A 288,358-nucleotide genomic window follows, 5' to 3' on the forward strand; every position below is an offset into this window, starting at 1 on the left:
CCATTTTTACCCCATATACAGATTGCAGAATCACATCAGTTACACATCCATTGATTTACATATTGCCATACTAGTGTCTGTTGTGTTCTGCTGCCTTTCCTATCCTCTACTATCCCCCCTCCCCTCCCCTCCCCTCCCCTCTTCTCTCTCTGCCCCCTCTACTGACATTCATTTGTCCCCCTTGTTTCATTTTTCCCTTTCCCCTCACTTCCTCTTGTATGTACTTTTGTATAACTCTGAGGGTCTCCTTCCATATCCATGCAATTTCCCTTCTCTCTCCCTTTCCCTCCCACCTCTCATCCCTGTTTAATGTTAATCTTCTTCTCATGCTCTTCGACCCTACTCTGTTCTTAGTTACTCTCCTTATATCAAAGAAGACATTTGGCATTTGTTTTTTAGGGATTGGCTAGCTTCACTTAGCATAATCTGCTCTAATGCCATCCATTTCCCTGTAAATTCTATGATTTTGTCATTTTTTACTGCAGAGTAATACTCCATTGTGTATAAATGCCACATTTTTTTTATCCATTCATCTATTGAAGGGCTTCTAGGTTGGTTCCACAGTCTTGCTATTGTGAATTGTGCTGCTATGAACATCGATGTAGCAGTGTCCCTGTAGCATGCTCTTTTTAGGTCTTTAGGGAATAGACCAAGAAGGGGAATAGCTGGGTCAAATGGTGGCTCCGTTCCCAGCTTTCCAAGAAATCTCCATACTGCTTTCCAAATTGGCTGCACCAATTTGCAGTCCCACCAGCAATGTACAAGTGTACCCTTTTCCCCACATCCTCGCCAGCACTTGTTGTTGTTTGACTTCATAATGGCTGCCAATCTTACTGGAGTGAGATGATATCTTAGGGTGGTTTTGATTTGCATTTCTCTGACTGCTAGAGATGGTGAGCATTTTTTCATGTACTTGTTGATTGATTGTATGTCCTCCTCTGAGAAGTGTCTGTTCAGGTCCTTGGCCCATTTGTTGATTGGGTTGTTTGTTCTCTTATTGTCTATTTTTTGAATTCTTTGTATACTCTGGATATTAGTGCTCTATCTGAAGTGTGAGGAGTAAAGATTTGTTCCCAGGATGTAGGCTCTCTATTTACCTCTCTTATTGTTTCTTCTGCTGAGAAAAAACTTTTTAGTTTGAGTAAGTCCCATTTGTTGATTCTAGTTATTAACTTTTGTGCTATGGGTGTCCTATTGAGGAATTTGGAGCCCGACCCCACAGTATGTAGATCGTAGCCAACTTTTTCTTCTATCAGACAGCGTGTCTCTGATTTGATGTCAAGCTCCTTGATCCATTTTGAATTAACTTTTGTGCATGGCGAGAGAAAGGGATTCAGTTTCATTTTGTTAGTGCACACAATTCTAACCACCTCCCTGCAGATACCTGCTGGAGACACAAGTCTCGTGAATATGCATGGAGGAGCATTTGTGACGGTTCAGAGCAGAAGTCAGGAAAGTTGTTAGACAAGTGTCAGGTTTACCTGGGTTATGAGAAGGCTGGAGCATGTGCCTTGTTAAGAAAGGTGTCTCTTAAGGCTTAACTCCCTGCTATGGACAGCTATACCAATGTTAGATTTGTTTAGAGATAACAGTGGAAAGTCACAATTTTGTTTTTGTTGTTTTGTTTTATTGTGGCTCTTGGCTACTATAAGGGAGTTTGGCCTCATAGGGAGAATTTTCTGGAGAATGTCAAACTTCCATCGTATATTAGTTTGCAAAAGCTGCTTTAAAAACCTACAGAAAACTGGAATGCATTAGCATCATAAATTTACTAATGGTTGTGGAACCTTGAAGTCCCAAATAAAAGTACTATGAGCTTTGGTCCTCCTGAAGGCTCTGATGGAAGGGCCTCTTCCAGGACTATCTCCTTAACTTATAGCTGGTTACCTTCTCTTGATGTCCCCTCATATAATCTTCCTTCTAAGTGTGTCTGTCTGTGTCTAAACTTTCCCTTTTATAGGTTCACCTGTCAAATGGGATTAGACTTCACCTTAATGCTCTCATTTGATGTACCTCCACACCAACCCTTATCTCCACACAAGGCAATGAGGTACCAGGGGTTAGCACTTCAACATATGAAGTGAGACACAATTTGTAAGATACAATTCAAACAATAATCCATAGGGAGTTATCGATGAGATATTGACAATTATTTAGGCACTTACTGTCCCAGATTGAGTTTACAATATAATAAATTTGACCTCATAGATAATAAAAAAAAATTGGCTCATAGATTGGTTAAAGGCGGAGCCTCATACTATTTTGACTCAACTGGAGCCAAGTCACTGTCCTACCAGAAGTTGAAAAAGTATGACCCTGGAGCCTGCTAATGAGGTTTGGGCAGTGTTTATGGTGGGAAACAAAACTAAAGAAGCTCTGTGGGCGGGGTCTTTCAAAGGATTTGATGCATAGTTTTTTTCTTTCTCATTTGAATGTAGAGGAATGACTGTGTTGCATGTTTTGCTCCCTTGTAAGTACCACAGGGTGCCCTCCATTTCAGAAAGGGTAGAAGGGTAGCAGTGTGACATACAAATTATAGCCCAACTCACATTGGCATCAAGATATGCCCCTAGACATACTCCTAGACATACATAAATTGTCTGGCTTTTTTATACTGGTGAGTTGGTCTGGATGTCACCCTACCCAAAGCTGTCACTTACACAGTGCCCCAAGGATTGGATAATCAGAAGTCTCAGTTATGTCATCACTAATGGCAGTGTTACCAATGTTATGGTTTAGATCTCAAATGTTCCCCCAAAGACTATGTATTAAAGGACTACTCACCAGCCAGTAGCACTATTAGGAGGTGGTGGAACCTCTAAGAAGTGGAGCCTAGTAGAAGTTAGGTCACTGGGGACATGCTCTTGGAGGGGATATTAGGACCCCTGGCCCTCCCAGTCTCCCTCTTTTTGTTCCCTGGCTGTTACGAGGTGAGGAGCTTTTCTTGGCCACACACTGCCTGCTATGTGGCCTAAAACAAAGTAGCCAACTGACTATGGAATAAAACTTATGAAACTATGAGTTAAAATAAATCTTTCTTCCTTACTAGTTCATTATCCCAGGTATTTTGTCACAGCAAAGGAAAGCTGAGTAACACAGCAAATCTCCTCAAAATATAAACAAAATTATGTAAACACATTGTATGACCAAAATAATATTTAGAGACATGCTCACAAAGGGAAGTTTCTTGAGATTATGGGGGTAGAATTGCAAGGTCTTTGGAAGTCAAGCAAAAAATCTTTCTTCAAATATCCACCATCCAGAAAGAAGTTGAGCACATTATTGCACCTACTGAATGCTGAAGACAGCACATGCCTTCTTGGGCATTCTACTTTGTCTTTTATATCAGTTAGCCTGAAAATAAGCATCTTTGACTGTGAGAGAAGCAAGCTGTGACATACTTTCCACCTTTGAGTCCTCATAGCCCTAATGATCCCTTTAAACCAAAAGTCTCTGTACTGATGATTTCACCAATTTAATCCTCAGATGAAAGGAGGCAGCTTCATTCGGGAGGTTCTCTGTGAGGCTGCTTCCTTGTCATGACTACTAGGTGCTATTTTTGAGAAACAACTATTAGTGTGCTTTGGGAATTTTCTGGATATCTGAACATCTCGCCAATGGAGGCCTATGTCTCTAGTCTGATATTCCCAATTGGTGTGGCTGACCTCATATTCAATCACAAGATGGGAAGGTGCCAACAACCTTCCTGTTCTGTGAAAATAAACCAGTGATATCTTGGCTTACATGAAAAAGTGGCATCTGTCTCTTGGGAGAAGAAGTTTCTCTAAACACTTAGGTTCAATTCACTGATGGTTCAGCTAAACTAAAACTTAACAGCATCCACTGGCCAGCTCTGACTACTCTGCATCAGTACCAGCTGTGCAAAACTGGAAATTGAAGTAGCGTTTCCTCTCAGTGGGCAAAACTCAAAGCCATTCTCAGATACCTAGACACTACTTTAACTTGATGAACCTTCTTATGTTTTGTTGCCAATAACAGCTATTGCATATGCCACTTGGAAAATTAAAATTGACAAGTGAAAGACACCCCTTACTTGGGACCATGAACTCTGGACATGAATCACAGCTGCTGATCAACTATGTGGGTCATTCATGTGGGCACCCACAGTAAACAGAGTTTCATGGCTGAGACTGGTTGGAATAAAGCTGCTGATTAAGCCAGCATCACCCAACTGCAACAATTGCTATCTGATCATCATTACACTGGGCATGTAAATATATCCATCACCACAGACTGACACAAAGTCAAGCACTTGGAATTTGTGATGCAGGGGCTGCTACTGCATGAATTACTGGGAAAGTGTTTGCCTTGAGGCAAGAGAGGACACATTGCTTAGGATATCATCCCTGATTGCTCCTGGTTGAGGGAATTTGAGCTTCTTTCGACAGTGGTGCTGCACCACTGTGGACAGTTTTTCTCAGACTATGGCTTGTCTTTCTTTGGTCATCTTAATAGCACTTTTTAATGAATAGAAAGAAGTGTTTAAACTTGATGAAGTCCAATTTATTAATATTTCATGGTTTGCACATTTGTTCTGTTATTTCTTCAATCATTTTTAACCACAAAATCAGCAATTTTGCATGGTTCAACCTAATACATGTATTAATTTATTTAGTTTACACTAACAACCTATAGGTTAGACAGCCCATTTCATAGATGATGAACATGAGGACACAGAGATAACTTCTCAAAGGTCACATAGTTAATAAATGACAGAGTAGGATTCAGGCATAAGAAATCTGACTCTAAATTCCTTGCTCAATCACCAAGTTTTTCCCATTTGGTACTGAAGTATCAGTTAATATGTCTCCCCTTTTAATCTATGTGCTCCTTCATAGCAAACCAGCTTTCTTGTCTTTGTAATCCTTGCACCCAGTTCAGTACCTTGTGTATGATGGATATCGAATAGTACCTGAGGAATGAGTAGATGAATGAATGAGGAGGTCTCCACCCCGCCCCCTCCGGGGATTCTGGTTTGACATTGCAGAAACAATAGTCATGTCATTTCAGCCTGGATGCATTTGTACAATGTGCCTGCTAACCTTTGAACATATATCAGATTTTCTGGAACTATCTATTTTCAGGGCTTTCCTCTTACATTAAAGCATTGGATATTGTAATATAGATATTCATGAGTCATGGTCCCTGGAAATGGGGATCTTTAAACTATATGGCTGAAGAAAATTCTATTGCATAAGACTCTAGGTATTAAAAAATATTACTTCATGGATAAAAGGATGGTGCCTATGAAGGATTACAAACACTAAATTTTATTCTCCCAGTTCCACTGGAGAATCATGTTCACCTCTTCACAAAATATCTGCATGTCCTATTATTATATCTATTATATCTAAAGAATATTATTATGTATATAAATAGAATGCAATTCAGCCAGAAATAAATTAGTTTGCCACATTTTAATATTATTATTATCAAATTCATCAAATAAATTTGGAAGAATACTACCACCTCTTTTTATTTTTGAAAAATTAGTCTTTGTTCACTCTTGGTGTTGTTGCCTGATACACTAGCATACTTATTTAGGTGAGAAAATTTATGTGAGTTTCCCTAAAGCAGTTCAGTGACAATGCATATGAATTATGTTATAATTTTGGTAATTAGCATTCATAAAAACAGGAACATCCTTTACATATAGGCAAGGTATAAAATTCCTTCTCACATTTAAAACTGCTAAATAAATCACTGCTAATTTGTGCTTTATAGTTGAATGTCCATTGTGATTTACCAATTCTAATTTATGTCAGTCTTGGTGCAAAGGATATTTTGCAGAAATTTTAACATTGTAATCTGACTTAAATATCATTGTAAGTTGGGTTTACTGAAGTCAGATCTGATTGTTGAGAAATAAATATAATTTTATTTGTTCTTAGTAGTTCTTGTCAAAATATTTCAAAACTATTTGACTTTATATAAATATAAAGTCTTATATAAATATAAATATAATTTAAGCCTATCCTAATTTTCTAATTTTCATTCATCTTTGAAAGAACAATTTCTTTACCACATGGGTAGCATGCAGGTGAATATGTTTCTTACAAATAAATAAAATGATTCCAGCTTCCTAGAAAAACACTTAGGAAATGTTTTTCAAAACAAGCTCATATTTTTTCATCAGATTTGGGCTCATTAGAGAAAAATGACTTGAAAATTCCAAAAGTTTCTGTTATTATTATAGTTATCATTTAAATTGTTATTAGCAATATATCATATTAATTATCCTTAATGAGAATAATAAATAATTACAATAATAATGATGAAAATAAATCACTGTTCATGGAATGAATTCATTTTCATAATGTTTTTGGATGGGTATGATTGGCAACATAATTAAATTTTATTAGTAGGCAATACTATTACACACACACACACACACACACACACACATACACACACTATTTTTTTCCTTTGAGATGGGCTCTTGTTAGTTGCTCAGACTGGCTCAAACTTGCTATTCTCCAGCCTCAGCCACTAGAAGAGCTGGGGCTATAGGGGTAGGACAAAATGCCTGGACAAAAATATATTTTTTATTAGAATATTAGGAAGTTCTATCGTCAAAATTTTCATATGTACAGTACACTCTCAGCCAAATTCTGGGATGATGTGTTATAAATATCTCTGCTAAAAGATAAAGGCACAACTATTGTGCTGTATAATACTTCCCCCCCAAAAGTCAGGGTGGTAGTAAAAATGGCCAGAGATATCACTGACAGAGAGATAAGGGATTCCAAAAGTTTTAGATCAGAGAATGCAGGGGAATTTACAAAACAAAGACTTGACTGAATGCTTTTTAAAAAATGTACTTCTTGAACACTAGCCCTAGAGATTCTGATCCACTGGACCTGGATACAGGCACATCATCTACATTTTTCATAGGCACCTTAGAAGACTCCAGTGAGGGATGGCCCATAACACTGAGAAACATGCTCTGGGAAGATTAAAATATCAGGTAGGTTGCCGCAGTGGGGACTCTATATGTAGAGCAAGATTGAAACCACGGTATCAGTCATACCACAGGGTTAGGGCTAGCCTGGAAATGAGGCTACAGGGATTCCATGAACAAGGTCAGACTGGTCTTCGGGAGTCAAGTGGGGCTGAGGCTACAACCAAGAGTGCAAACAGTTCTGATGGAGGACAGGAAAAAGCCCAAGGGACAGGAGGACAGTTCCAGTCAATCAGTACTTCTTCCTCCTCCCGCTTCTGGATATTCTGTAGTTAAGTGGAGTATGGCTCTCCCTCTAAAAAGAGCCCAGACTTTGGGTGTGGAAGGAGCCATTCTCTCTCTTCTCAAACTTGAAAGGGTGGCTCTGACTCTAGGAAGATTTTCTGAACAGGTTCCAAGTGTAAACAAACAAACAAACAAAGAATGAAAAGGGCAGAACAACCTGAGGCTGGGATTCTGGAGACACACTGAGAGGTGATACTTTCTGGATGTGTGACATTTGCTCTGCCTGTGTCACAGTTGTGACAGTAAAGTGGCTTCCTGGAGTTCACCTAAAGAAATGAGTAGAGTTGTAATAGAACCAGAAAAATTCCAGTTCAGCTGCCCATCAAGATCATCTGGGGACTATTAAAATCCCTCCCCTGAAGATCTCATTTAGTAGGTCTTACACAGAGTTTAAGAATCTGTTTTTAAATAGTGTTCCAGTTAATTCTTATTTTCAGCCATTAATTGTGAACCACAATACTAAAACATATCAGAAAGTTAGCAAGTATCTGAACACTGACTTTGGTTTATCAAGAGTTTAATGCTTAAAATTTCTATGCTTATTTTTTCTGTGCCTATTAATCAGTACAATCAAGTGTACAATTTTCCATGAATATTTGAAGTGTTGCTTAGTGTTTTCATGCCTCCCATCATAATTCACATATATTATTCACAAGATATTTTAACTAGAGTCCATCAACAATCATTAAATCGGTGTTTTGTGGCTATGTGACTATTTCTGTTTTACCTAATGATCTGTGAAAGACAACTAGAGTGTGACTAAAACTTTCACATCAAACAACAATTTTCAGAAAGGAAAAAGGTCAAGGCTACTTAAGCATACAAGATCAAAGGGAAGAACCCTGGTATTCCCAAAGCCCACCTAAACATAATCTTTAGCAAAATGCCAAATTGTAAAAGGTAGATTTTGTGCCATATATTCCCTTCCGTGTAATGAAGCATTCATTAGGAAGGGGAATTGAGCATAGAATGACATGGTGCGACTATGACAGGCTGTGACCCTTAGATAAGTGGAGAGTGGCAAGGCTGACATTAAGTAATGACCACAAGGTTTATATAGACTTTTCCCTAAATTAAGGGGAGATCGTAAAGCACATGGAGAGAAAGACAGCCAGGAAACTGGGTTTTGTTATCTGTCTAAAAAGAGAAAGAACAGCTAGCTGAGGGAGCTCTGTTCTTGAGCTAATTATGAAAGCTGAAGACACAAAAAAATAATATTTCACTTTCAAAAGGTGCAGTGTTAAATAGCTCATCCAGCAGAAATGTAAAGCAAATAGCATCAAACCACTGGATTTGGGGCCACTTTTAACACAAAGTGGAAAGGCCTTTGATTCTTGAGAAAAATCAAGTAGTGAGTAATTTAGAGAAAATGCCATAGAGTGCTCTGTAGAGGGCATAGCCTCTCCCCTGGGACCCACCCCATCTTTTTCTGCAAACTAGTACCCTCTAACTTCCTAAATGCATTCAAATCCATGTGGTCACTGTGAGGCTCCCCTGACAGTACAGTGTGATCCCCATCTCCTAATTGCATTTGATCAGCTCCTGAGTTGGGCTTCCAACCTAGGCTGAGCAAATCACTTTTCTTCTCTGAGAACTTGGAAGGGTCTAAGAGATTTTTACTCCTTTTTGTTAGACTCTTGAAAAAAAAAAAGGTGAATTCTGCAGAAATGAATACAGAAATCACTTTCTATCATAGCAATTATAAAACAACAACAACAAAAATTAAGTCTGCAATGTGAGAGTAGATGTAAATGTGAAAAGAGAAGCAGAGACTGAGAGAAGAATGTCAGTGGTGATTTATCACCCTGCACTAATCACCCCTGTGGCCTGAGTGCACTGTTTCACCCCACACTAGTGTAAAATGGGTGTTCATGATTATAACCAAGGGAATTCTAAATGATATAGAGGGAGAAAGCTGTAGGGTTATTCAAAAAGGACCATCTCTTAACAATCCCTGTTGTCTAATCATTGAACATGGTGATACTTGCCTATAGAAGGATTATGAAAGTACAGATGTTATCAACAGCCTCTTCACCTTGATGTAGGATAATAACGGAAAGGGAAAACAGACTTTGGGAACAAACAAACAAGCCAATAACAACAACAATACCCCATTGCCTAATATTACCTAATCCATTATTAAAGAAATTTATTTTTTTTAAAAAATTACAAATGGAGGATGAGAAGATCATGGGTGACTATATTCGTGAAAGCTGGCAATCTTAAGTTAGAATAAAGAAAAGGACACTCAACCAGCAAGGAAAGGAGGAAGTCTAATAGCATTCTAATTTCCACAATATTAAGGGCCTCATGTCCTATTGTGGTTTCATATACCTAGACTCCTTTTGTATTTAAATGCTCCTGTGTATGTATTGTTGGAGCAGGAAAATAATATTTGCTAATATACAAATAATATGTCAGCAAACATCTTTAAATTATTTTTCTTGACTGACTTAGAAGAATGGTTGTCATTTTTTCCAGACTCATTTGTAGTAAATTTTCACAACAGATCAGAGTAACTGGCACATTTCTGGTTGACACTTGGTCAAATATAGTCCTGTCACTATCATAAATTAGATAGAAACCCATGGACCTTCTTCCTATGGCCCAAATGAAAGTGTCCTGATTCCTAGACTTTTAGATTCATTTATTTGCTGAGATGTCAGGTTTTTATACATCTTTGCTTTTCAATTTCATATATAATTTTTCTTGGATAAAAGATAAAAGCCCTAAAGGACTTTTTACTTGTTCTCTTCTGCTTCAAGAAAATAAAATTTCGAAAAATCTATAGTTTGCCCAATGGAATAAGGGATGTGTAACTTACAACAGTCACAGTTCTTCTAAACATCGTAGCAATATCATTATTTGCATTCAAGTTAAAAAAAAAAATTGCAGAGCAAATAGAACTTAGAACCATTGCAGGTAAAACATTTCATTATGTTTTATTATTCCCAAATCAATTCCTAAAGCAATGTGTGAATTAAAATGTTTTATCCAGCATCTTCAAGAAACCAATTTAAAGTTACACAGCTTATAAGAAATTGCCAGAAATATTACAGGCAGACATTAATTTACTCAAACCAATTAAATTCTACATTAATACACGCAGTAATATACATGCAGTTGTTCTTAATTTCCTTTTGTAATTAAGCATACAAGGTAGAGCCTTACTTGATAAAGAATTTTAATCCCCTCCTTTGATCTCCCCCTTGTCTTCTCTGGCCCCTATCTCCAAATAGAAAAAGTCACTTTGCCTGTACCACCCTTTTTTCACTTATAAGAACAGTCTCATTCATACACTAATATACACTCTGCAATAAGTTTCTAGGCATCCTGAAATTGCTTTTGTATTTGAGAGAAATTCCACCTTCACATCCATGGTGAGAATTTCCCAGAAGGTTAATGGAACATAACCTTCCGTACATGCATAAGTGTTCCAGAATTTAATGTCAAGAACACGGAGAGAATAAATGCAAATTGTACCAGTTCATGGTCAAAAATCAGTTCATGTGCCATTCTTAGCTTCACATCTTCAATTGTATATGGAAATTAGCCTGACCTACAATCCAGGATATTTAATACTCTTGTAAAACCCGTTCAAACATAAAAATTATTGACCAATCATGGGAGTGCTATCATTACTCTGTAATTTCTAAACATTCACTAAAAATTCGAATTTGAGTAAAAAATAAAGATTGAAATCTCTATAAAAATTAATCAAATTGAACAAAACGTCTCCATCTTAGGAAGTCTCAGACATTTATTAAAGTGAAAGGGATTGGTATTGGGCTTCTACTGTGTCCTAGACTCTTAAGTGGATTTGCTCATTTAACTCTTTCACACAAACACAAAACTTAATAAGGACATGGATGGATACTCAGAGAAAATTACGAATTTGCCAGGGTCACACAGCTGTGGAGGAACTGAATTCAAACCTGGCTGTAACCTAAAGCTTGCATTCTTTACACAATGTGAACATTTTCCTCAGTGAAATAACTCTTTCCACATAGGCAATGGTACCACCCATACCCACATGAAAATTTCACCCACTTGAGTACAAATATTGCACTCTGCTTTTCTTATTCACTTGGCATTATGATAAAAACATTTTCCAAGTATATATAAAAGCTCCAAAATGCTAGATTTTCACATCTTTCTAATGTGTTTTTTTAAGCATTTCCCTAATATCAGGCATCAAAATTGCTTCCAAGTTCTTTTTATTGTAGGTAATTCATGCATAAAATATTCATTTCCTAAAATTTTTGTTTGTATTGAACTATTTCCTTAATAGTTTTAGTTGCAGAAGTCATAGGACTAGAGGATATGACCACTTACTTACTTACATAGCTCTTGGTATGTGTTGCTTTTTATTTTTCTCAAACAGATTCACTAATTTAAAAATGAAATATTGGTACTTTTAAGAAAGGAGACATTTTCAACACTGACGTTCTATGATAAGGTGAAGAACATCAAGCTCCAGGGATTTATCATGCAAAATGATGTTTTGTGAACAAGATGGGTGATAGAGTTCCGCCCCTCCCTTGAATTATATGATGTCTCAGAGGACTAAAATTGTCATTAATTTTTAATATTATCTCTTCTGAGTGAGGAGTATAATGAATTTTCTTTTATACAGTCTTGTAAGATTGAAGTCCTGGCAATCCTTGAAAGATCTCAGGGCATCTATAGTAAACCCAGAAAATGTTAACCAGCTGCTAAGTTCCTGTAAGAAGGTACATATCAAAAATAAGAATAATTATTAAATCACCTACAACATCAACTCTAATAATAATGACTAATGAATGTGCAATGAATTCCTGTTTAAAGAGTATTTCCTCATATGTTCAATTCTGGGCAATAGTCGATTAAACTATTGGTGAGATACAGGGAACTCTGTGTCAGGAGTGAATATAGTGTCTCTGTCTTTGTTGAAGTTAACATTTTCATTGGATTAAAAAGACATCATATTAAAAATTAACTATTGATCTCCAAAATGGTAATATTAAATACCTCATAAGTAAAACATATGTGTCAGAATATAAAAGAAGGAAATTTAATTATTCTGAACTTGAGTGATCGAGGTAGTTAATGGTGCTGAGGTATGGAAAGTACCTTTCAGAAAAGTTATATATAATGAGTAAAGTTAGGTCTTAGTTACATTTTGGCCCTTTTGCTTTCTCACATCACCTCGGTGTACATGATTCAAGGTTTTGGGGCCATCCTGAGGACTCACCTATCAGAAAAATGTATATGACCACTTTTCCTTGGCCATCTGTGGAAGTAGAGCCTGGTAAAAACTCAAGAGCAAAAAGTTGTACCAGTGAGCCAATCTACTCCAGAGCAAAATCTCTCTCCTGCATCAAAATCATCCATGTTTAAAAATCTTACTCAAATTTGGGTATGGAAAACATCAAGCTACAAGAATAAAGAATGAAAGGAGCAATTTACTCAGGCAGATAACTAAATACATCCATTTTTTCAACAAAATTCTAACCACTTAGAAGGTACCTGACCTGGAACTGAGTGTTTGGACACATTATTGACGTAAGGGGAAAATAGCATTTCATTCTGATTATAGGACAGAAGAAATTCATTTAATTTAACCACATAAGAGAAATTCATCTATTCTAAATTCTTTATCATGAATATCAGAAGACCACCAAAAGCAAAGGAACTTCCTATAGGTCCAAAGGTGGTTAGTGTAAAACCCAGATCCTAAACTCAAATTGTCCTACTCTTTGCCAGTTTATCTTTTGCAATAGTCCCACAAAAACGCTTTTATCACCTTTGTCTTGTTAAAATGTTCAATACTCTTCCCTGAAAGAAACTGTGAAAAAACATCTCCCAGTGCACAAGTAGTTGTTATCTTTCTTTTTGTTACTATGGTTTAAGAGGAAGGTCTTCATCATCTAATATTCAGCCTTTTATAAAATGAACTTGAGTAACTAGGTATACATCTACAATGCTTCACAAACTATTAATAATGATAAAACTATTAAAGCTGCATTGTCCTACATGATAGTCACTGCCGATATGTGGTTACTGTTTCAAAATTAATTATTCAGTAGCTCAGTAGCATTACCTTCATTTTACATGTCCAGTAGCCACAAGTAGCCAGTGGCTACCATGTTGAACCATGCAGACTCAAAACATTTGCATGATTGCAAAAAATTCTAATGCAAAGTACTGCACCTGGCCCTGTAAACAATGTAAAGAAGGAATTAATACACAAAATTCATTTTTTTAAAAGCATCTTCTGCCTGAGGAACAAGATATTTACATAAGGAATGCATGCAGAAAGAGATTTTACTGAAAAGTAGTACAAGAAAGATACTATCATTTGTTTTTCTGCTTCCCTACTTTCAAAACTAAATGCTTAAATGGCATTCTTTAAATACCTCAGATGCTGAAATTTTTCTTTCCATATGACCAGAGTTTCAAATTTTTCCATAAGATAATTGAATGTCTTAAATGGAAATGTCAGTAATATTCACTATGGTACTCATTCTATTACACATATATTACAATTTTATTAGAAGAAAAGCAAATATTATTTAGGAAGGAAATTTATTTCCAAATAGATATTCAAGTGATATGCCATTAAAGAAAAAATAGTAGCTTTGACTACATTATTAAATTGAGCACATCTGATTTTTAGAACTAGAGAACTTTGGAGAAGATTATAGGAATAATAAAATATTTTCAAATGATAACATTTATAATAGTGAAAATATTTTAAAAAACCTACATGGTCATTAATACAATATCAGGAAAGTAAAATAATTATTCCTATATAAGGTGGCATTATTTAGACCTAAAAGAGGCATTATTTAGACCTAAAAGTGAAAATATAGTCTTCACCCAAGCAAGAACAGTATAATTTCATATACGAAAAATGAAAAGTGTAAACCTACAAACAAAATTGACAGATAAACACTGAGGTACTAATATTGGGTACTTGGGTTGATAATATTTTTAATGTCATTCTCTCTGTCCTTGTCCATCTTTGCTGACAGGGTTTTTAAATTTTGTGTGTTAAATATAAACTATTATTACAATGGGAAGGCTACAATAGAATTTTTTAATTAAAAAGTTTTCCCTACCTCCATGCTGTAAAAATGCAGACTTCAAATAATAAATACCTGAATGTATAAGCAAAGGAATAAACAGATGAATAAATATGGCTTTCTTTCCCAACACACTGGGAATACAGTGGTCTTGTTCCCATAGTTTTGGGAGGCCTCTACTAAATGACATAGTTTGTTTTTCAGTTTATTATACAATAAATCATTAAGGAATCAAGCTTTCACTTAGTTGTTAACCATGGTTGAAAGTATAAAAGGGTCAATGGAAAGAGCAAGGGAAATTTATTAAAAAAAAAAAATTAGAATCTATGGTTGGAGATTTATCTCAGTGGTGTGCACAAGGCCCTGGGTTCAATCTATAGGACAAAAAAGAAAGAAGGGAAAAGGAAATAGAACCTAGAATACACAAATTTAAACTGTACCAATGTACCCTGACTATTCCCAAAATTTGAGTTTTAATTGAATTTTTAAGAATTTGAAAGGTGAAATGTAAATGAATCAATAGTGCTGAACAAAGCAACCTACATATCTATTGTGTGTCATCAGCTCTTTCTTTCTCTTTTTTTAACTTACTGTGCAAATTATAGGCAATGTATGAATTTTCGAAAGGCCACCATTTTTAAAGAAACTGAAAAATTATGTTTCTCCTCTTTTACTCTGAACCTTAATGAGATCAGTATACATGGGTACTACAAACAGAAGAGGGAAGAAAGAAGAATAGATGAAGGGGCGGTAAGGGGAGAGAAAGTTCTAAACCATTTCAGTGGAGTAAAGATCAATTTAATTTTAATATAATTTTTAATGGTTGTTCAAACTCCTATAATGCACCCACACAAAAGGCTTCAGTTAATGTGTGTGTATTTTGAGCAGTTCCTCTCTTCGACCCTCGATTTTAATTTCCGTCCTTCAAATGAGATGAATGGAGCGTGAAGCAGGTCATATCTCAATGCTGACACATGGGTTGCAGATAGAACTCACAGCCTAGAGAAGCAGCCAGTTTAGAGATTAAATCAAAGCAGCTCTGAATAGATGGGAGGTCAGCCAGGGCCAGCTTTGACATTTGATAGGACCTTGCGCTCAATCAGGCCTTTCTTCACTCATCCAGGCATCCTTGTGACAGTGGCCCTAAAAAACAGATGGGATATGTTACAAAGTGCAAGAGAAGCACTAGATTGAGAAAGGAGATAGGTATCAATATTATCAAAGGGACAACTGTTATTTGAAGCAGCCAGCAAATCAGAAGCCCCTGCTTTGCTGCAATTGTTCAAGTTTGCCTTTCATGATTGTGAAATCTGGACCTTGGGGATGCTGAGATAATTTGTAAATTGCTTTTAAAATTTGCTTATATCCTATGCATTAAACTGTAAACTTTGAACGTTCTTGATGTCATAAGATTAAATTTTAGCCTGTGTTCACTTGGCCCATAAACAGTGTTTCCAAAAAGCCAAGCATATGCTACGCTCTGTTTGTTTCTTTGTTTGCCTTTGGGAAACACACACACACAAACACACATGTGCACACACACACATACTCTCTCTCTCTCTCTTCTACACACACACATACACATATACACACACACACCAGGATAACCTTTGGAAGTGAAGAATCAGGGGCGTTAATGCAAGCACTCACTGTGCAGAGACCTGTGTGTGGTTTCAGGAAATCCCAGTCACGTTGCCAAGAGGATCATGAAAAATAAATGGCCCCAGAGCACTGCAGTGACAGACCGTTTTTAGTGAGTGGTAATGGGGCCATCTCTAGGATGAAAGGCAGGCTACCGGGTGTCACACCATTCATTATGCCTGCCTGATTTAAAGGAGATGCCTTTTACAGGGGTGACATGGGAGCAAATTATTTCCAGGAATATCACAGCTCTCTTCACCCCCTCCTCTCACAGCTCTGTCTTGCTGACTCTCACCCCAGCCATAGATACCTGCACTTTCTCTGAATATTTCCTGTCCTAGGCTATGTCGTAACTGGAGTTGACCCCTCCAAAATTCACCCCCTCCATATTGGGATAAGCAAGCTGGATGCCTGGCCTGAGGACAGCTTAGATAAGGACGGAAGCCTTGCTCACACCCCACTGCCCCTCCTTTACCCACTTTCTGGCTGGGAGCCTACTTAAGGCCAGGCTACATGGCCTTAAGACAACAACTGGACTCATATGCAAAGTGAGTTTCTGAAGCCATATTTTTGCTTGACACGGACTCCATCATCAGGGAAGTTAGTGTTTGACTCACATTTTATTCTTTCATTACAGTGGTCCATCAATAGTCAACTATGTGAAATTACTCACCTGAGGTTATTTCTGATGAAACATTAACCAATTCATAAAATTTCTCCAAGTTATGTTCTAACACTAATGCTTTATTAATGCTCGGAATTCTAATAAGAGAGTTACATAAAATACCCAAAAATTCCAATGAGCAAATCAGATTAATTATTAAAATTAATTATTAAACATAATTGATCTCAGAGAATTTGTGGGTAGAACTATCTCACTTAGTAGAAATACGCAAGTCTCATTTTGAAAAAAAAAAGCATTTAAATCTATCAGAAGAGTTATCATAGGATAAATTGTAATCTATGCCTTAGCTCACTTAAGGTATAACATTAAAAAAATTAACTTCATATTTCACACTGGTATGTTGAGGGAAAGATACATATAACCTACTTGAATCCTAACTAAGTTAATTTAGCTGCCACTTTAATGTAACAAAGTACAACCATAGCTTAAAATAAAGTCTCTACAGGCATGCATTCAGTCTGTGTCACAGGTCTTTGTGAGGAGATGGCACAGTGATACTGATGAAACTTTCCAGAGAGGATCAGAGCACATTGGAGAGGCCTTTGGATTATCAGAGCATACAAGTCCTGTGAGTCTCTGTGTGTATGTTTAATTTATGCAAATTGTGCCCTGATTCTGGCCCCCAAAGGCTCAGATGTTTGTGAGAATTTAGAGAATATTTACAGAGAAGCATTTTTTTCTGAATAATTTTATCACTGAAATGTGGCACAAATCTTCCAAAATGGTAATTCTTTCTAGCAAGCTAATCCTTCAAGAGGTTTTATGTCTCAGAGAAAGCTGTGCATAAGCAAAAGACTCTACAAAATACATATTGCTTTGAGTCACTCTATAATTCCATTTAACTATTGCCAACTCCAAAAGCAGCCACGATTTCCCTGTATCTTGTGCACATCAGATGAGGAATGCAGAATGAATTGGCAGTTGGCCATCAAGTAGCCTAAAGAGGAAAGAAAAAAAAAAAAAACTTTGCAGGTCTTTTCCAACTAATTTTCTTTTCTTTTTAAATATTTTTAGTTGTAGATGGACACAATACCTTTATTTTGTTTATTTAGTTTTTTTATGTGGTGCTGGGGGTCAAACCCAGGGCCTCGAGCATGCAAGGCAAGCACTCTACCGCTAAGCCACAAATGCCTTTTCAAGGGAAAGTTTGAAAAGAAAAGAAAAAATAAATGGGAAATGACTTTAGAAACACTGGTTCAATAAGATAAATTTTGACCTGCCCATCTTTCTGTGACTGAATGTATAGTCCAGTTACCAGAAAGATGACAAAAAAAAAGAAAGAAAGAAAAAAAATCATAGAACATATCTTTCAACAATTGATTTTTTAAACTATGCTGACACTTAAAAATAAGAAGTAAAAGAATTGAATATTGAAAAAATTAAGTCTGTTGGAAAATTAATAAGAAATAAAGCAAATAAATATATACTTAAGAACCTTAACCAAACTTCCATTTTCAAAAATTATACTAATTCCAAGTAATAAAGAAAAGATCTGGTTGTTCAAATAGAACACAGACACTTGTAAATATCATAGAATATGTTTTATTTCATCTTGCAACTTTAAAAAATATATATAAATGAGTCATTGACGTTCGTCAGAATGATCTAGAAGCATAATGCCCTGGTACATGTTCTGGCACATAACAGTTCACCAAATACACCAGCCCTTCAGTGAGAAGCAAATTACTAGACATGGTTACAGGCATAACCAGGGGGTTTTTGTTCTACTCAGTCAAATGTTCTGTAAACTCCCTGATTTATACCTTACAGTTGTGTACTCCTGAGCCTGGAAATCGATATAACTAGCCAGTTCAAATATCGCCCACATTCTGAACAACATTTAAAATCAGTTGAAGTTTTCTTAGGGGCAAAGGCAATAATCTGGTAACAGTTTATTTCAGCTTGGGCATTCACCTCTCTCTCTTCAAAAATATCACAGGCTCAGATTTAGGGAAGAGAACTAAGGATTCAAAACCCTCTCAGATGGCATCCACGAGCATATGAAAAGGATGGTCCTGGTTCTGTAATAAGCATTGGGTCATGAAACAGATCTACCCATTGCAGTTTACTGTTCTATCTGTTCAAAGCAGCCCCAGAGGACTTTGCCTAGAGGGATTAAGGGCTCAGGTCTTCCTTGCAGGTGGGCAGGTCTGGACTCAAATTGAGACCTGTGTCACCAAGGTGTGACATTGGGCAAGTCTATTTTAAGTGCAGTGACAATGATGCTTATTTCAAAGGACTAATAGACAATTGTCTAAAATGATTACATAAAGCGATTTTCACAGTTCTTGGCACAGATGAAGCATGCGACTGTTATATACAAATCCAATTCATCTTATCTTTGAGCATTCTAACCTGAGAGGATTCCAAGAATACAAGGACACGACATGTCCTCATGCCCTTGTTAGTTATCATTTTGCAACTAAAAGAAAGAATTAACCAAAAAACCAGTTAAGTCAGTGGAGAGATAAGAAACCAAACTTGAAGATGGTGCTCCTCAGATGGTAAATAAAAGATTCATTGATAATGGCATCCTATTAAACAGATTGGAATTGCTTTTTCAGAGAATGCTGCATAATAACAATTAGAACATTATAGCATAGTCTAAGATCCTGTAGAGTATTGATGCATTTTTTAACCTATTTCTGCATGACCTATTGTCTCATCTTTTAATAGATGAAAACAATGAATGTTTATTTTCCAGCAGTTTCTGGCAATTGTGAGTCCAAGAGGAGCTTAGCTGAGTAGTTTGGGCTCCGGTTTTCTCATGAGCTACAGTCAAGACTTTGGATGGGGGGGGGGGGGGGTGGATGGCTTCCATTATCTCAAGGTCTGGCTGAGGGAGAGTCTGCTTCCAGGCTGATTCACAGTGCTGTCAGCTGGCCTGGTCCTCTGAAAGGCTACTTCCACGCTCACTCCCCTGGGACTTGCCACAGGGCTGCCTTATGGCATGGCAGCTGTCTTCCCCTAGGGTAAGCCATTCAAAAGAGGGGTTGGGGGGAGCCCCTCCTCAATGCAAACCACAGTATCTTATCACCGAAACCTCAGAATTAACATCCTGTTACCTCCACTGCCTTCTATTTGTGAGATGTGAGGCAGTAAGACCACTCTACACTCTACAGGAAGGAATTAGAAAAGGGTGTGAAATCCAGGCAGCAAGGATCACTGGGGCCATATTAGAGGCTACTCTGCTTTCACAGTCCATCCTCTGGCTCCCAGTGACTTTTGTCCATCACCAATGCAAAATACACTCACTGCCCCCAAACGCCTCAAAACTCTCATCACATTGCAACATTGACTGAAAGGCCAGAATCTCATCATCTAAGACCAGGTCCAGATGATGCTTTTCAAGGATAGTTCCTTAAGAAAGACTCCTCAATACTTTTCCTTGCAATCCATAAACCTTGAAAGAATAATAAAAAAAAAATGTGTTCTGTCTGTCAATATATAGTGGGATAAGCATAAGATCCATTCTATATAGTCCTGTTCAAAGTGGGGTTGGAGGACAGACACCAGAATTACTAATCCATAACAATTCTAAACTCCAGTCAGGTAAATGATAGAAGATCCTTGATTAGGTCTCATATAAGAAATAATCTTTTGTTTCTCTACTATGGCTTCTGTACTCTTGGTTCTACCATTTAATCTTCTTTCCATTTTTGCTAAAAGTAGCAGGTGTTAAAATTTTTCTGAATTCAAAACTCCATTTTTATTCTATTCTGTCTCTGTCCCCTCCATCCAAATGGTAATGTTTCTGTACATATCTCTTTTGAGAACTCTGTGGACTTCTTGTGAAACTTTCTGGGGTTAAATTCATTAGACAAAAGCTATACCCACAAGTCTCTTCCAGATAAACCCCTCCCTAACTTACACCTGTGATAAAATGACTAAGGACAGTGTCCCTCAGATTCCTGGAAGCCCTATTATTTATGGAGAAAATCTGTGTGGGACACTCTTAATCTCTTCAAAGGGTCTTAAGTCTGAGTGTTCTCTAAGGCATCACCTTAGATCTTTTTGAGCTCTCAATAAAAAAATTTTACAGTTACTCTCTGGTCTTTTCACTTCACACAATGTTTTCTTGGCATTACCCTGGATTTGATATTTGTTAGGAGATTTTTAAAAAATTATTTCTTATTTGTTTTTAAATTTTGGCCTCTTTGATCTTCTGAATAGTCTGAGAGCTTTCAAAACCCTTAGTCCTGGCTTTGTTTTGAAGTTTTGTTTAATAGTCCTTCCTGTGGCTTGTCTTTCATCTTACATTTTGCTCTAAGCAGCAAGAAGCCAGGCAGTACCTAAATGCTCTGCTTGAAAATCTCTTTATCTAGGTCCCCACATTCATCGGGCACATTTCTACTTTCCATGTTACTGCACGTACGAGTCTTGCTAGATTTCTGCCCTCTCTGCCAGTGTCCAGTAAGATTTTTCTCCCCTTCCTTTACAAACTCACTGCCTGCCTCCTCAGAGTTCAAAATTCCATGGATAATGGGCTCAATGTACTTGCAGCTTTTACCAAGACTCTCCTCAAAATTCTTACTGTGTTTCCATTTTCTATATATTGCCAAGTTCCAAAGCGATGACCACATTTTAGATTTTGTTACAGCAGCTCCTCCATATCTGTGCCAGCCAGGGGTCAAAGTTCATTCAGTATTCAGAAAGGCAGAACAACCAGGAGATGAATATCTCCTGGGAGAAGAAGGGTTTACTTTGGTATTTGTGGGCTTTGAAAAATAGAATTTGACCTTACACTATTGTGGAAGATGCATCATCAGTCTATGTCAGGTGTTTCTTCAGTTTGATAGGCTATAGGCTGAAGTCCAAGGTAAGCAGTTGGAAAGGGAAGACTGACATGAAGGGGATGAGATCAAAGATGGGACTCCATCAGTTATGACTGGAACCCATGAGGACAAACCACAAAACATATGTGTTCTTATTGCTTCTGACTTTGGTGGTATGAGTGTCCAGAGAAAAGCCTGTGCCCCTGGTCATGGAGCTGAAACACACCCCTGGTCCAGGAATTGGTGAAGCTGAAGGAAGAGCACAAAAAGGTGGAGCAGTTTCAGGCCTGGCTCCTGAGGGCACCAATGGGAGGAGCCAGCACATAAGCACAGAGATTAGCTATAAAATAGCTGCTGCCTCACTTCTACCTTCCATGCCAGGGCTCCCATGGGGATCTACCTCGTGGCTCATACTCATTGAAAACACACAGGAAAGAGACTATTGAGAAACATAGTTCAGCCAAGCCAGGATGACATGTTAAAACGTCACCACAATAAGCTCCTTTAGTAAAGTATGTGTGTACTTTTAAAAAGAATCCCTTATCTCTTATATCTGTTCAACCAATATCAGGCATTACACTAGTTGGTAGGAATTAAAAAAAAAAAAAAAGAACAAATCGTACAAAAATTCCTGCCTTCTTGGAGTTGATTCCTTATTTCAGGAAGATTGATGGTTTAGTCATATTTTCATTGTTGTGACCAAAATACCTGGCAAGAACAATTTAGAGGAGGAAAGAATTATTTTGGCTCAGGGTTTCAGAGATTTCAGCCCTTGTTTGGCTGGCTCCATTTCTGTGGGCTGCTGATATGAGGCAGAACATCATGGCAATAAGTGCAGGAAAGCTGCTCAGGTCTTGGCAGTAAAGAAGCAGAGGGTGGAGGAGGACCTGGACAAAAGAAATACCCGTCTAGGGCATGTCCTATTGACCTACTTCCCCTAAAAATGCCCCACTTGCCTTGAGTTTCTGCCACTTCCCAGTACTCCATTTGGCTACCAATGGATTAACTCACTGATGAGGCCAGAGCCCTCATGGTCTAATCCCTTCCCAAAAGTCCCACCTGTGAATGTTGCCGCATTAGGGACCAAGTCTTCAACACATGAGAATTTTAAAAGGGACATTCCAAAATCAAACTGTAACAAGTGACAATAACCAATTATTTTTATCATAAAAAAAAATCACATAGTACCTGACAAAATGAAGGGTTCTGTAAAAACAAAAAAACAAACAAAAATCAGGACAAGTGGATTGGAACTGTAGTCTGGGGAGATCACAGGTCTCATTGTGATATTTACTCAAAGACTTAAGGGAGATGATTTGAAGGAATATGCAGATATTTGAAGGAATATTGTCAGTACGTTAAAGATGGTAATAGTCAACAAGCGAATGAATAAAAGAATATATAATCAAATAAATGAATAAGCAAAGAAAACTTAGACAAATTCAATGGAAAGAAATTACCAATACGTGAATTTCTGATAGTGGGGACATTATCTCCCTACAACTTTTTTACCCAGTTAACTTTCTAAGACATGAGTCATATTGAGAAAATATTTCTACTTTTTACAGTTAGGTGGTTTTGGTTGTAAACACTCTGGCCAACTTAAAATCAAATTCATTGCAATTATATGAATTAACCAATGGACCCCCCAAAAAAGAAGTTCATTAGCCAGGCTTTAGGAAGAAGGCATCAGGACAATTCACATGGTGTAGGTATGAGAAAGAATGCATTGATGGGGACTCTCTTCCCGACACCACTAGCAAAATGAACCAGTGATCATGATCCTTGTTTGTGTCATCCCACTGAAAACTCAAATTTGTGGGAGAATGTTTCACTCTTCAAACTTGGATCACCTGTCCATTTACTGGCCCAAAGAAAGACAAGCCAGCTGGACTGACAGTGTCACCAAGATGGGCTGTGACAAGAGTGGTTGGTTCTTCAAAAGAAAAATATGGATACAGAAAAGGATACTGGAGCTACAGAAGCAATGGATACTAACCACTTCTTTCAAAACTCATTGTAACTGGCTTATGGTCAGCTATATGTAAAGAATTGATAAGAGGACCTAAAGATCTAAAGACAAGGGAAGGGATGAGATTTTACTTGTGTCCCCAGCACTAGGGCCATCTTCTATATACAGGTTGGTTCATGCTGTCTTGTTGATGGTATTGTATAGGAAACAGGTAGTTCAAGGTAAGGAAGAAAAGAAATGCCCTAAACCACACAGGATGATTAGAAATGCTCGTCTCCTACAGACATGGCCTTGGGTGATAAATTATCAATCTCAGATCAGAGAAAAGGCCGGGGGCATTATAAAACAGGATAGAAATCCAGACCTTGGGTCTGCCATGACTATAGATAAGGTTGCGTGTTTCTTCTCAGTCTATTCATGTCAGTTTCTTCCTGTTCTATTGCTCACCTTTCTCTGCCGGTATATTTTAAAAATATTAATTCAGAACATGAATCTTTCCTTTCTCCCCTAAAATGTCTTTGGGTATGTGATATTTTCACACAAAGGAGCTATTTTTTGGTATTCAAAAATTGCCTTTCTTCCTGCTGACAAAAAGAATTCACTCACTACCTACTAGTGCATAACACATATTTTGCTAGAGAGAGAAAAAGAGAAAGAAAGAGCACGCTCTAAATTATATAGGGAAAAAGAGAGGATATTAGATTTTAGAGGGACAAAATTATCCCTCCTCTTTGAACATTTTCCAGAACAACACAGTGCTGCCTGCCCATTGTTTCGGAGCTAATTGTTATATAAATGTCTCTGTAACAGTACCTCTTCCTCAGCGCTCTTGTAGGCTATGGAATAATGACTCACTTCAGAACCACACCCTTATCTCTATCCAGTACTCCGGAAAGAAGAGAGAGTGCATTCTTTAATTTTCTGGTTTTTAACTCCTTATTTCCTTTTCTAGTCCTTGTAAAGTTCTGTTTTCAATGTGTGTGATTGACCCCCTATGTCAATGCTGAAAAAATGGAGAAAGAAAATTAGGACAAGAATCAAGATTCTCTCTCTGTTCTAATATCTTAAAGAAAATTCGGGCCAATATTTTCACCCAAGCAAGAAAAAACAAAAGTAGGAATTTTATAAACAAGATTTTCCCAGTTTAATGTACAAATGGACATTATAAGAATTAGACTAAAAGATCTTTTTATTTAACCTCTTTTTAAAATTCTAGATTACATGCTAATTTAGATAATATCACTCTTTGCTAGGAAACTCAAAGAAATGTAAGTAATTGGTAAAAATAAGCTTTTTATTAAATTTTCTCACTGAATTTATGCATAGAATGACATCCTACTTTTGTCAGTATTTGTGTTGGATTTTTCTTGGAACTTAAATTAGAAAATTCCCCAAGCCATTTTAGTTCTTAAAAATTAAGAGGGTACCATTTAGAGCATTTAAACTCTTGGGATACCAATTAGAGAACGATTGGTCTGGAAAATTAAAGATGTCTTCTAGAAAGTGTTTTCAGAATAGAGTTTTTAAAAAGCCTTCTTATTGGGACAACTAGACTCAACTGATGAGCATTTGAAAGGATAAGTTATTATTCCACGAAAGTATCACCTATAATAGGAAATATAAAATGTTAGTCTACTTGGCATTGTAATACAATATGATAAAACACGAGCCACAAGTAATGGCTTCCACTAACCAAATGAGGCGATCAGATATGAGATCAAACTACTGGAGAGGATAGAAAAGACCTGTCCTGAGAGGCTATATTTTGTCCTTTGACTCCCTGGGATTTGTTTTCTCCTATGGTAGAACTTAGAGCTGTATGGTTTTTCAGAGGCTTCAGGTTTATAACCTCCTTATAGACATTTTATATCACCTGCTATTTATTTGCACTTCAAATTCTACCTTTCCTCCTTCCTCCCACTGGCTTCTCACTGCTAGTTACAATCTTCTTTTCTCATCTGTATTCCTAGTATCTTGCCTGGCCTCTTGCTTTAGACACTTGATGACCAGGATCCTTCAGGTCGGCAACCATGCCTCTTTCTACTCAGTATCTCCAACACTAGCACTGAGCAAATTCCTAGCAGAAATAAAGTAGTATTTGATGAATGAGTGATATAAAAAGAAAGAAAGAAAGGGAGAGAGAGAAAGAAAGGTGGATGAGTGTTGAAAGAGTGGTCAGTGTCTATGGTAAAAGATTCATCCTTCCCATCACTTAAACAGTGGGAGATACGTTTTTGCAAAGGATTGTTTTTTTCAATGAAAACAACATAATACCATAGATGGCTTCTGTATTTTTCTTTTTCTTTCTTTCTTTTTCTTTTCTTTTCTTTTTTTACATAACATGGTCCTCTACTTCATGAACATTACAGATAAAGTGGACTTTTTGGGACCTGTTTTCTCCTGTAGTAAGATCTTGATAACCTTGTAAATTTCAAGTTGTGTTCACATCTCCAAAAACCTGATAATGCATGTCTTATATGTTGGCTTATTGTGTTTATAAGTTGGAGAGTCTCAGAAAAATAAAGCCAAAGTTAACTTTCACAAGTCCAAGTTTAATACGATTTGTAATTTTATGGAGGCTTTAAAGGCTGGAACTCACGGGCTGACAAACAGAGCACAGACCCCCATACCACCTTGGCATCTGGCATGCTGTTTATAAAAGTGCTTCCATATGTCAAAGGGAGGGAAGTATTCTGTGACTCCCAAAGCAGAATCGGGATCCAAGGGAAGAAGCAACAGGACCAAGAACTCAATTCACTTTAAAGAAAGACAAGTTTTAAGCTGATTGCCATTGGTCATATTCAAGAAACAAAACTTCTTGGTTTGCTATAGAATTCTGAGCCACCCTGAGGTCTGCTCAGCCCATTGAGCAGCCACCAGAAAGGAGACCTTGTCTGATGGTTTTCTTTAAAGGCAGGTGCAGGGACTCACCTAGCATATCCATCCATGCATCCATCCAGCTGTCCAGTCATCCACCTGTTCATTCATTATTCTCATAAAAATTCTCTCTGAATTTTCTTGAGGAGTACCATCTTCACAGTGTCCATGACACTGATTTTCACTCTGTGTTCTTCCTCCTTGGTAATCTTTGCTTTCCTTCCCTTCTCCTGCTGCTCAGACCTCATTACACTAATCTAAGACCCTCCCCTACAGACACTATAGGATGTGCATATTCTTAAAAAAAAAGCTAACCACTCTGACTTCTTTCCTCTCCATGTGATCAACTCCTGAGAAATCTAGGAGTAACTTCCTGCTCTTATCACTCACATTATTTTTGAAACACCCAATGAAAAATATGGCATTGGTATTAGTATTCCCAGTTTGTAGATGAGAAAACTGAGGGCCAAAGAAATTCCCTCACTGTCCTGAGCTCACACAGGTAAAATGATAAAGCCATCATTTAGATCTGGGCCCTCTGGCTCCAAGCTTGGTGCTCTACTCACTACTTCAACTGGGACCACCAGGTGTTGAGGCTTTGAATAGGGAATTCCTCATTGTTAAGGCTAGAAGTCTCTATTTTACATATATATGAATCCATTTTTTATTTTCCTTATCTATCAATAAAACTAATATGGGGATCTATAAATGTTCCTAGCACCAATCCCTTTTTTTCGGAGTACACTGCAGCAGTCATAAACTGAGGGTACTATTATTTAAGTTAGTTTGAGATTATACAAAGAGGCCAATTTTATCACACTATTATTGCTATTGTGTCACTTTAGCTCAGACAGGTTAATTTAAGAAAAGAAAGTGATTTCAAAGGCAGTAAGCCACAATGGTGTAGAAAAGCCTTTGCCAGCTGGATATAATGCTCTGAAAATTAATGAAATCATCACCCCTTAAACTTTTCTCTAGAGCGGCATTGTCAAGAATGTTTTTTCTTTTTTCCTAAATTTAGCCATTGGCAAACAACCTCTTTGAAAACTAATAAAATTTAGTAATTTTTTCCATACATGTATGTTAGGGTGAATAAAATTTACTGAATAACATTGTAATCTGAATGACTGTTCCTCTGTGGCATAAATGAATCAAGATGAGTGGCACTGAGCTAAAGAAGCAAGTCCAAGGAATGATCCCCAAATATTTGCAGGAGTTAATTCAGCTTGGGTTGGAGAAAAACCAGGATCTTATTTCAGCCCTACATTCATGTACTGCAAGCCTTTGAGTATCCAAGTAGAATGATGATAAATGTCACACGGGTCCAGGCAGAAAGAGGCTACATAGATCATCAGTCCTCAATAAGATCTTGCTGAAGGCCAACTTTTGGTGAATAAAATAGTTATGACCCACCCCCCGTAAGTTCAGGAGCATAAAATGTGCTACATTTGCATAAAATTTACATAAACCTACCTAAATGATTCCAGCTGCCACAGAAAAAAAATATATGGGCATCTCCTTCTATTACCTTATACCTTGAAAGTGAGAGAAGTGCAGAGAAGTTGCTTGCAAGGTTCTCTGAAGAATGCTGCCCCAAAATTTAATCGTAAAAGCTTGATTAAATGGAATAACTGCAGGAAGGGAATCTGTTTGGCTAATTTTAATTTAAGTAAATCTGTTTTTTAAAATGCTTATTGTTGGGGTTGGGAATATAACTCAGTGGTAGAGTGCTTGTCTAGCATGCACTAGGCTCTGGGTTTAATCTCCAGCACATGTATGTGTGTGCACGTACACACAGACACAGACAATCCTTATTGCTGAATATATGATGATGTGGAACATTATTAAGAGAGCAAAGTCTTTTAGGGGACTACTCAGGTGGGCTCTGATCATCTGCTGGCCTTCAGATAGAGGCACACTTTAAATTAGTTTATCTTCTCTATTTTCTCAGCCATAGAATAAAAGATGGGGGAGTATTCAATCTAAATGGGAATGAAAATTATCTGAGAACTTTGATGAAAATTAAAATCCCAAGATCTATTCTGAGAGATCCCAATTCCAGGGTGAGGAGAGGAGTCATAAATCAATACCATGATCAGGCGCTGTAGATGATTCTGTACAGTTGTTCAGGTCACCAGACTTAGACCTTGCTGGGTTGAAAGAAATCAAAAAAGTACCTAATACTCATGGTTTGTGTCCATTAAACTCCCAGTTTGAGGTTCAGCATCTTGAAATCCCTAAGTTCTGTGAAGAGCAAAAACTTGAAAAAATTTGTTATCAAAGTTAGCCTTGGATCAGAAGTCAAGAGAAATCCTGAGTTAGAATCCTGGTGTCTTCCTCTAATTTTCATTATATTTGCAATCATTTTAATCTTTCTACATGTCTTTGAGGTGAAGACTAATTCATTTCCAAAGTCTCCCCAGTTTAAAACACTATAAAGAGTAAAAGAATGTGATATGAAGCTAAGTTCTTAGGTACATTTTGAAATTTGTGAGGAAACCATATCCACCTCTAAATTGACTGCTCTTAAAAAACATTTCACACACACAAAAAAATCTCTGTTCAGTTGACATGTACCCCGTAGAAGGAGGCTTCAGCACACCTTAAATTTGACTCAAAGTGAATTCTCATCCTCTGATCCTTCTCTGAGAACTTTCCAAAATGTCGCATATTCCTCTTTTAAAAACATAAACATAGGGAACAAAAGAACAAAAGAGAAAAAATGAAGTTTGTTTAAATCATTTAGCTCAAAAGTTAATTATAAAGTAACACCCCTATTCAAGACCTCAGCCCAATGTTGTGCAAATCTAGACTAACTTTCTCTGCTGTGGGTGTGTACAAAGAACTGGATGAAGCATATATGAAGACTTTATAAGTCTGTTTGCAGTGGTCAATAATCTAGAGGCAGTAGAAAAATAGGTTTTCTGATAAGGCATCAGTTTTGCAATGAACACAATGAAATATGTCACTTTCAAGTTGAGTCCATTTTTGAAATCCCAGGCAAAGCCATCACAGCCCCTGTCATGGATACTGGATAATTGGGATTCGTTGCACAACCTATATTCTCTAAGAAATGATTGACATCCCTGAGGTTTGTGCTGTGTGAAAGTGGCCACATTGTCAAAACCTGGGCAAACACAATCTTCTCAAAAGGTTAATTGAAATTCAGTTGAATACAAAGGTATAGAGGGTTTTTTTTTTCATATATTTTAATACATAGCTTTAAAAGTTATGATTAGAATGAAGTATTTTATCTAGACTTACACAGTCTGACATGCTAGCTATAAGCCATGTGCGGCTATATAGCACTTGAAGTGTGTGGCTAATCCAAAATGAGGTTTGTTGTAAATATAAAATACGCACCAGACTTTTAAGGCTTGATTTTAAAAAAGAATGCCAAATATGGTGAAATCTCAATAAAATCTTTTATGTTGATTATATTTAAAGAAATTATATTTTGGATATGTAGAGTTAACTAAAATATAACAGCAAAACTACTTTGACTTTTAAAAACTTTTTGAATATGACTAGTAGAAAATATAAATGACATATATGACTCATATTACATTTATATGAACAGCTTTGTTTTTAAAGAAAGATCAAATGTACCTTCTCAAAACAGTTTAACTGATGCTATTGATTACTCATTTGAGCATGTATAACAGGTGAGATCAAGATAAGAATGTCACTCAATACCTGTTTATTCATTTTAGAATCATACTGATTGCTCTAAGATATGAAATCATAATTTCAAATTTTAATTTCTGTCTCAAAGGACCTTGTTACGACATAGTGCCCCACAGAGCCTTGGAATATCTAGAAGTTGTACTAAAAAATCATTTAATTGAATCCTACCTTTAGAGAACTCAACGAAGTCCTAGAGTTTAATCTCCTTGATATTACTTGAGAGAAAAGTAAGAACTAGAACCCAGATCACTGAATCTCAAGCCACAATATTTTGTACCATCACTACTTAAATTTAACTGTTTCAAAATGAGAATAACATTACTGTGTTTTTTCACAATGAATAGTCTTATTTTTACAAAAGGTAGATATGTTTTTCAATCCAAAAGCTATGTTTTTAAAAATTGCCATAATTGAGACCACACTTTTTTTTTCAAACAAAGATATTTGACTAAAGTAATTCAATGATATCCTTTCATTGATGTTCTTCCCCAGTAAATATAGTCTGGTCTAAAAGGATTTTAAGATATTAAGCAGTCAATGCACAAAACTTATAAAATCATTAGAAGCAAAATGTGTCTGAACAGAAGTAGAGATGGGAAGGAGAATCAGCTTGTCTAAAGGAAGAGCCTTAAAGCCCTGGAGCAAAGTCAGATGCCAGGCAGTCCTCCTGCCTGACAAAAATAAAATCAGATAAGGGCAACGATTTCCCCAAAGGGATAAACTTGGGTGAACAAAAGAACACTGACGAATTTACGGGAAATATTTTTTTAGATCTCATTAATTTTATACATATGGCACAAAGGAAGAGCAAAGGAAAACTGTCACTTCTCTCCTAGGTAGGGACAGAAAACCACCCCCTGCCCCAGTTCTCCTCCATGCTGACCTGGGTTCCTTGGGGAGCACTTAACCTCTTCATGGCCTCAAGAAGGCACCCCTCCAGTCACTCATTTGTAAAGCAAAGAGTCCCATCAAGGCTTTCATTGATTCTCCATAACTAACTATATTTTAAAAATATAGCTGTGTGTGGTGGCCACACCTCAGCTAATAGAGTGCCTGAGGCAGGAATTATAAGTTCAAGGCCCATCTCAGGCCCTAAGGTGACCCTGTCTCAAAACAAAAAATTAAAAGTACTGGAAAGGTAATTCAGTGGTAGAATACCCCTGGATTCAATCCCCAATAGTGGGAAAAAATTTAAAAATAATAATAATTAATATTCCATTCTGTAGAGGTTGAGGGGGAAAGGAAACAAAATGTATCTTTTAAGATCATTTAAAAATAGTCTCATTATCAGAGGAAAACAGTCATTCTAAAATACTATTTTAACTAAATTGGCCAATTGTTTTTGGTCAAGGAAATATAATAAACTTTAGGGTGCCAAATGCCTGCCACAGTGCCTGCCCACCCAAGATACCCAATAAATGTTCAAATTATCTGCATCACTCAGAGAGATGCCAGTGTGAATATAAGGGTAGAGATGATTAAGGACTGGGGAGTATCAAGCATCAATATCCTGTTTCTTTTTTCTTAATTTTTTGTATAGTTGTAGATGGACAGAATGCCTTTATTTTATTTAGTTATTTTTATGTGGTGCTGAGGATCAAACCCAGTGCCTCCTACATGCTAGGCAAGCACTCTGCCACTGAGCTACAGCCCCAGCCCAAAATCCTATTTTTTTTTAACATCCTGATTTTATTTTACTTAACATTTCAATTATAATGCATTTTCTTGTATTTTACCTGAAATATATAAATACATAATATTCAAAGTATAAAGTATAATGAAAATCCTTTTCATCTTTCCTTTTTCCTTTTTTTAATCTTACCATTTCTCTTCTTTTAGTTTTGGCTTTTCTCAAACAAGTTTTGTGTCACTCCAGACTTTCTCTAATTCTATTCTCTTCACTGGGAAAACACATTTACTGAGTTTGAGAATACTTGGCGCTCTCTTAGAGCAAGATGAAGTGGCATTAATGTCAAGACAGTTTCCTAACCACCAAAGGAAGACCCAAGATGGTCACTATAGGATCAGCAGCACCTTAGCTTTTAAATGCTATATCATCATTTTAGAGTGCAAATCAAATTTTACCTTGCTCTGGGGAACTGCTTCCCACTAATCCAACCATTAACAATCTGATGTTCAAACCATCAAGTATTTGTGCATTATCAAACAATATCCAAAGAAAAAAAGATGTCCTGAGAAGACATGAACATTCACATCAGTTCATCAATTCCAATGTTCTTTTCCCATAACACAATATGCATAGGAAGTTACATTTACTCAGTAAGTTGCTAAATAAAGGTAGATGGTCTTACTGATGAGTGTCATTGAGCTAAGAAGGTGAGATATACTTATCCACACTGTAGAATGTAGAATTTGCCTACCTACTTGCAGGAATAAGGAAAACTTTATTTTCCCCTAGGGATTATTGGCAATATTCTGACAAATATTAGTTTTTAACACTTCTTTTTAATTTTTCTAAGCAAGCCATCTTTCTTCTTTTAGTATTGCCTTTTTTACAACTGTGTGTCATTAAATTAATCAAATTCAGTATACTGCCTTGTATTGTATTCCCATTCTGCTTTTCTAAGAAGTCTCCTTGATGGGTTTTTAGCTGTTATCAAGAGTTTATAGTCCTTCTTTTACAATTGTCTATTGGTTTACCCAGAGAGAGTGCCAATCAAACCTGTTATGTGGATATTTTTACCAGATTAACTCAATCAAAGTGCTGCTATTTCCAAGTTTTTTGTTTATATCTCACTCTTGTACCCTGCATTTACTGTGTAGGCACCCTTGTACATTCTCTTTAGCAATGGAACTACCAAGCCTTATTCTAAATAATTTAGGACATGTCTAAACACATTTTTCATGAGTGATGTTGACCCACATGACTCAGGCACTTCAGAGAACATAGTATCATCATATAAAAATTCCAGATCTAGACAACTAGATAACTTTCCTTTTGAAAGCAAATGGTTCTCTATTTTAATTCCTCCCCAGTCTTCCAAAGCAAATAGATTTCTTCCACTATTTTTCTAAGCTAAGTAAACATCATTAAGTGGGCCTTTGGCATAGCTTAGGTTCATTAAGTGATGTTTCTATCTGAAATTAAAATATAAAAACAATCCTTGTGTCCTATTTGCTTCCACTCTAATGGGGAGTCTAGGCATTGGCTTAAAATTTTAGTGTGGATGCAGGATTGTGTATTCCACTTTGAGCTGCAAGAATCTCTACAGTCAGATGCCTATGTAATTTCTATGAAAAAGTCACAACAATTTTTTGTATAACAGTCACTACACAATACTTATATATAATTAATTCTTACATTAGCTACAGCTCTTTAAGTATAGAGATCATAATTTTTGTTACATTTCTTGGATCCATTGGGATCTCTATTATGTCAAACCAGATGATGTCTTTTTCCCCACCATATTGTACATTTTCCAACCACCAGTATACTTGTATTACAATTATAATACAAAATTGTCTTACAGCTTTCAAAGACAAATGAAGATAAAAACACCTCTTCCTCATACTACTGAATTCTCAATTTCTGGAATATCTTTGCATTTTGTCCATAAAGGCCAGATTTCTGGCCTTGACACCTCCCATCTTTCATTGAGTCATAAACCAATAACATCACAATGTGTAAAGGGCAGGCATGTGTGGAGGTGGGGCAGTGGAAACCAGGAATAGGACGTGGACTGCCAATCCCTTTGAATCTTGTAAAAGTCCAAAGGAGTTGTAGTTGTTAAAAACAGGAGAGAAAAATTTTAACATTCATGAGTTTACATCAGTGAATTTTGAAACATGTTATTACTAATATACTTGAGACCTGATTGAAAACCTCAAAAGTTTTCTTCTTACTAACACAGAAAAAGAAACAAGAAAAATTAGGAGCATACTGCCACCATCACAAATGTGACTCTTTATGTCCACATTTTCCTATGTTTGCAATATCTGGACAACAAATCTCGTGATTCCTTACCATTGTTTTGAATAATTGATCATGAAATTTTTTTGGGGGGGTAACTATGCTTCTGTGAAAGCAACATCAAAACCAAGGTGTTTCTCTTCCATTCCAACCATCTGAATCCATTTCCTATCTCTGTCCTGCACATTTTCTTCCTTTTCTCACATTTCTGCATATTCCCTCAAGTCCAGAATTTCTGAAAGAGGTTGATAAAGATTACCTACATACAGTCTAAATAAACAACCCCACCATGATGAAGGACAGATTTGGGCTACAAGGAGGGATCAGTCTGCTTGCTGCTGTCCCAGTCCCGCCCGATGTCATAGAATATCCTCTGATCACAGCTTCTCTCTTTGGAACTTTTTATACCCTCCTGGCTTACTGCCGCTGGTGATGCTCTCTGATTTAGTTCTCAGCTTGGCAGTGTGCCCTAGTGTAAGCACGTGGTCTCTTTGCTGCACAGTTCTCCACAGCATGCACCATGAGTTACAGCCGTATGGCCAGCCAGCTAGCACCAGCTTTAAAGACCCCCACGACATACCCTGGCGATCCACAAACACCATCTAGGAAAAGAGAAGGCAAAATTAGGAGAAATTCTAGAATGTGGAAAAGGACGTAAGTGAGCAGCATTACCAAAACGATAACGATTTTGGGCAACAGCCTGCAACACAAGTGAAAGAAAGGAGGTAACTAACTAATTTATTAAAATGTGCCCTTTCGCATACTCACACTGCATACATACGTGCTTTGGCTTTCTTTGTTCTCGGATCCAACAACAGCTATGGAATACTTTGGTGACAGTTCTTACTTCATAAATTTGGTTCCCTGGTCCAATTTTTCCTTGCAAGGAAAAAAAGAAGAAAAAGAAAACTTAAAGATCTCTCCTCAAATGAGATTCTCTTTCCCCCTGGGTTTTCATTGATTTATAATTGCATCGATATTTCACATTTCTATTAAAAACACCGTGTTCTAATGCTCAGTCTGGCAGAGGCTTCCCTTTGCATTTGACAGAACATTCACCAAATCATCTTATTACGGACAGAGCTCGGGTTTTGGGAAAATCAATATGTGTTTAGCTCTCAGGAAGGCAGAGGAGCTTCAGAATGTGAACAGGGGCCACCAGCAATTGCTGGGATGGGAATGTTGCTAAAGAATGAAATGAGGCCACGGGGCTGTGGATTGTGGAATTTCAGTGGTTATGTAACCACATTTTTAGGTTAATTATTCACTCTCTTCTGCCCCTGTTTCCTTTAGGGTAGCTGCTCCTGGGACAGCAACATTGTCATTTCCTGTGAATTGCTGCTTCACTGACCACTGTTTTTGTCTGAAAGGGAAGGGGCCTTTCAGAGAAACCCTATTTTGTTTAAGTTGCTAAATAATAAATCCTTGGCCTCTGTGCTTCACATTGCTTTGCTGTCAATCGTGGACAGTGTTCAGTTATACATCAGGGTGAAGATGGGGTTTCTCTTTTAGACATGTGCCCTGGAAAAAGCCTACCTCCCTGCTACTTACAGTGGGGGTTCCATTGTAACAGTTCTGCCTTTTCCCTCATCTCTGCCCCCAAATCAAAACATGTACTCAAAAGGCAATGAAAGGTCTCAAGCTGCTAAGGAAGCTAAACAAATCTGCTAACAATAGTCATAGCCTTACTGAGGTGGGATGTACAAGAAATTAGGTCTATATTCCTCAGAAGGCATTCTGGAAAACCTCCCCATCACACCAAAGCCCACCTCTAAAATATGACCAGTCATGGCGCCAGGCAGAGGGTTGGGGGTTCATGCCTGGTGACTAGGGCTGATGGCTCATATGTAAAAGTACAGCATTCTCCCTGCTCATGTCCCAAAGCTACTGGGAGTGAGATCAGCAACTAACTGCTTCAGAGTGGTTGGGCTATTGTCTAACTAGTTTCTATTCATCATAAAAGCAAAGACCTGAGCCTTACTTGAAAAATGTTTTGAGACTAAGGCTTCCAAGCAGCAAACCTTACCATCAAGGAGAAAGAACAACCTCCTATGGGAAACGGCTAAACTTAAAATAAAATTGACCAAGCAGAGAGTTATAAATAATATTATTTTAACAGGGTTTTGAGGTGCAGCCAAATATTTTGGAATGTTCTCAGTCTGAACAAAACTAGCATATTTTTCATGTTTTCCAACCTCATGACTGAAACAAGAGATAAAGGGACAAGAAAAAAAAAAAAAAAACACCACATTTTAAAAATGTAAATTGAAGAGAAAAATCAATCTGGGCAGTCATAAAATCCAGGTGGCAGGCAAAAATTGAACTCATTTATGAAAAAATGCAGAGTTTCCTCTAACAGGCCATAATCAAGGTAGAATGAAAAGAGCAAAAAAAAAATTGGAGGCAGAAAAAGTTCAAATCCCAAGTTTACCATTCATAAAATGTTTGCATATGGGCAAATTCCTTAGCAAACATGAACTTCATGTTACTCATCTGGATAATGGAAAGTATAGCACCAATTTTGTAGAGCTGTGAGGATTTAGAGATTGGCTATGAAAGCATCTAGCACAGCACTTGGTGCATACGGGGACGTGAAATTTATGCTGTCTAATACTGTTTCCCACATCCCTCCCACCCCCAAGACCCCAGAAGAACAGAAGATTTGACCTCAATTAAATTCTTTTAAATAGTTTGGTTGTTGTTTGTTACTGAAAATGATCATTTGGCTTTTAAAAATAAAATTAAATTAGAAATCTTGTCTTTTGCTGATTCTGCAACTGTGGAAGAATTAGCTATGAGAAGAGGCCTCACTTCTTTAAACTTCAGGTTCTTGTCTTTAAAGTAAAGGGGCTGGAATCATCTATTAAAAAAAAAAAAAAAAAACTTCCAGTTTGGCTATCCCAGGAATGGATCAGGAATGGATGGGATCTATGCCTATTCAAATCATGGTTTTCCTGTTTTGTTTTCAGATGGCCTTCTCCTGATAGGCTATTTAAAATTGAGTTTTGGTATAACTAATACTGGTGTTTTTCTTTGTATGTGGAGATCTTCGTGAAGGCAAAGAAGAGTCTTGTTCTCAGAAGATGTTCAATACATATTTGCAGAATGAATACCTTATACTAATTAATACAAAACAGAATGACACTTTTAGTATAAAACTTTGGTCCAATCCCAGTGCATTGCTCCCCCTTATTCAGAGCTACCCCAATCTTTGTGGAAACATGGGATGCACCATCCATAATACTGTCAATGCAGCAAGCAGCAGGTATTTAAAAAACTTTTGCATCCAATGCAGTTTTTTTTTTCATTTTATTTTAATTATTTTTTTATAATGTTGGTGAGTGGCTTATGAGTTCTTTATTGTTACTAAAAAGTTCAGAAAGTTCCCAAAATAATGCAATCATCTGTCTTTCAAAGTTAAGCATTTATAAAATAAATAACAAAATAATTGTAAGCTATCCTTTTCCAAACATCCCTAAGAGGAGAGAGAGGGGAAAAAAAAACAAAACCAACTAAACATATAGACTCTGACTTAAATGCCTATATTATGTCCACAAGTTGTAGTGTAGCCTTTATCTAGGGTATAAATAATCCAAAGAACAAAAGAGAAACTCCTTCTTCATCAACAGGACTTTCTGACCCTAGAGGTTTTTTGTCACGCATATACCAGTCCTATAGGGCATGAAAATGTGTGGGTTTATCTGTTAATCAAATTAGTTTATTTGTAAATTGGAAATATTGAGTCAGTGGAAACAAAACCTTAAAATCATGAATTTCTGTGGAGGAGAATTCTTCTGCTCTCAACATTTAATCTTTTGAGGGGTTGAGGAGAAGGACATATTTCCTCTGCCTCCATTGGCCTTTGGACCACTGATTGGTCAAGATTAGAATTCAAATTGTCTGTAAGGAGAATGAGGCATTGACTGGAGTCTCCACCCGTCTGGCTGCAAGGTCTCCTCCTAAACGTGTCCTCACTGCTGGTGCTGCTGCTGCTTCTGCTGCTGGAACTTGTTATCCTCAGATTCAGATGTCTTTGGAATTCGTGACAGTGGCTGGCATTTGGCTTTGCTTCTGGGGTAAATCTGTTCTAACTCTTCATATGTCACCTTATAATTTTCCACTTTCATGGATGTAGTTTAAATTTCCACAGTAGTCAGTTCTTCTACTGAGAGAATGCAGTAAGTCAAGAGAGAAGTGTTTGCCAACTCAGAAAAAATTTAGACAATTAATCATGAGATGTTTCACTAATGGGATGTCAGATGTTGGTTTGGCTTTCAAGTTTACGTGAGTATAACCAACGACTCTACTACATCAGTCAAGTTACTGGTTTTAAAGAATTCCTCTACCTTTTGAATATGTTCCAAATATTATTCCTTGTATTTAGTTATCCATTTTCTTTTCTACTGGTATTTGGTGATTAGGCAGATTGTTACATATAAACCTTAAAGTTTTCACCGAAACTTCTCTTTGATATAAAGATATGTAAATTTAGAAAGAATGTAACAAAAAAAAAAGTTTTAGTGTTTAGAGCCATGTGTTTCCAAGTATATAAGAATATTCTTGGAAAACAGAGGAACATTACATTTGAATCTCCTAGGCCACTGATAAAATGAATAAGCAAAGACTTTTTCAGAATCATATACATTCAATTATACCAGTCAAAATTCAATAGCAAGGCAATCAGTACTTTAAATTTTACTCAGGACTTTGTTATAAACAATTATACATCATGTTAGTGCACAGTGGCCTTTGAGGCCCTTCACAACCTGCTGGATGATTGACACCCTTTGACACTGGAAGTTCCCATTACTCCCTTACCTATATTTGTGCTCCTCATGGTCTGAGCCCTGCAGCTGCATTCCCGCCTCCACCTCTAGCTTGATCCGTGTCTGGAATTGTCTACACTTCTCTTTTTCTGTGCTTGGCAACAAATCTATCAACACATACACTTTCTTATGTTTTCAAGGCCTGGCATAGTCTAGACATGCACCAAACTGATGCACGTAGCAATTAGAATACTTCCTCTCCATGACTGTGTGAGGCAGTCTTACTACATGCTTCTTTCATTTCTAAGTCTGATTAGACTCCCTTTGCTCCACCATGCACACTGTCTTAGAATACTATTATTATACTAATAATCTATTTCTCCCCTCAGATCTGTTAATATTTGCCTTTTATATTTAAGTGTTCCAGTGTTGAGTACAGATGTTACAATTGTGATGCTCTTTGAATTAATTGACACTTTTATGGAATAGCTGTCTTCCTTTTTTACAGGTTTTGAATGAGGATCTATTTTATTTGATGTAAGCTTCAGATCCTGCTGCTGTCTTTTGATTTTCATTAACATGGAACACCTTTTTCCATCCCTTCACTTTCATTTCATGTGTGTCCTTAGAGTTAAAGTGAATCTGATAGGCAGTGTACAGGTGGACTTGTATTTGTTCTCCACTTAGCCACTGTGTGTTTTTTTTTTTGATTGGAGAATTTGATCCATCTATATGTAAAGTAATTATTGCTAGGTAAGAACTTACTATTGCCATTGTGCTGTTTTCTGTTTTGTAGCTCCTGTCTTCCTCATTTGGGGCTCTTCCATAGATTTGATTTTCTTCCTTTTTAAAAAAAAAAAATATATATATATATATATTTATTGGTTCTTTTTAGTCATACATGAAAGTAAATCCATTTTATATAAATTATACAATCATGGACTATATTTTATTCTAGTTAGAGTCCCATTTCATGTATGTTTGTGATGGTGGGATTCACCGTGATGTTTTTATACATGTACATGGGAAAGTTATGTCAGATTCTTTCCAGTGTCATTCTTTTGCCTATCCCCCTCCCTTTCCCTCCATTCCCCATCGTCTAATCTACTGCATTTCTATTCTTCCCCTCATGCTCCCCTCTGTATTGTGGGTTAGCTTCCTCATATCAGTGAAAACATTCAACTTTTAGTTTTTGGAACTGGCTTGCTTAACTTAGCATGATAGTTTCCAGATCCATCCATTTGCTGGCAAATGTAACAAAGTCATTCTTCTTCGTGGCTGACTAATATACTCCATGGTGTATATATTCCACATTTTCTTTATCCATTTATCTATTGAAGGGAACCTAGGTTGGTTCCATTAGGACTGAAAATTGGTGCAACCAATCTGGAAAGCAGTATGGAATTTCCTCAGAGAACTTGGAATGAAACCACATTTGACTCAGTAATCCCACTCCTCACTATATACCCAAAGAATTTAAAATCAGCATACTATAGTGACACAACTACATCAATGTTTATTGCTATAAACAATAGATTTGATTATTTTCAAATCTATTATAAAATAGATTTGATGACTTCCTACAGTGCTGTGCATTGATTTTTTTTCTCATTTTCTTTTGTGTATCTATCAGAGGGTTATGCTTAATATGGAGTTTACATAAATATCTTATAATAAGTATCTTATAATAGTCTATTTTAAGCTGATATCAACTTTGCATACAAAAAGTCTGCACTTTTCTTCCCCTCCCATATTTTAAGTTTTTGATGTTACAATTTACTTCTTTTATATTTCATAACCATTGTAATTTTTTTTCATGATTATTATATCTAATACTTTTATCTTTTAGTTTCAGATTAGACTAAAATTGATTTCTACACCATCATTATAGTATTAGAGTATTTAGAATTTGACTGTACACTTTCTTTTACCAGTGAGCTTTAGACTTTCATTTATTTTTCATATATTAATTAGCTTCTTTACTTTTCAGCTTAAAGAGCTCCCTTCAGCATTTCTTGAGGCAGATGTAATGGTAATGAACTCTTGGATTTTTTTTTTTTTTCAATCTGAAAATCTCTTTATCTCCTCTTCACTTCTGGAATATAGTTTTGCTAAGTGACATTTTCTTGACTGGCAGTTTTTGTTTTCTTTCAACACTTTGAATATAGGCCACTCTCTCTTGGCCTATAAAATTTTTGCTTAAAAATCTGATTATGATCTAGTGGGGTTCCTTTGGATATGACAAGTCTGTTTTTTGTTGTTGCTTTCAAAATTCTCAGCTTTTGATTTTTATAATTTGATTATGATACGTCTCACTGAAGTCCCCTTTGGGTTGAACCAGCTTCAGGACTTTGAGCCTTGTGTACCTGAATGAGTTATGGGACTTCTCTACTGGGACCCCCAGACTTCCACAAAAGGACTGTCTTCTGTGGGTGGCTATCAAAATCAGTGCATGGTGGAGAAATGATGGTAGAAAAATCCTATTCAAAATCTTTCTCAAGTCACTCTTGTCCATGGATTTTTATAATCTGTATCAAGTTCCTCTAATCGGTCTGAATAAACTAAAACAAATCAAATTTAGTATTCAGTTAGAAAAATTTCTTCATGTTTAGAGACCATGATATCACCATTTATGTGCTGTCATTTCCCAAAGTGTGTTCTTTGGGTCATTAGTTCTGTAGAATATACCTCAATGGAATGAAGATAAATTCAATCTTATGACCAAATATTTGGGAAAATTCAGTTAAGCATAAAAAAAGATTTCTGTATTACAAGACTCTAATATACTAATAAATAACATGAATTCTCAAGAAAAAAATATATTATGAAATCTTTCTCAATTTTTTAGACTTACTTGACTGTGGTTCCCCTTCCCCATGTCCTCACTGGGGTATCTTAAGAGACTAAAGGTCAACAGACACAGCTTTAGGAAACATGTGTTTTATACAAGTCTGTGATTTAGCAATCCATTGTATGACAGCTGAAAGATACAATCAAGTGGCTGGATGTTTTCAAAGATATGAGTTTATAGTATTAATTAGAGATATCTAAATCATGTACACTGAATACATAGAATTCATAAGCACATATTTGCAGAAACATTAAAGACAAGCCTAATCCTTGAGCTTACTGATTTATTGTTATTTCATACAGTTTTCACTTTTGTTATTTAATGTAATATGTTATACCTATAAGAATTTTAATTTGCCCTTGATCATGGGAAAAGTCAACTCCTTAAATAAGCTAGGTCCTGTGGGATAAGAAAATAAAGCAGTGTTGTATTTTTAACAGTAATAATAGTTTATTAAGCACTTGCATGAATTAGGCTTTAAGACCCCTCTTAAATGTACTGATTTACTTAATACTTATGAAAACCCTAAAAAGTAGATACTACTGTTAAAAAATGAGAGATACAGGAAAGTCAAGTAATTTTTCCAAAGTCATCCAACTAATAATCTGGTGGGGCAGAACTTGAGTTCATACAGTCATCCCCAGAGTTTGTGCATTTAACTATCACATTAAACTACCTTTCAAGCATTTAGATATAGAAATATAACCTTTCTGAAATTTCTATTATTGCTTCTCAAAATAGATAAAATAATTCAAGTATATAAATCTCTTCCATAACTTCAGATTGAAAGAAGTACTTTTGTTCAGCTTGATAATAGGGAGAGAATCAAACCCTAAAGCTTAAAGTACTTTTCTCCTTATATTAAAATCAACTTTGACATCTAACCCTATGTGAACCAATGAAAAATCACACAGAAGATGCTAGCAGGAGGCATCAGTTTGGTTTTATAAGAGACATAGTAGAAATGGAAATATTATTTTAAGGCAAAGGTATGTGGCTGAATTTTTATCCCTTTGTTGAGTATAAGTGACATATACTAAAAGAGTGTTTTCACTGAGATCATTGACATGTGGCTTAAAAATCATGAATCTAAACTAAAATGGGAGGCGGGGAAAACTTGGATAGAAAGTGGTAGTTAACCTGAAAATTACTGGTCTCTTAAATGTACCCTTTAATCATTTCTGAGATGGGAACTTAAAATGAGTAACATTTATTAGTGAATTATTTTTAGCTTTGAAGTGATCCCTAATGACTTTCAGTGAAGTCCTGATTTAACCTTGGGATATATTTCATTATCACATCTATGGACAGAGATTTTTCACACAACAAATTGAAATAATAATTTTTAGTAGATGGTCTCTATTTAATTAGATAAATCTCATATATATGGGTAATTTCAAATTTTGGTGGCTATAAGGTCTTAATAATAAGAATAATACTAAGAGTACATAATTCAAGTTTAATACCCAAAGCCTATGAGTTCTTTCCTACTTAAATGCAAGGACATTATCCAATACTCTTCTTCTTGACAATACCCTTGAAATCCAGGCAAATGACAGGTCTCATTCTCCATATTTTATAGAAAGAAGATCTGAGTTAGAGAAAATGGCATGACTTATTTAAGGTCAGGCTAATGTTTTTTATGGTACTTTTTTCCCCCTTCAAACTGTACTTCTTCAAGTGACAAATGGAGGGATAAATAGGAAATATTTTGTGTAGTTCCTTCCCATAATTTAATAATGATTTATTTATGTGTCTACCTACTTGTTTACTTATACTCTCTGCCTTAGAAAAGAACTTACGGATGTTATTGAAACAATAATGTTTCTCCTGTATTCATATAATAAGGTTATAGAAATACAAAGTGCTGTCATTTTTATAAAGTAAATCATTTGCATCACATTGTTTACTTTAACCATGGTGAAAATGCAGATGCTTATATATAAGGTCACAAAAAAAAATAGCTATCTAAAGAAAATAGATAAAGGATCTTTCATTTCTTTCCTACCTGTATTTGTTTCAGGGTGCATACAATAATCTTTTAAGTTCCAGGCACCTCAATAAAGGAAATCAAAATTATTATAGGGAATCTTAAGCAAGAAGAGATTCAATACATGAAATTCGGTGATTTCAAAATTATTAAAAAGACTGAAAGAGTGGATTTTAGGCTGGACCTCCAGGAATTTCTCCTAGAACTACAGAAAATTCACTCACCAGGAGAGGTACCACCTATGATTCTACCACTAGGTTTACTGGGTGTTAACGCACATCCCAGAGCAGTGGTCCAGGGAGCTGAAATCAGTTTCCACTACAGCTACCGCGGCTATTCCATAGTAGCTGCTGGGACTCAGAACCCTGAACAAACACCAGTGTTATAGATCAACACCCTAAATCCAAAACCTGCTTGCCAATAGTACACACCCTGGACAGAATGACATCCTTTGTCTCATTTCTACCTTCTAAGTTGTATATGCTCATCTCTTTGACGAAATCCAATTTTCATCCATAATTTTAGCAACACTGAAGTCTAGAAAATTTTAAAACATCACAACTTCTGCAGCACAGAACAGCACAGCAAAAGGATAATGGAGTAAGACTGAATGAGATGTCATGTAATATCTACCAAACAGGAATTAAATTTTTTAACCATAATTAGCTTTAAATTACTGTTCATCAATTCTGAGAAAATATTCCCCTATTCTGTACAGTAAGGAAAAGAAAGATACTGTCCATTATATCATGAAATAGTGATGGATTCAACTGTACAATGCAGCCAATTTCAAAGATATTAACACATGAAAAGATATGCATGGTAGGATCAATGAAATATAGTACACACGTCATGATAGATTATAATGATATGGTCTTTTTATGATAGCATGTGAGAGGTACTGAGCAGTTCATGATTTTTAGAGAATCATTGAGAGTTTCAAATAAATTAACATTTCCTTTTTAATTGGCATTCTACTGTGTAAAGAGAAAAGAGCCAAACCATAATCAAATGATGACAGACTGGAAGAGATATTTTATAATTTGTCAATACACAGATAATTTATCAAATTAAATGGACTATTTAAACTATTTATACCATTTTAGGTCAAGAATAGATTATATTACAAATTTTTTTATCCCTGCTTAGAAATGGAAAAATAAATTTGTGGGTGAGACTAAAATACAGGAAATGCAGCCACCCAGAGTAACTATATTCTATCAACTTCAGCCAACTACAAATGCTGCACAGAGGGTCATCTTTTATCCTGAGTAGGCCAGCACTTTCTCAGGAGGACACAGAGCAGTAAAGAGCCAAAAACACATTCAAAACTGTAACTTGTCAGTTGGGGGCTCACTGGAAGCCTATAAGATAAACAAGACCCTAGGCCAGGACTCCATCTAGATGGGTATAGCAGGATCTGCACATGGTATAAGACCTCAAAGATTGATCAAGCTGCAGGAGTAAAAACCAGAAGTCAACAGTGCTGGGAAAATAGGTAAATGGTCTGATTAAAGCATGATGTAGATATTTGCTGAGTACCTACTATGTGCTGAGCACTATTCCAGCCACTGTTATCAGAGAGAGAACTCAGAGTTTCAGAAGATCAGAAAAATAGTATTTCAGGGATCAGAGTTCTTAGAACAAAGCAGGTCCTGGCAAAATTTTTTGCTGAAGTCTCCATTATCCCACATTTGTCTTAAGGTGTCAAATGAGCCTGCTTACCTGAGATCAGAACTTAAAGAGCTGCCCCTGAGTTGCCCAGAGGTCTGGATATGTTCTGTTATCACCAACAAGCACAAGTGTTTTTTTTCGTAATAATAATCCATTTCTGAGTACCAGCACTGAAATGTCTAGAAAAGTTGGCCTGTGATATTTATGATTCATAATATATTTTGCTGTCAGCTCAAAGATTGCAGATGTCATTTGCCAACATCTTGCTTATTTGATTTATAGAATAATTAATTGTATGTAAGATAAGCAGTGCACTGCAGACTGGCAGCTATAATTAATAGATCCTTGCAGCAAAGAAATCTTTATGAAATTGTGAATGCAAGTTTGTAGACCACAAAACCAGCGTCTCTCAAATTGTCTGATGTCCCATTCTTCAGGTGTGGGATTAAAGGGCCCTTTTTTGCAGTCAGTTAGGATGTTATAATTTATAAAGTTACTTCTGACACATGCTGTTTTGTTGAAAATATCACAATATACCTACGATGAACATGGAAAAGGCATTGTTACCTGTGCAGAATAAACCCTGAGAGGTTAAGTGATGTGCCCAAGTCCACTTTGTAAGTGTCAGAGCCAAAGAAACCCAAGTGCAGCAACTCCCAATCTTCCCTTGGTAATTCCACAGGTCATAGAATGGTTGGAAGAGCATGCTTTGAAGTGCCTGGATTTAAACTCTGCCTCTTCCATGCATTAACTATGCAAAGAAATCTCTCAATCACCAGGAGCCTGTTTCTTCACATGTAAAAGGGGACAACACAATTTCCATTAAAGAAGGGCAGATCTTTAAGTGTTGATCTCAGGTCAGCAGGTTCATTTGATACTTTGTGAGGATTAAATAAAATAAAGCATGAGAAAGCTCCTCTCTCCTGATGCCTGGAACACAAGAGCTGCCTAAAACTGTAGCCTCTGGCTGCTGCCCACTCTGCAGTCTCCCTTCCCAGCCCAACCCACTGTTATTTTCTAGTGCCAGACTTAGCTGGGTGCTCCATTCATTAAAAGCTCTCCATAATTCTGTCTGTGACAAGTGAAGATCAGACAGCCTTAACATGTGTCCATTTTAGTTGTTCAGTATACCTTTTGGAAATAACTCAAACAGATCTACTCCAATAAAAAAAAAAAAGACTGCTTCAAATAAAACAGTATTGGATCCTAGTTTACATTTATTCTATGACAATAAGTGCCCCATGCACACAGGACATGGAATGTTAAACATCATCAGTGCAGTAGCTGGTAGACACCCACCATGGCCATCTTCAAGGAACTTAGGATCTTAAGGGAAAGACATATGTAATAACTTGCATGGATCCTTAGTTATCTTTTTCTTTCTTGTATGTGAGAGCAAAGCTTCTCCACCTGTCAACCTTAACTCACTGCAAAAGATCACATTTTTATTTTCTTAAAAAGGGGGCGACCATTACTGGGTCGCTGTGGCACACTCCTGTAATCCCAGTAACATGGGAAGCTGAGGCAGGAGGATAGCAAGTTCAAAGTCAGCCTGAGCAGTTTAGCAAGAGCCTCATCTCAAAATAAAAAACAAAAATGCATGGAGGTGAAATGTATGGGGGTGAGGGGCCCCTGGGTTCAATCCCTGGTATTAAAAAAAAAAAAAGGAGGCAAAGGGGCAACTATTATAATATCTTCTGTTCAAAATACCAAGAATGCTTTTCTTAGGAACTGATGGAAGACTGACCGATCAAACAGCAACAACTGCTTTATCATTTTATGCTATAAATTGCAGGACCCTAACTGAAATCTCTGGTTCTCTGGTTCTCACTGTGTCCAGCTCTCCTGGCTGGAGTACTTACTTTCTCTCTCTCTCTCTCTCTCTCTCTCTCTCTCTCTCTCTCTCTCTCTGTGTGTGTGTGTGTGTGTGTGTGTGTGTGTGTGTGTGTACATCCTAGAGAATGGGAAGAGAAGTTGAACATGTTGAGACATTTTTACTGTAGAAAACTAGCATGGAGTGCAGTTCATGAAATGGGTCAAATAGCCCCTGATTTATTGCTCTCTCTGAGCACATTTTCATGCCCATCAATAATACTTCTTGGAGCACAGTATCAGAGTTTGTGATTTCCTCTCTAGTCTGTGGACTGCGACTGAAGACTCCACTTCAGAACGATTTGCCAATGCCTTCCTAAGGTGACTGCAGATCTTATGCTCAATAGGCGAGTCCCCTTTTCATCAGAGGCCCACAAGCATCAATCTTTTGGATCACCCCTGTGCCAAGTGTGATTTGTGCTAATCCATTTAACAGAAAGTAACAAGTGAGATGTGAACCCATAAGAACAGCCCTGCTACTGATCTGCTGTGTATGAGAAAATGAACCATCACCCAAGCAGTGATTGGTTTGTGGTCTTGTGTCCTATTTAAACATGTTGAATATATTTTTCCTGGATGCCTCTGGGAGTATTACACTTGTTTTCAGCACAGAAAAGAGATATTTAAAAGAGAAATAGCATATGGATGTAAAATATCTGAGTTACTTTTAAGCAATTTAGAGTGAATCTTATTTTAACAAACACATAACCAACACCAGTCCTGTCCCAAGAATATTGATATAAAGATAAAAAAAAAATGGAGCTCATGGCAGGGCAATCTCCTGGTAAGAGCTATGATGGAGCAGTCACAAAAGACTGAGGACATATAGAAGGGACTCTAGTGGAACATGTCCTAAGATGTGACTCTTTTACTGAGACTGAAAGACAAAGCAGGAATTAGCCAGGAAGCAAAGTGGGAGGGGAGGGATATTTCAGAAGGACATAAAAGCCAATGAGAGCATCCTGGTTAGGGAACAGGACACTGTCCTGCATGTCCATATGCAGGTGCCGGGGCTGCAGGAGGGAGAAGGATGAGCCGTAAGACTGGGCCAGATCTTCGCAGGCCTTGGATGACCTGCAAGAAAGAAACCTTCAGAAGATTCCAACAGAGGACATGACCTGCTGTCTGAGGGCAGAGTGGAGCCTGGGTTGGGGAGGACACAATGGTCCGCAAGGATGCACTCAGAGCCTATGGTCATGAACTTCACGGCTCAAGGACTTGGGTCAAGGCTTCAATCTTGATATAGGGAGAACATTTCATTCTTCCCTGGCAACACTCGGGAGTTAGCACCCGATCTGTGCATGATTGGGTTTTTATTTTATATTTTTCTTGTTTGTTTGGTGTGTGTATGTGTGTGTGTGTGTGTGTGTGTGTGTGTGTGTGTGTTGTCATCACTGTGAAATCAACAACAAAAGTTTAGAGGGAATTCTTTGACTTCCTTGAGATAACCAAGAAAACTGCCATAGCCCTTTCATTATTTACTACAGAAGAAATTAGAAATGCTATTTTCAGCAGTTAACATTATACATCAAAGACACCCTGCTTTTATTATGACTGCTATTAAAGGAAACAAAAGCTGGAGTGTCAATGTTAGCTGTCAAGGGGAAACTGGGAGATGAGCCACATCACTCAACCTGTAGAGTGTTTTCTGAGAATTAAGCACCAGCATTATAGGGGATATAGTTACTGAGCTTCATCCCTGCAAAACAAATCATAAAATATTCTGTCCAACATAAAACGCTCATTTACTATATTGTCCTTCAAAATTAATCCTTGGATTCATCTTTAAAATGTGTCACAAAAGACAGATTGCATTTCCATCTTGGTTGTTTTGCCCGGAGAGCACTAAAGGCTCAAATGTACATAGTTTTGCTATGTATAGGACAGAAGCTGTTTAGTTTTTTTAAAAAATAAATATTCATATTAATTATCTTCCATATTCTACCAAGTGTAGCTACAACACATTTTCTTCTGAAATATATAATCTTATAGTTTTATTTTCTCTGCACAGTTTTATGGCATAGCGAAAGGATTATAACTGTTTGTTATAGAAAGATGCCAAAGATTTATTTTTCATCCTCACTAAAGACTATTTTCATCTATAGGATGTTGTATGTTGTTTGTCCAAATCAGAATAAACATAGTTGAAACTTGTTTATCCTTTATGTTGTTTATCCCATCTATATGAGGATGTGAGCACATGTGTGTTCATGGGGGAGAGGATGTAATGATTGGTGCAAGGAAAAAATAGAGAGCGTTTAGAACTTAAAATCATAGGGATAAGAGGTCCTCCCATTATTACACAGATAATTTTTGTGCTTCCCTATCAGGCTTCCTTTTTAATATTTCAGTGATAAAATAATGCATCTCAGACCTCATCGTTCACTATACTTTAATAAAACTTGTCTAAAATAGTTGTGGCATACCTGCTGTGTTCAATTTGTGGTGCCAGAGGTTAAGGGACACTAAAAGAAGAGAGACCTCATTCCCTTGAGACCCTTGTAGTCCCAGAAGACATGTAAGATAATTATAGACATTTATAAAGTGAGCCAGGTAGAGGGCCGGGGAGAGATGAAATAGCAGTTCAATGAAACAATCACACAAAGGGAGGGTCATGCTCATTTACAGGAATTCAGGAATGCCTCATGAAGGAGGTGATCTCGCTCTGACCTCCAGGATGGGTTAGTCTATGAATGGGAATCCAGATATCTTATAAGAAAGAAATGCATGCTATAGGTGACTTTTCCCCATAAGTTGGTGTATAAGGGCTTGGTCCCCAGGGTGGTTCTGTTGGAACACCGTAGAAGCTTTAGGAGGAGGGGCCTTCCTGGGAGGTCCTTAAGTAATGCCCTTGCAGATGTGGGACCCAGTTTCTTCCTCTTCTTGTGTTTCCTAGCTTCCAGTATAAGCAGTTTGTTCTACCACACTTTGCCCAACCATTACCAACTTTATTTCTGTCAGAGGCCCAAAGAAATGGGAACACCAAATCTTGGATGGGAATATTCACAACTATCAACTAAATGAAATTTTTCATCCTATAAGTTCTTACCTCGTGTATTTTGTTGTAGTAACAGAAACCTAACTAATACAAGGAAACAGGGAAAAGTACATAGTATTGCACCTGTACCAAACAGGAACATTTGACTGAAGTGTCATGTAGAGGTGGGTAGAATAGAAGTCTAGAAGGCAGAGTTGAGCCATAGGGTAAAGTCCCTGAATCAGAAGGACACATTTGAGTAAGAAATAGAGAGCCATTGGAAGTTTTGAGTAAGATAATGGCTATCGAAATCATGTTTAAGAAAAATTTATCTGGCAATTATGTGTTTGAAGGAAATGGAGAGAAAATGGCAGTGATATATTTGAAGACATTGAATACATTTTGAAATAAGGAAATTAGGAAGCTGCCTCTTTAGAAAAGAGATATTGAGTAGGACCTAAAGAGAAATAGTTAAGACTAAAAAAGGGAAGGTAGATACATGCTCCTACTTTCTGTGCCATGGTTATTGAATAATTTTTGTTATTGGCCAATCTACTCTTTATGTATGAAAATAAGCCCCTCAAGTGATGGTCCACTGTAGAGTGTTTTAAATCCAGATGAATTAATCAATGCCAATATACCAATATATTTTGTTTAAGGGCTGGCTCACTTAGGAGAGCTCAGGTGTCTATACTACAAAGAAAAAAAAATAAATTATATTGGGGAGATAAGAAAGAGAAATCCGAATGAAATGAATGGCAAGGTAATACAGAATGTGGACAGACAGAAAATTGTTGAGAATTAAGAGTCAAAAGAACTTGTCCTTTAATCAGGTGTTGTAGGTCCACAGAAATAAGATTCTGGGGCCTAGAAATCAAAGTGTCACTCAGATGTTAGCGTTTGATGAGATAGAAAGGGAAACAAAACAGAACTTGTGCTGAGAAGCCTGGAGGGTACTATACTGGCACTGAGGACAAAGGATGGGGACCATCAAGACCTTTAAAGAGGACAAGAGTGAAGAATTGTGACTACAAAGAGGAGGGGGTAGGGCTAGCATGAAAAAAAAAAGCACGTTTGAGTGCTCTAACAGTCAAAAAAGCTGAGACACGGGCTTGGAAGTATGTAAATATATTTAGGAGAAGATTCTTGTATAGGTACTTTTATTTGTCCACCATTTGGATGAGGAGATTTCATTTTGTGTCTTAATAATCATAGCCTGCCAATAATGGAAGCCTATTATCTGACAGAAGGCGGGAGTCACTACTAATGCAGAAAGCATGGAGCTGGCATGATGAGGAAACAGGAACTGCTCAAGAAGCCAGTGGGCCTGGAAGAGCCATCCCAGGGCAGGAACAATGTCGTGGTGTCTATGTCTTCCCTCTCCAACACCTCTCAAAAGAGCTCACCCATCTCAGTGGCTTCACCTCCCTTCTTGTGTGCCCTGTCCCAAACACACATTTAGCAGGTGATGAAAGAAGAGATCAAGGAGTCCCTGTAGGTTTAGCTTCCACACATTCAGAATTTAAGCCAAAGACATTCAATATAGCAACCAAAATGCTGACTCCTCTGTTTATTAAAATTCCCTTCCTAAATTAATCACATCCCTCTCTCCTTAGCTCCAAACCCTGTCCTTCCAGAGTGAATTGTAGAGAGTGGCCATGCCACATTAGTTTACATCCTTCTTTGACACAAGTCTTGCTTTTTTTCATTTGTAAATGTAAATTAGAGTCCCTGACCCTTAACTTTTCCCATATAGACTTAATAGGTGTACACCTCGAAGTTCTCGGTGCTTCTTTATGAGAATTGCTGCGCAAGGATATTTTAGTCCAAGAAGAGTAAGTTTTATTTTTCTTTATCTCTGCCTTACCTCCCATGGTAACATATTAAATAAATGACTTTCCAGCAGAGGTTTTCAACCTTGGCAGCGCATTAGAATAATTTTGGGACCTTTTAAAAAAAATCTCAATGCATAGACCATACCAAGGGCCAATTAAATCAGGATCTCTGGAGATGAAACCCAGGCACCAGTACTCTTAATGCTCCCCGGACGATTCCAATGTGCAGTCAAGATTGAGAAGCACTGATCAACAGCAATACCTAATTACTTCCAAATTCCCCAATTGGTATTTACTTTCATGATCCTTTTGCCCATGCTATTTTCTTGGCATCAGATGCCTTTCTGTATTTTACTAACTGAAACAAAACAAAATCTGCATAGCCATTAGAGCCCAAGTCAGAGCCCCTTCTTGTTTCCTGACTCACTTCCCTTCCAAGCAACCCGTATCTGTTCCTAACAGACATCAGACTTTGATCTCTAAATAATGTCAGCCATGTTTCTTTCCCAAATGGATTTTAAGCTTCTTAAAAATGGGGATTTAGGATTATTCATTTATACAAAGTGAGCATTCAATTAAATTTTTTGAAATAGAATTAAAACTTCCAAAAATGAAAGATATATCTATACCCTTCCCTTATAGAGTGTGGGTGATGACTTATGCCTTCTATTAAAAAGGAGTTCTTTAAAAAAGCCATAATACCATCTCTTATAAAAAGTGTGGGATGTGATTTACTATTCCTGGTAACAGCTGCTGTTCATCAATGATGAGTTCAAAGCCGGTGATAACATAATTCAGCAGCCACAGTGGTTCTCAACCCTCAAATGACACCACCTGGACTTCAGCACAGCATTGCTTCCTGCTCACACAAATGCACTCCATGTTTTGTTTTGTATTTGAATTGGATTAAATGAGTATTGGCTAGAGCATCCAACCCCACCTAAGACAATGTCTTTGGGTTAAATACTGGAATATGTGTGTGTATGTGTCGTAAGTGTAAAACATGCACAAAACCAGCCTCTTCTGGAAGAGACAACTTGGGCACAACCAAGGCATCTTCCTTGTCTTCCAAATGTCCCTATCTTTCTTTTCTGCTCCCATTTAAACTCTGGCTTTAATTCTAACTTAGTGTGACCTGCACCTTTCACTAACAAATGTGGAGCCAGTTGGAAGTAAACATATTTGACTCACTTTTTTCATACGTAGCATTTATTTGTCACAGTTCCTACCACACAAGGAGTCAAAAAGCATTTCTTGGATTGTTAACTAAACAAAAGAAAGAACCCTAAATAGAGAAAGTAAAATCAGTATAAGTAGCTCTCTGACTCCCAGTGTTCCCTGGCTTGCCTACAATGAGCAAGCACTTTTCATACCACATCCACAGGTACAGGGGCTTGAGTAGGTTCCTGATTAGATATTAACACCCAGAAGAAAAATTATTAAATGCACAAGTAAAGAATCAAGCAAATGTTATTTAATGAAGCAATACTTTGTGCAAAGTTTAATATATAAATTTTACTTAATTGGTCAAAAACCTTAAGAAGTTCCAGTTAATTTCTAAAGCCAGAGCTAAAGTGAGATAAGTCAGGGATCCACCTTGAGTGCAAAAAGACTCAGTAAGCAAGAATAATAATAGTTAATTCAATAAATTTGAAATTAATGCAAATAAATACATAATGAACAAAATATAATAAACATCAATAACAGGATTGATATATGATATATTCTGAAAATATTACATGAGAATTATATCATGATTGGTATTATATCAAAATATTCTAAGAGCATAATTACATAATGCTATGAATAAAACTCCAAGCAAACTAACAACAGCCCACAGGTTTCGATGTACATAGATTTGAAATTATAACCAGCTATGCGTAGACATGGGCTTCTTTATAAAAGGAAACAGTTTAATACCCAAGGCTGATGTGGATTATTTTCCATAGGAAACAATAAATAATTTTTCATGCTTAGATTTTAATTAGTGATCAAACTATCTAATGTGTTAGCAAAGAAATTGATATTTCCCTCATTATGGAGCTCTTTAAAAAGTATTTGTCTGTTGAAAGATTTGTGTTTTCACTTAATTATTCACTCTTTTCTCATTTCTTAAGTGCCTAGTACTGTTGTGAGCACTGAGCTAATACTCTGGCCAGCCTGGGGCAGCCATTCTTATGAGCAGACACCGTGATAGAATGCTGAGAAAGATCCAAGAGAATGCATGGGGGTTACCATGGAGAAGGGATGGCTTTTCCCTGGGGAAAGAATGAGGAGAGAAGCTGGAAGAAATTTCAGGTCAGTGTAATGCAATGTTAGTTAACATGCCCTTTTCAAAACTGCAATTTTTTCTACCTTAAAGGCTGGTTATTGTATCCAATGCCTTTCAATTTCAAATAATTTGGATGAAGCACTTTCATTTCAAGGAAATTTCCTCAAAGAAATGTATAAGGGATGTGTGTAAAGATTTCTCTCCATAAACATTCACCATTGTTGTTTTCAGAAAATAAGGAATAAACCTAACTAGCCAATAACACAGCAGTGTTGCGATATACACATTGCAATAATGAAAGACTTCACGGTGGTTAAAAATACATGCATAAGGAATCAGAAATGATGTGAACATGTGTATGTACCTGCTGCTCAACGTGCACCCTGGGCCAGCAGCATGGACCTCACAGGGAGAGCTTGTTGGTCATGCAGAATCTCAGTCCCCAGTCAGAGCTACTGAATCTGCATCTGCATTTTTTAAAAGGTTCCCAAATGCTATGCACATTATTGTTTGAGAAGCACTGGTATATGCTGTATATTTTGAGAAAAAAAAAGAGTATGGAAATTATAATTTCATGTTTGAAATTATAATAATTTATAATCCAATCATAAACTAGGCTATTTTTTTTTCATTTTCTCCTTTTCCTCATATATTCTAAATATTCAATTAGAAATGTGCATTACTTTTGTTGTTAAAAAAACAATTTTTATAAATGTATTTTCTTTTTTGAAAATGATTGTTCTTGGTTAATGATTTTTTTTTTCTAAAAGATAAAATTCAGGTCAATTGTACATCAAAAGTTTGTAAAAGTATAATTTCACATCAATAGGTTCTATGATCACATATTTAGTATGTGTGATTTAGAATATTAAAACATTGCTTCCATAAGTATCTTTCTACTCCTCTATCTTGCTCTTAAGTATATAAATTTCTTTCTTTCTTTCTTTTCTTTCTTTTTTTTTTTTTTTGGTATCAGGGATTGTTGAATCCAGGGGCTCTTAACTACTGAGCCACATCCCCAGCCCGTTTTATTTTTTATTTTGAGGCATGGTCTTGCTAAGTGGCTTAAGGTCTCACTAAATTGCAGAGGCTGACTTTGAATGTGGGATCCTCCTGCCTCAGCCTCCCATGCCATTGGGATTACAAGCATGCACCACCTCACCTGACTATGAATATGTTTATTGAACAAGTCTCACCCATCAGCAGGTTACACACTACCTCAAATAGTTCTTGGTTTCTTTGGAACTTTATACTCTTTTCTGATGCCATCCTAAAACTGCTAAGATAAAATTAAAAAAAAAAAAAAACCTTTTTCCTTTTGTTGTAGGTTCAAAAGCCTTCTAAGACAGGTATAATTAGCATACCAGCTGTGATTAGCATAATATCCCTTGTTTTATCCTATCTCCTTCCTTAGAGCATTGTTGGATTAAGGCACATTGGAGGTGTTTGATAAGTAGTCAAGATGAGAGAGGAAAAGCTTTTCCCCTGGAGAGTTGCCCTGGTGGGCCCTGCTAGCCACGGAACAGGCTGGAGCAGACAGAGCACAGGGAGGTGAAGATATCAAAAAGAAAACAAAGCAAATAAACAAAAACTTACCTGCAGCAGTTCTCAGTGCATCCCAAGACATTTGAGGACTACAAGTCAAATCCCATTCTGATGCAAACCTTCTTAATATAACATTTTACTAGTGAATTAAGGCACATGACCTCCCAGAAGGCAGGACGCAATTGTGCTTTGCTTATCTCATTCCATAGACCTTGTAGAAGAAGTGGAACAATGAGGCTTGTCCATGTAGCACCCTAATGAGAGAAAAGCTCGCCATGATGAACATCTGTGCTCCTCTATTGGGACTTCTAGAGTATATAATGGGTGATGAACCAAAGAAAGAGGTTGCTTTTCAGTGGAAGAGATGAGGAGTATTATTGAAAACATACTAGAAGAAGAAAGAAAAATGGAAAATAAGTTGTTATTACAGAGGCTATCAGGTCAGGCTTTTTCAAATACCATTTCATTTTTACCTCAAAAGAGATAAATAGTGCATGTGAGCTGCCTGAGATGTGGTAGGGCTCATAATTTCCCCAAGTTCACCCCCCTTGTGAATGGCAGAATGAGAACAACAGCCTTCCAGCTCCTCGCCCACTCCAAGAAGTAATAGAGTACCAACACGTGTTTCCACCTTTACAAAGCTGACTAGCTCGAGGGCTCTCCTGCCCAAGCCAATCACCTACTCTAATTGCGGTGGAATTGGAGTTGGGACAAAGAACACCTTTGCATGACTCCACTAAGCAGGGAGCACAGCTTCAAAGAGCAGCTGAGGCTCCCAGAGGAACAGGGGCTTGGGATGTAACCTTCTGTGTAAATCATCGCATGTGCACTTCTACCAACCACCATCAGATGACAACGACATTTTAATGCAAGCATATGGATAACCCCAAACAAATTGAGCTGTTTCTCTGTGTATTTGGTGATCATTTGAGTATTTAAAAGGGTACAATAAAAGTTACCAAAGCAAAGGAAAATGAGCTTCAAACTTCTTTGAAGATTTTTACCTTGGGCATGATTATAAAGCTATACATTTGTGTTGCAGGCTTAACAGCTTGGCTAAATAAAGTCTACCTTGGATAGTAGTGGATTCTGGTTGAAAGTTCATGGGCTAGAAAGTCACAGAGTGGATTCAAATCCTGACTCCATCATTGCCATGTGTGGGTCATATCCTCTTCCTTGGTTTCCCCTGCTCTGAAATGAGAATGATAACTTACCTTGAGGGTGCAAATGGAAAAACACTAGTAAATTACCAGATAAATGGCTGGTGGATGCTAATAATTACAGAAATCATTTTATTATAGAAATTTATAATTTTATTATGAAAATTTAATTTATTAAAAAAATATAATTATGGTTATAATCCTGGGTTCACTATTCGTATCATCTTTTCCACTTGTCTGTAATCTTGAGGAGTATGGGAACCCTTTCCTTTGTTCAGTTTTACAACCCTTGCATGAAGCACATTCTCTTGTAGTGAATGAATGAGAAAGAGAATTGAAAATATCTTCAAACCAGGTTATCCCAGGTCATTTCCAAATACTCCCAAAGTGGACCTGTATATCCCTATCAGTGCCTGAGCTCTCCTCCCTCTTCCTTCTTACATACCACACTCAATACCAAGAAAAGGGGAAATATCAGGTCAGTTTCTCAGAAACTATTCCTAATTCCTTACTTCAAAATTTGCTGGAAAAAAAAACTCTACAAACAACAAACAAGCTATTTGAGTTTAAAAATCAAATGATAAGAAAGTGTCTTCTTAGCAATAGATAACTTGAATCTCCCTACTTCAAACCTAGTTCTGCTTGAGGTGGGGGATCCATTGATGTTTCAATTTGGTCTGAGAAACAAAAAAGCAAGTTTGCGGAGTAAAGATTTGTTCCCAGGATGTAGGCTCTCTATTTACCTCTCTTATTGTATCTTTTGCTGAGAAAAAACTTTTTAGTTTGAGTAAGTCCCATTTGTTGATTCTAGTTATTAACTTTTGTGCTATGGGTGTCCTATTGAGGAATTTGGAGCCCGACCCCACAGTATGTAGATCGTAGCCAACTTTTTCTTCTATCAGACGGCGTGTCTCTGATTTGATATCAAGCTCCTTGATCCATTTTGAATTCACTTTTGTGCATGGCGAGAGAAAGGGATTCAGTTTCATTTTGTTGCATATGGATTTCCAGTTTTCCCAGCACCATTTGTTGAAGATGCTATCCTTCCTCCATTGCATGCTTTTAGACCCTTTATCAAATATAAGATAGTTGTAGTTTTGTGGATTGGTTTCTGTGTCCTCTATTCTGTACCATTGGTCCACCCGCCTGTTTTGGTACCAGTACCATGCTGTTTTTGTTACTATTGCTCTGTAATATAGTTTGAAGTCTGGTATCGCTATACCGCCTGATTCACACTTCCTGCTTAGCATTATTTTTGCTATTCTGGGTCTTTTATTTTTCCATATGAATTTCATGATTGCTTTCTCTATTTCTACAAGAAATGCCATTGGGATTTTGATTGGCATTGCATTAAACCTATAGAGAACTTTTGGTAATATCGCCATTTTGATGATGTTAGTTCTGCCTATCCATAAACAGGGTATATTTTTCCATCTTCTAAGATCTTCTTCTATTTCTCTCTTTAGGGTTCTGTAGTTTTCATTGTATAAGTCTTTCACCTCTTTTGTTAGGTTGATTCCCAAGTATTTTATTTTTTTTGAAGATATTTTGAATGGAGTGGTTGTCCTCATTTCCATTTCAGAGGATTTGTCGCTGATATACAGGAATGCCTTTGATTTATGCGTGTTGATTTTATATCCTGCCACTTTGCTGAATTCATTTATTAGCTCTAATAGTTTCTTTGTAGACCCTTTTGGGTCTGCTAGGTATAGAATCATGTCATCTGCAAATAGTGATAATTTAAGTTCTTCTTTTCCTATTTTGATGCCTTCAGATAGAGCCCTAATATCCAGAGTATACAAAGAACTCAAAAAATTAGACAATAAGAGAACAAACAACCCAATCAACAAATGGGCCAAGGACCTGAACAGACACTTCTCAGAGGAGGACATACAATCAATCAACAAGTACATGAAAAAATGCTCACCATCTCTAGCAGTCAGAGAAATGCAAATCAAAACCACCCTAAGATACCATCTCACTCCAGTTAGATTGGCAGCCATTATGAAGTCAAACAACAACAAGTGCTGGCGAGAATGTGGGGAAAAGGGTACACTTGTACATTGCTGGTGGGACTGCAAATTGGTGCAGCCAATTTGGAAAGCAGTATGGAGATTTCTTGGAAAGCTGGGAATGGAGCCACCATTTGACCCAGCTATTCCCCTTCTCGGTCTATTCCCTAAAGACCTAAATAGAGCATGCTACAGGGACACTGCTACATCGATGTTCATAGCAGCACAATTCACAATAGCTAGACTGTGGAACCAACCTAGATGCCCTTCAATGGATGAATGGATAAAAAAAATGTGGCATTTATACACAATGGAGTATTACTCTGCATTAAAAAATGACAAAATCATAGAATTTACAGGGAAATGGATGGCATTAGAGCAGATTATGCTAAGTGAAGCTAGCCAATCCCTAAAAAACAAATGCCAAATGTCTTCTTTGATATAAGGAGAGTAACTAAGAACAGAGTAGGGTCGAAGAACATGAGAAGAAGATTAATATTAAACAGGGATGAGAGGTGGGAGGGAAAGGGAGAGAGAAGGGAAAATGCATGGAAATGGAAGGAGACCCTCAGAGTTATACAAAAGTACATACAAGAGGAAGTGAGGGGAAGGGGAAAAATAATACAAGGGGGACAAACGAATGTCAGTAGAGGGGGCAGAGAGAGAAGAGGGGAGGGGAGGGGAGGGGAGGGGGGATAGTAGAGGATAGGAAAGGCAGCAGAATACAACAGACACTAGTATGGCAATATGTAAATCAATGGATGTGTAACTGATGTGATTCTGCAATCTGTATATGGGGTAAAAATGGGAGCTCATAACCCACTTGAATCAAATTGTGAAATATGATATATCAAGAACTATGTAATGTTTTGAACAGCCAACAATAAAAAATTTAAAAAAAAAAAAAAAGCAAGTTTGCAAAAATAATTAAAATTTAAAATTTGATCTTGCTAAAGATAGTTTGCCATAGAAAGTTGGTTATTTAAATTCCCCAAATATACACTAATTTTTTTTTCTAATATTCCAGATGATTTGGGGCACAGAAAAATCCAAGATGAGTAAGACAAGCTCCTCTTCCAAAAACATTGTCCTGGCCACCTAATAAGACTTCATATTTTCCTTTTCCATTTTTATTTCTCTAAATTTGTAAAGTTCTTGTTAACTCGTTTAAAACTCTTATCTCCACCCCCTTTCTCATTAACCCACATTCATAATTGAATTCTACATGATATAAATTATATTGATGTTTTAATTCCTTACCAAATAATAACTATTTTCTTTAGAACTGTGTGCTGGGAGTCCAGATTAGTTCAAATATAGACACGTGGTTTCCCTGTGCCTTGAATACCTGAAAAACATCTAGGTACTAACCTATGTATTTTTACATATACTCCTGGTGTCTGAATTAGAACAAGACATATTCCATGCTTTTATAATGATGTCAAATTGGATTCTATTGTCATTTATAACTGAAAAGAAGCAGCAAAGAATAAAAAGAGAAAGAAAGTGCATGTACTTAAAAGCAAAGCAAGAATTATTTAAAAACATGCCAAAGAACAATGTAGCATTTAGTTATTCAAGTTAAAGAGGAGTTTTTCATTAAGGTATAATTTACATAATGTATGTAATTTGATGAGTTTGACAGATGCATACATGCACTCGTGTAAATGCCACCTTCCTTGCAGATGTTAACCTTTCCATCACCCCTCACACCCCATCCTATCAATCCCCACCCTCACACCCACTCTCAAGAGGCAACCATTAAATTGTGATATTTATCACTTTATATTTTCCTTATTTATTCCAGAACTTCTTACAAATAGAATCATACAATATGAACTCTTAGAATCTTGTTTTTTTGTTTTTGTTTTTGTTTTTTTTTTTTTACCCCTCAGCACTATGTCTTTGAGATTCATTCATGTTTTTGCCTATAGCAGTAGCTCTTCTCATTGTTGAGCAATATTCCACTATATGGATATACCACTATGCCTTTGGACATTCTTCTCCAAATGGATGTGTGATTATTTCCTAGTGTGGGCTATTGTTAATGAAGATGCTAGAAGTATCCTTAATGGAGCTTTATAGCAGGCTTTGAAATGAGATAGGATAAATGATACAGTGTAGATCCTTTCCAAAAATTATTTTGGCTGTTTTAGGTCTATGCACATTTAAAAATAAGATTATCAGTTTCTACCTGCACCCCCCCCCCCCAAAAAAAAAGAGCAGGTAGAAGCTGGTAGAATTTTGATTGTAATAATATAGAGTCTGTAGAACAACTTTGGGAGAACTTACGTCTTAATAATGCTGAGTCTTCCAACTAACCAAATTGTATATCTTCCTCTTTGCTTTATGAGATTCTTCATTTTCCTTAGTAGCATCTTATAGTTTTCAATGTCATACTTTTGCATATATTTTCATAAACATGTTCCCAAGTAGATTATGTTTTTGATGCAACTATAAATGATATGGTAAAAAATTTGATCATTTTGTAGAAGATATATAAAATATAGCTTGGTTTTTATATATTGCTTGTTTACTTTTCTTGCATTTAATAAAATGCACAACTGAAGCTATCCAAGAATGGGGTTTTGTCATGGGAATGTTATTACATAAGATTGCACAATCATTGATATGTACAGATTTATTCAGGTTCTCTAGTTTTTATTGTACCAGTATTGATATCAACAATTTTAAAGATTTTTTTTTCATTTCATCTAAATCATTTTATTTTTATCCAGAACACTCTATTATTATCCTTTTAGTACCAGTAAGGTCTGTATACTTATCTCATATTCAATTCTGGATGTTTACAATTTATATTTTCTTCTTCCTTTTCTTAAACACTATAACCAGTGTTTTATCACTTTCATTGAACTTTTCCAAGAACCAATTTTTTGTTCCATTGATTTTTCCCTATAGTTTGTCTGATTACAACTTTATTGATTTTTTTTCTCTCATCCTTATTATTTCCTTCTTCTACTTATTTTATGTTTAATTTGCTCTTCTTTTCCTAGCATCCTAAAGTGAAAGCTCAGAGCATTGAATGTATATATTGCTATTTTCTAATTTGAGTACTTAAAATAACAAATTTCCCACTAACCACTGTTTTAATGATATTCCACAAATTTTGATATTTTAACTAAACTTTAATATAGTTAAAAATTGTTTTGCATACCCTTTTATTTCATCTTTGATAAATGGGTCGTTTAGATATGTGTCTTAACTTAGAAAAGGAAAATTTGGAGTTTTTGTTATTGATTTCTAATTCCATTCCATGAAGGTTAAAGAACTTTCAAACTTATGACTTGCTTTTTGACTCATCCAATTTTATCTTTTGAATATTCAATGTTTGCTTGAAAATAATATGTATTTCTCATGATTGAGTATAGTTTTCTAAAATATTAATTATATTAATTAATTAACAATGTTCTATAATAATCTGGAAGTCATGTGGAAGCTACAGAAGATAAAGGAAAAGAGATGGGGGGAAATCTTAGGAAAATCAAAGGGAGACCAATAGAGTAGAGGAAAGGGACCAGGGGGAGGGAGAAATAGAAAGGGGAAATACTGCAGAATGATATTATGCAAATCATATCATTATATTGTGTGCATGAATGAATATGTGACAATGAATCTGATTTGTAATGAACCAATAAAAATCTGGAAAACAATCTGGAATTCAAATGGTGGATTTGTCTTCCTCCATTTAATGCTGTCCATTTCTGCCTCATGTATTTTGAAGTTCTGTTAAAAAATAGTTGTGTTTTATTATTTCCTCTTAATGATTTGACTTTTTAAGTGGCAGAGTTTATTTCTGGTCATTTTCTTTGTCCTGAAATCTATTTTGTCCCATACAGTTATTCCCACTTTCTTGTGATCAGTCTTTACACCTTGTGTTGTTTTTCTTTTTATCAAAGTCCTTATGGTACCTGTAGTTGGGTCATGCTTTCTCAACCAGTCTGGCAAACCTCGACATTTAGTTACAGTGTTTACATTAATTAAATTTAATACAAACATAGTTAACTTTAAATCTTTTACTTGCTATTTGTCTCCTGTGTGTCCCATTTATACTTTTCTTATTTTCTTTCCTACCTTCTATTAGATACATGAGATATTTTGTAGGTCCATTTATTCTTCTAATTTATTTATGGTTTGTGTAGTTTCTGTATAGATCATAATGTGAATCGTTGGCTTAATCTGTCTCAATCAGCACACTCCATCTTCACAAACATAACAACCTCACAGCACTGGGCTGCCACTTACTATCTGTCATTTTTTGGTTGCTATTGCCAAGTATTTCATTTCTATGTTATAAAACTCACTTCACAATGTATTTGGTTGGCTTTTTGTTTTAAATATTTGTTGTCATTTAAAGTAGTTTAAAATGAAAAATTTATTTTTATTTTCTAGATCTTTATCATTTCAGATGCTCTTCATTCCTTTGTATGATCTGAATTTCTGTTCTCATTGCCCTTTGGTGTAAAGAACTTTGATTTTTTTTTAATAGCATAGACCTGCTCAGCATTTATTTGTCTGATCGTGTCTTTTCACCTTCAATTTTTACTGCACATAAACCAAAGTATAGTAGAATTTATGATGGAATTCCTTGAAGATCATGCTTCCCTGCCTTGTGGATTGCTTCTTTTAATGAGGGCCCATGTTCATTTTCACCTTTTCCCACTGTCTGCTTTAATATTTTTCTCTTTACAGATGGTTTTCATCAATTATGAATGGTCAATACACTCTTTTTGTTTATCTGCCTTGGCAATCATTGAGCTTCCTGAATTTTTATGTTGATTTTTTTCCCTCTAATTTGGTTAATTTTTCCCATTATTTCTTTAGTTCCCCCTCCCCCACGCTCCAATTTTTATTTATTCTGTTTCTGCAGTCTCAATTACATTTAGGCTACACCATTTGGAATTATCCCATGGGCCTCTGAGGACTTCTTAATTTTTACTTAACCCTTTTTTCCTTTCTGTGATTCAATTTGGGTAGTTTCTTTACACTTCAAGTTCACTGCCTTTTTTTTTTTTTTTTTAACCGTCTTCAATGTTGATATGCTGTTAATCCTATCCAATTGTATTCTTTCAGATTCACATTTTTTCAGTTCTAGAATTTTCCCTTGGGTCTATTCTTTTTATAGCTTTCATTTCTTGGCTTGGATGCCACTTCCATTAATTTTCAATTTGTCTTTCAAATTTTTGAATAAACTTAAAATATCTATGTAAAGTATTGTCAGCTAATGCCAATCTGTTATATCTCTATATCTATTTCCATTGAGTTTTTCTCCTGGCTTTGTGTCACCTTTTCCTGCTTCTCCCGATATGTAGCAATTTTATTGATATTCTAGATTTCCATTATCTTCTTTAAATAGTTTTAAGTTTTGCAGTACTGGCCAATTAATTTACTGGTAGATTACCTTAATCCTATGGAGGCTTAATTTTGTTAGGTTGGGTCTGGAGTCATCCTCACTATTTATAAGGTGTGGCCTTTCTGCTGTCCCAGATGAATTCCTAAGTTTCACTCTGGCTAGTTGGACTCAAAGTCTCATAGCATGGTGAAATCTTTAGAATCATTGGGTTCAATTCAAACATAGCCATTCCCTTCCAGACCTCATACTATCTTGCTTCATGTACACTCATCCTGGTTCAGCCAAAAACTCTCAAGGTAGCCCCAATGCAGATTTCTGGAGCTATTTCTCAAGACTATTTTTTCCATCGTCTCTGACCCTGTTCCACAAATGAGGTCCCAAAGAATATTTTCATGCTGTTTTTCTATGTGTGTGTGAGTGTGTGTGTGTGTGTGTGTGTGTATAAACATGTGTGTGTAATGTGGTGTGGTCTGTGTGTTGCTAGGGATTGGACCCAGGACCTCATGCATACTAGACAAGTGCCATATTATTGAGTGGCATCCCCAGTGCGCTATCTGTTTTCTGTATCTCAAAAGACCAATTTATTTTTCTTGAGGTTGAGCTCTTCCATCTGAAACTGCAGTTTTGAAAGTTTCTCACAGAAAAAGCCTGAGTGAAAGTGGAAGTCACTTCATGCATCTCTTCTCTCAGTAATCACAGTCCTATGTTGTATGTTGTTCAAAGCCTGCTTCACGTGGCTGCACCAGTTTTCTATTTGGAGGGTAAGTCTGAAACATTTTAGTCCATCATTACCAGAATTAAAATCATATGTCTACACTATACAGTTATAAATAAAAGTGAAATAAGAGACTTGAGCAACAAGAACCCTATAATAAAAAGTTACTATTATCACCTTTAATAATGACAAAATCCTACAAAGCACTATCATGCCAAAGAAGAGAAACTTAGACTCAGGTTACACAAGGTCACTTGGTAAATGGTAAAGCCAGCATTTACCAATCAGAGCAAGTCTTCCTGCACAGTCTTCATTTCCCCTGCTTACCACAATTTTGAAATCACAATGATTAAAATCATAGCAGGTGTCCTGGACTTGACTTTGAAAGACCAAGGGCCTTGGGCTGGGAAACAGATTAGAGGGAACGGAACGTATCCTTGGAAGTGGGGAGAGCCAGACTAGAGTCAAGAATTTGTGTGGAGAAAATGCTGAATTATTTGGATGATGTCAGTCAAGATTTTTAGATTGCATTTTATTGTATCATTTCAGCCACAGATTTATTTTTCAAATGCAATGGTAACTACATAATTATATACATTTATGTTATAGACTCTTCCATTTCTGTGTTTATAGTCTCATGAATACTGAAGTGCCTGCCAATCTTATTTACACAGATGATTAAAGAAGGTGAAAGAGAAAAGAAAATGGGAAAAGGTAAATTTTTTTTCTCTCCATTCATGTCTGGTTGGTTTATATAGTAATGTAAGGAATTTCTCCAAGCCTACTCAAATATCAAGGAGTCTTGAATTGCTAAAATTCCCCTCCTGAGATCACAGGATATATGTCGCCTTTCCTCATTTAGCTAAAATTTTATCTACAAAGTCTTCCTCTTGGCTCATGACCTCCTCTTCCAGGAGGCTCATAATCTATTTAGAACTATCATTTAAGCAGTCTCTCTGCTGCAGGCAGGGTCCTGGACCTCTAGTCCCAATCCTAGCTTTTGAAGAGAATACCTACGTCTTCAACTGTAAAGAACTGCTTTCTTTGTATGGAAATGAAAAGCAGATATTTGTTTGGTTTTAAATTTATTTAAATGTTTACAGGGTACTTTGATTTCTTTATGATATTTTGAGTTGAACTGCTTCAGCGCCATATTGCTTGGTGTCTAATTTAGTTAATGACATAAATATCCACTAACACCTGAGCACATTGGTACACCAGGAACTGTGGGCTGTGCCAGAATTTTTACCTTACCTGATCATCACCATAGCCTCATGATGTAGGTTCTATTATTATCCTCCCATTTTACAGATGAAGAACCTGAAGCTTGGCACACTTGGAAAATGTGTCTGAGAATACCTGGCAGTAATCTGCTATGTTATGAGTTGAGCTGACAAACAAACAAACAAAAGAATTGAACTCAGAAATTTAAGCACTGGAAGAAGACAAAATTCAATTGTGAAGCATACATGAAGCCAGAAAAAAAAAAAAAAAAGAATTTTCTGTGAGGACTTCACACATAACAAATAGCTTTAGAGTCAGGCACATATATATTCAAATTAGGGCTCTCCCATTTCCTAGCTAAGGGGACAGTGGGAAAATTATTCATTCTGGATTACTCTGTTTTATTTTTATCTCTATAATTCAGCAAAATTAACAGCCCTTGGTGAGTCATGATAATTAAAAAAGATAGTGTCTATAAAGTAATGATAGTAGCTACTACTATTATCCATTATTATTTTACTGGATGACCCATCTTGACTCAAATTTAAGAATCGGATTTCCCTGAAAAGCAATTTCACCACTCACTAGCTTCATGGCCTTGGGCCTATAACTTAAACGTTTGAGGCCTCAGTTTCTTTATCTGAAAAGGTACAGACAATACCAATTAGCTACTTCTAAAGCTGAAAGAACTCTTTTTTTTTTTTTTTTTTTTTTTTTTGTGCTCAGAGTGCTCTCTATATGATACTAGTGATGATGGCTAGAAAAAATAATGGACTTGTTCAAAATCCAGTATGCATGGAGAGCAAATGCATGACAAATTGAATTAGGAAAAATCCATAATCTCTGAAGACTTCTGTTGCTTGGGTTTGTCTCCTGCCTGCATCCTATGTAGAACAACAAATTCCCATGGAAGAGCTGAGCCATAGCTCATGGATCCCACTTATAAAGAAGAATTCAGTGGGGAAAGCATCATTCTTCTGTGTCCACTTCAGCATTGAAGAGCAGGGTCCTTGGCCACAGTGTTGACTCAGTGTCTCAGTAATGCAAACTGGGTGCACAGTGAAGACTACCCACGGTGCCCAGGAAGGTGGTAGCAGACAAGGACAGTGGAATAGATTATGGTCCACAGAGAAACATTTAGAGCAGCAGGATCTAACAAGGAAAAAATTGGTGATTACAGATAAGGTCTGGCAGAAATAACTGAGGAAGACTTCGCAGAGAATCCTACTAGACTGATGAAAGCAATGAGACAGATTAATTTGAATAATGATGAACAAGGCGACCTCATTTTTATCCACAGTGTGGTAAGGTCTAGAGAAATTCAGGTTGCATTATAATAGAACTGGTAATTATTATCATTATTATGGTATAATTTCATTGGAAACATAGATTTTGCTAGTAGTTGCCTGCTTGACATTTGGGGTGGCACCAATTTTTAGGAGGCATAGAACCAATTTCCTAGTGGTTTGAGATTTGACTTTCTTTTGACATTGCTTACTGGGTCACCATGAGTAAGCTTAGAAGAAATTGTGTTTGTTTCTTAAGTATATTTCCCTTTTTAAATTGCTGGTGTGTTTTTCCATATGCCTAATTAAAGTTTGTAGAAACCTGCATGTTTGTATTTTCCCTTGCATCCCATGAGAATAGAGTTATTTTTTAAATGCCCTAATTAACATAGGGACAATTAGAAACAGGAGTCCGTGAACTAGTGAATTTCTCATTATTAACCAAAATCTAAAAAATATTTCTCTTAAGAACGTCAATTCCAGACACTACCATCTCAAATATGAATGTCACAGGCCTATGTAGTATGATTCATACTACAAACACATCAGAGAGATTGGAGTGGATTTTTATCTTTTTTGTTTGTTTAGTTTTTATTTTTTCAGAAAGTCACAAAGGAACCGTTATTTTATTAGACCTCCTAAACATAACAAGTAGGAACAAGAAGATAATTTAATCAAAAAATTTTATAGGCCCAGTACTGCTGAAGTAGGATTCTTTTCTCTAGTTAATTTATCTTTAAAATAAATCTATTCCCTCAACAAAATTCTTCAAAAGGACAAATAATCTGTGAACTGATCATGAGCAATCTGATAGTGAGGTTGTACAAGGAAATGAAGCATAAGTTTTTAGGAGAAAATGACAAAATGATATGCCTTTTAGTATTTGACCTCAAAAAGTAGTGTTTATTTGGCAAATCATCCAAAGAGATAAACTGCTTCATATTGGAAAAGCAAGGTCTCCTTACCATGAAACTAATCTTCATCCAACTCTGCAATACAGAGATTAGTGAGAATATGATCAGTTGCCTGGCTGATTAGAAAATGGGCTTCCCCAAATCTTTTTTATGAATTCATCTTTCATATGGAAAATTTGTTAAGCTCAACATCCAACCAAAAGATAATGGCTTATTATTTCTGACACATGCTCAATCTTGAGGATCATAAACTCTTTCAAGACAGGTAAGTTTTCAGCATATCAGTAACTATTTCTAAGCAGGGGCAGTTACTATTATTACTTAACAACACTTACAGCTACAAATGATACTACAGAGATTATATTATTTATTTAATAATTAGAACTGTGTGAGGGAGGCACCATTATTATTCCCATTTTACTGAGATGAAAACCAAAGCTAAATAATTTGTCCAAGTTCACATGATCAAGTTTTAGACACACAAGTCTAACAAGTGAAACTTGCCCAGACAAGTTTGTACTTATCCACCATATTACTGGTCTGACATCATAAGAATAGCTAAATGAGAAACAGAAGATCTCCAAGTCTGAGTTCCCAAGGCCAGGTACTTGGATATTTGGGGAGAGAAACATGGAGGTGCTCCACTACCTGGCCTTCAGGATAAACCAAGTGGAAAATTAAATTTGCTTGGGAGAATTATTATAGAGTTTTACTAGAAACTTTACCTGTCCCTAAATATCAAGATTTAGGAAAGTACCATGGGTTTTGGAGGAAGGAGGTAGAAACACCTGCTGTAAGGCAGGTCAACTGGCAGCAGAGAATTAACTTACAGTGGAAAGGAAGCAAAATGTGTCCACTTGAAGACTCAAAATTCCTCTGGCTCTGAAAAGATCAGTGTGGTTTCAATGCCTAGTTAGAGAAAAGCTAGCAATGGAAATATCCGTTCTCTGTTTGACACTAGTGAGATTTGGTTTGACAAAACCATTTTTATAAAGCAAAATACCAACTTGTTCCACAGGTCACCCTATTTGTATGCTATTTTTCCAAGATGAGTAATAGATTCATTCTCTAGTTTCTGAAGAAATTTCTTCTCACTATATTTTGACTATCCTGTGTAGAAGTGACCTGAATTAAAATTATCTAGTCTATTACTGATTTTTCCCTCTAAAATTACAGTTGTGCTATAATGTGCAAATTTTCATTGCTCTTCAACATGAAATTAAAATTACATAGTTATTTAAAAAAAAAGAACCTCAATTTACAATTTTTGAAAAGAAGTCTTGGACTTCAAAGTATAATTACCTAGAGCTCATTAAAATGCAGGATTATTAACCCAAGAGCTGAAGTTTCTAGTAATAGTGGATCTTTTATAAGAGTAATTATAAGAGTCATAAATATTAAGCATGAAAGTAACACTCTACATTTAAAGGGAAAGTGTGTAACCCTCATCTTTACTGAACTCAATGTAAAAAGAAGACAACGTGGAAGCCACCAGAATGTTAAACAGCTAAGCAAAGCCCTGTATTTGGGCTCTTTATTAAAGTAAATTATTATAACACAATGTCCTGAAATGTTTTATGATGAAAGAAACAATGGACAAAATATGTCCATCAGTGAAAAATATTTGTAGTAGCACCTTAAGTGGTCTTTTCCCTAAACTGTCCTTGAAGAAAAATGTGAGTAGAAATAGTATATTTAGTGTGATAAGAATTAAGTAAACAAATGAAGAATAAATGACTACAGTGAAATATGCTTATATAATCACAGCAGTAATCTGGGTGGTAGATTTATGGGTTATATTTTCACATTTTTAATAACTCTCAATGATTTCTCAGCTTTCTACAGTAAAGGTGCATTTCCTTCAGTTTGATCTATGTTTTTTTCAATTATAGTTTTATTTCCAAAATTTCTAATTCTTTTTTGTAACTGCTCTTTCTTTACATTTTCCCATTATCCCTTACATCTCTCGGGACATTAATTGGGCTTATTGTATTTTGCCATTGTTGACTCTTTTCAATTGTTTTCTGCTTATTTTTCCACCTTGTCTGAAGAGAGGGGTTCAAGTTACTGCAAACTTCTATTAGCACAAGAATTGGGGTATGTGTTTGTAGGTGTGGGGGAAAGGCAGCTGTGCCATTGGGTTGTGTACCTTTGTGAATAGTATTCTGGGAATAATTCCTTTCCAGCTTATCACCAAAAAGTAAGGGCTCTGCCTTGCCTATACTCAAGTCCTACACTCCTCACTCCCATTTGGAGAGAGCCAATCTCATTTTTGTCCCTGCCCTGATTCCCTCCTGACTTTTGCTTCTACAGACTGAGGTCCAGAGTATCTTTGTTCTTCTTCCTCTTCCTTCAGCATTTCCCTGCCTGGGATTGTGATATCCCCCTCCTCCTAGGATTTTTCTAGTTTGGGAATATAGCAAAAAATGTTTTGAGCATGAACATATATTTAATAGCTAATACAAAAATCTTTTCTATTATTGTTAAATATTTGGATTGAAGAGGGCAACCACAAATTGTGTTTAGTCTGCCATTTTGAAGTTGAAAAGGAAAAAAAAAACACAATTTTTAAACATTACTCTAAAACTACCATTCTGGTAGTGTTTTAGTTTTGCTAATTAAAGAAAAAGAATAAAGAGAAAATGAAAAACTGAGTGATACCAAAGAACTGCAGTTCAAAGGTATGATATAAATACCTCCACCACCCCCAATCCTGGTTTTGTTTTGTAATATTTCCATGGTGCTACATGTGATCTTTTTTCCTCCTGATAACTTCCTCTTTTCTTTTTGTTAAATAAGTAAAGATTCCATGCTTAAAGATCGACTATTTTTGTGTAAAGTTATAAAGAAAGCACAAAATTATAGTCAAATAGTCAAGTAATAATATGGTTAAAATTTAAAATCTCTTTTGATTTTAAATGCATGTCAAATTTACCAATGACTTCAAACAATAAAACTTATAAAAGCTTGCTTGTTCATGAGGCCTACTTGCAGACATCACAAAGGCTAGGTGATTCCAAGAAGTTGGTATGTACTCAAGGAAAAATGTCAGTTTTTATATATAGTTTTTGGAATGGGCCCCTTGAAAGTGCTACTAATATAATTTCACTTTGGTTCTCTCCGATATCCAAGAATCAGAAATTCATTCTTTTAATTCTAAGGTATTCTTTATGACTTAGAGTATATTTGATCGATATATTTTCTATAAAACTTATTTTCTTCTTTAAAAAAATGAGAATCAAATAAAAAATCATTACCAAAGCAAGTCAAGATGCTTATTCTCTTAGCTTATAATTTTGAAATTTTCAGATTGAATTTTATCCTATTGAGGTTCAAGTTTTATTTACAGTCAACAAAATGAGATTTCCTGATTCTGTAAAAAGGGGAAATCCCCAAATTCCTTTGGATATCAAACATGTTTTAATAAATCGCATTTCACAATTTAAGGGTAAATGATAAGAATCAGGCAGATTAGATTTCTTTTTAAATACACATGAGCTATAAAATAAAGGTGGAGAAACTTGGCACAGAATGCTTTGGTCTTGCCAAATCCTGAAATATTTATGAAAAAAGAAAAATGTTTTGAGTTACTTTCCAAGTTCCAAATATGTTTTATAAAAATACTGGTATTAGCTTTGCCTGAAATTAACTTTAGTTGTTAACTATAGGATAATGTAGCTGAGAATTTCCGAAATGGGAGTAATAGTTAATAAGAATTGCAATATATTAGTGCTGACTAATATTTATTTGGATCTAACTCAAAGACTTTTAAACTTATGAAACTAGATTTGGGGCAGACCACTGGCAAAGAATTAATCTCGCTCTTTAATACATTGCTTGAGTGATAGGGTTGGTAAACAGAAAATTTGCAAGAAAATATATTCATTCATAGTTCATCATAAAAAATACTAAAGTGAAGTAAGGAAATTTTATATTTGATATTTTCATCTATCAGATTGGTAGAGATTGCAAATATTGATGGAACCTAGTTTGACGAGGGAAAAAAGAAATAGCATTTTTTAAAAATATTTTTTTAATTGTAGTTGGACACAATATCTTTATTTATTTTTATATGGTGCCGAGAATCAAACCCAGTACCTCACACGTGTGAGGTGGGCGCTCTACCACTGAGCTACAGTCCCAGCCCAAGAAATAGCATTTTTTTATAAAACTTTTTGTTATAACTTTTATGGAGAGAAATTTGACAAAATCCAACAAAAGATGCCAATAATTTCACTTATAGAAATTTATCTTTAAAAATCAAATTCTAATATGCATCTGTAGGAATTTTCATTGAAAATGTTATAATATGCAGCAACTATAAGCAACGAAGTTAATAATGGGGGTTAATGCACTTTTTATAATACATTCATAAAAGCTATTAAAGTAATATTGTAGAATCTATATAAAATAGGAAAAGTTACATGATTAAATTGCTAAATGCAATAGAGCTAGCAAAGCCACCATGTTAGGAGCTGATTGCATCAGAAAGTGTATAGGTGAAGAGAATCCTCTTTCATTCTATTTTCTTTCTTGGAGAGAGTTCAATGGCTCAGCACTCCAGCATCCCCTCGATACCAGTGTCTTTTTGGTGGTATTAAACAAGCTAATGGCTTTAAGTAGTGTGGTTAAGCTAATTCCCTGTACATATTTCCAATCTAGACTTCTTTCTTTACTCTGTATTTATCAAACAAAATTACCACTTGGATAGCAAATGTCTCAAACTTAACATATTCAAAAATGAACTCTTGAGTTCATTATAACTATCTCATCTCAACTAATGTCAAATCTATATTTCAAAATACTCAAGTCAAGAGACCATAGACCCATCTTTGAGTCCACACTAGTTTTTATTTCCTACTTCCAATCCACTGACAAATTCTTTCAAACTTCCTTTCACAAAGAGTCTGATCCCTTATCTCTACCTCCATTTTATCTGTACTCTGATCCATGTCAACATTATGGCTCATCTGAGTTACCAAAATAGCTCCCTGTTTTTACTCTTTCTTCATATTTTCTGTTATCTAAATAGAAACAAGAGTAATTGTTTTAAAACAGAAATCAAAACACATCACTGTTCTGCTCAAAACCATTCAATAACTTCCTATTTTACCCCAATTAAAAGTCAAGTCATCATAATGGGCTATAATGCCCCCATTTGATCTGACCTGTCCTTATCATTACAACCCCTTTCTACTAATCTCCCCATTGCTCTCCTTAGCAAAATTCCCCTCATTTTTGTTTCTTCTATCCCAGGTTCCCAAACATCTACCTGGCTTATTTTCACTCCTCTGGATCTTTCCCCAGTAGTCAAAATGGAAGATTCCCTAAACATTCCTCAATCATCTTTTACTGAATAACCTCCATATTCCCCTTGCTTGTATTCTTTCATAGGATTTCTTAAAATCTAAGATACTATATAATATAGTTATTATTTTGTTTATTCTCTGAGTCCTGCTTCCACCCCAGATGGAACATAAACTCCGCAGAATAAGGATTTTTGTCTGTTTGTATAGCTGCTATGGATCCAATGCCTAGCACCTACTCATAGGTGCTCTATGAATAATTAAGTGAATGGTAAAGCTGTATACTAAAGTAAGAGTAATTGTCACTGGATGGTAGAATTCAGGATTTTTATTTCTGCTTTTTGCATATATATTTTAAATAGAGTATTTTTAGAGCAATTTTAATTTCACAGAAAAATGAAGTAGAAAGTACAAGAGAGTTTTCATATGACTCTGTCCCTTTAGAGTCTCATACACTCACGCCCATATTCTCTCATTATCAATATTCTTACATCAGGGTGGTACATTCATTACAATTGATGAGTCTACATTGATACATCATTATCACCTAAAATCCATAATAGATATGAGGTTCACTACCCTTTTTTTCTCCTCTAATATAATTATTTTCATTTATTTTTATTAGAGTTTTATAGTTATGCACAGTAGTTGGGTTCATCCCAACTCAAACATAAATGCATGAAAATTGATTTCAGTTCATAATCCCGCCCCTATCCCTACCATGCTCCTCCCCTCTTCCATCCTCCTTAGAGTTCTTGAAATACATGCTATGGGTTTTTACAAATGTAAAATGACATGTATTCACCATTTTAATGTCTTACAGAGCAATTTTACTGCCAAGGAGTTCTCCGTACTCACCTAGTCACCCCACCCTTCCTTCTAATTCCTGGAAACCACTATATGTTTTTACCATTTCCTGGTTCATTTTGAGTTTTAGCAATTATGAGCAAAAGCTGCTGTTTGTGCATTAAGTTGTTCTGTGGACATAGTTTTCAACTTATTTGGGCAAATTCTAAGGAGTATAGTTGCTGAATTTTGTAATAAACTCCTAAACTGTCTTCCAAAGTGACTGTGCCATTTCACATTCATACCAGCAATGTAAGAAAGATCCTGTTGCTTCTTATTCTCACCCACATTTAATACTGTCCGTGCTGTGGATTTGGGCCATTTGACAGGTATGTGGTGGACTCATTGTTGTTTTTATCCACAATTTCCTGATGAAATAATTTTTAATATCTTTTCATTCACTTATTTTCTAGATATACATCTTCTTTGGTGAGTGGTCTGTTCAGGACGTTGGTCTATTTTTAATAAGGTTATTCATTTTCTTATTGAGTTTTAAGAATTCTTTGCATAGTTTGGAGAAAGAACGCTTTATCAGATGTTTCTTGCAAATATTTTCTCCCAGTCTGAGGCTTGTCTTCTCATTCTCTTAAAATCATGCTTTTATTTGGAGTAATTTTCACATTTTTAAATAAATGTCTTAGATCATCTGATAAATAAGAATAAAATTATTTTAACTTATAACTGGGTATCTGAAATCTATGTTTCAGTTATACCATACAAAGAATACACAAATCAATAAAACCTGAATATTTATAACTAAGTAATTGTAGCCATTGCTGAGATTCCTCATTCCATACAGTTCATGTCACATCTCGAGTTTTATAGGCACAGTAAAAGGATAGGGCCATATAGAGCACTTGCTCTATTTCTAAACAAAACATCGGTCCATGAGTCTGGGATTTTCCACCTCGTGACCTTACCAGCATGCTCTCTGTGTGGATTCAGCTTGACATGACTACAGTGATCTTGAGTTGTAACTGCCATGATTGCCCCTGGGTAACCTTGGTCAGGTTTTCCCTCCTAGTTTTCCAGTGTACTATGAAAAGACAACCTTCAGAGTAGATATGTGGATATTTACAGCTGGACCCTGGCACCAGGGATGTGCCTAACTTCTTGATATTGGCTTGAGATAAACCAGGTAATTCTGCCTGGGGTGAAGTCTTTTTTATCCTGACCACTTTATAAGCCCCCATTTTTCTGATTCAAATAATAGGGATCCACTTGGTCTTGCTGCCGCCCAAGACCAAACTTCTGCCAGTAAGTCCTCCAATTAAATTTCACTTTGTGTGGTCCTGGATGTGTCTGTCTCTTTCTTTGATCTGAGCGCACCTTGAGGCTATTCCTCATACACTGGGACTGGGCTCTTCTAGAGTACTCTCTTTACCCTTGAACAGAAGGTGTCTGTTAGGGTTTAGATAGGAGATGTTACCCAAAAGCTTCTGTTACTGCAGAATATTCAGAGATGGAATGATTAGATTATGAGAGTTATAGCCTGATCGGTCCATTCTAGTTTGAATGGAAACTGTAGGCAGGTGGGGCATGGCTGGAGGAGGTGAGTCATTGGAAGTGTACCCTAGAAGACTATATCTTCCCTGTAACCTCTCCCCTTCTCTTTTGCTCTCTGTGCTTCCTGACCCCTCCATGAGTTGAGAAGCTTTTCTCCTCTGGGTCCTTCCCCCATGATGTGCTGCGTCACCTTGAGCTCAGAACAATGGAGTTGGCCATCTATGTTCTGAGATCTCTGAAATGATAGACCCTAAATAAACTTTCCTCCAAGTAGTTTTTACTGGGTATTTGGGTCACAGTGATGCAAAAACTGACTAAAACAGTGTCCCAAGCAGATACTGTAAACTGCCTTACCTCTTGACCCATCCTGTTCTGTATAAACAACTCTGACTGCCTTGCCAGTAGCCTCTCTGGCCCCAAAGAAATAGGATACCCAGGGCCGCCCCCCCCCCGCCCCGCCCAGCTCACAGGTGTCCAAGGAGCTAATACTCTCAGATGCTTTCAAATTTCCAAACTAACGGTATATGATTAGAACGTCAAAAGGCCAAAAGCCAAAAGTCTGTTCTTCCTCCTTTAATGTCCAACTCCCGAAAAAGTTCTTTGTCTATAATCTCTTCTTTGCCTCTGCTAAAACCTACTAGAATGGTGAGAGGGGAACAGATGATTATTCCCCCACTCTCTGGCAGAGAGACTCTCTCAACCAAACTTTTTCTACACCTAATGAAGAAGGAGCTCTCCTGTTACTAACTGAACACCCATAATCTTGTTTCTTTATCTCTATCTGAACTTCAGCTTCCATGTCTATAAAATGGAGATTAAATTGTCCTTTCAGGGCCAATATGAAGACAAGAAATGATGTGTGTAAGCGCATATTACAAAATCTTAACCACCCAACCAAATTCTTGGTTGCTACTGTTGTTTCCAGTGGTTCATTCTCACTGGCCGCTCTATACCTTTGTTCATAATTTGCTGGACACCCAAGTCCATGATGCATCCCACAACTTTTCCTTGGGAAGGAACACTTGAGAGAGCAGGTTATTCAGTCTGTATATTTGGTTTCTGTAAGATGAACTGTCCACATTTCTAATTCCTGACTAAATAAAGGAGGAAGATAAGTCTTGGCTCTGATGTCTCATACTGACACATGGAGCATGATTGGGACATAGATTTAATCTCTGACTTGATTTTGATTCTATCTTTGTGACCACTGGAAAATGTTTGACTGTTATAGAATGTTAGAAGTGAAAATAAACAAAAGTCCCTCCCTGCCATAGGGACTTTCCTCATGTCTCTCAGTTATACTCACTACCCTGTATACACTACTTGCTCTGGTTTACCACACTACTCAGACTATTCCAGATGCTAACCCAGAGGTATAGCTAGGTTGGAGGGATGTACTCTGGGTGACTGGACAGAAATCAGCTAGAAGGTAGAAAAAGATGTTGCCCTTTCACTACTTCATGGACACATCTTGTTGCTGTAGTACAGCATCTAAACCTGCCCCATTATCATTTTGACAAATGGCATGCCATCCTACTTTCCATTTTAAAATTGTGAAAGAACAGCCATTTTTAGAGACTATTCTTTCCTTTATCCCCTCCTTGCTGCATTTCTAATGTATTCCCTATTTTGCGATGGTTTATTATGAAGGAAAATATTTAGAGATTCATTACAAGTTTAATCTTCTTACAGTATGAATGTGTTATAGTTCAGATGTGGTGTCCCCCAGAAGCTCACGTGTGAGACAATGCAAGAAGGTTTAGAGGAGAAATGATTGGGTTATAGCCTTAACATAATCAGTGAATTGATCCCTGATGGGATTGACTGAGGGGTAACTGGAGGCAGATGGGGTGTGACTAGAGAAGTGGTTCATTGGGGGGTGTGGCTATGGGTATATATTTTGTATGTGGAGCATGGAGACTCTCTCTTTCTGCTTCTGATCATCATGTGAGCTGCTTCCCTTCTACCACACTCTTTCACCATAATATTCTAACTCACCTGGAGTCCTGAGGAATGGAGCCAGCCTTCTACAGACTAAGACTTCTGAAACCATGAGCCATTAAATAAACTTTTCCTCTTTTACAGTTTTTCTGGTCAGGTCCTTAGTCACAGCAGTGAAAAAGCTAACTAAAGCAGGATGGAACGACATCTCTCCCAACAGGAACACAGTCTATAGTAGAATGGGCTTAGAGAGTCAGCTCCTGTTTATCTATACTTGGTCAACAAGCCATAAACCAAGGCTTAGTTTCACATCTGTACAGGAGGATGATAATATCAAATTTGTAGGACTATCAATGTTGCAGCCGTTTGCAAATAATGACCTCCATAAACCACAAATGCCATCTGTGACTTAGTTTTATTTAATTATGACTGAATAAATTAAGATAATAGGTGCACTGTTTGCCAGACAAAGCTGGAAATCACCAGTGAAAGGCAACATAGCCTTAAGATGATTCAGGGGTCTTCTCAAATGCACTGTCCAATTGAGTGACGCATTGCAAAGATGGAGGAACCAAGAGTTCTTAGCCAAAATGCAGTGATACTGTTAAGGATTGTGACCATTACTAATGAAATGTTTGCAGAGAATAAGTATCTTCCAACTGTCAGCAAATCAAATATCAGAGTGGCAGGAGGTCAACTGGTATTTGAAAGACAAACTATGATGGATCGGTGGTAATTAATAAGGAAGCCAATTAGAAGATGAACAAACAGAAACTGATCTGATGTTATGTAAGTTACTATTTAAAAGTTAAGAATTTTAAATTCAGAAGTTATGATCTTGGAACTCCTCTAGCCAGTTCTTCCCTGAGGCCCAGAGCTGTGAAGCTGTTTGCCCAGACTCACACAGAAAACTTTGAATAATGATCTCTAGGTAGTTCCAGGTAACATTAAAGCTCTTACTTTTTTTTTTAAAGAGTTTAAAGTGGTTGTTTGTTGTCACATAATAAGCTGCCAATTATTCAGTGTTTATTATGGGTCAGGCATTATAGAAAACATTTTACATACATCATGTCATTATTTCCCAGCAAAGTGGAAATAAGTGTTTTCCACTTAAGACTGGGAGAAACAGACTCTGAGAGACTAGTGAAGTGGTTCAGACACAGAACTGGCATACAGCAGAATTACGTTTCAAATCTAGATGATACTCTTTGCATTATTCTCTAACTTTGCAAAGATTAGATATGAAAGATATAAGAGTAACTAACCTTCTTGGTATTTCACAAGGAAAACTTAGAGTGTTCTGAGGTTAAGAGCTCTTCCGACACATTATCACTGAGCCCGAACTTCAACTCCCAGCAAGACGGATGGGCAGCTTTTCCATCTTGATTCCTTTCCTGAGCTATTGGTGTGTATAGATCTTCAGCAAGGACATTCAAAAACTCATCAAGGCTGTAGAACAAAGACACAGCCCTCCCCAGACACATGAATATCTGTCATGTTTCTACAAATATTGTTAGAAAATTCAGCTTGCAGCCCCTATGGTGGCATGAAGGATGGTTCCAGGGTTGAAGTCAGAGGAGCTGAGTACCCACAGGACACAGTGATACCAAGGCTTGCTTCTGTGACCTAAGCGCAGGGCTCTTACTCTCAGTTAGACAAGCTTTTTAAAGGATTAAATGAAATAATTCAAATACCCTTTGAAAAGTTATGAAAATTAATTATCAACCAAGTATTTATAGAATATATCATTCTGTTAAAAGATATTACAATGTAGAGGAATCCACATGGGCCATGTCTAAAACATAGCCTCTACTTTCAAGGAGTTGGCAAACTAAGGATTAAAGCAGAGATGACTGGTTATCAAGAGAAAAACAAACAAAACCCACAGCATTTGAGTTTCTTTCCCCATTAGTTCAGGTAATAAGCAACATTGGTGGATTTGTATTACAGCATTTGAATTTTTCTCAGGATAAATTCCTAATTTAAAATGTACCTGTATTTTATTGATTTAAGATATGAATCTGGTTATCTATTGAGGTAATAATAAATCATCCCCAAATTAAGTGGCTTAAACAAAGGACTTTTTTTTCCCTTGTTCCTCATTGTGCTACGGGGGAATGGTAGAAGACTTTCTGGCTCACATATCTGATGGCTGATGTTAGTTGTGTACTGAGACCTCTGCATAGACTTCTGCTAGAATACCTGTTCCAGGCGAACCCAGATGTGCTCCCTGCATCCTCATGGTAGGTTGCCTGGATTCTAAGAGCAAGCACCCCAAGAAATCCAGGCAGAATACTATGTCCATTTATGACATAGTATCTGAATTCATATAGCATTACTTTGGCTGTAGTCAGAAACCCACTCGCACCCAAGAAGAGAGAATATCATCCTTTCTCTCAATAGGAATGTCAATATCTTATTGGAAGTGGAACATGATAAGCAGAAACAAAATATTCCATAGGACATAAGAAGCAGAATCCAGGGCTCATTATTACTTGTTCTCTGTAATGAAATTATTTTGTGTGTGTGTGTGTGTGCATACCAGTAAAAGAAAAATACAGAAAAAAAAATCCCTGTTATACTAAAATGTTTCAGTAAAGGAATCAATTATCCCAGATTTCTGTTTAGCTACACTGTTTTTCTCTTTCAAAGCGCTCACTCATGCTACCATATCATTCATGTGCTCAAGTTTGGCCAAGCTGAAGGACTCTGGTAGGGGACTAAGGGACATCAGCTCTCGTGGCAGTTAGTTGGGGGACCTTAGTGGCAGATTGAGAGGTTGAGTCTCTGTGTTTGAGGTGACAGAAGACAAGGCAGCTGTTAAAAGGGTAAGTCGGTGTGAGGAAGCATTTTGAGAAGATGCATCTCAGACTGGGTGGAGAATGGGGACCCTTGTGGATAAAGGCAGTGGCTCAGATTCCAATGAGAGAGACCCATGAGAGAAACATGAGGAAAACCTTTTAAAGAAGGGTGGGAGCAAGAATAAGGACAGGAAGTGGAAGAAGTCAAAGAGAGAAGGAATGAGATCTGGAAAATAGAAAATGGTTCAGGGAGGAGAAGGAAACAAGGATTACTCCAGGTTTGCCGGAAAGGATCATTGGGAGATTGTATGAATCACTCAGTGACCTAAATGGGAAGGTCCACCAGGGGGAGGGAGCAAATATCAAGGGAAAGAATGAGTAATTCCTTTTAAAATTTTGTTTCCACACAATCCTTTACTAATAGTTTTTGAAGAAACAAGCTGAGAGATGTACTCACTGATCCACATTAATCTTGCTCAAGGTATCCACTCTTCATTTTCAAACTTGCTCTGCCTTTGGCACTCTGGGCTTCACCTCTCAATCAGCATTTCCTTATGTACTCTTCACTAAATCATTTCTACTTATTTTTCATGTCCCAGATTAAAAGTCCCTTTCTTTTTTTTAAATTTTTTTTTTTCTAATTTGTTATATATGACAGCAGAAGGCATTACAATTCATATTGCACATATAGAGCATAATTTTTCATATCTCTGGTTGTACACAAAGTATATTCACACTACATGTCTTCACACATGTACTTAGGGTAATGATGTCCATCTCATTCCACCATCTTTTTCGTCCCTTTCTTGGGGAAGATCTCCATGGATCCTAGACTAAATTTGATTCTCCAGATATACAAAGGGACTGCACACAGCAAGGCTCCTTCCCAAATCTTAGCAGACTTGCAATGAATTTAGGCATTTGTAAGATGATGTCCATGCCAGTGTTTCGCACTAGAATGTGAACTCTACTGGAGGAAGCCACATCCAATATGGTATATGCAGCGTCCCTCACTGTGCCTGGAGTATTTAGGTGCCCCATTACTGTTACCTGCATGAGGAACCAACTCTGCTTTCTGAGTTACCTGGGAGAGGCATTACCCACCCAAACACCTCTGGGGCAGGGAAGTCAGGAGTAAAGCTGGCCAAGTGATGACAACTGTGGTGAATCACAGCAGGAGCCCATCCAAAGTATTGAAATTCTCATTAAACGCAAAACAGCAACAAAACAGAAAGTAACTCTGTACTGAATAAAACATGTCTTCAATTGTCTAAAGCTCACAGGCATTCTTCCAGCTCCGTTCAACCTGAGTTTTCCCAAGCAAAATCACCTCCTCCTAAGTTAGGAAACAGTTGATTGCTAAATACCCATGGATCTTCCAGAGGGCACTCGGACTTCCCAAAATGATTGTGGGAAGTCCAAGTGCCCTCTGGAAGATTTAATATGAACTCTGAATATTGGCGAAGGATGTTATTTAAGCCCTATTGCCACATATCATCTACTGCTTCTTTCTATGACTCTCTTCCATTCCCTGAATATAGGATCTATAGAGAAACATAGGCAAATTACTCATTCTACTTCACTCATTTTAAACATGAAGGGCCTTGGGTAAATATCCCACTTGACAGGTCACATAGCCCATTGTTGGAGATATATGGCTATGGAGATAAGAACCCATACCCACCTAAGTGGAGTCCTGTGCTTTTCCCATATCGCCACCATCATCTGAAATGAAGTTCAATTTGGCTTTTAGAACTAGAGCACTATGAAAACATTAGATGCAGAAATAATTTCTATCACGTATCTATTTTAATATAAAATGTAAATACGCATGTGAATAAACATCCTCACATGTTGCTCCTCCTTAATTCTGAGCATGACCTAGATTGAGATCTGAAATTGATCCCTTGCTAATGAGGGACAACTAAAAGCAAAGATTTAATGATAGAAATTGTTTATAGTTGGCCATAAATAATGCAGTAATGGAATATTTATTGATCCCAGGTTCAGGAACTCAAATGAGTGATGAACTAGGAAATGCCTGACACTTTCTGAAGCCTTACGCGTAAGTGCAATCTACCCCATTAATGGAACATGGTAAAAGACAAAGCCAAAGATGTTTCTTTTCCTAGATTTCTCAGGATAGAAAAGATTTAGCATTAGTTTCTTACATTGAGGGAAAAAGTGATATGGCCTTGGTTTCTGTTAGTGCCATCAAGCCAAGGAAGACTAGGAGGATTGAAATGGCCTGAAATTTAAGTTCATTTCATGGCCCATCTGGTCCACCAAGCCCTGGACTCCTCCCCTGAACAGCCTCAGAATCCCTGTGCCTCTGTGCTCTGTGTACCTTTTAATTTCCTCAGAGCTCTAGAACAGATCAAACCTGTAGCCTTGATGTTTTTATCCCTCCCCCATGCTTCCTGGCACAAGTGCCAAACAGAAACCACCTTGCTGCCTCCGTTTAATCACAGAATGACAATATTTCAACATAACGGAGGGGCTGTTTGTGCTTTATCTTTTACTGCATTTTTATGGGGAGCAATATATTTTCTTCCTTTCCTCCCCTGATACTGTAACAATCTTTCCTAAATTAAATATGTAACAAATTTCTCCTACGACTTTATTCCCAGGCTCTTTTTAAACCATCATTAAATATCTTCATGCTGTTTGACAGTTATTCCTCATCAGTGCGTTACCTTAGAGATTAACTGGTATAAATGGAGGTTTATAGTATCTAGAGAGATACAGAGAGGGAGAGAGAAAGGAAGAGCCCAGAGCAGGACCCAAGGGGATGGCCAGATCTCTCCACGTTAGGAAGGGCAATCAAGTCTGGCCAGCATAAGGCAATGGCCAGAGAAGTGCATGTTTGCAAAGCAGAGTATATACGCTGTTCAGCTCTGGGTCCCCAGGATCTAACTGTGTTCCAGGCTCAGCAACTTTCTGTGAAGATACCTGATGGAAAAGGGAGTGGAAGGAAAGGATATAGAAGAAAGGAAAGAAAAGGAAAGAGGAAGGAGGAAGAGGCTGAGAGTTAGGAGATGCTCAGTGAGGAAAAAAGATAGGTGGAAAACTCCAACCAGAAAGAGAGAGATAGCTGGAGAAGGCTTGGATTCATTTATCATTTGATCCACAAAAAGATGTGCATCGAGATAGCAAAATGTGCTTCCTCAAGGGCTGCAACTGCAGAAAAGAAAAATAATCTTCAGAGCGGCCCTGAGGCTGGAGAACACATTCTGCACTGCACATAGGCAACATGGCCAAGATCCCAACCAGTGCAGGAAACATCAGGACAGGCAGGAAGTGGGCTCATGGGAGAGGATGCAGGCTGAGCCACATATCAAAGATGGTGGTGGATGGCCCTGGACCAGCAGCCATAATGTCCCAGAGGAAATGTGGATGGAGAAGAAAAAGGAGGAGGAGGAGAAAGGGGAGAAATATGCTTCACTTTTTTAATAGTTGCAATTCTCTCAATCTATCAATCACATCACTGAGCTTTTCTGAAAGACAGGGAGGCAAACTTGGATTCGATGCTGGCTACAGTCACACCTGCTGTGTGTCAGTTTTAATTGGCAACCATCCTCTTTGACACATAGTCTCTGTGGTGTTGAGCTACAATTGGCAAGACTTGTAAGTGGCTCATGCATGTGACTTCAACAGATATGTGAACCTCACCTAATGCAACATTTAAAAAAAGTACCTAGACATTTGAGCTATATTCAAGCCTTTAAGGTAACAAAATTATATACAATAGTGATGTTTTTGCACCTTTTAAATTCTGTGTAGATCCAGGCTGATAGATGCTCATGAAATTAATTATAGAAGAGGGGAATATTTTGATTAATTTTAAGTGAATAATCTAGTTCAGCCAATATTTCTTGGCAATCATGTATATTACTGCCCACAAGGTTATTTCCTGTGTTAGATTTTCCAACAGGATCTGAGAATGTATATTATAAAGGATATAATAGAATGAACTATCACCAATGATGTTTTGGCACCAAGCTCACTAGTTCAACTCTCAGCTATTTAAAGTGTCCAGGAAGCAGCTTGGAATGGAGAAAATACCTTATTAGAAGTCAAGACACCTGGTTCTACTCCTGGATTCCCTGATAACTAGGAACATCATCCTATAAAATACCTTCATCTGACAGTCCTCAGTTTCCTCATCTCTGAAATGAAAGAGCTGGATGAGATAATCTTTAAGAACCCTTCCAATTCTAGCATCCTTAGATCCAAACACAAAATAAGAAGCAACAATAAAACCCACAACTAAAATCGTGAGTGGCATGAAAAAGGTAGGATCATGTCTACAAGGTCTTCACTCCTCCACCTTAGGATTTACAGCATTGACGGAGATTACTATGGTCATCACTGGTTCTCATAATTATATGACATCATGTCCAGATAGACAGCCTTTGACATCGGAAATGGTGGAGTAGAATGGTAACTCAGGAGTCCAGGATCATTCTGGCCACCATCCTGTTCACCTCAACCAATAACTTTCATTGGGAATGATGAAGCAAAAGAATAAAGACAGAAAGTAGGGCAGAGCATAGCCAAGGCCTTGGTTTTGTGTGTGTGTGGGGGGGGGGTTGGCCTCTGTCCTTTTTTTTTTTTTTTTTTTGGTCATTTTGGATGCATAGAAGAATTGCAAACTAGTAGAGTTGTCCTAGACCCTTCACCCAGTTTCCCCTAATGGTAACATCTTGCATAGCTGTGAGACACTTTTCAAAACCAAGAAATTAGCATCAGTACAAAACTGTGCACTAAACTACAGACTTTAGTCCAATTCCAGGTTTTCCATTAATGTCCTTCTTCTATTCCAAGAGCTAATCCCCAAAGAATGGTTTTAGTTTTGAAAATATCAAGTTGTCATGTGTAGCAGAGGAACTGGAGTTCTTCCTTCCTGTGGTCCCCTAAGCATGAAGCTCTGTGACAGCCAAGTCTTCATCAGTCTTCTCTGTAACTCAAGCCTAAGAATCATCCTGGGAACACTGAGGCTCATATGTGCTGAATAAAGGAATGTAGGACTCGATGACCAGTAAGAAGACCTTACCTTCATTTTATTTCCCCTTAATTTCTGAAGTCTATGGGTTACTTCAAAATTTTCACATCACTTAGACTAGAAATAGATTTGAACTATTAACAATGATGGAGATAAGATCCCAACCTTACTACCTACTTGTTGCCTTGGTCCATGAGGCTAAATGCCCTCATCTGCATTCTGTTAGGTGTAGTTTGCAGCCACACTGCTTATACCATACCATCGTCCACTGTGCATGCTAGAGGGGACTTCCAGGTGACAGAGGTTTTTCATCTGAAGTATCTAACAAGACTCAGTAAGACTTACTAAATAAATCAATGGGTGGTAACTTCTCTTCAGAACATCAACATTACCTATACACCAGCACTAAGCACAGAATTCTTTAACATGGCTGGGGCTAATAATCGACTATGGGTTTTTACCAATAACATAAATTTTTCTGAGAGAAAATTGAATTCCAGGTGAAAATCCTTCCTCAAGGGGAAGTTTCCTCTATGACCGACTAGCAGATCTCTGACCTTTCTTTTATCGTCTAGCAAATTTCTGACTTACCACAAGTACCTTTCTGTTCTTTACGTGTTTGGTTGATTTGATCACCAGACAGAGGGAGCTAGCCTTCAAGTACTTAAAACACTGCCACACTCTATAAGTGACTCAGTAAAAAAACTGTCCTCGGTGTAATCAAAAAAGAGCAGAGAATATGAAAGCCACTCACTGTCAGGCTCCTAATGCTTTGTGGCTGCTTCTTCAGATCATCCTTCACCCTGGCACACAGCAACTCATGCCAACCCACGTCCTTCTCTGTGACAGGCCCAGTTGCCCTCATGACTTCATCCTACTGCGAGGCAGGGCCTCTCGATGGGAGTAAAGATTTTAAGGAGTTTTCCATCAGCTGCTGCTTAGGACAAGCTCTAAGTAACAAAGATAATCACTTGTGGGCACACGTGTATTGGCGCTGTAAGCGAACCTGCCTCTAAACCAAAAATACTTAAAAACACATCATCACAGAGGAGCCAAACTGAAACAGAAAACACAGGTTCCAAGAGAGGGAAAGTGACTCACCCAAGACCACACTTTGAAAGCCCCTGTTGGCAGTCTCAATATTTTAAAATGAAAATCTTTGCACTGATTTTTTCCAAATCACTGCTCCCAAACTGGATTCTAAAGGTAACAGCAGCAGGTGTAGCAAATCAGGCTATGTTGTTCCCTTGCTTGAAACTTTTTGATGGATTCTGATTGTGCTCAGGGGCTGATTTACAAGCGTGGGATGCTCTCATCCCTGCCTGCATGCCAGCCTCACCTCGCCTCATCCCCTTTAGCCAACGCAGGCTCCTGTCACACTGTCCTATCTGTAGTTTATCTGGGATGTCCGGTTCATGTTGCACGTTTTTTTGACCCATTTCCTCTACTGAAATCAATATCACCTTCTGTCAGATCCCTTTTTCTTCGCTCCTGTTGGGCTCTACGTTTCCCTGCATTATACTGCTAAACCCAGAAAAGTATCTGGCCTGTTTTCTTCACTGTCTTCCTCACAAAATAAGAAACTTGGAAATACCCATCATGTCTCTGTGTTGCATTGCTTTATTTTCAGGTCCGTATGCAGTGCCTGACTTACAAGTAGTAAGCAGATAATTATTTCAATGAATGAATACACTGAAGAAGAAAATCAGCATTCCTGTTAGTTATCTGCATGTGATTACTAAGCAGTCCATGAATATCATTTTCCCCTTAGGAACTTAACACTATACAATTCTAAAACCAAACCATATGATATTTTATAAGGGTTGGTTTGCTATAAATAGAAAATCAGTTATTATCATTATAATTATATCCAAGCATCATGCTATATCTATCCCCTTTAATCAACTAGGTTACCAAAATGCAATATCCACCCACTCTGTTCCCTGCAAAATGATGTTTGGAAGGCAATTTCAACATTCTGGGTCCTTAGAGATCTGCTCTAATTTTGAATTTGAAGTCATCTTCACAGTTTTTAAAGGAGAGAACTTTCCCTTCTTAGCACCTGCACACCATGTATCTGAATACTGGACATTATGCCCCTTGATCCCACGTACCTTGCTAACCCCCAGGAAATAAGTTTGCATTGCCCCTTGTATACCTTCTTTGTGCTGTAAAATCTCCTGTAAAAGTATGTTTTATAGCACACTGGCATTTTATACATATAAAAGTGCTAAACTTTCATTCTTTTCATATTCCAGTTATTTTTTTTTCTGAGAGAACCATGTGACAATAAAGCTGTCTTTCTACAAGTATTTACATCTCCTGCCTTCTGCATGTGCATAGAGGATTGCAGTGGGATCCCTGCCAAAATAAGTCTTAATTGATTTTTTCAGGTGTTTCCTGCTGCCATAGCAACTATAATCAAATATCTTTTCATGAATAGCCTTGTCAACTGCAATATAATATTTTCACTGAATATCGTCTCCAGTTCTCTTTCTGCAAAACTCTCTGGAGCTTTCTCTTTTTGACCTAACATTTCCTTCAGGCCCCTAGGCCTCATGAAAATAATATACTTAAATACTGTGCATGATTTTTTTAAAAAAATAAGAACCTGTTATGATTTTCATCAGTAACCACACACACACACACACACACACACACACACAGAGAGAGAGAGAGAGAGAGAGAGAGAGAGAGAGAGAGAGATAAAAATAGATTATACCTTCACAGATAATAGATATTTTATTATCAGCCTGATTTATCAAATATATAGAATCTCTCTCCAGTCACCTTTAACAGTGTTGTTTCATTTTATTTTTATTTTTCTCTCCCCAGAAAAATCATTATTCATCTTAAGGGAGAACATCCTGTCAAGTGTTGCAGTTCAACAAAATAAGGAAAACATCTCTGCCAAAATCCAGCAAATGTGATTACACAAGGCCAAGGAGAAGCCCATAATTAGATCATCACCATGGAAACAACCTAATTACATGGGTAAAGCAGTGAAAGCTGAGTTGCAGATCTGAATATGCTAATACCATTGTCTATGTTATAATATGCCTGCTACTTAGCTTCTCCCAAGTATAAAATACAAACCATATAGATAAATCTCCACTCAGTTAAGTAAATGAAAATCTACTGTGCAGTTATATGAATGGAGTTCAGGGATATTCACTCTCTTTATTATAAGCCCATACCTGTACTCTGAAATGAGAAAGAATGTTTCATTGTACATATTAATAATAAATGTACATTAACATGTAAATAGCTGAATGGCCTTAAGCATGCATTCTGAAATTTCACACTATGAAAAAATTATTTATAAGAACAACCAAAGATAAGGCAAAGCAATTTAATTTTCCCAACCAAATGCTCTTTATTTATACTACAGAATAATTTTATATGGCCTGCTCTTAGTCATTTTGAGGCCTGTTGTTTTTTAAGGTGTCATTTGATCTATGAAGATTAAAATGTGAATGTTCATTTATTGTTCAGGCAATAGTCAAAGGCATATGTCACTCCCAGAGAAGCAGTAGAGGGGCTAACCAAACAATTTTATTAATATAGGGGTGTGTTTGCTTTTTAAATTATCAAGTCCAGATAACTGTTCCTAACTGCTGTCTGCGAATGCTTTTGTGTTGGAACTTCTTAAAGATATCTTCCTTTCTCTGTCCTTGCTCTTCTCAACTGAGCCATTTGGAAAGGTAAGCTAGTCCCCAATCTTCCCCATATCTCCCAGAAATAACATATCTTCCAAAGTTACTGGGGGCAAGAGATGAGAGCTTGCTAAGACTTCTCTGTTCCCACCTCTTGCCTCCATACACTCATGATGAGGTCAAAGGGAGAGCCCCGGAGCAGAGAGTCGGGGTAAAGTTTTAAAAAAAACTTCCATTTTGACTGGTCTGCATTTATCATGCCATCTGTGCCTGTGACTTAGCAATGCCCATCTCCTATTTTCAGTCCCTTCTCTACAACCACAGGAACTCATCTCCTGCTTGGGAGGAGGAAGATGGTAGGAAGAATAGAAGAAATGATAGCTCTCTTAGGGGTGAGGACACAAACTTATTCTGGAGCAATCTTCTGCATGCTTCCCTTACCTTCTTTTCCCAGGGCACCTTCACACACACACACACACACACACACACACACACACACACACAGCTTCAAAACTAAGTATAAGGTGAAGCAAGATCATCAGAAGCTCCTTAAATAACTAAGTCTCTCTCTAGCAAGGTATGTGCATCATGAACAGGAAACTAGCTGGAAGCGTCAGAGCCCATCAGCATGAGCAACAGGAAAGAGGATGGGAGCTTGGTGGAGGGGGAAACAACTGGGCTGACGGTCAGGTCTTTGTTCTGCCATTGGATTGTCATGTCACTTTTCCTCTGGGCCCACAGCTATCCCTCTCCATAAGGCAACAGCATGGGGCTGGGTAATGCTTGGGTCTTCTATGAACCTAACACTGGGGTCCCATGACTATAACACAGTCTGGGTCAATCTCGGCTTCCTGCCTTCCCTCCCACACCCAACTGGAAGGAAGGTCTCAGGGCTGCTCGTCCTTTGGCTGTCTAGCCACCCAGTGTGGATCTCTCTCTCTCTCTCTCTCTCTCACACACACACACACACACACACACACCCATTGTGAAGAAGGATCCTGAGATGGTGACAAGACCACTCTATTTGGTCTTAAGCAGATGACATAACCTCTTTAGGCCCACATGTTCTTTTGTTTTGAATGGTGGCAGCAGGAAACATTTCTGAACAAGGCAGATAGCAAGGGGACCTCTGAGTCCCTTCCAGATATTCTGCTGTAGCCATCCCTGGGGAAAGCCAATTTTCTTTATGTGCTTTTCTCAGCAGTTCTATCCCATACTCAAAAACCTTCAGTCACTTCTCATTTTCATACATTCCAAATACCAAAGCTACTGCCCAGCCTTCAGAGCAACTTTGATCCTGCAGCAGTGTTCTTGCCTAATCTTGTTACTTCTTTCCAGCTGTCAATCACTCCCAGCTCACAAGTCTGGCCAGGTTGTTCCACAGCTCCACACATCCTCAATCCCAGGTTTTTTTTTTTTCCCCCTTCTCCAATATTGTATCTCTGTTCATGAACCTGACACATGGTAGGCACTCAGAGAAGATTTGCCACTGGAAGTTGAACCATTCCTTCTCCCACTGTCCAAATCCCAACCCAGTTTTCAAAGAACAAATTCAGCCTTGCCCCTTTTGCAGGGCTTGCCCTGATCCCTCTGCATCTGTGGGATGCAGTTTTCCTCTAACCCACAGAATCTGTGACATAACACACCACCCAGGACCTACAATCATGACCTCCTAATCACTGTTGAAAGTGTGTGAAAAATTACTACTGGTTGCCAAGTAAATGTTTCAAAGAAGAATAGCAGGTCTTTGACTTCTTCATAATTACTACTCCACCTAGAGACACACCGATCCTTGATTGATACTTAGGAAAATATTAGGCTGATAAGCTGGGAGTGTCCAAGTGCATTTTCTCCCCGTGGATGAATATCACCCTATCATGCAATCTCTGTTTGGTGAAAAGCTCCTATTTCAAGAAGAAATTTTAGCTCAGTGTGGCCTTGTCTCTACATGCCAGGTAGAATTTATGTATGTCTGCTGGCCTTTGTCACATAGCTATAATTATTTCTTTATACATTCATTTCCTCACCTACACTGAATTAGTCTCCTTAAGGAAAAAAATCAAATTTCACTTTCATTGTAAGCCTATGTCCACTCATATTCCCATAACACAATAAATGTCCAATAATACTGAATGAATATATGGAATGAATGCTCATACCCTTGAGAGAAAGAATGAATTTTTGCCTCTATCTCTCTTTCTTTCTCTCTCTCTCAAATGCCAAACCAGTTTTTGACAATTTGATATAAAGAATGAAAGTTAGTCTTGGCGTCCAGTTAGTCTATAAGTTCATGATCTAAGTCATAGGATCAGGTAAAAGAATTATATATAGGTTTGCAGTATTTATGCTAAGTCTTTCCTACCACTTTTAGTTCTCTTGTTGGCTATGTATTGATACTACACTCTGTGGCTTTTGAAATCCACATTAGAGAATCATTAAGTATTTAAAAACCACCATTAAGAAATTAAGGTAGTTAATATATTTAGAAAGTATAAAAGACTTAACTTATTGCAATAACTTCTCCTGGGGTAATCCATAGATTACTATGAGACAAATTGCTTCTTTTAAAACCACATCCATACCTCTCTTCATCAACACCTCCTTGGAACTTGGTTTATTAAGGTATTAATTATACTCCCTCTTGGCCACATGTTATTGCAGAGCAGGGAGAGTTTTAAATAACTGTTCTCTGCAGCACCTAATACAATAATTTCCTTGGGTTGGGGGCTCAGTATGCAGTTATCATGTGAATCTATTAATGACTGTATTTCATGTTTCTGATGAATATTAAAGCTGAGCAACATGAGAGAGATTACTCTCATCACAGTATCAGTAATGATTGTCCTTCTCCTAAGGAACCAGGGAGTTTTACGTAATGATGTTGAAGAATTACAGTACTACTCTTATTTCTTCTCTTAAATTTGTCCACCAGACACCTAAGTTGCCAACTTAGCAGACCACTTATGGCAAGCACATGGGACTACAAGTTACGATTTCATATCCTCAAGTCTGTCCCTTTCTTTTCCTACCTTTATTTTTCCTTTATCTAATTTTTCTTACTCATTTAAAGTAATATTGTCTTTCTCTATAATACACATTCTGAAAATATGTCCAATTATTTTCTAACCAAATAGGTATTTATGAATGTAAACATTCACATACATGTAGTAATTATAAATAGAAAATATCAAATTTGAGATTTTCTTAATTAAATTTTTTAAGTATCCTCATATTTGATATGGAGAGATTTCTTTCAGCCATTATTACTGAAACACAATTTTAATCTTCCTATAGATTATTTATAATTTGGATCATGCTTAAGAGGTAAGTTTTTTTTTTCCATGTTATCATCTGGTCTTCTTGTACACCTCCAACTTGGTTAGTGGTTTTATGAGAAAGACAGTGAGAAGATGAATAAATGTCTTTAGGATTACCTTTGTACTTTAAGAGCTGGGATGCAATAATGGCTAACACATATAGCACCTACTAGGGGCCAGAATTGTGCTAGGAACTGATCATCAGTTAATCCTCACAACCACCCTAAGAGATGGGATACTATTGTTGTCATCCTGTGTAAGAGATAAGGAAACTGAGACTCTCAGATGTGACTTGCCCAAGATGGCACCATGAATACATAACAGAACCAGAATTGAAACCCAGGCCCAATGGCTCCAGAGTTATGCTACTAACCACTTTGCTACCAGCCTTAACCACCTTGAGTCTTAAATCCTTAAAGGTGTCATGGTGGAAGGTTTCCAAGACGGATTAGCTTCTAGTATTGTCCAGAAGTTATTACAAACAATAGGGGGAAATGGCTCTATAGGTATGTTTTAGTCAGCATTTTCAATGCTGTGACTAAAAAAACCCAACCAGCACAATTATAGAGGAGGAAAGGTTTATTTGAGGGCTCATGGTTTCAGAGGTCTTAGTCCATAGAAGGCCGGCTCCATTCTTTTGGGCTTGAGGTGAGGCAGAACATCATGGCAGAAGAGTGTGGCAGAGAGAAGCAATTCATATGGTGATCAGGAAGCAAAGAGAAGGACTCCACTCTCCAGATACAACTATATACCCCATAGCCACGCCTCCAATGAACCACTTCCTCCAGCCACACCCCACCTGCCTCCAGTTACCACTCAGTTAATACATGAAGGGATTAATTCAGTCATTATGTTAAGGATATGACCAAATCATTTCTCCTCCAAACCTTCTTGCGTTGTCTCACATGTAAGCTTTTGGGGGGCACCTCACACCCAAACCAGAACAAGATGAAAGATAGTTCCCCTCCAAACACACTTTTCTTCCCCATGATGACATTTCCTATCCCCTCCCAGCCAAATTATTAATGGATGGTGCTTTAAATAAATTTTGGGATTCTGAAGAAACCCAAATGTTTAAGTATGAGAGAGATTCGGCCAAGAGGGAATTTTCTTTCACTCTCAGTAGCGAAATTATTCTTGCCTCCTGCTATCATAACTCATTGTTGCTTCAGTCAATACTGCCTGGGGAAGGCCTGGGCTTTATTCTCCATCTCTGTGTTTGAGCCCTGAAATTAGGTTATTGATTTATGATCAGGGTGACTCCTGGACGACTCCCGGATGTTATGATACACTTAATACAGGCGCTGGAGGAAAAGCACCTGCTGCCCTTCAAAGCGGGGTCTACATCTTGTTCATTGTTCATCACTCTAGCATCTAGCACATAATAAGGACTCAATAAATTTATGCTGGATGAGTGACTGGATTTATATATTACTCTTTGGGTATAAATTTTAAGTTTATAATGGATAAAGACTCTTTCCCACCTTGTGTAGGGCTAAGGCTAAATAATACAGATACAATCAAGTGAATGAACTACCAGGGAAAATGTGAGACAGGCTTATGTTTTGCTGAAGTCATATGCTAGGACACACAGAAAAATAAAAGGTCTGTAAATTACAAAAATTTATTTTAAGTCTCGTGAATCCTGTCTCAAAAGAAGCCAACTTCCTCATGATTCGTTAACTAGAGGTTTTACTCTTTTTTTCCCACTTCCTTAGCAACATTAAAGAATATAAAGCTTTTTATGCTCTGTATTTTAAACTTTTATCTCCTTAAATATAGTGACTCCCAGGTCTTAGAAAAATAAAAGATTCATCATAAGATTTCTGTTCTTTTGTTTAACTGTAAAAGGTCTGTTTTGATCCATGCTGAGGAGGTTTCACAATAATAAATGTGAATTAGGTGAGAAGAGAGAGTCTGTGTAATATCCTGGAACAAAAACCCTGATATTTGGGGAGCTTGGCTTTAGAAGAAACTGTTGTCCATTAAAGTGTTGGTGAGTTGCATTGTAGATGAAGAATATTCTAAAAATTTCCAAGTTCTATTCCCAAGCAGAGATCAGATCTGTACAGAAAATATAGAGGACTGAGAGTGGCAGGGAGACCCAGGAAACAAAGTGCCAGGACTCCACAATTCCTGAGAGGAGGTGTTCCCAGGAGGATAGAGATGGGGTGCCTCTGCATGGGGGCTGAGGGTTGGGAGCACGAGGGCATGCCAGGACACCATCGGATTCTGCTGCTGCCACAGCACTCTACCCCACCCTGCTCTGCACAGGATCTCCACTGTTCTCTCCACTATAATTGGGTGGGGGTGGGGGGAGTCTGTTTAACCAAGAGTGACAGCAAAGCCATGAAGCTGTTCCCTTCCCACTTCCCAGGGATCTGCAACTCGTGGGCTATGAGGCTGCTGGACATGGATACTCTTCAGAGGTGGAAGCCAGTGGGGAGCATTAGAGAGTGGTAAAGTGAGTGCTAGGCTGAATCTGTGAGGGCACACAAGTCACCAAGTCGGGCCCACTGGAACACGTGGGATGGAGTTTGCTGGGATCAGCACGCCTGGGTGAATGACTAGAGTGATCAGCCAACAAAATGTGCTTTTATCCACTGCAAAATACAAGTTTAACACCAAATGTGAAATCAGCTACTCCTGTATATTGGAGAAACCTGAAACTATTCAATTTATATTTTCTGAAATAAAATAGAAATAAAATTATAAATGATTACATAGCCTCATCTGGCATCATGCTCTATGATTTCATAAACTATCTTACTTTTTCTTAGATTCACTTGGTAAGAAAAACAGCAGGCATTATTTCTTTCTAACAGATGAGAAAACTGAGGTTCAGAGAGGCCAGAAATTTGACCTTGACCTTGACTATATAGCTCATATAACTCTAACTGCAGAGTTCTACAAATCAAGAATCTCTGCTTGTTACACCATTGCCTATCCATAATGCACAGTCAGTTGTTCTAAAGTTCATGAAAGCAGATAAACTATGATGCAAAGCCAAGGGACTACTTGGGGCAAAGTCAAGGCTGCCATTCCAACACAAAGGCAGAGCTGAACTCTTCCTGGAATGGCACATGTTATGTTTGAATGCAGATTGATAGTGCCTCCCACTTTTCTTTTCTTCCCTTCTCTTCCCCCTCACATTCTCTCTCCCAATAGGCACTGGGGATTTCCTGGAGTGGGTGGTGTTTAGAGCAAGGTGATTGCTTAAAGGAAGATGAGCAGAGAGCAGGATGGGGTGACCAAGTCCTCCCCTCCTCCTTTCCTCACTCTATGATCTTTAAAAACATTCTCGGAGTCATTCATTTTTAAAGATCTTAATTAGATAAAATGTGTAAACACAATTAACCAAATGCAATAATGTACTTATTGGATAAAGAAAGCCATAGCAGTTTTTCAGGGTTGTTTTTGTTTGTTTGTTTGTTTGTTTAATAATGCAATCCATGTACCGGCTAGCCAAGAAAAAAAAAAACTAGGAGCTATAAGACTCCATAAACTTTTCAGTATACAGTGGCTTGAGGGATTTTTTTTTCCTTTTCCCCCTTTTCAGGACCAATTGTCCCCTCCCACATCTACTCTATATTCCTGCGGGCACCAGCGTCCACCAAAACTCAGGCCCTGCAAGAGCCAGGGAGGGATAAGGGCTACCAGCCCCAGCCCAGGCAGTACCCACAGTCCCAATATGCACCCGTGCTCTGGTCAAGTCTAGAAGAGGCCATCCAGGGAAATGCCTTTGAGCTGAAGTTTCTACCTTAGGAAAAAAAAAGAGAGAGAGAGAGAAAATGAGGGTCTCCAGGGGTAGCTAGGTTGGCAGAAAGAGCTTGGCTCCTAACTACTTGCAGTGAGAGGTTTACACTGGGGTCAAGCAGAGAGCCTCTTAGTTTTTGAACAAATGAAAATGTTGTCCCCATTCTAGCATTCCCTGGTCAGGCCAAGGCCACCAGCCTCTGCCTCTGCCTCCTGTAGTGCACGGTATCTCACCCACCCTATAGGGAAGTCAGAGGTGCTGGTTGCATAATTCCAATTAAAGAGTCTGGGAAAGCACCATGAGTTCTGGAGAGTGAATCATAGGTGGCCTTTACCACAGCTATTCAACAAATCCCATTTCTTAAGAGATTTATGGAGGGCCTGCTATCGGTGAGTTGTTGTGCCATGAATTAAAGTTTTAAAGGAATTCTCACAATCTGTATTACCTGAGTAGGTAGAGCGACTCTTGGTGCCATATGATAAACTGAGGCTTAAAGAAATTGTATATGGTAGAAGAATCTCTGCCCCTGTTGGAGGAGTCCAGCCTGGCTACCAGAGGCCTATCTATGAGATGGGTTGGCCAAATGATCTCTGTTAAAGACTGTGCAGTAGTCCCTCTTTCTCCATGAGGGATCCATTCCAAGGCTCCCCAGTGGATGCCTGAAATCACAGACAACACCAAAACCTTTTTTAAACATCTTTCCATCTTATCTAAGCACTCGCTTTGTACTGTGGTCATAACTTTTGCAGTTTGTGGTACTACAGAAAAAACTAGCACAAATATCATTTTCCTTCTTCATAGTTTCATGCATAGAAGATTTGTTCTTATCATAGATCAAACTGGGCATTGTAGTATGTGCCCGAAGTCCCAGCTACTCGGGAGGCTCAGGTAGAAAAACAGTTTGAAACCATGAGTTTCAGGGCCAGTCTGGCAAAAGAATATGAATCCTCATCTCTTAAATTAAAAAATAAAAATTGTTATGGCTTGGATATCCCCCAAAGCTCATGTATAAGACAATGCAAGAAGGTTTAGAAGAGAAATGAATATGTTAGAGTCCTAAGCCAACCAGTGAATTGATACCCTGATAGGGATTAACTGAGTGGTAACTGAAGGCAGGTAGGGTATGGCTGGAGGAGGTGGGCATTGGGGGAGTGGCTTTTGGGTAGACATTTTCTATCTGGCCAGTGGCGTTTCTCTGCTTTCTGATCATCATGTGAGCACTTCCCTCTACCACACTCTCCCACCATAATGTTCAGCCTTACCTCAAGTCCCAAGGAATGGAGCCAGCTGTCTATAGATTGAGACCGCTGAAACCATGAGCCCCCTAATAAATTTGTGACTATAAGTCACAGCAGTGAAAAAGCTGACTGAAACAAAAAATAAATAGCAATTCTGCTTTCAAATTTTTCTTTCCTTATACAGCAGAAAATTTTCTCCCTTTCAGTATAAGGAAGTACTTTAGAGCTTCTCCCTGACATATCCACATTGCACATCTCTACCTTTGTGCTCTGGACCTTTTATTAAGTAAAATAAGGGTTACTCGAACACAAGTTCTGTAATACCTTGCCTGTCAATCTGATAACTTAGATGACTACCAAACAAATAATAGGCAAATAATGTACACAGCATGTACACACTGCACACATGGGTGATTTGTGTCCTGGGCAGGATGGAGCAGGATGGTGTGAGAGTTCAATAATTATTTATGAAATTTTTAATTTAATATTTTCAGATCACAGTTGACTGTGGGTAACTGAAATTGTAGTAAACCAAACCACAAATATGTTTGTTATGTCATTTATTCCTCTCCTTTGTAGCTAATATTTGTTGACTACCTATTGTATAAAATGGGTACTCACTGATGTATAAGGATATTTCTAACATTATATGATTTGTAAAGATCCCCTAATGTTAGAGCAGAATATCACACAAATTTTACAAGGGAATTTATTCACATAAAAGAAATAAGAAAAAAACTAAGCACTATTTTGTTTTTGCCCCTCTATTGGCATTTTTGTCACAATTTTTTTCATATGATATCTTACTTTTTTAGCTTTATAGGTAATATAGAGACTAAGCCAGATTTGAAGTCATTTTTTATTGCATTTATTTGAGCTTTTAATGCAGAAAATAATTGCAGAGAAAAGACAAATTCTCGTCCCTCCTAGGAGTGCCTCGGAAGGTTATGCAAGCTTTCCAAAAGTATATATTACTCAGTTACTATGCATGTCTGTTGCAGTTTGCATTTATAAATTATTTTATAATTATTTAGTCAACTCTGGTGATAACCTTCTAAATTAAAACTCAGCCTCAGTAATGGATGTTTTGACCCCACTTGCCAAGTCCATGAACAGGAAATGAGTGAAGACCTCTGGTTGGGAAAGAACCTTTCTTTGTGTTTCTAGCAAGTAAACTGTCATCACATTTAATTGAGATTTGAGAAATGGGTAGCAAAACAGCAGTGAATGATGGCATTTGCAAATTAGTTGAAGCCAAGTGAATTTTTGCCTGGAGTGTTCAGACTGAAAAAATAAATATAAGGAAAATCAATGTTAGCCAAGAGAATCTTTCTTGTTTCCCCACTGATTTTTCCATAAAGCAAAATGCACATATTTGATTCAGCTTAGAAATGTCTTTTTTTTTTTTTGACCCTTTACAAAAATCTGTCAAATTTCAGATGAGATGTTGTAGTAAAACAATCTTTGAACTTACTGTATTGATCAAAGCAATAGTTCAACCTGTATCTTCCTCTACTCAGCCATTAATGCAGATTTTTCTTTTCCAGGGAATTATTTCAGATGTTTCCAAAAGGGAAAAAAGCTTTTCAATTTTCCTAACTTTCAACTGTGATATGAACAAAATCATCAGAACCTATTTCAGTCAGTAATTCACACTCAAGATGAATGAGTCTACCCTGAACTCTCTTCTCAGCACATTTCTGTTGAGTCTTTATAAAATTTGAATATATGAGATCTGTGCAAAAATAAAAAGTGGTTAAAGAATGTTACATAACACATTTTATTCTAAGCAAAATTTATCTTTCATATGCATATCTAACAATCTGAGTTATAGACCCATTCTTTCTATCCAAGCATAACTTGTTTAATTTAGATTTTTTGAGAAGCTAACATATGAGAAAACATTTTATGTTTTTCAGAAAACATAATATAGTCTGTTTTGGCACAATAATCACTTAAAATCAGCCTAACCCATTTCTATATAGAAACATAAAGAATCTATTTCTCCTTTTACATTTATACATATATAAAAAGATGTACATAATAGCATACACATGTACAAGGGTTAATATTTTCTCTGATCATTATCGAGTACAATTAATTATAGTAAATATTAAGCTTCAACAAATAATGGTATTTTTTCCTATGCTAATAGTAATAAGAAGTAAAAGAAAAGTTAATCCTGTCAGAAATGACAATTGATCTTTCAGTATGTTTTTCTTTCTTTTCTTCTTTTTTCACTTTCTTTCAGGTCTGTGACTAAATTCTAGAAAGGGCTACATAGATAGTTTCATAGATAGTTTCAAAATTTCCACTATGGCTCCATATAAGTTTTTCTAGTTTTTACATCAGATATGTATCTTCATAAAATCAAATATGTTTTCATTTAAAATTAGAATTATTTCCAAGACTGACATAAAAGGCCTTGTAATTTTCAGTACAATTTTTTGACATGGAGCTTGAAGAAACACTCCTAAACTGTATATCATGTTAAGTACATAGATTGGTCATTTCCACTATCTTCAACAAAAATAAGGGGGAAAATGGGTTTCAGGGAAATAAACAGAAGTGTTATTTCTATAGGTCAAAGTAGTTTTTATCTTCTGGAAATACTTCAAAAATATTGCAGGCTATATAAATTATCATACTTCTTACCTAACCCCATGGGAGGAAAAGGAAGGAAAAGAGAAAGAAATCATAAAAAAATCTCAATGTGCTGTATTCTTACTTCAAGTATAACCTCAGTTGTTTTCAATTCCTGCATGATTTCCCAGCACTTCTGCACTGCTCTTACCCTTATTCTTCTCTAATATGTTTCACATTGATTTTTTTTTTTCTATTCTCTGCTGACTGCACAGTCTGAAAATGCTTTGACCTTAAAGTCAAGGTCAAGTTTGCATTCCTGGAGTAAACAAGAAAGAAAGATGAAAAAGAGAACTTAAAAGAAAACTATCTGACCAAAAAAAGAGAGAGAGAGAGGGAAAAAAAGCTATGGAGAAAAATACATTTCCTATTAAAAAAAAAAAGGAGAAAACAATGTCTCACTTCTGAGGTTTCTTTTTCTTCTAAATTTAGTGTTCAAGGTGAGGAATATTAATATAAGCTGCCAGGGGAAGGAGTGAAACTTTTTTTTTTCAAGTACTATTTGTGTAGGAGCTAGTCTGGCATTAAATATTCCTATCACTATGTAAAATAATGGAACTGAGAGAATGAAATTTCTAACCATACTATTATGCTCAGACACTATACTGGGGAAACAAGAGCTACACATTATGGTTCCAAGAAAGTTTAAATAAATTACTGCTTGAGATTTTTGTTTAAAAGTCCTAAGCTTAAATAATCTTCATGAATTATTACAGTTTATACAAAAACTTCAGCTGTCTCAGGACTTAGCTACAGTAACCTGACAGTTAACTGTTTAAAAAGATAGTGCATTTTAAAATGTTTATAACAGTTATTTATGACAAAAGCAAAAAAATGTACATAAAAATACATTTCTTCATTTCCTATCCTCGTCTGAAGCAAAGGTCTGACAATGACTAAAAGAAGGTATTTAAAAAATTCAGCAGCACATAGCACATGAGAACATGAACATCAAGGCAAGGCCTCTGCATACTCCATATCTTATTTATGATGGGGTATGATGGGGTATTATTTATGATGTGCGCTGCCCAGTTTGGCTGGGACATGCACACGCTGTCACCCAGTGTGTCATGGATCACTGTTCATTAAAAACCCATGCTCCTCAGGATTCGAACCCTCCATCTAACCTTTGGAGAACAGTACTAGTGCTTACCCAGCATCCATTCCTTCTTTCTTTTTAAAAACAGCACTTAATGATGTCTAAGTATCCATCTTTCCTCTTTGCAGGCATGAACCCCAGCCCCCAGGTCGTCCTCATTGGAATATGGGTGATTCTTTAATCTTGCCAATAGTTGAGTCAGACATGGGCATGTGATCTATGTCTAGACAAAGAGAAATGAAGAGACGCTGCGAGAGGGATTCTAGAAGGTGAAAGAAGCTTGAGAAAAGAACTTTCTTTTTCTCCTGGGTATATTTGCCCTTCAATGTACTTAAAACTCAAATAGCCTTTTTTGCTACGAGTCAGAAGATGAAATCAATTCAAAGGAGAACAGATTGAAGAAATATTAAAACAAACAAAAGATATCACTGAGGCAGAGCTTCAACCAACCCCACCTGGGGCTTGGCTATGTGAGACATTATTTTTATTGTCACTTAAGACTTGGCATCTGGGTTTCTGTTATTTGCATCCCGTAGCAAGCTAAGCAGTTTCTCTTGGCTTCCTTCAATTGTATCTACCTTCCTGGCTCAGGCCTTTCCAAAGAAGAAAGTCTAATGCTAATATATTTACCCTTGCATTAACTTGGAACTTTCAATCACAAATATATGGAACAAGATAAATTTAGAGGAAGAAAAACAAGATGACTTTAAAATGTCAAAACATTAATTTCTGAAATGTATCTTGGAGGAGTTGCCAGTGTCAGCTTGCTGAGCAAAAATGGGAAGGACAAAGCATTTAAATGACCTGCCCCATCCTTTACACACACGTGACTGCCAGTTTTGTAAACCAGATGGGACCCAAAAAAGTCCCAATCTGGCTCCACATCTTTTCTCAAATCTGCTGTCATATTTTTCTCCCCCACTCTTCAGTGATCACTGAGGAAAACCAGAAAAGCCCACTACTTTTTGCTTATGTTCAGGTACTACAGACTTCTGTTAGAAACTAAAATATACAAGCCAATCAAATACCCAAATAATTTCTTCTCCAATTCAAAACTACAATCCCTCCCAGTTTTAGGACTATTTATGGATTTTTCTTTGTTGTCAAATGTCTCTATGTAGAAAGGATGTTCCAACCTGTCCCTTTTACGAGGTTCCCTTGTTATTTCTTCTGACTCCTTCAGGAAGTTATAAATACAACGATTCTTGACATATATAAAACATTCTCTGGCTAATCTCTTGCAAGACGCTGAACTCCTTTTACTGGATGGTAGTTGGGCTCCTGTTATGATTTGAATTTTAAATGTCCCCCCAAATCATGTTCTGAAGGCCTTGCCACTATCCTGTGGTGCTACCAGGAGGTAGTGGAACCTTTAAAACCTAGTTGAAAGAAGTAGGTCATTGGAGAAGAAGATTTTAGAACTTAGCCTTCTCTCCTCTCTCTGCTCTCCCCTCTCCCCCCTCCCCCTGTCCCCCTGTCCCCCTGTCCCTCTCTCCCCTTATCTCCTCCTTCTCCTCCTCCTCCTCCTCCTCCTCCTCCTCCTCCTCCTCCTCCTCCTCCTCCTCTTCTTCTTCTTCTTCTTCTTCTTCTTCTTCTTCTTCTCTCTTCTCCCCACCCATCCCTCTCAAATCTGCTGTCATATTTTTTCTTCTTTAGTGATCCCTGGGGAAAAACAGAAAACACCATCTCTCTCTCTCTCTCTCTCTCTCTCTCTCTCTCTTTCTCTTTTTCTCTCTCTTTGCTTCCCTACCACCATGAGGTGAACAGACTTCCACTGCCATGTACTCCCACCATAATGTACCACACTGCCACAGGCCCAAGGCAATAGGATCAAGTGACCACAAACAGAAAACCTCTGAAACCATGAGCCAAGAATACCCTTGTCCTCCTCTTAAGTTGTTTCTCATGGGTATTTCAAAAGTCCCCCAAAATCATGTCACAGGGATGGAAACCTGACTTACTCCAATCCCATCAACGCAGCATCTCCCTTGTTTGAGGTCCTTTAAGATAACGTTTGCTATCCTACACGGTAGGCACTTGTCTCCCGGGAAAACTCACACATCTTTTCTTCCCCCACTGTGTCCTCAAATCCTCAAACTGAAGGCACTACTGTCCTCCTGGTCTTGTTCTGCTATTCTATGCATATTCTGTCTTCCACATAGCTTCTGGTTTCTCCCCCAAAAGAATCAAAAACCAGTCCCTGTACTGTCCAAACCCTAGAGCCATCAGACCAAATACTAAATCCATTAACTATATGTGACTATTGAGCCCTTGAAATGTAGCTAGTCCCAATGAGTACCAGAGAGAAAGAGAGAAATGCCATTACCAATCTTATGTTGATGGTATGACAATATTTTAGATATATTGGTTTTAAATAAGGTATATCATTAAAATTAACATCAACTGTTTCCTTTAGCTTTTTAAAAAATATGACTTCAAGAAAATAAATTATGTATGTGGCTGACATGACGGATCTCTTGGCCTGTATTGCTCCTCCTTATGCAGAGAGCTGCAGAAAGAGTACTGGCGTCAGCCGGGATCCTCTTGGAAATGAGACGCTTAGGCTTAGATAGCACCCAGTTCTTCAGGTAAAGCTGTGCCATAGAGCGGTACTTAATCCAAGGACCAGGCACTCCATGCTGATCCCTGAACTCTCTGTTGCCAACTTATGACAAAATAAGGACCGAAATTGAGAATCCCGTTTAGAAATCTGTAGAGCAATTTGGCTTAACAACGTCGGATTGTGTGATCTGTGAACAGTCTTTTATTTCAGCTTTGTTAATCTTATAGAACTGTCAGTCTATGATGGATTGGAAATTGGAACAAGTTGGTCTTTATTGTAGAAAGTCTGTGATGTGCTGCTCTGAGGACACATTTCACAAGCATCCAATATGCCTCAGGTCAAAGGCAGAGTCTTCCCGCTGGTCCTCACCTCCCTCACTGCCTCTCCCCCACAGGGTTTTCCTGTAGTCTCCTCCCTGGGATTCAGCTGAGATTACATGGCTGCTCACCCTCCCATGCCTCAGCCTCTTCTCCTACAAATATCCTTAAAGGAATTATCCTGTCATGAATCTCTAGGCTGTTAAATGTGTTCCCCAAGTGACAATAGTTGACAGTTGGGCCACACCTTAGCACATCCAATGAGGAACATTTCCAGTGCCTCTCTTAAGAATGTGAAACAGTTGTCACAGTTCCTTCACTCTGGGACTTTAGCCCAAATTCCAGTTCCAAAGCAATAGGAGACTTCCCATTCTGAATCCTATCAAGCCCACGTCTCCTAAATTCTCTAGAGAAGTTATTTGGGGCTTTAGCCATTTCTGTCTTTTTTTTTTTTTCTGTTGAAACACTCCTCCAGTTTCCTCACATTGGTTAAACTAGTCATGACAATCCTAATTTAAAAGTTTTACTTGGAATAGCATGTTGTCTTTGTTTTTCATGCCCTATGCTTCTTATAAAGTTTAAGGAAAATCCTGCAGGCATAACCAATGCATTCTATTACAGATATGAATACACTTAACTTTGTGCATTAAAATACTCCTGGCAAAGATGAATTTAAACTTCTTTTAGACCAATTTGATATCTACAAGCACTTTGCCATTTCAGGCAATTTTACAACTTTGAGTAGACAAAGACCCCTTTATTAAAATGAAGAATCACTTCCTAATTTTCCATGGTAACAAACAGAAATTTCCAAAATTTCCCAAATTTACTTAAAGAAAAATGCACCTGAGTTCTCAATGCATACTCATTTTAATAGTTTAACAATATTAAATGGAAAACACATGCCCTCCAAAGAAGAAAAAAAACCTCTCAAATTCTTTTTTTCTTTTGGCTTTTTTGAGTTTTGTTCCTTACCTTTATACTGTCAATAGATTGATAAGTATAAACAACACAGTTCAATTTTAAAAGAAATTTAAAGGATATTTATTGAGCTTTTAATTTGCACTAGACACCCTAATATACCATAAGAGATAAAAATGAATAAAATGTGGTTCTTCTCTGTGGAACTCAAAGTCTGGCAAAGAGACTGCCTTCTACACTGACAGTACCACACAATGTCGGCAGAGAAGATAGCATTACACGCAGGATGCTGTGGGGGTAGAAGGGAGGGGACCAGCTCTGCGGGAGATTCAGGAGAGGCTTCCTGAGGAGGAGGATGCCTGGACTAGAACTAGAAGAAACTAGAAGGAATCATAATAGTTTTTTTTTCCATTAAAAAAAAAGGTTGAAAGCATTTAAGTCAGCAGGTACTGTAAGATCAAACATGTTTGTCCTCAGTATCTGAGAGGGATTTGTTCCAGGACCCTCTGTGGATACCAAAATCTACAGTCAAGTCCTTGACATAAAAAGGCATAGTATTTGCATGTAACCTAAGCACATCCTCCCTTTATATCATCTCTCTAATCTTCAAATCATTTCTAGAGTCCTTACAATACCTAAGACAATAAAAATGCTATGTAAATAATTGTTACACTGTATTGTTTAGGGAATATGACAAGCAAAGAAGTCTATACATTTGCTACAGATGTAATTTTTTGAAAAAAAAAATTTCAAACTGAGGTTGGTTGGATCCTGTTGAAGAACATGTGACCAGGGAGAACTGACTGAGGAGGGTTTGAAACAGAGTCCAAAAGCTTTGGATCTAAGTGGGATAAAATGAGGCTGGAGAGCAGAGACAAAGTAGGTAGAAGACACCCTAATGTTGCATGCAGGAGCGTGAAGGTGTAGGTGTCACAAGCTGTGAAACTGGTTCAAACTCCTAACTATAGTTGTGATAAAAATGAGAAAGAATGGGAGTTTCAGGGAAGCAAGCAATAAATAGGGGACACAAGCAGGAATATCCTCCAGCACCTTTCATTAACAAGAACTTGCCTTAACTTTTGGCTTACCCTTTCTCAGGCGGTGCTCCATTTCCTAGAGCAAATTGGAGCCATACATAGGCAGATGTCACCCTTTCATTTAGGGATTAAGAAGTAGTAGTAAATAGGAGAGGAAGAAGGTGGAATCGGCTCTTTAGGCTGCAAATTCTTAGTTCTTTTCCTTCACCATGAGAGGAAATCTATGCAAATGAAATTTCTTTCAAATTTCAGAAATGATCATTGATAATGAATGCCATAAGTAACTTTAAGCCTAGGTAAGTGTTTTGTAAATCTATCTACACTAGTTTTGCCAAACTTCCTAAGTAAATCATGCCATTAAACTGATTAAACCCCAATAATTTATTGGCATCAGGAGCCAATGGAGTTCTAATTTTTCTTCCTTTCTAATGTCTGTATTTTACTCCACAAATTTTCCTCTAAAAATCACTTAGGCTGGGTCTCAGAAATTTTGCTATGTTGCATTTTCATTATCATTTAGTTCAAAATATTTGCTAATTTCTTTCGTGAGTAATTCTTTGACTCGTGGGTTATTTGAAAGTATGTTGTTTAATTTCCAAATATACAAGTTAGCAAATACACTTGTTGCTTTTTGGTTCCTAATTTAGTTACACTGTGGTCAGGGAACATATGCTATAAGATTTTTAGTTTATTTTAATCATTTGAGATTTATGTATAGGTTCAGCATATGACCCAAGTGGATATCCCAGGAGTTCTTGAAAGGAATGTGCACTTTGAATTATCACTTGTAGGGGTCTATAAATAGTGATTAGGTTCAGGTGGTTGATGAGGTTGTTCAGAGCTGTGCTTGTATTTTTCCTGAATTTTTTGTCTATTTATTCTATCAATTACTGAGTGAAGACTTCTAAAATATCTAAGTGAATTATAGATTTGTCCCCTACCATTATGTCAGATTTTTACTTTGTGTATTATAAAGCTCTCTTCTTAGGTGTCCATACACTTGAGATTTTTATGCCTGCCTTATGAATAGGGATCCTATCATTCTGGAAGTACCCTCTTGACCTCTGGTAATGACCAGGGTCAATGGACCACTCCAAAAGCAATAAAGCCACATCAGATTTCTTCTGCTTACTTTTGGCATGGATTGTCTTTGGTCGTACTCTCTTTTCAATCCATGACATTGCACTTAAAGTGCATCGATTGACTTCCAGATTCCACTGAGGATATAGAGTTGGAAGGAGTTTTGCTCCCATCCTTCCTACAGCGACAGTAATAGCAGCAAAGCACATATTTATCATTTCCAATACTGTTCATTCCATCCTGTAGATCTGATTTCATTTCCTTTCAGCTGGAAGAACTTCCTTTAGCATTTCTTGAATCTTAATTCTCTGGGTGACAAATTCACATTTTGCTCTGTGAAAACGTCTCATCGTGCAGGCCTGCTGAGGATGAGTTTTGAATTTGCTCCATCTTTCTCTCTGTGAAAACCTCTTCATTTCACCTTTATTTTTGGAAGATACATTAATTTCATCTTGCTGCCATAACAAATTGCCACAAATTTAGTGGTTTAAAACAACAAAAGTTTATTATTTTTACAGTTCACAAATCCAACACGGGTCTGGCTAGGCTAAAATCAAAGTGTCAGCAGAGCTGCATTCTCTGTGGAAGCTCTGGGAGAGAACTCATTTCCTTGCCTTTTCAAGCTTCTGTAGGCCACCTGGATTCCTTGGCTCATGGCCATCTTCAAAGCCAGCAACATTCCATCTCTCTGACCTTTCTTCCACTGTCACTTCTCCCCCTCACCACCACTGGGAAAGATTCTCTGGCTTTAAGGACCTATGTGATTATAATTTGTTCACCTAGTTAATCCAGAATAATCTCCCCCACGTCAAAGGATGCAAACTTAAATCATACCTGCCAATCCCTTTCATCATAGAAGGTATCATGTGCACAGGTTCTGGGAGTAGGTTATGGGCAGATTGAGGAGGTGAGAGGCATTATTCTGCCTACTATAATGTTTAATCTTAGTACAAAAATATATATTCCAAATACCCCCCCCCTTTTATCTTTTATTGGTGGCACTGGGGATTGAGCCAGGGGCACTTTACCACTGAGCTACATCCTCAGATATATATATATATATATATATATACATATTTTTTTTTCAATATCTTACTAAGTTGATGAGGCTAGCCTCAAACTTGCAATCCTCCTTCCTCAGCCTCCTGAGCTGCTAGGATTACAGGCATGTACCACCATGCCTGGCTCAACACTTTTAAAGTATTGTTTCATTGTAATCATGTCTCCACTATTCTGGGGAGCAAGCAGATATCATTTATGTTATTGCTTGTCAGACTAATACATTTTTTTCTTGAACATTTGTTTTAACAGTTTGAGTCTGATTTGCCTAGGTGTGATTTTATTTACCCTATTAGGATTTGTTCAGCTTCTTGGTTTTGTAAATATAGATAATATATATTGGATATATTTTGGTTGTTACTTCATACATGTTTCTACCCAATCCTCTTTTGCTTTCTTTGTCTGAGATTCCAATTCCACATATATTAGACTAGTCACTATTTATCCAGTCTCTGAGCCCACCATGCCCCTTGGGTCCACCTTCCTGCATAATGGCAGAAGCCAAGGAGCACCCAGGGTTGGCCCATCATGGTGCCAACCTCACAGGCCCTTAGACCTACACTGACTGTTTTTTCCTGCCTGGAAAATGTTACCTCTTGCATTTTGTTCAGTTTTATAGCTGTTTTTGGCAGGAGATCTGGATTGGTACCAGTTATTCTGTCATGGATGAAAATAGAAGTTACCAAAGGCAGTTTTTAAAAAATAGTTTACACACTGATTTTTAGGATCAGAATAAGAAATCAACTTTTCTTCTACATTGTTACCTTTGATTCAGCTCACCCCAGCAATCTTTCCTATTCTGTAATATTGACAGGAAATGCCATAGATAAGTATATGTTGAATATGGGTCTAAAAATAGTAATTTCATGGCAATAACAGATAAAATTTTTTTTGCATACATTTTATCCAACTCCTCCAACAAAATTATTGCTCTTCCTCTCATTCCAGGACAAAAGATATTTTTACAAAAATCACTCATAACAAATTTAGAGACAGCCAAATTGTTGATTCATCTCATCTCTAATTTGTATCTTATGCTGCCAACCTACCAAAGTACATTTTATCTCTTAGGTTAAATAAAATGAAAATCTAATAAAATGCAGTACCCACCTTTCAGATAGCTTATAAATAGAGTCAAAAGATTTTCTGAAAAGAAATCAATAACATAAAGTAGATTTATTCAATTTATCAAACATTGTTACCCTCCCCAGCTAAATACTACTATCTTTCAGTCAATGTGCGATGGGTAAGTGTCTGTTTTTCACAGAGTAGGTTGGTAGGGACAGCGGAATGTATGTGACAAGGTCTTAACCGAAGAAAAGTCTCTGGAAACAGACCCTCATTTGTACACTGGTTTCATTATTCAATATAACCTTGGACCATGGCCTCTCTGAGCTTCCACTTTCGTATTTGTAATATATTGACCTAAGTGCAAGTGCCTTGTACCATTATGGTAAAGTACATCCACTCTGCGACACCTAGAGGACACTGCAGATGCTCATTGTGACCGCTCATCCTCTTCCCCTTTACCTTACCATCTTCATTCACTACCCCCTTCTACCCATAGTCCCCTACACAGATTGACCAAGATAGTGAGTTTCAATCTATTTTCTGTTGAATCCTAACATTCCTCTTAAGTGTTCTTCACTGAGGGATGGCAGAAGATACAGGTGAGGCATAAACCTTTCATCTCTTTTACATATTGTGAGTTGATGCAAAATTTCTTTTGAAAAGTCGACTCTAATTTTTTAATCTTTCTCAAAAACCAGAGTTAGAGAAGTTCTACTGTCCTCACCATCATCCACTTTTTTTAAAAGAAGCAAATGCTTGTAGAAAATTTGGAGATGAGAGAAAATCATCTTCCTCCTCTTCACCTCTGTCCCAAACTTTCCTCTGCTTCCTTTATGGGTAAATGGGCTCATAAAATCATTTTGCTAGAGTAGATAACTTCTAGAGGCTTCTCATAACTCCAATAGTAATAAGTGAGAGAGGAAATGTTAGTCCAAGAAGAGGAAGGTAAGAGATCACCTAGTACTGACAAAGTCCAGTGCACTCCTGTAGCTTGTCATGTCTCTAAAGGTGATCATAGACATCAATTCAGGTGAGCCCTATAGCCAATATTACTTTGAAAAATATAGAAGGCATTATTGCTATTGAACAAATAAGGTAACTGAAGTTTAGTGGGGTCAGCTGCATTAAAAATAAAAAAGTAAAACAGGAAAGGCAAGGAAGTTTGTTCTTTCACCATTGAAGTTCTATCTTTGGCATTTCCACCAAAACATAGCCCAGACAATAAAAGTATTATCAATTCAGTACCCACACCAAGAAAATTCTAGAAATATTTCTGATGAATACTTTGCATCATTTTAAGTATTTATCATTAGACCTCAATAAACAAATTTGAACCAAAATCCTTAATTTACCAACACAGATTTTTAAAAATCATATATATATATATATATATATATATATATATATATATATATATATATATTCATATACATAAACAACACTGTTCAAAACAATATCAGTCAACCAACCAAGAACCTCAGTCATTTGGAGAATATTTTGGTCTAAGAGGAAATGCTGTCTTTGGCATGGAGAGGGCTTATTAAATGTTCCAATTTCAGACAAGGTACATCACTGAAGTTTTGGTCCTGGTTTATTGCAGTTTGATATCTTTTTAATTAGGTAACTTTAAGTTTATAGTTTTGAATCATCGAGGGAAAATGCAGCATAATCTGTTTAGAGCTAAGGCATGCTGCTGACACATTCAAAAAGTCCTGAACCTTTATGAATAAACACTGCCAGTGTTTATTTCAAAACATCTGAGAATAAGGAAAATACAGCGACTCTCTGAGTGCTTCAATTTGGAAGTGTTTGTGCTGATTCATCATTATCTGTGATTCCTTCTGAGATACAATGGAGTGTGTTCAGTACCTGCCAAATATACAGATATGAATAATTCTGGAAGGAGAATCGCATTACAAAACTTTTTCCCCCTACTAAAACACTTCCAAAATATCTGGAAAAACAATTTTCTCAAGAACTAAATAAAATGGTTGTACTTTCAGAGCTCACACAAGCTTCTCTTTCAAAAAGAAAAATTATTTAATGGTTCTGATGATTTTGAGTTCATGGGCTAAATGAATAGATATACCTTAGACTTGATGAAAGGGAAAACAGCAAGCATTTTTCTGTTAATTATATATTATTATATAAGAATAGCTTATTAAAGTTGTGAAGTTTGTCTATCTGTAATTAGAAAGTTTTTTTAATATTTATTTTTTAGGTATAGATGGACACAACACAATGCCTTTTATTTTTGTGTGGTGCTGAGGATTGAACCCAGGTCCTGCCCGTGCTAGGCGAGCACTCTACCGCTGAGCCACAATCCCAGCCCCAAGAAATTTAAAATATTTTGACCTAAAAGCACTTATGTACAGGCTCACAGATTTTTTTAGTGTTATTTCTCAAAATATTATATCTATGTCCAGCAGAAAATAAGACTCCATACATTATGAATTTTTTTCCTTTAACTCCGTTCTGCAAAGATAGATAGATGCACTGCTTGGGACTCAGGGCTTGGGACTTGAAAGCAGCTAAGGTGGATTTCATTCTCCTCACACAACCCCACATTCCACAAACTTCTCCTATTAGTTAACATGTGATAGACCTGGAAGTAGAAAATGGGGATGTCATCACTGCCATCAAGATGGTAATTGTGTAACAATAGAAAGAATTCTAAAGGAAAGTGTTAAATATGTGTGGCAATGCGTAGGACACAATGGGGACCCGGAGGAAGGGGATTTGGGATGTATTGTGTATTCACTGACTCCAAGTACAAGTACAGTAGATTGGCTTTCTTTCTCAATTGTTTAAAAAAAATTTTAATTGATCACATTCTCAGAAAGATTACTTGAGGCAATAAAGCTCAGTTGGTAGAGTGCTTACCTCACATACACAAGGTCTTGGATTCAATCCATAGCACCACCAAAAAATAAAAAAGATTATTTGAGTTGGAAATAATTTTAAAATATGACAAAATACAACAAAAGTTCAAATTTCAGCAAGAACCTATAACCTAAAATTACATCATGTGTTACTTCTATTTTATGCAAAAATTGCACTCCTTTTAGAAAAGATATTTATAAAATAGACTTTCATTTGTATATGACAGGGTGCCCTGTTTCGGGCCTGTCTCACAGAGTTGGGGAATTTTCCCATAAGAATGATACATGAGCTGTGTCTAGGAGTTCGGAGGAGAGAGAGCTTGGATAACATCCCGGATGGAGAGAACAGTGATCAAAATCAAAGAACCAGAAAAAGAACACTTAGTTCAAGTAACTGCAAATTCATTTGCCCTTTTTTTTTTTTCCTTTGCCTGTTAAGGTTCTTCACACCAGATACTATAAAATATCTATCCTGTCCTTGCATTTCTTTTCTTTGTCACCATTCATACCTCATAGGAAAAAGGAAAAGAAACCCCCCACATCATGGTATGACTATTTAGATGTTTATAAAAGATCTTTGGATATAAACCTTTCTTTTAATCTAAGCAGAATATTTTTTTCTTTCATTTTTCTTTTGTTTTGTTTTGATGCTTAACTTTTTCTCTGAATTTCTGAATTTAATAACAGTTTCATTTCCTCAAAGATATTAAAATGTAAACAGTCCCACCAGAATGATTAAAATTTAAAACATTGTCCATACTAAGCATTGGTGAGAATCGGGAACATCTAGAACTTTCTGACAATGCTCTTGGAGTGCATAATAGTATAACTACTTTGAAAAGATGATTCGGCAGTGGCCTAAAAAGTTAAACATAACCAGGCACAGTGGCACATGCCTGTAATCCCAGCAGCTCGGCCAAAAAAAAAAAAAAAGCCTCAGCAAAAACAAGGTGCTAAGCAATTCAGTGAGATCCTGTCTCTAAGTACAATACAAAATAGGTCTGGGGATGTGGCTCAGTGGTTGAGTGCCCCCGAGTTCAATCCCCTGTACCATCCCCCGCCAAAAAAAGTTAAACATAACCTATGGCTCAGCAATTCCACTTAGAGATACAACCAAGAGAAATAAATGTTTGTGTCCACTAAATGAAAACTAATAAAACTTGTATGAAGAATGATTATAGCCGCTTTATTCATAGCAGCTTTATTCACAATCCAAATCTGTTCCATCACTAGAGAATGAGTAAATAGTGTACATTTTTATGCAGTAGGACACTATTCATCCACTTAAAAAAGAGCAAATTACTAGTGCACCAATGCAGATGAGCTTCAAAAATTCTGAGTTGAATAAAGATGCCAGAAGAATGCTTCATGCTATTATTTCATTTAGGTCACAAAGAGATAAAACTGATCTATGAAGATAGAAATCCAGAAGGGTGGCTTCCTGAGAGATGGCACTTCACCTTGAAAGGAGCATGGTGGGTCATTCTGGAGAGTTGGAAATGATCTGTTTTCTTCTCTGAGAAAATACTATCAATTATAAATAAATATTATCTATTAAGCTCTTATTTAAATGCCTGGTAACTGCAAAAATCCTAAATATTTTTAATGACTTTCATACTCTAAAACATCTAAAAATAATAAATATAAAAACTGACAGAAATTTCAAACAAAGAACAGACCATTTCTCCATGGCAGGCCCAACCAATGACCCAACTGAAATGCAAGAACTACAGTTACTTCCTCTTTGAAAACAAATGCTTGAAAACTGACAGAGGAATCAGAATAAAGCATTAAGGTGAACACTATGTTAACCATTTATTTAGAACTGAACTGAATTTACAGATAAACTTGTCTTGTTTTCCATCAGAGAAGCTAGCTAGTTTCAAGTTAGTTAAAGAAAGTAGCCTGAAATGTCCAGAAGAAAAAATTATCCTAATCTTGCAAAATAATCTAAAGAGGCCAGTAGTGGCACTCAGATGGAGACCAAAATAACACAAAGGAAGGGAAAAATTCTGAGAGATACCTTCAAAATCATTCATGACAACCTTGTCTGAAAGGAAAGTTGAGTAGGTAAGAAGCCAACCTTGGCTACGCACAGAAACATGTGTCTGTATTAATGGGACTGTTAGAGACCTTGAGGGAGCAAAATTGGAGGGTTGGCGACAGGAAGTTTTATCTTTCCATTAGAAAAGCTTTATCATTGGATATAATAGTCTGAGTAGATAACCCAGGCAATTATTATATTTCATGTATATTTGTCGATACAATCCTATTTTTCCCTGAAAATTCAAGACCATTGTCCCAGGAAGCCAGAAACACCTTTCACTTCACTCCACCCTTTCCACATGCCACCAGACTAGTAGCATGGGAACAAGAAGGCCACTAGGGAGTCTCATTTTCCATGTCAGTCGTGTTATTTCTGACTCCTGGTGGCAGCATTCTTCTATTGGGCACAAAGACCTCTGAGTCATGGGAATGGGGAAAAAAATTAGAAAAGATTATTAGGTGTAGTCAGTGAACACATCACCCATTGTTCCATCCATTGTTCCCAGATCCATCCTTTCTAGCTATGGGAGGAAGGTACACAGTTCAGTCAAAGTAGTGATTGAAAATGAGTAAGACTTGGGTTGTGGAAAACAGTCAAGTTCCCCATTACTGTAGCTCTCTTCCCTGAGCCACCATGTTTTTCCATCGCTGTCACATTGCACAATGAACCAATGGATATGTGGAGGAAACAAAGGGACCTCAGCCTCTCTGCCAAGAAGAATCTAGGTGTAAAGCCTAGGAGAAAACTCCAGTGGAGGTAGGAGCCCACCAGCCCTGTGAACAGCTACCTCCTGACTCTTTAGAGGGAGAGAGAATGGAAGAGATTCAGCATTCAGCCCCTAGCCTGGGGAGAATAAGAGAAAAAGAATGGGCAGCAGCTGGGGTAAGAGATTGCCCTGCAAAAAAAAAAAAAAAAAAAAAAAAAAACATCATGGCCAGGACTCTATGGTACAGGTTATAATTTAAAATATCCTAGGTTTAGAGAATCATAACGTGTGATGGACAGGAACTATGGTCCAAGGACAAATCTGCCCTCACCTTGTGCAGACTAGCCCCTACCGCATGTCTCTTCCCAGGGACTAACTCCATCAGGACCAGGGCACGTGACCAACACTCTAATCCCACCCTAACAGCAACACGCAGAGCCTTGGACTCTGGGCTGCCGACTCCGTGAATATGTCACTTCTACTCTGCTCCAGATTTTCGTGTTCTCTCTAACAACATGCTTTTACCCCAAATATTCATGTGGCTTCCTTCACATCTTTGAATCTTGGCTCAAATGTCACATTCCCAGGAAATTCTTTCTTAACCACCCTACTTAAAATTACAAAACCTTTGCTTCCCATGAAAATACCCACTTAGCACAGTTGTCCTCTTCCTGTGCCCTTCTAAACCTTATTCCATCCTAACATACACTGGAATATACACTGGAATTTAGTTTGTTGGCATTTACATTGTATTATGTATTGTAAGTAATTTAGAAATTCTTTAAAGTAATGGAGGGTATTCACAGGTGACATGCAAATACTGTGCCATTTTATAGACGAATCTTGAGGACCCTCAGATTTTGGCAACTACAAAGGATCCTGGAACCAAACCCTCGTGGACACCCAGGGACAACTGGATATGAGATGTTGTTAATGCTTAATAGAAAAATTAAGCAGAAATGGAAGTATCAGATGTCATAATTTAAAGAATGTGCTACTTGAATATTTGATGTTATCAAAGAAATTGGTAACGTTAAGGAAAATTTGCCAGATTTTTTGTAAGACTATTCAACCTTGAGCTCTATTTGGCTGTACAAGATTTCCTTGTTCTTAAATCAAAGCTGGCAGTTCAAGAGGGTGATGCACTGTGTCTCTGTACTGGAGACCTCTTCACTGATTGCTCTGAGCTGAGAATAATAGCACAACTCCAGCCAATTTCCAGAATAGTGAGAATGTGGGGAAAAGAAGTTTCGTGTTTTTTGTTTTGTTTTGTTTTAACTTAGGTCCTAAGAAGTCATTGCAGTTGGTAAAGAATAACAGTGCTTCATCAAGACAGCCCAAATTCTAGCCTGACCACTAAGTATCATTGTGGTCTCATTTGCGTAGACCTATGTCAGGAAAAGAAGAAAAGAAGCAGAATAAAATGCAGATCATGAGCAGCAAGCTTCATCCACTTGATATGTCATTTCTAGAAAATTACCCCATTAAGGAATGTGGGGGAGCAGAGTAGCAGATGTATGAGGAGTTCAGAAAAACATCTTAGGTAGGGCTTTAACATTAGTTAGGAGCTTAATAAATATTGACATCTATATGGACACTATCTCATGGTTGAAAAGTCAGCTGAAAGATTGAAAAGGCTGTAAACAAATGAAAATAAATGGATGGCAAGTCCTACTGGGAGGAGTTCTCGGGGCTGACATTTGAAGAGCTCTTATTTAACGTGGGAGCCTGATGACTAAGCTATTACATTGGGATAAATAGATTGGGAATGAAATGTGAAAATGAACTGAACTGGCAGGAGTCTTTGGAAAGGTAGCAAACTGTCTGCCAGGGAGTGGTTTATATTCAGATTTAGAGAAGAGCTGAAAATTTGTTTTCAGAATACAAAGTGGTGTCACTTCGGCTGGAGAGCCAGGAGGCGGGCACAGTCACAACTGAAGAACAGAGACGGGTCCAGCAGGGGACTGAGGGAGGCTCAGCTAGATGGGGCTTAGCAAACTGATGATTAAGAGGGAAGCAGTCTACAAACACATAAAAGATGTGGACACCAAGTGGCTTCAAAATCACTTATCTTAATACCCTAGGAAAGAATAGCAGCAGAGACTTAAAGAAAGGGCCATTACAGCCAAGCACTTACTCTCAAAAATTGTGAATTCCGTTGTTCATTTAGACTGAAAAGTGACTAGGGTATATTCGATCTTACTATTTCAAGACCCTGTTTGAATGTTAACGTTTAGGAGTCTTTGATTCCTTCTCTCCTATGCATGCCAAGGCAGGGTTGATCATCCCTGAAACCGCTTTCCAAGGCATTCAAGAACTGCTTCTGATAGAGCACTGACCACACTGTACTTTAGGTATGTTTGATTTTTATCACTGGGAGGTGAGTTTCTTAGGAGTGGGTTTATGCACCTCTAGCATCTAAGATATTGACTGGTATGTTAAATATTTAGTGCATTGAATTTCATGCTTATATATTCACTTGGGATTTAATTACTAAAGTTACTGTTTATTACCTTTGATGAGGCTACGTTCCCTTAAATGTGTACACACAGACACACACACACACACACACACATACACACACTGATTTGAGAAGTATTTTATGTGCCAATATGAAGAGATTGACAATATATCCATTTTCAGTAATAAAAGATAAAATGGCAAGCATTAAGTATAACTTGGAATGAGGGAAAAATAAGGATATGTTCGTAGTTGCTATTGTTTTCATAAATAAGATCTGGAAAGATAACATTAAAATTTAATTTCTGGTTACATATGAGAGGGAAAAGACGGCATGATGGGGCAGTGGTAAAGGCAGCATTTTTTTTTTTTTTTGCTATGCATATTCTTATATTGTTCTGACTTTTTAAGCATTTGTTCATATGGACCATCTATTCAAAACATTAAAAAATATCTTTTACAAAACTAATCACATGGGGAGTAAAAACAGCAGCAATGATAAGACAAAAACTCTGCATGGGGCTCTATGGTTAATTAGCTTCAGCAGGAAAGTACTATTATTCGTTTGTTTTAACAAATGGACTCCATTCCAGTTAGGAGCCAAGTTGTTGTTTAAGAAATTGAAGGAAATTTCTGTTTTCTAATGCAGGTCATGGTACTCAAACTTCTTTTGAAAGGCTCATTGGATAAAGGTGGTTGCTTCACTGTTTCTTTTAATTGCACTTCTAAGAGGAGCACGCCTTAAAAATCTTCCAGCTGTTGCACTAACCCCAAGACAATTCTTTAACATATTGTTAGAAAATCAATACTTTAAATAATGAGATCTGGTATGTCCTTGAAGTAGTGCCTGGTACTAAAATAGATTTATATGAAGTTATCATTTGTCCAAACTAATTACTAAATGCTTGGTTGGCTTATTACTTTCAAGCAAACCCTCCTGTGTGTGTGTGTGTGTGTGTGTGTGTGTGTGTGTGTGAGTAGCATATGTCCAATAATCATTTTTAAGAAGTTATAAAATGTAACTTGTACAAATATAGAATAGGTACAAATAGTACTTGTACAAATAAAGATTTATTCAATTCCTTAATGAGAGAACCAGCTAGACAGCAGAGCTCATTCAGAGAAGAAGTAGAGAAGAGGGATTGTATTAAATTGGGAAGAAAAATGTTGGAGTATGATAGGGTTATATACAGAGCAATCAAATCATAACCTTTGGAATTATGTTTTCTACTAGGAAGAAATCATTTCCATTTTTACCAAATGAAAATCTACCATGAATATGAAACAGAGAGTGGACTTTTGTTTAATCACTGATTAGATATAATCAAACAAAGGTATAATCACCTGAATAATTATACAACCGTTGGGTGGCCTATTAAGGCTCTGATAGGACGTTGAAAAGACATGCCGTCCAGTTTTTGCTCTTCTTTAAAGTTAGACTATGCTTCTTTTATTAACCATATGTTAATAAAAGTTAGAAGAAGAGTGGTGGAAATATGCCTCCTATGTTTACTACCAGGACAGAAGTGAAGAAGTGACTCAGAGAGAGACAACAAGAATGTAGTGGGTATTTAAAAACATAGGTCTCTTCTAATGGGAGTCTCTCCATATAGCTAGGAGGGGAGAAAAAAGAGTTATTGATTAATGCATATCACAAGGTGATGGGGATGAGGACAAGGTTGACATCACTTATAAATACAATAATAAATGTCACTTTACTCAGTGTAAATCATCTATCATATATCAATCATCTTATGTTTATTCCTTGACTTAGGGAAGCATCATAACTTACAATACTACCCTGAATGATAGAAGAGCAGTTTATTTTTCTGTAGGCTGAGGATGCAGTTTTAATACCAGGAAAATCTCAGCAATCCTACTCTGTTTTTTCCTAGTTAATTGGGAAGTCAAACAACAAATTTCAAGCTATGTGGGTCCAAAGTAAGCCATAGGGGTTGATCACCAAAAGACATAATTTTTGAAGCTTTCAACCCAGGCACAGTCAATTCTCTGAACTGTGACCAAGAGAGCTGTGTAGTAAACAGGAAAGGCTCAGCCTGACTTTTTCAGAAAAAGTAAAGGACCACACCAGAAATATAGGGATCCTGCTGACAAAGATAATTTTTCAAGGAATGCAGTCTATAATTTTCTAGACACTAATATAAGATACACCTCAAGGGTCACTAAGTAAAACTGCATGGCTATTTTTTTTTTGTGATAATAAATTAGTTTAGGAAAATTCTTAGAAATAAATTAAACTGACAATTCAGAAACAACCTTTTCACCCTTAAAATCAATGAGCTAAACCAGGAATATGAACAGTCCCATTTATCTTGGTCCAAGGCATTTACTACTGATTTTTCTACTTCCTTTTCTTTTTGCTTTGCTTAATATCCTGAAGAATTTTAAGGTAGAAAGTCTACAATTGGCATGAATATTTCTTTTCTACATTCTCATAGGATAACCAGACATGTGCTGTCTGCATAGGGCATTTGCCTTTTAAAATGAAGAAGAAGAAGAAGAAGGGAGAAGGAGAAAAGAAGAGGAGGAGGAGGAGGAGCTGGTTATCCAAATATTTCTATTATAATGGCCAGATGACTTGGAAAGGGGAAAATGTTATGAAGAGAAACATATGCAATTTAAATTATTTAAAAGCCCTACAGCTACTATAGAAAAGAGATCTGGCTCAAACAGAAGTGTCTCCAAAACTACTTGCTACTTTCTTATCCACTAAAAGCCAAGGTACTTAATGTTTGGGAAAAATGAGGTCTGGGAAAAAAAGACGACTTCACATCTTCAAAGTGATGCCATCAGCCTTTGTATCCCTCTGTGCCTGAGGCAGACTTTTCCTTTGTTCTTTTCTCAATTGGTCTCAATAAAGCCTTAGGTGGAGAGACTTCTTTCCCATCAAGATAAGACTATTAATTAACTAGATTTGCCAAGAAAAGAGGAGGAAAGCAAAGTATTAAGCAGGGGTCAAACTCAAAAGCTGCAAAGTCATCACTCTGAAAGCAAAGCAAAGGAACTGTCAATGTTAGAACTGTTCTGGGTGCTTATTTATGTGTGACTAAGGCACCAAGATTATTTTCAGATCTGATTGCTGGCAATCAAAACCTAGGCTTTTGGGACAACTCATGATGCATGGTAGAAAACTCCATGTTTTTTCAATCCCTGGGGGAAAAATAAAACAAACAGCAACAAGAAAAAAAAAGAAAAAAAAAACCTCAGTATGTGGGCTTGACATAAAAACCAAAATATGAACAAACAAATAAGCAGAAAAAAAAAATCTGTCTGGAGAGAGACTACAAAGAACTCAGGAATGCTGCTTAATAATTCCAAGGAAGTGGAATTTCCCTTCTGGGGCTGAAGAAGAAAGGTGTGGAAGAGTTAAACACTGATTTAGCATACAGCAGGAATAGAAAAGGAAACATCTCTAAGAGAATTTCTATTCACAGAAGTAGGTGGGGGCAAAAGCTGCCAGGTGCAGACCCCTGTTCTCAGAGGCAGTCTGGAGCTTAAAAGCTACAAAGAAAGTCCACCAAAGAGGAAAAGAAGGAATCTGAGTGGGAAACTAGGCAAGACAGTGTAGAAGCTGATCAGAAAGAAAAATGTGAAAACAACAACGTTTTCCCCTAAAGTGGAGGGGACATTCAGACTCTGAGGTACCACTCAAAGGAACAGCCACATGAAAGGAAAATAATATTCCGGGTCATGCAGATGAGAGGCTCAGATTTGCTTTGTGACCTTGAGGATGAGAAACTGAAAATGTCCTAGAACATTAGAAGTTTAAGATAATGTTACAAATATATGAGGGACTGAGTGCATTCTTTGAACTCTCAGACATTAATTTTATCACGCTTATCATAGCCTTTGCCTATGAAATTTCATTCCTTCCTCCTATTTCATGGTCCATCACACTATCATGTTCAGTTATAGGCAATGTGTTTTGGTGGTCAAAGAAATAAAGACCAGGGGTCACATTCTTACCCTGATTCTACTTTTTAAAGTCACCTCAGGAGACCAATTCATAAGCTCTTATTCTCTTTTGCAAATACTTGTCCTTTCCTAGTGCCAAAAATCCTCTACATTTTATTTTTAAAATATTTTTAGTTGTAGTTGGACATAATAACTTTATCTTATTTATTTATTTTTTTATGTGGTGCTGAGGATCGAACGCAGTGCCTCACACATGCCAGATAAATGCTCTACCATTGAGCCACAAGCCCAGCCCAACAGTCCACATTTTAAACAAGTATTTTAATCCTCAAGTTGAAAGATTTTCAGCAAAGTGGAAAGAACAAATTAAAATTGTTTTCTGAATTTCTAAGGCAGACTAAAGGGAAAAATATGGCAAATACATGGGATGAAATTCTAAAACAAAATCAGATTAAGGTCTTTGCCCCATTGAATCACTAATCTTGGAAAAACTGATATTTTCTAAGTCATTCTTTAATGGAAAGAAGGATCTTGCATCCACTAGTACAAATTCTATTCCAACTAAGAGGAAGGAAAAAGAACTTATTCCAGAATGTTGGCTTTTTCATGCATAAAACTTATTAATCCTAAAAGAAGCATTTGAGAGAAGTTTTATTGTATACCAGGAGATTGGAATTTGCCTGTTGTGAATTTGTGAATGAAGAAAAAAATATTTATCTAAATCTAACTATATCTTACATAACATTAAAAAGTCAATTGAGTGTTTCGGTTCCATCAATTTTGGGGGCAGAAGAGAAATAATTCTTTTCACATGGATTGTAAACATAAATTAAATAATTCCACCCAAGCTTTATCTAAATGTAAAGATTGGCTTAAAATAACCACAAAAGGAGGAGGAAGACCAGGAGGAGTTGGAGAAGAAATTAGAGAAGTTGAGAATAAGAAAAAGAGGAAGAAGAGGGTAAGGAGAAAAAGAGAGGAGAAGGGAAGAAGGATCCATTGAATTTTCAAAACAGACTGTGTGAATGAATTCATATTTTCATTCTCTAAGCTGGTTTTTGTTAACATCCACATTACCAGAGGGGGAGAGAGTGAAGAAGAAAGGCGTGGAAGGGTTAAACACTGATTTAGCATACAGCTAAACATTGTTCATGATGTATATCAATATTTTCCTCTCATAAATCAGTCATAGTGGCCAGGGGAAACCTCGCTTGCAGTCATATCTGTCTTCCCCAGGTGCATGGTACACAGCAAGGGGGAAATACTACATTCAATAGAGCATTTGGGGGTGTGGTCCTTAACATCCGTGATAGCACTTATTGAGGCCATCCATTATTGTCCCTGTTGGAGGAGAAGGATGTAGAGGCTCAGAGATGGTGTTTCCTCAGTGTCCTATGGCCAAGTAGAGCCACAATTTAAAACCAATTCACCTTGACCCTGCAAACTCTTCTTTCTTGCAACCACTTGTTGCCTCCATGGACACAGATGTTTTCAGTAAGCATTTGGCTTCATCTAGGTTTGGTGAGATCAGCCCTCCCCCACTGGCTGCACATCCAGAAAAATTATTATAGAATACCAAGGCAATCCATTCATATGAAGAAGGCATATTATTGGCCTGTGGTTCCTAACAGTCACCTCTACTGACAGAAATGCCTACCTACAAGGAGGCATGGTGTGCATTCTGATACATGTCAAGGCTTCATTACATTGAAGATAGGCTTTCAAGTCAAAGACAGGTGAGTCCCATGAACCTTAAAAACTTATGCAGACCAGTGTCTTTCACACAGTTTTTCCTGTGACTGCTCTAAGCATTTTCAAATCCTGTTTTAAAATCCTTAAGTAACTGATGTGATTCTGCAATCTGTATATGGGGTAAAAATGGGAGTTCATAACCCACTTGAATCAAAGTGTGAAATATGATATATCAAGAACTATGTAATGTTTTGAACAACCAACAATAAAAAATTAAAAAAAAAATTAAAGAAGAATTCAGGAAAAGATAAAATAGCTAGCCCAGTTGCTACCACCTGCCAACATATAAACAACAATGTGCGTGAACTACAAAGTGCCTACTTCCACCTTTTATGCACAAAAATAAAATGGATGCTATTTCACTTCTGCCTTCTAAATCTTGGGCAAAAATGTCTCTGCAGGGTGACTCTAATCACAAACATGTGGAAAGGAATTTTGGGAAATGTAGTTCCAGCTGGTTAAGTTAACACATTCTAGAGATAACATTTTTGGTGTGATATTTTTGATAGGTACCATTTTTGTCTTTTTACATAAATGCTATCATACTATATACATTCCTCTGTACCTTGCTTAGAAGTCCTGCCGTATCAGTATATGCAAATATCCATCATTCTTTTTTTCATGGTGGCATAATATTCTATTGTGTTTGTGTTGTTCTAGTCTTCTGCTCTTTCAAACAATACCACGAATGGCCTTATTCATATATTTTTTCATATGTACAAGCATATCTGTATAATAAATATAATAATGTGAAAAAAAAAAATCCTTAAGTGACACCCCCTGCCCGTCAAACTGCCAAACGGATAGATGATTTAGTAAATGCCATCTAGAATAGACTTTCCTATCCTGTACATTCTATTGCTTGATCTTTTTTCCCAAAAAACTGCTTGCATCTGCTTGTACTTCTCAAAAGTTTGGAAGGGTAGGATCACTCCTAAATAACTCAAAACCAAATGAAGACGAGCATAGTTTATCAGTAATGGTCTCATAAGAAACTCCAAAGGTAATCTGGATGAAATATGAATACTTCTGAAGAGAATAAGAAAAAAAAATAATTCTACCTGGATATACAAGATGCATGGTGGCAGGGAGACTTTTAGCCATTCCCAATGAAAGATTGTAAATACTGTGACTCCTTTAACTTCAAAAGGAGATGACAACTGCTTCAGAGAGGGTTACGGTTCAATTTCTTTCACTTTACATCTCCAACCATCTGTGGTCTCTGGACCAACAATATCAACATCACTGTGGAGCTTATTAGAAGGACACAATCTCCTCCTTCACCCTCTACACACCATGCAGAACCAGAATCTGCATATTAACAAGATCTTCCTGTAGTTCATATACACATTCATATACATTGATCTGTTAAACCTTGGCCCAAAGAGAAATATTATCTTTCTTGGAGATTATACTAGACATAATAATTGTACTAAAAAATTATAATGTATAGAAATAGTGATGGAATAATAATATAAGTAATAATGCTAATAAAACAATTTCACTGAAGTTACATCCAACTATAAAGACTAATCCTTAAAAAGGAGTAAAAGTGATTTTAACTTATTATTTTCAAAATAAGCTGTGTGACTGAATTAAAATTTTTGTTTGCTAAACTGTGTTGTCAACACTGATATAACCAAAGGTTGAGTGAGTGTATTCCTTCATGTGTGAACAGGGATAATATTGCCTACTCCATGGGATTGTGGTGAGAATTAAATAAGGTAATATGAAAACAGAGCCTGGCACCATGCAGGAAGTAAAAAAAAAAAATTGGTATTATTAGCAATCATTATTACTAATTTTTGTACCAGAGCCAAAGTAGAATAACTGTCCAATTTAACTGACCTCTGAGTCAATTTTATTTTCTCCTCTGCCCTTTAAGGAATGTGTGGATTTATAATCACAGAAAAACTTGGCTTGATATCCATTACATTTTTTAGAAATATAAATCATGTGGTCAGATAAAAGAAATTCTCCAAATACACCAGACACTGAATAATGATTCATTCTCCTGTGACTCAACAACAATTGTACTGTATTCACTTGCATAATGATAATTGAAATAGGAAATGCTTCAGTTAGACTTTGTCTCATGGCAGACGGCATTATCATTGTCATCAGGTTACCATTTGCTCAGCATTCTGTCTTGTGACGGGCCCACCACAATCTATCACCGTCAACATGGTTGCCACTTCTAATCCCAGCCTCCGAACTGTAAGCCGTATAATTATCATTGTGCATATTAGCATTGTGGATTCCCTAGGTACTAATGGGATGCAAAAGGTGACATGTATATGGATTGTGTCAAGTTGTCACACTGCACAAAAACATGGTCCCAATCCCACAGGCTATAATATCCAACTAATGATACACTCATGTCACAGAAGTACATAAATAGCATCCTGCTGCCCATTATGGCTTCAGTGCAGGAGGATGAGTTCCGAGGGGTGTATGTGAATGAGTGATCACATGTCATACGAGATGATTAAAAATGAGTGGGTCCCTTTCAGAGATTAGTGGATGTTAAATTATTTCATTCACTTGCTCTTCATGATGAATAATAAATCACTCGTGGAGTCTGCTGTTCTATTCGTTTATTACATGAGGATGTTTAGAAGCTAATTACTCTGAGATAGCCTACCCAGCAAGAAGGAGTGAGGGGATAAGGAATTCCAACTCTAATTGCAATATTTTTTTTTTATTCTGAGCCTGACATTCAGCAAGATTTTTTTTTCAGTGTTACTCATTATCTATTTATCTATTTCCTAGCTTCATTTGTTTGTTTATTTTTCAGATTTCTGCTTAGAATATCCTAGTGTTTTAAATGCTATTAGAGAGTCTTTGGAGATCAAAAAGTCCATTAATCTAAAATATACTGTACTGTAAATTGTATCATTTCTCCTCCTATTTGGTAAGCGTCTGGGGGATTCATTTCCTTATTGAGCATCCATTGAATTTTTCACAAAATGTACAACATAGTCAGCCCTTTCTCACTAAGAATGCAATTAAATCTATTCATTCATCCAGTGTTTATTGAGTGCCTACTATATGATCAGCACTTACAGAGATTGTGGGAGAGGATATAAACCATGTTGCTGGCTCTGAAAAATTTTGAAATCCAATCAGTGTGTGTATGTATGTATGTATATATATATATATGAAAGCTAAATATATACACATAAAATATTTGATAAATGTCTAATGTATGTAAACATTGGGAAAAATTTGAAATCCAATCAGGATATATACCTGTGTGTGTGTGTGTGTGTGTGAGATGTGAGAGAGAGAGAGAGAGATTTGATAAATGTCTATTGTACATAAACTTTGAACCATGCTCTGTGTTAGGCATTTTTGAAAACATTATGTCATCTAATTTAAGTACAACAATATTTTGGCATGAATCTGGTCACCATGTTACAGATAAAGAAATTAAACCTCAGAGATGAAATTTATAACATTCAGACAGCTCTATGGAAGAACAGAGATTCAAATCTGTCTGAACTCTAAGACCAGTACATTTTGAACAATGCCATATGTTCCAAACACAATATGTGAGATAATTAAGAATGAATCTGTGTGGTAAGAAGACTAAATTTTGTAATTCAGGAAAAGGGACCTGGTGTTATCAATTAAGCCTCTGTAGATACAAGGCCTTCACTGATTGGGACTTTGAAGGTTGAAAGGTACACAAAAACACTATACTATTTCCCTTCCCTATGAATATTTGTTTCCCTAGCAAAAATTCTAAGCATAACTACAAAACTCAGTTCAAGACTGTACCACTTGAAGTAGTCCAAACCCCTCCTTTCTTGATTTTGATAGCATTTGATGTTGACTGTGATTGTAGCCCTGGTCATATTGCAAAGATAGTGTTTTGTTTTCATTTGCATCTTTACCAGCTCAGTGTCACAGTGGGTGTCTGGTTGGTGTTGGTGCTAAGACCAGCATTTGCGACACAACACAGATTCAGCCAGTCACATAAGTGCTTCAAATTGGAAAGAGAAAAATATGAGATAAACAACTAGGACAGTTTGTGATAATGAGAGCTTGTGTTAGCATTGCAGTCATAGGGAAGAGAGCATTTTTATAACAAAATCTACAGACTTGTTTATCCGTTTGTAGCATTATATAGAAGTAAAAGCAATTGATGTACTCAGCATGTATTAATCGTCCCTCTTCTATGGACTCACCACTGCAGAGAGGACATGGAAGTTTTCAGTCTGATAACTCAGAAAACAGGAAGACTAGTGACAGGAACAGGAACATCCTACTAGAGAAGTCATTTGTTTTGGAACATGTATTGAAAAAAAGAATTAGGTGTTCCAATTTATGATTTACAAAATCTTCATGATGAAGACATCTGCATTATCTGTTTTGATTGGATTTTTTGTTTTCTTTTTCTCAAAAAAAGAGGAAAGATGTATTTGTCAATCATGGAATAAAAGCTCATTTCAGCAGAGCGTTTTCCGTAGGTGGCACTGTAGGAGGATGGTTTTGAATGAATACTGGTTTGGTAGCTGCATAATCAAGATTCAGTGTTATTAATGTTCCAGGGCTCCTGGCATAAAACCTAAATTGTTTGCTATTTTGCATAAATTTACATGCCATATTAAAGGAATTTTAACCCCGTGTAAGGTGGGGGATGGAAACAGAAATTAATACAGTCTGTATAATTATATTCAAGCCCAAATTAAGAGGTTGTTATGCATATCATATGCAGAATAGTTTAGTGAATCCATCCATCTAATCAAGTCCCAGGTGAAGGAACATGAGCTACAGTCAGTGGGATCTGGTGAATGTTTAACAACCTGCTCTCCAGGAGGAGAAAAGTTCTGATTTGTAGGGTTTGCCAATTTCCTAAGTGGAAATGCTGTCACCATGGACAGTTTCAAGCTACTTATCAAACATCCCTGACCACTGCGTTGGGAAGAGAGCCACTCTACACCAGCTCCAGCACAGCACCGACTTCCTTTGAACATTACAACTTTCAACACCTCATTTATTGAGCTTCTGAACTTGAGGTTTTTCTAAGAGATGGATCCTCTAACTGGCAAGAGTGATATCAGTATCCATGAAAGGAGATATTGTTCAACAATAAGCCATATGTCTCTTGTGTTTCTGGAATTTGTGGCCTCTTTGAGATACAGCCAAAGTTCTAAAGTAAAGAAAAACAATTATTTTCCTGCCGAAGGACATTTGCTGATGTACTAAGGACTAAATGATTCCACTCCTGGAATGAGGTATGGCCCAGGTAAGGGGTAGAGGCACAGCAACACGGCAAAGAAAGCAAGGACCTTATAAGTCTGTAATTGTCTGCTTCCACGTCTGCCTTCCCTAGATTCTGTGCTCTTGAGAGTAGCCACCATGTCATTCCGCATGGCATCTCCATCAGTCCTCTGACCCAGTGAGGTGTACACTGAACAAGTAAATGAAGGGACTTGCAGGGGAAGCACACTCCCAGGACACCTCCACAGCTTATCCAGCAGGTACACTGTGAGGCAATGCAATGACAGGTGGGAAGCATTTTGAAAAATGAAAGAAGTAAACAAATGCTGGGTATTATTACTATTATTACTGGTAATATCATTATTATATCTCAGAAGATTCTATAAACTAATTAGAGCAGTACAAGTATTTTCTCATTCAGGGTTCTTGACAATAATCTCTTGTAGATATAGAAATCTCCTGGTGATGTGGCAAATACCTTGAAGTGCTGCCTTCTAGATTATTGTCAAAACATGACAGATTACCAGTTTTAGAAGCTCATGTGTGTAAAGCATCTCACTCCCTGGGAAAACAAGAAACTTAGAGATGGTGTTTCTGAGATCCGTATTCTGACAGCAATCATACAGATGGAGTAGGTTCCTTGTTAAATTTTTCTGCTCAGATTACTTTCAGCTATTATTTTTCAAGCTTCTACTGAATATATAGTTCATTTCTGCTGGATCTGTTTTACCCCACAGCAGAATGTCTGGTCTGTTGACCTTTACTTACTGCCCTGTCATTTTGTATTACCTCAGAGATTTTCAAAGTGGGTAGGTCTCAAGCAGGTGTCTGAGAAATCTTTTCAAGCTGCACATTATCCAGGAATTCCAATAGGCCTAACATGTGATACGCCCCCTTCCTCCCTACAGGCTGAGAATCATGGTTTCACAGGGACATAATTCCCTTCAGATATCATGGAATATAGCTTGAGGACCCTGCTCTGAAATCATTTGAAGTGTTTGTAGAATGGAGTTATATATAAAGTAGAATATTAAAACTATGAATTCTTAAAGAAGATGCCATATCTCCTTTCACCTTGGCATTAAAATACTGAGGCCCAGGAGATCAGGCAGTTTGTCCAGATCCAGGACAGGGGTAGGGCTAAGAATGCTGATTCTTTGCTTCCCCAGCCACTGTTTTTACCCTACACTGTGCTCTCCCAACTTACTGAAGGTTTCACTGTAATGTCAACATATATTGCCAGGGTATGATATTCAAGATGATATTTTATCTGTTAATACCATCTTAGTTGGTGCTCAGGCTATTCACGCCTCTTTTAGATTATTCATGATTATTCATAATTTTATGGTTTGATGTTGACTTCTTTGTCTTTCTTTGTGGTTCCCACATCCTTCAACCCATTTCCTATTTTCACAGAAATGTTTGTGTCACATACTGACGAGTTCCAAACTTCTATTATTCAGTGAGAGTATGTTTTTCGTGTAAGAACAGTATTATTTGCTAAAGATACAGTTGTGCACAAGGCAAACATCTTTGCAGAATCTACAATCTAGTGAGGCAGCCAAATAACAAGACAATTACAACATGGAATGGTGGGTACCATATTGGGAGCACTACAGATTTCTGTAGGAACTCAGAGAAAAGATTCTTAATTTGTTACCTGTGCTGTGTAAGAAATTACCCAGATTAGTGACTCAAAACAGCAAGGATCTGTTTCCTCAATTTTTTTTTTTTTTTTTGGGGGGGGGGGGGGGGGTCAGGAATCAAAGCATGACTTTCTGAGTTCCTCTGGCTCAATCTCTTAGCCAAGCACTCACTTAGGACTTCACCCCAGGGTTCAGATGGCCAGGAAGGGTCATCTGGCTTCTAAGCTCAGTTATATGGCTTTTTACAGGTAGGAAAAAATATTTGTTTTCAAGCTTACTAACAGGCTTGCTGTTGGGCTTTGTTTCCTCACTACATGGGCATTTCTATAAATTCATGAGCTCCTCTGGCACTTGAAAGAGTTAGAGAAAAAGAAAGAATGCCAGAGATAAGAGTCTTAGTCTTCTTGTAACCTAATCTTGGAAGTGACATCTTAAGTAGAAAATGTGCATTACTTCTGCTGTGGTCTGTTCATGTGAATCACAGGTCCAGTGCACATCAGAGGGAAGACAATGTACAAGGACATAAATACCTGGAAGCAGAGAGCACTGGGATCAAAGGTACTTGAATGGCACCTCGGTTGGTTTCATAGTTTAGCTATTATGAGTTGCGCTGCTATGAACATTGATGTGGTTGCATCACTGCAGTATGCTGATTTTAAGTCCTCTGGGTATAAACCGAGGAGTGGGATAGCAGGGTCAAACGGTGGTTCCATTCCAAGTTTTCTGAGGAATCTCCATACCACTTTCCATAATGGTTGCACTGATTTGCATTCCCACTGACAATGTATGAGTGTGCCTTTTCCCCACATCCTCACCATTATTTATTGTTGTTCGTATTCTTGATAACTGCCAATCTGACTGGGGGTAGGAAGAATGAATCAGACTTATATACATATATATATATATATATATATATATATATATATATATATGTACATATATAACTATATGATTGGTGGGGTTCTATATCATGTAGAACCATAAGAATGAGAAGTTATACCCTATATATGATGTATCAAAGTGCATTCTGTCAGGAATAACTAATTATAACAAATTTAAAAATTTTCTAAAGTTAAAAAAAAGGTTGGGACATAGAGAAAGGGGAAAAAAAGGTACTTGAGTGGGCCAGGATTGGGGTATATATCAAATGAGCCACCCACCTCTCAGGAAGTGGTATCTGAATAAACCTGAAAGAATGAAAGTTGAGCAGAAATTGGCAGGGCTAGCGGGTGTGTGTGTGTGTGTGTGTGTACAGAGGTATGTTCACTCAAGGAAGTAAAGGAGGTGTTCTGGGAAAGGATAGTCTGCAAAAGAGCAATGACAGGAGAAAGCAAATTTGGTATTCCTGGAGCACAAAGTATAGCAGTCGGAGGAGGTAAAAGAGAGGTCTGATTGGTGAGAAAAAACAAAGAATAGGTCATAAAGTCACTCACTTGCTTTTTTTGCTCCCTTATGATGGTTTGCATTGTCTTTTTTATTTGGATAGATATATTATTAGAAGATGCATCAGTCAAGATGTTTTTTTGTCAGCAGGCAAAACAAATCCCAACTCAAATAGATTTAACCAATAAGGAAATACACTAGCTTGCATTAGACTAGAGTGTTCCCAAGGTCAACTGAGTCTGTCGCCCAAAAAGAGTGTTTTCCACATTGCCACTCTGCCATCTTCATTGGTTTCATTCCATGACATCATCGCATCCGTTACGACAGTGCCCCGTGAAAGAAGAGAGAAGCCCTCTTCCTGCATTTCACTCTTAAAATGGAGAAAACCTTTTCCAGAAGTCTCTAGATTTCTCTCCCCTCACTTCTCAGAGAGCCAGGTTTAGATGACCAACTTACTCCGGAGTGAGTCATTGACAAGAGAATGGAATTACCTTGATTGGCTTACACTGACCAACTGGGATGGGATGACATTGGCGTATCAACCAGAAACATCCACTCAAGTAAGAGACAGATTAGTTTAGTCCTCATAGAATTCTTTTCACTGGTTTGTGATCTCACTTTCATGCCCTGAACTTTAATCAAGGGCAGTGCAAGGCTCAGCCACATAAAAGCTATTTCTACATTGACTGAAAAACCAGTCAATGGCATTTTGAAGGCATATTTGTCCTATATCACTTTGGGTCTTTTGTGGAAAGACTTGTATAAGAAACTCCTTCCAGAATTAAGCTTAGATGAAAAAAAAAATCATTTGAGAATATTATACATTTTCCTCTCTGAGGACAAGAAATATGAAATTGACCAATTTCCTACAGTTCTGTCAGGAAACTCCAAGTCAGAGTTCTAATTAAATAACAGGCCTCTGTTAACAATTATAATTATTTGGTGATTTTATTTCCCACCTATTTTCTTGAGCTGTATTTTCAGTTTCTATATCTCTCCAACCTGGAAATCAACAAAAGCCTTCAGGCCTCTCTGGCTTAGCATCTTCTTTTTTTCATCCTCTGATATCCCAGATTCATTTCTATCACTGATTGCTACCAGAAACTTACAATAATAATATTTGGAGACGTTTATACTACTCAAGATTGCTAGAAGATGATGGAGCCCCCTTCGCCATCAAGTGCTCTCTGATTCCCACCTCACATTCCTCCCATATCTTGAGAAGCAAAAATTTATCTCTCTACCATGTGCATGACATTTTAAGGATCAGCTCTTGTTAGTTAAACTTGCCTTTGGGATTTGTCTTTTTACCCTGGGCAGGTTGCCAATGCACTGTCATCACAGTTCTACCCAAGAGAAAGTTTGGCAAATAAAATGTTTATTTATTTATATTTAACCAAGTGTGAATATCATTCTTTTTAAGTCACCCAAAATCCTTTTTGGAAAAAGAAAATTCTAAATAAGTTTAGTAAAGATTTATGAACAATGCCACAAAGGATATTATTGGCTATAAAAATAAAATGCTTGATATTAGAAAATGTATAGCTAAGATATCTACAGAAGATCTTGCTGTCATATAAGGATCTCATTTTCCTACTCTTGTTTTAATGCTTACAGCTAAGATGAGAAATTAGAGGTTCTGAATCCAAAACACATGTCTTCAGTATTTATATATCAAGACATAATAAACATTTTAATCTAATGAGTATATTGTAAGCTACATGCATCCCCCCGCTGCTATGCAGAATGATAGTCCAGACAGAATCCTTGATGTGATATTGAGTGGCCATGTGATTCCACCATGGTAATAAGAAAGGTTTTTAAAGATGCTGAAAAAGATACCTAACCCCAAACAATATTCGTGAATTATTCATTTGGGGACAATGCAGTTGGAAACCTATCCCCACAGGTCTCCTTTCCCCTGCACTCCAACCACCTTTCATTGTTCCTTTGGAGAGTTCAGCTCCAGTCCTTGCTATTCACAATCCTTTCCTGGAACCCAGCATGAGCATGCAAAGCCATCAATAATTCATTTTTTTCCACTTTGGGGGTGATGATGCTACTGTATCAGCACAAAAATGAACCAGGTAGATAATACGAACAATAAGAGAGCTACCTCGGATGTTCCTGACACATTTCCTCCCTGGAGCACAAAATGTTCTCATATCCACTGGCTCTTGTGTCCTTTCAAAGAGACGTACTCTGTTACATTATTAAGTTAGTAAAGAAGAAAATAGGTTTATGCCACAGTCATCATCAGAGATGGTAGATTTAAATCAGAAAATGCCGAGTTCCTAGTGTCTAACTTAAAAGTGATCATACACTGGAGATAGAAATCATATTTCCTCCCTGTTTTGAAAATACTTAGTTGCACTGTGAAAAGTTAATAAATGCAAGAAATTAAACTGACATTGGCATGCACTTCGCAGTTTACCATGACTCCCTCCATACTACCATTTCTAATCTTCCTGCTACCCTGTGCCAGGGTATTCTTTATCTTCACTTTCTAGATGAAATTGAGGCTGAGAGAGGTGAATTTACTTGACTCAGATTGCAGAACTAGTAAGTGGTGAAGCCAAGACTTAAATCAAGATCTTCTGACTCCAAATCAAGTTCTTTTGTTGCTACACTTCTGACTAGCAGTTGATAAGAGGGAATTTTATCCACATTTCAAATCAGACAGGAACTCACAGTGCTTTATATTGTTGTGTAGGATAAGAGGAAGATGGAAAATAATTCTCTTAAACCATTAAAGCTTATGGCTCCACTGGAAAACATGAAAACCACTAACATACAAGATTTGGTTTTATTTGAAAATAAAAAATTTATCTACATAACATCATCATATTTAATGGACCCTGAAAATATCTTTGAATCTCTTATCTGCTTGCAAGTGGTCAGTCTGACTCCAAGAAAAAGAAGGCTAGGAAGAAATGTAAGTCAGGTGTGAGTATGATTTAGCCAGGTAACAATTTAAGCAGAGACATACATATCATCAAAATGTTAAATATTAATTATGTTAAGAATGGACAGATTCAACATTTGCTATGCCAGAGAGTTAAAGTGGAGGCAAGTTTTAGCATTAGGGCCCTTAAAGCTATAAGGAAAAGAAATAAGTACATGCTATCCATGTGATAAGGCTTTTGTGATGGACTTATAATTACAGGGCTATGGTGGAATGGCCAGGGGATATTGAGTTAGAAAGGGTGGGCCATAAAGATGCTCCAACCATGATGTTGCTCCAATCATCCACCAGGAACCCTCAGAGACAGGCAGCCATTAGATACTTAACACAGATTACTTCTCCTCATCCTTACAACTTCCTTGAGAAAAAGGCCCTTTTTTGCAAGTATGAAAATTGATCTTCTGTTTTAGTCAGCTTTTTTGCCACTGTGACCAGAAGATCCGACAAGAACAATTTTAGAAGAGGAACAGTTTCTGTGGGGGCTCATAGTTTCAGAAGTCTCAGTTCATAGGAGGCTGATTCTATGCCTCAGGGCCTAAGCTAAGACAGGACATCATAGTGGAAGGGTGTGACAGAGGAAGCAGCTCAGGATATGGCCACCAAGGAGGGGGGGGGGGTGTGGTGGGGGAGCAGTGCTCAACAAGGACAAAATATATGCCCAAAAGGCACACCCCCAGGGACCCACCTCCTCCAATCACACCTCACTTGCCTACAGTTACCACTGAGTTAATCCTTACCAGGGGATTAATACACTGATTAGGTTAATACTCTTATAACCCAATCATTTCACCTTTAAACATTTTTGTATTGCCTCACACGTGAGTTTTGGGGGGACACCTCATATGTAAACCATAACACCTTCAGAGAGGCTAATCCTTGTCAAATGGCAAGCTGGCAAGTAGCCAAGCTGGGAAAATTCACTTTAAAGCTCAGGCTCTTCCTCACCACACCACTGTGTCAAGGTGAGGTGACCTTGTTCTACCGCAAAACAACACTCAAAGGAAAAGTTCAGGGATGAAGAGAGAGAGAGAAAGTAAGAAGAGAAAGAACCAAAAAACCTCTCCCTGTTCCCTGTTTGCCCACAGCCTCAGTCACAAACCAAACCCTCCTCCTCCTCCTCCTCCTCCCTCTCCCACAGTCTGGAAGGAACAGAGGAAAAAACAAGGTCTGTCATTATTCAAGACTCTGGCCCCTACTAAAAGTCATTATTCAAGACTGGTTGGGAACACTGTGACTTGATCCCAGGTCACAGCAAGGTGGCTTTCTAGGGGGGCCACCTTGGCAGTTATCCCCCAAAACTCTGCAAGTGGGCCTCTCAGGCTTCCAGGCACATGTGGAATGGATTATGTTTCTAATCATAACACTGGCCGAGCCGTCTTCAAATAAGGAACTTGTGAGAGAAACTACCCAAATTAGGAAACCAACGTGGGCACGACAGGATTGGCCTTCAACCTCTCCCACACGCTGCCAACATTTTTCTCCTCTCGCCTGATATTGTTATTTAAGCATCCCGTTAACAGAATTTTTTTCACAAGGCAACCTCTGTTTCTGGAGAATGTGTACTAGGTTTATTTATAATTGTCCTATTTCCAAGCATCAATTTTATTATTTGTCACTGCTGCCTTTGTTATTGGGAAATATTCTCCCCCCTCCAACCCATTTTCTAGAAAGATCTCCAGGCTCCAGTACCTCAGACCTCAGATTGGATGATTACATGTGTCACCACTATCCCCACTGGTTTCAAAGGGGATATTTATGTACGCTCACTTATTACTGTCCCCTCTGCTTAGTCCTGATCCTTGGATACGGTATGTGAAAGATAAGAAAGACCTTCTTGCACAGGGTATCTCATGCCCCTTTAGTTGAAGTCCTGGGCTAGAGATTTATCTCAGTACCCTGCTTTGTGCCTCAAACCTCAAAACTCATTTAGTTCTTATCTCCAAAGGCAATAATTAACACTTTCATTAACTCCTACTGAACAAAAATCCTAGGGGGCAGGGACTATTATTTGAACTTTTCCACTTTAGGAAACTGAGACAGAAAAAGTTTGCATAACTTGCTGAAGATCGCATAACTAGTTAATAATCAGATTTTGAACTGCAATTATCAACACTCACTGATGTACAAATTCTTCTCCAAGTCCACCTCTGTTTTTAATTTGTAAATAATTTGAAACTTAAAAGAATGACTAAGAATAGGAATAATACAAAGAACACTGACATACTCTTTGCTCAGATAACCTGTTATTAAGATTTCAACTATTTGCTTTAAGGTTTACACACAGTCTCTCATATGTATCTAACTATGTATGAATACATTTTATACTATATGCTATATAATAGATACTATATTTACTATTTTTACCTGAGCCATATGGAAATTGAATACATCATGTACCTTTGCCCTTAAATAATTCAATGTGTATTTCCCAAGGAATATTCTAAGATATTCCCTTACATAACCACAGCACAGTTATTCAATTCAGTAGATATCATATTAACATTAATACAAAGTTTTAATCTAATCTACATTCACTCAAATGAATTTTCCCAATTTAGCCAAAAATATCTTTTATATCATTGTTTTCCTCCCATACAGGACTCATTACAGGTATTAGATGTCATGTTTCTTTTGTCTCATCTGTTTAACAGCCTTTCTTTTTCTTTATTGACATTGATGTTTTATAATATAGTTTCTTCCTCCTTTCTTCTAATAGAAAATGTTAATTTGGGATTTATCTGGAGTTTCCTTATGATTAAATTTAGGTTATGTATGTCCAACCAGAATTTTCTGTAAGTAATATTGTGTTCTCCTCCTGGTCTCACATTATGAATAGAAACAAGGCATATTTGCTTCTCTCTGGTGGTTTTACTTTGTCTTCCTAATCATGGTGTTGTCTGATATCTGTATTATACCGATATGATTACTTTCCTGGAAATTAGTAAACAATGTGTGAGGATTGACTTTATGAACATGAAAATATCATGATCCTTGTCAAAATATCCCCCCCTAAATTTAATACTCATTGGTGATTTCTGCCTGAACCAATTTTGACTACAATGGATAATCTTAAGATGAGCTAGAACTGCTCAGTGGTAGAGGACTTGCCTAGAATACACAAGGCCCTGGGACTGAGAAACTAAGAAAAAGGAAGAAAGGAAAGAAGGAAGGAAGGAAGGAAGGAAGGAAGGAAGGGAGGGAGGGAGGGAGGGAAGGAGGGAAGGAGGGAAGAAGAAAGAAGGATGGATTTCTAACTTTAGCAGTCTCTCCATATCTGCAGTCAGCACATTAGACACAAGCCCTCCCTTTTCTTCCATATATTTATAGATGTATTCATTTATTTATTTGATAAATTAGCATTGAGTCATAGACTCTTATTTTCTACAGTGGCTCATAATCACACTGCTTTATTTATTTTGGTATTCAAATTGTGTCAGCTTTGGATAAGGAGTTGCTTCAACTGAGCTCTTATCCTTATAACACACAGTCATCATTTAAAAAAAAAAAACTTAATTATTTCCTGACATAACACAATGTCCAGAATCCTCTACAACTTTTTCTGCCCCCAACCTACATTCACCCATGTCTCTAAGGAGCTCTTGTTCTTTCAGTAGAGACCAAGATCCAACCACTAGGTGTGCTCATTACTATGGGGGTGTTTTCTTTTAGGTCTTTATTCAGAGCAAGCAAGATACTCACACACATGCATACTTGCGTGCACATTTACATGAGCATGCCTATACATATAACGATATTTTAGAAACCATTAGCTTATACCCATGCCTCTAGTTTGGAACATACTTTCTTAATCTCTACACAGTTGTTTCTCCTATGCTCCCATATGGTTGAAATAAGCATGTAGCTTCTTTTTGCAAAATTGTGGTGAAGACAAAGGAAATGGAGCCTTGAATTTCTCCAAGAATTTGAATTTGTTACTACCTAGTGCTGTATTTTGAGGTAATTCACATAAAATATATCAAATCCTAAGATAGCAGTGAGTCCATCCACCTTGGACATAGGCTTATACCAAGAAGTTGATAAAGAAAAGCTCAGACATGCAGACAAATCCTTTTTCAGGTGGGAATGCAAGATTATTGGTAACAAAAGAAGGAAGGATGAGCTCCCCCAAATCTCTCTATGCTAGAGTGAGGGAAGATACAGTTTCCAAGGATGGGTACAAGGTGGATCAGGACCCTGTTCTCTGATACTCCAGATCCCCCTAAGAAGAAAAGAGTAACTATTGTTCAGGATCAGGCAGGCATTGATATTATGGCAGCTACACAGCAAGTCCATGCCAACCCAGCAGCAGAGCTGAGATACAATACAATAAGCCAGGCTCAGGGGTGATGACCTGAATCTCCTAGACCATACCTGGCTACAGGGTAAGCCCTCAAAGCAATCATGCTCACTCTTTCTCAGTGGCCTTAGCTTTCCTTGTGGCAATGGTGAAGAGGCAGCAGTCTGCAATAATTTTAGAAACAGACAGACCTGAGTTCTAGTCGTAGCTCGCCTGATAAGTGTGTGGCCATGTATTATAACTTCTCTGAGATTCATTTACAAAATGAAAAGTGCAAGATTGCTATGTGAGTTTGACCTAATAAATGTAAAACCCATAGCATTCTGTTTGCTCTTGGAAAATTTGTATGTTTGGTCTTATTTATTGAGAACAATAAAAGAGATCATAGTAACCTGATGTATGTTAAGTCCTAGGTACGTCAAAGCAAAATAGCCTGAGGTGCCTTAGAGTCTTATAGTCTGATATCAGGAGAGAAATGAACTAGGCCAAATGCACACCCATTCTTTTTTAGATTACCTCTCATTGTGGATTGGCTAACAACAGAATTGTTTTGTATATATATCCACCTGAATGTTACAGCAATGCAATCATTTGGATTCATATCCTTTGTTATTGAATTTTTAGCTGCTTTCATAACTGAAAACATACCAGCTCTTGGTCTCTTGTTATCCTGAGAACACCTGCAATATTACATTTTCTTTGGAACTTAAATCTCCAGATATGGTGCAGCCAAGGGCTGAAACTAAATGCCAACAGTTCCTTGCCAAGTTATGCTCTAACTGGGCCTGATGTCATCCAGGCAGCATCTCTCCTTCAAAGGGTTTGCATCCCTCCAGGTTCCCCTGCCAAGAATTACTTGTCCACAAACCACCCAGAATAGCCAGTTCCCCCTATCTAAGGATGACTGACAAGTAAAATACAGCTTCTGTTCTTTTCCTACCTGCGCACTCAAATACCGGATCTGCTGATGGACAGTGTAATGGGAGACTAACATTGGAAACCACGTCTCCTGGCAGTGCTACACAGGAAGGGAACAGCTTGAGCCATGGCCTGGAAATCTCTCTACTCTGCAAGCACCATGATCCCAACACAGATGCCTTCAGAGCTACACAGGACTAGTATGTCTGTCATCCAGGGATAAAAGGATCGAAGTGGAAGGGACTAGGAGAACAGTGGAGAGCAAGTCCTGCTGAAGGACACTGATGTGGGGTTATTTTTTTGAACATAACGCATGAACTTCTTTTTTGAACAAAACGCATGAACTGGTTTGTGCACGATTCTGCCCTAACCTGGTGCTTGTTGTTTGCCTTTGACCTTGATGTGAAGACAAACCAGGCAAGTAAGAGATGGGGTCCTGCTCATGGTCCTCCATCAACAGGCTCTAAAACCTTCAGGAGTACTTGACTTCTCTGGGCCCAGTTTCTCCTTAAATAAGATGAAGACACAAAGCCTCCAGGGGACATGCAAACCATTTACTGTTTCATGAGTCTTAGATTCCAGACTCATCCCATCCTACCTCTTCTAGCTCTGCTCCTACCTCTTGGCTGACAGATTTGGGGGGACCTGAAGCTTATATGATTTGTGAGACTCCAGTGAATTTTTAAAAAAAAAACCCTTCAATAGATGAATGGACTAAAAAAATGTCCTTTAATAGATGAATGGATAAAAAAAAAAATGTGGCATTTATACACAATGGAATATTACTCAGCACTAAAAAACAACAAAATCATGGCATTTGCAGGGAAATGGATGGCATTAGAGCAGATTATGCTAAGTGAAGCTAGCCAATCCCTAAAAAACAAATGCAGAATGTCTTCTTTGATATAAAGGGGGGCAACTCAAAACAGAGCAGGGAGGAAGAGCATGAGAAGAAGATTACCATTAAATAGGGACGAGAGGTGCGTGGGAATGGGAGAGAGAAGGGTAATTGCATGGAAGATGGTAGGAGGCCCTCATTGTTATGCAAAATTACATATAAGATGGTGTGAGGGGGAAGAAAAAAGAGAGAGAGAGAAACGTGTCACAGTAGATTGGGTAGAAAGAGGGGAGGGGAGGGGAGGGGGGATAGGAAGGGCAGCACAATACAATAGACACTAGTATGGCCCTATGTATAAACGTGGCTGTATAACCAATGTGATCCTGCAATCTGTACACATGGAAAAATAAGATTAAGATTATGTACCCCATTTGAATCAAATGTATGATATGTCAAGATCATTGTAATGTTTTGATCAACTAATAAAAAATTTAAAAAAAAATAAAAATAAATGCTAACTAAAAAAAGTATGAATATATAAATAGGTCCATATTGAATATTCAAAATGAGAAAAAAGTCACAAAAATATCAGCTTTAAAAGTTAACAAATACTGGAAATAACACAAAACAGAAAAAAATAGATTTATTTATATTAGGATTTTAATGATGTAAAATATGTATTTATTATCTGAGAAACCTGTACAAGTGCTTGTATTCTACATTTTTCAGCTACATTCTCTTTGATTGCCTCTATTTATGATAAAATTCTATAATATCTTTTCCTATGGATTGACTAGGAAGATAATTTAGATTTTTTATGTAACATTTATTATTGATGATAATTTAGAAAATGTATTTCATTTACACAAGTGACTCTTGGAAATTCTATATATTGGTACCATTGTCAAGTTTGGGGGAATTTATCAAAAGTCTTTCATGTGCAAACAATAAGTTTTCAGACATTCACAATTCACTGGACAGGGGTTAATCTGAAATGGTCTTTAACTTGATGGCACTCTTTAATCAGTGAGGGCTTTAGGGGGGACATCTCTTTATCACCAGGTACCTACAGCCCATCCTCACCCAAGCTGAACTTCTTCCCTCTCCTTGACACATGGCTCTGCAAATGCTGATCTCTCCTTTTTAAATGGCCCTTTTTCCTCCTCCCACATACCCCTTCTCCAAGGCCAAAGGAGATACAGCTCCAGACTCCTGCTGTCCTGACTTTTGCTCAAATGACTGGAAGACAATGCCTCTGTGGGGTTAGAGTTTTGTTTATTTGTCTGCCTTCTCCACTAGACTCGGATTCTCTTGAGGGAAGACAGTGAGTCTTTCCACCTGCTTAGCATAAGGCCAAGCTGGTGGGGAAAAGTGCTCATTAGGTGTATCACAAACAGAAACTGCTCCACAGCACGTACTCAAGAAGTGTCCCAATTCTTTACTTTCCTAAACCTAACGATATTCTGCTTTGATTTCACAATTATCAATTGATGATTAAAAACAGTATCATTCATTTATTGGCCCTCTTCCTCCTCCCTGGGGATCAGGCAGCCTGTGATAATAGGAACTTTCTCTGAGACCACCAGTCAGCTTTGATGACCCTGGACACTGTCCTTCTGCCAGGAGACTCATGGAGTTGTAGTCCTCTCTAATTCACCTTTGACTGGCCCCCAGGGATCACTTCCCTGCCTTTGAAGATGGTGACATTTGGGGGGCAACCTTAAGTCACCTAGATGCCCATCTGCTTCTGAAGTGCCACCATCTCTAGAAGGTAGCAATGTGAGCTGGGACAGGCCTGCACCAACTGTGAAATGTTTCCGACTCGTTTCCTTCGAGGGCTTAGAAATCTCCCCAAAAGTAATGAATGAAGATGTCATCAGATTTGTGAATCCCCACCAGTCTCACACACACACAAAAAAAAAAAAAAGTGAAGAAAAATAATAAGAATAAGGGAGGAAGGAAGGATGGAAGGATAAAATTACAATTAAGGATCTCCATCAGCTTTATTTGTGCTTCTAAATTTGGCCACCAACACGTGTATAAAACAGAGTCAATGTTTCAATGAACCAACCAGCAGACTTTGGTATAGCAGACAGAAAAGGGTTGAAGAAAGCAGAAACAAAACACAAATAGCCTACGAAGACCTTTCAAAGCTGCATTCCTTGTAAGGCCAGGACCGGGAGACAGGACAATAGAAAAAATGCGTGGTTAGCTTCAGGTTACTCCAAGTTACCATTTTTTGCGTCAAGATTACAGCAGAAGAAACTTTCTTATGTCAACTGAAACTGTGCTGTTTGAGAAATTTGACTCTGTTCTCTATAATCTTGATTTCTCTTCTCAGAAGTAGAGATAAACAGCTTAGTTTCAGCTTGGTGACGTGAAAATTCAGCACGAGTGACACCTTCTTCATTTTTTAGCCTAGTACATTGAGACCTGGTGCAGAAGCTTAATTTGTATTTAATAGAAGGAAGGAAGGGAGGAAAATAGAAGTTTGGAGAGAGGGCAGGAAGGGACAGAGGGAGGGAGGGAGGGAGGGAGTGAAAGGAGGAACTGTCTTGTGCAAAAATTCCCAGAAACTCCAGATCATCAAATTCCATTTTGTCCTTCCTGTATGGCTGAACAATACAGTTGCTTCATGCATTTTCTAATGAATCTGCTCAAGCAAGAAAATAATAATAATAATAATAATAAGGCATACACAGGTTAATTTCTACATTGACTTATTAATATATTAGCCTGTCACAAATGTTTATTGAATGAATCAATCAATGAATGAGTTTGTTCATTATCATGAATCTATGTTTTTAAAGCTACATTAATATCATTCAGGGGGAAACATGTCCCTTTCCTCACACCTACATAATTGTGCAAAAATGAACAATGATTAGAAGCCATTGCCTTCCTACACTAAAAAAAAAGACCAGGCTTGTTGGCTTGTTTATCTCTGTTTTGATGATAGAGTTTCCTCCCCTGGCTCAGAAAAAGACTTAAATTTATTTTGCATTTTATAGAAAGTAGCTAAGGCAGACAAGGTCTTTTTTAGGCTCCCAGTGGCTTACTTCCAACTATATTATTACAGGGTGGGGTGGAGGAGGGGGGGCTGGAGAGGGACATCAACATAAAATAAAGCCATTTTCCCCTTAATCAGAACTTCTTTAAGAGAGGTTAGATTACAGTGCCTCAATGTCCCCCATCAAATTTACTAACATATTTCCAGAGCAAAGGACACTCCCAATCTAATACATTCTTCCAGGTAAGGTTGATGTTTGCAGTCTGAGGGAGAAATGGAGATTTCACTCCCTCACATCATCTGACCAGGAACTGATCTAGCAGAACAAAATGGCTCACCAAGCTCTTTTCTAGTTAGCAGGACTTATTTAAATTCCTTCCCCTCCCCCAGCCCCCTTTTTATAACCCACAGCAAATTACCAGTATTGATAAACCATTAGAAAATAAAATAAGAGACAATTTTATTGACAGCCAAATGAAGTAATGCCTGGGTTGTGTTGGTTTTCAGCAATTGAGCTTTTTGTATTCATTAAAACTCTGCAAGCAGCATGTGTTAAATTTTTGATATATGCAGTGTGCTCTGAAATCTTTATCTACATTAACTGAGACACCAATTTGCACCCCTGTTGCCCCCTAATAGGCTGATTTATTGTGGTTTCCCAAGGCCTATTAATGAAAGAGCTTGGAGTTTTTTAGTGGCCTAAATCAATTTCATTTTTGGATGCAGCAGAACTTGTCAAGGTCCATGTCTCTCATTTCCTCTTTTGTCAATGCGGATGGATGGTGTGAGCTCCTGCATTGTTTGCAGCAGCCAGCAGCTTGACAGATTGGCATGTAGGCTGGGGACTACTTGGACATCTGCACAAACTCAGTGAGTGGAATGACAAAGAAATGCCACGGGATTCCCAACTGTCTTCAAGGGGAGAAATGCCTACAAAAAGTTTTTGTGCAACTAAAGAAGCGTGCATATGCGTGCTCGCTCACACACACAACCTGAAATAAACTTCAAGAAGCTGCCAATTTAGAGTGGCAACAAAATCATACTCCGCTGTTCATACCAAGATCTTAACCTCCTCCTTTGATGGTATCAAATTCTTCTCTACTTAAACTGCAGCCTCTGGGCTGAAGGCATTTAGTTTTGTTCACTGAGGCATCCTATGCACCTAGAAGAGAATCTGAGCTAAGTAAATATCATCAGTAAACAGACTTTCACACAAGGAGAAAAGAAAAAAAAATCATTGAACAATTACTTTTTTAACCAGTGTTTGCTACCATGGGGGTCAGGGCATCTTTGAGAAAAAAAAAAAAAAAAATGCTTGGCTGTTTATAAACATTAAATTTCTCCATGCAATTTCAGACTTTCCTAAAATCCCAAGGACTTTTAGGGTAAGAGAGGCTTTGATCCACACAGTGCTGAGACACTGGGTAGTTTAATTAGAGTAGGGGGCAGGGAGCAGGAGCTATGCAGTGTAGGAGAGAAGAGACTAATCCAACTGGATGGAATGATCCGTTGCTTACTCTTCCTAGAGGTACCCTAACACAGCCAGTCAAGCAAACCATCCAAGAATTAATTTGATATACTAATCACTGTTCGCAGCCCAGAAAATATTAAAGAGATAATGAGTGAATTTGTCAAAAGCCACAAAAAAATTGTCCTCCTTTCTCTTCCAAATGTGTTAGTTGACTTGTTCCCTAGGGTGACCAAGTTAAAGAGTTCTTTGAGTTTTCTTCCTCCTTTTGAAGGGCGTTCAGAATATTCAGGAGCAGATCTTATTCTGTAGCGGACATATCCAAGAATAAGCTAGCCCCTTATTGGCCATCTTGGAAGAGAAGTTTCTCACAGAAATCCCAAAGGCCTCTGCAGCTCACTTAAAGGTGAGGAGAGACAGGAGAAACCAGCAGCTCCCCATCCCCACCCCCACCCTCAGGGATGAAGAGAATATTGCTGGATTTCACAAATATTGGTTAAGTACACAGCTCCTGTTATTATCAAGGTATATTTGAGAGAATTCATCATTCATTCAGAGTGATGGTAACATTTCTGTATCGTACATTGGATAAATTGGGTTTTTTGGTCTATGTTTTGAGTTCTCAGAAGCCCATGAGACTGTGTATTGACTGTTGTCCTGTTTCATCTTTATAACAGAAAAATCTGGTCTAGAGCCTGAATTTTCTGTCAGATTATGAAGTGATCTGTCACGAAATCCTGAAACTTTGACAGAATTTTGACTAAAAACACCCTGACCCAAAATTTAGGGGAAAATTTAATTGAAAAAATCTACCCACCCTTTAGGAGACTCTGAATGTAACATTCACAACAAAAAGGAGTTGTGCATATTCGGGCAAATGCAGTTGTAAATTTTAGCTTTTCCACTAATTGGAATAACCTCATGCCTGATTACTTTGGCTTGCTTACCTTTAAAACAGGGATAATAGTAGGTATCTTTAAAAGCAGTGGAAGGATTGAACAGGGTTATGTCCACAAAGCACTTAGATGGGGGCCAGGAGCACAAAATGTGCATTCAATACCCAGCAGTTGTTGTCTTGAAACTTCCCAGGACACCAAGGGAGAACTGGATAAGGCAAAGAAAGACCACAGGCTGCTCAGGGGCATAACAGGACACGGATAGACTGTGCAGTCTCCAAATCTAAATCCACCTCTGGGGAAAGAATGTTCTTTCAAGACAGTCTCTTTTGTGGGTACTGGGGTGGGGGGAAGGGCACGGGCAGCAACTGAAAAAATAGCAACCCAAATTTATGACAAAAGAGGCAAAACAGTTGAAGAAACAAACATTAAAAATGAAGTCAGGTTCCCACTTGTTTGGCAATAATAAAATTTAAATAAGTCACTTTAGAAGGAAAAGCAAGTACTATGAAGGCCAAGAAAGCTACCAATATGTTTTCTCAGAAGGACAAACAGTGCAGTAAAAACTTAAAATGAATGAAAAATGTATTCAGTTCACAACCAAAGAAACATCATGGGCCCAAAGCCAGAGCTATTCTTGAACCCTCAATTTCCCCCCCCCCCCCCACCCAAAGGAGACTAAATTTAACCAACTGGAATTCTTTTGTGAAAATAGCATTCCCTTCAACCTTTTCAAATGAAGAATTTGCACTTGAGAGGAAATGTGTACTTTCTCACTAGGCTGGAACTCCTGACCTCAGCTTAGCTACTTCTGGAGGAGCAAGACTACATCATGGCGGCTGTTGCTCAGGTGCCAAGAACGGATGGAAAGGCTTTAGAGAGCAGGAAACATTTCTCCTCCCGACAGGGAATGCTGCCTGGTCAATCTCCTCTGAAGGAAGAACACTAATCTTGTCTCTAAGGATGAAATCCATCAAAAAATTAAAAAAAAAATGTATAGTTGTAGAATAGATGACTGGAATAATTAAGGTTATTGTTAAGGAAGAGCTTAGGATCAGAGTCAGCAGCAAGTTTAAGCAATGAAACGATGTGCTAGAGGCAGTTTCTCAAATTCCTGCTTACTTTAAGGAAATTATGATGGGCTCATCAAAGAGCATCTTGATCCTATAATAGACTAAAGGGAGTCATGAAGGGCAAAAAAAAAAAAAAAGCCCAAATAACTCATTTTTAAGACAACAGCTAACTCTGTGGCTGAGAGTATCAGCAGGTTAATTAAGAAGTCTGTTGGCAATGAGGACAGCATATATTCATCTGCGGAACTTACTCCTCATTAACACAGGAGCATAACCAATAGTGGCAGAAGAGCAGCATGCCTTCTGCAGAGGGAGGATGATCTTCAGAGACCTCTTGGCTGGTGGGGGCAGTGGTGGGGGGAGTCTCCTCTTGCTCCCTCTCTCCACCCTATTCTTGTACTAACAAGAAAGCAGCTCCATCACTACTTGTATCTGTTGTCTACCTATGAAGTCACAAGAAACAGAACTCAGACTCACATATTTCATGGATTTTAACCTATTTTAACCCTTTTTCTTTAAGACACTGGAAAGGAAACTATTGACAGTAAAATATTCATAAGCAGTATGTCATTCTGAATGCTTTGATTGCAAGAAACATAAAGCCCCAACTTAAACAATAAATGAATTTTTTCTTGATTTCATCAAATGTAAGACACTAGTTCTAACACAACCCTTTATTTTTTGAACCCCTAAGAAAAAAGCAAAATACTGGCAATTAAACTGACACAATATTCTCTAATGACAAAAAAAACCCCTCTATTCCTATTGAAAGAAAATTATAAAGCTGATTGAGATGTATATCTTATTATACGTAAAGTGCATACTATAAATATTATATATCATAAATGTGTTTATAGCTATAGTCTTCAAATAGATTGCTTCATATTCATAAAACGTCTTCACATTCAAAGTTTGGATCTTTAGAATCACTTTTTTAAAATTCAGAGCCATAATAGCCATGTTTTTTTTTGCTATTCAGTATTATCCTCTGTGATATCAAAATATTGACAATGCAACATTTCTTAAAAGACAGAACCACTCTTGCCTCTTGGATTTCCTTCCAAGCACGGACACTCATTATGCAAGCTTTGATGATGGCGCTTTTTTTCATCTTTTCAGGAGACATCAAAAGAAGGTTCTTAAACAGAAAATAGGATCCTTACTCTAATGCCCTTCAACAGCTTGTTGACTGAACTGTCAAGGGGCTTTTGTCATCAGTCATGTCACATGGCATAACAATCAAATTGACACATGTACAAGCAATGACAACTAAGTCAGGACTGCTCCTGGCCAATAGTGATTGCAAGATATGCTCATGGCAAAGTATGCTCTGATTTCAAAGATGTTGGATGAAGAAAAGAAAGTACGACTTAGAGTCAACAGAATGCATTATTTTACTTTAAAAAAAAAAAAAAAAGAATGATACCATGATTCCAGGGTAGGTTAATGTCATTGGGGACATGGATTCTTTCCACTTTTCTGCTTAGCCATCCCCAGTATGATATCCAGTGCTCAGTCCGATGTTTTCATGGGCTCAGATGGTATTAAAGTTCTAAGAGTCACAAGCAAATATGATATCCAAGGAATAAGAAGGGACATTTTCTCCCAAGTGTATCTTTTTATCAATACGCAAAACACCCCCCTTGAAGGATATTCCAGTCACACAGGAAGAAGAAAAAGAATATGTGTCATTGCTCAGTTCTGTCTCATTGTCTATAGGGTTGGCCACCTATAGACTGGGACCTTTTAAACCATGAGCCCCAAATAAACTTTTCCTCTTCTAAATTGTTCTTGTTGGGTATTTTGATCTTAGTAATGAAAAAAAAAAAAAAAAAAAAACAGGGCTTACTGTTGACAGATTTTCTAGTTTGTTAAAAAACAAAAAAATCAGAAAGGTGTATTTTCCTATGGAATACTCCAATTCTTCAACTATGTCTCCAAACCATCCTTTTCTATACTGTTTCCTGATTTCTGCATGTAGCTTGGAAACTAATAAGGCTTTAGTCAGATGGCAGTTTACAGTAACACAGGTCTGGGGGCACCACTGGAAAACCACACCTGCAGCAGTGCTGGAGATGGAGCTCAGACCTAGTGGCAAGTATCCAAACGAGCAGACTCTGCCCACAGAGACAGAGGTGCCTCCAAACAGCACAAACAGCTCAGCCTTTACCAACGGGCAGATGGCACCTGGGGGAAAACCTGGAGAAAGTCCCTTGAGGCTGCACTTAGAAGTTCTAACTGCTGACACCACAAGAATCACTAGGAGTCCTTCCAGCAAATGACTCAGACTCCAATTTCAGAGTCTGCCCTACTTCAACCTGCTGACCCATCTCCCATCCACCCCTTCAATTCCGAGGCATCCCTCCAGCCTCTCCCTGAACAATGCGCCTTCTGTGGTTTTGCACACCCTTCATCCTCAGCTCCTTGTCCCTTTCTGGCTCTGGCCCCCTTCCACACGCCCTTTTACTTGCTCCTAATGTATTTGGGCCACAGTTGTGAACTGGGCCTATTGTTTACCTTTTCCCATGGTGTCAAATATATTTAAGATACCTGTCAGTTTGTTCCAGATTATTGTAGCTTCCCTCAGGGCTTCATAATCCCCAACATATCTGGGAAAATCTTGGCAATCTCAGAATTCAAATTGATCACCTATGCCAGGCATGATGGTCCACACCTATAATCGCAGTGGCTGGGAAACTGAGGCAGAAAGATCGCAAATTCAAGGCCAGCCTCAGCAACTTAGTGAGGCCCCCTAAGCCACTTAGCGACACCCTGCCTCAAAATGAAAAATAAAAAGTCTGGGGATGTGGCTCAGTAGTAAAGCAACCCTGGTACCAAAAAAATAAAATAAAATAAAATAAAAACCTTGAGCAGCTATGAGTTTATGGCCTAAATAGCCAACGTGATTATAAGCATGAGGCAGGAAGAGAAATACCTTTTATAAAATATTTCCTTCCTTCATTTTTCCATTTTTCCTTCCTTTCATTCTCCCTTTCTCCCTCCCTCCTAATCTCCATTTCTACCTTTCCCCTTCATCTCCTTCTAAAGAATTTTTATATTTTAATATTAAAAAAAAAGAATGAAAACCCAAACCACCCAAGTTTCCATCACCACAAAAATGTTACTATGGATATTTTAGCATAGTATTTTTCATTTTTCTTTTTCTTTACAGTCTTATCATCAATTGATTTAATTAAAATTTTCATGATGGTGTTTATTTTTGTGCAATCAAAATCATCAAGTGGTTTTCTTAACATTGAATCAAACATTTTTCTTACAGACACACATATTCTTGAAAATTTAGTTGTAAAAATTATACCATTAATAATTATGTAAATAATTATTTACAATATTTATATATATAAATTCAGACAAATCAAGAATATACATTCTTCCTTTCTAGACTATAATGAAAGGCAGAAATAGTTTCATCGTTTTGTTGTACTCTTGCAGTTCTTTTTTTTTGGGGGGGGGGGCAGGGGTGGGGGGTGGTACCAGGGATTGAACTCAGGGGTACTCGATCACCGATCACCAAGCCACATCCCTAGCCCTATTTTGTATTTTATTGGAGACAGATCTAACTCAGTTGCTTAGTACCTGGCTAAATTGCTGAGGCTGGCTTTGAACTCATGAGCTTCCTGCTTCAGCCTGGGATTGCAGCTGTGTGCCACAGCACCAAGCTCCTGGGCAAGAAGTGTTGATTTTGAACTCTCTTTAGGAATCTGTACTCTTGTTATTTAATGACCCAGGCTCTCTGACTCCCAGTGTGAAAAAAAGAAAAATGATTGAATCCATGCTTCCCCTGAATGAAAAGGTACTTAAAACTTGCAGCACTTTCTATCAATAGTCTAAACTCTGAAAGCAGAAAGGAAAAAAAAAAAAAAAAGATCTTCGCAAAGAAAAGACACATACATATTCTCTCTCTCCTTACAATAGAATATTGTCACATCCCGGCTGTTTTCACTTCTCATGTTAAAATAGACACTAAAAATAGTTGTTTCAAACAATGCTTAGCATTACAAAACCAAGTTATTCAGAGCTCAATTTTAAAAAATTCATTTAAATCAAGATTAATAAGATTTTAAAGGGAGATGAAAACAATTTTTTTCTCAGTATCTTTCTTTGGATTTTCTTAAGAACTCTTACTTTCAGAATTAATAGCTTTAAATTTTTTTCACAAAGATGTCTACATTCACACCTCGTTAAATGCCCTCACATAGACAATGACCATCAGCAATCAGACTAGCCCATGGGTCTGGTAGGCACCGCCATTCTTATCTCCGTGGATTGTTTGTTTGCCAGTCTATTTAGCTCCTAGGTATTCTCTCCATTAAACTAGACTAGCAGACAAAAATGACTTTGCAGTATCTGACAAAGTGGTAACATGCATTTATTTGATCTGCTAATCCCAAAGCTAATGTTTGAGTGTAAAGGGTTTTTAATCAAATCCTCAATATGCGGAGGAACCAGCCCCGTGCAGTCTCTCCTTTCTGAGTCACAAAGGCCTTGGTTTCCAGCTACTGCCTCAATTTCATGAAACTATAGAATTTTAGAGCTGGAAAGGACCTTAGATTATTTGTGACTTGACCTCCTAGCCATTTTAAAACCATGGCTCACAAACAGTGTACTCTGTAACTGTTCTCTTGCTAAGTCCTTGTGCTCTTTAAAAGAAATGAAACCTCTCTTCTAGATGCTTTTATGGGGCCGCTTGTTAAAGGGTGGTTTGTTGGAGTCCTTCTATGCTCACAAACTTTGAGTGAAGTTTTGATCCTTCTGACCAACAGTGACTGCTGTAGCTTGGCTCCTGAATGTCTCCCTAAGGTCCATATTGAAGACTTGTTTCCCAGTCCAGGAGGCTATTGGAAGGGGATGGAACCTATGGGAGATGGGGCCTGCTACAAGGAAGATAGATGATATTGGAGCGTCACACAATTAAAGGGGACATTGGGACCCTGGCTCCTTCTCTTCCCTTGTCTTTGATTCCCAGCCACCATAAAATGAACCACCTCTTCTGCCATAGGCTTTCACCATGATGTACTGTGCCAAAGCAATGGGCCCAAGTGCACTTGGAACACCAGAAACCATGAGCCTTTGAACTGATTCTCTCAGGTATTTTGTCACAGTGACAGAAAGCTGACTAGCGCACTAGCCAAAAATTTATTTTCTGCAAGTGAGGAAACGTGGAGGAAAGAAAAAATGAAAGAAGCCCAATCTTCTTTGAGTGACTAACAGGTGCCAGGCGACTTACAATATCTATTTTGATACTGGCCTTTTAAGATAGCCCTTGCTCCCATTTTACAGGTGAAGCACCCTGAAACCCAAGTGTTTCAAAAGAACTTGCTCCATACCTCAGAGTTAGTGAGTCACAAAATGGGATTTTCAACCCTAGTCTATCAGGCCCCAAACATTGCCCACGTTCTGTTTACTGCACCAAACTCATTTCCTCAAGCTTTATTCATATGCCTAGACAGAAAATCATTTCATGAATTCCACATGGTTGTCTGGGCAGGGTAGACACTCCTCTTTTGGAGGAATCTTCAAAGTAGTGTGTTCAGAAATCTAAATAAATAAATAAATAAATAAAAGGCTCATGTTTTACTGTGTTTGGCTCATTGATGATTATAATTTAAACATTTTTGAATGATGGTTGTTTTATGTCAGAGAGCAATGCTTATTCCCTTTAGAAGTTGACTAAGGATGTTGTTCTTGACTCCATCTGGAATTCTAAGAAAACAAGGAACAAAGCCAATCACAGGTAGATGTCGAAGGTACTCAGAGACTTCTGATCATTAGGCCTTCAAATCAGATAGACAGATTGATGGCTGGAGGGTTTTTCAGGCAACCCCACACCCAGAAATAGGGTTTCCTTGAGGGTCAAGATAACTCTGAATCAGTACTATCAACACAGTTTGGCCATTCCTCAGTTAATTTACACCAAGGACTGAAAAATCTGCCAGAAATAAACAGGAATGAGGGGGTGGATAGAAGGAGAAGGAAAGAGAAAGAAAAGCAGAGATGAAAGAGAGAGAAAAAGAACAAGAAACTAAAGAGAACAGAAAAAGGCAAAATTAATGGGATTTCCTCTTTCTGGATCTAGAATCTAGAACAAACAATCAAACAATAAATAGTTTTTGGATTATCTTAAAGGACTCTGCCAAACTGATGTTTCCTTGCAATTTTATTACATTGAATTCTACCTTGTATCTTTTTGACCCACTTCTACCTCAAATTGGTACAACTGAGAACATAAGGTTCAATGCAGATGGTTGCATGGGAAGTGTAAAGAGGTTCAGGTATTGAAACTGGTCTCCTAACTGGCTCTGAAAATCAAGAGTTATTGTGAGGTGGGATCCTGCCCAACAGTCACTGTCAGATAGCCACTTAATCTTGTTTTTTGGTTCTTGTGTGTGTGTGTGTGTGTGTGTGTGTGTGTGTGTTTTGTTTTTTGTTTTTTAGCTTACTGCTCTACTAAGACAAAGTCATCACCTCATGATTCTTAACAGCAAGGGCTCTGTAACACTCAAAATAGATTGTGCTATGTCACTGAAAAATGATGTCGCTTCTCGTTAAATCATCTCTTCATCTGCCTGTTCATTTAGCACCTCCATTCCCTGCCCTATTCCATTCCTGGGCTGTCCCTAGCCTCATTTTGGGCTTCATACCTGTGTGATCATTTCAAATCCTCTTCTTTGCCATGTTCCAGTGTTAGTTTTAGTCCCCTCGAAAAACAAACATCTTCATTTTTCACCCGGGGAGAAAAATGCCATGAACACAGGGCTGTGTCTCCTCCTGGGACCCAGGCCCACTCTCTCTCTGGAAAGGTTACTCTGTTGCACTCAGGTGAGTAACTGACCTCACTAAGGATGACTTGTTTTGCTTTGCTTTTCTCCTTTTAATTACTTTCTCAATCCATCCAGGCAAAGTCAGATCATGTTATTAAAGAATCTGGGATGTGTTGCTAGTAAGCAGCAATTTATTTTTCTCACCCTTTGGAAGTGTTTCTTGTTGACGGTTTTCACTCAGTGACCCAAATAATACATGTTCCTGTTATGCAACAGAGGTGACAAGCCAGAAAGATCTGCACTCACACAGTAGCAGGTCTGGTCTTCATCAGACACAGGCAGTGTTTGTTTTTATTTAACTACAAAAGATGAAGTAGAGAAATTCAAGGAAAACTCAATGGGATGCCAGATAAGACAAACCATTCATTAGGGGAAGAGAGAGAATTTCTTTTTATACATTCTTGTTAAACCATTTTGACTCTGAAATGGAAGCAGGACACCAGAATATGGAAATCGTCACATTTGTGGTTTTATTAGGGTGTATTTAAACTTTTCAAACGGTAGGCCAGCCTTTGAAAGTTCTTGACTCAGCAAACTAGGGATGCATTTGGCCAACCACTTTTTCTTCCTCCAATTTAAACCCATTTATATTCCAAGGGAAACTTAATCTGTACATTTATGATTCATTTGTGCTTAACTTGTCAAAATGTTAAGAGCTGTTTGAAATAAAAGAAGCCTTTACATTCTGATGCTTATATAATTTTTATCCTTAGAATCAGAAAGCTGTGCTTTTTGCAGAGCATCAACAACCCCATACCTATAGGCGTATACATCATATATGAGAAAATGCAGGACTCAAGCAGACCACAGGTGTACTGCTATTACTTTGAATTTCAATCTACAGGCATACGTAAACAAGTAAGCCTTAAATTCATTTTTTTAAAGAAAATTATATCACTTAAATGGTGATGTGTACTAAACTAAATTGCTAACCTACTCTTTTCCTTGCAGAGACATTGTGCACTGTTGATCAAGTTACATACTGCACAATTCTGGGAAGCACACTCTCAAAAACAGCACCATCATTCATAGTGAGTCTGTTTCCCTGCATTCTTTTTGTTTTTAATGGAATTTTGTCCTTATTTTTTATTTGTTCTGATTGGTTACACATGACAATAGAATGCATTTTGACACATCATACAGAAATGGAGTATAACTTCTCATTCTTCTGGTTGTACATGATGTAGAGTCACAAATCGTGTATTCACATATGCACATAGGGTAATAATGTCTGATTCATTCTACTATCGTTCCTACCCTCTACCCCATGTCCCCTCCCTTCACTCCCTTCAGTCTAATTCAAAGTACCTCTATTCTTCCCTAGGCCCTCCCACCTTATTGTGAATTAGCATCTGCATATCAGAGAAAACACTCTTTGGTTCTCTGGGATTGGCTTATTTCACTTAGCTTGCTATTTCCAGTGCTATCCATTTACCTGCAAACGCCATGATTTCATTCTTCTTCAAGGCTGAGTAATATTCCATTGTGTATACATGCCACAATTTCTTTATCCATTCATCTGTTGAAGGGTGCCTACATTAGTTCCATAGTCTAGCTATTGTGAATTGAGCTGCTACAAGTATTGATGTGGCTGCGTCCCTGTAGTATGCTGTTTTTAAGTTCCTTTTCTCAATTCACAACTCAGGCACAAGCATCATCTAGAAGTATCACTAAGCTACAATATATTTATTGACTATACCAAAAATTCTACCTTGACTTATCAAGTTTGCAAGGACTTCATGCATTATTCTAACATGGTGGCATGTGCTTATCTATAATCAGGCTCTGGTTTTGACTCCATATTACTAGGTTACTAGGTTTATGCCTTGGAAGAGGTTCCCTTTCTATCTTCAGATGGAAACCTAGGATATCTTGACCTCAGAGGACATCAGTTATGTGTCTCACAGAGTGGGAGAGAAAAGGGTATCCATGCTTGAAACTGTGAGATGGAAGGAGAGAGGAACAGATCAAAGGCTGTTGAGGGATGACGAATCATTGAATTGTCGTAACACAAGAGTTAGGCTGCCTGGTAGTGGAATAGAGCAGAGATCAAGAACAGTGCCAGGCTTCAAGGGTCTGGGGTGGGAGCTGTGAATGCTGTGAGCCTCCAGGGCGCTCCACCCACAAAAGACCTAGCCCACCTTGCTGGGCTGATGATAGGCTCTTACAAGAACCTATCGACCATTTATATTCCAAGGGAAGTAGTAATAAGAGTTCAAGGTTATGATGCATTTAATATTCCCAGTGCCCAACCTAATATGATATCAACAAATGTTGGTTCCCTTTAGCCCTTTTGGGGGCATGGACCAAAAAAAAAAAAAAAAGCATTATGAAGAACCTAACTCATGAACTGCCACTTGCCATGGGTATTTTTTGGATGCTTTGAGCTTCCCACATGGCTTCATTTTGGAATCTGTTTTCCCTCACTTTATGTCTTTCTAGAGGGGCTCACAATCATGGGGTCCCTAGGGAAAAAATCCACAGGATCCAAGCTGACCAGAAGACTCTTTTTCACTGGAGACAGGAATTGATCTTAGAATGGATGCAACCCAAACAGGACCACTCAGAGTATTTTTTCAGGAACTAATTAGATGCTGAGAGAGAAAGGATCTTTCTGATTCTGAGATTATAAGAAAAACATCCACCCAGGAGTTGCTGAAGGCCAAGCAAAGGGAAACAGAATCAATACCTTAGAGAGAGACAGAGATCATCTAGACCTTACTGTGCCTGAAGCCCTAGACTTTTCAGTTACAGAAAATTAATTCTTTTTCTTTTACTTTAATTCAAATTGAGTTTCTGTCCCTTACAACCAATGGACCATACAACTCCCTAGGGATTATTCTTAGGGAATTAAACTTTGCCATAGGACACATAAGAAAACATCATCCACTCCACCCCACCCTAGTTTTCAGTATAGATTTTGATCTAAACTCTTTAAAATTGTATTTATTTATTTTTATTTGCAGTACTGGGGATTGGATCCAGGTGCACTCTTCCACTGATATACATCTCTAGTCATCATCATTATCTTTGTTATTATTATCATTATTTTTGACACAGAGTCTCACTAAATTGCTGAGGCTTGCTTTGAACTTAAGATCCTGCAGCCTTAGCCTCTGTAGGTGCTTTGATTCTAGGTGTGAGCCACTGCCCTTCTCTAAAAAATAATTTTTTGTACTGAGGATTGAGCACAGAGACTCTTTACCACTGAGCCACACCCCCACATCCCCATCCCATCTTCATTTTTATTTTATTTTATTTTAATTTGAGAAAGAGTTTTACAAAGTTTCTGAGGCTGGCTTTGAACTCACAATCCTCTTGCCTCAGCCTCCCAAGTTGTTGGAATTACATCATGTGTCACTGTACCCAAAATTTTTTTTAATTAGGCATTTCTGTGCTAGTACTGTTAGTTATGATTTTTTTCAGAGGTATCCTAAAGAGACTGTAGACATTCCCACTATAATAATTTTTTCTGTTCCTATAAAAAATGAGTGCACAGGGAAATAGTAAGCAATCTCCCAGCCAGTGAGAAGACTCCTGATGCTGGCTCCGGCACTGTCTGCTCCCACAATCTCAGCTGCCATGGCAATCAAAAGAGCACAGAGAGTGGCAATTCAGTCTTACAAGAAGGCTGCAATGCTCCCAGAATCAACAAGCAAAGGGTCTATATGACATGTCTTAACAAAGAAATGGGCAGAAACCTATAGACTAGATCTAAGGCATAGAGCCAGAAAATTGGAAAATCAAAAAGTCAGCCTGGGAGGTAGGAAGAACAGAGTTTTAGGCAGAGCACAAGGATAGGCCTAAGATAAAGCCACATCACTGTTGGAGCTATATGCTACCCAAGGTACAATGTGCATTGAGGACAGATGAGGGCAAATACCTACTGGCTCTATGTTGTTAGCCGGCCTGTAATCACAGCATAACCACACAAATAGAACAAACAGTTATAAAGAGTAGAGGTTCATCCATTTACTAATTTATTTGTGAACACAATGTTTTGTTGTTGTTGTTATAATCAATCTTAACTACAAATACCATGAACAGAGAATGGTGCTAGTGGATGGGATGGAGAGAATCTCAAGTGGTCTTTGCCTTCAAGGAGCCATAGCCTAATTAGGGTTGTCTGAGATGGGTGCATAGATAACTAGCATAGGAAGAACTGTGTTGGTTAAATATCACCCCCAAAGGCTTAGACTGAAAGGGGATAGAACATCTAGGGAGATTGACATTATTCCTAGGTGGTCAGAAGGGTTTTTCTGGAAGTGGGAAACCAAGTGGAATTGGTAGTCACTGTGAGAAAGGGTCCATATGAGTTGGAAAGTGAATTGGGCTTGACCACTTGGACTTGTGAAGCAAGGGGGAGGGTTTAGCTACTTTGAATCGTGTTTTTCTCCTTTGCAAATGGAGGTTTCAAATATCCAGGCATCAGGTTAGGATGAAATAAGATCACTGAGGTAAGGCCAGAGAGCAGCCCAGAAGAGGAGGAGGCAGCACTACCCGTCACCCCGGGTCCCATGAGAAGAGGGAAAGCAGCAGGGTACCCGAGAGTGCCAGGCGGCAGGTCCAGGCTCAAATAGCCTCAGAGAACTTCCCACACCCCATCTGACTCATGAGAAGCAAGTGAATAAGTGGAACTAAAAGAGATCCAGTGAGTGGGCATAAGGGACAACCCAGCATCTTGCTGGGTAGAGGATCAACAACCTCTCTCATTTCATTGTCAAGTTCAGATGGGTCCTCCAACGTCTCATGCTCTGCAGTACCAGCATCCTCCTCAAGAGCTCAGACACCATGCCAGGGAAAATGGGGCAGAATTCCTGAATCAACTGGGAATAAGGCCCTGGCACCGAGCAGGAGCTCAAAATAGGAGTCAAACATGTTCTAAAATGTGTGGACAGTTATCTTGCTTGGAGACCTTAGATTATATGTTTTAATGTCTGCTAATTACACAAAGCCCTCACAGGCATTCAGCCAGTATTTGTATTTATGCTCTTCCTCCTTTCTCCTTTCCCCAACACTTCCAAGAATGGATGGGATTCTGAATGGAATCGATGGAAACAGAACTATCAGGTTCAGATTGCCTTTTACAGATCTGCCTTTAGAGCTTTAAAAATAATTCAAAGCACATGTTTCTCCTGATGGCAGGAAAGTCGTTTTACTGCCACATAGAAAGGACATCACATTTAAAAAAATCATTTCTAGATGCCTCCATCTATGGCTTCTCACACCAGAGAAGTTGACACAATTGTGACTCATCTGTGACCAATTTTTGGAAGCTGTGAAAATGGAACCAAGTGTCCACTTAGCCACAAGCAGAGTGTGTGTGCTCCAGGGAGGTGGAAATGTTGCTTTCACGGGTGACATTTAAGAAAACGGCAGGGACAGCTATCACTTGGTGTGGCTTGGCTACAGAGCCGCCTGAAGGCAGTGTCACTGTTGCTGAGAGCAGGGACAGCTCCCAGGGCTCAAGGAAATAGGTCAGGGTTGACAGCAGCAGCTGTTCAGCGCCATCTTCCCACCCCCTCCACCCCGACACTCCTTTGGGTTCCCTGCCTCCCTCCTGTTTGCCTCGGCCCCTTCCTTCCTTTGATTTCCTCCATTCCCCTCTGGAGTCCAAAGAACAGAAGTCCAAAATGCCTCCCCGAATCAAAGAACTAAGACTTTTCATTGTGGAAGATAATGGGAACATTAAAACCCTTACTCCTGATTACCCCAGAATTTAAATTTTTTTAACCCTCCATGCCAAGACTTTGTGCTAAATCTATGGACAATTTAGAAAGCACGTTTGTTTTCTGAGCTTGATTTAATGGAGGCAGATCAATATGAAATTTTTTAATTCTGTATTTATCAAGCTGATAAAAATCAAATGTTATATCATTAGTTAACTTTGTGGATAATTATATTTACTCTTTGAGCGTGAAAAGTTGTTTTTCACCTAAAATATATTTTATTTTCCACTTAATAAACACCCTCTTCTAGTGATTATCATGTTTCCTGGTCATCCAGGGCCACAGAATTGGGCCTCCATGACTAATTTTGTGCCTCAGAGGAGGACTGGCCATGAGGTCCCCACACTGACTGCCAGTCTCAGTGCTGGTCTAATGTGGAATTGCGTGGACAGACAGCCACCTCTGGGTCAAGTCCATATCAAGCCTTCTCCCTGACAGTAAGAACGATGAACCATTCCAGGAGAAGAGTAGGAGAGGGACGTCTAGGGCAAAACCAGCCCAAGAAGCAGAACCAGGAAGATGAATGATAGCAAAGATCCAGAGATAGGTCTGAAACCAGGGCAGGTTTGGCAAGATAACGAAGGCCAACGGCCTGATGAAGTCTGGAGATCCGATTCCATCGTCTGTCTGTCTGCAGTTTGCAGGACTAACCAGTTTTTATTGGCCTTCTGCTTAAATAGTCACTTCTGCTCTGAGGGCGTCTTAAAGGGCCCAGGTGATTTGGGCACTGACATTGACACTGTCCTTATCCTCATCCTCATCACAGGTTGTGGGTTCTGAAAGTTGGGTTCACTAGCAGTCTCCCTCAATCCTTGCTGCTTCCAACCCAACGTGGGCTGGGACACAGAAAGAATGCAGGATGCCGGGAAAGCGCTCACTCGTACCCACATCTGCAAAGGACAGCATAGGATCCCACTTGTTAAATCAGCTGCCCTAATTTCACCTGCACATTTCTGACTGAGTGCATCAGCTGCTGGCCAGGCTCCTCTCATAGACCAAGGTACAGGGCCTTGGAGACAATTATTTTCCCCTCACTGTACCAAAGAATATTCCACTTGTTTATCAAGTCACAGCTGTGTTCCAGGTGGTGTATGTGGAGATTTTTCAAAACAAAACAAATCCATTCTCCACACTAGAGTCAGAGTGGGTTGTTTATTTTTTTGTTTGTTTGTTTTATGTCTTGGGTTTTTTTTTTTAAACTGCAAATCTGATCAAGTACCTTCCCCTGCTGAGGGGGGAGGTACGTAATCAAAATGCTTCCCACGTTTCACCCTCTTATGGGGGACCTTCCTTCAAGCCTCCCCTTCCCTCTCTGCTCAGCTGCCCTGTTTAGGCTCACAAACCATCCCAGCCCTTCCCAGCACCTAGACACCAAATTCCCTCCCTTATTAATGCAGCTCATCCCTTGCCAAAAAACCCAAACCCAAAAAGCTACCCATCCATCTTTCAGAACTCAAATTAAATGCCAATTAACTGACCCCCCCCACACACACCCCTTTAAAAAATTAAAAAAAAAAAAGTTCCTGCAGCTCCTACAGGGCCAGGCAGCGTTTCCTTTAAGATACTTTATTTTGCATATTTTACCAAAAAAAAAAAAACTGCATTCTTAAGGCTCCATCCAGGGTCTCAGAAAGCTGTGATATGAGGAGACCTGAAATTTATGGTCTTTCACCTCATGGTAAATCTGGACAGGGACTAGCTTCATCTCGTCACTGCCATACCCCGCACCCAACACAAAATTTTATTTTGTTGATTGCTGTTTATTGTTTATTTGTTTTCTAATTACTAAATGGTGATTGTTGTTTATTTGTTTTCTAATTACTAAATGAGGGAAAATAGGAATTATAGAATCTACGATTTTTAAATATTAAACCAGCATCTATTTGCCTGCAGAGCTATGTGATCACACTGGGGATGGAAGAAGCACATTGGCTCTCTGAAGGTTAGGCAGATCCTTTGTCCCCCAGGAGAGAAGGTTCCTGTCACATAAGTGTGCATGGCTGCACTGCTTTCAGGCCAATTCTATCTTTAGCCCTGGATCTAGATGAAGAAATTTGATATTTTCTCATCATGAGGGTCTTGATCAAGGGTCCGTGAGGAACTCACATTGTTTTGAAAATTAGGACTATTTCCTTTTATGTTTTTATCTCAGTGACAACACCCTGGCTTTCATCAAATTCTGAAAATGATAATAAGCTCCCCAAAGCATTAAGAATTACCATAGATCATTCAAGGAAGTCTACATGAAATCTAAGAGATGTGAAAACAGCTCATACAAATCAGTATCAGCCTTCCTTCTTAGTAGATGAGAATCTTCACAATTTATTTAACCACTTTTGAGTTTACTCAAATGTAGAGCAGGCTACATGTGCTTACTCACAAGGTGACTATAGGAATACATGTATACACCCATTCATGTGTTTATGCATATACATGCATACAAATGATACATACTGTCTTGACCAATTCCTGTCTTATAGCACACACCCAATAAATGTCTGCCCTCATCTCTTCTAAGCAAAGAGATCTTCATTGCTTTAGCATAATCTCTGTACTAAATTATTTAAGAATAACCTATCCCCTTACCTGTCCATTCATTTTAAAAGAGTTTATTCAGCACTTATTATGTGCCAAATATTGTGCCATGAACTGGGCAGGGGATAGGATGGAAATCAAAGATCACTAAAGTGATTTGAAGAAGTGAAAACATATTTTTTTTTAAAACTGGAAAAAAATCAAAAAGTAGTTTGAAAATCTCCTACCTCATTATGATGATACATTCTTTCTTGGAGATGAGCCTGTTTGGCTGTCTAGATTATTCCAAAGTATCTAGATAAAAATGGAAAAATGCACTCAGTCATGTGGTTTTTATTTAAAGTACACCCATCATCCAAATGTTTCCAAACATTCATGTGTCCAGTATTATCAAGATAACCATTTCAGAAGATTGAAATTTTCATTCTTAGTGAGATGGCCTCACTTTGGGTACATACAGCTTTCAGCATTTCATGTGAAAACCAACAAATATCCTATTTCTGACATGGGCCAAATACACTGGCTCTTACAAAACAGTCACACACACACACACACACACACACACACACACACACACACGAGAAATTAAGGAAATAAGTGAGTCTCAAAACCTACATAAAATTATTCAGGATTAATCTCTCTTTCTCCTTATGTCTGTCTACACAGGGAGAGTGTCTCTGTCTCTCACACACACTAACCATCCTACTTTATCTCCCTCAGTCTCTCCTGTCATCCCTCAGCCAACCTCTCCATCATTTCCAGATTGGTAAGGATTCCTCAAGTGCTGCCCAGTGCTCCCAACCCACCCACAACACCCCCCAACACACATACCTAAGTTTGCCAGATGCAATAGAGATGTTCAGTTAAAGTAGAATCTCAAATAAGCAACAAATAATGTTTGAGTATAAGTATACCAAAGTAGCACATGGAACATGCTATCCTAATATTTTTGTTCATTGGAATTTTGAATTTAACAGGACCTCCTGCATTTTAGTTGCTAAATCTGACAGCTCACCTCCTCCCCTTCCTGGAGTCATGGCCTGTGACCAAGTTGCTGCCACTGTCACTCAACTAGATGCAGTACTCTTTCTACCCTGGCATACCCTGGTTCCCAGGATGACACACGTTTCCTGGACCCTGCTCCAAAGCCCTACCCTACCAAGCCCTGTCTTGGGAACTGCACCTACTAGAATTACCCAGCATCAAGTTTTACAGGACTAGCTTGCCCTTGTCAAACAGCCAGAACTTTTGGTCACTGTTCCCTTCTCCACTGTGACTTCTGGTATCACTGGAGCTCCTCCTTCCCTGGATCCCCTCCTCCCTGGTGAGACTTCAACAGGACCCTGCTCCTCCCTGTAGCTGCCCTTGTTAACTAAAAATAAATTTCAAAAACTTGATCAACCAACAGGGTAACTAGAACCTCTATACTCAAGTTATACTGTTTCTGACATAGTCCAAATACACTGGCTCTTACAAAACAGACACACACACACACACACACACACACACACACTTAGATCATTCCTAAGCTAAAATGAACATCAGAAGGCCAAACGAAGCAGCCAAGAGACAACTTGTTTCCTAAGAAGAAATGTAGCTAAATGCAAAAATATCTAATAAGCCAATCAACAAATTAATAGTTGCACAAAACACAATTTATCTCAGAGCCTGCAATTCAACCACATAAACACTCATAATATCAAAGCTTTTTTTAATTTCCTCTAAATTTATCAAGGTCTTATTTAATTGCTATAAACACCTAAAGACATGAGCAAATTAACACATAAAATTGCAGGATTTTAGCTGATACATATTCATGAATGCATGTTGTTGTGATCAGGCAAATAATGACCCAAGACATTGATAAATTTGGTAGAGGCAAAAGAAAAACACTGAGAACACTGTTAGAATTCTCTGCAGATCATAGAATGGAACCTTTGAGAAGCCTCGCTCTGGGAGACCATTCATAACAATTATTGTATTTCTGTAAGTCTTCCAGGAGAGAGATCAGCAAATGTTTAACCATAGGCTCCATAAAAATGCTGTCCCCCAAATACTCGAAGGCTAGGTCAGCGCTACAGATCACTGGCTTCTTGGAAGGGTGATCCAGATTCTGCTTCTCAGAAACTGTCTCACATTCTTACTGGCATCCTTGTTTGGATATGTACCACCACTCAGGTAAGATGGACAGATTTCCAAGCATTTGTGGGAATCTCAAGTTACAGCTGTTGTAGGATCTTCAAAATGAATGTCTTTTATTTAGATGGAAATCTACATCCTGTGTTGGCTCACCCAGGGTGGCTGCACTGCAGTTATTTTTGAATGCCTGGCCTGCTAAACTCTCTTCTTAGAACCCATCCATACATAGTTCCTATTCATTAAATTCTTTGTTCTCACCCAAGCAGTCAGTGCCCCTATGAGTTGGAAACTACATTTAGTGTGAACATAGCTGGACCGCTCCTGAAAAAAGAATCAGAGCAAATGCCTAAGGCAGACTGGGAAGCTGAGGGGCACAGCATGGACTATGTCAAGCCCTGCAGAGGGCTCTCCAGAAAAGGGCATGATCATACAGCACCCATGTAGAGATGCTCATCATTTCACCCCAGACCACAGTAAACCTCAGAATCCTTCTCAACACAATTTTCTAGTTAGCCATTTCCAATTAACCTGGAGCAGGAAGCAAATCTGCCTTCCCTTTCCAGGTTGAAATCAAGGAAGTTGAGCGCTGAAATCAACAAATAATGTCAGTACTGAAAGGTGAGTGACTCACCCAAGATGAGACAGAGGTTCAACCAAGCGATTTTATTCGGGGGGGGGGGGGGGGGGCTGCCTGAAGGGGAAGAAAAGGAGAGGCAGAGAGAAGAGAGGAGGAGGGCAGAGAGGGAGAGGGAGAGAAAGAGAGCAGAGAGCATGAGGAAGAGAGCAAAGAGAAAGCGAGAGAGGAAGAAAAGGAAGAGGGCAGAGAGTATGAGCTCTCTTGCAAGCTTCGGCTTAAGAAGAGTTGCAAAGGCCACGCGGCAGGTGCTGATTGGCAGGGTGACTCAGGAACAGCGAGTCTTGGGGATGGGTTGAAAAAATTTTTGAATTTGGTGCCCTTCAGCTTGGCACCCTTCGGATAGGAGGGGGAGGGGTACGGGATTGATTACATGATGTTCTTCTCTCCAGACAGAAACTTAACTTCAGCGGGGAGTCTCCCACACACCCAACAAGAACCATCAAGTGGATGCTTTTATAGTATTTACTATGCTTCAGAACCATGACCTGTGTATATCAACTTATCTACTCATCACAATGACAAAGGTGCTGGTACTGTCCCAATTTGTAACCAATCGCTCAAAGTTACAGGCAATGACGTTGCAGATCAGTATTCAAATACCATCCCATATCCCTCTACATCCTGTGCTCTTAGCTGTTGTGCTCTGACAGCTGCACTAAGTGGGGAGAAATTGACAGCAGTTTATGGTTTGTGACTTCAAGAAATAATGGGGACATCTTCTCTGCTGGCCACATCGTCAGGCTTCCCCTCCTGACACAGATCCACCTGCTTTCACATGAGGACAACTGGCGGAAAGGAGGGAACATGAAATGCAATGTCCCCACTCAGCCTCTGCCTCTGCCTAGCAATTTCACTTTGGGTCAGTAACTTAGCATCCCAGGATATACCTCACAAGGTCCAGTCAGCATTAAATGAAACATGTAGAAAAACACATTTTGAAAGGGAAATGGTGTGTGCAAGAGTTAAATACTATTAAATTAAAATCCAGAATTAGATCAAAGCACGTGATTCCTCCCAGAAGCATTTGCATTTAGACAATGTTGCCCGACACTGAGATTCTGAGAGCAGGTGGGAGAGGATGGTAGTGTTGCTTTGGGAGATGGGCTAGATGGGGGTCCTGGAGAAGCGGCATAAGGATATCTGACATAGCTGGAGACCCTGGGGCCTGAGGCTTCTACTTCCCAGCTCTCACCAGTGACAGTGATTCAGCTGGAACCATCATCCCCAGACACGTGGTCTAGATTTGTGCACTACCTCTGTCAGAAAATCCCAGACTATCAGACACTTTCTAATTAGCTCTTGTAAAATATAGATGTGATAATTAGAGAGTAGTTATTATCCGTGGAGATGAAGACGTAAACACAGGATCCTTTAGGAGGTGCCTAGGAGTCTGAAAGGGAGCCAGGAAGAAGCACAAGTGTCCATATTACAGTCCCTAGATTGGTCAGTGACAACCTGGCATGGAAATCTTGAGGTTCTCCCATATTCTCATCACTACTACTAACCTCAAGGTCACCGTATGGAATCACCTCTACTGTAAGATTCAGTCCAGGTGGGCATGGTGGTGCACACCTGTGACCCCAGCAGATCGGGAGGCTGAGGCAGGAGGATCACAAGTTCAAAGGCAGCCTCAACAACTTAGCAAAGCCCTAAGCAACTCAGCAAGACCCTGTCTCTAAATAAAATATAAGAAGCAGGGCTGGGGATGTGGCTCAGTATTAAGTGCCCCTTGGATTCAATCTCTGGTACCAAAAAAAAAAAAAAAGAAGAAGAAGATTAAATCAGTCCAGGTCTTTTGCAGGTCTGTCGATCCCTTTTCAGAAGGTAACAGGGAGTTAACTTGAAGTTCAGTGGCATTCCTCCTCATTAGGCACTTCTCACATTCGTGGGGTGCGTTGGTTATTTGGACACTCCCCTAGTCCAAAAGATGACTATGTCAACCCCAAGGGCCTTTTATATTTCTCTGGAGCACTTGCAGCCTTGGTGCAGGTGTGAGCACCTCCTGGCCCCTCTCTCCCAACATGCTCATTCTCCTTTTGACATCAGTCTCTAGGCTCCACTCTGCCCTTCTGGACAGTCATCAAGAGCTTCATGTTTCTTCATCTTGCACACATTCATCCCCGCAGCCTGAAATGCTCTCCATCTGAACCCCCACCCATGCTCTCCCCATCTACTTAACTGAAATCAGTAAACACGCTCTTTCTTCACATTCCATCAGATTCTAGAGCTAGTCACTCTCCTGAAATACTCTTCTTCCTTCCTAAGGCATGCCAGAATTTGTAAGTATATTTTTAATCCATGTAGATAGTTTTCTCACTAAGCAACAAGCACTCTGAAAGCAGGGACCTTATGTGCTTTCTTACTATGGTCTCTGCAAGGACTAGCATTGGGCCTGACGTGTGTCAGGGAACAACAGCCACTTGTCAAATGTTGAGAGAATGGATACTTATAGCTCTTTAAGCTGCAGAACGATGACCCACAGAGCAGGGAAATGATGAGCTGATAATCATCCGCAGCGCCACCGCACCCTCTCCTCCCATGTGCAGATTGTTCATTTCTGCTTCAGAAGTTTGGGGTTTGCAATTTGCAGTGGCATTTCCAAGGTGGGCTGACAACACTATAGGTCACAGAGATACTCAGAGTGACTTTTGACAAGACTTTATTGCTGTGTGGGGTATTTTAAAATAGTTCATTACTTATAGGGCAACATTGGGAACAGTCCCTGTCACATAATCATTGAACTGATGACCCTAAGGGCCAGTATTTCCCATTGCATCCACTGGCTTCTATAGCAGGCCAGCACAGAGGCTTCCTAGCTCTGTTTAAATGCCTCCTCCATGAGACATACTCGGTGGTCCATTCCAATGTGAAACAGCGGCCATTGTTAAAAAGTTTGGCCTTAGCTTGTGTGGATATCTGCCTTACGGTAACCTCTCCAGCTGTGGTGTAGACATTTTATGTATACCCCCCTCCCATTCATATTTTGAAACCCTTCCACTGAAAGTGAAAGTTTTAGAGAACGCTACTTTCAGAAGGTGATCAAATAAAGAGGATGAATTCTTCATGGTGGGGTCAGAGAGCCCAGAAGATTGTCTAGTCCATTCCACTATGTGAGGACACACCCAAAAGGCACCTGTATGAGCTAAAAAGTGATCCCTCACCAGACACTGAATCTGCCAGTGCCTTGACCTTGGACTTTCCAGCCTTCAAAATGTAAGAAATACATTTCTGTTGTTTATAAGCACCCCAAACAAACTGATACCTGCCCATGATGCTCTTGGACCCTCATAGCAAATAACCCTAAATGTTTTCCACCTGACAACCCTTCAGTTATTTGAAGACAACTAACAAGCCACATCTGAAGACTTTTCTTCTATACTTTATGCTTTTTCCAGCCTTGATTTTTTTAAATTTATGAACCACATCTTTCTATTTTATTGCATGCATTCTTATAAGATACCTTAAATCCTGGGTGGAATAAGGCCATGTATAAATAAATCTTTGTTTCTTTCTTTAGGCAACAACTCAAGGTCCCCCCTTGACAGACTTCTTGCCAGCATTACATTACCACCTCAGTTGCATTCTGCAATCATTCGCACATTAGAACAGGGTTATCTCCAAATTCCATATTCATCTTAGTGACTGCCACGTCCATGGTAGGGTCTCTGAGTACAGTGACTTATGACCAGTAGGAGGGCTTTGAGGAAATGAGAGTAAATCCATCACTTTATTAATGGTTTCTTTTTTCTTTCTTTTTTTATCCCTTCCTTCCTCCTTTCTTTCACCAGGGATTGAACCCAGAAACACATAACCACTGAGCCACATGCCCAGCTCTTTTTTATTTTTTATTTTAAGGCAGGATCTCACTAAATTTCTTAGGGCCTCACTAACTTGCTGAGGCTAGTTTTGAACTTGCAATACTCCTGCCTCAACCTCCCAAGTTGCAGGACTTACAGGCCTGTGCCACCACCATCCTGGCCTAACAGTTTCATTTTGCAAGAGTTATTAGTGACCTGCTCAGTCTCTGGAAAATGCTAAGCCCCCCTGCCCTGAAATTTGAGTTGATAACCTAGCCTCCTAGAGAAACTAGATCACTCAGGTCTCAAAAATAGAACTCCTTCCTGCCCGCCCCACCCCCAACACACACTGACTCAAAATCCACTTCCCTTCTCCATGGCTCTCTTTGAAAGCCATTTTCTCCACTCTGTCTTAACCCATTTCTTTCCATTTTCATAAGGTCTCCAAAAGTATCCCTTTTGCATGGGTATTTCTATCTCTTCAGTAGAGCTAGCATTTTTCTGATACACATAAAGTGCTCAGGTTATCACCTACTCTAAAAATGAAATAATCATGAAATATTTAATATCCTTTGCCGACATCCTGCTTCCTTCTGATCTAGCAAGACAAGAAGCACTACTGCTTCTGTGACCCAAAGGCGGGTCCAGGTTCTGTAGAACCTGAAGCTAAAATTATTTTCAGGGGGAATAGAATTCTTTAATATTTTTAAATTAGATTTTTTAATGAAAAGTTTAGATTTAAAAAATATATATTTAGAATGAGGAAAATACAGTACATTATTTTTTTAAAAAGGTAAGTATCAAACATCAGAAAAATCAATAAAATAATATAATATTTTATTTCTTTTCTGTCTAGTTTCTAACATTTTTCCCTAATTTTTTTTAGCTGCATTCTCTTAGTTTGTTTATTTATTTAGAAAGGATTCAACTTGCCTTTCACTCTAGTTAATTTTTAAGAAATTTTACATATTTATAGTTTAAAAAGGTTTTAACTATCTGAAAATCTGTGGGATTTATTTTTCATTTTGTAAAAATTTCTCATCCAGTTTCTTTCATATCTGAGTTGAAAGATTTCAGAACATTTCAAGTCTTTATGTGCTGTGACTAATCTTAAATCTTCTTTGAACTGACAACACCCATTAACCAGTTTGTCATTGATGTCTCATCGCAGTGGTATATTATGAGTTTTGGGTCACCTTATCTGATAGGAGACGATTTGCATTCTGACTGAGACTAGACAAGAACTGGATCTTCTACTTGTAATTTTACACATCTCATGATTGGAAGGACTTTCCACATACCAGCTCCCGGCTCAGTACATTTTTAACCTTCACCTCCACTACCCACAGTTTCCAAGTGCCAGGTATCAAGACACAACCATACTTGGTTTCAGTGCTGGGCAAGTTGGCTTAGTGGGTGGAGGGAGAATAGTACCTTAAATACATGTTAACCATATGCAAAGCATGCAGCGTGTTCCCTTAAATCCTGATTCAAGCTTTCCTAAACTGAAGCCTGAAAGCCCAGCAGCTGTTCTATTTTCCAGTCAGGAATACCTGAGTAGAAAGGGTGCTCTTCCCTGACTAAGTGTCTTACACTGGGAAGTTTTATAGACCACATGCCCTGCAAAAGCACTGCCCAGGCCTGAGATAGGAGCCTGGGGGTCCTGAGGGAGGCCTCACTAGCTTTGTTATAAATCTGCCTTTGCTGTGATAGTGTCCTTTAAAAAAATCTCCAAGTCCTGTCCTCTTTACCCAGATACTGTCTTCCCTGCCTCTAGCCCTTGGAATTTGGTTTTTGCTCTACCTTCTAGCAACTCAGCAAGATCTAACAAAATGCTTAAGAACAGATCCTTTTCCCAGTCTTTGTTCTCAAACTCTCTGCCTTGTTTCTCTGAACCAAGCTGATCTCTTGCCTCTGGCCAGGACTGGCCAGACTCCTTCACCCCTGTCTCACTCACCCACCAGCCCGTCTCCTCTACACTCTCCTTGTCCCACTTTGTGCTTCCTAAATGATAGTGTCTTTCCAAGTTCAGTCCCTAGGAACTCCTTCCTTGTCCTTCCTGGGAATTTCATTCCCTCCCAGAATTTCATCACCCACCTCACATGCCTGTTCCAGTGTCCTCTAGAGTCAAGGTCATTGCCAGCTGGCATCTCCCTGACACCTGTAAAACCTCCTTGCCTACTCTCTGTTGGTGATGAGAGAGCACCGTCGACCCAGCTTCCTTCCCCACATATCCCTTCCCCGCTTTCCTACTGCATGGCCCATGTCTAGCCTTGGCACCCTTAAACTGTCTCCCAAACGTCCTGGGGAACTGTGCATCCTAAGTGTTCTCTCATCCTTTCACCTAGATGGGTTTTCCTTCTCCCCAGAATGGCCATTTTTCTTGTAGCATTTATTATATTTCATCTTGAATTTATACAGCAATAACCGATACATGCTTATGAGTACCACATATTTTGCATATCTCAATTCTCACAACCACCATGTTAATGGATACTATTAAGATGACTATTATCAATAGTTAAATGAAAAAACTGAATCTCAGGGAAGAAAATGAGAAACTTGCTTAAGGTCACATAATAAGTGGCAGAACCACTTAAAAGTATAGCTGTCTGAATGCAAATAACCATGAGCTTGCTCACCCATAACTAATAATAATAACTGTTATGATAATAATAACTATCAAATATTATGTATCTACCAGGTGCTCTATATTTCTTAAAACTGCCCTATGAGTTTATACCATTATCATCCTGTTTTTGTAGAGGATTAAACTGGACCCCAGAAAGTGTGTATCATCACCCTAAGGTCTCCTTCCTGCTAAAGGCAGAACCACAACCAATAGATGAACACTTTGGCTCCAGAGCCCAGGCTGTGTCCCTGTCACCAGCCTGTTCCCCCTCTGCCCTGCTGGTTCCATCTCAAGTGTCTTGTTCCTTCTATTACACACTGACATCTTTGAAGGCAGGAGCCACTTCTTCTACATTCTTTTTCATACTAAAGGTAATTTTATTTTGAATAATGTAAAATTACCAAAAAATTTCAAGAGTAGAGACATCTTTTGTCCTGAATCAATTCAGTATAAATTGCCCACATGCTGCCCTATAATCCCTGAACCAAGTAGTGTGTAAATTTTCTAGAAGATTCTCCTACATAACCACATCAAAACAAGGAATTCAACACGGATCCCTCATCACTACTCCATTTAATTTTCACCAGGTTTCCCAGTCTTATCCTTTACAGCAAAAGGATTCGATGCAGATGCAAACAATTGGCAATATCTTTAGTGTCCTTCCATCTGAAATACTTCCTCCATCTCCCCCTCATTATCCATGACCTTGATACTTTTGAAAACAGAAGATAGTTATTTGTAGAATGTCCCTCAATTTGAGTTCATCTGATGTTGCATTATGATTAGATTCAGGATACACATCTTTGGCAGAAGTTCTTCTAGGTCTTCTTATCAGGCAGTTACAATTGCTTTTTGTCCCTTTTCTATAAAGTAGCTTTGATGATTAGATTAAGATATTATCTGCCAAAATTCTTTAAAAGTTATACTTTTTTTCTTCTTAACACATAAATATTTTACAGGAAGCACTCTTTTAGACTATATAAATATCTTCTCATCAAACTTTCATCCCCTGACTTTTTAATTTATAGATGTTTTTGGCTTAATTATTACTGGAATGATTGCCAACTGGTGATTTCCTAATGTCATTATTCCTCTCACATTTATTAGCTATCATTCATTCCTCGCAATTTATTTATCCATTGATTTATTTATGTTATTATGGACTTATGTATCTCATTTCATTCAGTGAATTATAATACTTTATTAACATTATCTATTTTGAAGCTTGAATTATCTTAGATTTGTGTGACTACCTTCAAAGAGGCTCATGTGTCCTTTTATTGTGTTCCCCTCATTCCTCTTGTCTTAGGACATGAAGTGTTTTCTAGGCTATTCTTGTGCTTTCCCCTCCCCAGTCCTAGTGTTAGCCAATTCTCCAAGCAACAAAGTTTGTTTTTAATACAGAGTAGTATTTATAAGTCAAGATTTAGCCTCAAAGGGTGATTATTGTGATTGTGGTGTTACTACTTCAGGACTTACTTGTTGACCAGAGATAGAAAATACAGTCATCCCTTGGTATCCTTGGGCAACTGGTTTCAGGACTTTGGTGGATTCCAAAATCTGAGCATACTCAAGTTCTTTATATGTAAAATGGTGTAGTATTTGCATATAACCTACAACATCCTCCCATATACTTTTAGTCACCTCTAGATTAATTATAATGCCTAATACAATGTAAATGCTACATAAAGAGTCATTATACTATATTGTTTAGGGAATAATGACAAGGAAAAAAGTATAAATATTTTAGTACAGATACAATATTTTTTTCAAATATTTTCTATCCATGGTTGGCTAAATTCATGGGTGCAGCACTGTAGGTATGAAGGGAAACTCTATGTTTATCTATCTATCTATCTATATGTACATATATTCATCTATATTTCTTTCTCTATGATGTCTCTCTGACTCTGTAATAAAAAACAATAAATTCATACTAATTCTTATCTTATATCACTTTGGTTGATTCTGTTTTTCTACTTTTCGAAATTTGTAACTCTCTTCTTAAATGGTGTGAGTTGTGTGGGTGACTCCCATTATTCTCAGTATTTATGTAGATGGTCAATCTCCCCCATGTATCCAATCTGCTGTCAGTGTCACAGCTTGCCACCCTCAATGATGCCCTTCTAGCCCTACTCAGGCATTGGATTCCCCATGCCAGCTTGCCCCCAACTGTATTTCCCCACCTTGCCTTCCTCTTCTTCAGAAGATAGTCTTGCTCAGTCCCACCTAATTGTCTCTGATTATTATTATTATAAAGTCACTAACTTTATAATGAACTAATATAATGTCCTTTGTCCAATGGGTCCTCCATTTACATTTTTATCAATAGAATAAGATAAATATGTCCCACTTAAGGTTTCTTACATAAAAATTAGTCTTTATTTAGAAAACACAGATTACTTATTATAACTTTCTTAGTATAAAAAGATAATGTCTCAATAAAAACAAAAAGTAATTCCTTAAGTCTAAATTTAACTTACTTTTACAATATCAAAAGGTCCTTGTTTTCCCTCTATGTCTGGCCTGCCACTGTCTCCTTGAGGGTGCCTGACCTTTGCTTTTTCCAGTCTGTTAGTAAGAAAAATAATTTTAATTATTTTCTAAAAATGTCTCAGTCATTTCATGAATTTAAACTGTTTATTCTTTGACTCTCTGCCCAGGCTGGCTAAAGTCTACTGTCTGGAGCTTAAACCCCAATCATGTGTTGAAACATGTGATTGGGGATGGTTATCTGCCAATGGTGCCTATACCTTCCTAAGAGAGTCCCTGTCTCCCAGCCTATCCACTTAGAGCTCCAGAGTCTGAGAATGTACGGTTCCTCCATAAACAGGATCGTTTTCTAACTTTTCAAAACTATAAACATATTATAAAAGAGCTTATACAGCTTTCTCACAAATATTATATTTCACCTGATTGATTTGTGTTCTAATGAAGGTACAATCAGATGTAATGTGGTCATAAAATAAACAGATGTGTGGCTTATGAAAATAGGTCTCACTACTTTGATAGTTTACTGTAAACATGTGAATAATAAAAATATATTTAAGAAATATTTGTTTTTCACAATTTCCAGAGAGTTTAAAGAGCATGGCCACCAACAAACAAAGCTACAACATTCAAATTTCTTAGGCTTAATTAAACACTTCTGGGGACAACTCTGAAGGCCTGCACTGGACATTTCCACCCCTTTAGGCCCAAGTCACCAGGATCCAGGTTAGTCAGGAGTCCAGTTTCTAGTGCCATTGACAGCAGTAATAACTCACAGGTGTTATTACATCTATTCCTCACAAGAACCCTTTAAGGTAGACAAAACAAAAGCTATCACATGACTGCACAAGCTCACACATCTGCCAAATGGCAGGACTAAAATGCCAGCCCAAGTCTTCACTCAACCCACACAGCTCGCTGCCTCTCCAGACTAGATTATATTTGTGATAGGTTTCCAATTCCTCAACCGCATCCTCTTCCTCTGCGCATCCAAACTCCCTTCTACCTAATGAGATAGATAAATCAAGCCAATCAAGTCTAACCTCATGGGAAAATGCCTTCTGAAAAGATGTTTTGTTAAGATAATAGGCTTATTCAAAAAATTATTTAGCCTTCAAACTGAAGAGCAGAGTATCTAAAGAAGTTCACAAGCAGGTTATATTCAGCAATCAGAAAACTCTTCTGACATTAATTATGGGCAGATTTATTTTTTCACTAACAGCATGAAATCTTTTTCTTTTGGACTATCATTTTAATGTGAAGACATGGTAGTATATTCCACACAGAGACTATTTCTCAAGGATGGCTATGCTACAGCCAGGAGAATGTAGGAGAGAAAAGAAGGGTTAGTTATTTCATCATCATTGCAAAGCCCCCAAATCACTGTTTCCATTCCTAATGAATATTACATTTTGCCTGCTGAAAATTTAGAAAATTCTGTCACTATAAGCATTATTTATTGTGTCTTAGGATTGTAAGCCTAATAGATGCTTATTACTGAAATATAGAAAGTTATAAAGAAGAAAATTTTAATTACATATACTTTCACTGCCAAGCATTAAAAATTGGTTAATTGGTCCTCGTAAACTGATTTTTTTTTATTTTCATGCATTTACATGTCTGACTTTGTTTTTATAAATTGGGCTTATATAGTAGAGATATATTTTCTGTTATTTAAAATTTATATTAATAGCATTTTCCCATGACATTAAACTCAGTAATGTGACATCAGTGGAGAATAGTATATGGAATGTATCCTACTTTATTTAACTATTATTAGAAATGTTGACTTTTTATTTTCACTATTAAAAATAGAAATGCAATAAATGCATTCACATATAAATTATTGTCCTCAACTTCGGATATATTCCTAAAAAGAAAAATTGTCTTGAAGGACATTAACTCTTTTTAAAAATGTTGATTCATAGTAGTAAGTACACCAATTTACACTCCAACCAACAGATTATCAAAATCTCTTGATAGTATTTAATATTTTGATGTTGTTTTGCCAATTTGCTAGTTTAAAACATCGCATATCCTTATTATCTTAATTGGTATGCACTTAACTATAAATAAAACTGAACATATTTACACTAATTTCATATACATACATGTGGTTTGTTTTGTTTATGTATGGTTACCTTGTGTCTATTTTTCCAATGATATATTCACATTATTGTATTGAAATATATATTTTCATATATTAATAATGTTTTTATATTCAATATAGCTCTTGATATGTATTTTGTCAATATCGTTTATTAATTCATTTGCTTTAATTTTTTATGCAGTAAAATCTTCGTATTCAGGTTTATATTGAAAACATACTACACGTTTTGATAAGTAGGATAGTCTACCTATCAATCAGCTCAGCTGTGGCTATACAGTAGACATTAAACCAAGCTGCTTTGGGAGTCAAGCAACCCCTAACCAGCAATCTCTACTGGCAGTTTTGGAGAGTAATGAATTACACAGAAGTACTCCTCCAAACTTGGCCTTCCATAACCATTTCGAATGGAGCTCTGAACTGACCTAGGGCCCACTGGGAGCCATGTTTTTCTCCAGACATATCATTATTTCCCAGATATAAAAACTAAATCTTATCAAAAGCACCTTGAGAATTTTCTAGGGGACATCAAATACCTATTGCCAAATAACATTTTGATGAGTTAAGTATAAATAAATGTGAAACATATGGACTATATTTCTTCTAAATAAACAAGAATATAAAATGAAAAGGCGGTTGGCCAAATAGATTCGAAAGTGTTTGGAAGGAAAAATGATTTTAATTCAAGCCTAAAATACAGTGCATTTATCAACTGTGTATCTGATCTCAAAATAAGCAGGGTCTGTGCTGACCCCAAGTGTCAATGATCTGTGAAAGAAGATAGGAATTCCAAGCACATTTCTCTTCAACCTACATAATTCTTAGTCCCTTTGTGACAATATTTTTTAAAAGAAAGAAGAATATACAAAGTGTATTACTTCTCCTTTCATTTCAGTTCTTCCACTGTGAAATATGAAGTTTCACATCAAGCAGATGAGTCCTCCACATCCCACTCCATGCTGAGCCAGTCCAAATGAGTGTGGGAGAGACCGACACCAGTGCCGAATTACCTTCGAGGAATGGAGCGGATCCCAGCCAAAGCTGCCATCTGTCCACAGTGAAATCTGTCAATTGTGGCTATTTATGAAATCTCTAGTGAAGTCTATAATGACTCCGTCTTACCTGGCTTCCTCTCTCATCCCAAATCACGCAGTCCTCCACTTACTTTTCTACAAGAAGGTACGTGTAGAACAGTCACTGAAAATATTCACGAAATACAGTGTTGTAATGAAAACTGAAGGGAGGTTGGGCTTTGGATCCAGCAGTGCTACCCAAATCCTGCTAACGTTTGCTGTGTGACATTGGATTTGTCTGTAGCATCTCCATGCTTTGGTTTACTTGTCTGTGAAATAGGAGCAGTGATATCCCTCCTGCCATGTTCACTGGTGATAGGAAATTCACTGAGAAAACAAACATTAACATGTCTGACCGCCCATAGCAGTTTCTTAAGCACTGACACTTACATAGTCTTTCCTCATGACTTTCCAATAAAGAATACATACACAAAAAGGAATTGTAAATGAAATTGTTGTGGGGCCTGAGTTATAGACGAAATTAAAGACATGAGAATGTTTATCCTATCTTTATTTTTCAGGAATAATCTTTAACATGATACCATCCATAGTGCATAAAACTACAATTCTCCAATGGTTGTCTGACTTTTTAATTGACTATTTTTATTTGAAATTACTTACTTCTAACTAGAATTTCATGAGCTTTACCAGACCTGGAAGCAAATGAAACCCAAACCATCAGCAGTTTTCAGCTGGTTCCTTACCCAAAGCTTAACAATTGACTACTCTGGGTAAATCCTTAGCCAACATATTTTTCCAAGACAAAGTCAAATTCAAGTACCGCAGGTTTATTCCACTCAAGTTTGTTTTTCTTTTCATAAGTATACAAGGTTATTCTGCTTAGGTGAAGAGCATGAGCTCTAGAATCAGATAGAATGGAATGCTCTCTGGAATTTATCCTAAATTATTTGTACAGACTTAGCGAAGTGATCTACTATCTCTGAACCTCAGTGTCCATATTTATAAATTGTGTTGGGTATGTGACCTTTGGCCTAGAAAACAGAGTCATAATAATTATTGTATTTTACCCAAAAATATGTGAACTATGTTTCACATCAATAGTGGTAAAAGTCTACAATGCACAGAATATTTACACAGACATTTTTTTTTTTTTGCTCTGTTTGGATTTTTTTTTTTCCCCTTTAAACACACACGTATTTCTCAAGATCTCTGGAGCTAGTAATTCATCTTCATTCTGTTTCCCTCATTTAAGTCATTTCACTACCTTTTAGCACCTCATCTGAAGGATCACAGAGTGAAAAAAAAATGTGGGTACCTCAAATAAGAGCCCCCTACAAAATACATGTTTTTCTTGTGAGTCAAAGGTTTCCTCATGCATCATCTTGGAGAAGTTATATCCCCTAATCAGACTCTTTCTTTTTTTAATCAGCTTTTTCAAAGCTAGATAGGTTTGATTGAATGATGGCTGATATCTTCTCTGAGTCTGTCTCCAAGGATTCATTTTAATAGTCAAAGCATCATATAATAAATAAATTCATTAAGCTAAAGTGAAGGCCTAAAATAAGATCTAAAACTCTCTTCATAATGTAATCATTCTTACCACCTTTGACCATGGCAACAAATAATCTCTCTTTTTTAAATAAGCAAGCCTCACTGTATTTCTCATAAGATGAAGTTCACAATGAACCCTGCTTAAGGAATTCGAGTTCCGTTTCACTAATAGGCTTGGTCTTGGCTGTGGGCTTTTTGGAAATGATTAAATATTACAAATGTATTCCACATGGAGGAGCACATGAAACAATCAAGTAGCAAAATTTCAGAAGAAACAGAGAGAATTTTTTTTTTTTTTAGCTCAAAAGTAAGAGCCAATGTGGGTTGGGGGAGGGGCTGAGAGCTTAGGGAGTAACTGAGATATTGGGGTGAAGGAAGGAATCTGAAGAAAGTGTTTCTAAGCAATGTGGGAAGACTCTTCAGGGACCCTTAGACCTGGATCCCCGCTCCCCTTGGGTCTCCTAAGAGCCAGGAAATTTCTAAATTCCTTCCAACCAGAGTTGAGCAGGCATTTTGTAAGAGGCTTTTTTTTTTTTCCCCCAGAAAGAAAAATCAGTAGACATCATCTTTAATGGAAGAGAGCTACAGCTGCAGGATTATACTGATCTGTGAAATGACAAATGAAAGAGAAAAGAGTTAAAGCGACAGACTCCGTGGCTGGAACTCTGTAGTTAAGGCAGAAATGCTTTGCATTTTTGAGAGAAGAGAGCAGATCAGAAGCAGGAGAAAGCTATTCAATCAAGACCTATGTTCTGAATTAAGAAAATGTCCAAAGTGGGGCATTAAAAGCAGATCAGAGGATGCCAAAGAACTGATAAGATGAAAGAGGGATAAAACAGACAGTTACCTACCAGGGTAGCTTTTTTTTTATGAAGCCAAATGGTTTGTGGTAAATGCAAAGGTTTTAAGGGCAGAGAGCCCTTTCCCTGGGCTCCTCCACTCATATGCATGTGGCCTTGGTCAGGTCAAGCTTGGAACCTCTGCTTCCTCACCTGAGCAGGGGAGTTAATGTGTGACCTTTGTGTGAAAGTGTGAACTCATGATTTAGGGCTGTGAATCTTTCCTCCACCAAAGTCAATCCTCTCTCCTAAATCAGTCTGTGGGTGTGGTGAGCAGACACCACCCTCCTCCTTATAAAAACACTTCCATTTCTTTGAAGGCAGTTTATTAGATCACCTCTTGGAACTGAGGTATCCTTAGAGGAAAAAAACCAGGAACAGTTCACAGAATTCAAACTGCTGTTTTCATCTTTCTCCCCTCCCCCAAAGATTCAATTACCGAGAGGGAAAAGGTGGTGTGTTTTTAACAAGTTTTTCACGCTGAACTGCTTAGAGATGTACATTAGGCCTCCTTTTAGTAATAGGAAAAAATTATCTCGTCATGAGTGGGCTCTCTTTCCCACCTCCAGCAGAGGATTGCAATCAATCAGCCGGACAGCAAGATTGATTTTCTAATTAAGCTTGCATTTGTATAGGTGCACAGAGCCATAGAAGGCTTCCCTACAGTATCTTCCCAACACTTTCCTATTTGTACTCATTTACACTCACACTTAAAGCCCTTTTAAAGTTGGGGGGGAAAGGGTTAGTCACTCTCTCCATGCAAATATCCGAGAGAATCTCTGGCTTCTGCAGGAAAGAATTACATCAAGTTATTGAGAAAAAAGAACACATTGACAGGCGTTCATTTGGACTCGATTTGGCTCCCACATGGATGAAACTTGCCATGGTGGCCCTGCCTCCCCGCCCCCTGCCACCCCCAGGGCCCTCCCATGGTCGCAGCTGGGCCAGCCAACACAGATGGCTGGAGGAGACAGGCTTTTAGCATTCCTGAAAGCTCCATTTCAAACACTGCTTTGCCAAAAGGGTATAGGAGGCTTTTGTGTAGGCCCTGTGATGAGATGTGCTCACGATTTAATTTACTTAGGGAAAGAATATGAAACCTTGAACAGCTCAGCCAGATTCTGCGTCCTCCGGGGACTCCACCAGAGGAGAAAACTTACTTTAGCAATTCTGGATCCAATGTGCCGGTGCCTTGTTGCTCATGACCTTCCTTCAGCGAGAGTCACTGGGGAATAAAGCTGAAATCAGGAAGAAAAGCTTGCATCTTTTTTAGTTCATTCCTGGTACATCCATTACCTAATATTTTATTTAAAAGCTCTGTCTTTCACTAATTCAAAATGCTAGGTTCAATTTGGGAAGCATTCTGACCTGAACTGGGATATAGTCTACTTATTGTTCAATGTTTAAAAAAAGAAAAAGAGAGAAGGAAGAAGAAGAAAAAAAAAAAAACAGTAGGTAGAAAGAAAGGAAGAAAGCAAGCAAGAGAGTAGGCGAATGAAAAAAAGTGACTAAGGGGGTGGATGTGTGTGATGGTCAATCAACAAAGGATTTGTTTTAAAGACCTTTAAAAACTAGCTTTCAAGTGGCACCATTCATATTCATTAAGTAGCCTCTGGTTTTGGTGGTACCACTTCAGTCATTCCTGTCCCCCTGTGCTGTACAAATACAAAGTATTCCAGACTGAACTTGCGATCCTTTCTAAACCCTGATCCTCTCTCTGATTTCCCTCTATATACATATGGCCCCACTGTGCTGCTAGTCATTAGGTTCAAAACCTGGGCATTGCTGTGGACATATACTTCCTTGAGCCCCATATCCAGTAAGTTCCTTGTTCTATAAAGCAGATCTCTGGTTAAACCAGCGTAATTTGTTATCATTCCTTACTTGGAATATTGCAACAACTTCTTCATAATTACTAACAATTAAGAATTACTAATTTTCTAATTATTTCTCAAGAGTATTTGGATTCTGTCATCCCACATTCAAAGACATTCAGTAGCTGTCCACTGAATCCTACCGTGGCACAAACTCCTCAGGTCAGAGGCCTTTCTGTACTTCTCACATGACATTGATGGTTCAGTGATTTGTATAGAAGGCTGATGATACCTTCTTCAGGAGTGACAAAGATTCTTTGCTTGATCAAACTTTAGTTAGGTTCCTAAACCATCTTCTAGGCCTGTGTATTTCCTGGTAAAATCCAGTTTCAGAAAGAACCCTCCTAAGTCAGTTCACAAGAAATCCCTTGATATCAAGTCACCCTCACTATCTAGCCATCCTTGATATCTATTATAGTTTGGATATGAGGTATCCTCCAAGGCTCCTGTGTTAATGAAGGAATCTTCAGAGGTAAAATGATTAGATTATGAGAGCTCTGACACGATCAGTCCATTCTAGGTTGAATGGATTAACTAACTGGGTGGTAATTACAGGCAGACAGGTGTGGCTGGAGGAGGTGGGTCTCTGGAATGCACCCAGAAAGGGTTCATTTTCCCTGTGGCCCCTTCCTGTCTCAGCTCCCTTTCTTTGCTTCCCAATCATAATGAACTGGCAGCTATCCTCCTCCATGATGTTCTGCCTCACCTTAGGCCCAGAACAATGGAAATGGATAATTATGGACTGAGTTTCTGAACTTATGAGCCAAAATAAACTTTTCTTCCTCTAAGTTGTTCTTTTCAGGTATTTTGACCATAGCAATGAAAAGTTGACTGACAATAGCTGACCAAGCACTTCCTCGTCTTCCATCATCCCCAGTTGCTGTCTGATCACCCTGGCCTGTCTTTATCAAGAATGCTTTTAAATAGATTTAGCCAGAACCCTCTTTCCCCCTGATGTTACCTCTTAGCAATTTTCCACTCCCACCTGCTCCTTGATAAATTCCCACTTACCCATGCTGTACTTGGAGCTGAGACCAATCTCCTTACACCCCACCCATTGAAAAATCTCATTGTCACGGTCCCTGACTTGTTGCAGTGGTACAAAGTTAAATCTTCCTTACCATGTTTTAACAGTATCACTGAATTTTTTTTTTTCTTTACAGGGCATCTGGAAACTGTGTCCAGGTGGTGTTTATATGCTTCAGTGACTAGAGATCACAACTGCCATTTACTGAGTGGGACATTTAGTATCTTAGGAGTAAGAGAGTCACAGCACACAGGACCCTATTGAAAAACACTACCTCAATTCTGGCCAAATTTAACTTCAATCTTTCTCCAAATATATGTCACCCTGGTTACAACCCTATCCACTTTCAAATTATCCCCTGTTCTACCTCTTCTGAACAGGTGTCCTGATCACAACCACCATGCACACACACACACACACACACACACACACACACACACAACTACGCTTTCCCCTATTTGCATCTCAGTTAGGGAACTTAACCCAATAAGACTTTGAGAAATGAGTTGGCTTGACAATCCCTCTATTAAATTGTAAGCTTCTTGAAAATAAGATCTTATAACAATCATTTTTTATATAATTGATGTAAGCTATATGTATAACTTACTTATGTAATAAATATTCAACACGCAGTTGGGAAATCAGTCTGGGAAAAGGCCCAGGGAGTTAGACAGAGCCTGAAGAACTGAGTTAGACAGAGCCTGAAGACCACAGCAAATCATATCTTCAGAAAGGGGAAGACAGAGAGCAGAGGGAAACTGTAGTTAAAATCAGAGGTCTAAAGAAGAGAGTCCTGCATTCCAGATGAGAGGCGGGGCCTCAGTGGTCAGGCAAGAAAGGGTGAACCAGTCATCAATGAGCAGTTTAAAGAGGCATAACAAAAGAAAGGACAATTTAGAACCAAAACAATTTCATCAAGTCATTGAGAAATTGGGTGGTCGGTGGTCTTGACAGGTTCTGCAGAGGAGTCAAAGTCGATGAAAGGGAGCAGCTGTGTGGCAGTGGAACAGGACACAGCTGAACTCTTGTGTTGCCCCAGGCTCTGAGCTCTTATGTGGTTCCTCTGAGGGTGAGCATCAATCCTAGCTCCATTAACATGAGCTCTGTAGGAAGGAAGAGACCACTGGGAGCATTTGGCCTATGCATTTGCAAGAGGCAACAATGGCTTTTAGAAGGAAAAGCTGGGGCAGGACCATTAACTATCCAGCTGTTTGCCAGAAATGGTTGCAGATGGAAAGGGAAAGAAGCAACTTTTCCAGAGCATTCTCAACCACATACATCAGGCTCTTGATTGACGCTGGGAAAGAAAGTGACTTGGGAAGAGAAACAACACCTGAAGGCAATTTTTGCAGAAGAAAGAAAGGTTGAAACAAGAGGTCTATGGAAAAAACCACTGAGCTATGTGCTAAAACTGAAACCAGGGAAATAGTAAAAATGTGCAATAAGGAATTTTCAAAGGGAGAAGTATTGTGATCTCAAAACATGGACAGAGTCTCACTGCAACAGAGAGGCCAGAGTTAACCAGTCATGGAGAAAAATTATGGAGAGTAGAAGTCCCCTGACCAGACAGAGCACATTCAAGTGGTACAGACCATAAGCTAGTAGAAAGAGTTAGAATAAGAGTTGGAAGAAATTGAAATTACACTGAAGCTCTATTTTGGAAAACTAATAACCATTAATAATGGCAGAAATCTCCAAGAAAAAATATCAGTGATTATGTATTTATTGGATGACTATTTTTTTTGGAAGCATCTTATTAGAGGAGGTGATTTTTGAAATAGGTCTCAAAGAAGAGAGAGAATTTGCACAAAGAGGAAAAAAAACGAACCTTCCTAGATATGCAAGCACCATGAATAACACTGTGGGAAAAGCATATATCAGAATATGGAGAGATGAGTCATATCAGACAAAAGAAAGAATGGAGGAGAGGAAGGGAATGGGAAGAGGGTACTGGCACTACTGAGTTTTATCATAACCTATCCTGTGAGCCACTAAATGCCAGGGAAAGAAAGACACAGAACTCAGGGACATAGTGAGGAAATGTACTCACTGGTCTATAGAAGAATTATTTATTGATATGGAGAACAATAACACCCAAACAACATGTATAAAAACCCCTTTGCCTCTCTTGCCACTCAAATCCCCATAATGATTTTTGCTTTAAAATCCTGGGAGTGAGAAGGATTCTGTGGGCTTCCTGGACTTGGGCTGTTGCCATCCTCAGCATGCTCCTTTAACTTTGAGAGTCTCAGTTGCATTCACAAAGGAATGGTGACAGAGTTAATTAGAGGAAAAGTTAATTAGAATCTAGGTCTTCTAAAATTTCTCCCTACCTTCAGCAATTCCTCAAGTTCCTAAAAGTGCTGCTGAGAGCAAAAGATTTGCACGGAAGCAGAACTTGGTGACTGTGAAAGTAATTCTAATATGATTACAGGGAGTCGGATGTGACTTGCACACATAGCATAGTTACCAGTTGGCCATTTGGGGATAACTGGATGTCAGGAACAGAAGGTCTAAGCTGTGTCTCTTTCAGTGTTTGGTGAAACACCCAATCACTTTAGGTGAGCAGAAAAGAGGAGAAGGGGAAGAGAGCAGGCACTTGAACAAAAAATTGCTATCACAAAAGAATACAGAATTCATCCTCAGGTATTTTTTTTGTTGTTGTGTAGTAGTTGTTGTTGTTATTGTTTTATTTTTTGGTCTCATCCTGAAGACAAAATTCAGATTAGGGATAAGTAGATGGAAAAAGAATTGCTATAGTGTATGTGTCCAAGCCAGGAGCAGGAGGAGAAATCTGGTTAATAAGGATCTTTCATAAAATAAATGAAATGAAAGCAACTACTGGAATCTTCACTTTATCCTTACAGTTGGAAGTCTCGGACTGCAGTTTTCATGTCTCTAAAACGAGAGCAACATTACCTACTTCTTATGGTTGTTGTAAAGACAAAAAAGACCATGTACCAAAAGCTTGACCCAATGCTAAGGCCCATGCCTTATGGATTCTATGATGAAGAATTGTGTGGGCAGGAACTGGGAAAGCTTTAGGGACACTTTTCATTATGTGAGGTTCCAGTCAGGGTGTGAATGGTGGCAGTAATAGCGCTGTCATAAAAATCAGCTGCCATATAGCCAGATTTACATGCTTGCTGCTCCCTGAAGTGAATTTTTGGTCTGGCACCCAATGAAATGAATCGCTGTGTACCAAGATGAGTGCAAATCCGGCATCTATTATTGGTATCTTCCTTAATGCCTTCAACACCATTAAAAAAGTGAACCAACCAGCCAACTGGAGACTGTTCAAGACTAAATAAACCTTTGGAATTGTTCCACGCCTTTTGCAAAATTACAACCTACTTAAAATAGATGGCCTCAGAGGTCAGTTTCAAATATGCTCTGTTGGATGTCCATATTTGTTTACTTCCATCCAAAGGCAACCTGGGGGCAAGTAATTCAGACAGCTGCTTGGGGCATCCAGCACTAAGTGCAGACGCTGCTATTCCTTGAACAAGACGTGCTGCGCCACTGCTTCTATTTTAAATGGGCCTCCCATCCAAGATCGGAGATGGCAGGGGCCAGGAAACAAGAGCGCAGGCCTCACAAAGGATATTTAGGGATGCAATGAGGTAGAAAGGGGTAGGAAAAGGGCTCTGCTTACCAGGTTTTCATCTGGAACCCTACTTGGTCTATAACCATTCCTACCCCAAGCCAAAAGATTTCCTGGTTGTCAAACAGAACAATAAGTAATTAAATGAATAAACAAACAGCCCTAAAAGCTTACTGAAAAGTTACACATCTCAAAGGTGGAATAGTTTCCACAAAGCACTATTTACGGTAAAATAATCAAGAAGAAAAGAACTAATATGTGCACAAGATGAAAAAAAAAAGGAAATGTGTTTATGACAAAGCTTTCTTTTGGCTTTCAAAAAACCCCAAACAATCAGTTTTATATACATCTCCCCCTCTTTTCATTTCAATAAAACAATAATATTAATTATTAATAGTAATGATAATAATATCATTATTATTATAATATCACTTTCATGGGCAGAAAAAAGACTTTTGTCACTAAGAAAATCTGCAGACATTGAAAATATTGATAAATTAACTATCAAGACAGTTTTAGAAATCTTTAACATCAATTGTGCTGTATAAATTAGTTCTCATATTTGCCACTGATTCGTCTTACAATAAGGGAAAAATTTGATCTGGATCTTCCAAGTCAGAATTTTCTTACACATTTGGAATATTTTATTTAACCAAAGAAGAACAATAATTCTGAGAAGTCTGCCTTGACTACCAAGCCTAAACTGATTTTTTGTTTTATTAGGTCTTTCATAATTAGTCTGCTCCACTCAGGAGCTAATTATACACAACATGTGTTTTTTCTCAATTGTTTTATAAAAGTTTGTTTCCCCAACTAGATGGTAAGCTTTTTGACAGCTTTTTTTGTATATGATATGTGATATATATCATATATGTATGTATAGGTATATATAAATATGTAGATACATATATTGTGGTGCTGAGTATATAGAAAACCTTCAGTAAATATATGTTGAGTGAAAAAAGTTCCGTTTACTACAGTTTTGAGTGTCACTAATATGAGATACTACTTCAATTAGTATTCTAGTCAACATGCAGGTATACTAGAATCACCTGGCTGCATATTTGATTTACCTGGGGAAGCTTTGAAACATTCCCATACCCCATTCTAGATGTTGATATTAAAATGGGGGGTGGGGGGTGGGAAGAGTAATGCAGACAGGGAATGGATCTCAGTGGTAGAGCATTTGCCTAGCATGTATGAGGCCCTGGGTTCAATCCTAGCACCATGAAAAAAACAAAAAAGCATAATACCATTACCATCAAGTCACTTACAAATCTAGGATGGAAGGCAGATATTGCAGATAGTAGTAAATAAATGTGTCTCAAAATCGTTTTAGGCAGACAAGTCACACTTCAGTTGATCATGTTATAGCTTCTTTCGTTAGTATTAATACCTGAGTATCATCTCAGTTGGACCCAGGTATTCCCACAAACTTCTCCAACAACGTATTTACCAATCATCCTCTTAAATGGGTTATTTTTGCAGATATTTAAATTCATGTGTTGTGTACTAATGCCGATGAGTTTTGCTTAGAAAAGAAAGTCCCATTTATGAATTACAGGGGAAGATAATATGTGAGAAGCAACTTCCTAGCTTTGGACATGATATATTATATTAATATCATGTATTCCAACAAAGATCAGGGGCCAGGTTTATCTTCCTGCTTTAAACAACTAAAGAGCTGAACAAACCAGCTTTCAAGATATCAAACACTGGACACAAAAAAACACTGATCCCTAAGACATGGCAAACAGGGGAGGTAAGTCCTACTAGGACCTCAACCGACTCCCTGGAAGGATTCCAGACTATGGAACAGAGAAAGGGAGATCAACCAAACAGGAGAATTCCCTGAGGGAGGAAGTGGGGGGTCATTCCAGGGAGACCAAAGTGCCTACAGTTCAAGGAGGACTAAAGAAACAACTAGAAGGACTTACAGAGGGTCTTCCTTACCTATTCAGCTAACTACTGATGAGTAGATGAGAACAAGAAATATTCAAAATAACTGGAAGGACAGTACCCAGGACTTCCCCAGAGGTAGTACCCGTGCCGATTTCCCACAGCCAGCGTAAAAATCTCACAAATCATGGTTTATCCACTGGAGTGGCTAAATCCAGTCTGCCACCATTTTTGTAAACACAGTTTTGTTCACAGGATGGGCAGACCATGTACAGTGAGGAGGTTTAATTGGAACACAGCCACACCCACTATTTTATGTATTTTCTTTGACTACTTTTGTGCTACAGTGACACAGTTAGGCAGTTGGGATGGAGACCAGAGGGTTCACACAGCCTAAAATATTTACTATTTGGGTCATTAGAAGAAAAATATGTAGACCCCTAAGTTAAAATACTACGTGCCTCACCTCAATAGTAAAAAAGAAATTAATCCTAAACTAAATGCTTTTCTGGTTTCATTTAATAAAGCTTGCTTTTAAAGCTAGATTGAATTATTTCCAAGTAACTTAGTTATGCTATAGAATAATGTAACACTACGTTTTGAATTCCTGTATAATTTTTTTAAAAAATCCAGCATCCTAAAATATAAAATACACAAAATCTAGCATGCAATCAGAAGTTACCCTGCATGCAAACAAGGGAAATACAATCCATTATATAGGGGCAAGGGAAGGGGGTTTGGTGCTGTGCAGGGGAGTCACAATCAATTTAAATTAACCCAGAAATTTTACAGGTAATAAAATATACAGACAAGGACATTAACAGTTATCATGACAATACTTTATAGATTGGTATTTCAGAAAAGACTGTACATGCTGAATATTTTTTGAAAGACCCAACTCAAACAGCCATTTAAAACAAAATAGTAACAATGTATTGGGGGATTTTCATATATATAGAAGTAAAAGTATGGTAAAATGAGCACAAAGAGTCAGAGGAGTGTAAATGGAATTGTATTGTTGTAACATTTTTACATTATTAACTAGTTATGTATGAACTGTACACATGTATATAGTAACTTCTAGAGCAACAACTAAAAAAAAAAAAAACACACAAAGCATTCATTTCTGATATCGTGGTGGCGTTGAAGTCCTGGTTGACATTTTCCCATTTCTCCATATGTTTTTCACATATTTTACAAATTTTCTATAAAATACTGGACATTATTTGTAAAAAAAAAAAAAAAAAAAAAAAAATAGCAGAGACTGAAGTGAACAAAATTTACATACCCATCCCTGCACCACCCAGAAAGGATGCCTCCCTCCCTCTATCAGGCCAGCTGTATTCTGGGCTCTTCAATCTAGACTTTAGTTGGGTTGGGCACTGCTGCAGTTAGCTTTGGTTCCCCACTGAGCTGGGAAGGGTGGCAGAGGGAACTTCCTGTCAGCCATCTTGAGATCTGAGCACCTCTGAGACTCAGGAGATCTGAGTGAAGTTATTGGGTAGATGTGAAGTTGTTGGGTATCTTGATTTGCTCTCCAGCCACACCCTCAGCTTTCTGTGCCAGGAAATCTTGGCTGTTTTTCCCTAACGCTTTCTATGTCAGATTTACTCCACCTTCTCCTCCTCTGCCAGCAATGGAGATATCTGTGGTCCTTCTCTACTCCTAGGAAGAATATATCTTTCCCAGAATTTGATTCATTGAGCTTTCTTTGAGTCCTTCAAACCCTGATAGGTTAAAAAAAAATAAAAATAAAAAGTCTTTGATTTTTGTTGATACCCAATTTATTTCCATTGTTGTTAGAATGAGAGCAAAATGGTCTCTTGGGAATTTTTCTATTCCCAACCATAGACAGATGCTGTCTCCAGTTAGGAGCTTATACATTCAAATAAGCCACACAAGGTGGCCATTTGTTGCACAAACAATAAAGGTGGAAGCAGCAAACCTCAGGAGAAGGTGTATTAATTCAGACTTCAAATTAGTTTTAAGAAAACAAGACCTTAAACTACTGAGTCATGAGACGTGAAACCAAACTACTTTAATAAATTATTGAATAAATTATCTATGTAATTTAAAAAATAATGAATAAATTTAAAAATAATAAATTATTTGCATAATCCCCAATTTTTAATCTTTAGGAGGAATTTCCCATAAATTTAAGTTAAATTATAATTTATCTAATCCAGAGGTTTTCACACTACCAACTCCAGGGAACTCTAGATGTCCCTAAGACTATTTAGAGCTGCCACAGGACATAAGTGGAAGTCTAGTCTGCTCTGAGTCTCATTCTCCACATATCAATATTGCTTTTATTAGGTTTTTTTTCTATATTGAGTTTCAAGTCAGATATTATTTGAGATGAAGGTTCTGATTTTTTCAAAACTCTCTCACTCTATCTGTACACACACACACACACACCACCCACACGATCACCAAAAAATAAAAATACATCTACACACATAGATACACAGATATCTTCTTGGTGAGAAAGTGAGGCAGTGATAGAACTGAGTTCTCTAAGATCACACAGCTAACTAATAGCAGAAAGGACCCTAGAACCCCTCCCTGCCCAGTACATTTTCTTCTCCACATGTTTGTTCTCCTCACTAATTAATCTTCCTGTCCTGGACCACTGTAATCCCCCCACCACATTGGTTGATTTTAATGTGGAACCGTGGATGAGCGGGCCTAGTCGGGTTGATGAATGATTTCTAGAGCTTTGGAGGCTCTCCCGTGACATCAGTTGGACCCAGGTGAAATGGTAATCACCAGTGTATAAATGATTTGGACACTGTAATTTCCCCCTGTGATTTATTTTGCTTTCTTCTGTTGATTTATTTGGAATGTGCTCTGCTACATCTTCCAACCTTGCTACTCTTTGAGCACCAATAAACGTCAAACAGATTAGACAGGCCCATTACTCAATGGGCACATTCCTAAAAGCGGTACAAAGGTGAGAACCCAGCAGTTTCAGGTGATTGGAGTATTTACAGGATGTTAGGAAAACATCTGCTTCAAAAATTCAGAGGTTTGAAAGTTGATGTAATGTTTTATTAGGAGCCTACACCATCACTAGTCACTGTACAGAAAATATTAAGCCATTATAGAGTGAATGAGCTTTGAGTACCTATTACATAGAATGGGCTGTACAGAGACTGGCCCTCTAATAGCCACTTAGAGTGAATATGTTTTGCTTTTATCAAAAGAGAAGAGAATGGAGCACACTTTTATAGCTTTGCTCTAAGACAAATGTGGGTAGAAAGAGGATTTTTTTTTTCTTCAGTAGTGACCACTTAGGTTTGGACATATAACATCCTTGCTCTGGTATAAAGCTCAAAAAGCAGATAAAAGGTGGCAACAATTCACTTAGAACAGATTTTGAATTTTTGTTTATCTTCATTGTTACCGTAGTGACCATTAGTGGATCACCAGTTACAGAGCCAAGCATTGTATACTACCTCACTTAATCTTTATAGAAATACTAATGTCTTAATGCAATTATTCCCAATTTACACATGAAGACACTGAGGCTTGGAGAGGTCGAGTAACATGCTCTTGGTCACATGTTTAGGGAATGGCAAAGCTGGGATTCTAATCTAATCATTCATTCCAAACCCCTCACTTCATGTCACTCTTATTCTCAGTTGTACAGAAAACAACCAGCTTAAGGTTGAAATAATAGCAACCAGAATAAGTTGTTATGGTTATTTTATACCCACCAGTAGTTTATAGTGTCCTTCAAGGATTCGTCTAGAATAATGTCTATTGCCGCGGACACGCCACAGATACTAATGGACTAGTTCCAGAATCATATTTATACAATTTCCTTTTCTCTAAGATTTAATTACATCTCCAGCATTTTGTTTGTAATTTCTGTGGCTAATGGGGTAGTTGGTAGGGAGTTTGCAGATGAGGAAGCTCTATGACTGAAAAAAGAAAAAAATAATAATATATGAACTTCACATGGCAGGAATCAACTAGTATTTCCAGTCCACAATGCAAAATTCACTGTGTAGTTTCATATACATACATAAATGTACAAATGTGCATGCTCAGGCATGCACGTGACAGAAAAATGGGGAGATGCGGGAGAGAGTGCTTTTTTCTCTTGGCTTTGCATTTCAGAGAGAACAGTAGTTGGATTCATCATTTATTAATCACAAGTTTTGGTGCTATGACTTTAGAATAGAAAAGCATTCCTTGATTTTCAATGCATATTCTGCTAATTGGTAGGTTTTGCCTCTCAACTAAACTGTAGAGGGAAAGGGTGCACACTAAACCGATTGCCCTACTTAGGCAGTTTCTGGCAGGAATGCTGAGATGGATTAACATGCATAACAGAAGGCTTATGTGACCCTGGGAGACAGTAGAACCTGAAATAACCTTAATATCCTGTCAACTTTCATTACCAGACCCCACTGAACAAGAAAAGCCTATTTAACAATCTGTCTGGGAAGGGGAAAAAAAATCCATATTTTTTTAACCAAGATCTTTCATCCCGTTGTTTTTTATCCTGGGCATCTTTTCTTCCACCTCATTTCTCAAACCATCGTTGTGCTGGACCAAGTTATATGGTGTCCTGATTTCATCAAATTTCACAGTGTGGATGCCACTCCACTGCCCTTGCTGCCACAGTCCTGGCTTCTATAAACATATATTTGGTATACAGGGTCACTATTGAACAACTGGCAGTCTGGAGCCTAGCAGTTGTGTTGGGTCAGAAATAACTCTATTCTGACAGCTGGCCAGGGTCAGCCCTAAGAAGGTGTGTTCAGCCTTAAGAAGGAAGGGAAGAAGAAGAATCTGTCCAGCCAGAGATTCAGAAAACAAGAATATATAAGCACCTGGGCTTTTTCAGACATACACAAACCCAGCTGTCTTGTCAAGTTGTCAATTGCATTTACTGCAAGCATCTGAGTTACCTCGACAGGCCAAGTGCTGTATGCTCCTCAAGGGAGGTGTTTATGGGGAATTCTAAAAATACCAGAGCACTAAGACAAATCCAAAATAATTGTGTTTCCATAGCTTTTTAACAGTGCTCTCAAGAAATTTTTTCAGTCTCAGTAAATACTTCCCAAATTTCCAAGTAAGATGCAATATCTTGAGGTTCAAACCTTCTTGTGGATATAAGACAAACCTAGAGTTATTGATTTATTCCATTCATTCCATTTAATCATTCAAATTGAAATCATGCTTTAAAGACATATCACTGGGCTGTATACAGAAATCTGGGTTCTCCAAAATTACAGCCGTGTTGTCTTGGGCAAGTCACTTCTCTCTTGTCTGAATCATTAAAGGAAAAGTTTTAAAATTTCTTGAGTTACTGAGTACTTTACCATGATTTCCTTTGATAAATGGTTTCAAATATTTCTCCCAATTTTAACTTCCTGTCCTGTATATTGACTGCTTAGATTGATTTCTTACATTTATTGAGAGATCTCTGGCCCTGGCACAGTGCTATATCTTACAAATGTCATTAAAATCGGAAGGAGATTGAAATAATTTTTTTAAAAAATGTAAATTTCTTTTATGGAAAACCAGGTTTTGGATTTTCTTTTTCCATAAAACTCAGAAGAATGGTTTCTTGTCACATTGGTGAAACTACATGGTGACATAATCCTGTCAGGAAAACTCAGTTTTCTCCTGGAGAAGGTTCTCAGTTCCTCCCACTATGATACACGCTGACTTCACTGACCTGAGCTCCAGTATCTTTATCTACAAAACAGATAAGTTAGTGGGATATTTAATTGAAAAGAACAATGGACTGAGAGTCAGAACCGAATTCGAGTTCTGGCTGCTGAAGTACATGTTAGACAACTTAGACGTCTGAGTCTCATTTTCCTGATAGGAAGAATTTGAGTTAGATGATTTATGTTGTTTTCAAAATTCTCCTACAGCTTTGGAGAAAAGGAGGAAGAAAGAGAGAAAAATGTAACTAAACATGCATGCTGTCCTGGACAACAGCTACTAGCCACATGGGGAATTAAATATGGCCAGTCCAAACTGAGATATGCAACAAAAAAAGAAGCAAAATTCTTGTCAATCACTTTTAGTATTGAATGCATGATAAAAATTATAATACTTTGGATATATTTAATGAAATACAATAAAAATCAATTCCATGTCTTTTTTAGTTGCATGTGTTTAATAGAAAATTATAAATTACACATGGGGCTCACATTTGTAGTTTGCATTGTGTTTCTGTTGGACAGCACCAGGCTAAACACTTACAACTACCTACCTACTGAAAAGTCATCAGCTTGAAAAGAGTTAAGTAAGTTGTAGCATTGTTCTAGTTTCTATTAAAAAAAAGAAGAAAGGGGGGAGGGGGAGAAAAGGGAGAGGGTGAGGAGGGAGAAAGGAAGGAAGAAAGGGAGGGAGGAAAAAATCAGAAGGGTAAGGAAAATAATGAAGCAAGTTTCTGTGCATTCTGAACACTCAACCCATCCTTCACCACCTGAAGCCACAAAGGAGTTCTATTTCTCCTTGCTGCTCTGGGGCATTATTTTGCAAATTGGAGTAAGAGCAAGCTGAGAACCAGAGAAATGGCAAGGTCCACTGACTTTATATTAGAAAAGGCAGACAGCTACTGACAGGGGAAAACCATGAGCCACTGAAAGGGCTGAAAGGGAATAGGGCCCCAGAGAAAAAGAGTTGGGGAAGTCTGGAGTTGAAAAAGCTTAGGGGGAGTGGGAAGTGAGGGAGAAGAGAAAGACCTAAATGCCCACCCTCCTCTTTTCTTCCCCTTCTGTTCCTCCCTTTGCATCTTGCAATTCTTTTCACTAAGCTTTTTCACATGTGTATCTCATTCAGTTGCAATGTGCTATGAGGTCAGTATGATCATCCTCATTTTAAAATGAAGAAAACTGGAACTCAATGAGTTACATAACTTGACCAAGTTTGAACAACTAGCAATTATTGTGAAGCCAAGATATGAGTTCATAGCACCAGATTTCAGTGGTTGGTATTTTTCCACAAAACCACATCACGTTGCATGCACCTCAACTATTCTTTCTTAATTAAACTGTGATGTATTATAAACTCAGCTAATTCTCTAATTGCTCTATGAAGACCCTGTGTAGATTATCCTACTTCCTAGGTTGCATTTTCAATCCTTTTTCTAATATATGGCAGGGCCAATTTTTCCTTTCTTGTGGCTAACTCAACATTGTCCAGATATTAATCAGATTTCAATACTAATCTAAGAAGTTGGCCTTTGGCTTGTTTGAATAGCTCAGGCAGACCTGTGAAGAACCAAAATTAGTTGATACCCTGTCTGCATCTCAGTAAGTAACAGATTTGGGTGACAATCACATTGAAAGGTTTTAGCCAAATGAATCAAAATTAATTTAGTTGATTATGAGAAATCTATTAATGTAGACGTGTGAAACCAACCCTTTAAAATCATGATCACATAGTTTCTGTAATTTAATTTCAACAGAAGTAGCTGAGCATTTTTCTTTTCTCATCCTCATAGACCACAAGAAAGAATTCAAGTGAAATACATGCATTGTACGTATTTGAAATAGAGTTCTTTCCTGTTCTATCTGTAATCCCCCAAATGCCAGCATTAATCCATCCCTAAGTCCACAAAGCTTTCTGTTCAGACCCCAAGGAAGGCATAAGTAATACATACAGAAACCATACCAGTTCAAAACCACAGCAGAAGCCACAGCATCATAAGACTACATTCGGAATTTGACTTCAAACAAAGCCTCAAGTTGGGGACTTAAACATACATAAGAGCTTACTTTTTTTTTTTTTTTTTTAAGTCTAAGTATAGACTAACTAACAAAATCATGTCATGCATTATTTCATTTCAACCCACATTTTTTAAAATCTGTGTTATAAAGTCCTATAAAGGAAAAAAGAGTTAGCTATAATCTGCCCTCATAAATCCCAAGGTGGAATAGGAAAATTTAAATACATCAATGCAGGGGGTGAAACTTGTTGTCGTTATTTAATAACTTTATTTGCAAAATATTTCTAAGTTGTTTAAAATAGCATTTCTTCTATTGCATTTAAAGACAAATGTATATTGTGTGTAGATTAGGATAATAATCAGAAATCATATCTAATAGAAAATCAATTAGAAACTAAGACAAAAGATCTACAAATTAATGTGAATTATACATATAATTTGATTTAGAATATTTCGCTCTGTGCTGTGGCACAGTCTATAATACCAGCAGTTCATGTGGCTGAGACGGGAGGATCATGAGTTCAAAGCCAGCCTCAGCAACTTAGGGAAACTGAAGCAACTCAGCGAGACCCTGTCTCTAAATTAAATAAAATATAAAAATGGGCTGGGGAATGTGGCTCAGTGGCAAAGCGCTCCTGGATTCAGTCCCTGGTACAATACAAAAAAAATTGAAAATTTCAGTGCTTAAGAAATTTCATAAAATTTGTATAACATGAAAGAAGGTATTTCCATGTATTAATAAGTTATAGGGAGGGAGAGAGAGAAGAGGAAGGAAGGAAAGAAAAGAGGTACAAGTAAATTTTTCTTTCCTTTTCAAATCAGGAAAAGTATAATAAAGATGCATTTCAAGCTACAAAAAGTCATAATTCAATTTAGCACAGAATAATTGCAGGTGCACCTTTTATCACAAATAAACTCTTAAAATTTCCTATATGAATTATATTTATGTGAATTAAATATGTTTAATGATCTAAAGTGTCATCATTATCTAAAGTAAACCTCTGATGGCTTACTTAAAAAAAAATTAGCTGCATACTCATTTATCTGTGTTGTAAATTCTTCATTCTACAACTACTGAACTGAACAGGGCGGCATGCTTCTACCTTCAATGAATTGAGAGAATACAGGAGGAGACAGACAAGTGAATAAGCAAGTTCACCTCATGAGCACAAAGTGTGCTGAGTGTTATCAAGGAAATCAGCATGAGATGTGATGGGGAATCACTGAGGGCCTGTTTCACACTGGAAGATGGGGGAAGGTGTCTCCAAGGAAGTGTCACTAAGATCTGAAAGAGAAGGAGCTCGCCCATGCTCAGGGAGAATGAGAGCGAGGATATGTATTTCATGGGGCAAATTGCGGTAGGGATAATAGAGGAAAGAAGGGGAAGAAAAAAGATAGGGCGAGGGGGTTGGGCTGTGACCAGGAGATGAGTTCAAGCTGATATGTGTTTCTGAACAATTACCCATGCTTGCCTTTGGAGAACTGATGGAAGAGAGGGAGCATGAGTGCCAGGCCACTTGTGTGGAGGCTCTTACATAACTGGAAAGCTGATGTTAACTAGACTCAGTTGGAAATAGAGACAGGTCGGTGTGCTTGAGAAAAGAAGCCACTGGGCTTCCTGATGAATTGAAAGTGAGCCTTGATGAAGAGTTTGCATCAAGTCTTCCAGAGATAGATAGATAGATAGATAGATAGACAGACAGACCGACCCCCCCAACACACACACACCAGATCTTAAAATGAACTCTTCTTAATTTAATGTAAGGATTGTGTTCTGAAAGTATCTGCTAGTCATTGCTTGTGAAAATTCACTGTTTCCATAATAACTTATTTGAACTTCACATACATATCCTCAATACCATTTATAACTAAATTTCTGTGGGAAAAACTTATTGAGTCAAACATGTAAATCTGTAATTCCCTCTTCCATTCATAATATATACTTAACAGGAGCCTTTAGTTCTTCTTTATTCCTCTTCAAAATTTGTAATGTCTTCCATCTATGTTGTTGTTGTTTTATAAAGATGACTGTAAACCTTAGTAGTTTAGCCCAGAATGATCAAAGGAACCCATTTCCCTAGGCCCCCACTTGGAGTGGGGCCCAAGTGTACTCTTTCTAAGTCTGAGCTATGAGTGCCAATAAACTAGAAGAGAGCCGGGCTAATACGAGTGATCTAGAAAAACCATTTTCACAAAATAAGAGAAACAAAGAAAGAAGAACAAAATGCACATTCTGTGAGACTAGTGATTAGGACAAGTAACTAAATTTCTGAACTAACTAGAAAACTCTTAAATTTCAGAGACAAAAAAATGACACACACAAAAAAATTGCCCAGAATGCTCAATTTGTCCACTAAATTGTCTTCCATTTCTTGCAAAATGTTATGACATCACTGGGTTTCCAGCTCCTATTGAGTAATGCTTAGAATTTAGGTTTTCAAAATGTTCAAGCCACAAAACAAATCTCTTATAAACCTGCCAATGTCTACTGAGTCTTTGTTTCAAACCTTTTCTTCTACTGTCATTTTTGTCTGTATAAACTCTAGGTTTTTCTCCCACTATTTCCAAGAGTTTCCCCTGAGCATTGGGAGCATGTGGAGCCACCACAGATGCTGTGGTGTGGCAGAGGAGGCAGAAAAATATCAATAACCCACTGTGATAACCCCAGACAACACTGTAAGAAGAGGCAAACTGCTAGGAAAGAAGTCACAAGAGCTTTTGTTCTCAGCCAGAGGCCTGGTTCGCATTTGGTACTGTGTTGACCTACATGTAAAATAGATGATTTTTTTCCAAATCTACTCCAGGTAGAGTTTGCTCTGAGGCTTACTCTCTCATCTGTTGAATTTTTACTGAACTTTTATGCCTCACACACAAGTTCTTTGACTTTTAGGACCATTGTGACTTTTTTTTTTTTAATCTGCATAAATGTAGGTCAACCTTATGAAATTCTGAATATTCCATATGGGAAGAAACAGATTCCTAGGGAACACATTCATACCTGGTTCCCATTTGAAAGTACTTCTTCTCATCCCTTTTAGTGTCTAACTCTCTAAAATTTTCATTCTAAGCACTTTGAAGAGCATTTGTCATAACTACAACAGGCCAGGCAGGGATGCCTGTCAATAGCCAGCCTCTTGGGTCTTAGAGCCATACTCTCCTTCCACCCCTTACCACCCACTGTCCCCTCCAACCACAAAATCTTACAGTGGAAAGGGCTAGGCATTGAGATTCAAAGACTAACTGTTAAACCTAATTGACCACGTAGTTTAGGAAGAGAAATGTGAGGGAGCTTTGTTCTTCTGTATATCTGGGTTCAAATCTTCTACCTACCAATATGGCTCTGGGAACTTGAGCAAATCATTTTTAGCAATTGAGATTCTCAATTCAATACAGTATAGAATGGATATTACCGTTTCTCTCTCATGGGTTTATTATGAGGCATCAACTAAATAATATCCCTGAAAGTTCCTGGCACATGATAGGCTGCCAATGAATCTTATCATAGCAGGAATCCCAGCTGCGTTGTTTGCTACTGATATTTAGCGGAGTCTGGCTGCCTAGGAGCGGGGGTCTGCCAGGAGACTGTTTGCTCCAGGAACTGAGGAATCTCCTGGGAAAGAACTCCTACAGAATGAGACTGTCAGACAAGCTTGGCCTGAAAAGAAAAAAGCCTCAGTTATCAGGGGGAAAGACAGGCTTTGACTCTGGGGGGATTCCAACCCCCTACCCCAGTCCCATTCAAATGCACTCACAGCCCAGTCCTGGGGAGAAAGGAGGCTCTGAACTAAAACAAAGAGAGCTGTTTTCTCTAAAAACATCTGGCCTGCCCTTTTTTTTATTGCTTCCACTCCTCTTTCCACATACTCAAGATCACTGGGAAGAATTCTGGCTGCCCCTCCCCCCTTTTTTTCATTACCAGGGACTGAACCCAGAGGTGCTTAACCACTGAGCCACACCCCCAGCCCTTTTGTATATTTTATTTAGACACAGGGTCTCACTAAACTTGCTTAGGGCCTCACTAAGTTGCTACAGCTGGCTTTGAACCTGCAATCCTCCTGCCACAGCTTCTCAAGCCGCCAGGATTATGGCACCACTGTGCCCTATTTGCCAGGAGATTCTTTATTCTCTTGAGTTGGTGGATTTGGCTTATCAAACCCAACTCAGAGTTGCAGAACTCGGGTTCTGTTCTTGAGTCACTTGAATGAAGTAAGCAGCTGGCTTCCTCACCATCCTTCCGGCTACTGCCTTCTTTGAATGAAGTCCCATTTACAGGGATCTCTAGAGGGTCTTAGGTTTTCTAACCAAAATATGCAAGTCTGGTTCCTGATTAGGGCACAGGGAAAACCACCTGTCATATTAACAAGCACACTCCTTGGTCGGCCTCTATTCGGAGGTCCTCCCCAGCTCTTCCCAAATAAGAAATCAGATGCTCAGAAGAAGTGTGAGGAACTAACATTGGGGGCTGGCCCCACTGAATGACACTATACAGTGCTTAAGTTCTACAGGCTGAAAATATCCAAATCTGGTATACCCAGGAGTAGACCTACCCTTTTGACAGAGACCACCATTATTTTCCCCACCCTCATTCCACCTCCTGAACTGGACAGTTCTTTCAGTAGATAAAAGCACTTAGGCTCTTTAACCCTACCAAAGCTGGATCTTCTCTGCTGGTGCTTTCCAGTAGAATTTTCTGCAGTGATAGGAATATTCTTTATCTGCACTGCCCAACATGAAGGCCACTTGTGCTTACTGAGCACTTGAAATAGAGCAGTGTGATTAATGAACTGAATTTTTAATATTATTTAATTTTAATGAATTTAAATTGCCACTGCAATTGAGCCATGCATGTCTAATCACTCCTTAGCAACATGACACTGCTGTCCTTCTTGTCATCCAGTACATCCATAAGCCCACCAGAGCCCTGGATCCTAACTATGTGTTCTACTCTCCTTCCATTGGACGAATTTAAGTTCCTCATGAGGAAGTTCACAGACAACAAAATCTGGTGGAAGTATCTCCACACAATCTTCAAACAATCCTGAGAAGGCTAGATAGAAATTGAACCCTAGGTAAATTACTTTGAGCTTCATCATTTGCAAGACCTAAATATAGACCCGAAAGGATAAATACTAGTTTTCTCTATTATTCCAGAAGGTTTTCTAAACTTCCTTGGCTCCCTAGGGTGTTCCCAGTGCATTATCTATCTTCCATCCTACCCACTTATCGGTCCATGCCCACCCCTCAGGATATGTTGGGGGTTACAGTTCTAATTCCTAAAGACAAACAGTGTATTCATAGAGTAAAAGTATTTCCCTATACCCCAGAATGCTTTAAAACATTATTACCATTTAGAACATAACTGGTATGTATGTACATATTAATATGTGTGTGTGTGAGAGAGAATATATGAGATACGTATCTCATCTACATAATATGTGTGTATATATATAAATTTCATATATATAAGATTTATTATTGTGAGATTTAGAATTATTTATTTGTTTGTTATTATCAGAAGGTTTCCCTGGTTGAACAAAACTAAATAACCTTCAAAACTCTTTTCAAATTTCAGAGTACATAAGACAAGGACAGATTCACTGCTCCCACTCTTGACATTCTCATTTAATAGGTCTCAGGGCACAGAAATCTGCATTTTTACAAGTACTCAATAGGATACTGATACAAGTAATACTCAGAACTCACTTTCAGGAGATCTGAATTAGAAAAAGTAATTTAAGCTTCTTAACTCTATCTGTTGGTATGCCAAAAGAATTTGATGGCAAAGTTAAAAGCAAAATGAAAAATGAAACCTGGAGCATCTTTTAATAAACATGAACTGAGCCAAAGGAATATTCTCTGGTCTTTGGCTTTCTCCTGGAACTTTCAGATCACTTACAATTTTGCAATGATATGTTTGCCTCTTCTTCAGAAATCTAAATTGCCTACCCCTGAATCCTACCTCAGAGATGGTTCTACTCAGAACAATTCCACAATCCACTCACTCACCACCTCCTGCCCTAGGTCATAAGCAGGGTCCATTCTACACAGGTTTTAAATCATTACTACTCATCACCTTTAATCATTCAGATGGAGGCCTATCAGATAGCCTGTGACATTTGTGTCCATCTATTTCTCATACCCAAAGGGGCCCAGGCTTAAATTATCTGTCTGGACTGTGATTCCTGTCCTGATGCTAACTTGGAGTCTTTAAAGCTCTGACACATAATGACAACAGAGCTGTGGATGGCAGCGGACTGCTTCAGGTAAGAAAACACTGTACATTAAAAGTGAGATCAGAAAGATCATGGGCTACTGAAACCTTTATCCCTATCCAAAATTCCCAAAGGTTTCCTTGCCTCTAGAACATATTATTTTCTGCTTCCTAGGGACAAATTCATTTGACACATATTTGTCACTTACACACTAGTAGGATTTTAAAACCCTAGCACACTAATAGGGTTTTAGCACCTTTGAAATTTAGACCAACGGGAGGAAAGAGGCTAGGAGGAATGGCAGATGCATCTAATTATTTAGACAGAGTAGGAGTTCCTGAGCCAGTCACAGTAACAAGCTCTGGGAACTGCTGGGAAGATAAAGAGACCTGAAGGGGCAGAACCCAGTATTTGAGTATTGGGCTATTTGAAGGGCCAGTGATGAAAGATCCAGGTAGCAGCAAGTCATCCAGTGAAGAAGGATTTAGGGCTAATGCCACACGTAGAATACAATTCTGAAATCACTTGGTTTGAAATGAGTCAATAAATTAGGGTTCAGAAATGCAAACTTGGACATATAGGCAACAGTGGCCAGCCTGCCAGACACGAAATGGAGGAGAGGGTAGCAGGAAGCATGGTGACCCATGGGTTGCTCAGCCATTTGGAGGTTGGTGCAGGCGATCAGCAAATTAGCAGTTGTGCAATAGGCACCAAGAATGATCAGGGTCACATCTAAGTCATAGCTAGGTCAGTGCACCTTCAATATGGAAATCATTCCTGGGCTGGGGACGGTAGCAAGGGATGTGGCTATAATAAAATGTCCATTGCTCTGGCACAGTTCGAGAACAAGTGTGGCACTAGTGGAATTGGTAGGAGTTTTGTGCAATTACTACTCAAAACAACAGAGTCATACCTATTGGCACTTACGTTCTGTTACAATAATACAGTATGTATCATAAAACCCACTCTTTGTACTGTTGTGGGCTCCTGGATATGCCACCATGTAAACTTCAAGTCACCATCCCAGTTAAAGATACTCCTCATACAAAACCAAGAGGTTTGAGGAACAATATTGATTAAATTCTATTGTTATATCAAGTGTATGTATGAATATGTAACACAAATCCCATTATTATATATAATTATAAAGCACAATACAAAATGTGGGGGTTTAAAACAAAAAAGAAGAGGGCCCAGGCTGATGTTCAGAACAGTGGCATTATCAAACCCAATTGGTTGGTCATACCCTCCATGAATCCTTCAAGGATACCTGTCTTTCCCTTCTTCTCTGACTCTCTTATCTCTGTTTGTTTGACAGTACCATCAAAACATGTATATTCAAGCCTACTATAGCCGGCCGACATTTTGGAAGTGAAAATAAAAGTGTTTCTGAAAGTGTTACCAATGTCAACCAATGGTAACTAAAATCAATTTGAAGATATAAGATTACCAAGATAAAAGATAGAAGGTTTTCATGCTTTTCATAAAAAGAGAAAATGCCAAAGAAATGGAACAAACAATACTGGCAGAATTGGAGCCCCCAATGTCTTCAACCCAAAGGAATGTTCTGTTCATGATAAATAGACATTAATTTGCATGTGTTTATTACTCCTAATTTTCAAGCACATTCGAGGTCAATTAAGAAATTGATAAACCTCTTTTCTGAAAAGATTAAAGGAGGAAAATATTAACACACCATTAATATGCTCACCAGAAAATAGAACTTGGTAATCATTGCTGAAAGTAAACGTCCATGTTAATACTACCAGATGGAAGGCTAATGAAAATGTTGTCCTTCTTTTCACACTTCAAATAATGAATGAAATGGAATCCTCATCTCTAATATAACAACAGACATACATTAAAATATTTTATACCTGGGTATAACAAGTAAAGCTTAAAAGAAAACAACACCTGTCAAGCTCAGGGGAAAAAAAGGCTTTCTACTGTTTATACTTGAAAGTTTCAAGACTTAAAACAACTTAATAAATTAATATTGTATTCATTACATATTTTAAAATGTCAAGTTGCTTGAAGGATACACATATCATCTTTGCAATGGTTAATTATGTGAATGGTTAATTGAATGGGTCAAAGGACAGCTGAATAGCTGGTAGAACATTATTTCTAGGTGTATCTGTGGGGGTTTTCTTAGAAGAAATCAGCATTTGAATTGACGGACTGAGTGAAGCAGGTGGCCCTTCCCAGTGTGGTTGAGCAATATCCAATATGTTGGAGGTTTGAATAGAACAAAAAGATGGAGAAATCTTGCAATAACTTTCTCTGATGGTAAGCTGGAACAGGGATCCTCTGGCCTCAGCACTCCTGGTTCTCGGGCCTTCAGACTTGGGAGAACCATGGAGACCTTCAGACTTGGAGAGCTCTCTGATTTTCAGGACTTTAAACCACCAGTTTTCCTGGGAATCCAGCTTGCAGACTTTACGTCATGGGACTTCACAATATTCACAGTCATGTGAACCAATGCCTTATAACCTTATAGTAAGTCTCTCCCTAAATCATATTTAAATGTATTTCTTATTATATTCTTTTGGTTCTATTTCCCTGAAGAACCCTGACAACATAATATGAGAGAGATCATCAGGCAATGTCTAAAAAATTTAAAGTGATTGGAGGCTATTACAACAGGTTTTGAGGGGTGGGGGAACCTAAATGAAACTTCATTTCCATCATTATATGTTTACAATTATTGGGAAAATAAAATATACCTCTCTGCCATCCCTGAGATATTAAAACTTTGACCTTGAATAGAAATAAAGGGAGCCAGCTTTCAAATATCTGGTGCTATGCTAGGCAATTGAGATTCAAGTGAATTTGATTAATGCATTCGAAGTGGTTTTCCCTTTCCATCTGCAACTTCCCCATTATCAGCTAATGTTGTGAGAACTATAAAACAGAAAATAGAACCTGGAAGTAAAGGAAGAGCAGAGTGAGAAGAGAAGTGGCAAGTGCTTGAGGGGCTGATATGAAGAAGCTTTCTATGCGGAACACTGCTGACGCACATTCTGGAAATCACTGAAGGTTTCACACTTGGCAGTAACATGGCCATAGCTTTGTTCTAGAATATTTGGAGATGCGCTGGGATCAAACCTGGTTGCAAGTGCTCAATGATGAACTGTTACTGAGATCAGGAGAAAAATGTAAGAAGGTTAGGTCTACAGCAGCAGCAGTGGATATATCAAAACATGAAAAGATTCAAGTGATATTTAAGAATTAATTTCAAGTAAGCTTAGTGACAGGATGATGAGGGGAAGAAGGTAAAGATCGCGTGTTACTTCATGTTGGACTCCAAGGTTTTTCATCTATGAGAGAGATTTATTGTCTTACAGTACATATATTACAGGTTGTTATAGAGATCAAAGAAAAAGAATAAAAATAAAACCATTTTGTAAACTGAAAATCTACATAAATGCTTGTTAAAAGTAAAAAAAAAAATGTTAAAATGTTAAGAGGAGAAATTCTCTTTTTGGATTCTCAATTTCTTCTATGAATATGGAATCATGGGTGTGCGTTCCAGTTCTAACACTCCATGACTCTCTGACACTTCTTGCAAGATGGAATAATTCATCCAATTCCTTGAGATGGGATGGAGAGGCAAGCCAGTAACTAGTCACTGCTATTTCAAAACCAGGGCATTAATTCTGTCTTATGGCAAGCATTCACCCATGCAATAAAATCATATGTTCCATCTCTCTAGGCTATACCAGAACATGAGGATGTGCTTAAGAGTTGATTCTTAGTTGAGCTGCTGATACCCTAAGACAGCTTCTATTTTTTTTTCTGTTTATTCATTTAACATGCTCCTGCAAAATGCAAGCCAGTCAACCTTCCTCACAAGCCCTAAGATAAATGCCCTATGACTTTCCAGAAGTTCTATCTTTTCTCTAAACCTACTCATATTTAACTTCATTTTTAAAGTGGCCCCTGAATGTATTCTTCCATCAATCAAGAAATTTCCACAAAATATATGAAAGCCAAATTCATGATTGTGTATCTAAATTGATATAGTCATTATAGTTGTGTTTCAAGTTTGGCCAGTTAGTCAATCCAATCTCTCATTGATTTACCCAAAATGAGGAAACAGGAAAAAGAAAAAAAAATAAAAATTTAAAAAAAGAGAGACAAGTTTACCTTCTTACTCTTGCAGGAACAGCCAGGCATGGTGGTATACATCTTTGTAATACCAGCTACTTGGGAGACTGAGGCAGAAGGATCATAAGTCTGAGGCCAGACTCAGCGATTTAGCAAGATCCTATCTGAAAATAAATATAAAAAGGACTGAAAATGCTGCTCAGTGGTAGAGTGCCCTGGAGTTAAATCTCTAGTACTGGGAAAAAAAATCCAGTTTTTTCCCCAGTTTTTCTTTTTCCCTTTATATCTATAGTCTAGTATTGAAACTTGTATGATCTTTCAATTCCCTGGACTTACATTATCCTCAACTTTTGTTTCGGAAAATAACATACTTAAAACATTACAGTTGTTTAGCCTTTCTCTACAGGATCAATGGCTGCATGCCACTCTAATCAGGGATAAATTTAAGCCTTTAGATTTTTTTTTTCTGGCTAAAAATATAATTATCTACATTTGGATCACTCTTCAAAGCATTAGTTTACACTTTGATTTCAGCTCAAGTTTAAAAGCCACCAACCAATCTTTCCCTTAAAACTATTTCTTGGTTAGCAGCCGTAGTGAAAAAGTTACAATCTAAAGGAGAGTAAAGAAAAAACTTCTACTTGGAAAAACATGAGAGCAGAAAGTCTTAAAGAAGACTAATTGGTAATCCAACCAACCAGGATAATTCAGAAATAGATCTTTGAAGACATATATAAAAAGGAGAATTAAGGGAAATGACTATTCTAATCTTGTCCTAGGTTGTTTTCTTTTTTTTAAAGGACAGCATCCGTTCCAATTTTTTTCTTACTATAGAGCTCCTTATTGTTTCTAGCTCATTAACTTTCCTCTCTCTCTCCCAGAACCATACATCTCACCACTGTTTTGCTTATAAGAGGCATAAACAAAAGCATGACATTTTGAGGCATGATCCCATGGGGCCTTAAAGAAGTTTATATTTCATTGGAAACTCTGAGAATCTTTTGCCTAGTTCAGGAGAACATCTGCTTCCTCTTAGCAACTTTAAATACACTTTGATCCTAATGTCCTTCAATATCACCCACACGACGTATTTGAGGTTTCCCTGAGCAAAATGGGAGAGGAGACATTCAAGTTGGGGGCAAAGTGCCACTTTCCAGGAGGCATTTAACTAAAGTTTTTGCTCAGGAATCAAACAACCCAGTTTTAATGCCACTTATGCTTGGATTTTCCTTAGAAATTTCTCTGCAATAACACTTAACATCTATGAAGCATTTTAAAAATGTTAAACAAATTACTGCTCAACCAACCCTTTGTTGGGAAGTCAATTATGTGTATTTTGTAGATGTAGTATAATTTGTAGATGGAAAACCAAGAAATGAGTAGGCTAAATTAGAATTCAGATGAATACTCCATGTTTTCCATTATCCCTCTCCCCAGACCACTGAGAGTTTCCACATGTAAGCACAATTTTATTCCAGAGCATCTAGTAATATTACTGTGTGATAATCATCTATTTCAAATTTATAATGCTCCAATGAGTACATTACCATGGGTTCCTTTATTTATTAGTTCATTGTAAAAACACCTATTGAGTGTAGGGTAACCTTTTGACACTGTAGTTCATTTTTATCAAGGTGAATAATTATCTACCTTAGAAGTCAGCAGACTACAGCCCCTTGCCCCTCTGGTTGTAAATAAGTTTTATCGGAACATTTCCACATTCATGTGTGTACATATTGTCTATGGCTGTGTTTGCACTGTAACTGCAAACCTGAGATTGATGCTTTGTTCAGTAGTTGTGAGAGACAATGTAGAGTCCACCAGCCCCAAATGGTGACCTTGTGGCCCATTACAGAAGAAGCTTGCCTGAACCTATTCTTGCTCAGTGATTTCCAAACGCCTCACCTAACAGCACAGGGATCTCCAGAAAACCTGATTCAAAGCACAAATCCTGTACACTAGTTATCCTGATCCACTTCCTTGGAGTAGAGGTGGGGAATAGGCATTTTTAAAAGCCTCTTCCAGGTGATTAGACTATAAACTCTATGTGAGGAATGCTGTTCCAGGTAGCATGATTAAAGGTATTCACTAGGCAGTAACCATAGGATGATATTAAGGAAAATTTCTTTGAAGATGATAGTATTTCCAAATATTGGTGGATTTGGATTGTTAATAACAAAGTCCAGAATTTATTCCAAGCAATAGAGAAAATAGTATGAGCCAACAGATGGAGGTGGGAAGAAACAAAGATGAATAAAGTATGCAGTAAGGAAACAGAATTAACCAAAGATAGGGTGATACTGCAGAGTGATGAAAGACACAACTTCAAAGAAAAGACTTCATTTGTAGGGAGTCAGCAATCAAAAACAATAGATACCCTGAAGGCTTATTGGAAAACACTTTAAATACAAATTAATAGTTTGGGATCTACAAGTTGCAATAAAGCTGATCAGGACAGTAATATATCCGAATGCGTTAGATGAACAATTAATGGAGGACATTTATCATATTGGGAGTTGGGGTCAGGGCACAGAATTAAATCAGTGGCCACTTCAGAGTTTAAACCTGTAACTTTAACCACATGAGCAATGTTCTTAAACTATAATATGCATCAATTACCATCACCTGTCACCTGGAAGGCTTGGTAAAACTCACTGTCTCACTCCCTCAGTGTCTGCCTTGCTGGGTCTCAGACCAGGCCTGATATTCACAGCTCTAACGAGTCCCCAGGTGATACTGACAATGCTAGCCTAGGAGCCACTACTGTAACCAAATCAGACAAATGTCCAGAAAAGAGGGGTGTCACGTTCGTGCATCCCAAACCAGGCTTTGTGACGTTAAAGCATACTCAGTTCTGTGGCTTTGAACCATGATAAACACGCTACTGTTTTTCTGGGTTGAACTTGCAGGGCTCACTGCCAGTTTGGATGAAAGCCATACTGAATTCATAGGTTCATAAATGATAATAGAAATAAAAATAGAATAGACCTTAGAAATGATTTAGTTCCTCCTTTATTGTATAGAATAGATGGGGAAGCTGAAAATCCAAGAGGTTACATGGCTTCCCGCATGCGGTTCCTGATGGCAACCCAGGGGTCCCAGCGTTCAGATGAAACCTACATGATAAAAATGGATGATATTTAATATTGAAAAATAAGTCATGTTGCCTGAGTTCATTAAACAGCCTACAAGTGGCAACAATATATGATCGAGCACCTTAGCAGTGATGCCAACAATAAAATCCTTGTTGAAGGGACACCAGATTTGCAGGAACAGTCCAAAGAACATTGGTTAAGATTAGAAATCAATTTTGGCTCTTCAGTCATGGATCCCAAACCATCACATTGCTAAAACTGACTGTTTTATTCAGTTCTTTGTTGTTTCGTTGATTTTCATGCTCAAGAAAATAGAAGCTTGATTCAGGTTCAAGTCCTATTCCCTGATTATGGGTAAATGACAACTTAGGTACCAGCTGCCATTGATTGAGAATGACATCTAAGCAGAGATGCTCTTAGCTACCTCTGGGCTCCCAGAACACTTAGGCATAACTCAGGTATGGTTTCTTATCAGCTCGGTATTAGCAGCCTGTAAATTTGTATCCTCATTCAGCATAATGGGTTCTGACAGAGTAAAAGCCACCTGGAAAATATTTAAATGTCCTTCCTTAAGAGGTTGTTTAGCTACTCTTCCCCCAAGGGACAACCAATCAACACTACATTATTTTAGCTTGTTAACATGTGGGATGTGCCAGGCTTCTGTTTTACCTTGTTTAGTTTTGTTTTCTGTTTGTTTTACTTTGTTTGCTCTCTATGTTCTTCATTTGTCTTTCAAATGTGGAGTAAAAAGGATCTATTTCCTCATCCAGTCTCATGTCATATGTAGATAAAAATGAGTTAATGTTTAATGAAGCAGAAAGTGAGTTATATAAAGGCAATTTCCTTCCAGGCTTTACATGATGGCTCTTGTTCATTTTATTGGGTTCATCAACCAAATGGTTATTTATTCATATATCCATCCAGTACATATCGAACACTGCTACGTGGAAGGCATTTTGACCGACTTAAGTGTTTCTTTTCCCTCTTGTAATTATGGGGAAAGAGGAAGGAGCAAGCCTACACTTCCCCATGCCAGACCCAGTTAGAGTCCTGTTTTTCCCTTTGTTCTGTCCTGGCAGAATCCCTGCCCTGTATGTTGGTTAATCATTTTACCAAACAAAGATTAATCTTCTACCATTTCAGCATGGTGAAATAAAGGATTTAATGATTTCTTGTTTTGAAAAGTCTAGGTATTATGAAATACTCTACTTCTTTGTGAGTTAAACACAATTTTCCTCTGCCTGGTATTCTGAGGTGTTCTTTACTCTAGTGTTCTTGCCAAACTCACCCTAATCTTGAACAAGCCTAGCGTTTAAGTCAGGCCTGCCTAGGTATTAACTCTGAAGCAGGCAGCGGGCATACCTATTCTGGTATGTGGCAGCTTTCCTTCAACCTAGAATGAACTCCACCTCCACAAAGATCAAGAAGGTTTTGAAGACCAAATTGAAGTTCAACCTCTTCTGCTGGGCTTCTTTGAGAGCTATGACAACCCACACTGAGGTCTTTCTCTTCATTCACAGGACACTGATTATTCTTAACACTAATTTAACACATAAAACTCTGCCTCATATTATGAATTATTGGTTTATGTGTACCATAAGCCCTTTGCAGACAAAGACATAGGACCTACATTTCCTTGTGTACATCAAGGAGCTTCACAAATAATTACTTGGTCAGGTTTGCTTGTCTAGAAGGAGGGTAGCCTAAGGAATATTTATAATAATGGTTATTATCAGAGAATATTTATTGGCAACTGTCTTCAGCAGAAAAAGTGCTCATGGAATCAATCTAAAAGCAAAAATAAAAACCTTGAGTTACCAAGGTTAGTTATTTAAAAGGTTAACAAAATGTTTAATGTCACTGCAGCTGAATTTAAATATGTTTGGTGTTTTGTTTTGTTTTAAGCTTGGAGAATTAAATGATCTTCTTAATGTTACATAATGCAGCCTTTGCAGTAAGTCCTGTGTTTATTCTTCGAAGAGCTTTAAAAATCTTTGCTAATTAATTAACTCATTAATCACTAGCTAAGCTGTGAGCTGGAAAGAAGTTTGCAAGAAGGAAAGCTAATGGTTGTAACAGTAGCAATCTTAAAACTAATCATATTTTAAACAGTTGAAAAAGTGGGGGATGTTGTTCATTTGGGGATAATTTGGGGCTGGGGTTTCCATTTTTTGTTTGGTTTTTGGTAGGGAGAGAGTTTACCAAGCTTTCATGTTAGTATCTCACTGAATATTGCCTTTTCTTGCAAATAGCTCACAAAGCCAGCTTTTCACACGCTGGATGCTAGAGTTTTTCATTTCATGTTGCTGAATGGCAAACAAAGAAAACATTATATAGTACCCTGTAAGCTGAAGCCCCAAAATGTGCAGAAATGGACAGAAGGGATATGGAAGAGAGGGTCCAAAAAGGTGATACAAGATAGTAATTCCCCATTTTAATAAATGAATCAAGTTCTAAAATTGGAAAGAAAATACTGGAAGCTAAACACATCTGACAGTTTAAAGTCTAGGATAATGGCAAATTACAAAATTTGTTCTTAAAAGAAAAAAAAAAAAACCAACATTTCCTGATCCCTCGACTTATATTTTGAAGGGCATCTATCCAGGTGGTTTCTAATAACTCTACTGTTGACACAGACAGGACAGTGGGCGTGGGCACAGACAGACTCATGCTAATGCATGGTGCCGATTTACTCACCCTCAAAGCAATTTTAAAATCAATTCAGTATTTCCTGGATAGGTTGACGTCACCTCTCTCATTTCAGAGTGAAGGACTGAGCTGCTTGCTTTGTGCTTCATTAAAATTCTGTAGACTACGCTACGAAGGAGCTGATGTCTATTTTCAGGGCAGCCATAAAACAAAGCAATAAGTGTTCTTGTCTCTGGGGCCAAGGTGGGGGGAACAGAGAGGAGCATGAGGGATGAGATCCAGAGAGAGGAAAAGGGGGAGGGAAGAATTAATCCGTTGGTGTTTACCAAATTCTAGCCATCAAATGAAGCATCAGAGCCATATACATTTATAAAGCAGCCAAAACACAGGCATGAACTCAAGGGTACTCCAAGGATTTTAACCTGAGAAAGACCAGCAGTAAGGTAATAACTGACTATGCAATCTTAGAAAAGGTCTTGCTACCCAGGAAATTATTCTCAAGTCTTTTATTATTTTCATTAAGTAGTTTTTCTTCTCATAATTCATTTATAAAGAAATATATATATATATAGGCTGGGGATGTGACTTAGTGGTAGAGCACTTGCCTCACATGTGCAAGACCCTGGGTTTGATCCTCAGCACCACATAAAAATAAATAAGTGAAATAAAGGTATTGTGTCCAACTACAACTAAAAAAAATAAATTAAAAAAAGAAGAAATATATCTGCTGCCCATCTTGGCACTATTTGCATAGACAGGAAACGTGGTTCTTCTGGATTTGTATTGTGTACAGGTAGGGGTATGCACAATACACATTTGCATATGCAAAAGAGGTATGAATATATATTTGTTAACAGGATCTGAAGGTCATAAGTGCCGTAGTGGAGGGACTCTGAGGATTGGCTTCAGCTCTGCTGGATCTGAGAGTTGCTTTTGATTTTGCTCTGATCGGGGGAGGTAGGGTACGGACACAGAGCATTGGAGTTCTGTAGAGCTGAGGGAGCAAAGCTGCTCTCTTTCCCCATAAAAATGTCCCTTTTGTATGATTATGCCATCTGGGTAGTGCTACAAAGACCCTGCAGTTCCTCCTCCACCTCAGACGAATAAGCCTTGTACATGGAAGGCTCCTGGGACAGACGCTGTCTCAGAACACACTTGGAGAAACTTACATGCTGTGCTTTCTTCATAGGCCCACCGACAAAGAAAGGATGACCTCAAATTCAGAACAGGACATTCACTCCGTTTTTGAGCATTCCATATCAAGGATTCTTTCTACCCAGACAACAGACAGACCCAACTTCAGATATTATGAAAACATTCTCAATGAGGAGGTTTGCTGCTGCTTACATTACTTACACACACACACACACACACACACACACACACACACATAACCCAGCCATGCGTACGGTAAGAAGCAAGTCTTTTAGTCTAAGAAGGGCAAGCTGACCTTTCAGAGTTCATTAGAAACATACCCCAGAATAAATGCTCAGACTCTCATCTCCCTAGAATAGGACTCAGTGTTCAAAGTAATGAGGAATTGCCTGGAGAGAGCCTCCCTCTCACTCTGGGTCAAGGAGAAAGGAAACCGGGTAGAGTTCTTCCAGGGCGGACTGGCACTGTGCCTGCTTGGCACAGCAGAGAGTCAGGCGCCTCCCTGCGCACGTCCTCTGTTTTCAGAGACAGTTTGGTTCCAGCCTGAGCTGTGGCCTGGGCCAGGAGCAGCCAGGAGGAAGGGACCTTTGCTCTGTGGGAGTGTTTGGAGGTGAAAGCACACCACTAGAAATCATGCCACAGGGGAATTCAAAGGGGATGCCCAGGTCCTTTGTCTTCCTGCCTTGTGAAATGACATGGAGGGGGGTAGGGCACAGAATAGTGCTCTAGGACACAGGGAACAGGGAGGGAGCTCTATGCTCTCTCTTTCTTAGACCAATCAGGTTAAATCTTAGTCCTGCCAATTTCCAGCTCTGTGACCTAGGACAAGTCATTGAACCTCTCTGTGCTCCAGTATTCTCGTCTCCACAAATTCAAATAGTAAGTCTGCTATGTCATAGGGTAATTATAAGGACTAAATAAGGCACATTTTCAAGGGGTAAGAAAAAAACTGCCTGGAACAGGAGATACTGTGTGTTAGGCATGGTTAATAGGCACACACGCCACTTGATTTCCCATCAACCTCCACTTGGACTTTGAAGGGAAGATCAAGGGAGACTCAGGCTAGTGCACTCATGTGCTCACCCTTGGTCCCTGGCAGCATCACCTTTAAAACCCAAGTCTGCATGCACCTGGGTTTATCTGGGCCCAGTGCAAGCAGTATTGTTGGCTGACTCAGTTGAAAGGCACAGATGTCCTCATTACTCTGAAATAACTTAATTAAGAGAGTATCAAAGAAGGCTCTGGCTATGAGGAGAGAACCCAGTCCACTTACTGAGTACAGAGTTGAGGCTCTGGAAGCACTGTTGAACCAAACTCTGGCCTCATTTACTATTAGCAACACGAGGGAGAAAATGGAACCATTTTATTCTGAGCTCTTGCTGCCTGTAAAGAAAGTGCCCCTCCCGAGAGGATATGCCAATCATCTGTAACCTGCTTGCCATGTGCAGGGGAATTGAGCAGCCAGTCATTTCTGGATCTGAAACTGTACTGAATTATGTGTTCTTATAATTCAGACTGAAGATTTCAGTCTTGAGAAGAATGTGTGAAGCCTGTCTCTAACCTAAGCATATATTTTTTTTTCAAACTGAAAATCAAATCCAGTTATGTCACAGATTCCTGTGTGTCTTTTGGGACTGCCCTTAGGTCATCTTTAAGGTTTGAATGCCAAAATTTTGGCCTTTGAGAATTATGAATGAAAAAATAGGACAGAATATCTGACTAGCCTGAAAAATATAGGCACTCTCCATATCCATTCATTTGGCAGGCAGGAGAAGAGCAGCAGGCAGGGAACTATGTTTTTTAAATGGACACCCATAGCTGCCATGTATAAGGGTTACCCTCTCGTCCTTATCTTGATCTGAACAGTCAAGAGAAACTCCAACTTCACTTTGAGTCTCTACAGTGACTACCAGACTGTTTGTGCTCATGGGCAAAACTGCCAAAGGAAACCAAAACCATTACCTCCCTAATCTAATTCCTTTTCTATCCTCAAAAGGGACGATGGTCTCTGTACCTGACTTCATTCTCCTTTGCCCAGGTCATCCAAAATGACCAAGTATCCACTCAAGCACTTTGATCTATTCCACATGCACCTGGGTGTGAAGCCAGAGCCCCCCAAAAAAGCTGATATCCCCTGAGCCCTCCAGAGTTTTGCTAGAGAGCCAGTCTAGCATACAGTGGTCTTTGCAGTCAGACCACCTGGATTCAGATCTTAGCTTCCTGGCTGTTACAAGCTGGGTAAACTCTCTGGGCCTTAGCATCAGTAAAAAAAAAAAAAAAAAAAAAAAAAAAAAATCGAAATACTAACAGACACCTCCATCACTGAAATCGCTGTGGTGATGTAAGCAAAGAATTTGGTTCATGATAAGAATTTAATGAATATTAACATTGTCGTTAGGAAAGGAAAAAAATAAGGTAACAATCAGTATTAAACTAGGCAGTTAATGGTCTTCTTGATCTAAGGAGTTCAATAAGAATAAAAATACAGAGAATTTATCCTCACATTGAATCAGTTTAATATGTCAGAATGGAAAAAAAATGAGAGAGATAATTTTTTAAAAGAAATTAATGGGCTGATTTTCAATGAGAGAGAAGCCTTAATCGGGCCTGCTGGCTCATTAATGTACCAACAGCCACGACCCACTGGGAGTCGACTGAAATGATGGTCCTGAAAACTGGAGGTTTTCAGAGTTTGTAGTTTGACTGACAACCAAATAAACTACAATATAAGCCAAACCACATGTGTATCCGGTGATGCTTTTGTCCGTTGGATTTTTAAAACAAACTCTTAAATTTCAAAATTAAAGGTGTATACTTTAATTATCAAATTGTTGGACACTGGTGTGCACTCTGCTTTCTGGATTCTTTTGCTTTATCCCTATGTGGACTTGAGATTTATTTTCAATTTATAAATTAGAAGGCCTGAACAAGATAGGCCTTCAAGCCATGTCTCCCTTTATCATTTTATTATTCCACAAAATTTTCAAATATCAAATTCCATGTTCCATTTTTAGCAATTAATGAAAACAGTTTTTGAGAAGATTGGGAGGAGATACATCACTGATACTTAACATTGTTTATCCAAACTGCAGGCAGAGCTTTTTCATAATTTTGTGAGCCCATGCCTCTAATCCCAGTGGCTTGAGAGGCTGCAGCAGGAGGATTGCAAATTCAAAGCCAGCCTCAACAATTTAGCAAGGCCATCTCTAAGGTTGTATCTTTAAATAAATAAATTAAATATTTTTAAAAGGGCAGGAGATATGGCTCAGCGGTGAAGCATCCCTGGGTTCAATCCCGGGTACCAAAAAAAAAGAAAAAAAAAATTTGTGCTCATGGGCCACAAAATAAACAGCCTCAATTCTCTGTGTCATTTGCAAATAGGGGAAAATCATGATTTAAAAGAAGCCATTGAGGGCAGCAGGAAAATTCTAGAAGGCACCAGATGTGAGGCACAATCCTAGAAGCAGATATGTGTTTTGCCGGGGAAGATAAGGAAAGGGTTGAATTTATTTTCAAATATTTAATGCCTACCTATTTAGAGTTGAGGTATTTTCTTGTCTGAAGCTTGTCAACAATTACAGTAGTTTTCCATCTTCCCCAGCCTAGCTTTTTCTCACCTCCTCTCACACATCCTGTGTTCTTCATGCATACCACATTCAGATTGTCATGTGCACTGTCCACCACTAACCAGGGCAGTGTAGAAAAAAACAGTCCACTTAATGATTACCATTTACAATTCTAGAGAAGCTGCTTCTCTGTGAGTCAATAAGCAGCAGGCTGACTTTGGTTTCATTATCTCTAAGGTTGTATCTTTAAATAAATAAATAAAAAGTCTGATATATTCTACTTCACCACTTGGCAGATCCCTTTAATTTAAATATGAAAAGAAAACATCCATTTAAGAAACCACTGCATTAATGTGAATGTTTGGCAATTCTTAACTATCCTGCCTATGGAGTAACTGTCTTGAAACTGAAGACAGGAATGAATTCAATCTAACAGTGAAGACTTATTAGGAGCGTACCACTCAATTCATTTTATAGGTCCCAATGAAGCCCGTGGCATATTCTTCCTGTTCTTCAAAAGGTTTACAATCCAACTGAAGGAAATTTATTTTAGTTTTTACTTATGTAGCAGTGTAAAATTATACGAGGACAATGGCACAAAAAACATTCACTGGCCAATAGGTGGTACAAGATGACAAGAACTTAGAAGGAGCCAAGCAGGTGTGTTGGTGCTGTGAGAAGGTTTCCAGCAGCAGAGGGACCTGCCTTGCACCTGAAAAGGCATGCATGGTCGACTTTGGCCTGTCTGGAAGGCAGAGGCCAGGTTCCCAAGGAGCCTAGAGTAGGGAGAGCACCAGGGATATGTCAGAGGTGACTGCTTGCAACAGCTTTGTGCAGAACCATTGACTGGCTAGAGTTGAGGTTTCCTGTAAAGGAGCAAGAGATGGTGATGATAAGAAAGTGTCTAGTTTGGGGACATTTGCAAGAAACCTGAATCTACCATATCACTCTAATTATATTCTCTTAGCCAATTTAAAAAAAAAAATACACACACACACACACACACACACACACACACACACACATATGAGCCCCCAGTATATGTAGGGTACTGCTGGGGGTGAGGGAAGGCAGAGAAACAAAAAGGAAAGATCTAATTTGAGCTCTTAAACCAGACATTAAAAACAGGAAATGTTAATAATGCCAAATATACTAAAAAAAAAAGAAAGAAAAAAGAAAGAAAAGGTGAGTTGGCAAATTAATTGCTCCATCTGTAGAGGAAACCAGTTATTTTGCCTGCTAAATACGCTTTCCTTTCTTCTAAGAATAAAAGAGGCTTCCTTTCCTCGCAGTGTACTTCTTCCCACCCCAATGGCCCTTGCTGTGCACCTGCACTGAGCTGCCACACTCTCATGGCCCCTGCTCCTGGTCATACCTGATAATTGAGGAGCCAGTCTTGGCAGCAAGTGAGTCCCCTTGGTCTCAGTTTCTTTGTGTATCAATCATATCTTTGCTTAACTCCTGGCTTGGTTTTTCAGTCATTTTATCAATAACAAGCATCTGGCTAATAAATTCCTCCTTTGATAATACTACTTCAAATTAGATGCCTGTCACTTGCAACCCAGAGTCTTATTAAACTTCTAAGTGATTAAAGTCTGTCCTTTATAATTGTTTGCCTTCTTTCCTTCAAATTTCTAGATCATAGAGCAACAACTGTGTCTCATTCATCTTTGTGTCATCTCAAGAGGTTAGATCTGTGATTTGTGCTAAGTATGAGGTGAGTAATGCTAGGTACACTAACAAATGAACTCCCAGATTCTTACTTTTTCGACCCTTTACAATTTTATTTTCTTTTTTTAAATTTTTTTCAACAATGACCTTTTTTTTTATTGGTTGTTCAAAACATTACAAAGCTCTTGACATATCATATTGCATACATTAGATTCAAGTGGGTTATGAACTCCCATTTTTATCCCAAATACAGATTGCAGAATCACATCGGTTATACATCCACATTTTTACATAATGCCATATTAGTAACTGTTGTATTCTGCTACCTTTCCTATCCTCTACTATCCCCCCTCCCCTCCCTTCCCATCTTCTCTCTCTACCCCATCTACTGTAATTCATTTCTCTCCTTGTTTTTTTCCCATTCCCCTCACAACCTCTTATATGTAATTTTGTGTAACAATGAGGGTCTCCTTCCATTTCCATGCAATTTCCCTTTTCTCTACCTTTCCCTCCCACCTCATGTCTCTGTTTAATGTTAATCTTTTCCTCCTGCTCTTCCTCCCTGCTCTGTTCTTAGTTGCTCTCATTATATCAAAGAAAACATTTGGCATTTGTTTTTTTAGGGATTGGCTAGCTTCACTTAGCATAATCTGCTCTAATGCCATCCATTTCCCTGCAAATTCCATGATTTTGTCATTTTTTAGTGCAGAGTAATACTCCATTGTGTATAAATGCCACATTTTTTTAAGTCCATTCATCTATTGAAGGGCATCTGGGTTGGTTCCACAGTCTAGCTATTGTGAATTGTGCTGCTATGAACATCGATGTGGCAGTATCCCTGTAGTACGCTCTTTTAAAGTCTTTAGGGAATAGTCCGAGAAGGGCAATAGCTGGGTCAAATGGTGGTTCCATTCCCAGCTTTCCCAGGAATCTCCATACTGCTTTCCAAATTGGCCGCACCAATTTGCAGTCCCACCAGCAATGTAGAAGAGTACCCTTTTCCCCACATCCTTGCCAGCACTTGTTGTTGTTTGACTTCCTAATGGCTGCCAATCTTACTGGAGTGAGATGGTATCTTAGGGTGGTTTTGATTTGCATTTCTCTGACTGCTAGAGATGGTGAGCATTTTTTCATGTACTTGTTGATCGATCGATTGTATGTCCTCCTTTACAATTTTCTCACTCACATAGATGGGTGTTCTTAAAGGGGAGGTGCATTGTCTAGGTGGTATTTCAGGGTATCAGGTTTCTTTCAATGTGTGGTTCCATTCACCATGGCTGCATCCTCCACAGTTGGGAACAGAGGTTTAAGAAGGCCTTCTGCTTTGTAACCACCTGGGTCCTGAAGTGACATATTTGTTTTGTTCTCATTGCATGGGTAAGAAGCAGCCACGTGGATACAAAGGCTGGGAATGTGGTTCCTAGCTGGGCAGCCAGTGTGTGGCAACAGCCCTACCCTGTGAAATGCAAGTCATGAGCCACCATTCATGAAAAATTAGCCATCTCTTCCACAGACATAAGTACTGTTGGTTGAATTGACCACAGAGAAAGAGAGAAATAAAGGGACTCGGGGTGGGGGGGATACCTATGGGGCAAGCTAAAGAGAAATTTCCCTGTGAGTTTGAGATGAGGAAGATTGCTTCAAAAATGCAGAGATTTATCATTTTGTTTTCATTTCCTTAATTACATAAAGCCCACTGGAAAACATCACAGATCACAAATTTCAAAATGTAGAAATGGCAATGCATCTGACATATTTTTAAAAATTCTTCCAAATTATTAACCTCGGATCTAAACAGCAAACGTCAAAGCTCATGACACAGCAGCTTTCCTTGTCTAAATACTCTTCACAGGAAGCAGCTGCTGTGAAAAAGCAAAGTGTTTCCTTAATGGCTGGAATTCCGAGGATACATACATGGTGGTTTCTTCTTGAGAACTGAATCCCAGCACCACCACCCCCCCCCCAACACCACCTTCTGTAAGGACAATGTACAACCTTTGACACAAACAGAAACACTTTCAAAGCCTCTGGAGAGTCTCCAAATCTTTTTAAATTAGTTTCCATTTCTCCTGAAGACATCCTAAGCCCAATGCCATAATAGGATAGTATGTTCTGGGGCAGATTCCCAAGCTCAGGGAAAAGGGAAGAGAGTTGGGGAGACAGGATATCCCCCTTGGAGTCATGGAGGAATCCAGGAACTGCAGGGAGTGCCTAGCAAGTTCTTCACACTAAAGGGAACTTCTGAAGGTCAGTGACCATGTGCAGATCATCTCTGTGTTGCCAGAGCCTCACAAGGTACCTGACACCTTGCAAGCACTGAGGAAATATTTGACAAGTAAATGAATGAATGGAGCTGGTATTTACTTATGATATCTTGGACACAAAGGGAGCATTTGGGATCAATAACACAGAACAAAAATAATCTAGAACTGGAACACAAGACTGGAGTGAGACTGACAAAACACCCTCAATACTGAGTTTCTATCACTGCTTTTGTTTAAAAACCTAAGTGTGATCTCAGGGTCAGGGATAAAGAGGATTCACCGTGAAGCCAGAAGAACAGAGCTTTTATAGTGGGACGTTTTGTCAGGAAGCCAAAGGAGTTCCTATTCATTAATTAGGGTACAACCTAATTGGAAAAGGTCAATAATAGTAAAAGACCCAGTTTCTTTCTTCATGAAGTTTACTTTCTCAGTCGGGCATTGTGGCATGTGCCTGTAATCCCAGCAGCTCGGGAGGCTAAAGCAGGAAGATGGCAAGTTCAAAGCCAGCCTCAGCAATTTAGCAAGGCCCTGAGCAACTCAGTGAGACCCTCTCTCTAAATAAAATATAAAATAGGGCTAGAGATGTGGCTCAGTGATTAAGCACCCCTGGGTTCAATCTCTGGTACCCCCCCACCACCAAAAAAAAAATTTACTCTCTCTATTATTCCAAAAAGTGGAACCAGTCTTGAACAGAAGAACCATGGACTAGGCCTCACCCCTCCCAGGTCTCCACCTTGGTCATCCTCCTGCAGTCAGAAAAGAGACCTTGCTGTGTCCTGTGGCTTCATATTTCACAGACCCCTTACTGACTCTTGCTTGAGACTTTATCATCCTAACGGTACCCATCTTGTGTCTCAGTCCTGAGACTCTCGCTGGTGAGAATTGCATAACTCAGCCATCTGCTTGTATATTCAAAAAGGGCATGAGTGGTAAATTTTGGTAAAGTACAGGCTTGTTCATCAGGGCCTTGTAGAGACAAAGCCTTTACCTACTCATGAAAATTTCCAAGTCAAGGCAGGCTTCTAGGGAAGTGAGCTCAACTGGACTTCCACTGCAAAGTCACGCCAGGGAGACTCTTTCAGTCAGATGGGGCAGCCTGGCCATCAAGCCATGTTAAAACAGCGACTGCCCTGATTAAATTCACACCAAAAGGCCTCTCCTGGCAAAACCCTCAGCCCTGAGCCCGTCCACAGATGACAGTTGCGTTGAGATCTTTTCAAAATGCTGCCTGAGTCATTTCCCTTTCATCCATTCTGACACCTTTCTTTCTGGTTATCTCAAGACTATTCTTATAAATTCATAGTTGAAAGCACAATATCAGTGGTCTGTGGTATCCCTTACATATGCTTTTGAAAAAAAAAAAAAAAACATCTAAAGAAAAACACTGAACGTTTCTCCAAGACTGTAACTGTAACCAAAGCACGCCACCCTCAACAGTCACTCAGGGTTGGAGGAAGGCCCTCCCGTCACCATCCAATGAACAGTTTCAAATATTTTCAAAAAGCACAACAAAATTCCAGGCCACCATGTTAATAAAAGGTAAATGTCATCAGTTTTTATGCAGGGCTATGAATTTTATCCATTTTTCTTTCCTATTGTCATTACTGCTGCCTTAAATCTTTTCAGAAATACTATAGAGTATAATTCACACAAATATATATTTATACATAAATACATATGTATGTATACACATATCCAATCATGTAAAGTCACAATTTCTAGAAACATTCCCAAAGGAAGCTAACTGCCTCTTAACATGTTTTTTTTCTTCCAAAATAACAGAGTAGGTTACGATCTTTGTTGCAAATTATTCTGCTCTCGAAAAATCAGCAGACAACCCTCTAGAAACTCAACCAAATACATTTTCCCAATGACAAACAAACCAACAAAAAGACTAGCACTGCTGAGGAACTTACTTAAACCAAATTCATACACTTTATAGAGGAAGATAAATGAGGCCACCCTGGAGCCCATGGGTCGGAGATAATTGACATATTCAGGTGTTCTTACTGAAGTTAATTTAGCCTGCTTATTTATCAATTACCCCACAAAACCAATAGAACAGCCTTGACCAACAGAGGACATGAAATTAGACACACAACCTACTATGTCGTGTATGTATGAAGCAAACCCAGGGAACTCAGTCAAATGATAGGATATGGCAGAGGAGGAATTAAAAGAGAAATCAAGCAGACAGGCACAGTCCTTTATGAGCTCTGTCACCTGAGGATACCACTCTGCAAATAACAGTCAGACTGACAGTGCTGAGTCATAAAGAAAAGGTCAGGTCACATCTGATAGACTCTGCTTATTAAGACAGGGAGATGAGCAATGCATCCTCGATAATTATCCATTTGCAGTGGTTTTTCAGAAAGCTGTGATATATACAATGTACCTTTAAGAACTTCACATTGAAAGTGCTTGATTCCTCAGTGTTAAGCAAGAATTAGTGTGCCAGACAGCCAAGTTCAAGAACTGAGAATAATGGAGAGAGAAAGTGACAAAAGGGCTTCCCTATCATGTTTTAATCCACTTCTGATACTTTCATGTACATAGAGTGTTTTCAATTTTAGAGGGCTGTTGTGATAAACCATAATTAGAAAGCATGTTCCCAGATTATCATACTAAACATTGAAAAAATAATGCTTCTGAAGAGCTTCCCAACACTTATTTAAGTCATTTATTCAAGCATGCCTGGCACACTTCTCCAGTCAGGTAATATGCAGGTGAAAAGTTTTTGTCTATCCAAGCAGAAGCCCCCAGCCACAGCCCAGTTTTGCTTTTGCTAACAGTGTGTGTAAAAATCCTTTGCCTGTCATTCCAATTCTTGTAGTTTCTAAATTAACTATGTTTATATAAATTAGTAATTGTGCCAAGCAGCTATAGCCTCAAGAAATATCCAGATCAACCCAAACCTCTACAGGTTACAGTAGCAACTCTAGTTCAGAGAGTTATGGAAACCCTTCAGAGAGGGAAAACCAAAAATCATTAATCATTTTTATCTCTTTCTTGATTATTAGTGTGTCAGTGTCCTTTAAAGTCTTTCTGTGCTTGCCAGAGTCCAGAATAGTGTTTTTTCTTTTACAGTTAGGTCAAAGACATTGTGTTCAGGAAGTTAACAAGGGAGGGGTTCAAAGACCTTAAACACACAGGTATACCCCCAAAAGATCAGTAACAGACATTGAGGTAGGGGTAAAAGCACCAGCTTTTCTGGAAGCTCTCCTAATGCCCAGATATTTTTAGATTATTTGTAAAATGGAAAACACACACACACACACACACACACACACACACACACACACACCAAAAGGCATAGAACAAACACCCAGAAATATTTTGCTTTGATTTTACATGGGTTATTTTTACAGATCCGTCTTGCTGTGTGAATTTCATTGTGAATGAAATGAATCCATGATATTGCTTCCATGGAAACCGATTTCTCTGTGATTGGCTGAGAGGTATCCAAGCACTTCAACAATACCTCAGAAAGTACAAATACTGTTAATATGTAGCAGCCGCAGTAAACCTACCAGTCCCGTGGCATTTGTTATATAACTCACCATTAACAGAGCAAAGAGACTGAGATCCATCTTAACATCATCTCACCCTCTAAATATTCTTGTCAGCTTTTTTCTTTGTTAAAACAGGACATAAAGAGAAACAGGAGTAGGGAATGGGGGAGGGGAAGTCAGGGCAGAGAGGAAAGTGCGATAAGATAAAACCTTATCATACTTGTAATTGATATGGCCTCCTTCTCCTTTGCTCCATTTCAAGATAGAACAGGTTTAAAAAGAGAAAAGTGATTTGCCAGAGAGGAATGTTTCTGCCATTTTGCATTTAATCATGATTAGGAAAGAAAGTATCTTGCCACCTAAGACAATTTATATAATCAGGAGCACACTGGTGTGACTAACCAAGCGAATTGAGGCAGATGATATAAATTAAATAGCCCAGAGGAGGCAATATGTATTTTACCAGTGTCCACCAAAAATTAAAGGTGTTTTTTAAAGCATATAGGATTGAATACTCCCAGTGTACCTTGAATTGTAACTCAGTGGTTAACAGACCCTGAGTTCAATTCCTAGTACCCACCCCCCAACCCCCCCCAAAATCTTAAATTTTCAAGAATTAATTTACAGGTAATCATTTTTTCTATAACTTTACACTGCCTGGATATTTGAGAACTTCGCGTGTTTAAAGTTTTTCTTACAGCCTATCATGAGCCAATCAATCACTTAATAGGGGGCAATAGTACTGAAAAGCAGCATGGTTTTTGGCCTCTGAATATATTAACATTCCACTTAGGATCTTTTTATTTGAATACCTTATTTGAGATCATTTGAGTTTCTCAACTTCTGATAAAGGATACAATTTGAAAGTGTGAAGTTATATGTCTAGGTTAAAAACCTTAAAAATGATATGGGACAAATTACTATATTTTGAACTTACATATAAATGATTGTAAAGATAACTTTATTTTCTGTATAAACCCAATGAAAATCATTTTAATAAAGGACTACTGTGTTTACATATAAACACATATCTAAAAGCTGGACTATATCTAAAGCTGATTTTGGTCATAACTCAGAAAGATGGCCACCCTGTGCTTCCTCTAAATTCTTAAACAGATATGAAATTGAATGAGGTAGGTTTAAAAATGTATGTATAATAATATCTCAGATATGATAAATTAATGTGAATTTACAAACGACTGTGAGATCATACATCAAAACATTAACCATAATTACCTTTGGAGGCTTCTAGATCTTCATGGGTTTTATCTTTTAATGTATACTTTATTATCTCTACATTTTCACACAAAGTAGGTGTTATTTTAAGAAGAAAAATTATATATTTTAAAGAAACGATCATCACTCTTTTTTGTAAAAATAATGAATCTTTCAATGTAATAAAAAGTCTTACACATCTTGATTCAGGCACTCAGTAATTCTGGAAAAGGGTATTATTACAGAGAGTGGAGTCTTGTTTTCAAATAAGGAAAATAAAAGCTAAGGTCAGTAACTTTGTAGATGGCAAGGAATATAAAAGTCAGAGCTGAGAGAGCCTCGCCAGAGTTCTGAGGTCATATACTGATGGCTTCCACATTATTTTAAGTCAACTTATAAATCCATTACCAAGTCTTAATATTTTATATTCTGTTCCCGAATGTAACACATTGTTAAGAATCAAGCAGATGCTCAATAAACATTTGTTAATTGATTTATAACAATCCTTTCTTCTTGATGTTTCTTAAAACTCATTCATCTATGTGGTTAAACATACTCCATCAAGAATTAAAACATTTCAAATTCTCTTTTAAATCGTTTTCCAAAGTTGGAAACTCTGGGGATTTGAAAAATATATACTGTCCTACTTGTCCATGCAGTTTTAGGGGGAATGATACAAATAAAAATAACCTTAGATATGTATCTAAGCAGTTTATGGCAGAGCAATGGCTGACCAGGGCCGAGGCACTGAATCCTAGCCAGCAGGTGCAGTGGATAGGAGACAGAGGGAGAAAGGACGGCGGGTACTGCCGAACTAGCCACCCTTCTGTGTAGTTCCAGAGTGAGATCAGCAGTCAGGAAAAATGGAGTCCCAAGGGACAGCTCCAAGATATATGGGTGAAAAGAGAAAAAATAAAGAGGCAAAACCCTAGATACCAGAATGGAAGACCAACTACCTGGAGTTTCAAAGTTTCTTTCTGAGGTTGCTTATTTGTTATTAGGGATCTGTATTGGCCAAGTAAATTAGAAAAGGGTGTCTCTTCCTGGTGAACACAGTCTTACACCAGTGGGTCAGCTTGGTGAGTGAAGTCTGGATTGAATTACATTCACCACTTGTACCCTGGCCAGGAAGCTTCATGTGGGGAGCAACCTGCCCAGCTGTGTATTGTCCCTGTTCATAAACTGGAAACATAATCCAGTTGGGTCTACCTCTAATTGGAGGGTGTTTTTGAGTCCTTGCCAACAAAGTGTCCTTTTGTTGATAAATACACACAATCACATGTCTGATTTTTAACAAACATGTAAGTTCTAGAGTCCAGAGATAAATGAGTCATTTTTCTAGTCACACACACACACACACACACACACACACACACAAACATGGAGTATTATAATGATTGAATGAGATAATATATGCCAAGCACAACACCTAACACTAATCATCCAACAAAATGCTGATTCTCTGCCATTTTCCCATTACTGATACTGAAACTATTTAGATAAAGATGATGTTATTGGGTAATTTTAAAATCTAGCTCTACCTTGCCATAAATCCTAAAAACTTCATATTTCCCTGAATAGAGAATAAACTCTATTCCCTCCCCCCCACCACCATCCTCTGCACCACATGCATTTTAGAGCAGCAGGCAACATGCCACAGACACTGAACCCCATCGGGAAGAACTGCAGATTAGTTTTGTGCAGAATGTTAGAGCAATATTCAAAGCCAGCTCTGACTTTACATTTTATAATGAAACTAAAATTTGGCCCATGTTTGCAAAAATGTTTGCCAGCATTTGCTATGGGCCTGTGAGCAAAAGATTCCAGACTTGCTGAGAGCCAGGCAGAAGTCAGGCATATCTCCCAAATGTCACTTTGAACACTGACCCTGAAAAAAAAAAAAAAAAAGAAAGAAAAAGAGCAGAAGTTGATGCATAAGACTGTGCAGGAAAAATGTGCCGAGTCATATCTGTCAATGAACTTGGGTCACAGCCCTTCCTGCAGCAATTCTGTCTCTTCCAAGTCAATGCCAGAGACAGATGAGCTGTTCCTGAATGTTTATTATGGCTTCTAGGGGAGCGATGAATTTTCTTCTTTCTTATAGCTTTTTAGTGAAGAAATTATAAATGCATACAGAATCCACCTGCCATATTTGACCAAATTAAAAGGCAGTACTAAGAAGACAGTCATGCTCTGTTACTGTTCCAATCTTGGCATTGATCATGCTGGCATAGAGTGACATTGCTTCAGAAATGTCCTTCATCCCCTCTCTAAGGCAACTACAACCCTCTCAGAATCTCTGAACCCTAGAATTCACAAGTAGACAATGACCCCTGTGATGATTATTATTTAACAAAATGTCTTGTAGCCAGATCTCTCTGGTAATACTTGAGCCAGGAACAATTTCTAAAGGATGGAACTCAAGGTCAATGATCTAATGTGTGGTGTGAATAGGAATTTGTACAAATCAAAGAAATTCTAGCCAGGCGTGATGGTGCAATCCTGTAATTCCAGAGACTCAGGAGGCTGAAGCAGGAGGATCATAAGTTCAAACGCCAGTCTCAGCAACTTAGCAAGACCCTGTCTTAAAATAAAAAATAGAACTGGGAGTGTAGTTTGGTGGTAACACCCCAGGTTCGATCCCCAGGGAAGCTTAGGAATAATGAAGGACATTATGCCAAATATAGGTCAAAATACTAGAATGAAGCAAACAAAATTAAAATAAAAAAAATGTATACAAAAACAACAAACATTTAAAACAAACATTTTAAAACTAGTGAAATAAAAATTCCCTTAACCTTCTAATGTCAAGAAAAAGGTGGAGGAAGAATAAAAAAACAGAAAGCAAGTAAAAACTTCATGTTCTCTGGTGTCCTCTGAATTATAAGGATGGGAAATTCTGCCCTGAAAATGACTTTAGAAAGAGGGTGATGGTGGAACTCTAGATCAGGAATTATCAGCCTCTTTCTGTAGATCAAAAGACCTTTGGGTTCCCAGAGGACATGTGACCACAGACAAAGAATTTCTGGAGGTTGCACATAGTCTTCTTCATTCAGGGATTTTATCAAGTTTACCTGTCCCTTGCAGGTGTTCTGTATTTGCTGCTAAAAGAAAAGTGGGTTGGAATGAACAACTTTTGACTCGAAGCTCTTTGACTAGGTAGGCTATGGCAGCATAAGTATGCATGATAATTTTCTCAAAGACCCCCTGTTTCCCATTTGGACTTTTCAGGACAAGAAATCCTCCTAAGGGATAGGCAGGCCCAAGAAAATCTCCTTATACCACCTGAGCTACAAGGAGACAGTCCACTGAAATAAGCTAGGAGCATTGTCTGAATCTTCTCTGAGCTATTCTCAGGATCTAAACAATGTCTGAAACCTAGTAAACTTTCAAGAAAATTTTGTTGAATGAATAAAGAAATGAATGAATCAGTGAAGAACCTAAAGCAAAGATTATAAGGAGGAAGAGACTCCAAACATAGATCCAAGGCCAAAGTGAAAAGAATTCTTTTACCTTTCATCATATTGCAATTTTCACCATCAAGAAAGGACCTCAGTTGGGTATTTCTCCATGGAGTGAATGACAGGAGGAATCACAACCCCTCCTAGATATAGGCGCATGTGCGATCACTTTATTTTTAAAATATGCTCAAAATATTTCTGGGAATCTAGTGCATAACAGGAGAAAGCACAGGCTTCATTCAGTCATGAGGTTATTTTGTTGGAAATGGGGTCATTGGAGCTATTTACATTCCATGTGAACCACAAAGCCTGACCTTCAGAAGAACTCTGTACTTGGACTTAAAGTGGAAGCAACAAGAAATAACTTCACGCATTCTGAAAGAAGAAAAAAAAAACACAACAACACAACAAATATTATCACAGGCATTAAAGATTATTTTCTGGCTACATGTTCCTGAACTTATTTAAAATGCTGGTAGCTAACTCAGCAGTTCAAGAAAAGGGAAAAAAATCAAGAAGACATCAAGTATGGTAGGGAAAACAGAAGTGAATTTAATGACAGCATGTCTGTAGGTTTACTGTAAAAGAATGAAAGCTACTCTTCCTGGTTCCATCTCCGAGGGAGAGTAGGGTTTTGAGTGCTGCATGTCTAAGGCATGACTCACCCCAAGGAAGAGAGATTTCAGAGCCACAGCTCCCATAGGAGACAGCTGATTTGCTTAAAAAGTAAGTTCAAAGTCTCAGAAGTGTCCAAGAGATATGGCCCTATCCCAGTGGCTATATGCCCCATCCCATGGAGGGCTGCTAATGAAGTGACAGAGCCTCTGTCTAAACCCTGTGTCCTGTGATCCAGGAGTGAACAGAGATCCCCATGGCCAAGGTGGGCATGGGATCCACTGGTATTCCAATGAGCTACTTGCACAGAAAGATCACAGGACTATCCTCATATGTTTCTGTAAGGTATAAGATCATCAGTTCCTTCTAATGACCAAAGGAAATTACAGGGCAAAAGGGGTGAGATTAAATTTCCTTCCAACATTGCAAAGGACAGGAGGAAACAAAGCCAGATTTATTTGAACATGAGGAAATATAAAGGCCTCTCCCTGAGTTGAGAAACAAATCCATATCCATTTTACAAGTATGGCCAAAGTTCAAAGTTAAAAAACTCCAGCCTCTGGATCTCTGTAAATGGACAGCAGAACTCCACATGCCCCAGGTATCCGTATTTACCTCAGACATAGCAAGTCAAGCAGAAAACCAGCTCAGCTTAGTAAATATACTCCATTGTAAACTTTCTCATAGCTGAGCGAATGTCTCAAGAGGCTTCAGTTACTGGCCTGAGATGACCCAAGGACTTTCTCCCTCAAATAGTTCTTTGAAAAGGGATGTGTGGTGGTGGTGGGGGGGGGTGGGGGATCCACATACTAAAATCACTCTTCTCTGACCAATCACCCACCTCACTATGTAAATAGGAACAAAGTGGCTAATGTTGAAAAGGAACTGTTATAAGTCAGTGTTAAAACTGGTATCTTCTTTTGTATTTTTGCCCCCACAGTGTGTATCACCAATGTCCAAGGGTAGCAGGAGTTTGATAGGCACATTTCACTTTTCTAGATAGTAAGCACGCATGGGTTTTTGAATGTCTCGCACAAGTCAGAACTTCTAGCTTATTGTGTTTGAAAGAAAGAAAAGCATTTTTGAATCAAAACAGAGGGGGGACTGCAAGATGAATTCCAATGAAACATGAGCAAGCAAGCACATCCAAGTAGGTTTTGTTATGACTTATCAGCATTCAAGGGATGGGAGAAAAAAATAAAAAGCAACTACTCGATTGTTAAATCAAGACTTCTCAGCTCCCTGTCCTGTAGTCAATTTGCTAAATGTCTTTTCTCTTCTGTAATCCTGTTTTTCAATCTCTCATCACTCTAACCTGATTGATCACTTGGTCACATCAACCCAAACTCATTAGGCCAATTAAATAAGAGTGTATATGGTGGAGAATCCAGCCCATGTCGCTCTGGCAGTGCCACCAGCAACTTGGCCTCTAGACATTCCACAGTCTTATTTCAAGGGATGTGATTTTGCATGGGTGGTTTGATTTATTAAAGGGGACATGCTGCCACTCAGAAGGACTTCTCAGGACACCGAAGGGGAAAAAAAAACAGGGCAATGTGACAAAAATAGGATGCCGGTCGCCCAAACCCTGAGGCAGCTCACACACATGGTACCGTATTTTAAACATGAAGAAAATAGACTGTGTCTTAACAGTCTCGTTATGTTAGCAGGGCGGCTCCAGGAGAGCCCTTCTTTCCTGGTGAGTGTGCTAAGCAAGACTCTGAATGTGTTTGTTGGCAAGGAAACTGGTGTGGTTGTGCAGGGCATTTGCCAAGGGTGGAAGAGACAGCTGAGACCTGCCATGTACTCTCACTGCACCGGGTCCTTTGTCAAGGGGCCACTGGTCTGCAGGAAGTGGGGGCCGTTCCCTAATTGCTACACAAAGGACACACATCTATGCTATTTGTCTGGAGGGGATATATTTCCTCATCTGTAAAAAGATATATCTGGGACTTCAGTAACAAATAAATTTGATATTAATTTATTGTCCAAAAATCTGACAATGTTCAGTCTAGAACTGTCACCTTTAAGAAGTCACTTGAGCCCTGCGTAGTGACTCACACCTATCATCCCAGTGACTCAGGAGGCTGAAGCAAGAGGATCATGAATTCAAAGCCAGCCTCAACTTAGCAAGGCCCTAAGCAACTCAGCAAGACCCTGTCTCTAAATAAAATACAAAAAAAAGGGCTGGGAATGTGACTCAGTGGTTAAGCACCCCTGAGTTCAATCCCTGGGACAAAAAAAAAAACAAGTAGAGGTCACTTGAATTCACTTAGACCCCAAAAGTGTCTGTGTCACAACCCTGGGACTTTTGGAGCTTTTAGAAAAAAAAAAAACAAGCAGAGATCTGGTCCCAGCCTGAGTTTCCTGCAATATAGGGAAAGAGTTGGAAGAGGAGGGGACACTGACATGTTTTGTGTCTTAAATTCTCAGGGTGTTTGATGGCAGGGACTGTGTCTTATCACACACTCAATAAATGTGTGTGGTAGGAGTGCACTTCAATCCATCTAATTTTTCAGTTTGCCCTTGTCTTTAGTAAAAGAGAGATGGTTTAAAACCATATTTGCTTGTTATGTACACAAAATTCAATCCTATGTGAACTTGGCAAAGAAGGTACCTTTTTTGAAAAATTTTCAAAAACTATTAAATATCATATGACCTTAGAGTTAAGAGTGTCTGAGTCCATCCCACTTAGTTGTCAATGAATCAGAGGTCTGGTGAGTTCAAGTGACTTGACCAGTTGGAGACCACCATGCCAGAACTTCAGCTCCCAAGCCCAAAGTTTTTCTTCAATGACTTTGGAGAGCAGCCACATATGCCTCTAACATGAAGCTTTTCCCCCATTAGGCACTGACAGCTTCCTACATGCCAAAATTGTACACCACACCTGTGGGCACTTTGCAAGCATCATTCTCACTACTGCTGTCTTTGGCATCTCCCAGTCAGCTGCATATTCTTGTACCCTTCCACACATTGCTAGACCCCAAAGTGGGTAATCAGATAGTAATTCTATAACATCTATCTATGTGGGCCCCAAAGAAAATACCAACCAGAAGCCTATCACTTTCAAACCCTTTTGAAAATGAGTCATAGAATTAAAACAAAAAAGATGATCACTGTGAGACTACAGAGCAGATGAATGAATGTGTCCTAAAGCATGCTAAACACCAGAAATGCTAAGCCAGAGCAGCAATGAACCAGGAGACCCCCATGGAGTCAGAGGAGAGAGGCCTGGCTTTGCAAACATCATAGATCAGACCCCTGTAAGGAAACCTAACCCAGGACATCCAGGATGAAACAGAAGAGCAGTCCACAAAAAGTGCTTGCTCCTTGCTTAATTCCACTCTTAAAGAAAGCATCCCAATGACATCTACTAAATAACATGGAAATCAGCCCCCAAAAGCAAAAGATTTAAGTCAACTAGGGGAACAGCATTTAAAAGAGTAAATCTTTTAAACTTTTACCTTTCAAATTACAGATTTTCTAAGCTTCCTTTCTAATCACCAGAGTGGTACTTGTGACTACTAACTCTGTAGAGACTAATATGATGGGGCCATTGTAACTAATAGAATATTTTAGTCAAATGATAACCAGCCCTTCCTTCCTCAGGCAAAAGGAGCCAAGTGATTGAATGTGGTATGAGAGTAAAAATTCAGAATCTGCATCACATAGGGTCACATGGGCATTTATGGCTCAGGATGAACTTTAAAAATATTATAAAGGAAACTCTACAATGCGCAACAGATTTATGGGTTTAACATGTAGATCCTTTTGACTCTATAAAGCCTTCTGGGAATAGATTTTTATTATATTGTGGACAACATGATTTTCTATGTTCTAAATCTAGAAAGTTCAAATTTAACCCACTATGACAGAAAAGATAATTTGACTATACTACAACAACTTTGTGTTTGTATTTAATATTTTCTCAACTGAGAATGCTTAATGCCTTGGATTGATGAGCATTTCATATTTATTAAAGGCCAAGCTCAAGACCATCATCAAGAAGATAAGATAAAGCTACCTGAATAAGCAAAGTAGAACACAGGGTAGGGCAGGAATGCAGTGAATTGGGGCAGCTACCTAAAACTGGAAGCATTTCCACCAGCCAGACCCAGAATGTAGGTTATTTTTGCAAATGTCTTGGGACAATGAAGAAGTAAAGAGGATCTGGAAGAAAAATCTTTGAAAATAGCTCTGTAGAATCAAGTTGATGAACTCTCTAGACCTTACTATTCAGCTTATGATCATTGAGGATGTTAAGGAAAGGAGTACATGGGAGTGACAAGGTACTCCTAAAAATAAAGTTGGTTCCCAAGAGCGTAACAAAATAAAGTAGCATTGGGTTATATATAAACCCAAAGTATAAAATAAATTACAATAAGTACATGCTGATAGTTTTTAAATGACTACATGAATAAATAAATGGAGAACAGACAAAACCCCTGTGCAGAAGAATTCCAAGTAACTTATGTCGACACTTTGCCTTCAAGGAGATAGAGCATAAGCTCCCCATTATTTAATCATGGGCTGTGGCTAGCAACTTCTTTTCAAAGAGTACAGTGTGGAAAACAAGGGAGAGAGTAGTTTTCCAGTGGAGAGATCTGGCACGTACTACCTCAGGTTATCAAGGCAAACATCAGCAATGAGAAGTCCCATTGATAGCAAGCACCTTGGGTATGATGGGATGAGTGAGGCACTTACCTCTGTGGTCTTCCTTCTGAAATCCACAACCCCAGTCCAATCACGAGAACATCAGATATATCCTAACTGAAGACTACAGAATACCTGATCAGTACTCCCCATATAATATATCTGTCCATATATTTAAAAAGTAAAGGAGTTCTGAGAAAGCATCAAAGCCAAGAGGAGTATAAGGAGACATGACTATGAATGGAATGTGCAATCCCGGATGGAATTCTGGAAGAGAAAAAAGAGATTATACCAAAGCCAGGGAAAGCCAAGTAAAGTATGGACTTTAGTTAAAAGTCACATATGCCGGTAGGAATATTTGCAAGACAGAAATCCACAAGTGCAACCCATATGGGCCTGATTCGGTGCTATAGCTAAAAGAGATTAGAAACCAATGGATAGAATTAGCCCAATGGTGAGAAATAGGCAAACAGTAGATCCGGGATCACATGGCATGATAACTGGGAAAGGGTTGGTAAATCGAGAAAGAGTCATAGTTAAATCATAGTTGAACTGCAAATGTAGGTCAGCTACACTGTGGTATAAGAACTCAGTAAAAATTGATGCAAGCACTTTATTATAACCAATCAGCTGTATGTTATTTAAATAAAGAGTATTTTCTAAAAATAAATCAGGTAATAATATTGACTCATTTGTTGACATAAAAATGCCTTAAGATGCTAATAATAGGGGATACTAAGTGATAGGTTTGTGGGAATTCCCTGCACTATCTTCCTGTGTTTTTTTTTCCCTGTATTTTTCTAAATCTATTAAACTAAAATTTTAATTAAAAAGTTTAAAAAGGAAATTGACTATGGCATGAGAGAGAGAGAGAGAGAGAATAGAAAAGGTAAGTATTAAGAGGAGATGGGAGTTGGGGAGATAGCTCAGTTGGTAGAGTGCTTGCCTAGCATGCATAAGGCCCTGGGTTCAATCCCCAGCACCACCAAAAAAAAAAAAAAAAGGAGATGGAAGTTAACCTTCAAAAGCAGGAGTTTTTGATCCAATGGAGACCAAAGTATATGCACTGCAGAGAAAAAAAGTTAAAATATAGGGTTTGGAACAATGCATTAAGAATGGTTGTGATGGATTCCTAAGCATAAGTAGCAGCTTGACTGAGAACCAAAAATAAGTCAACGGTGGGGAGTGAGCAGGCCAAGGTCATAAACAGGTCCTGCGACAGCATCACAGTGAGACAAGGTAGCCCTAAAGAGGAAAGTGTGGGGTAAACAGAGGCCAGGCTTGTGACAAGGACTCCTGTGTTACATGTTCCCTTTGGTATTTCTAATTTGGAGTAAGAGTCAAATTTTATTTCTTCACATTTGTCATTTTGACATTTTTGTCACCTCCACAAAGGTTTTTATGTCTAGATGCAAGCAGCCCCTGTTTCTCACTACCTTGAATTTTGTCTAGCAGGAGAGGGTCTAAAAACAGTGTCTGGCAATACTGGGTCTGACCAGCCTGGTTTCAGCAGCAGATTCTTTATTTGGAGGGACTGAATCATCCATTTCTCACCTTTCTCACCAGCCAAGTATTTTTAACTTACTGTCAGCTATGGAGTGAATGTAGAGTCTATAAAGAAAAAGATATTCATTTTTCATTTTTTTCTGCTTTCAATTGCTGAATTCAGGAATGCATTACAGGAAAAAAAAGTAGGGTCTTCTATGTAAAAATAATATTGATGTGTTTAACATTTTACTCTGTGTTTTCTAAAGGCCTAAGGGGAGTCTCTGCAACCCTGAAGAGGGGATGTGTCTTACCTGGTGACAGCTCGTTTGTACCACCCTAAGTGTAGCACAGTGTTCAGCAGCCTTGAGCTCCCCAGCAGGCTCCAGGGATAGAGAGGCCATAGAGGTGGCCGCATCCAGCTCCCTACAGGAAGAGGACCTGCCCAGAAGCTGAGCCTCTATGGCTCTGCTCTGCTACCACAAAGACCCTAGAAGACAAAAGAGACAGCTTGAACTAATGTTTTACAACCACTGTAAACAGTGATACCCAAGAAACTAACCCTCATGAAAACAATTTGCTCCAAAATCTAAAAGAAACAATCACAATTCCTTTCAGTCCTTAGGTCTAACACTAAGACAACGGAGGGAAAGAAGCCAAAGCAAATGATTGAAGAAGTGAGAGAGGCTTGTTTCTCTTCTCTGTGTTTGTGTTCAAGAAAGGCAATTCAAAGCATTGAAGCAAAACTTTTGTTTTCCTCTGTTGTTAATTGCATAATAGATTAAAAAAAATTTTTTTAATGGTCAAGGATAGAAAAGGATATGGCAATGTCTGGATCTTATAGAATGATGAAATGCAGATAAAACATTTCTGTGTGAGGCCTTGAAAAATACAGAAGAAATTACGCCTTGGGATAGGAACACCACGGGAAATGCCAAAGCCAATTAGGATAATGATTAACAAATATACTGTCTGAGCACATACTCCCTGCCCAGCACTGTGAGCACAAAGGACAAAGGAAGGAAGTTAAGGTGAGAAAAAGCCACCTACAAAAGGTGACCAGACCATGATGCTAAAGGCAGAGAGGCTTGAAGACAAATACTGGACAAGGGCTAACCAAAGAGGCAGGGTAATCATCAATGCAGAAGGATATTCCCTAAAATCTAAGCAGTGCATATTTAAAGAAAAGCCTACGGTCTCTGGTGTATCCTCAGAGTCTTTACAGATGTTTGAGATAGACAAAAACAAAACTCAAGTCTAGCAAAGGAAATCAAGTAATTATATCAAACATCCACATAGCAATCACCATATGCTAGACACATGAAAATATATTAACTCACTTAATGCTTGGAACAATTCTATATGTCAGGGACTTTATTCTCTCTATTTCATAGATGAGGCAACTGAGGCACAAAGAAATCAGTGACTTGCCCAAGGTTGCACAATAAATAGTTGTGCTCTTAGCTGTCACACGCTGATTCCTATCACCAGGAAAAAGCATGCACATTCAGCTTATAGCTGTGTTGTGCCCAAAACTAATTAAACTGTTTGGAACAACTTATTGCATTCAGCTTATAGCTGTGTTGTGCCCCAAACTAATTAAACTGTTTGGAACAACTTGTTTCTCCATATTTGTTCTCTCACTTAATCATTCCACAATAAATATTGAATGCATACTGTGCACCACACACTATTACAGGATTTGGTGATTCAAAACATTGAAAAAAAAATACTTGTGTTCTTGAGGCATATATTCTACTGAGGACAACAGACAAAATAATTAAGAATAGTATACAGCATATATATATAGTAAGTATGGTGGAGACAAAGCAGAAAAGAGGGACAAGAGTGACCAGCAAAATTTAAAATAGTGTGATCATGGGTATCACTGAGATCTAAGGAGGTGAGGGAGAAAGGCATGCAGAGAACTGGGGGAGGGGAGCAGGGAACATTGGAGGCAAACATAAATATCCTAGGACCAGAACAGGATTGTCCAAGGGCATTTGTGCCTAGGATGGATCTATCATTTGTTAAGTCCCTAGGCCAAGCCTTAAGGTGTGTTTTACCCCACACATAACTGAAGTACAAGCTGTCTCCAAATTATATTGACTTCACATACTGCTCTTCTTCCTAGAAGGATTTCCCTTCATATCCAACAGTTACCAGCGCCCCTCCCCCACATTCTTCCTTCATCTCTTCATAGAAATAGTACCTTTCTCATATCCCTTAGGGTATTTTCCAGTTTCCATCTTGCTTTTGATTAGAGTTACTTTTACACTTTACCTTCCCTCTATCTTCTACATATCACTGAGGGTAGAAAATGAATCTGGTTCATCATTTAATTATCTGCAGAGTATAGCCTTGCTTATAGTCAGTGTTCAATACATATTTATTGAAAATGTTTCAGTGTGTGCTTTCTACCAAATTAAACTCCAAATTATAATATCACTAACTTTACATCTTTATTTTATTATGGTGGTGAAACATATTCTTATCATGCTTTATCAAATTTTTGGTTGCTTAATAATCACAAAGTTTTTTACCACAATATTGCAACTCATCTACACAAAAAGGTTCAAGTTAATATTTTGAGCTTCAGTGATCTTAGGCGTAACACTTTTCCTTACACAACCATAAATAAAAAGAGACAGATTAGATAAGGCCACTTTGCTGTAAATAAGTAAAAGTGGCAAATTGCAGAATATCTTTGCTTATATAATCAAAACATAAAAAAGAATAATATTTAAATATCTCAAGTAGATAGAACCTTAAGAAATAAGTCCAAATTTCCATTTTTATCTAATCTGACTATGACCAACAGTTAGAACACTATTATTTCCTGACTGAAAAATTCATTAGTGTGGGCATGGTGGTATTCTCTTATGACCTAGCAACTCAGGAAGCTGAGGTAAAAGGATCACAAGTTTGAGGCCAGTCTCAGCAACTTAGTGAGACCCTGCCTCAAAATAAAAAATAGAAAACAGCTGGGGGTATAGCTCATTGGTAGAGTATTCCTGGTTTCAACTCCCAGTACAATAAATAAATAAAAAGAACTAGTTAGGGTGACTTTCTGTTCCCAGTACAATAGATAGATACATAGATAGATAGATAGATAGATAGATAGATAGAGATAGATAGATAGATAGATAGATAGATAGATAAAATAGAACTAGCTAGGGTGACTTTCTGTAAGAAATACCACAGATCTGACATGGGATTGTTAATATGTTACCACTAATGATTCACTACCACACTGCTTTAAAACACAAGTACTATGTAGGATACAGTACTATAGAATTCAAAATAATTTTCCCTCATTCCTCTGATATAGTAAGCAGTCTAAAATGTCACATAACTGATTTCAAAGTGACCAGCTAGACATTTCAGCTCCACTGTTATTTCTGCTTTTAAAGGGGTAGAAAATAAATGGGGAATTCACCGAGAGCCACGGCATAGTGGAGAAACACAGCACTTATTTGAAATTGCTTCCTCCATCTGAGCCTCTCCTGGTGGGACTCTGGGGACATGACCTGGCTGGAAAAACAGGACAGCTCAGAGAATAGGGCTCCTGCTCTGTGGCCACAGGAGTAACCAAAATTTCACATTTTATTGAAGAAGGGGGTAAGAGGGAAGGTAGATGCAATGTTCTGTCCACAAGAAGCTAAAATTCACCCAGCCCTAAGTACAAATAATTCATGACTCTTTGTGCCATCCTGGTTTTAAAATACAAACCTCTGTAAATAGAAACTGTTTTTCCCTTTCTTCTCCTTTGCCAAACCCAGAATCATTCTTCCTTCCAAATCATAGTGTCCTTAATTTTTTCAGACATAATTTTTTTTTCCCAAACCCAATTCTAAGTATCATTTCCACCACTCTTATCATGCACACGATAGAAATATCTGGAATCTCTACCACATGACTCACTGCACTGAGTTTGGAAGACAAGAGGATGGACAAGAGAGCTGTGTCTCATAATTATTAAGGATAAAAGAAAAGAATGGGCACCCTGAATTGTAGGAAATGATAACCCACCATCTACTTATTGATATATGATAGCATATTGATAAGAGCTCATAGAAAATGAGGTTCTAAGGAGAGGGCGAATTTATGTGGAAATCACAGCAGGAGGTTTTCCAAGCTCCACAGCCCAGCACGGCATCCACCCCTCCCACCTAACTGCTTCCCACCCAACTGCCTCCTACTCCTCAGATTTCAGCTTAACCTCACCATCTTCTCTCCTGCCCAAGATAATGGCCACATTTGTACTCAACCTTCTTAGCAATTGTTTTCCTCCATACAATCTCTCAGGGACAAGTGGGCTGGGGGTATGGAGAACAGTACATTTTTGGCTTTACAATTCCACAATTGATTCATGACATTAGCAGAGGCGAGCACTTGAGAAAAAGAGAAAATAAAAAGCTTTTGGAGATTGTAAAGATTTGGCTTTGAATTATAAAAGCAAAATCCAGGAAAACACAGCAGAACAAAGGATTCATAGAGTAGGAAACATTTCAGAAGAAACTAACTATCCCATGAGCAGTTTTCCTACCATTTGGATATGAGATAATAGTTTGAATGGTTCTCCTGTTGTGAGAATATGAAAAGTGGCCTAGCACACTGCCCTTTCCAGCTCTGGATGGAAATCAGAGGACAAAGTTGTACATATGCTGGAAGTTACATGTGAGAGAGGAGCCCATGTCCTGGCTTTTCACCATGTGGTTCTAACTCTGCCCAGCTCACCTCAAAGCACCAAGTCCAACAAGATGACCAGATGTAGGTTCAAAGGGCTGAAAGGGATACAGACAGCAGAGCGCTCCCTAATGAAGTTGTCCCCAAACTCATGATTTTCACAGTGCAGTACATGGAAAACAGCCAAGAGTTCCTGAGGAAGTACACCACCCTCCCTGAGAGTCACAGGAGAAGAGAGATGATCTGAGAAGAGAGATGATATGATCCCTCATGGTCTGGTGCAGAGGATACAAACTGCATTACCTCTTCAAGAAGGGAAGACCAAAGACCAAATGGAAGGAGACTCCCTTGTGGAGTCCAAAGAGATCAGAGGAGGACAATGAAACCTGATTCCCTTCCCTCAGGCCACAGGGACTTGCCAGGAATTTAGGGGAATCAGAAAGAAAGGGAGAATTCTGATTAAACTCAATTTTAGACCAACTTTGGATTTTAGTTTAGATTTAAACCAGAAATGAATGTTGTCAAAGCAACAAGATTAAGTTCTATTAAAAGCAGAAATAGGGACTAGAGAGTTCAGTTATAAAGAAGGTTTCAGCCTTGCACATCCAAGCCTGTGGGCCATTATTACTTAAGAAACACCTCCCTTTTCATTGGAACAGAACAGAAACTCCCTGAGCAAATCTATTAACAGTGTATGGCAGGATCAGGCCCAATTCCAAGAGACAGATCATAAATCCAAATTATCTTCTTTCTCAATGCTTCTTAAAAAAAAAATCTCAGAAAACTTCTGTACGAAGATCATAACAAGCTACAACTCAAGCCTTTCCCAATGAGAAACCACATTGATTAATTAATTCAAAGTCCATTGCAGGGTTTTTCCCATTGAAAAACTTTTTTCACAAATAAATAATTTTTAGTAAACTCTAATATAGTTGCTAATAGGAAAGAAACTGAATAGTTTCTGTGTCCATGCCGGAAAAAAGCAATATCACATGGCTACCCATTAGATTTTCCACAGGGAGTTTGCAGAAGCCAGGGATCAGAGCCCACTGGGAGCCGGAGCACTAATTCTAGCTCCCCAGTGATACGTAATACCGCAGCAAGTGCGAATCTCTCTCAGACACGTGAAGTCGGATAAGTGATAGAAGCTGAATTTAAAAGACTTGGATGCTGTGTGATTCCATTTACAAGACACTCTGGAAAAGGCAAAATTATAGGAGCAAAAACAGATCAGTGGCTGCCGGACCTAGGGATGGGAATGAAGCTTAGGGGGAAAGGAAGCTGGGGCACCTGCAGGGACCAAGAGATGGAACTGTTCTGTATCTTGATTGTCATTTGTTATTTGTCAAGATTCTTAGAAACAGCCACCAAAAAGCAGACTTTACTAGTTGTAAATTTAAATATATATATTTAATTCCCATTTTGCCACTTAATGGCCAAATGATCTTGCCCTGGTTTCTAGATGTCTTTGTGCTTCATTTCATTTATCACTAAAGATAAATGAAAGCACTCTTATCAGGGACCCTTTCAAGGAGGGATAAGGGCTAAGGCCCTGAGACAGAGCTGCCGCTCGAAGAGGCCTCAGTACTAGTCATCATTACCATCAGCATCTCCAGCTTCACACCAGGTGTATACCAGGTGTAGTGGCTTCTTCTGGGCTCTGCCCTGATCTGCTCTTTACCTAAGTAGCCATCCACAGAGTCTGGGAAGACTGGCTGTTGTGCCCTCCTCACCCCTTTCTAGGAACAATCTCCAATACAGCCTCAGCCAGTCATTGGCTCTCTCAATGGCCCTCAGGAAAGGGTATAACCTCGAGTTGATACCAGGGGGATACAAAGGCCCTACCTCCCCCAGGCTCTTGATCTGGGACAACTCCCAAGAGCCATTCCAGCTCCAGATCTCCCTGCAGGATTGGTTCTGGCCTCAACCACAACCACACTGTGTGCCAGGCGCAGCCTATCCATGACATGTTCTTTGTAGGCAGAAAAGAGAGAAAGTGTGCAAGCTTCAGAGCCAGGCGGCCTGGAGTCATTTCCTGGCTTAGCTATAGGGATCTTGATGTCATACGTCTGCTCTGTGCCCATTTCCTCATGGAGCTCTGGCAAAGGATGAAATGAACTGATGTTTGCAAAAACAGTATCTGGCCTGGGAGAACACTGAACTGTGAACTGCTTTTCTTACCAGCTCACAGGGATCCAGCATCTGTCTGAAGTTCTGTGACCTGCAATGTCTCAGCATTCATTTACACTTAGCTTATTCTGGATTATTAGTTTTTAGTTTAATGTACAGATTTTTCTGTGCTTTATCTAAGCCAGAAGTGAGTGCTGGTCCTATCTCTTTCAGTTTGCAAAGTAAAGTACAGGGATTTGCCCAGGACCATACAGCCAGACTGTGCCACACCTGTTTGTTTTCAGAAGTTGGGCTTTTCCATTGTGTCCATAAGTTATACAAGGAGCTGTTGCAAAGCTGTTCCTTATACAGACTTATTTAACTTTAGCTTTATATAGTATATGCAATATAGTTCTTAATAAGGAGACAACAATTATATTCACATTGAAAAAACATCAAAGGGTGACACCCCCTTCCGTAAGCACTTGAACCCTTTCTGCATGTCCAACAGCTTTTTGGTTGTCTGCCTCTGAATATTTTCAGCCTTAAGCGGCTCACAGTTTGGGTTTGTGATGCTATTTCCATCAGACAGGGGTTATATTAAACCACTTTCCCTATCACTTTCCCTCATTGGTCCTACTTCAAACTATGGAACCACACCAAATAAAACAAATCCTTCATCCATATCCTAGCCTTCTGAATATTTGAAACCAATTATTACTTGTTTCCAAACTAAACAATGCAGAAAAATGTCCTCAACCAACCCTCCCACTACAAAACTTTTGATCCTCTCCAGCCTGTGCACCTTCCTCTGCACATACTTTAGTTGCCAGCTTCCTGAAATACGCACCTGAACCCAAACGGATCCCCATCTCTGAGCTGACAGCAAGTCAGAAAAGAGAAAATAAAACGCTCTTCCATATAAACATTGTTTTCACTAAATCAGCCAAAGAATTTAGCCATTTTGAGAAATTATGTCACCCCCAGGGACTCAAACAGAATTTAACTTTCAACTAGACTCACCAAATATGTTAGAAATCTCCAACCCTAACCCTCATACTAGCCTATCACTGTGCTGGTTCATTAGGATCAGTTGCTTAAAATCTTTTCTGGCTAGATATAACCCATTATTTTAATTTTTTCCGGAACATTTTGTCAAATAATCTTCATCTAAATTATTAACTTCTCCCAACATGCCATTATAGACTACCTCTAAAACATTTATGAAAATAATGATTTGTCATTGGTTAAGACAGACACCTCCCTCAAGCATGCTAGCCACCTCTTCCTTAGGTCCCCTTGAGATTCTGTGTTCACCCAGTTACAAGTTTCACCCGTGGCACTGTGGTCCAACCTGCATCCCTCTCACTGTTCCCATAGACATCATGAATGACTTTGTCAGAGCCTAGCCAAAATCTCAATGTGCTACATATCCGTCTTCCAAAACTTTCCTGATCTACAAACCTGTTTTGCTTTTTCATACCTAGTTCCAACTCAAGGACCAAAGGTACTGACTGTCACTCTAAGAATCAAATAGGCACTTAGGGTGAAATTCACAGAACCTTCTTCAGATGTGCCCTGCCGACCATGAACTGCCCAGGGAAAAGACACAGCCTGTTTTCAGAGGTCAACAAGGAAAGGGAACATTTTTAAAAATAAAGAAATAAATCTGCTGGGTAAGGTGGTACATGCCTTTAATCCTAGTGGCTTGGGAAGCTGAGGCAGGAGGATCACAAGTTCAAAACCAGCCTCTGCAACTTAACAAGGCCCTAAGCAACTCAGTGAGACCCTGCCTCTAAATAAAAAATATAAAAATGGAGATGTAGCTCAGTGGTTAAGCACCCCTGGGTTCAATCTCCAGTGCCAAAAAAAAAAAAAGAAAGAAAGAAAAATAAATAAATCCATGTACCAGAAGAAAAAAAAACACAAAGGAGGTGTAAGTGATGAGGTCTGAGCCTACAGAGAGAAAAGTGGGGCTAGACCTTGTAAGTCATGTTAGGGAATTGGGACTTTATCCTAAGGACAATGGGGAGCCACTGACTGATGTTAAACAAGAGAGTGACATGATCACATTTGCATTTTACAAAGATCACAGAGAAAGACTGTTCTGGAGACTCCAGCTTTGACAGGGAAGTGGGAATAGTTGACCTCAAAGGTCCCATCCAATGCAAAGGCTTTGGTTTTAACATTTAGATGATCAGGAAACCCAGAGGGAGGTTATCTTCTTCAAGGGGGATTTGCACTTTTCCTTTCCTCATGAGATTGTCCAGACTTATCACTCCCACGGAGTATGTGCTGCTTGTGTGTGTTTATGTGCATTTGGGAGGGGGCACAGGCAGAGCTAAAATCACAGCACTCAGCTCCTGTGCATGTCAGGTTAGAACAGGTCCTCACTGCCCTGTATTCTGCCTGCTCAGTAAGCCAGGCTTCTAGGAACTGGAGCAATCCAGGAGCCTAATTCCTGAGCTGCAAAGCGCACACGTGCCAACCCCCAATGCTGAAAGAGTCGAGGAAGCAAGAAAAGTTTGACAGAGACTCTATTAAAATTTCATCTTAAGAAGCATCACGTTTTCACAAAAATATAACAGATGATTAGGTGGTGAATTCAGGATTCCTCATACCACTGATTAACAAGAGTTAGCCACACATGTAAACAAAGAGGACAAAGGCGGACTGTGTATCGTTTTTGTGTCACTGAGAAGCAGTGTTTAAGAGGCCCATCCAAGGATCTTGTGATTTTCTAAAAGAATCTACCATTGTTTCACATTGTGATTTAAAATATAAATGAAGTCCAGGCTCTATGAAGTTGAAGGTTACTATAAACAATATTTTCTGTCCAAGAGGGAAAAATATGGTCCCAAATTCTATGTTCCATGGTACTGTTGGAGATGAACCAGTTTGTTTCTACCTAGGAATCTGGTTTAGCATTCATTTATTAAATTTCCTATAAACTTGCAGTTCCTCAAGTGCACTTTGAACCAGGTTTAGGATTTTCCTATTTCTTTCATCAGTTAATGAGCTGAGTAAAATCTTTGGCTCATATTTATTCTGTATTCGTGTGAGAATCCTATGCTAACTTTGAAAATTATGCTTTGACATTCTTAGTACTAGGATAATGTACTGTTGTTCTTCACTATGCCCTGTCCTGCTGGTGGTTTCAAGGTCTGAAGGTTAAGGGGTGATGTTTCTTACCATAGCAGGTCATTCCTCTCGTCTCGGCCTGTTTGTCAATGCTGAGCAGGGCTGGGCCAAACCATACATCCTCATACATATCATCCTAGAAAACAACATACATGAAACGATATTTACACCTAGTGCAGAAATAAAAGTAGATGAAATGTTTTCCTCTCAATTTCTCTCTTCCATTTTTTAAAACAATTCTGCCAATGAAAAAAAAAATGTATATTTATAGAAATATCTTCCAGGTTGTAAGGGAATTCTTGCCCAATAAAACAAATGAATCATATGTTTAAAACCAAATCACAATGCCCCTTACTGCTTCATCAGCATATTGGGGTCCAGGGCCACCCCTTAATCTGTTCTTCAGTGTTCTTGTGCCTCTCTGTTTCTTTTCCTGCCCAGTGGAGGTAATGAATCCCCCCACTGGGGACTACTAGAAAGCTGATCAGTCAGTGGTGTTTTTTGCAAGTATATTAAAACCAATAGGAACAACAAAAGACATCATGGAAAAAAATTCTCAAAACTTTGTGTCCTATGGAGATTTATTATGCTTTCCAGTGTGCTGAGAGCCATTAGCCAAGTAGGTATGACAATTTCCTTGCCAGCGTACCCCATGTTGCTTAGTGGAAGGACTCGTGGAAATAGGACATTTTGCAGTGACATTGCAGTTAGGTGACCTTGCTCAAGGACCAGGGCGGATTAGGGTGTTCCCGGTTTAGGATAATCGGGTTTAGGGCGTTCCAGGTTTAAGATTATTCCTGCTGGGAATAGGGCGTATCCTGCTGCCTGAGTTCCCCTTGAGTTCTCATGGGATTCAGACAGTATTTTTTGGGAGATAGAAGCCCAGTGGATATGGATTTGGGCAGAGAACGTGGATTTTCCCAGAACGTGATTGTAGATGGCTGGTGTGAGTTTGGGAATAAAGAGTTGCTGTTTGAATCTACAAGCTGTGTGGTGGCTCGTGATTGTGTGCCCAGCCAGACTGCGGCACCAGTGAAAATAAATAGTGTTATATACATGACCCACCACCTGAAAACCGAATTTTCCACACCATTTTGAGACCATTAGGTTTTCTCCCAGTTATAAAAACCATTTTATGTCTTAACCACCAGATAAAAAGTACAGAGAGGAAATGAGCAATCCTGGTTCATTAGCATCATGCCAATTCACAATTAAATTGCTCATTTTATCTAATGCCACTTAGAATCACTTGGTCTTCTTAAGGTCTGTTAGCTGGCTTTGTGAAGCTTCTTAAAAAATAGAGATTTGGTTGTAATAATCCAGAGTTAAGATTATTTGGATGTTAGCATGAATTTCATCTTCTTTTATGCTAAAAGAATTTCCTGTTTCAAAACCACTCAGCCAATAACTATTGTGCTGCTCTTTTTGTGGCTTTTACAAGACCTGACAACTCGAGCAGCTGTCATCAAGGTACATTACGGCACGAAGTACAGTCCTCAAACACAGACTGTACAGAGACTACCATTAATATTTCAGCATGAGTCTTTTGTATTAAGCTGGTTTCTGCAAATATCTCTGACAGATGCTGCCAGGCCAAAGAGCTTCCCACAACCACAACTCCAGACAAATCCAGGGTGGATGTGTGTTCTCCTCCAGCAGTTGTTTGAGTCCCTGTGACAGCACCCACGGTGCAGTTGCCAGGCTTGGGGGTGCCCTTGCTGGGGACCACATGCATAGGAGGCAGTGGGGAGGCTGGGCTGTGAATACTGCTGAGCTGGAATCAGCCCTGTGGGAGAGCCTGCAAAGGGAATGGTGAGAAACAGTTTTCTTTCCTCTCGATTTTCTATGATTTCATTTGTTTACTTATTTACTTTAGCCCCAACTCATTTCAAAAGCATCAGGTGAAGGCTTGGAGTGCAGTGCCCCACTGAATGTGCACCCCAGAACCCATTGGCTTCCCCCTGCTCCAGGCCTTTCTTAACTTCCAAACATTTCATCAGGAGCGTATTCACTCTCCCAGTTTGAGCCAGCACCCACAGCCATAGTCACCTTCCTGTGGGGGAAGCACAAGAAGGGGAAATTCAGTTCATCTTTTCCAGGAGCCAGAGGACAGCTTTATTTCAGCTGAGCCACAGGTTAGGCCAAAAGAAATGGAGGCTCCATGGTGTGTCCGGATATATCCTTCTGTCCTGTTGAGCACCTGCCATGTGAAGAGTAAGCTTCAGACTCTTCTTTCTACAGCAACTCATGGATTCTTCTTAATAAAACAAGAAACAACTAGAAGGTACAGGCAAAACAAGCAGCACAGACAGCCCCACATTCCTCAGACATGGACAGAAAAGGAATTGTTTGTTTCCTAGGGACAGTTCCAAAGACAGCAAATTGCATGCTCAGAGAGCACAGGATAGCAATTCAGAAATGGAAGGTTATCTGGGTCAATCATATCTATCATAAATCTAAAAGAAGGGTGGGCAGGGAAAGGGCTATTCTGAAGCTGCAAAAAAAAAAGGGGGGGGGGATAATTTGTTAATTCAGCCAGTGTTTATTAAACAGTTCTATGTGTTAGGAGTTCTGAATAAAAAAGATGAACAATAATGAGGCCTAGTCCCTGTCTTAGGGAGATCACTGTCTAATCGATGGATGTGTCAATGGAGTGGAACCACATTTAAATTGGGGATTTGTTCTAGAGTCAGCTGTAATGACGAAAAGTGCAGCGAACCCTATGCAAACTCCGGCTGGCAAACGCTTTCAGAAAGATGCCAGGTTTCCCTGTGTTTTTGGAGTGATGGTTCTTTGATTGGGCTCCTGGTGAAGCACTCAGCTGTCTTGCATTCAGGATCATGGTATGTGAAAGAGCAAAATCTGAGTTCCAAAAAGTAGGCAAAACTGTGGTTGGTTTGAATCAAAATCCATTCACAAATCACTAGCATCCACGTACATTGGTAAAGCCACTTAATATCTATAATAGAAAAACCAAGATATCGTTTGCAGTAACAAAAAGAATTACACATTACTCAGACACAAACTGAACAAAATATGTATAAGATCTCTATGGAGAAAATTACAAATAACTCAAAGAGCAAAAAGAAAAATATGTGGTTAAATGGATAAATGGTATGGGAAAATTATAAGAATGACAATACTTTGCAAAATTAATTAATTCAGTGTAATTTCTTGTTTTTGTTTTTGTTTTTTAATCTGGGCAGGGCCTCCTAGCTAAGTTCTTCCTTTGATGCCTCTTCTTTTTTTTTTAATTTGTTCCAATTAATTATATGTGACAGTAGAATGCATTTTGATACATCACGCATAAATTAAGTATAATTTCTCATTCTTCTGGTTGAACATGATGTAGAATCACATGGGTCATGTAATCAGATATGTAAATAGGGTAATAATGTCAGATTCATTATACTATCGTTTCTACTCCATATCCTTCCCCACCCTTGATTCCCTTTTACCCAATCCAAAATATCTCTATTCTTCCCTAACACCACCACCTCCCATTGTAAATTAACATCTGTATATCAAAGAATACATTTGGCCTTTGGGTTTGGGGGATTGGTTTATTTCGCTTAGCATGATATTCTTCAGCTCCATCCATTTACCAGGAAGTGCTATAATTTCATTCTTCTTTAAGGCTGAGAAATATTCCATTGTGTGTATGTGTGTGTGTGTGTGCGTGTGTGTGTGTGTATGTGTGTGTGTGTGTGTGTGTGTGTATATATATATATATATATATATATATCACATTTTCTTTATCTGTTCATCTATTGAAGGGTACCTAGGTTGGTTCCATAGATTAGCTATTGTGAGTTGAAGTGCTATAAATATTGGATGTGGCTGTGTCACTGTAGTATGCTGATTTTAAGTCCTTTGGGTCTATTTATTATATTAATAGTAGAGGTTCCCAAACTTTGGTATACATTAGAGCCACCCATAAAGATGTTGATGCAGTAATAGGTCTGGGGTTATGTCCTAGAATCTGCATTTTTAAATCAACCAGTTAGTTCTCTTTAAGATGATCTTTGGGCTACATTTAAATAAACTGTGATTCATGAAATCTTCTGGCTAGGGGAGTCAGCAGCAATGTCACTGATGGCATCTTGGGTTGGGTTTTTGCAAAGGATTGGTTCCCAGTGTGATGCTCCATGAATCTTTGCCATGAGTCAGAAAAGTCTGTCTTTTGAAATTAAAACATTCCCCAAATTGGGGTCAGTTTGAAAAAGGGAGGGGGCCTTTAAGCACTAGATTCTTCAGCATGAAGAGAGATTCCTTAACAAAGCCTAAACAGATCAGCTAACCCAGATTTAAAAGACTTATGTCTTTCAACTTCAACAGCCCTTAGTCAGTAGGCATATGCTTTGTCCATAGAGTCATCTTCTTTGGTTTTGTTCTCCTTCCTTCTCTTTTGATCTCACCTGTCCCCTTGCCTTCTTCTCTGTTCCTATCCCCTATACCCTTGGTCAAATTGCACAAATTAAATGCATATAACTATTTAGAACCTCACTCTAAAATGCTTTGATAGAATAAAAGTTGTACCTAGATACTGTACATGATTTTAATGGCACATGCAGGAGTAAACCTCTATTAATGGGGTTAGCTGTCTTAATTCCAAAGAAACTATGATTGAGAACACCCAAGAACATTCCCAACTCATGTTTCACCTGGGAGACTGCCAAGACCTTGCTGAGGGTTCCTCCCTACCCTCCCCCACACTGCTGGATTTGACTCCCCACACCAAGGGACTGTGTCCGTCCACAGGCTCCCTCCCTTTATGAATTCCAGCACAGTGAGTCTTCAGTTACTATGACCATATTTGAAAAAAAATTATGTTAATGTTTTTAAATCCTCTCAGAATAATTTCATTCTTTTCAATTTAACATCTACAATGTTTTTGAAATCCTATGAGAGTGAAAAATTCCACCTGGAGGGTAAGGCAAGGCATCACAGAATGAGCCATCTTTGAATTTAGTTTTAAAAGATGGGATAGAGAGAACCGGGAGTAGGTAAGGGAGAGAATCGTGAATGGTGGCAAAGGGATAAGAATAAACACATTTTTAAAAATTATTATTATTAAAGAAGAAAAACTCACAAAGTAAAAGAAACCTGCCTTCACCGTGACCTTGTATGCTCTTTCTCCCTACTCTTCTCGTCCCCGTTCTTTCATTCCTCTCACCACCATTACGTATCTTCATCCCATGGCCTGTTCCAGGCAGGAGAAGCCCACATACACCAGCCAGTCCTACTTCATCTTCCTGGTCCTCTTGGTAAACAATAAAACCATGTAATTAGTTATTTTAGCTAAGTTGTTAAAATTAATACGATCTTAATGCCTCATCTATTCCATTGAGCTTTCCCCAATCTGTTCTCTGCCAAATGGACCCTTTCTCTCCTGTGTCCCACAGTGCTTTGAAGCTCCAATACAACGTTGACATAGCACCCTTACTCAGTGCCGGGGCCCTGTCTGTCTCCCCCACCAGGTAGAAGTTCCCTTTCAAAGCAAGGGCACCTTCCTGTTCACATTGAACTGGACTGAACTGGCCTTTTCACAAGCCGACTCTTCCTGTGGGAAAGCGTGGGAGAAAGACTGAGGAGACTTGTAGTTCTTATTAATAAGTGATGACAAGAGGGAACTGGCTTCAGAAAAGGACTCCTTCTTTAACTCTGTGCTCTCGGTGTTTTAAATAGCCTCCTTTTCACATTTTCAGAGATGTGCCTTGGTAAAATGGAAGTTTACTACAAGAAATGCAGAACCTGTTCAAAGGGATTGGCTCCACTTTAGCAAAATTGCTTTTCTAATCCACTCTGTTGTTGGCAAAAACTGACAGAAATTATTGTTGAAAAATAATCCAGATACTTCTTTAGATATCAAGTAGCTTTTACTTTGCAACAGTGCAATGATTTAAGGGCAAATCAGTTGAGAATATGTGGGTTAATTATTTCTTTAAAATACATAAAGGTTTGAAATGTCATGGTCCTATATTATTATACTGTGGCTTCCTATTGAAAACAAGATGGCTAGACATAAGATGTAAATGTGTTCTACAAAGAGTCAGCCTCACTCAGCCATACTATTTTTACCTGAAGTATTTTTTCAATCTTTAGTAGTATGAATTAGTTGATTATTGAATTCATTAATTCATCCATTAAACCTGTATTATGTTTTATATAAAGCTTTACCCTGTTACCCTTCCGTATTATTCTCCTATAACTAGAGAGGGTTCACAAGTCTCCACAGCATCCCTTTTCATCTCTTTAGATATTATTCTTATTTCTCCAGTCAGAATCTTCTCATTTAAATTGTATAACTAGAGATTGAGCCCAGAAGAGTGATCCAATTCTTCCTTCCAGTAAAATCATTTTCTGAAACCAGGAACTTTCTCAGGATCTGTGAAGTCTCCCAGAAATATATGGTCCCTAATTTGAAAACCCAACCTTAGAAATAACTAGCATGTATTAATGTAGGCTAAAGTAAAACTATCCCAGTTTCTGCAAAGATGTAGTGATTCTTTTAATCTCATTCATGGTAGGTGGCAGTTATAATTGTTTTTTTGGAAAGAGATACTAGATATCAAGAATCATAAAAAATGTTGAATACAGCTGCATGTTCTGTTTATCAGATGCAAAGTCAACATGCAAAATTCTTACAAGGGTCTCTAAAGTCAGATTCAACATGGTGGGCCTTGACTCTGCCCCCAAACAACAGAACTGTTCATTGAACTGTTACAGTATAATTATTTGGAGGGAAATAGAAATGATAAATTACTTCCCTTAGTGGATAAGTATAAAGCTGTTCAAATACTATTTATTAGTAGTACTGATCATTTACATTTGACCAAATTCTCAAAAGGAATTAATGTTCCAAATATGGACTGAAAGTGTGAGCCAAAACAAATCTTTCTCAAAAAAAAAAAAACAGGATTTGAGATGATATATAAGGTATAAAAACATTTTTTCAAAAATAATAAATGAAAAAATCAGGATTAATGGAAAATGAGAATGGAAAGTGAGATAAAGCCAGAACCAAGTTGAGCACAGTTTAGTAGATCCTTAAACTTGGAATTAAGCTTCTTGACAGTCACACAAAAGAGAAATATTCACTGTGTATGAGGAACATGATCTACTGGAATAACCATAGGACGCCTGATATTGACTCCTGAAAGAAATCTGCCCATGATTTTGCCAGAAGCAGAAAGACTAGACTATACCACAGAATCACCTCCTGTGGCAATATCTGCCTCAATCACCAAGGGACAACAACAGCCCTGGTTGCCCAGAAGCCTTGGGAGTGTCACATCCACACAGATGCTAGGAGATGGCAGCATTCCATTTCACGTTCATTGGAAAATAAGAGGCCTTGTCTACTCTCTGTCTCTTTGATATCCTGAGATTTCCATCTCGCTGAGATGAAAGGAACCCGTGTACTCTGGCCCAGACAACTCAGGTAGATGCAGTTCAAAGCTTTGCATATTATAGTTAGCAAGCCAAATTTATAACAGATGAAGAACATTGTTCAAGGATTTGTTTATTTTCTGACTCCAAAGGGTATCTGGAAACAAAGGCCTACATTGAAATGTTATCAGGGAATAGTGGAAGTAGCCTTTAAAAAAAAAGTGTGCAGATATTTCAAGCCTATCTCATCGCTGGTATAAACACCTACTGTTATTCACACTTTATTTCCACTGGAAGGTACTGTTTATTCCATAACATTGGATCTGTGCCCACTAACACAGCTCCTTCTATATCAACCCAACCATGATTAAGGAACTTGCGTCCAGTGTGTGGGTCTACTGAGTAGCCATAATGAAAGGTCAGAGAGCAGCTTGCTGGCAGGTAATACATGCCATAAGACTGGGGCTATGAGGAAAGGGAGCCAGCAGGCCTTACTCTGAGAGGAAATTTGAGTCCATGACGTGAAGGTGATTCTTCTCAGTGGTGATCTGTGAGGGAGGATGAGAATCCATGGATTTAGCCATCCCAGCTGAAAGTCCCCAATTGGTCACTCCACAGAATGAGATGATGACTCACTCAACTTATTCTCACTTGTTTCTTCATCTGCAAATTATAATAACACTGAGTAGATGTGTTATAAGAATGAAATAATCAAATATGGAAAACACCTGTGAATAAGTGCTTAGCTCAGTACAAGTGCTGAGTACATTGTAAAATTAAGGTCTTCTAGAAGAGATAGGACACAAATAGGCTTCAATGGCAGTATAAGAGATTTGGGTCTGATTGGATGATCACTTTATAACTAAGTGAAGAGAGGAAGAAATTCTGCTTAATCACCACTGTTTGCCAATGCCTCATACAGTTCCTGGCAGACACTAATCGCTCAATAAATGCTTTTCTTTTAAGGTTTTCATTCCATTCACCTAATTTTCCCTAATGTTTATATTTCACATCACCATAATACAATGATCAAAACTAGGGATTAATAAATATTTTGAATGACTACTGGATGTTATTTTCAAATGGTCAAAAACAAGGTTATCATCCATTTATCTGAGATCATTTCTTTCAGGAAACATAGAATGGAAAATTTTAGAAGTCCCTGTCTTACATTCCTATGTATCAGAATTCCAAAATTATTTTGGAGAGAAAAAATAATTCCTTTCATTAGAGTGGTGAAGTCCGTGGATGTGGGCTGCATAGCTATGAGACAGAAGATGCAGGAGGCAAAATAATTGATCCTTTGAATTCCTCAGATTTGGGGTTCAAGATTCACCATGATGAAGCAATGAACTTCAGCTTATTGAGCAAACCATGATTTACAACAACAAAATATATTGGTGCAAATTATGTAGAACATGAGTTATTCTTTCTATTGTAAGCAAAGGAAGTCTTTCAAATCATAGCTCTTTGTTATGAATATCTCTATATCCTGCATAGATGTTGATCACACCCCCACCAATTTTGTGAAGAGACAGTAAGTCAGCAAGTTACCTAATTTGTGTCAGGAGCCGGGAAAAGATGTGTCAACAACAGCATTTTTTTGCATCCTAGTGACAAGTGAGCACTCCAACTGTTGCTGATCCCTTAGAATTTTCTGCTTCCTCATTCACTGAAGTGTTTTCTTCTGTTGAATTGGAATCAGTGAGGCAAGGTAGAGCACAACAAATGGCATCTAAAATAACTGTCCATGGTGCACCATACATACAAGACCCAAAAGACCAGATATTTTCAAAGATTCACAACAATAATTACAATTTTAAATCATAAAACTTTAAGCTGGAGGTGATGGCACAAGCCTGTAATCCCAGCATCTCAGGAGGCTGAGGCAGAAGGATCTCAAGTTCAAGGCCAGCCTCAGAAACTTGGTGAGTCCCTAAGCAACTTAACGAGAACCTGTCTCAAAATTTAAAATAAAAAGGGCTGGTGAATATGGCTCAGTGGTTAAGCAACCCTCAGGTTCAATCCCTGGCACCAAAAAAGAAAAAGAAAAGACATACCACCTCTGTCTGAAGACCTTTTTCTGGATTTCATAAGATCTCAGAGTTAGGATCAGAAAGAATTCAGCTAAGCCTCCTTTTTTTTTTCTTTTGTTTTTCTTTCTTTTTCTTTTTGTCCATTCCTTCCTTCCTTCCTTTCTCCCTTCCTTCCTTTCTTTTCCTTTTTGAACTGACCTTGGGCTCTCAAAGATGCTCTGTGAAGCTAACAACCAATTGTGTCCACAGTCAACCATTTTAGTCATCATCTGGCTAAGCATAAGTCCAGAAACATATTTCACTCAAAGGCTTGTTGACAGTAACTCCAGTACATGAAATTCACTTCCTTGCAATGACTCTTTAGTACTTTTCTCAAAATATAATAGGAAGAAAAAGAAGGAGGAGGAGGAGGAGGAGAAGGAGGAGGAGGAGGAAGAGGAGGAGAAGAAGAAAATATTTTTTCTCTTGAAGATATTTTCTTCTTTACATAAATTCTGTCCCACAGTCAAATTTGACTATCTTTAACATTCTGTATGAGCACATTTTTAATATACCTTACATAATTTCTGCCCAATTATTAACTTGACAGCAAATTACTCAGAACAAACAAATTAAGTCTCTAAAACCTGTTAAATATTTATAGAGTACCTCATGTTGCTATGTGAAGATACTCAACAAATATGAAGTATAGTTTTGTATTTCAAAGACTTTACAACCCACTTAGGGAGATAAAATATGTTGGATTTTAGAATGAGAAAGGCTTACAAGTCCATCACTGTTCAGATAACAAAATGGAGAAGAGGAAAGGATGGTTTGACCACCAGGAACTGCATTAAGATGCACTCCAAAACTGACAAAAGGCATATTGGATCACTTATGGAAAAATCCAGGTAGATCTTCAGCAATAACATTATGTTGCAAAGGTTATCAACAGAGGCAACTGTGATAACTCCTAGTGCAAGTCTCGTGTATCTTGCTACCATCACACCTAAAAAGAAGGAAGTCAGAGCTTCTCAGAGAGAGCCCCTCAGCACGTGATGCATATGATAGATAGAGGAAGGGGCAAAGCAGACTCTGATGCAGAGATATCAGAGGGGTAAATCAGCACATTCAGGCAGGTACAGTGATAACTATGGATCAGTGACTCCTAGCCCACAAAATAACCCCTCCTCAAGATCAAGAAAGAGTGAATGTTTATCATTTGGTTGGTTTTGGTTTTGGTTTTGGTTTTTCCACGTGTGAGTTGTCAGTTACTATGTATCACAGCCAATTTGTGATGGATAAACATATTAAATAACATTTTCTTTTTTTCTTTTTTAAATGACATTTTCTGTTAGTCATTTTATTATAAGTGAACTACAGATTCAGCCATAGAACAGGTAATTTCAGGCTGCCATTCGCCTGCGGCTCGCAGACAAATTACTCAGGCTCAGTGCTAAATAACCCGCGGAAACTGCTTCTTGGATCCTGCTCCTATCAGAACATACACGGAGCATGGAGCGGCCGAATTCCGGCTCCCGGAACTGCTCTGGCCCAGGGATAAAGAACCCGCGGAAACAACTTCTCGGTCCGGGTCCTGCTGAATACTGTGGAGGTAAATACCAACCGAGCCTTCGTGGGCAGTGGCAACAGGACTGAGACGGGGCTTGTGAGGGCCGGTCAGGACTCACCCGTTGCTTTGGTCGCCCAGCAAAGGAAACGAAATGCTGCCATTCGCATGGGATACCAACATGGCAGAGATCTGATGTCATCAGAAAGCGGCAGAGGAGAGAATTTCATCGATACCAGCGGCGACAGAAACAGTTGGTCTCCTGGTAAAGAAAGTGAGTCACAAACACCCAAGTCTCTCTCACTTTGTCATCAAGCCAGAGGGGCAGAGCAGAGCTGCCGCCCGCGCCCGGAACAGGCCCAGCAGCCCACCGGCGTGGTAGTCACGTAATCCCAATTGGAGTAGGGGCAGAGCAGAGCCGCCACCCGCGCCCGCAAGGTAGGCAGACCTGCGACCGAGCTGCAGAACAGGCCCAGCGGTCCGTGGGCATGGTAGGAGGGGCCGGGCAGAGCCGCCGCCCGTGCCTGCAAGGTAGGCAGACCTGCGACAGACAGGCGGATCAGGCCCAGCGGCCTGCCGGGGTGGTACACACGTCACCCCAATTGGAGTAGGGGCAGAGCAGAGCCTTCGCCCGCGCCTGGATCAGGCCCAGCGGCCCACCGGTGTGGTAGTCACGTAACCCCAATTGGAGTAGGGGCAGAGCAGAGCCACCACCCGCACCCGCAAGGTAGGCAGACCTGCGACCGACCAGCAGAACAGGCCCAGCGGTCCGCGGGCGTGGTAGGAGGAGCAGGGCAGAGCCACCGCCCGCGCCTGCAAGGTAGGCAGACCTGCGACAGACTGGCGAATCAGGCCCAGCGGCCTGCCGGGGTGGTACACACGTCACCCCAATTGGAGTAGGGGCAGAGCAGAGCCACCGCCCGGGCCCGGAACAGGCCCAGCAACATGCCCCCGTGGTAGTCACAACACCCCAATTGGAGTAGGGGCAGAGCAGAGCCGCCGCCCGTTCCCGCAAGGTAGGCAGACCTGCGACCGACTGGTGGAACAGGCCCAGCGGCCGGCCGGGGTGGTAGACACGTCACCCCAATTGGAGTAGGAACAGAGCAGAGCGTTCGCCCGCGCCCGGAACAGGCCCAGCAGTCCGCAAGTGTGGTAGACAAGTCACACCAATTGGAGGAGGGGCAGAGCAGAGCCGCCGCCCGCGCCTGCAAGGTAGGCAGACCTTCAACCGACCAGCGGATCAGGCCCGGTGGCCTGCCAGCGTAGTACACACGTCACCCCAATTGCAGTAGGGGCAGAGCAGAGCTTGCGCCCGCACCCGGAACAGGCCCAGTGACCTGCCGGCGCGGTAGTCACGTCACCCCAATTGGAGTAGGGGCAGAGCAGAGCCGCCTCCCGTGCCCGGAATAAGCCCAGCGACTCGCCGACGTGGTGACACGTCACCCCAATTGGAGTAAGGGCAGAGCAGAGCCGCCGCCCGCGCCTGCAAGGTAGGCAGACCTGCGACCAACCAGCAGAACAGGCCCAGGGGTCCGCGGGCGTGGTAGACACCTCACACCAATTGGAGGAGGGGCAGAGCAGAGCCGCCGCCCGCGCCTTCAAGGTAGGCAGACCGCCGCCCGACCCTGCAAGAGAGACTTTTCAACTATACAAGAGCAATACAAATATATAGGGGGAAAAATTTTTCAAAAACACAACAGTTTCACCAAGCAGAAAGAAACGCAAGCAGTATGAAAAGACAAGGAAAGAAAGGACCACAAGCAATGCAGGTCAACTCAACTTTAGAAGAGGTAATAGCTGCAGCATATGGAATGTCAGATAAAGAATTCAGGATACACATGCTTCAGATGATCTGGAGTATCAAGGAAGACATCAGACAGCAAAATCAGACAATGAAAGATCACTTCGACAATGAATTACACAAACAAATCCAGGCAGCAAAAGATCAACTATACAGGGAGATAGAGGTTATAAAAAACAAACAAACAGAAATCCTAGAAATGCAGGAAGCAACTTAAAAACTCAATTGAGAATACTACCAGCAGAGTAGAACACTTAGAAGATAGAACATCAGACAATGAAGACAAAGTATTTCAACGTGAAAAGAACATAGACAGCTCAGCAAGACTGTTAAGGAACCATGAGCAGAACATCCAAGAAATATGGGATAACATTAAGAGACCAAACTTAAGAGTCATTGGGATACATGAAGGTATAGAGGTCCAAACCAAAAGAATGAGCAATCTATTCAATGAAATAATACGAGAAAACTTCCCAGACTTGAAGAATGAGACAGAATCCCAAATCCTAGAAGCCTACAGGACACCAAATGTGCAAAATCATAAGAGATCCACACCTAGACACATTATAATGAAGATGCCCAACATACAGAATAAGGAGAGAATTTTAAAAGCTACAAGAGAAAGGAAGCAGATTACATTTAGGGGTAAGCCAATCAGGATAACAGCTGATCTTTCAACACAGACTCTGAAAGCTAGAAGATCCTGGAATAACATATTTCAAACACTGAAAGAAAATGGGTTACAACCAAGAATTGTGTATCCAGCGAAATTAAGCTTCAGGATGGAAGATGAAATTAAAACCTTCAACGTTAAACAAAAGTTAAAAGAATTTGCAGCTAGAAAACCATTTCTTCAAAACATCCTCGGCAAAACATTACAGGAAGAGGAAATGGAAAATAACAATGAAAACCAACAGTGGGAGGTAGGACACTAAAGGGGGGAAAATAATCAAAGAGGAAAACAAACCATGTTTAGTAACATAAATAAACAAATATGGCTGGAAGAACAACCCATATCTCAATAATAACCCTAAATGTTAATGGCTTAAACTCACCAATTAAGAGACACAGGCTAGTAGAATGGATCACAAAACAAGACCCAACAATATGCTGCCTACAGGAGATGCATTTGATAGGAAAAGACATACATAGACTGAAGGTGAAAGGTTGGGAAAAATCATATCACTCATATGGACTTCGGAAACAAGCAGGAGTGTCCATACTCATACCAAATAAAATAGATTTCAAGCCCAAGTTAATCAAACGGGATAAAGAGGGACACTACATACTGCTCAAGGGAACCATACACCAACAAGACATAACAATCATAAATATATATGCCCCAAACAATGGTGCAGCTATGTTCATCAAACAAACTCTTCTCAAGTTCAAGAGTCTAATACACCACCATACAATAATCATGGGAGACTTCAACACACCTCTCTCACCACTGGACAGATCTTCCAAACAAAAGTTGAATAAGGAAACTATAGAACTCAATAACACAATTAATAACCTAGACTTAATTGACATATATAGAATATACTACCCAACATCAAGCAGTTACACTTTTTTCTCAGCAGCACATGGATCCTTCTCAAAAATAGATCATATATTATGTCACAGGGCAACTCTTAGACAATATAAAGGAGTAGAGATAATACCATGCATCTTATCTGATCATAATGGAATGAAACTGAAAATCAACGATAAAAGAAGGAAGGAAAAATCATGCATCACTTGGAGAATGAACAATAGGTTACTGAATGATCAATGGGTTATATAAGACATCAAGGAGGAAATTTAAAAATTCTTAGAGATAAATGAAAACACAGACACAGCATATCGGAATCTATGGGACACATTGAAAGCAGTTCTAAGAGGAAAATTCATTGCTTGGAGTTCATTCCTTAAAAAAAGAAAAAACCAACAAATAAATGATCTCATACTTCATCTCAAAATCCTAGAAAAAGAAGAGCAAAACAACAGCAAAAGAAGTAGAAGGCAAGAAATAATGAAAATCAGAGCTGAAATTAATGAAATCGAAACAAAAGAAACAATTGAAAAAATTGACAAAACTTAAAGTTGGTTCTTTGAAAAAATAAATAAAATCGACAGACCCTTAGCCGTGCTAACGAAGAGAAGAAGAGAGAGAACTCAAATTACTAGCATACGGGATGAAAAAGACAATATCACAACAGACACTTCAGAAATACAGAAGACAATCAGAAATTATTTTGAATCCTTATACTCCAATAAATTAGAAGATAGTGAAGGCATCGATAAATTTCTTAAGTCATATGATCTGCCCAGATTGAGTCAGGAGGATATAGACAACCTAAACAGACCAATATCAATTGAGGAAATAGAAGAAACCATCAAAAGACTACCAACTAAGAAAAGCCCAGGACCGGATGGGTATACAGCAGAGTTTTACAAAACCTTTAAAGAGGAACTAATACCAATACTTTTCAAGCTACTTCAGGAAATAGAAAAAGAGGGAGAACTTCCAAATTCATTGTACAAAGCCAACATCACCTTGATTCCTAAACCAGACAAAGACACTTCAAAGAAAGAAAACTACAGACCAATATCTCTAATGAACCTAGATGCCAAAATCCTCAATAAAATTCTGGCAAATCAGATACAAAAACATATCAAAAAAATTGTGCACCATGATCAAGTAGGATTCATCCCTGGGATGCAAGGCTGGTTCAATATACGGAAATCAATAAATGTTATTCACCACATCAATAGACTTAAAAATAAGAACCATATGATCATCTCGATAGATGCGGAAAAAGCATTCGACAAAGTACAGCATCCCTTTATGTTTAAAACTCTAGAAAAACTAGAGTTTTACCTCAATATTGTAAAAGCAATCTATGCTAAGCCTCAGGCTAGCATCATTCTGAATGGAGAAAAATTGAAGGCATTCCCTCTAAAATCTGGAACAAGACAGGGATGCCCTCTCTCTCCACTTCTGTTCAACATAGTTCTCGAAACACTGGCCAGAACAATTAGAAAGACGAAAGAAATTAAAGGCATAAAAATAGGAAAAGAAGAACTTAAATTATCACTATTTGCAGGTGACATGATTCTATACCTAGCAGACTCAAAAGGGTCTACAAAGAAACTATTAGAGCTAATAAATGAATTCAGCAAGTGGCAGGATATAAAATCAACACGCATAAATCAAAGGCATTCCTGTATATCAGTGACAAATCCTCTGAAATGGAAATGAGGACAACCACTCCATTCACAATATCCTCAAAAAAAATTAAATACTTGGGAATCAACCTAACAAAAGAGGTGAAAGACTTATACAATGAAAACTACAGAACCCTAAAGAGAGAAATAGAAGAAGATCTTAGAAGATGGAAAAATATACCCTGTTCATGGATAGGCAGAACTAACATCATCAAAATGGCGATATTACCAAAAGTTCTCTATAGGTTTAATGCAATGCCAATCAAAATCCCAATGGCATTTCTTGTAGAAATAGAGAAAGCAATCATGAAATTCATATGGAAAAATAAAAGACCCAGAATAGCAAAAACAACTCTAAGCAGGAAGTGTGAATCAGGCGGTATAGCGATACCAGACTTCAAACTATACTACAGAGCAATAGTAACAAAAACAGCATGGTACTGGTACCAAAACAGGCGGGTGGACCAATGGTACAGAATAGAGGACACAGAAACCAATCCACAAAACTATAACTATCTTATATTTGATAAAGGGGCTAAAAGCATGAAATGGAGGAAGGATAGCATCTTCAACAAATGGTGCTGGAAAAACTGGAAATCCATATGCAACAAAATGAAACTGAATCCCCTTCTCTCGCCATGCACAAAAGTTAATTCAAAATGGATCAAGGAGCTTGATATCAACTCAGAGACACGCCGTCTGATAGAAGAAAAAGTTGGCTACGATCTACATACTGTGGGGTCGGGCTCCAAATTCCTCAATAGGACACCCATAGCACAAAAGTTAATAACTAGAATCAACAAATGGGACTTACTCAAACTAAAAAGTTTTTTCTCAGCAAAAGAAACAATGAGAGAGGTAAATAGGGAGCCTACACCCTGGGAACAAATCTTTACTCCTCACACTTCAGATAGAGCCCTAATATCCAGAGTATACAAAGAACTCAAAAAATTAGACAATAAGATAACAAATAACCCAATCAACAGACACTTCTCAGAGGAGGACATACAATCAATCAACAAGTACATGAAAAAATGCTCACCATCTCTAGCAGTCAGAGAAATGCAAATCAAAACCACCCTAAGATACCATCTCACTCCAGTAAGATTGGCAGCCATTAGGAAGTCAAACAACAACAATTGCTGGCGAGGATGTGGGGAAAAGGGTAACACTTGTACATTGCTGGTGGGACTGCAAATTGGTGCAGCCAATTTGGAAAGCAGTATGGAGATTTCTTGGAAAGCTGGGAATGGAACCACCATTTGACCCAGCTATTCCCCTTCTGGGTCTATTCCCCAAAGACCTAAAAAGAGCATGCTACAGGGACACTGCTACATCAATGTTCATAGCAGCACAATTCACAATAGCAAGACTGTGGAACCAACCTAGATGCCCTTCAATAGACGAATGGATTAAAAAAAATGTGGCATTTATACACAATGGAGTATTACTCTGCATTAAAAAATGACAAAATCATAGAATTTGCAGGGAAATGGATGGCATTAGAGCAGATTATGCTAAGTGAAGCTAGCCAATCCCTAAAAAACAAACGTCAAATGTCTTCTTTGATATAAGGAGAGTAACTAAGAACAGAGTAGGGACGAAGAACATGAGAAGAAGATTAACATTAAACTGGGATGAGAGGTGGGAGGGAAAGGGAGAGAGAAGGGAAATTGCATGGAAATGGAAGGAGACCCTCAGGGTTATACAAAAGTACATACAAGAGGAAGTGAGGGGAAAGGGGAAAATAATACAAGGGGGAGAAATGAATGACATTAGAGGGGGTAGAGAGAGAAGATGGGAGGGGGGGGAGGGGGGATAGTAGAGGATAGGAAAGGCAGCAGAATACAACAGACACTAGTATGGCAATATGTAAATCAATGGATGTGTAACTGATGTGATTCTGCAATCTGTATACGGGGTAAAAATGGGAGTTCATAACCCACTTGAATCAAAGTGTGAAATATGATATACCAAGAACTATGTAATGTTTTGAACAACCAACAATAAAAAATTAAATTAAAAAAAAATAAGTGCACTACAATATGCTTGTGGAATTTCTTTTATATTCCCAAGATGAGTAAAAAAGCAAAACTGTGTCACCTAACAATTTTCCATGAAAAAAAAAAATCATTCATTGGTTGTATGTAGATGCATGTACCAGGAGAGAGACAGAGTGCTAGAAAGACTTGCAGATGAAGGAACATTGGGATTTCATATGGCACAATGAGCCATAGTTAGATTAGTACAAAGGAGAGAAGTATATTCCAGCTGAGGTACAAGGAGATGAAAGGCCAACGCCCATGGAGAAAAATTAAGCATTAAGCGAGTGACAGTAGTTTTGAGTTCAAAAGGTGTTGAGAAGCTTTCTTGGGGAGGGAGGGAACAGAACAAGCTCTGAAGAGAAGCAGGATCCCATCCAGGAGAAGCAGACAGTGCTCTGTGGTCCAAAACACACCAACTGGATGATGCCTGACACTGCTCTCTCATTAATGTTCTGGGTTCAGTTTCTGTGCTTAATTAAGCACAGATTTGTGGGTTTCAATGATGCAACTGTTCTTTTTCTCTGAGACAGGTAAGACTGAGATAGTCCTTTTCGGGAAGAGCATCACCAAACCAGGAACCAGAAGACCTACCTACACTTGAACCCGAACCCATGAATGATAATTTTGTGTGTCAACTTGAGTCGGTCACAGGACCCAAATATTTGGTCAAAAATAGTCTGGATAATGCTGTGAAAGTATTTTTTTAGATGAAATTAACACTTAATTTAGTGTATTTGTAATAAAGCAGACTACCCTCCATAAAGTATGAGTAGCCCTCATTCCACCCAATCCACTGTAGGCCTTAAGAGAATAAAAGGTTGAAATTCCTTGAGGAAGAGGAAATTCTGCCTGCAAATGTCTCCAAATATCAAGTGTGATATTAACTTTTCCTTACATTACATCTTTAGTTTGCCATCATTCCTTGCAAATTTGAGACCTGTCAGCCACATGATTTTGATCTAGTATCTAGTTTTAATCTAGTATCCCAGGAACCCAAACTTATAGTCTGGGCTCATGATGGTCCTCTTTCTTTTTCACCCCTTTGGTTTTGTTATCATCTTACAGAGTTTCTAAACCTGGTACATAGGTATTTTCTATTTGTCAAGGTTTTGCTACCTCTCCTGAAAGTCCTCAGATATACCCTCTGTATACATGCTCATTCTTGGCTGCTCTTTTCTTCAAAAGGAATGCACAGTGTGCTCCTACAACAGTGTACTACAATACTGGAAAGAACAAGGACTTTGAAATGCGAAGACATATGAGTTCACATGTGAATCTGAAGCAGACACTCACTGTGTGAGCTTGTTCAAGTTACTTAATCTCTCTGATTTTCAGTTTCCTTCTCTCTCAAGTTTTTCAGAGTCGGTCAGTGAGCATCATAATTAATTGAGGTAACAACCATCCAGAACCCTTGTGACACAACTAATCCCCTGGAAGTGAAAACTTGTATCTTTATGTAGTTTCTTGATTTCCTCCCTTTAAAAGTCCCTGATAATTAAAAGTACCAGAAAACATGTAATTTAGGAAGTTAGTAATATCTCTTTCTTTTTCTTGAAAAGAAAGTCAAAAGATTCTATTATTTAAAGTCATCTAACTTATGTAACAAGTGAACCCCAAAAGGCAGCTGCTGAACACAATGGATTTTATTCCCTGCTCACCTCACAGCCTAGTGAGGGATGATGGGGGAGGGGCTCTTCCCAGAGCCATTGCAGGACAAGGACCTTTACTGAGTCATGACTCCCTGTGTCCCTTGGCCCTTACAGGCCTCTCTCTTGCGCCAGCCAACAAGGAAGAAAGGCAAGGAAGAGAGTGATGATAACACCTGGACACTTTTATGGGTCCTTCCTGCAAATGGTGCCTGTCACTCTAGCTCCTGTCCAACCAGCCAGGACTGCGTCACATGGTCTCACCTGGAAAATACAGTGTTGCCATGTGTTCAGAGAGACCAAAACTAAAGTGTGGGTGAACTTGAGCACCTATCTCTATCTCAAGGATCATAAAGGTCTACTATTAGATGAAGTTTTTTTCACCTTTGTTTGTTCTTAACTGTTTATTTTCCATTGTCTAAGTATATGCTTTCATCTGTTTACAGGTCTTTGCATTTTATATGAATTCCTAGGAGCACACATTTTCCTATTCACAGAAGTTAATAAGTGGGGTGAAAGGGAGGCCAGCAGTCCCTTGGCATCTAATCTTGAACGAAAAGATAGTTGATAAGAGGGAAGAAGGAAAATAGGGAGGCTCAGAGTGCAAAATAAGGATAGATTTTTCTCACTGCCCCATTGAGATCATCCCAAGTCTGTAGCCATCAGAGTCACAAGAGACAGCTACCCTATCTTCAATGGTGTCATCACTTGTAAGGCCCATTAGTCCCTACATTTGCTGAGTTCCCCAAGAACAGAACATCTACTTTTAAAAAAAGGCTGCCAATGTCCACAGCAAATGACAGTCATGAAGAAGAGTGCTTTCACTTGGACCCACTAGTTCAAACTCCAATGAGAGGCTGCAGTAGAAACACAGGCCTGCTTTCCCCTAGTTCCCACCTCCTGTCCTTTCTTCAGGGTTTTACCCATACTCTGTGTCCATGAAAATACCCTGGTCTTCTCCTGCACCTGCCCTGAGTGTACTACCCAACCCTGTCCAGCCAGAGATTCTTTCCTGAAGCCAAGCCTCTGCCAAATGCAGCCACCTGCATGCCCAGTGGAGACCAGCAAGATCTTCCCACAAACCCCTTACAAAACTATCAGCTTCCACTTGATCACTATAGTGTCAGGACTTGACAGATGAACCATGCATTGGGGTGAGGCATCGGATAGCTCATAAAAAGCATAGCTCTGATTTGACGGTACTGAGAGTTGGGACCACTGTCTACCGAGAGGCTGCCATGTGCTAGCAACTTGATACACATATGTCATTAATTCCCCCCATCACCCTAGCAGTCACAGTAAGGTTGTAGTACTTAAATGAGGCTGGTTAGCCACCAGGTTTAGCAGAGGTTGTGACACGGAAAGATTGTGATGAATGTTAGTTATTCTTATTTTCATGGCAATAACAACCACCATCTGATGCCAGGTCTGCAACAGAGAAGGAATTGGAGTCTGGGGATAAGATTGTAAAGGAAAGAAGAAAAGTCACAAATCTCCCAGAGAGAAGGTTCTCACCCAGGAGAGTGACACAACACACTGGAGGGCTTTGGAGAGCCCACAATAGGAACTAGGCACCTGGTGGAAGAAGAAGAGAAGAGGGAACATGAGAGCTCCCTGGGGAAAACATTCTTATTGTCTTGCTGCTTAGATTTTTCAAGGCTATTCTGAAATGTCCAAAAGAACTGAGTGGCTGAAACAGAGTGAGACCTGTCAAAGTCAAGAGGTCAAGGCCCACTCTAGGATTCAGGTGGCTTGCCCACTTGTGGCACCAGCCCATGTCCAGGTTGTGTGCATGGTTGACGGGCTAAGCAGCTCTGTTCCCATGAGCCTGTAAGGAGAGCTTATAAGTGAGGAGATAAGTTCAATGTCACTATTAAAGGACAAAAATCATACAAAACACTAAAAAAAAAATGCATTTTTCGATCAAAACCTCCCATATGAACAGGAATTTTTTTTAAGTTAAAAAAGCATTCAAAATTTTATGTGAGAAAGACTATTTAAATCTCATTTCTTTGAATTATATTCAGAAATACCATTCTTCTTTGCCCAAACCAACGTGAAGGACAAATAAACCTCACTGTATCTGAAACTTTGAAGGAAAATTTTGAAGGTAATATTATCTCCCTTCAAAGGACATTTTATTCTGGGGATATGTTTTTATTGTAAATGCATAGGAATCATTAAAGAAAAAAAGTTAATATGGGCTTAAAAAAGAGGGATTTCTTAAAATTAAGACCAGTTGAACTTCACCTGGTGTTTTAATTAGCTTTTTCACTGCTGTGACCAAAAACCCTGGCAAGAACAACCAAGAGGAGTAACTGTTTATTTGAGGCTCAGGTTTCAGAGGTCTCAATCTGTAGATGGCCAGCTTCTTTGCTCTGAGCCCAAAGTGAGGCAGATCATCATTGCAGAATGATGTGGTAGAGGAAAATAGCTCAGGACATGGCAGCAGAGAAGCAGAGAGAAAAACAGAGACCTCCACTCACCAGGGACAAAATATAAACCCCAAAGGAAGGCCCCCAGTGACTCACCACTTCCAGCCACACGCTCCCTACAGCTACTCCCTAGTTAATCCCTATTTGTGGATTCATGCACTGGTTATGTTAAGGTGCTCATAAACCAATTGTTTCACCTCTCTACTTTCTTGCATTGTCTCATACACGAATTTTGGGGAAACATATCATATCTAAACCATATCACCTGGTCTCTATTCTTTGGCATACTTATAAAGTTACCCCAGACCACTAGGACAACAGCATTGGAGTGGCAGTCACAAGTCCACATAGATCAGTTTCACTCCTGAGCATATGTATGCACACACCCCACATGAATGGGGCGGGGTGTGTTTTGGTCGGGGAAACAGAAGCCTTCTTTCTTTATCTTGTCTTTAATTTAAAATAATAATAATAATTATGTTCCCACCAGATATAGTGTCACATACCTTCAGTTCCAGAACTCGGGAGGCTGAGACAAGAGGATTGCTAGTTCAAGGCCAGTCTTAACAACTTAGAGAGGCCCTGTCTCAAAACATAAAAGACTGGTGATGTAGCTCAGTGGGTAAAGTGCCCCTGGGTTCAACCTCTACTACCATTCCTCTCAGAAATCAGCAGGAACTGACTCTAAGAATAATAGAGATGACTGAAGTCACATCATCCAGCCACATCACCCTGGGCCTCCGTGGGTGTGGTGCTCAGCGGCTAAGCACCCCGTCATTTCTCTTCAGTGCATGTTAAACTTTGCTCTATAATCGTATTCAGTGACTAGCATCCCTCAGTAGAGTGTTGAGTGACTTGAAAAATACTTGGCTACCAGACAAGAAAGTAAAACAAAGCAGAGTGTGTAATGTTTGACAAAGGAACATTCAGAATCTTCCTGCTGGCAGAATTAAAGCAGCAAAGAACACCCTCATCCTCTTTTCCCAAATCGAAACGGGGATGGTGGGGGCGGGGGCATCCTGGAAAATAAATGTCACCAGCCATAAGTCAGGGACTATTGAGAAACATGAAGTTTTAAACCATTTACTCTCATTTTGTTCTTCTAAATCACGGCCATTAATAATCTCTGAAAATGTCGATTAATTATCTTCTTTCTACTTGGCTGGTGTTTCGGTACCAAAACGTTCAGACGGGAGGAAAATAAAGGCCTGACAGCTCAGAATTCCAAAAAGTTTGAACTGGAACTCATTTATTTATATTTCAAAATTCTGAGGCACATTACCTGGAAGGCATCCAAGACCTCAGAAGCCAAAAGTTCTGCCAAACATTTTTCGGCTTGGCAATCAGCACTAGAATATGGCCAGATCATTAAAGAAATCCTGTTCTGGATTCCCTTGAAGTTTCTAAGGCAAAGTTTAAACAAAAATTATTTCCTTCAGAGACTCTTGTGCATGATAAGTTTCCATCTGTGCATAAGAAAACAGTGTAGTGGATTGGACGCCTTGACTCAGAAAAAAAAACCAAACATGACAAAAATAAACCTACAGTTCATTTCCCTGTAGAGCTGCATGGCTGTGTGTTCATGAAGTCAGAACCTGCCTGTCTCATCTCTTAGCAAGGAGAGGTTTTTTTGCCCTTTTGCTTGGTCACGGCTATGCCATTTTGTTTTTCAATATCATGTATTAAGAACGCACATGAAGAAAGTGATATGCCAGATACCATGTAAAGAAACCAGGACGAGGGGCTGGGGGTTGTGGCTCAGTGGCAGAACACTTGCATAGCATGCATGAGGCACTGGGTTCGATTCCCAGCACCACATAAAAAAAAATAAAATAAAGGTATTGTGTCCATCTACAACTAAAAAAAGAATATATTGGAAAAAAAAAAAAAGAAAGAAAAGAAAAGAAACCAAGAGGGTGAGCAGACCCTGCTCCCAAAGGGGACAACACACAGCAGTGGGTAGGGGAGGTGACTTAACAGTAAATGTTAAACAAGCCTGAAAGTGTTATATTCCTTAGGAAAGAAGAGGTAAGCTGCTCTGAGCATTCGGAGAAGGGAGGTGTCAATTAGAATCCAGAGACCAGGAACAATTTCAGGAAGGAGATTGAAGGAGAGCTGCCCTTCAAAGGGTACGTGGGATTAGGACCAAGTGGAGAAATTCTTAAGAGTATCATGGTGTTTCATGTTGTGCCTTGTTAACCAAAATGCTCTCCTCTGCTCATTTCCAGCCTGTGTCATATTTAAGGGTACTTGTATCCTTAAACTCAAACTGATGACATAGGAACACATATTTCTTCCCCAGACCCTAAAACCAAGTTGGATGTAATCTCTCCATTCTTTACAATCGTGGTTTATTTTATGTACTGTAATTTATTTTTTTCCATCTGAATTGTCTCAGGGCATCTTCTCCTTCAATTAACGTTACCAGGAACACATAAAATCTAGTGGTGCAGTAGAGACAGCCACTAATTGAGACCAATGTGGGAACAAGATTCTGAATTATTTAGCAACATAAATAAGCCCCTTCTCATTCTGCCTGTGAAGGGTGCTTGTAATGAGAAATCATCTCTTTGCCACCATTCCAGTGTGACAATCTATGGAAAGATCAAAATTTGCTGATTTAATACAACTCATTTAAATAAGCATCTACCGAGAAGTCACTACCCTGAAGGCACTGTGCCAGTTTCTGATGACACTGAATGGCTGCCTCCAGGGATCTCAGAGCCTAGAGGGGGGCACAGTCACCCCTACATGCAGAGTGGGACTGTAGAGATGAACACACAGACTCTCAGAAGCTCAGGGGACCAATATATCTGATGTTCACATTCTATTTTTAAGAAATGAAGGTCTCCCATTTGCATATGTACATTTATATTCCTATTATTTAGGCTTCTAATTGTAAGGTTGGCTGGAAATGCTCTTTAAGCTTTTTTGGAATGAGCCTTAGAGCTAATTTATAATTATATACAAGTCACATACAAAAATTATGTTTAAGCCCTCTCCTAATATTGACAAAATGACTGGTTTGATTTAGCAAAATTGGATGTGAATGATATTTTACTTTTTCCAACAGTAAAATATTTTTCAAATTCAAAGTTCTGTCACAGTTGATGGTATTAAAAAATGTGGCACAGACTTTGAAAGTACTTTTAAATATATATGTTGCAAAGGTGTCCAGCAACACTTAGTGGGAGGGGCATAATTTTGATGGACAGTACTTTCCTACCTCCTTCGTCTAGCAAATTCTTACTCAGTTGATTTTTATTTTTATTCATTTTATGTATTTGAAGATGGACAGCATGCCTTTATTTTATTTTATTTTTAATGTGGTGCTGAGGATTGAACTCAGTGCCTCACACATGCAAGGCAAGTGCTCTGCCCCTGAGCTACAGCCCCAACCCTCCTAACTTAGTTTTTACAGGCAAAAGGTTGAGAAATTTTCTCTTCAGAAACCTCCTAGTTTCCTTTTGCACTCTCAAACTATCTTGTTGAAATTTAGAACTCCATTGCTACAACCAAGTCTCGGATACCACTAATTTGTGCCTTAGCTTCCTCATCTGTAGGGGATAACAACAGCTAATATTTTTAAAGGTAAAATAAATTAATACCACGTACGAACAGCATATGAACCATGGAATGATAAAAGTCTTCAATACATTGGTCTAGGTAATTATGACCTAGTGGATACAGAATCATTACATAAAACATGTAACTGGTTTAAAAGATATACTGGAATTTATGCATCACAGGGTGTGTTGGTCTCTTTTATCAGTTATAATCAGACTTAATGAGTTAAAAATAAATATTCATCGAGCTAAAGACATAGCTTTATGCATTGGAAACGATACCAACTTATTTACATAGCACTTTATTATTTTACAAAGCACATTTACAGGGAGAAAATTAATTTGATTTTCTTTCACTCTGTGTAACTCAGCCCCAGTGCTAATCCTAAGTGACAAGTGCTTAATATATTTGCTCATTTTGGCTCCTCCTTCAAAAGTACCTAAGTATCTAAGTTGTAATTGAAATCTGCAGTGACTGTTTGATCAATGAGCTTCTAATGGTCTTTATAGCGATTATCAAACGCCTGCACAAATACTGCTTTCTCTTCACCCCTCCCAGGCTGCCAGTCTCCAGAAAGGGCAGCTGTGTCTTGCTATTCCCTTTCTATACCAGGTCCAAAAGCTCCACAGAAAGGGGAGGGGAAAATAAACACACACATTTCTAACTTTCCAGGCTACTGACTGGTCTGCCCTTTCCTCTGGCCAACATCCTCAAAAATATGATAATGAAGTGGTTTGTGTGACTGAAAGAGTGAGCCCAAGTTCCTGGGCCACAGCCAAGGGAGAGAAAGGAGGTGTCTAAATGCAAACACAGCTGCAGTCACCTCTCCCTGCCCAGACGTTTCAGGGAAGTGGACTCACCATATCTGGAAGGAGGTCAAATGCGGGACAAAACAAAAGACTCTTGGTTGGTTGTTCTGTACAGATCCTGAAAGTGGGCTTGTGGCCTATGCTACAACAAATCCTCTCTCTTTGGCAGTAAAATGAAGGACGAATGTAACAGAAAAGGCCAATGAAAGGACCAGTCAAATCCCAGCATCACAAACTCTCAGGAATCTGCTTAATTCCTTTCATTTTTTCAATAGTGGTTGCTCAGAATCTACATTGGGATTGGATTTGGATGGTCGCTTATGCTTTACAGAGATTTTTATGATCAAGAATTATCTTAAAGTTAGATTTTTCACCTAATGGTAGGTTGGGAGAAGAGATTTTAAAATATGTAAGTTCTAACAATTTTCTGTGAACTATATTACATGGTCGATTATTATTCCAGGGTTGACACTTCTGTTTAAAAAGTCACACAGTCAGAGAAATTAAGGCGTTCTCCTAAGTGGGCCCCTCCGTGGAAAGAGCAAACTAAAGCACAGTGTGCTTTCTCCAAGATAATCCAGCAGTTAGGGCTTCCATTGTCCATGGGAAGGTTTTTCTCATGTCCTACCTGGGAATCTGAGACTGGCCCAGCACTCACTGAGCAGCCTATTTTTCTATAACATTTTCATAAGATCTATCATAAACCTCAACATGTCCTTGCTGTGTGTATTTACTGTAGCTTTCTGCAGGTTGGTATGGAAACAATTAAATGAGAGTTCACTTGAGTGAGATAACTTGAACATCCTGGGGTTCTACATAAGCAAAGGGAAACCTAGCAGACTCATTTCCCTTGAGCAACTACTTTAAAAACAAAAGAAACTTCAGCTCATTGAATCACAGGTGGCCACTGGGCATCAATTATACTGTCCTGAACTTCCTATAGGGTAGCCCAAACAAAGAAGTTGTTCGAACTTAAACAATTAAATGATTTCTTTGTTAGGCTTCCTCATGGACCCTACAAAAGTTTCCTCTTCAACTACGTCTGGTGAGTCCAAACCACTTCTAATTTGGAGCTAATTCATGAATTCCTGTTTAACTCGAATAAACTGTAAAATTTCAATATGCCAAAAATTTACCTTTTAACATTAGTCCTCTCTTCCATATTTTTGTAAACTCCTTGAAGTCTGAATCTATGGCTAAACAATACTGAATCCTTCTACTTGGACATCTGCTGGCAAAAGTGCTAATGATTTAACATTGACTGAGCCTTTTTCATTTACAAATAGACTTGGGGGGGGGGTAAGATGAGTGATGGGGCTCAACAGAGCTCTTAGCCCTTAAATTTTAAAGTGAAGTAGACAAAGACATCTGAACAGGTCTGATACAGTCTGCTATGGCAAAGATAGAGATACATGTCTGTTTGAATGAAGGTAATGGGGAGATTCGTTTACCTAAAATCATCTGAGTAAACCTACTCAAAGTGTGGTCCAAGGATCCATGCTTGTTACAACTCCATGTGAAATCAAATTCAGAAATTGAGAGTGAGCACTTGGAAATTCTTAGAGCAACTGACAAAGTAGAATTTATGATCCCTGAGTCTATTCATAAGAAATTACAACTTGTGTTTTGTATGCTGTGAATGGATGGGAAATTTATAAAAGGAAAAGAAGAAAGGAGAGAGTAAAAGGAAATTGGTCCTTTTCACAAAGAGGTTGAGAAGCACTGTCTTTGACCAATTGGCCTTGACTGGGTCTTACAGGTCGGGAAGACTTCTACAACTAAATATGTGGAAGAAGGATGGGACAAGGAAGCAGGCAGGATTAGCTCAGAAGAGGGGGTGTAGGAAACAAATGAGGACTAGCAAGACCAGTGATGTTGGGAAAGAGATTATGTACATCCAGGGGAGTGTGAGAAGAGAACTCCGCATTAGTAAATCACAGCAAAAGGTTGGGGAATTTAATTCCAAGCTGAAGATATTGGACCTTATTGGGTTGACAACAGAGAGCTATGAAAAGCTTTCGACTGGAAAGTCCCATAATAGAATCTGAACGTGAGTAGAGGACATTTAGTAGCTACTTGCTCATAGAACTACTGCACATTGCTTCAGGGATTAAACTCAAATGCCTGCCTAGGCCAGGCAGGCCCCATAGGCAGAACGGTAGTGTTTGTCAACCTGTCCAGCATTTGCCTCATCTAAGGAAAGCAGATCTAGCCAACCTTTCCCTTTTGCTCAAGAGAAGTTGAAAAGCTGGATTTATGTGGCAACTCCTAAATTTCAAATGTTAACACTGATTCAAAAATTAATAGATGCTATTAAGTAGGCAAACAAAACAGGTCAAGTTGGATTTGTTGCCCAGGTCCCCAATTGGCACACCTGTCAAATTGATCACAGGTCCTTCAGAACTTTTTGGTCCCCAATTCTTGCAAAGATTATTTTTAATACTCATGATGTGATGTCTGTTCTGTCCTGTGGTCCTCTGTCTTCAAGGTTGATTGCTGACATTACTGATTACTACTGATATACCCAAATCTGCTGCATGCCTAAAGTTCCTTCTCACTTAGTTCAGCAGTAAAAGTTATGTGCAATTACAGCCACCCTTTATAGTCCTGTCAGTACTGCCATCATTAAAGGCAGAGCAGTATATGAATCTTAGTGTCTTCATCCCTTAAAACTAAAGCATTTGTAATCCCTGGACCGAGACTGGCTGCCTGTATCCGGTCTCCAGTAGTGACTCATTCTGCTCAAAGCATTTCACTATTTCCTTTTCTCTGGGGATCCTTGTGCAACTAATTTTGCCTGCACTTGATTTCAGCCAAGGTAAAAGCAGTATCAGGATGCAGCTGGTAGCCCCATTAGGATGCTTCCAAGTTATGGAGGAAGAACTTGGAAAGGGAAAGAGATTTTATTTTAGCAGGTTTCCAAAAAGGGGAAAAAAAAAAAAAGTCTGCCAGTAAATTTTAAATGTGTTTGTTGGAAAGGGGGGGGGGGGAGAAGAAAAGGAAATAAAAAGGATCAATAAAAATTCTCTTCCCAGCTGTTCTTTCCACAGTCTGCATAAAGAATACACATCTTTTTGATTAAAGTGCGGCTTTCATGCCCTTCCCTGGCAGGCTGCCAATTCAGGCTTAAGGTGAACTCTGCTATTTTAAGGTGGAATTGTTTGCATTGGACTTGAAAAGACACATTATTCCCATTATTCCACAGTTCACTTTTTCACACTGCCTCAGAGAGGAAGCAGCAATCTAAACCTGAAGAAACAATATGGAGGAAATGACTCCAGCCCCTTAGGAATATATATATATATATATATATATATATATATATATATATATATATATATATTTTTTTTTTTTTTTTTAAAGAAAGGATCTAAATGACCCAGTTCCACGACTTTCTCCATTCCTCAAGGCACTATTTTTTTTTTCCAAGTACTGGCCATTGAATTAGGGTGTTTGCATATGTTAGGCAAGTGTTTTTCTATTCTACCACTGAACTACAGCCCCAGTCCTTTTTATATTTGACATCTAAACAGGGCCTTGCTAACTTGGGGAGGTTGGTTTTGAACTTGCAATCCTCCTGCCTCAGTCTGTGGAGTTGCTAGGATTACAGGTTCACCGTGGCGCTTGGCTCTCATGGCATTTTCTACTGTCCCAAGACGCTTGAACTAGACTTATTAGCATTAAAAGTCTGTGTTACCTCATAACTCCCACCATGAAAGGTGATCATTCCATTATAAAAATCACAAAAGCCTCAGATTTATTTAGTCTACGTGGAGATTTTTTCATTCACTTATGTTATAAATGTACTCATACTGCATATAACTACTTAGAATTTGAAGTGCTTCCAAAGAATATAAATATTTCGAATTGCTACCTGAGGTGAGTGTTGTTTTGTTTTGTTTGTTCTGAACGCTAGCCATTTTTCTGTTTTTCCAATAAAATGTCTTGGTATTTTAGCTGAAAAAGCCACTGGGTCACAAGTCACCTTGCACATGTGCACGTGGCTGTGCTGTGCCCTTAGACCTGAGCCAACCTCTGCATCCTGTCCGTTCTAGAACACCTCTCTTTCCCACCACCATGTTGCCTAGGCACATCCCACCTCAGAGCAGCACTGGAGTTGCCTGAACTAATCACTATGTTTCATAACCCTCCCACTTTACAATTTCTGTTTGTCTGCCTCCAGTTAAAAAAAAAAAAAGAATTATTATTAATTACTGTTTGTCCTTGTGGGCCCAGAGTTTGTGAAGCATTTAATATGATTCTTGACTACCCTTTAACAAAATTTCTTCTCACAAAAATAATGCAGTATCTTAAATTTCCTTTTGTCTTTCTTTCCCAGATCTCACTGTTCTTTTGTCATTCTTAGCACTTAAAACTTATATTTGAGGAATTTCCTATTGGCTACAGTAATGTACGATAATCTCTATGACTGCTAGAGAATGATGATTTCCAGAAACAGAAAGATTTGCTTGTGATGTAATGTAAAGATAAAAATCATAAATTGGAAAGCCTATGTCATTCTTAATTTTTTTAAAGCAATAGAGCAAAATAAGGGCTCATAGTACAGATCTGAAGTGAAATGGAGCCCCTCTCCCCACCAGATTAGATGGTTTGGCTATTCTCATTTTCTCCAACCTCTTTGTCTCTTCTCTCAAGTCTTAGAGTTTCTTTTTTTTAAAGTAAAAATGCCAAATTGTTCATTAGTTTGTAGGTAACATATGCAGAAGAGAACCTTGGTATGTCTCCTCATAGCACACTGTGGAAATTACTGAGGTATGGGGCAATTCTGAAAGAAATTTCTGCTAAGTGATGGAATAACTGATCTCCTTCAAAAAACTGACCTGAGCCCTGTGGACTCCCAGAAGGGTACACTCTACTTCAGCTAAAAATGTGAAGAGTCTTTGATGATGGGGACGTTAAACAGAAAGGCTTCTATGTGAGAACCTGGAAATGATCACTCCAGGGCCCAAGTATGGTCTCAGCTTTAAAATACACACAATGTCAGGGGATCTTCAATGTCAGTATCAGGTCCCCTTTAAGAGTTTGAAAAGAAAAAAAAAAAAAGCTAGGAGTTTTCTTCTTATACAAATGCACCTATATCCATGTCTCACCCCAAAAGCCCTTCCTGGATCCTACTGCTCAATTTTTAATCTCATCCACAGATGAAGTGTCTCTGATGCTAGGGGTCATGCAAAACAACTCTGATTTACTACACCAGAATGCCAATTTATTCATTTAGAACTGGTGACATGGCTTGGTCTAGGAGCTAGGCCAACTGTCTGCACATTTCCTTCTGGTAGGTAGAACTACACAGGAAATCAAATTACATAGGCTTCCTGGTGATTTTAGAAATAGAACAAAGGAGGTGGATATTATCAGGCCTTAGCAGCCCCATCAATTTCCCTTCTCTGTTCTAAGGATACTGTCCACCTTCCAACTTCAGATCCTCCTCTCCTCTTGTCACTGTTCATCACATTCACATTTGCAAAGGGGAGAGGACCCAAAAAAAAGAAGAGTCTGTCTGTCACCCATATGATACTGCTTAAGCCAAACCAGCTAAGTACAACTGAGGGCATTACAATCTCTGTACACTCCAATTATTTCTGTTTGGGGATGTATTCTTGTTAGGATTCTTGTACCTCTTGAGAATTGGAGAATTACAATATTAGTAATGATTATACAAACCATTTCTTCTGCACTTGGCTATGATGTAAATTCAAATGTATCTAATTTGATTTCAAAGAGAGAACCTAACCTTGCTTTGTCTTCAAATCCTGTGAGCTCAGCCTGGCTGGGAATTACCAGCTACCTTGCAGCAACTAGAGAGTCAACTGAGTGTTGATTTGCACTAACACAGGGCAATCATGCCACGGATCATTTACGACAGCTGTTTAAATGCACATATGATATTTTCCAAGGATGTTTGCCCTCTTGAGTTTCTCTTAGATTAGTATTTCATGGTGTTTGCCTTTGTTGAACCAGTCCTCGGAGCCAAGAAATGTGCTCAGCAAGGGAGGGTGTGGTATCCTTTTCTTTGGGCTTCACCAAAAGTTATCTATTTGCTTCCCCGCCCCACCCTCATGCACACTCCTACCCTTCTTTCCGTCTCTCTCCCTTTCTCAGTGAATCACATTCAAAGTTAAGAGTCTAGAAATTCTTCACAGGCATGTGAGCTACCAATACAGAAGTCTCAAACTCTGTTTGCAAGGCTCAAAATTTTCTCCTAAATTATGCTATTGAAATTTCATGCACAGGGATTTTTTTAAAAAAAGAAAGTAAAGGAAAGGAAAAAAAATAAAAGAAAGCTGGCTTTCCTTGTGCTCTTCTGCTCGTGAAGGACCAGGTAAAGAAAAATATGGAAGTTTTTCTAAGTGTAGAGAACAAAGCAGCAAACATGAGGACAGAGTACAGGATGAAGGTCAGGACCAACCCAGAAAGTAGGCACCAAGCAGGTTACTGAACTACAGAACCAAGAAACAGATCTGCAGGATGGAACCAGAGAGAACTCAGAGCAGGGGCCAAGGTCAGAATAGGCAGAGATGACAGATCACCCAGATGACAAGCTAATCACTTTATGGGGGCTAAGACGATGTGGACAAAGCTAAACTAGGATTTGGGACATGAACAAGTACTTCAGGAAAGCTGAAGGCAGCAACAGGTTAGGCAAAGCACCCCATAGTATCCAAGTGTTCACAGGAAACAGTGGTAGCTTTGCCACCAACGGGCTGAGGGCAGTCATGACCTGGCTCCTTTCTCACCCTATTGCCCCAGTTAAGACATTATGAAAATTAGCATGTGCTGTTATACTCAAATCAGGACCCCCAAAAGACCACCAGAGACCAAGATCCATGTAAGCAGCAAAGAGGTGTTTATCGCGAGCTAGCTCGGTCCTCCGCGTGCACACAGCAACTGGTGACGCTGAGAGGCCCGAGCCCAGGGTTTGCAGCAGTTTTATACACTCCTTGGGGAAGGCAGGGACTTCACCTACATCATAGCATCTCTTTGCAAATCATCACACACCTCGGGAAAATCATAAAACAACTCTAAAACATGATTAGCACATTCACTGGCGGGAACAAGTTGGGTAAGGGTGATTGGTTAGGACAAGAGGGGGATTCGTTTGAACTGATTGGTTTAAGCCATGAGGGGTGTACGTGCTTAACTACATGGTTTCCCAACATGTTATCAAGCACCATAAACTACTGGGAGGGTCATCTGGCATCCCAGGTATTTTCCCTGTCTCATGCTGATTGGTGGTTGCTAGGGGGTTGCTATGGGTCCCCACCTAGCCTGACTGAGTCAGGGACACCTGGCTCCGCAGATCTTTCCTGTTATTTGTAGATAAACAACTCAGCAGGGTGGGTATGTGGCTAGGAGTGCTCTGTGGGTTTTTCCAAGGACAAGGGTCACGCCCCCTTCCTTGGACAGGCTTTACTCTGAGGTAGAGGCTGGTTTTTCAGTGCTACTCTAGGGACACTCATTATCCTCAAACCTCTTGATGAGGTATATTTCCTTGGAACAAGTGAATAGGAAATAAGACGCAAGAGCCCAGGATTTACAAAAGCTTCACCTTGGTTTGGCAGGACTCCTGGGTGGTATAAGCTTCCAGGATTCTGATTTGGTCTGATTTACTTTGAAAATAAGTGGAAGCCTCCAACAGATCATTCTCTCTGTTTCCAAAACATATTGAAGTTTGCCAAGAGTTTAATTTATATTTTGGACAAAATGGTATCACTTAAATTAATGTTCCTCAGTAAATACTAATTAAAGATATGCTCAAGAAAAGATTTGCATTTATATAGTACCAATGAAATTTTTCTTCTAAAGATAAATACAAATTCTACAAGAAATATTTTCCATTAAACTATGTTTTGGTCCTTATTTTGTGGATACCAAGAGAAGCTAAATGTGTCCCCACAAAAACCCTCCAGTAAATCAGAGTAGTGCTTACTATATATACAAGTTTGTAGCTAAATCACACGGAAAGTGCCAAGTCATGAAACTTCCCCACCAAATGGTATATAAAAAATATGTTCACCTTTTCCTTTAATTGCTTTAAAAGGGAGCTAATATAACAATTGCATTACCAGGTGTTTAACGTCTTGTAAATAACTTGAGTGATAGATGGCACAGAAGCTGTGTTGAATCTCTAAGATCCATCAAGAATCTCTGAAATCCTGTATCAGTTGCACAAAGGAGAAGAGCCTTTTTTGCTTTTTTTTTTTTTTTAATCTTTGCAAAGCTGATGATATTTTAAACAGAAATTTGAATTCACAATTGCCGGTTCCCATTTTCTTTAAGGAACTGGGCAGTTGCTATTTCTCTTAGTTCATTCAGGCTATTACAACAAAATACCTTAGACTGAGTAATTTGTAAACAGCAGACATTTACTTCTTACAGTTCTACAGGCGGAAAAGTCCCAGCTCAAGGAGACATCAGTGGAGGTGAGGATCTGCTCCTCATAGATAACACCTGCTTGCTACGTCCTCCATGGTGGAAGGGGTGAACAAGTGCCCTCCAGCCTCTTTCACAAGGATACTAAGCCCACTCAGGAGCATTATGCCCTGATGACCTAATCACCTCCCAGATGCTCCTCCCCATAAGGCTGTTCTGGGGATTAAGTTTCAACATATGAATGGGGTGGAGGGGACCATGCACATTGGGATCATAGCTCTATTGCTGACTCACAAAGAATCACAAAGCCTTGGCCCAATCCCAATTTATCTTTTTATAAATTAATAAATAGTTCTATAATAAGCAAAAAATTGATTCCTTTGGGGTAAAACAATATGCCAAATGCTACATAGGACACAGAAGCATCCAGTGGTCCTTGCTAGTTATTGTCTCTTTATCCTTTATACCTCACATTTATTCTCCACTTTTTTTCTGTCTTGCTTTGTTCCTGGAGAGGCTGACCTCTGCATACAATATGCCTGGCATCTTTGCCCTCAGCCTCACCATGGGCCTCCACCAGGGGAAGGCCCTAAGGAGAGGTGAAGGGATGAATGAACAACAGTCAGGATCTGCATTTCTAGGTGTCTCCCTGGGTTAGGGTGGTGACTGCTCTAGGCTGCTCTTCCTGCCAGGGCCATTTCTCTTCTGAGACTCAAGTTCTTATCCAGCCCTTACAACATGTCCAACCGCCCCATCTCCTTCAGTTCCAGAGCTAGGGATGGTTCTACCTGTTAAGCTTGTCTCTAGAGGTTTCAGGATCCCTTGTCAGTTTCCCTAACTCAACCCAAAATCTGTAAATGTGCCCTCCATAAAGTCATTTCTTCCATGAGGAAGCCATTTAGCTTTTGCTACAGCCCTAAGGGAAGCAGGACTCCACCCCTGGAGCTTTTACAATTCATCTAAAGCATAAATAATGTGCAAACAGAGCTGCTGCCTTTACAGAAATGGAAGTGTTCCCTTTCTTAATCTGGGTGATGGGTAGATGTACTTAAGATGAGGTCCCATGACTACATACAAAGAACATCACCTGAACAATATGAAGCCAGATAAGCCAAGTGACAGATGAATACCAAGGATACTAATGACTGTGAGTGTTTAGAAGAGGAAGACAATATTTGGGGACAAGGTAGAAGGTTTTAGAAAAGGTGAAATTTGAGCTATCACTTAAAGGTAACATGTAGACCAGCAGAAAACAAGACACTGTTGCTGGTAGATGTTCAGTGTGCCCAGTGTGGAGGTGGGACAGAACAAAAAACACAGGTCATTTCAAAGACTTAGATCCTGGCAGATATTTCTTTCACCTCCGTTAAAATATCACTGTATTCATTTCACTTTCCTTAGGTCTCCGAGTTCCAGCAATCAAAGCTAAATTGGTTGTTATAGGACTATTTCAAGTCAATTATTCAAAGTAATGTTTTTATTCATACGACGTATCCTTCTCCAAAAGAATTCTTAAAAGTCTAATTCCTGAAACATCCCTTCAGAATTTTCACGATAAGACATCACCTCAAATAATCTCCCAGAGTTGAAACTTTACAACACTCTTTCAATGAGCCTTAGACAACCATTTATTTTCCACTTAATCAGTTTAGTCCTTGGAGCCTGCACTTCACTAGGAAACCATTTGGGGGAAGGAGAGGTATTCATTCAAAATCTTTTGGTTCATTGAGCCAATTAAGGATCAGAAAAGATAGCCTCCCTCCGTCTTGTTGATGCTGTACAATGTTTGTTTTAGTTGAGTCAAATTTAAAGAGGGTCTCTGGCACTTGAGTGTGATATTCTTGTCTCTGTTCACTTCAAACATTGTTTAGACTACTACTGCGGATTCAAATATCCTTATCCAGCTCTTACACATGGCTTCAAGGTGGTTTATCATATCTCTCATGGAGCATTGTTTGTTTGTTTGTTTGTTTAATCATGGAAACGATAGGACAATGTCAGGAAGATTGAGCACCTGAAATGTAGTAAGATGAAATGGAACAAAGCTGGAAGTTTAGGTTGGTTGAACTAAGGTAATAGAAAAGTTGCTAACAGCCTGGAAATAACTATGTAAAGTCAGCCACTTCCTGGTTTGCATTTTGAAATACAGATGCATTTAATATAGATGAATAGATGCATAGAGGTACAGGGGTGTTTGGCTTTGAGGCTATTCTGAATAAGGATAGCTAGCTGTATGTTGGAATGACACACTTGTGTTTGCCATTTTGAGATTCCTTAGAAGTTGGGAAATGTAAAAAATACTTCACTAAGTATCAACATGACTAATATCAGTCATTGGGAAACATTCTGATAACTGGTATTTGAATTGGATACACGGAGATGAAGTTCTCTTATACATAGTAGGCTGGCTTAGTTCACTGCAATCCCATGCCCGTTTCCCTATTCCATTTTGCCCTGTGTCTGCATTTGGGGAAAGGGATTATGGCAGGGGGCAGATCACTCTCCATGTACAACATGGGTCCTCTCAAGGAGCTTTTCTCATTGTTTCCATTGGCAACAGGTTCTCTGGAATCTCCAGGCAATGACATGACTTGTGCTCATTTCAAAGGCAAATTTGACTTTTCCCCTCTTCCATTAATAAGTACTATTAATTGTTAAATCTGCTAGCAATTATTTAGTGAACTCTTATCATGATTTCATCTGTGCTAGGGACTTTGGAAAAAATATATATATATAATATGAACCCTGACCTCAAAGAGCTTACAGAACAGTTTGTTGGAATAAGACCAAGGCCCATGAAATAAATCTAACAAAGATAAAGAAATCTGTAGGAATGAAATTCAGAAATTTCTCTAAAGAAGAGCAGTTCTCCAGTCCCTCCAACACTGAGACTATTTTATTAAGGAGTTCCTCTATGTACCTGGGAGTGGTTAAATTCTGTTTCTTTGTGGAAGCATCTCCTCTTACATTCCTACCATACTGGCATAAGATTACTGGACACCAGCCTATTTCATGTCCTCCCTCTTTCTCTTGTCTCTCTCTGATGTGTGATTTACCCTCCCCTATAGCTTCCACTATCTGGATCAGAGTTTCTGCCTCCCTGGACCTAATTACTTCCCTTTTCTCTGGTGCTCTCTCTTCCCTTTGCCTATGACTCATAACCTTTTGTTAACAAACAATTAATTTTTTGCTCTTCCAAAGTTCCCTGCTCTGTTTTCCTTTCTTGTAGTCTGCTAAGTGCACATTGACAGGTGAATACAAATGTTATGTTCTTACCTACACACACACACATACACACACACACACACACTCAGTAAACCTTTCTTTAACTTTGCTGTAGTCACCATGCAAGTAACACTTGAGCACCAGAAATGGAAGCCTAAAATACCTCACAGAAATATCTTTTAATTTCAGAAGGCAAATAAGAAGAAGGAACAAAACATAAATGAGTAACAGGACAATTTGACAATGAAGGAAATCAAAGTACAATAGGGATCTAAATATAAATGGCAGAAGAAAGTAGATGAGACAATGAGGAAGAGAAAGAGTATCTTCAAAGGGGCAGAAGTGGAGATATATTTCTAGATGTATTTATTTTCTAAATGGTAGGCTTGGGATCTAGCAAAAAAGGAGGTCATCAGTTCTTCATTTTGAGTTGGTTGTCAACAGGTACGTTCCATAGCAAACCACTTAATCTCTCTTTATGTCTCAATTTCTATAAAACCATATGTAATAAATTTAAACTATGACCCATGTACATAAGAAAATGTTGAGAAGTATTTGGTTACTATGGGAGAGAAGGTAGGGAGCAGGGAACGTGTAAACTGAAGGGGGAATTTTTGTTTCTTTGACATAGAGACTTCAAAGAAATACTCCCAGAGGAACACCATCTGGAGATTATATCAGACAGGATGTGTTCTCAGAGACCTCAGATGAGTTTCCCACCTACCTTGGGAGTGGTTAGGTTTTGGAGCTGTGTGGAAGTGTTTCCTTTTATAGTTCTATCATCCAGACGGGTTCATTCTGAAGAGCAGCATGCCGATAGTGTGTGTGTGTGTGCTGGCTGCTGTGGAGGAACAATGATTATTAATGAAGAAATCACAGTTCCTTGGTACCCAAAACATGCCTATCCCCTACTCTGTCAGACCTCATAGCATTATTCTAATTGGTACAGAAAAGCTTCAGAAATTCTCCTACAACAAAATGGCTACTATTTCCTAGACAGAATTGCAGCAAAGGGAATCATTCTTTGAAAAGTCACCAAATGTCTTTGGACAATTCACCTAAAACTTCTTCCATGAAAAATCGGTTCACGTTTTCAAAGGTAGATATAATAAGAATACTTATTGGTTTGATACTTCTCTGTGTTGAAATATAACCTGTCTATATCTTCTCATTTGCTCCTTCTCTGTTCCGCTGTTACCCCTACAACCAGTGAGGTCAGCAGCATTATCATAGTTTACAGAGGAGAAATCTGCTGTCCAGATACTTTTGCTCATTTGACCCCATATAATAAAGCTCTTAAGAAACATAGCTAGAAGCTAGAATTTAATCTAGTATCTCACTCCAAGTTCACTGTTCTTACTGCTGCCTTGTAAAATAAACGTGTCAATTCAGAAAAAAAAAAAAAGTAAAGTTCAGGAAAAAAATTAAAGCTAAGCAATGAATGCCACAGTCCATCTTCTATCACTATGATAATATGCCTGAGAAAATCAACTTAAAGGAGAAAAGATTTATTTTGGCTTATTGCTCAGAGATTTCAATCCATAATTACTTAGCCCTATTACTGTAGACTTGTGGTGACAGAGATCATCATGGCAGAGAGCATAGGGGGACCAAAACTGCTCACTTCATAGTTCAGGAAGCAGAGAAAATGAGAAAGAGGTCAGGGACAAGATAAAACCTTCCAGGGCATACTCCCCGCACCACCATAACCTTTTTATTCCAACTAGGCTCAACCTCCTACAGTTTTTATCACCTCCCAATAGTCCATTTAGTTATGACTCCCTTAATGGATGAATCCACTGAGGAGGTCAGAGGCCTCATGATCCAATCACTTCCCCAAAGTCCCACCTCGGAACATTGATGCACTGACAACCATAAGCTGTTGGGGGACATTCACTATCCAAAATGTAACAGGATATTTGGTGCTTGCATAGAATCTCTAATTTGTGATATCAAGATTAAACTGACTGATTTCTCAAGTAATAATAACTGCAAGTTTCTAAACATATACTTGGCTTCTCAAAAGGACTAGCTAATTCCACTAAAAAAAATCCTCAGCAAATATTTCATAAACATTTTAGTTACTTACAGCTCATTCATTTTTTTTAGACTAAACTCTAGTCCTATTCACCAACATATAAAAATGTCATCAAAAGGCTGGGACTCACCTAGCACCTGTGAGGTACTGGGTTCGATCTTTAGCATGCATAAAAATAAACAAATAAAATAAAGGCATGCTGTCCTTCTACAATTACCAAAAAAAAAAAAAAATTAAATAAATATCATCAAAATGAATGGAGGGAGAGCATAACCATAGATTGACAAGATATACACCAATTTTTTTCCCCACATTTTTTTATTGGTGCAGTGCATGATAGTTGTACATTCTGATGGGACTTGTTGTTACATATTCACACACATGCACACAACACATAATATAACAATATAATTTGGCTGATACACTCCCCCAGCAATCCTTCATCCCTTCCCTCTACCCAGTCTTTTGTCCCTTTCCAATACTGATCTTCCTTTGATTTTCATGTAATTCACCACCACTTCTTTTTTCCTTTTTCTTCTGCATTTGAGAGAAAACATATGACCCTTAACCTGCTGAGTTTTGATTTATTTCATTTAACATAATGGTCTCTAGTTCCATCCATTTTCCTGCACATGACACAATTTCCTTTTTCTTTATGGCTAAATAAAACTCCAATGTATATATGTACCTCATTTTCTTTATCCATTCATCTCTTGATGGACACTTAGACTGGCCCTATAATGTGTCTATTGTGAATTGTGCTAATATAAACATGGGTATGCATGTATCTTTGCAGTATGATGACTTTAATTCTTCAGGATAAATACCTAGGAGTGGTATAGCTGGGTCATATGGTGGTTCCATGCCTGGTCTTTTGAGGAACCTCCATATTGATTTCCATAGTGATTGTATCAATTTTCAATCCCACCAACAGTATAAAATGTTCTTTTTTCTCTCTGATCCTCTCCAACATTTATTATTATTTTTATTCTTGATGAATGTCATTCTGACTCCATGAGATGAAATCTCATTGTAGTTTTAATTTGCATTTCCCTAATTGCTAATGATATTGAATGATTTTTCATATTTTAGTTGGCCATTTGTATTTCTTCTTTTGAGAGGTGTTCGTTTAATTCATTTGCCCATTTATTAATTGAGTAATTTGACTTTTTGGTGTAAAGTTTTTGAGTTATTTATATATTCTAGATATTAATCCTCTGTCAGAAGAGTACCTACCAAAGATTGATTCCCATTCTGTTGGTTCTCACTTTACATTCCAAATTGTTTCCTTTGCTGTGCAGAAGCTTTTAAATTTGATGCCATCCCATTTATTAACTCCTGGCATTATTCCCTGAGCTTTAGGTGTCCTATTGAGAAAGCCGTTGCCTGTGCCTATATGCTGGAGTGTTGAATCTACATTTTCTTCTAGGAGTTGCATTCTAATTCCTAGGTCTTTTCTCCATCTTGAGTTAATTTTTTTGCAGGGTGAAAGGGAAGGGTCTAGTTTCATTCTTCTACATGTGGATACCCAGTTTTCCCAGCACCATTGTTGAAAAGGCTCTCTTTTCTTCAATGCATAGAGGATTATAGATATGTGACTTTGTCTCTGTCATCTCTTCTGTACCACTAGTTGGTTTTGTTCCTATAGCTCTGTAGTATAATTTGAAGTCAGGTATTATGATGCCTCCAGCATTGCTGTTTGGGCTTAGAATTGCCTTGGCTATTCTGAGTCTTTTATTCTTCCAAATGAATCTTAGGACTGTTTTTTTTCCTAGTTCTGTAAAGAATGTTATTGATATCTTGATGGGGATTGCATTGGATATGTACATTTTTGTTGGTAGAATAGCCATTTTAAAAATATTACTTTTGCCTATCCATGAACATGGGAGGTCTTTTCATCTTCTCAAGTCTTCAATGTTCTATAGTTTTCATTGTATAGGTCTTTCACCTCCTTGGTTAGATTTATTCCCAGGTATTTTATTATTTTATTTTATTTTTGTATAAGTTATTGTGAAAGGAATTTTTTTCCTGATTTCTTTCTCAGCAGATTCACAGTTAGTATACAGGGAAGGTATTGATTTTTCTTTTTCTTTTTCTCTTCAGGTATTGATTTTTCTATGTTGATTTTGTAAACTGCCACTTTGCCAAATTTGTTTATTAGTCTAGCAGTCTTTTGGCAGAATTTTTTTGGATCTTCTAATTATGGAATCTTATCATTTGCAAATAGTATAACTTGACTTCTTCCTTTCCTATTTTTATCCTTTTTATTTCATTCTTTTGTCTAATATAGTGCTAGAATTTCTAGTAATGGTATAGTGGACATCCTTGTCCCAAATTTTAAAGAAATGCTTCCAATTTTTTCCCATTTACCCTGAGGTTGATTTGGGATTTTTTTATATAAAGTTTTTATGAAGTTCAGTTAGGTTCTTTCTATACTTTCTTCAGTGTTTTTATCATGAATGGTTGCTGAATTTTGTCAAAGGCTTTCTCTGCATCTATTGAGATGTGTAAGTGATTTTTGTCATTAATTTTATTTATGTGATGAACTACATTTATTGATTTGTATATATTAAACCATCCTTGCACCTCTTCAATAAAACCAATGTGGCCATGGTGTACAATCTTCTTAACATGTTGTTGAACATAATTTGCTAATATTTTAATTTTTTTTCATCTAAGTTCATCAGGGATATTGGTCTGTAATTTCTGTTCTTATCTGATTTTACTATAAATGTGACACTATCATCACAGAATGAATTAAGAAGTGTTCTAATAATTTGAGGGGTATTGGCATTAATTCTTCTTTAAAGTTTTGGTAGAATTCAGCTGAGAATCCATCTGGTTCTGAACTTCTCATTGTTGGAAGACATTTTATTACTGCTTCTATCTCATTGCTAGTTATTGGTCTATTTAGATTTTGTATATCCTCTTGATTAAATTTTTGAGATTTTATTTGTCTAGAAATATATCCATTTCTTCAGGGTCTTCCAATTTATTGAAGTATGAAATTTCAATGTAGTCCCTAATGACCCACTGGATTTCTGTAATGTCTGTCACGATTTCTCTATTTTTAATCTCTAATTTTATTAATTTGAGTTTTCTCTCCTTTTATTTTGTTTAGATTGGTTAAAAGTTT

At 38.4% G+C, this 288,358-nt stretch overlaps 1 long non-coding RNA gene across 1 annotated transcript; it reads right to left on the minus strand.

Annotated features, from left to right (window-relative positions):
- Positions 1-33,307: 33,307 nt before the first annotated feature.
- LOC114098010 (uncharacterized) lies at positions 33,308-164,957 on the minus strand. Its single transcript, XR_011708357.1, has 5 exons — positions 164,912-164,957; positions 162,369-162,435; positions 39,434-39,511; positions 34,671-34,781; positions 33,308-34,504 (listed from the first exon to the last, which is right to left on the minus strand). It is a non-coding gene; the product is annotated as an uncharacterized lncRNA (long non-coding RNA).
- Positions 164,958-288,358: the final 123,401 nt, after the last annotated feature.

This window comes from Marmota flaviventris, chromosome 8 (genome assembly GCF_047511675.1).
Source record: "Marmota flaviventris isolate mMarFla1 chromosome 8, mMarFla1.hap1, whole genome shotgun sequence".
In the NCBI taxonomy this organism is placed as follows: domain Eukaryota; kingdom Metazoa; phylum Chordata; class Mammalia; order Rodentia; family Sciuridae; genus Marmota; species Marmota flaviventris.